Source organism: Cydia splendana, chromosome 1, assembly GCF_910591565.1.
Source record: "Cydia splendana chromosome 1, ilCydSple1.2, whole genome shotgun sequence".
In the NCBI taxonomy this organism is placed as follows: Eukaryota; Metazoa; Arthropoda; class Insecta; order Lepidoptera; family Tortricidae; genus Cydia; species Cydia splendana.
Window position 1 is genome coordinate 7,089,814 of NC_085960.1, and position 288,358 is coordinate 7,378,171.

A 288,358-nucleotide genomic window follows, 5' to 3' on the forward strand; every position below is an offset into this window, starting at 1 on the left:
ATAAATGCGAAAAAAATTATGTGGTAATAATGTGTAATGTGTACTTAATGAAACCCGATTGAATTTTGTATAAAAATCGAACCACCTTAAACGCAAAATTTGACAGCTCTGAACAACTGACTAAATTAGACAGGCTGATATCGTCCGGCTAACGGGTAATCTGTGGGCCCCTTAAAAACAAGCTAAGCCGATGCCTGAATCTATATAAAAAAAAAAACAACTTTACAGTACATATGGTCCTATTTTTCCGCACTAGTGCGTAAAAATGTGCTTTTCGTGCGTATGTCAAAAGTTTAAAGGGCCATATGTACTGTAAAGTTGTTTTTTTATACAGATTCAGGCACATGCGAATAGGTAATTCGCAATAATTGATACACGTGCGAATAGGTAATTCGCAACTCGTGTCGATTAAAGTCACTCCCTTCGGTCGTGTTTTAATTTATCGTCACTCGTTTCGAATTTCCTCTTTTCCGCACTTGTATCGTAAATAACTATTAATTCAATGAGAAATTTAATAAAAACGTTTCTTTGATAGATCTAAAATATCTGTACTTATTCACAAATTACACTTACTTTATCGTCATTCATACAACTATAATTTTATTAATTAGTTTTCTTTTTAGTAATAGACACTATTGCGCTTCCCTTCCTAAATAACAATTTCAATACTACTTTTATGACATACAAAGCAACTACAACTAATGCTAATAAGTCGAAGTACATCTTCTGGTACCAGGGCAGCAGCAGCGCGGGGGAGCGCAGATGCGGCGCGCCGCGCGTGTGTACCACGTGCTCCACCCAGTGCACCAGCTCTTTGCCTGGGGGTACTGGACGGTCGTGGAACAACTTTGAAAGTTCTTTGACCTTCTCAGAATACCTAAAACAAATAGTGAGGTCAACATATGATTGATAACATATTTATTTTATTTTGTAAACCGAAATAGCCGCCTGTTTTACTTACTTTGTACTAGTTAGCATTTCTTCTATAGCAGCTTTCATTTCACCAGCCATTTCGTAAGACAGGTCGACCATCTTCGCGTATCCCTTGTTCACAGCTCTCAGCGCATTGACGTGCTGGTCGGCTCCGTACGGAATGACGATCGTGGGGACTCCGAAGTAGACTGTCTCGGTGGTGGACAGGAGACCGCCATGGGTGATGAAAAGACGCATGTTGGGATGAGCTGAAACGTAATTCCAAATTTTAATACATATTACTTAGTTTAAAATTTGGATATTTGAAACCAGGCGCAAGGTAACCTTGTGTAAGCACGCCACCGGGACAGATGCTGTTAAAAGGTTTGCTGGAAGCGATTGAATGAGTAACGTAAGGCTTAGGATAGGATGTGTTCAGAAATTATCATATAAAGTTAGATTTTTCTCCTCATCATTCATGGATAGGTTCATAACCGTTATTGTAACGGACTATATTTTCAGATTCAGACCTGTGCAGACTTTAGACAGAAAAGTTATTGGAGCTGGATGAGAACGTTAGTGACCTGAGAGCGCTGCTATCGACCGCCAATTAAGATAATTTAAAGCGTGATAGTAAATCTCAGGAACCCTTTTACAGAATCGGAACCTCAGTGATCTTAAATGTCCAATGTCTCACCAAGAATACTTTGTTGTGGCGCCCACTCCAAAATATGAACGTTTTTAGGTAAATTTGGTAATTGTTCTTCAAACTTCCATAGCACAGTTTGCTTCAATCCACCAAATACTTCCATGAATTCTTTTTTTAAAGACTCTGGCCAGTCTTTGCTCTTGGCATTACTTCCCATACTGAAGTATATGACTCCATGCTTTGCCTCATCCATAATCTTTTGGAGATTCTGTAAGTGTAACATTGAGATACAGCGCATTTGTGACATAGTTATAATTTTAACATAATACTCAGATAGTTCTTGTTAAAATCACATTCATATTTAAAACTTATTTGAAGTGGATCTTCTTTGTTTGAGTTCTTAAATGAGTGTACCTAGGTACAGTTTAAAATTTAGTACCATCCGAACATTCCCAACGAAGAAAGATAGGAAGTGAGATTTCTTATCGAAAGCTAATTTTATTTCTAATACACTTAGAGCCACTTGCACCATCCTAATAACCTGAGTTAACCGGTTACCAGTACAATTTGACACTGGGTTAACGGTTTAGCCGCTTTACCCTGGGCAAAGACATATGTAACTCCGTATAAGATGAATAAAGTCTAAGGAAAAAACGTGCCTCGGAAATCAAGAAAAAGTGATTCTCGGATAGATGGTGCACACACCTTTGGCCTATGCTCGGCTAGATGGCGTGTACGACACCGTTTCATATTTAACAATTTTAACTCATAGGTAGAGTCTGGCTAGCCAAAAATTGTTGACAGATATTTCGTTGTTGTATTACCAATTGTCTATGATTTAAAAAAAAGCTAAGTCAGTTGTCAATTTATGTCATTCATTCAAATTGTTTGCGGATTATAATGGGTTTATTTTAAATAATATTAATAATGTCTATACTGAGTGAGGTTCGCAAACTATTATTTAAGCTCGTAAATAATTACGACAATGTGCGAAGTCGACGTGTAGCGTTGTATAACGAAAAACTGCAATGTTTACAACTCCTAAACAAATGTAAACAAATTAGGAGGTTGGTGCTCTATAAATATCTTGATACTTAGCATTTAGCATATTTGGCATAGTACTTAAGTATTTTTTTGGTGATGGATTAATATTACGGTATTATCGAGCTAGGTCTTATTTACACTACATTTCATTTTTCGCCATGTAACAATGGTATATGGTGAGAACGTGTTTACATATGTGTTTATTGTTGACTGTACTTTACATAGTGGTAGAAATTATGTGAGCTGACTTTGAGTGCACGTCAACGTATATTTAACTTATATCCTTAGGTACCTTACGTGTCCACAGAAAATCAAAAATATTTTCTAGTATCAAAACTATAATTCCTACTATACAAAGTGTGACCAGCCCAAGATTTTTTGAATTTCGGCCAAACATTTGTGTAATATTTCAGTAGCCAGACTCTATCAGTGAAAGAACATGGGTCGAAATGATATAAAAATAATAAAGTCATTTATCCATAAATATACATTTTTTTGATAATTGTGTACATTTTCATTTTGAGTTTTAATCGTGTGTCGATACATGGCAGTAAATTTACTGTGACTACAAAATTTACTATAACAGGACTAGGGCTTGCAATTCGAATATTCGAATATTCGAATATGTCGAATATTCGACCTGTTTTGATATTCGAATATTCGGCCGCTCAGGTTTCGAATATTCGAATATTTTTTATTACTAGGTAAAATCTATTTTCATCCGTTATAGTTACAGTTTCTGTGTATTTTGCCGGGTATTAACAGTGAATGAGGAACCGTAGGTACCCAAATGCGAAGGAAATAATGTTTTTACTGTATTCCTCTCAATAGGCTTCGTGAATACAGTTAAACCTAACTCAATTTCAAAGGAAACGAAATCAAAAAGTATGTTTTATTACGGTGCGGCTAATGCTTTTTCTAGGTACAAGTAACTTTACGTAAGATAAAGGGTCATTTTGTTTATTGAGTAAAATCGTACCTTAAGCGAATATTCGAAGTCTAAACCTTGCCCTTTATCGCAATTCACAAATTTGATCATACCAAACCTACCGAACTAGTTCTAACCATGCACCTTTAGCTAACGAGTAATCCACCCCGTAGTCAGCCAACTTTTTCCCTTAAATATTCCAATACCAATTATATAACTTATTATATAACAGCCGACCATTAGGAATCAAAACTAAACTTGCCAAGACTAATAAAGTCAATAAAGATTCAAAATACAATGGAATTAAAGGCCATTTTACAGGCTTCTTAACGACAAGAAGTTAATTTAAATCAGAAAATGATTAGTGATTAGTTGATTACCTACTAAAATGTTTTCTCTCTTACATACGTGTTTGGATGGTTAAAGTTATATTAATTCACGCAACGACGCATTTATAATAAAAAGTTTTATCAAGAAATATTGAAAATGACTAATTTTTGCATTTTAGGTACTTACTTGCTTTTATAAACGTGGGTATTTCAGAGTAGGATGATAAAACCTAGTCAATAAGTGGATTTCTGCAAAATATCATTAATTTTAGCAATATGTGGAAAAAGCTTTTGAATAAAACGATAATAAACCGATTTTTCGTTCCTTTTCTTATTTTTTTAAAATATTCGAATAATTATTCGAATATCTCGTCAGAAAAAGTCGAATATTCGAATACCTGAAAGTTTCGAATATTTGCAAGCCCTAAACAGGACCCCTCTATACTATATATTCTCTTTGCCCTTGGTTAGTGGGATGGTTCAAATGGCGCTTATAGTTTAATTTAATTTTTAATCGTTCTTTATCTATACATATAATAAAGCTGAAGACGGTCGAAAGTCTGTACATGGAAAATATTTGAAAAAAAGTTGGCTGGGGATACTTAGAATCGATAACAGAACACGTTCCAAAAGTTATTAGAATTTTTGTCTGTTTGTCTGTTTATCTGTTTATCTGTTTGTCTGTTTATTTGAACGCGCATCACGTGAAAACGGCTGAACGGATTTTGATGAAAACTTTACTTATCTGTCGAGAAAATCCCCGGCCAGGTTATAGGCTATAAAAATTCAACCCCTAAAAGGGGGGGTAGCCATAACACTCGATTGACTTAAGTTTGCCCCTGAATCTTATGGCGCGATTTAGGAAGGAGGGGCAAACTTTTTTCAAATATGTGCTACCACTATTGAGTACCCTGGTAAACTAACAGATGGAGCTGAATTTAATACGTTGTGACATGAATAAGCCACCGACGAAAGATTTTGCCAAATTAACTCTAAGTTTAGAAGACACGGATATCAACAAAAATTATTGAATAATTATGTTGATTTAATAAATTAATAATATATCGAAAAATGTTCGCGCTCGCTTCGCTCGCGTTTTCAATAACTTTCTAAGATATGGCGACTGCAGCAGCATTACTCTGTGGCAACGTTACTGCTGTAGCACTGTCAATTTTTGTGATAAAATGATGTGACTGATTTCCATACTAAAAGTAAAAATGTACAACTGTCTATCAAATTGCGTTTTTATATCGAAAAATTTTCGCGCTCGCTTCGCTCGCATTTTCAAGAACTTTCTAAGATATGGCGACTGCAGCAGCATTACTCTGTTGCAACGTTATTGCTGTAGCACTGTCAATTTTCGTGATAAAATGATGTGACTGATTTCCATATTAAAAGTAAAAATGTACAACTGTCAACTGTTGCATATTGAGAAGATTAAATCAAAATTATCTTCACTGACAGGAGCCCTTCGAAGTTTTGCCCGTAGCCTTCCAATCAATGTACGTTATCTAATATATAATTCACTCGTCAAACCGCATATAGATTATCTCATAGAAATATGGGGTACAGCTGCAAAGACGATCCTGGAAATCCTGCAGATAGCTCAGAGTAAGCTTATAAAAGTACTTTTCAATTATGACTACTTAACTGAAACCAAGATCATATATAAAGAGACAAAAATTTTATCTATTAAACAAACATATTTTTATTACACGTGTATCCTTATCCGGAAAATACTTAAAAAAAATATCACAACACAAATAAGTTTTAAAAAGAAACAAGAGGTACAAAAAATTAAACTACGCAACGCGAATGATTTGTTACTACGTCCATCGAGAACAAATTATGGCAAAAAATCTATCTTAAATGAAGGTGCCCGAATCTATAACAAATTACCAAAGGCAATAAAAGAAACTAAATCTTTCATTATTTTCAAACATAAACTAAGACAGCATGTTTTGAATAATATAGAAATAAAATAACTCACTACAGTAACACATTAAATAAATAATAATAATAAAAATAATTATATACATACACACACAACATGTATGCATTTATAAAATATCAATTAATTATAATAAAAGAAAATACATATTATTTTATGCCAATGTAAAATAATATTTGTGCTTTCTACGTTCTAATACAATTTAATTATATGAATATGATCACAAGTTACATAAAAGTTAACAATTATTAACGTTATTAATATGTTGCCTGCGCATGTCTTATAACATCGAAATTTTTATAATAAAATAAATCACTATAAAATAAATAACAAACAGTGTATACGATAAAACATTTAAAAAAATAAATAAATTAAAATAAAATTTAAAAAATTATATTTAAAAGAAAAAAAAATAAAATTAAAATAAAATATACTTATACAAAAAAAAAACTTAAATTACTTAACTAATAATATCAGCTACGCATACCACCTTAAACAAAACTAATATTTATACCTAAAAATTGTTATGTATTATTGTGTATAGTGAGCGTACTTGGATGTAGGACATCACGGTTTACTTTATATCCGTGTATTGTTGCTGTTTCCAAGTGCGCTCGCGCACCGCGCTTACGCCAAGTAGCATGTTTGGATCTACCCGCGTTGTGTATAATTGTTTAGCGGCACGAAATGTAAATGTAAATGTAATGTTTTGTTTTAGCGCTCACTTTGTAAATATTGTAAATATTTAGTTTTAAGTTATGTAAGTTTCTCATATGAGTGAATTGTAAAAATTCTTTTGAGAAATAAAGATCTTTGAACCGAACTGTCTGTCAAATTGCGTTTTTATATCGAAAAATTTTCGCGCTCGCTTCGCTCGCATTTTCAAGAACTTTCTAAGATATGGCGACTGCAGCAGCATTACTCTGTTGCAACGTTATTGCTGTAGCACTGTCAATTGTTGTGATAAAATGATGTAACTGATTTCCATACTAAAAGTAAAAATGTACAACTGTCTATCAAATTGCGTTTTTATATCGAAAAATTTTCGCGCTCGCTTCGCTCGCATTTTCAAGAACTTTCTAAGATATGGCGACTGCAGCAGCATTACTCTGTTGCAACGTTATTGCTGTAGCACTGTCAATTTTCGTGATAAAATGATGTGACTGATTTCCATACTAAAAGTAAAAATGTACAACTGTCTGTCAAATTGCGTTTTTATATCGAAAAATTTTCGCGCTCGCTTCGCTCGCGTTTTTAATCACTTTCTAAGATATGGTAACTGCAGCAGCATTACTCTGTTGCAACGTTGCTGCTGCAGCACTGTCAATTTTCGTGATAAAATTATATGACTGATTTCCATACTAAAAGTAAAAATTTACAACTGTCTATCAAATTGCCTATTTATATCGAAAAAATTTCGCTCTCGCTTCGCTCGCGTTTTCGATCACTTTCTAATATATGGCGACTGCAGCAGCATTACTCTGTTGCAACGTTACTGCTGTAGCACTGTCAATTTTCGTGATATGATGTGACTGATTTCCATACTAAAAGTAAAAATGTACAACCGTCTGTCAAATTGCGTTTTTATATCGAAAAATTTTCGCGCTCGCTTCGCTCGCGTTTTTAATCACTTTCTAATATATGGCGACTGCAGCAGCATTACTCTGTTGCAACGTTACTGCTGCAGCACTGTCAATTTCCGGATAAAATGATGTGACTGATTTCCATACTAAAAGTAAAAATGTACAACTGTCTATCAAATTGCGTTTTTATATCGAAAAATTTTCGCGCTCGCTTCGCTCGCGTTTTTAATCACTTTCTAAGATATGGCGACTGCAGCAGCATTACTCTGTTGCAACGTTGCTGCTGCAGCACTGTCAATTTTCGTGATAAAATTATGTGACTGATTTCCATACTAAAAGTAAAAATGTACAACTGTCTATCAAATTGCCTATTTATATCGAAAAAATTTCGCTCTCGCTTCGCTCGCGTTTTCGATCACTTTCTAATATATGGCGACTGCAGCAGCATTACTCTGTTGCAACGTTACTGCTGTAGCACTGTCAATTTTCGTGATATGATGTGACTGATTTCCATACTAAAAGTAAAAATGTACAACTCTGTCTATCAAATTGCGTTTTTATATCGAAAAATTTTCACGCTCGCTTCGCTCGCGTTTTCAATCACTTTCTAAGCTATAGCGACTGCAGCAGTATTACTCTGTTGCAACGTTATTGCTGCAACACTGTCAATTTTCGTGATAAAATGATGTGACTGATATCCATACTAAAAGTAAAAATATACAACTGTCTATAAAATTGCGTTTTTATATCGAAAAATTTTCGCGCTTGCTTCGCTCGCGTTTTCAATGACATTCTAAGATGTAATAAAGGTGACATTCGGGTGGCGACTGCAGCAGCATTAGGTACTCTGTTGCAACGTTACTGCTGCGGCACTGTCAATTGTCGTGATAAAATGATGTGATTAATTTCCATTCTCAGCTGTAATGCGGCAATGAACGTCACTCAATTTACCAAAAAAAATCAATGTAATCTTGATGACCCTAGGGAGAGGGGGCACCATGGTCTAGAAATGCTTAGGGCATCAAAATATCTTAATCCGGCACTGGTCGTTTGCGGAGTCAAATGATTTGGGACTCGCATTTTATACGCATTACCATGCATTCCCGAAAACAATCGAATCATTCCCGAAAGTCTCGCAACGCATTGAGGTTACAAGGGGCACGTGTCTTCCTTAGGAGCCTCAGGAGTCTGAAGAAGACCACGGTGAGTGGCGGTCTAGCCACAGGCAGGCCGCTTCACTTTCCCTCGCGCGCGTATACCTTACGGCTTACTGTATCGTCCGATATATACCTACTACCTACTCTGTCGTTATAACACGTGTAAAATTTGAATACGGGCGAAAAAACTATTGACTTTGGAGTGTAGTTTTATTTAGTGGTACCTAATTGTAAAATATTTTATCTGGACTACAGTCCTCTAGCATATCCATCTGTCAACTTTACCTACTTCAAGTTCCGCCTCCAGGGGATAGGGAGAGAAATTAGGATTAGAAATTAGCCGCTTACTGACATAGACCGAATTCCACGCGGGCGGAGCCGCGGGCACAGCTAGTTTGGTATAAGTTTGATATGATCATTTAATTACAAAACAACAGAACGAAAATGTTGAAATGGCTATGTGCCGTCATTGATTTTGTTAACAAACTCAGGGGCCATCGACTAAGAAGAACTTACGATTGAATCTCTAACATTTAAGGCCTGTGCACACCGGCTGCGTGTGCGTGACGTGCACGTGCACGTGCGGCGTTGTAGTAGGTTGTAGATCCTTATGAGATACGGCACACCGCTTGCGTGACGTGTGCGTGTCCAACACTTTAGAGCACGTCACGGACACCAAGCCGGTGTGCACAGGCCTAACGGCAGAATATAATTAAATAAAACAATTTGAACTCTGGTTGTGGTTCCTTACCTTTGGAAGAGGCTTGGTGTTAGGATCGATATGATATCCTCCAATTTCCTTAACGTTCGGAGGCACACTGATGGGCTGGCTCAACGAAGTGTGGGAGTTTGTCAGCAAGAACGTGCCGTTGTACAATACTTCCTCGTATGGGGGCAACTGCCTACCCCGTTTTGCGAACAGGGGCTTATAAAATTTTTCGTACATTGCGGTCTCTTTCGGTTGTAAGTAGCTGAAAAGTACACGGTCTATTTAACACTGTCTGGGTACAGTGACACTTAGATAGTTATTCTATATTTTCAAGATCTACATTTACTATAAGGGCCCGCGAGACAGGCTACGAGCGCTAATATTATTTCAGTTAAGATAAGTACAAAGTTACGTTTATTAATAAAGTTCGGGCACCCCTGAATGAATTTTTAAAACTCACTATACCTATATATAAAACATTGCTCATCATCATTGCATCGCATTGGGCTAGCGTGGGGACTATAGCCCGAGCCCTCTCACGCATGAGAGGAGGCCTGTGCCCAGCAATGGGACGTATATAGGCTGATATGATGATGATGATGATACCTACATATGAGTATGTTTACACTTACAAATATATTACAGCCTTGAACGCAGCCATGGAGAATAAGTTGGTAACTCGCTCGAAGAACGTATACGGTGGGAGTTTGCTGCTGGTGGTAGAAAAGACGTTTGGGTTAAACGAGGGGTTCGATGGCTCGTGTACCAGCTGGAGCACTAACCAGTGCGGCTCCACGGACGACGACCAGATCAGTGGGCAGTTAAACAGGGACGCTATCCTGCAAGTATAACCATTATTAGAAATGTATTTACACGTAATGTATATACCTAGTTCAGTAGTTAACTAAGTAATATAAGTAAACATGGAGCGAGATAGCCAGATCCAGAAGCTGGCGACCAAGTGGGAAAGAACGGGTATTGACGTTGGCGGAAAAAGGTTGACAAACCTAATAGGTACGTTTCGCTGACGACATTGTGTTATTCTCCCACACTGCACCCCATCTACAGAAAATGCTACAAGACCTTAGCACGGCAAGTCTTGAAGTCGGACTCGAAATGAACAACCCAACTCGAAAAACCCAGTTAATGACCAATGGCGCGAAACGTAGGGTCACGGTAGATGGGCAGGATATACAATATGTTGATGAATACATCTATCTGGGCCAGATAGCATCCTTCGATAACAGGCAGTCCAAGGAAATCGATCGACGCATCGAAAACGCCTGGAAGAGCTTCTGGTCCATGAAGGCGTTAATGAAGGGCAACCTTCCACTAGCTCTAAAACGCAAACTCGTCGACATGTGTATTCTGCCTATCCTAACCTACGGTGCCCAAACTTGGTCATTAACAGAAGCCCAAAATAAGTCCCGACTCAAGATTTGCCAGCGAGCAATGGAGCGAAGTATACTCGGAGTCCGTAGAATCGATCGGGTAAGGAACACAGAGCTGCGCTCCAAAACTGGAATCGCAGATGTGGGTGTGAAGGCCGCCAAGCTCAAGTGGGATTGGGCGGGACATATCTGTCGGATGCACCCGGACAGATGGACCAAAATAGCGACCGAATGGGCACCACAGATCACCCGAGGCAGAGGCAGACCAAAAATGAGATGGCGAAACGACCTGGCGGCTTAGCACGGTCGCGTTTTTATCCCTTGTCACCATGCCTGTCACGTTCTACCAAGTATGTAAGTGCGAAAGGGACGCGCATAGTGATAGACGATAAAAATGGAACCGTGCTGCGCCCACTGGACTCATTCTGTGGCGACTGGCGGGAGCATGCACAAAGCCGTGACGAGTGGCGAAAGACAGGGGAGGCCTTTGCCCAGCAGTGGGACACAATATAGGCTATTGAAAATAAAAAAGTTAACTATGTATACTGATATGGTCGAAAAAAACATGAATAATAAGTCACAGCAAATAGTTTTTCTTTGTAGGTACACTTACCCGGCAAAAGCATCGGTGACAAGCCACTCTACAATAACAGCATCAAACTCCTGCGTAGGGTCGCCGAGGAAATTCACGACGTTTTCAATTTCTAACATGGACCACATCATATCAACGAACTGGGTTAACATGCCTAGTACTTGGGGTTTTGTTTCCTTGTTCAAGATAGCCTTTAAATTTATCGTTTTGCCAACTGTAAAATAACAATTACATTTTTATATCAAATATAAAACCCGTTGCCTCGTAGCAATGCCATTTTATGTAAAAAAAAACCGGTCAAGTGCGAGTCGAACTCGCGTCCCAAGGGTTCCGTACTGAACACATTTTCGAACGAGCGAGCAAAGCGAAGTTCTTAAGTACATTTAACTGTTCATTCAATTGTTCCACATACGGCTGGCTTGGGGCACGCCCCGGCTTTTCCGTGTTTTTTAACTGAGCTATCAAAGGATAGTTACGCATTAAATTTTGTTCAAGTATTGTGTAAAGCATAGTGCCTACATTTTTTTGCATTGGTTAAGCGTATCTCTGTTATTTCAAGATAACAGGGCTATAACCACGACAATCGAAGTTCGAAAATTGCTGGCATTTCTCTCTGTCACTCTAATTACGGTTTCATTGGAGTAAAAGAGAAATGTCCGCAATTTGCGAACTTCGGTGTTCGCGGTAGACCCTCTCATATACGGCACTACAGCCTTCTCATTTAGCTACTCGTACTTACACCAATTATTTGTTATTATTATTTGTTCTGTTTGAGCACTAACTTCCTACACTACAGCCTACAGCTAATCCTTCGACCTTACGTGGAGGCGCACCTCTCTCGGATGCTCCAGGCTTTCGGCCCAACGCAGAGCTTGGCCTTCGACCTTCGCACTAGCTGTCCACACCACGTTTCACGTAAACAATTGCGGTTGTGGCCCTGATAGAGCTTATCCGCAATTCTTATTCTAAGTCTGGCTCACGCTCAATTGCAGACTTCTTATACGTTTTTGCAGTAATCTATAGGTATCGGGCCCAATCGCTTAGCAAAAGATAGAACAAAATCGACGATCTCCTTTGCAGGAAGCATGCACATGTCAGAGGCTCCGGGCCTTCAGGGCCTTCGACGTTCGCATTCAGACACTTGTACTATAATTTTTCTGTGTTTGAGCACTAACTTCGCGTAACTCGGCCGTACGTTTCAAAAAGTCTCTGGGGGACTTCTGATTTCTTAAGAGTGGCCAATTATGTACAGTCACCACACGGGATTGTTATGCCATTTAGGATTCTTGCTAAATTGGAAACTCTATAGCGTAAGTATTGAACAACTAATTTAACTAGGACCCTAAATGGCGCAACAATCGCGGAGCGTGATCGTACTATGAAGGGGCCAATAATTATAGCAGTCACCCTAATCCTCCTAAGTCCCGATGTCCTTCTAAAAGAACAAATTAAAATCGAATGTTGAAGTTTAATGGAATAAAAGAAGGTTCCAATTTCAAACCTGTAAAAATGACTCTGGGACTTACGAGGAATATCAACGATCATGGAAACTCACCTGTTTTGTCGAAGAACTCTATATGTTTGCTAAGATCAACTTCACGATACTTATCCGTTGTTTTGTTAGTCGGGAACGGGGTTGCAAAAGTTACCTGGAAGTTTAACAATTCCATGAAACATACATATGTGACGTCCTACGGGTAAAGGTACCTACCTTATGGCGGTTGGCGCTTACGCTATCATTAACGCCGCTCCAATTTTATGCGACGTAAGCGCCAGCCGCCATAAGGTACCTACCTTTTGCCGTTGAACGTCACATATACTTAACTTTTGTGGCTACCACCAGTTTGGCACTGACATAAACGCTATCGAGAACGTAACTTACTTTCTATGCATCTTGCGCGTAGGTGCTCGCATATCAGAGCGAGCGAGGTATATGTATACAAAGCAAATTACGTAGACGTTAGCGTATAGCGTATATGTCAGTTTTGACACTGTCAGTGGCTCATGGTAAGGGTTTAAAAAAATAAAAACAACGGGTTGCACTCCGGGAGTGCCGGCAGAAGTGAAAACTCAACGACATTGTAACTCAAAATATTAATAACCGCGTCATCTAGTGCAAAATGTCTGCAGTACTATGCATAATTGAGGTTAACGCCATCTAGCGTTATTTCGTCGCATTACTTGAAACCCCTAAGCACATCACTGTGAGTACTAGAATTATATTAATACCAGTTTGAGGGAAACTCACTAGATGGCATTTAAATCAAAAAAGAAAAACACAATGACATTGTAACAGTCTCCGTCACACGTGACGTCACGCAAGCGCCCTGCGCCGCCTAAACGAAACAGCAGGCTCAAGCATACATTTTCGCCACGCGGTAGAAAGAGGGTTACGTCTTACGTCTTACGGTCACGTGACACCTGTTACGAGTTTAACATTTTTTCCCCATCACAAAAAGTGCTCAGCGCCGCTAAAGAAGTTTTCACTTCAATAAATAATAATAATTTAGCCTATATACGTCCCACTGCTGGGCACAGGCCTCCTCTCAAGCACGAGAGGGTTTGGGCTATAGTCCCCACGCTAGCCCAATGTGGATTGGAGACTTCACATACACCTTTGAATTTCTTCGCAGATGTATGGAGGTTTCCTCACGATGTTTTCCTTCACCGAAAAGCTAGTGGTATATATCAAATGATATTTCGTACATAAGTTCCGAAAAACTCATTGGTACGAGCCAGGATTTGAACCCGCGACCTCCGGATTAAAAGGATACTTAGGATGGTAAGGGTACTTAGGGTTAAAATTGTATGTACGGAAGTTACTTCAGAGATCATGCTACCATCCCAAATTAACTTAAAGGGGCCCACTGATTACCAGTTCGCCGGACGATATCAGCCATATCAAACAACTGACAGGCTGATATCGTCCGGCGAACGGGTAATCTGTGGGCCCCTTTAAGAGATCTTTAAATACATAACATTGGGCATCTTTAAAAATCTTAACTACACTTGTCAAAATCAACGTGCCGGTAGGGTAATAAAAAAAAAGTGAAAAAGCTAGCTGCAACGCGCATCGAGGAAATGAATTGCACTTACCTCATGTCCAGCATCCAACAGATGTTTGACATAGCCAGCCCCAAGTATATTGTGACTCTTACTAGATACCGGGAATACTACTAAAATCTTGTAGCCGCCACATAGGTGTAATAAAGCTATCAGAACTAGAGACGATAGCACTATGTTGGCCATGGTGTTAACTGAAATCAAAATAGTTATTTGTTTTTTAAGTTGTTGTTAAACCACTCGTGCTAATATTCATACCCGAACAAGCGAAAGATTCCAAAATTGAACCACGAGCGTAGCGAGTGGTTCGAAAAATGGAATCTTGAGCGTTGCGAGGGTTTCAGAGCACAAGGGTTAAACAAAATTTGCCCCCGAGTGAAACACAAAATTTCCCACCACACCAACCCGAAGCAAATATTACATGTAAAATATCAAACAAAATCAAACCAAATCAATCAAATGAATGTTATTAAATATTTATCATCCAAAATCATCATTTAAAAGTCAATTCTACCAGCAAACATAAGAAAACAACTCAAAATTTGCATTTGATTACTTTGCCTGTCATGTGAATAAAATGCAAATTTGCTATCAGTTTTTGAAGTGCAAAGTAAGCCTTTCCGAGCTGATGGTGTGGTGAAAAAGTTGTTTCCATATTGATGCATTTAATTATGATTCTAATGTAGACAAAATACCACTCAAGTTTTTTCTTTAAGTAGTGTTACATCGTATATTTCTTTTATTTTAATGTGACTTTGTTATGATTTTTTTAGGAGGCTATCGAGCAGACGAATCGCATTTATAAAAACTTACCTGGTTTTATTCTCTACATAAAGAGAGTCGGTAGATCGTAAACTATCAAGCTACCTATTTAAAAAAACTGTAAACAATCAAATAATAAAATAAATTATCTAAGGCTACAACATTTGTACAATTAAACCTATATTTATCAGCACTTTTATTTATATCAAATTAGCTTAGTCGCTTTTCGTGAAAATTGCCGTACCTGATTTTTTTATTTCAGTCGTCAATCGTATGACTATTTTGTGACGTTCATATAGTGTGATTTCTTTTTCATCCTATCTTTTGCCATTAATATTTAAACGTAAAAGTTATATATTGATAAATATTCGTTATTATTGCACGTAATCCGCTGAACTAACACGAATAGAAGTATGTCTAGGTAGTTTAAAGCGAAGGTTAACAAACAAACAAGTCCGCGGTAGCCGAACATTTGCTAGTCAGGAGTGTCAGGACTCAGGACAGGACAGCTTCAGAATCCTGTCTGAGTCATCTTTAACGGCAAGTCTTTACAACAGCAGAAAATTGTGAAGAAATTTAAATCAGGAAGCATCGAAAGGCCATGCCATGATAAACTAAATGATTAACCCCAGCGAGTTTGAGTACGAGTAGGTACCTGTATCTATTTTTTTTGGATGGTGTACCGAAAGGTCGCAAGTTCGAGTCTTGCCCGAAGCGGTGGCCATTTTGAAGACCGAACATTTATTGAGAAATATGTTTGTACCGTACTTTTATTCCATATTCCGAAAAATGTCCATTCTATTATGGATCGATCGATTCTCGTCTTTGGATCATTATTCTACGCGAGGGGCAATAGTGGTAAGTTAGATACTCGTTACCTACTCTCAGTTAATTTTTATTACACTGGGTATTTGTAGGACTGAAAATTTAGACACGAGATTCTTCAATACGACCGTAACATGATACCTACTCATAGTGATATCATGATAATTATGTAATTCGATTCGATAGGTAGTATAGTCTGTTCGAGAAACGGAAAACGGTGAAAAATAGAGATAATACTCCTAAAAATACGTGTGACACTTCATTAGATTCGTAATGATATCTAGAAAAATGTATTCGAAGCGTGTATTAGCACACAAAAAATTACAAAAGTTATTAACAAAACACGTATTTTTAGGAGTATTATCTCTATTTTTCACCGTTTTCCGTTTCTCGAACAGACTAGTAGGCTCATTCATTGTTACTGCGCATTTTCTTTTATTCTGTGTTATCAATGTAGGTCACAGTGTTATCGATCAAGAGTACTATAGTGTCCTCGTGTAAGCATAAGGGCTTGTGCACAAATCACGCGAGGTTCGATAGGGAGGGATGGGGTCACGAAAAAATCACGACAGATCACGTTGGGGGAGGGGGGTATAAGGAGACCTCGCGTGTATTTTTCTACAGTGAACGAAACGGCTACAAATATAATGACCACCAAAAAATACTTTGGTACCCTAAATAAAAAAATCATGCTTACCAAAAAAAATTACTGAACACCAAATAAATAAGGCCTAAAAATACAAAAGTACCACCACTTTAATTACGACTGCACTTCAAATTGTATTCAAATACCAAATATATTGAATGATCACCAAAAATCATTAATGATCACCAAATCTTGAAGACCAAATTAATGCGATATTTTCACCTAAATAAACCACTATGATTACCAAAAAATTTATACATATTACCAAATAAAGTAAACTGATGCCAAAATTACTAGCCCCTCCCGCTCAACCCCCCGTAGCCCGCACCGCATACCTAGCTAACCTAATCTACTTTTCTAGTAGCATTTCGTTATGCTGCTGTCAGTTAAGTGGGTTAGGTTAGGTTAGCACTGCGACCCTTACAGAAACGAAATGGTACTAGAAAAGTAGGTTAGGTTAAGTTTCAACTGCTACCCATACAGATACGAAACGCTACTAGAAAAGTGGGTTAGGTTAGGTTTGAACTGCGACCCTTACAGAAAAGAAATGCTACTAGAAAAGTGGGTTAGGTTAGGTTTGAACTGCGACCCATACAGAAACGAAATGCTACTAGAAAAGTGGGTTAGGTTAGGTTTGAACTGCGACCCTTGCAGAAAAGAAATGCTACTAGAAAAGTGGGTTAGGTTAGGTTTGAACTGCGACCCTTACAGAAACAAAATGCTACTAGAAAAGTGGGTTAGGTTAGGTTAGAACTGCGACTGTTACAAAAATAAAATGCTATTAGAAAAAGGCGACGAAGTGGATTAATTAATTTAATAGGATAACGATATATTAAATGTTTGCACATTTTTAATTAAAATGTGGTTACAATTTTTGTGATCATTTACTATTTTTGCGTTTACAATGATTATTTTGGAGCCATTTGCTTTAATAGGATAGCAAGATTTAAAAATTTGGTTATCATTTTACATTAAAATGGAGTTCTAATTTTGGTGGTCATTTACTATTTTTGGGTTTACAATGATTATTTTGGTGTCATTTTCTTTAATAGGATAGCAAGATGTAAAAATTTGGTTATCATTTCACATTAAAATGGGGTTTGAAATTTGGTAATCATTGACTGTTTTTGGGTTAATAATGATTAGTTTGGTGTCATTTTCTTTAAAAGGATAGTAAAATGTAATAAAATTGGTAATCATTTCACATTAAAATGGTGTTATAATTTTGGTGATCATTCATGATTTTAGGGTGGTAAAATAGATTTTTTTGGTATTAAATTTTACTAAATCTGGTGATCAGTTAAATAGCAGCCGAACGAAACTAAGAAAAATACCCACCACATGAATAGATACTTTTTCTCGGTTTCGTTAAACATAAATCTTCACTCCGCACTTCAAAATAGCGAGTCTATTTTACGAAATTTTGGAGCGCGTGGCCTTGACCGGTCAGATAGAAAACTTTCAAAAAAATACACGTAATAGGTTAATGTGGGGGAGGGGGGTAATCAAAAACCTCACCAAATATCACCAAGGGGGAGGGGAGGTCAAAAAGTAGCTGAAAACACCTCGCATGATTTGTGCACACTGCACAATCCCTAAGTGGTAGTAGTACCTAGCTAAGATTAATGAATTACAACCATAAATAAATATCCTTGGTGAATCTATTTAAAATTATATGTAGGTATTTAATTAAAACCGAACCTCGTACTTAATGGCGCCTTGTATACAAAAATCGCCAACGCCAAAAAACGGCATACGAGTAGATAGATTAGCTACTCAGAGGGCCTACCGCAAACCACGTTCGACGTGTTGCCTCCCTGTCACACTTACGTACGAATTTACAAGTGCGACAGAGAAGCATCACGTCGGACGTGGTTCGCGCTCGCGGTAGGCCCTCAGATGCATATGCCTATACTGCATATAGGTACCAAAAAGAATAGATAGTATAGAGGGGTCCTGTCATTGTAAATTGTGTAGTCACTGTAAATTTACTGCCATCTACCGACACACGACTAAAACTCAAAATGAAAACGTATAAAGTTATCAAAAAATGTATATATATGGATAAATTATTTTATTATTTTTATATCATTTTGATCCATGTTCATTCACTGATACTTATCTATGTGTTAAAATATGAAACGGTGTCGTCACGCCATCTAGCCGAGGATAGGCTAAAGGTGTGTGCGGCATCTATTCGAAAATGACTTTTACTTGAATTCCGAGGCACATTTTTTCCTTAGACTTTATTCGTCTTATACGAAGTTACATATGTCTTTGTAGGTACTAAAGTATACCCTGCACTCAGGCACAAGTAGTGAGTATTATATTCGGCTGCTATTTAACTGATCACCAGATTTAGTAAAATTTAATACCAAAAAAATCTATTTTACCACCCTAAAATCATGAATGATCACCAAAATTATAACATCATTTTAATGTGAAATGATTACCAATTTTATTACATTTTACTATCCTTTTAAAGGAAATGACACCAAACTAATCATTATTAACCCAAAAATAGTCAATGATTACCAAATTTCAAACCCCATTTTAATGTGAAATGATAACCAAATTTTTACATCTAGCTATCCTATTAAAGAAAATGACACCAAAATAAACACTGTAAACCCAAAAATAGTAAATGACCACCAAAATTAGAACTCCATTTTAATGTAAAATGATAACCAAATTTTTAATCCTGCTATCCTATTAAAGCAAATGGCTCCAAAATAATTATTGTAAACGCAAAAATAGTAAATGATCACAAAAATTGTAACCACATTTTAATTAAAAATGTGCAAACATTTAATATATCGTTATCCTATTAAATTAATTAATCCACTTCGTCACCTTTTTCTAGTAGCAGCAACAGTTGCAGTTCTAACCTAACCTAACCCACTTTTCTAGTAGCATTTTGTTTCTGTAAGGGTCGCAGTTCAAACCTAACGTAACCCACTTTTCTAGTAGCATTTCTTTTCTGCAAGGGTCGCAGTTCAAACCTAACCTAACCCACTTTTCTAGTAGCATTTCGTTTCTGTATGGGTCGCAGTTCAAACCTAACCTAACCCACTTTTCTAGTAGCATTTCTTTTCTGTAAGGGTCGCAGTTCAAACCTAACCTAACTCACTTTTCTAGTAGCGTTTCGTATCTGTATGGGTAGCACTTGAAACTTAACCTAACCTACTTTTCTAGTACCATTTCGTTTCTGTAAGGGTCGCAGTGCTAACCTAACCTAACCCACGTAACTGATAGCAGTTTAACTTACTTTTCTAGTAGCATAACGAAATATTACTAGAAAAGTAGATTAGGTTAGGTAGGTATGCGGTGCGGGCTACGGGGGGTTGAGCGGGAGGGGCTAGTTATTTTGGCATCAGTTTACTTTATTTGGTAATATGTATACATTTTTTGGTAATCATAGTGGTTTATTTAGGTGAAAATATCGCATTAATTTGGTCTTCAAGATTTGGTGATCATTAATGATTTTTGGTGATCATTCAATATATTTGGTATTTGAATACAATTTGAAGTGCAGTCGTAATTAAAGTGGTGGTACTTTTGTATTTTTAGGCCTTATTTTTTTGGTGTTCAGTAATTTTTTTTGGTAAGCATGATTTTTTTATTTAGGGTACCAAAGTATTTTTCGGTGGTCATTATATTTGTAGCCATTATATTCTTTGGGCACAAGCCAGTTGTCACTGTCATTAGGAAAAGGCGGCAAATATAATATGAATAAAAACTTTTTACAAAAAAAATGTTGAAGCATACCATAACTTTGGTGCGATTCGATAAGGATTTACCTACGTTGGATTGCCTTACACGACGACAATGAACGTACTTTTTGTAGGTACAGTCGACGTTAAAAATATGTTTACACTTTTCGCCTTCACTTTTACAAAGGAGTAAGGTGCAAAAGTGTAAACATATCATTGACGTCGACTGGACCTAAGAACACACCTCAGAACACACGATCAAACCTTCTTGGCGCAGTCCGTACCATGTTTGTCGGCACATTAGTGTAAATATAAATGCATTTTTTTGCCGTCGAATTTTTTAAAGAGCATTTCTTACTAATGCTCGAACAGTCTATAGCACGCAAGTGTGGGATTGGGACTGAGTTATTTCCCGTCCCTTATCCAGAGGACTACATTTCAAAATATAAAACAATTCAAGGAATTTACCTTCTTGCCAAATTTCACCTAAAGCGGTTCAATTGTTTAACCATGAAAAGGCGACAAAGAGGCAGACATAATTCTTTACACATATATAATAGTTATTAGTACAGTTCTAATGGGATTTAATAGCCATAAAGCTGATTATTTTTGACTGGTATTGTTACTACTTGGCTTGGCACCGACTTCAAACATATCAGTTGGTAACGCATAGACATAAAAAAGGATAATATTTTATTTCATCCTTTTTGAAGTCGGTTTCATTTTTTTTGTAAAAAGTTTTTATTTTACCATTTTTTGTTTTAACGCATTGTTAAGAGCGCGACGCATGAATGAAAAACAAGATCATGTTTAACAATAAATTCGTGTACCTATTACTTTAGTACATATGTAATCAGGAATTTTCTCGAGTCCGTCTGGGAAATTATAATTCCTGTCAACTAAATCCATCCGCCCGCCCGCCACTGACCCAATCCATCAGCCCCCCGATCACTCAACCTCACAGCACACCAACCCCTGATCCAGGAACCCCTCGATCCTGAACCAGCAACCCTTCAACCGCCATTCCCCGACCCCTTAATCCCTGACCCCTTAACTCCTAACCCTAACCCCCGATCAGTAGCCTTACCAGCTTACCACGAGTTTGACATTGATATATTCGCTAGCATGTGTGTAACTTACTTCCTATGCATCTCGCTCGTACTAACCTTAGTGTGAGCGAGATGCATAAAAAGTTACATTTAGATGCATAAGACGTTAGCGAATATGTCAATGTCAAACTCGTGGTAAGGCTCCAGTTGCAGTACATCAAATTGGTGGTTTTCGGAAGCAAATGCTCGAGTTACTTTAGAAAACCCCGAAATCACTTAACACGTGCCTTTAAAAATTGAGGAGTTCCCTCAATTCCTCATGGATTCCATCATCAGACCAGAACCAAAAATAATACGGAAACATCTTGGAGGTAACTTCTTCCCAACAAAAAAATAATTACTCAAATCGGATCACAGGTGCCGGAGTAATCGCTGAACATACTTACATTTAAAGAAATCATCATCATTATCATCAAAATAATTATCATCATCAGGTCTACTTCATCAAATTGGTGGTTTTCGGGAGAAAATGCTCGAGTTGCTTAAGAAAACGCCCAAAACACCATGCCTTTAAAAATTGAGGAGTTTCCTCAATTCCTCATGGATCCCATCATCAGAACAGAACTAAATTAAAATGGGACCAACTCGTAGGTAGCTCCTTTCAAACAAAAAAAGAATTACTCAAATCGGACTACGGATGTCGGAGTAATCGGTGAACGTACATAGAAAAAAAAATAGCCACAACCGAATACAGAACCTCCTCCTTCTATGGAATTGAAGTCGGTTAAAAAGGCGGCAAATATACCTAATATGAAAAATGTAGACGCGAAGGATCAATATCCCATACAAATTTTGAATTTAGCGCCCTTTTCTACTGACAAAGTTGGCTTGCCAGAGTATAACTAACATACACATACCTGTTGCACTTCGCACACAATACGGTTTTATAACAACATCTAAATTCGCACTAAAATCGTTGTTTTTGCGGACATGTACTTTTACTAAGTTTTATTTACACACACGGATTTTTGCTAGCGCCGTGTCTGGCTGCTACGCAGTTAATAGACTTTGAAGGGCATCCTTTATTTGGTAATAATTATAGTTAGGTACATAAGAATTACATTCTCGTGCATGAGAGCAGTGGGACGATGGTGGGACGATTTCAATATGGCGGTTTGTTTACATAGTTAGCAAGTTAGCATAGAATATTGTAAGTATGCGCTGAAGACTAAAGGTCCATTTTTAAAATTCTTGACAACCGGTTTTTCCAGTTAAAAAACGTGATGAATATCAGGCCAAGCTCAAGGTGGCAACGATTTAGATAATCACAATTTAATTTACATCTGTAGCAAACAGGTACAAAGATCGCTATAAAAAGGAGGTATTTTTATAGCGATTTTGTACAGTCAGCAGCAGAAGTTGCTAAGCGGGCGAGGTGTTCGAAATTACCTTGACACGCTCTTATTCTCTTAACAATATAGTCGCGTCTAGGGTTACCAGATCCAAATTTGGAATTTACTGACAAAATTCCTGATATGCGAAAATATTTTTCCTGACGCTCATATCGGCGACGGATGGGGGGGCTTGGGCCAGCCGTAAGCGATATCTAGTATGCTCGATACATGGTTTAAGTTTGATTTGTTTTAGATTTATGTAAGGAAATTTGAATAATGTACCTTTATGTACATAATAGAAACGTCTGTTACTTCACTAAAATTCCTGACATTTTCGTATTCCGGCCGCATTCCTGTCAAACGGCCAAAGTTCCTGACATCTGGTAACCCTAGTCGCGTCAAGATCACTTTGAACACCTCGCCCGCTTAGCAACTTCTGCTGCTGACTGTACCCTGTACCTGTTTGCTACTAACACTAGTTATTAAGGCCAGTCTAGACTGGATGATCAAATCGACTGATTTGATCAGAAAAGAAATTGGCGTCAATTTAATCACCAATTTTAGATTTATTGTGATATTTGAGCGTTCTCAATTAAAAAAATGTACCCAAATGCGAACACGTGTCACAAACTGATATTCATGCCATTTTATCAGTAATATCACTAATATCGGACATAATCGGCGGTTTAAATCAGCGAACCAAATTGGCGTTTCCGTCATTGATCAGACAATTTCATTACATTGCGTGATTTGATCAGACAATGGGGTTGGTAACTGTCAAAGGTTTGCATAGATGGCGCCATCATAACTTGCCCCTTTTTTATAAGATTTGGCTGAAAGAGCTGTCCAGGGTATTAAAAAAACAAAAAAATTGACACAATTCTAGGGATTGACAGGGCAAGCTATGATGGCGCCATCTGCTAAAAACTTCGACCGGCCAACCCCATTTTATCAGATTGGCGAAAAATTGTTCCTGTCTGGACTGGCCTTTTGACACTTAGCTAAGATAAACTAACGAAATCGATCGATTTAATTTAATTTAATACTTTTTTGTATATTAGTTGATAATTCCAGGTGCCAGGCTCTGAAATTAAATGTCTGTTCGGAGTAGACGTAGCCGTAGTATGAAAGGTTAAGGGCCAATGTGTACTGTGACCCATAACCCTTCAGCTGGCCCAAATAATTTTGAGTTATAGGAATTTTAACTTTCTGTCAATAGGGGATATTACTGCAATGTTCTGCCGCCACAGTGCAGCACTACCGACTCTAGTAAATTCATAGACTAACTTATACATACTGTGCCTTAACCCCTCAACTGTGGGAGCGCCTTTCAGGCGGTCATAAAATTGGCGGTTTATCTGTGGCTCAACCTGCCAGGTTCGCATAATTCGCGCCTAAACTTAAGGTAAAATATCAGTGAAACATATGTTTAACTCGCTCTGACATATTTAATCGTGGAGTGAATGAAGCAAGACAGCTAGCAAGCGAACATTTGAATGTTCAACGGTTGAAAAAGTCGTTAACTTTCGTCAGTCAAAAACAGCCACTGTGACGAGTAGGATGTTACGTGTTTTTATAGTAAAATTGTGGATTTTTATGGTGAAATCGTTAAAAAGCTGAGGAAATGTCAGTAAACTTTAGTTAATATTATGTTTGGGTGTGTTTTTAGAATAATATAAGTGCTAAATGTGTGAAGAAACCCAAGTAGCATGGAAGTGTCGGCAACATCAATATAGCAGCCAATTAAGAACTTAGAGTGATTTAAGGGACGTATAAGAGTGTCAGAAAAGATTTAAGCTGTATAAAAGGTACTTTACAGACATTATACAGCTCAAGCTATATAAAATCATTATAAAGGATTCTGCGGAAGCATGGGGTGCTTTATCAGAATATAAAAAATCTACTATAAAACTAAAAGTGTTGTGAGAGACTACAAGCTAATTCTATCGTAAAAGCTGTATACAGGCTGTATTGTAGTAACACTTGGCACTTTTAGCTGTACAAAAGTATCTGTCAACTCCGTTTTAAAACATTAAGTGTTGTGAAACACTACAAGCTAATTTTATCGTAAAAGCTGTATACAGGCTGTATTGTAGTATCACTTGGCACTTGTAGCTGTACAAATGTATCTGTCAACCCCGTTTTAAAGCTATTTCTTATGGCGTAATCTCACTCTCCTATAAGAATAGTAGTTGTATAACTTCTGTCTGTAAGGGTATTATACAACCAAATGAATAAATGGCAGCTATAGTACAGCTTTTTTCTGTATTACTGATAGAGTCGCTTTGCACAATCTTTTGGCGTAATTTTACACTCGTATAAGTATAGTAGTGTAATGATTTCTGAAAATAAGTGTATTATAAAACTAAAGGAATATATGACAGTTACAGTACGGGTTTTTTATTTGTTATACGGATCTCTAAAGAGAATTATAACTTATGTACGAAGAACCGAAATACAGCCAAACGAATACAAATATTCTATTATAAAGCTGTTTTAATTACAAAAGCTGTAAAAGACACTCCATTTATTACACAGCACAGCTACTAAGATTAGAATGCTCTCCAACTATCCTGTAGGCTGTTTAAAAATTGTCGCCATTTTACAATAAAAAAAAAACGTATTTGTAAATATAATTAAAGAAATAATTGCAAATATTTAGCAGACTAACGCCGTGTTATGATTACCAGCTAAAATAAATTGTTTAGCCTTAGAATTAATATTTATAAATATTTTTGATACTCTAACCTTAAAAACAAACAGTAACTTTACCGATTTTTGATATTTTCCTTATGGTTTCTCTTTGTTATTTTGCAGGCGCGTAAATATTTTGCCAGAAAAGATACACAGGTTCACAATAAATAATAATCCGCACTTACCAATAATGTAATATTCCATTCAAGTCCTGTATAATATTTACTTTTACTTTTACCATCCACTATAACACTTTATTGTCGCCATTACTATATTACGAATGGACAAGATTAAGACATTTTAGTTTCTTAAATGATTATTATTCTCTTGTAATTCTTTCTTATAACTCATTTAAAACTTATATTCTTATATCGTACTTATAAGAGATTATCTGTAGTGTTAAGGTTTCCTGTTACACCGAAATATAGCTATAATGCAGCTATTATGCAGCTTATGTATTGCTTATACAGCTACTCTACAGCTCTAATAACGCCAAAGGCTGTATAATTTGGGCCCTTTTTTTACTTATAAGGGCTGTATAAGCGCTTATACAGCCTTTATACAGCCTAACTGTACAGCTTATAGTATACAAATAAACTTTAATACAGCTTATATACAGCTTGCAATGCTACTTGGGAATGACATGCCAAGTCATAGCCGAAATTTTCTTACTCGGTTTCTTATTATTTGTATAAGTTTTACTATGTCTCAAAACAATCATAATATGTCGTAGTTCATATAGATTATATTAAATACAATGAAATTAGCTTAAAATCTGTTTAAAGTGAATAATAGCTATCAAACTAAATAACGGTCGGCACATAACCTCTCGGGCTGTCGCAACAGACTGGACGAGCACCTGCCAGGCTGTCGCCACAGACGGCGCTGTCATGTTACTGACGCACGTTTGCATAGCATGGACATTCCACTTACTAACTAATTCTACGATACTTCTCTTTCCACATAGGCTATAATAACACAGCTCAGCGCAACTGTAATGAGTGAGAGCAAGGGCTGGACATTTAATTTGTAAGATTATAGTTTGGTCCATGAAGTTTTTATACTGAGATTGACGAGCATAAAAAATTTAATATAAATTAATTATGCAAGGCTTTTAATATGGGTACTAGGCGACAGTGATGATGATGATGATGATGATAATAATAATGATGGTGGTAGGGTTTGCTACTAAGATTTTAGGTGTTACTCTTCACACATTCTGAAATATCCCTTTATTGCTCTTACGGTCTAGGTATGTCCATATTAATCAAACCATATAGATGTGATTTGGTCTATATTTGTCTTGTTTTCAGATCAAGTTTTTAGATGTTTTTTGTTTAATAAGAACAAGTGCGATTATTTATTATTAAATATTGTTTCATTAATACCCTGAGAAACGGAATTTCTTTGGATTAAGGCTGCTGGTTGCTGTGATTTTTCAACATTTTGTGGGCTATCAATGGTGCATGAATAAATAAAAGCATTTTTTAAACATTTCTTACCATATAACTACTGCACCTGCATTACTATTACTTTGGCCACAGATAGTTTACAACTTAAATTTCTTATTTATGTATAAAATTATTACATAGGGTGTGGTAGGACTCCACAATGCATGTAATTAGAAACTTATTTACGTGCGCCATTTCTAGGGCAGACATAATTTCAATAAAGTTTTCAAATGGTATATATCATGTATTTAATTGATAAGCCTGACATTTTATGTTTTTTTGATGTGTATGATTACATTATATACATAATTAGAGTAACAGATACGCCTAAAAACTGTTTATTTTTTTATTACAATAGAAAATGAAAGATACATTTCGGTACCTATAATTTGAATTCGACTGTACAGTTATTTTATGTTAGTTTAATGATCGTAATTTTAAGCAGCAGTTAGATAATTAAATAAAGGGCAGAAAAAATACAAACTATAGACTGTATCATTGTAAAAAACTGAATAAATCGCAATTGTCCACTTGCACGTGGACCTAGAAACCCTGTCTGTGGAGCAGACCCCTTAGGCTGCCACAGATGAGGGGGAGCGGCCATATTCATCTCCCACAGCTGAGGGGTTAAACTGTTTTTTGACAAATTTTCACAGACAATAAGATATGACATAGATGCATCAAGGCGGTTTGTTAACAAGGGCCTACCATTAACGCGAAAATCTATCTTCCTCTTTATCGCTCGAATATGCAAAAGTGATAGAGAGGCAGAAACCGAACTTTCGATTGTCGTGTTTCACGGTAGGCCATGTATGTGATTGACATAGTGACGCATGATGTCATTGATGTTTTGTTTACTGTATGTGCTAGTTGTGCCACCTACGCACAGCTTTGCCTAATATTCCCTATGCAATCGTTACGCTGCGGGAGTTGCCTTGCCATACGAAGGGTTAACATACTTTTGACCGAAAGTACCAGTAGGAAAGGAAGAGCATACACGCTTCAGTCTACATTTTATCTCAAGTACCCACATGTATAAATCCAATCAGAATAGGTAAAAAAATTTAGAAGTGAATAAAAATTACCTTATTTGTAAAAATGTATTTAAAAATCGGTGGTATTTTATAACATATTCTTGATTATAATCATGCATCACAGACATTGCTATAGTTAAGTATACAGAGAAACATAACATCAAAAAAATTTACCCATTTTTTTCATTTAACGCCACTATTTCATTCTGTTCTACGGTAAATTGTAATGACAGGCCATAATATTAACAGTGGTCTCTACCACTCCGTCTAAACTAACTTTGCACCGATGTCAACAAAGTGAGAGAATGTCATTACTCATTATAAACGCCACACGCCACACTTTGTTATTGCAAGTGCACATGCATAGTTAGCTTGGTCCGACTTTATCAGAATTAGATACAATAAAGTGACATTACCGCATTATGATTTAAATCTTAAACTAAAATCAAGTTACATAGATAATTATAGTTCTACTCCTTCTCATTTATATTATAAAGAAAAAAGTTCTGAATATCTCGAGTACTTTAAACAAAAATGATCAGATCAACTGAAAAAGATTATACTCCAACAGACTAGGAAATTCTAGACCGTACAATAAACCACCCAATAATCCATCGACTACGAAAATCTTAACGTCTATGCTAACGTAAGTATATAATACGGAGGCAATTTCCGTGTCTAAAATAATACTTCGGTGGCAGTTCCCATGGAAGCTTGAAGAAAAAACAACATACCATCATCATCGCCAAACTGACAAGTAATTATGTACCTTATTACCAAGTCATAAAGTCCATTGATTGTCCAATAGCGTTGCTGTTGGTTTACACAACATTTTCATCAATTGCGAATACTGTATTTTTCTGAGTTTTAATCTTATCATGGCAACAAAACACAATGACAATAAACTACGTTTACAACACTCATTACTACTACTCTACGGGCTCATTAATATCTTGACCGCCACCGTACGCTACCGTAACACTCGACAATGTGTACAGATTAAACTGCACCTTAATTCATTACAATAGGGTTCAACTTGCACTTTAGCGCTCTTCTGAACGCATCCTTAGTAACCTGGGGAGTAAGTCATCCTAAATAGATCATTCAAATTATTGATAACCAGAATTACTTTTCTAGTAAAAGACTCTTTTACTATAAGTCTGTATCTTTAGGTATTTAGAAGAATGTAAACAAACCACAATTAGGTATTTTATTTGGCAAGAAAGTTCTTCAAGTCAATTAATTTTACTACGATATATCGCTTACTTAACGTAAAAAAGAAGCTGCTATAATCGTGCTATTTTGTTGATAGGAATATATCTGGATGATTTGATTAATCAATAGTAATTTAGTTTTATAATATATGCTATTACTTCGCCCTAGTAAAAAACCTAAAACGAGTTTGAATATTTAGCCATTTGAGGGTAGATGAAACATTACACGATTCAATGAAATAGTCTAAAGCCAGGACGATGAGGTACAGATCCAGGCAGTTTTCTATATGGTTGGTTAACTGATAAATGTTTCAAATACCCAAAATTGTAAAAACACATAGTTTACATTTATTTAACTACCTAAAGATACAGACTATAGAAAAGCAATTCTGAAATACAACGCTTTCAATATGATTATGATTGTGTTTATATCTTTACTCACACAAATGAATAAAAAGATATCTTACTTATAATACGGTTAGAGCTAGAAAGCTGCCAGCTCCCTTATCTATTTCTCATCATCTTCAAAATATTCCTGTTCCTAGTTTTGATTAGAAAAGTAACGGCCGAATTCGCTCACGTTTCAATTCAAGTTGCATGTTTTCCCATAGGAATGCCGGCAGTATTTATAGAATCTTATAATCAACTCCTTAAAACTGTCATCAACTCAATAGTTATTCCATTATTTTAAACATTTTAAATACCGCCGATAAGAAAAATAGAAAAACAAATTACCAACCAATTTTACCGTTGACATTTTTAAATGCCGCTAACAGCTCTCTAAGTTGTTTACCGCGAACGCAGTTTTGGAGCTGCTTACCGCAGCATTGAATACTTTAAACTAACGTAATACCAATAGTATTCATCATCATCATAACTTAAGAGCTTTGCTCTTGTCGGTGGAGTAATCGCTCTGTCTTGTGCCAGTCTTTTAATTTCCTCACCCAGCAATAGTATTGGGAAAGGAATATTCGACCGCTTAAAACTAACAATGACTCGATTCTAATTCTTCAATATCGGCAAAAAAAATAGTAAAACAATTTTATCAAAAGTAAATTCTCATTTTTAAATACTCAAAGCCGCTAGCAGCTCCCTAATCTGTTTCCCATCGTCCAACTTCACAACATCCCTAAAAGCGCGCACACACGTCGCCTCCTTCTCGAGCTTCTTCGATATCTGGTGCGCCCTGCGCGTGATCTCCTTGGCGAGGCACACGGCGTTGAAAACTTCCATCAAACTTAATAGCAATAGTTATGACAAAAAAATATTTTCGACTGTCTAAAACTAGCAATAACTCCCGACAAAGTATTGAATATCGCAAAAAAATTAGTAAAACAATTTTATCAAAAGTAAATTCTCATTTTTAAATACTCAAAGCCGCTAGCAGCTCCCTAATCTGTTTCCCATCGTCCAACTTCACAACATCCCTAAAAGCGCGCACACACGTGGCCTCCTTCTCGAGCTTCTTCGATATCTGGTGCGCCCGGCGCGTGATCCCGCGGGGTATGCCGGCGAGGCGCGCGGCGTTGAAGCCGTAGGACTTGGGACACGCGCCGGGGGACAGCTTGTACAGGAACGTGATGGTCTCCTCGGGGATGTGGTCGTCGCTGTCCGCCGTCGACTCGTCGGTTTCCACCATGCACGCCTGGTTAAGGATTGGAAATTGTCTGCTTATTTCGTCACTAATCGTTTTTATTAATAATAAAATCGTATATAAAAATCTACAACCTTTTTTGATAACCAGAAAAGTTTCGCATGGCTGAGTTGCAAATTACCTTTGCCACCCGGAGGCTTATAAATAGGCCTCTATCGTTGTATTTTGAATCGTTATTTTCACAAATTATAATGGCATTTGTCTAAGCAATATTTGATTCGTGAGTTAAAGATGGGAAAGGGTACACAAATTTTCCGAGCTTTTGACAGTACTGATAGACCCATTAGTGGGTATTAAATATTTGTAACCAGCACTTTTAGTGTCTAGCCAATAGCGAGCCTGAAACATGGCTATAATTTACTATGGATAAAACAGTAAGGTTTATTTTCCGACTATATTTCTATAAAGTACTCACCATATGTCCCAACACAACTCCAGGATGCGACGCCAGATGGTGCACGAGCGAGTGGTAGTGCGTAGAGAACACCACGCGACACCCGCGCTCGGCCAGCTCCACGCACACGCCCGACGCTATCGCTGTCCCGTCGTAGGTCGACGTGCCGCGGCCTGGAGAATGAAGCTTATTATTACAGTGTTATGGTTTAGTTTCGCTTACCACGGAATAAAATAGATAAGGCCGAGTTTCCAAAAATTCTGTATTCGTATAATCATAAATTTATATGCTGCGGCGTGTGAAAAATGAGAGCTTTCATGTAGAGTTTACGAGTTCGTTTTAGCTTGACACACATAGTGAAAACTAAGCGATTATTTTTTTAGGATTGTATAATAGGAAGAATACACGGTGGCATGCGTAACTATAGAAGAACGTCGGTCGTGTGAACACGCTGTCCACTAGGCTTAGGCTGCTTTCCGACGCTGGGACGTAAGATTACTGTCACCGTCGCTTTTAGTATTAAAAACTTACCAAGTTCATCCAACAGCACCAATGAATGCACGGTGGCGTGTTTCACTATAGTCGCTGTTTCGTTCATTTCCACGAGGAACGTGGACTGTCCCGACAGGATATCGTCGGCCGCGCCGTGCCGTGTGAACACGCGGTCCACTAGGCTTACGCTGCTTTCCGACGCTGGGCCGTAAGATTACTGTCACCGTCGCTTTTAGTATTAAAAATCTTACCTAGTTCATCCAACAGCACCAAAGAATGCACGGTAGCGTGTTTCACTATAGCCGCCGTTTCGTTCATTTCGACGAGGAACGTGGACTGTCCCGACAAGATATCGTCGGCCGCGCCGAGCCGTGTGAACACGCGGTCCACTAGGCTTAGGCTGCATTCTGACGCTGGGACGTATGAACCCTGGAATAGATGTTGAATAGTTGTGATTATCTTATCTGTGGTTGTGACGCAAAGAAACGTCTTGTTTTACCAACACTAATAAATTGCTCGTTGCAACGCTGAGCCGAACGAAGCCGAGAGCGTCCGAAAGGTCCAGTGTCATCCCACTGTTAGAGTGACGTATAGCAAGTATTTTTTTGGATATAATACTAGAAAAATTTCAAAATATTTATTGTATCTTATTTTGTTTCAAAGTAGGCTGAGTGGACACTCAAGCGGGGCGTGCAGCAGGGCGGAATGTGCGGTGTTCATAACAAACAAATGCAAATATATGCGAGTGGCCTCAGTGCCCGCTGGTTTTTGCCGCATGGTCCGTTTGTCGTCAAGGTGCCCGCTTCATCTAACGTTCCACTAGATGCTCACCACTGAGGCTGTTAGCCCCTTGGAACTTGGAACCTTAAACTTACCAAATGCGCCAACACGGTGAGCAGACCCATCTGCCGCATGGGTGTGGACTTGCCGCCCATGTTCGGCCCCGTCAGCAGGTGTAGCGCGGCATCTCCGCCCAGACTGGTGTCGTTGGGGATGAACTCCGCTACGGGTATGGACGAGTACCGCCCCTTCCAATAAACTCAGTATTGGGTCCAAGTTCTAATAGTCTCAGAATACTTTAATATCTATATAATTACCAAATGCGCCAAAACAGTGAGCAGACCCATCTGCCGCATGAGTGTGGACTTGCCGCCCATGTTCGGCCCCGTCAGCAGGAGTAGCGCGGCATCTCCGCCCAGATTGGTGTCGTTGGGGATGAACTCCGCGACGGGTATGCACGGGTGCCGCCCGTCTACTATGTTTATGAAGGGCTGCAATAACAAAATTTCGTTATAATGATAAAGAATACATTTATATTAAAAAAGGAAAAAGTAGTAAATTCCAGAAGAATAACTAAGTCAAACCCGCGTGCCGCGACGCACTCCGTTAGGGCCTTAACAGTCCCAATAGGTGCGTACGTGGACATTAGACGAGACAAGTCTTTAAGGATGTCATTGTCCCGGTCACGCGTTAACATGTTGTCTCACCTTTGCCCCCGTGTGTTGGTTAGTATACTGTCTTACCTTGCTCCGGATCGAATGTAACACTCGGCAAACATTCCCCTCTGCTGCCCCGCAAACTCTGCTAAAGCCAACAGTGAACGGCAGCCTCCCAAAACTCATGATTGATAGAGAACTTCTCGAACATTCGGCGACTCAGGTCTTTTAGGACGTCGTGTTAGTACATTGCCTCACCTTTTCCTCCGGGTCGAAAGTAACACTCCGCAGACAAACATCCCCGCTCTGCTGCCTTGCAAACTCTGCTAAAGGCAGAATTATGTCCAGAACCGCCACGCACTGCACGGCGGCGTCCCAATACGCGTGGTTGCTGGAGAATTTCTCGAACATTCGGCGACTCCAGGTCTTTTAGGACGTCGCTCGTGTGTTAGTATGGTGTCTCACCTTTTGCTCCGACTCGAATGTAACACTCGGCAGACAAACATCCCCGCTCTGCTGCCTCGCAAACTCTGCTAAAGCCAGAAGTATGTCCAGAACCGCCACGCACTGCACGGCGGCGTCCCAGTACGCGTGGTTGCTGGAGAACTTCTCGAACATTCGGCGACTCCAGGTCTTTTAGGACGTCGCTCGTGTGTTAGTATGGTGTCTCACCTTTTGCTCCGGGTCGAAAGTAACACTCGGCAGACAAACATCCCCGCTCTGCTGCCTCCCAAACTCTGCTAAAGCCAGAAGTATGTCCAGAACCGCGACGCACTGCACGGCGGCGTCCCAGTACGCGTGGTTGCTGGAGAACTTCTCGAACATTCGGCGACTCCAGGACTTTTAGGACGTCGCTCGTGTGTTAGTATGGTGTCTCACCTTTTGCTCCGGGTCGAAAGTAACACTCGGCAGACAAACATCCCCGCTCTGCTGCCTCCCAAACTCTGCTAAAGCCAGAAGTATGTCCAGAACCGCGACGCACTGCACGGCGGCGTCCCAGTACGCGTGGTTGCTGGAGAACTTCTCGAACATTCGGCGACTCCAGGTCTTTTAGGACGTCGCTCGTGTGTTAGTATGGTGTCTCACCTTTTGCTCCGGGTCGAAAGTAACACTCGGCAGACAAACATCCCCGCTCTGCTGCCTCCCAAACTCTGCTAAAGCCAGAAGTATGTCCAGAACCGCGACGCACTGCACGGCGGCGTCCCAGTACGCGTGGTTGCTGGAGAACTTCTCGAACATTCGACGGCTAAGGTCTTTTAGGACATCGCGCTTTTGCTCTTCGGCTGCCGTCATGCGGGCTAGGAGGTCCTGAAATTGTATGACATGTTATAAAGGAAAATAAAAGGGGAGGGCATGCTATTAAAATGTAAAGTGAATTATTAGTTGATCTATTTAGTAAATGTGACGTATAGTCCGACAAGAAATTGTAGAAAATTATTGAGGGCGCCACTTCCTACGTAACTGTCACATTTTTGACGTAAAATGCTTAAACATGGCAACAATTAAGTATGGATTTTTTTTTGTTCCATTTTATTTAATTTCTACTATTTTATGTCGCACTATAGTTAGTTGGGCGAAAACTGATACTTCACTTAAGTGAGTCAAATAAATCTGATTAGTGTTTGAATAGAAACAAGGCAGATTTTTTCATTGGTTAAAGCACTTGTTGCAATCCTAGCTTAGGGTGGTATTCCAATCCAAAGTGGATTGCGTCTCACTCTCTCATTAAGCAAAATGTGAGACGCAAATACACGTTGGACCAAGAAATTGGACAGGTGGAATGCCAACCTTACAGTTGTAATTTCTAACTTCGTTGCGAATATGCTTTGCGCATGTTTTAGCTTTTACCTTAGTTTCACTGGTAGAGAACCTCTTGAACCCTTTTCGGGCGCCTTCCATGTGGTAGTCAGAAGTTGCCCTTTTCGTAGCGCTTTCTGGTACCTCTATCTGATAACGCTTCTTGTCAGTTCCCACGTACTTCAACTGAAAATAACACACATTAAAACTTATTTTCTTATTTTTTTTACTTACAAAAGAAGAATTTACTGCTAAGTATTGGCTGCAGATGGGGTTGGCAACTGTCAAAGGTTTGCATAGATGGCGCCATCATGGCTTGCCCCTTTTTCTATGAGATTTGGCTTAAAGGGCTGGCATCCAGGGCATAAAATTCCATTAAAAAAAATAAAAACCGGGCAAGTGCGAGTCGGACTCGCGCACGAAGGGTTCCGAACCATAATGCAAAAAAAAAAACGAAAAAAAAAAGCAAAAAAAAAACGGTCACCCATCCAAGTACTGACCACTCCCGACGTTGCTTAACTTTGGTCAAAAATCACGTTTGTTGTATGGGAGCCCCATTTAAATCTTTATTTTATTCTGTATTTAGTATTTGTTGTTATAGTGGCAACAGAAATACATCATCTGTGAAAATTTCAACTGTCTAGCTATCACGGTTCGTGAGATACAGCCTGGTGACAGACGGACGGACGGACGGACGGACGGACGGACGGACGGACAGCGAAGTCTTAGTAATAGGGTCCCGTTTTACCCTTTGGGTACGGAACCCTAAAAAAAATTGCCACATTTCTAGGGATTGACAGGGCAAACTATGCTGGCACCATCTGCTATATTCTTCGACCGGCCAACCCCATTAATAACTAACAAAAAAATACAAACAAATTTCGACCATGGGAGCACATTTCAATACACGTGTTATTTTAGCTATAGTTATAGTTCGTTTTTTTTAGCATTAGAAAGAAGGTAAACAATCTTGATGTCTTTTTATTAAAAAAATATTGAAAAACGTTTTAAAAAATTAGTTTATATTACTTATAAAAGCAAAAGAATGTAAAAAATCGTATATGGTTTATAATTCTAACATATTCTAACTTATTTTTATTTAAATGGTGATTTTTAATAAAAAGACATGTCAAGATCGCTTACCTTCTTTCTGATGATAAAAAAAAACGAACTATAAGAATTCTCCTTTTTTTTGTTCTGTATGAATGACCTGCTAGAATTGCTAGATGAACCAGATTTCATATCGAAATAAGTTATTTTTCATAAAGGTAAATCCAGTGACTTTCTCACGTATTCACAAGACCTTTTTTTTAACTTTTATTTACACAGACGGTTAAATCTTACCCGACACTTGAAGTACTTCTCCTGTTCCGCCAGATACTCGTTGAGCTCCTTCTGAATATCGTCAATAAGTTGCAGAGTGCTGTCATACTCGGGGTCGACGCCTTCACCGGGCAGGATGCGGCCTTCTTTCTCGGCTTCTGATTGGTTGAATCCTTCCTGCAAAATAACGCTTTATGTAGAGCCATATTAATAACCCAAGGCCATAAATATTGTTAAAATGTATAACCTTATTACAATGGAATAAGGTCGAAAATGTATACATATTTACGACCTTGACAGTGCTTAGTAGACACTGTCAATAACTAACAATAAACCTAGTGACAGAAGGTACTGACAACAGTCTATCGTTCGACTCCTATGACCGTCGTGAACCATCCTGCCATTGGCTGGTCAATCGATTAGTCGATTTGAAGTTCAGATGACTGTTCCAAATAGCCAGTCAGTCGATGTCCGGTTGGAAGCCCTGTCATTACAGTTTAACCTGTTTTAGGGCTCATTTAGAGTAATTTAGACGATGCAAGAGCTCGCACGCGAGTTTCATTACTTTGCGGTTTTTGATCGGTCGGTTGAATTGGACGTAACCAACAGTCCGCAGTGTAACTAAAATCGCATGCGAGTTCGCGCGCCGTCTAAATCAGCCCTTAGGGTGGTATTTCACCTGTCCAATTTCTTTGTTCAATGTCAATGGCGTCTCACTCTCTCATTAAAGCAAAATGTGAGACGCAATGACATTGGACAGAGAAATTGGACAGGTGAAATACCACCCTTACAAAACAAAATAATTACCAACCTTGAAAAACTTCAACGTATCCCTATAATCCGGAAACTTTCCACGCGGACTAAACTTCGTTAATTTCTTCAACATTCCGCTTTCCGCGTCATCAAATAACTCAACAAGTTTCAGTGCAGACTGGAATCCGTTAAGCACGGCGATAAAGTCGAGGACTTTTCGTTTCGAGTAGGTCTTCTCTTCGTAGAAGATGGCACGTGAGTCGGGGTGCGATGTCGAGCGCTTTAGGTTGCCGAGGGTGTGCACTCTGCGAACATCGCATTTATATATAATGAAATGTGACGTTATCTATGAAAGGGGACCTTATTGTCGATCGCGCTTACGCGATTATTAACGACGCAGTGCGGCGTAAGCGCCGTCGACAATAAGGTCCCTTTTCATAGATAATGCCCCAAATATATATGTAACGTACGATACGTAGAGCAGTACAAGTTACCCCTTAATCGTGATGATGTACTTACCTGTCTGTCTCAACTTTCAACAGAAATTTATATTTAAAATTATGTGGTTACTATTTAAAAAACAAGCAAAAAATTATTCGAACGGGTATATCACGTATTATCAAAGGTATTATTAAATCGAATAAACGCTCGACATGTTTCGATCCAATTTTCTAGGATCATCGGTCAAATCTTACAAAAAATTTCTGATGAATCAATATGTTATGGTTAGGATATTATCGTGATCTTGTATTACCACGACTCATAGTACACTCAAGAACACCAATAAGCGAGCGCGAGCTAGATACTAATAATGACATGATTTCCAGTAATTTCAGTGCGTTTGCCAACACCACGCCAATTACCGTGAACTATCGTCAAGGTCGTATCAAAACAAGTTCAAAACCATAACAAATTGTTAAATCAGAATCGGCATCGTGGAATCTATGGCTACAACCAAAAAGTGGGGCCGAGAAACAAGCCAAACTACAGATTGTATCTTGATTTCATTACTGAATGAATTAAGTGCTTAAGAGGGGAGTGCATTTTAAAAATGGTTGATCTCCGACATTGCTCTGCTGCTATCGGGGAAAACCGGTAAAAGATAATCGTAGATTGCGTTCTCGACGATGGTACTGCCCTTTGAAGGGATTTTGACAATGCCTTAAACAATCCCCATTATAGCTATTTCATTTTTTACGATAACTAGAGAACTGTAAGACTTACTGACTTTTTCTAGCACTTAAATGAAAGGTAATTAAATCTGCTACAACTTTGTTTATTGCAATATACTTCATAGCATGAGCGTTTGTGCCGATATTTGTCTTAAAATATAGGAAAAACGAAAAAGTTCAATCAAAGGAAAAAAATACCCTTTTTTTAAAGCACCATATCTCAAGAACTATTTGACATACGCCTATTTATAGGCTTAAATTGTTCCAAATTTAATATACTTTCAACATTACATAGCAAAACACTGATTTAAACTTTCACGATTATTAAACATTATTAAATTGGACGACGGAGCTTAAATACACGATTAAGTCCCGTCGTCCAAATTAATAATTACATAGCAAGTTTTGACCAAAAACCCATAGTTTTATAATGAAACTGTAAAATCTGAAAAAAGTCCGAAATATTTGCAGTTTTTCGCAAATTACGCAGAGAGCACAACATTTTTTTGCTTCCAAAACATAGTCTCACATTCCTCCAAGGACTCCAAACAATATACAAAAAATACAGAACTACATCACGCATTGTTTTTTTATTGTAATATTTGACCGATCTAACTGGTCGAGGGCGCGAAGTGTACACAGCGTACGCGAGTAACCCGTTTAAAACAATTTTAAATATGTTCAAGTCTCACGGAAGTTTTATAGTTAAAAACAATATTTTTACAGCAGCATACGAAAGTGTGTACTGTACATGTACTAGATTGTCAATCGCTATCGTTTCAGATTTGTGGGTACTAACAGCAACTGTACATTAGTAGACCTTAGCTTGTTGCAATATGGTTCGCGATCGATCAATTCACTGTATCGGCGATGCTACAGTTACAATATCGTAAGCGTCTGTAGTATAACTGAATTATGAACCTAAATTATATGAAAACAACTTAGAGCATTTAATGACTGGAGTCGCCTTTAAGAGCTGACCCCTCTGCCGAAAAACTTGCACAATTGTGCAAACTTTTGTATGGACTGATATGGCTATTTGTACGTTACGTACAAATCATGTGGAAATAGCAATACATTTGACGTCCCCTCCATCGCAAAAATGGGCAGACTGTTTCGTACAGAAAATGACAGCCATGACGTCTCCAGTTACCAAATGCTCTAAGGAAAATAACAACTCAAGAGCAAACACGTACTTCGCTAAAAGCCGTTCCAAATCTGGCAACGTGGTTAGTATATTCTTCGCATCTTGACTCAGCTCTTGGTTCTCGAACAACTCCTTAACAGCCTCCTGGCGTTCCTTTATAACGGCTAAGTTGCAGCTTGGCGCACATACCCACTGGTATAACAATCTGAAAACAAAGGTACCCATTTTAAGCGCATTTCTAGGTAGTCACCATCAGATATTTATATCAGAGCGGCCAAGGTGCTCGCAAATATCTGAACACGCCTCTATCAGAGTATAATAAATAGTACTAATGTACAGTATGGACACTCCCCTGCCTCCCGTTGAAAGTGCCGCCCACCCGCTCTCGGTTACCTCACAGTTACCGGCTGGCAAGGACGCGACGACGCGGTGCGTAGAGCGGAGGCACAGATTAATAAATAGTTACTACGTAACAGATACTTCATTCCCAAAGAAAAGCGAAAATACCTACGCTATAATAGCCTACAAAACCTTAATAATAATACCTGCTGCTCAGGACAAGAAGAAATGTACCATAAGTACGCGCACAAAGAGTCGAGACTGTGTTGCCCGCCGTGCGAGTCACGTGCTAACGCGTCATCGTAAGAATGCGCTAGGGTTGTAGGCATCTACCTATGATGATTATTGTAATAAAACGAATGTTGCGGATCAACCATATTTTTTATTAGTCAATCAAATATGTTTTAGTTTTATATAATGATTTATATTTTTTTCCCTTCTCGGAATTCTCTGTTATTAAATTGTATAGTTGTAAATATCCTAAATCGCGTAAATAATTTTAATAAATACTCAGGAGCAAAGCAACGGAAAATCAACGGTTTTTAAAATTTGTAATACGGTGCTACCGACCGGTTAATTATTACGTCGTCAAAATTATTTAAAAATACTTTTTCTAACCCTTCAATATAATTATTAAACGTTTCAGGTGGGACCTTTATCCCGCCATAAAAAGATGAATCTTTATTATAGGCTTTTTCCTTTGTTTTTTGACTTTTACACCCATTTACTGCACAATAATTACGTGGTTTTGGCATTTCGAAGCGTAAGCGCGGGAAACGTGCGGTGCGAGCGTTCAGGCGGGCGTTCGGCGGCCCTCTGTCGGTTGTATCGTCGACGATACGACGAGCGGTAGGCATATAGCGCGTGGCCTTGAGCGTGTGACGGAGGCCTGGCGGAGGCCACGTAAAATATTCAAATATTAACCAAATATTTACAATTTTTACAAAACCTATCAGAACACACTGAAAACAACACAATATTTATATGAACAAAAAATCATGTTTTCAACTTACGTAATATTTTGGTGGCCTGAATTTCCTTACAAAAATTTTGTTACTTCGTTTATACTGATTCAAAATAGGAAACTATTGTATAAATCGAGCTTAGATACTCACCTTACAACATAATACGATTCTTATTTCTTCCTAATTCGCGCAATGAGTTTTGAGTCATTGAGGTCATCGAACTTGACAACAAAATGGCGGAAACCCTAGCACGTCTTATCTCACTCACACAAGCATGGTACGCGTTCACCTACACGAGCTTAGACTGTGTGCGTAGGAACGCGTTTGTTTCATACATTTGATCGCCAGTGTCCGAGGTGTGCCTCTATTGTCAAGGCGCTAGAGTGCGTGTTCAGATATTTTTGAGCACCGCGACCGATGCGACTGATCCGAGTTATGGCGACTGTACATAAAGCATAAATTCAAGGGGACAAGAGCTCTGTAATTTTAATAATTTTTAGCTCCATCATTTTAGTGATAGGACCTTAAAATGTTTCGGACCCCGGGCATTTTAAAGATGTCAGATGCAAAACTCTAAGATGAAGAGAAAATATTAATAGATATTTATCCCACACTCTTCCTTACATATATTAATGACCTCACAAACCTCAAGGTTGACGGCGGATGCGTGTTCTCGTACGCCGATGACACAGTGGTAGTTTTCAACGGGAGCTCATGGGACGATGTGTATGAAAAAGCTAATAACGGACTGCACAGAATAGCTTCATGGCTGAATTGTAATCTGCTGACACTCAATAGCACTAAGACTAACTATATATGTTTTTCGAAGTACGAGAACACGCAACCACCACATGACCTTACAATAAAAATACATGTATGTGACCTAGTCGACACACGCATCTGCCACTGCCAAACTATTGAAAAGGTTCCATCGGGCAAGTATCTGGGGGTTATTCTAGACCAGCGTCTCTCATGGCACAGACACATAGATTATCTAAATGGTCGAGTCCGAAAGCTCATATGGTTATTCAAAACTCTAAAGCATGCCGCTACTACAGAACTTCTCACTCAGATATACACGGCACTTGCCCAGTCCATCATGACATACTGTATTCCAATTTGGGGCGGAGCCAATAAAACCAAGTTTCTGGAAGTTGAAAGAGCACAAAGGTGTTTGCTAAAAGTTATGTTTTCTAAGCCCTATAGATACCCTACTGATGACTTATATAAAGAATGTAACTTACTATCTATAAGGAAACTATATGTATTGAGATGTATTACAAAACTGCATGTGTCAATTAAGTACATAACTACCTCTAGGATTAGAAGGCGAAAACTTAAAGCTGCACTAGTGCCAGCATTAAACTCAAAATTCGCAAAAAGACAGTTTCACTATCAATCACCTAAATTATATAATTCTATTAACGAACGACTAGATATATATCCTCTACAAATGCATGAATGTAAGATAAAGGTCATAGAATGGTTAAAAACCCTACACTATAACGAATTGGAAGCCATCGTATGATAAATAGAGAATATAAATATATACACACAAACACACATACACACACACACACACACACACACACACACACACACACACACACACACACACACACACACACACACACACACACACACACACACACACACACACACACACACACACACACACACACACACACACACACACACACACACACACTCACTCACTCACGCATACATACACGCGCGCGCTAGCTATAAATTAGGTTAAGTTAGTTAAATATGTAATATTATTAAGTATATTAAGTTCGAAATAATTTTATAGCATGTCTTATAGTAATTATAAGTAACATACTTTGTTGTAACATACTAAATTATATTATGGATTGTACCCTCTCAAACTATGGAAGAGCGGGGCCTTCTGCCACAAGTATATTTTATACTTAAAAGAAGGTTCCAACCTTATTACTATTGTAATGGAAATTGTAACCCTTAATAAACAATTTTTCATTTTTTTTTTCATTTATAATATTTTCTTACCTTTTACCCATAGCAGTGGCACAAAAATTCAACTTGTCATACAAACACCCCTCATCCTGTACTATCCTCAAATTCCTCAACGTGATAGCATCCAACACCATGGTACTGCCGCCCTCCCACTTATTCTCGACCTTGAGCTCTTGCGATAAGGTCTTGTTTAGCACGTCGGGCGGCGCGAAGGACTCGAACTGCGACATGCCGAGTACTTGTATGTCGAGGAGGCATTGGGAGAGGTAGGACACGCAGCCGCCTAAGGCTTTGATGGCTAGGTAGCAGTTTGGGGCAGGGGTTAGGCCTAAGGCATCGCCTGGAAGAAATTTGAAGTAAATATGCAATTAATTAAATCAAACAAGTGTTTACTTTCCCATGATGGGTGAGTGGTGAAATTTCGAGTAAGCAAATCTACGTCTCTTATTTAAAAACCGGCAAAGTGCGAGTCAGACTCGCGGCACGAAGGGTTTCGTACCATTACGCAAAAAACGGCAAAAAAATCAAGTTTATTGTATGGGAGCCCCATTTAAATATTTATTTTATTTTGTTTTTAGTATTTGTTGTTATTTCACCTAGCTATCATAGTTCATGAGATACAGCCTGGTGACAGACAGACGGACAGACAGATAGACGGACAGAGTAGTCTTAGTAATAGGATCCCGTTTTTAACCTTCGGATACGGAACCCTAAAAAGCAGACGTAGGTATTTGTTAAGGAGATATAGACTATTACAGGCAGAAGATCCTTGAATGATGACCATAACCACTATGCCGCTACAGGGTATTTTCTAAAAGTAAACTTGGTGACTGGACAGTACTGGACACTTAGCTAACGGCCTGTTATGAGCTTGCTCTTTTCTTTTCGAGGCTGTTGAGTGGTGTCTGTGCGCCTGACACCTTAGTTATTTAACAGTCGACAGAAATCAAACTATAGGTACAAAAACAAGCAAGCATGTCGAGCGCTTTTAGTTCCCTAATCTTGATCAGTGGCGTGCCTAGGGTTTTGGAGTAGGGCAAGCCGAAAGATACGTACTAGGGGTCATCCATTAATTACGTCACACGAATTTCTAGGTTTTTTTACCCCTCCCCCCCTCCTTGTCACACTTGGTCACATTTGGCAAACCCCTCCCCCCTGGTGTGACGTCACATTTCTTCAACGAAATCGGCAAATATTTATTTAATATTTTATCAAAACTGATTAAGAAATAAAATTAAACGAATAAAAACGATTATCGTTTCAAAACCTTGTTATTTAAATGATAATTAGCGTATAAAATAATTTAAATACATTTTCGGTTACTGATGAAATTAAAGTGACGTCACAAAGTTTATGACTCCCCCCTCCCCCTAATTAATGGATGACCCCCTAGATAGAATATTACAAACATAAAGCGATCCCATAAAGCGATCGTGAATATCGTTTTCACCGAAATATTTCAAAATCAAACATAATTGTTCCCTATGACTGACGTCAGGAGTTTCGTCAATTATAACAGAAACAAATTTAGTTTTTTTCACTTCATTTTCAATGCGAGCTCTTATCACGTCTGCTACGGGATGAATAATGTCATTTTGTATTTTGTTAGACAAATAGCTCGAGCTTGGTTTGTCGCTTTGAACATGTTTTTCTAGAACGCCGTCATAATTTGATAGCAACGATACAAGTTCCAAAAAATTGCCCCTATTTAATGAAGTGTTTGACTCATCGTGTCCTCTAAAAGGAAGTTCTTGCTGTGCTAAATGGCACACAATATCGACTAACCTCTGAAAAACACTACGATTGTTGTCAACACGCAAGTTATGTTTTGATATTTCTTCTGATAATTGGCGCGACAAAGAGGCCTCGATCCTTTGTTTCCCAAAATTGCTAAACGAAATCACTGCACACATATGTTTACCGGAATTCATGTGCCTCTTTATCGCTCCAGATAAATTATTTAAATCGTTATAGCCAGAAGTATTCCAAACGTTAATATCGTTCGAAAAAAATATGCAATACCAGCAATACATCTTATTTGTATGGGAACAACCAACAATCCAATGAGTTTTGTAGACGGCCCTACAGAAATTTCACTTAAGCGACGAACTTCACTGAGAAATACACAAGTCGGGTGTTGGTTTTGCCGCGGAAATTATGTCCCGTTTTTCGACAAAGGTCAAAGACTTTACCTTGTTTTGGTTGACTAAAACTGGACGCATTTCAAACCGTCTCAAGGACCACTTTATGATCCATTGTTAACACTTATAAACTCAACGCCACAACAATGAACAAATCTACATTCACTATTTAATCAAATTCACTTAAACAAACTTTCGACTCGACCACTGACTCGACTTGACTAACTAAATAATAATACACTTGAAGTAAACGCGAACGCGCGCTCGTGCGAACTTATGCAGCTAACTTCACACCAAACAAAAGCCAGGCTTAAATCGTCTTATAAAATTGCTATACATACCAACAAATAGTTACATCGTTCTTTGGCGGTTTGTAGGCTGATAGTGCCCAGAGCGGGACGAAAAAGCAAGCACGGTTGCAAGCCAACCAGTGCGAGCCCGAGCAGGATAGCTAGAACATCCTACGCCTGATTTCTTTCGCGCGGACGAGGCGCCACGCCGCGGCAAAATTTTGCAACACGCTCGTGCCGCGGTTCGAGGCTGTGGCTTGAATTTAATAATACGGGTTCGTTTGGCGCGCGATTTTAAAATAATCTGTATTGATCTTATCACTACGTAATTTCGGTAAGGCAATTAGTTGCCTTAGGGCAAGCCCGGCTTTTGGGCTTGTATGGAAGTCACGCCATTGAGAATCTTGATTTAGATTAACTAATAGAAGAAAGAATAAGAAAATAAATTTATTCAGGACGCTTACAGTATTGCTTAAAACTAATACAACTTTTATAAGTAAAAAACATAAACGTCACTGAATAGGTCTCCCCTCAGCTTGATGACAAGTTACCTTTCAGGTATCTTGACGCTGGTCTTCTGTGGAGACCTGTCCAAGCGATCGCGTCATCACGTAAACATAACTAACATTGGTTAAACTAAATTGAGATCAGAACAAAAATCACAAATAAATAAATATTACTTCAATTTGACCTATTAAGTATATTAAAAGTATATACCTTCATGCAGGAAAGGCTTCAATCCCTCCGGCCAATCCCCGTCGGCGTTGGTCTTGTAGTAGTTTTCCGCAAGCGTTTTAAGCGTCTTCTCCGGCGGCCATAATGTTTGAGGCTCGCGTCGCGCGCGGTGGCAATGTGTACCGAGTAGCTTTGATGTACGCGCTGTGGTGGATCTACGGTCGTATACGATCTGCAAATTATTATTAACAAATTCTACAAATTCAAAAAAAGTTAAAAAAAAACCGGTCCGGTGCGAGTCGGACTCGCACTCCAAGGGTTCCGTACATTACTCAATTTGTTAACAATGTATTTTTTATGTGGAATGTGAATATGAAATGTCTTCAAAAAACCCGTAGGGGTCGGATCAAAAACTAAGTAATTAAGTCCGACTCACACTTGACAGCACATTTCTAATAGGTTTTCCTGTCATTTGTAAATAACAATTTTGTGTATTTTTTTCAAAATTTTAGTCCCAGTAGTTTCGGAGATAAAAGGGGGGGAATGGTCGGACAGACAGACAGACAGACAGACGCACGAGTGATTCTATAAGGGTTCCGTTTTTTCCTTTTGAGGTACGGATCCCAATTATAGGAAATGATGTAGTTCTTAGAGCTGTTTCCCACTGACGTCCAGTTTTTTGCGGGTACGGTTTTTTGCAGGATCCAGTTTTCTGTAGTGTGCATGCAGGATCCCGCAAACAGAATCCTCGTGTGAAAGTTACTTATATTAGCACCTGTACTACTAAAACGGGACCCTGCAAAAAACCGTACCCGCAAAAAACTGGACGTCAGTGGGAAACAGCTCTTATGTATACTTACCAATGCGGGTGGGAAATGAGCAAGAGTAGTGAGAAGCCTTGAGGAATGCTTGTCGTCCTTAAATTGTCCCAGATGGAACAACCCTATTGAAGCGTCGACGAAGCACACACCATATGTGCTGACGCCGTTGCTTTCCTGGAAGAAAATAGAATAGAATAGTTTTTTACTCGTAAACACACAAACAATAGGCACACAGTGAAAAATAAAGTGTCACGAAATGGCCCCACCTCAGCATGTTGCTGGCGACTTCCAGCGCTGATCTTCCGATGAGACCATCAAGTGAGAAATAATCACGGAAGGTAACAGACAAAAAAAAGAAACATAATAAAAGCCGAAATTGCTAATAAAGTGGCCTATCTTTCTTGTCATAGCCATACATTTAAAAAACCGGACAAGTGCCAGTCGGACTCGCCCACCGAGGGTTCCGTACTTTTTTTAGTATTTGTTGCTATAGCGGCAACGGAAATACATCTATGAAAATTTCAAATATCTATCACGGTTCCTGAGATACAGCCTGACAGACAGACGACAGACGATGACAGATGGACAGTGGAGTCTTAGTAATAGGGTCCCGTTTTTACGCTTTGGGTACGGAACCCAAAAAACGATAGACTGAATACCCACCTCCTCGGCAACACACAGCATGTAGTCAGCGCCAGGCTCGGCCGGGCCCGGGTCTTGCAGACCGGCCGCGTGCGCGCCACGCAGCGTCACCTGGCATATTTCACGACGCACTACCTTGTCGAACTTTGAGGTTTGACCCACTGGAATATGTGTTACATTTAAATAGTTTTAAGTCAATGAGAAAAGTAGAACTTATTCTTCTACATGCTCAGGCTCATAGATTTACAGTAATAAATAAAGCTCAGGGGAATCGTTTGGGACTTACAGTACTATATTATATGTATGTTAAATAGAGCATACTGGCTATTCAACTATATTTTAAATATGTCATGATTTATTTTAAGACTTATCTAGTTAGGCTTATCTATCAGCATTTAGTATCTATACAGGACATGAAAACAGATTATTGGTTTCTTTTCAGCTTAAACAAAAATGCTTTTGTGTGTCCAGCATTTCTCCTCCGATTCAGGTGAAATTTTGTGAGCGGTTTGCGGATTCACAGGAGTTAGCAAGGCCTATATTTCACAGAGCCACTAGTATTAGTATTATTTCTCCACTTACGTTTCTTGCATCTATCCTGCATCATATCAGGCGTCTCCGTTTGCTCAACTCGAGCTACTTTGTACCCTTTGGACACTAGCGTATTGGCCATTCTAGCGTACGCGCTCTCCGGGAAACCGGAGTGAGCGAAGTCACCCTACAACAAAAATGAACCATAATACCTTAAGGTACATATTTCAACGGCAACTTGACATTTCAGATTACCGATAACCCCTTAAACAAAAATTAATTTTATAACCAGGTAAATAAGGCACAAATTTAGGTGTATGTTACCTTCATGTAAGAGAATCCGAGTTCGTTGACCCCGACCGCGGCGTCCATGTGGTACAATTCGTAGAATTTGCCGACTTTGAAGAAAAGAACGCAATCGTAATGTGATGACTTCATTTGCCACCATTGACGATGAGCCTGGAGAAATACATGGAGGAATTAAAGCTTGAGTATGATGTATTATTTGACAATATAACCACAGTCTATAAAACAATAGTCATTAGAAGCCGTCTAGACAGGGCAATCGTGCGGGGTGCGAGGGGTGGGTCGCGCGCACCCGAGCTGCATACATCGCCTTTATGTGTCTTACTGTCACATATTATTTTGGGCAGTTGTGTAAAAGTCTGTGACAACCCTTTGCAAACATCACAAAGGCGTCGGTCCACTGTGTACTTTTTACATAAATATAATAACTATGATACTGTCAGGCACACAATATGCTGAATACCTACATTAATATGGACAAAGAGAATAGATAGTATAGAGGGGTCCTGTCATAGTAAATTTACTGCCATCTATCGACACACGACTAAAACTCAAAATGAAAACGTATAAAATTATCAAAAAAATGTATATATATGGATAAATGATTTTATTATTTTTATATCATTTTGACCCATGTTCATTCACTGATATCTATGTGTTAAAATTGTTAAATATGAAATGGTGTCGTCACGCCATCTAGCTGAGCATAGGCTAAAGGTGTGTGTGCCATCTATCCGAGAATGACTTTTTCTTGATTTCAGAGGCACGTTTTTTCCTTAAACTTTATTCATCTTATACGAAGTTACATATGTCTTTGATATGGATAAAGCAAAAAGTTGCTGGCTTCTTTCAATTGGCTCTAAATATAGCACCTTTTATTTTCGATTAATGCATTCACTGCCACCAACGCACACATGCGTTTACCGTCATACAAGTTTGTTCCTAGGCCATGCCCCCTGGCAGTGAATGCGTTAAAACAAATTCCACTATCAAAAAGTTTGATTGCGTAATGAACACATTGAATTCGACCCTCACTATGTGTATTTAATGTTCATTTTTGCTTGAAAAGAACTGACTTGATTATAACATTTAACCCACATGTAGACTTTTGGTATTTTCTGCAAATTACGACGCACCTCGCGTAGTAGTATGTACGACCTCTTAAACGTAATAACCAAATAACTTACAGGAGTCTGATTACTCATGAATTCTGTTGGTACAAAAAGAGTGGAAGGATCATAGTCCGGATGATCGGGCTTCCTCTTGTTGGCGTCGCGAATCTTGTCTGGACGGAGCCAGTCCAGCTTACAGTGCACCCAGTTGCCATCGTCGTTGACCGGCAAGTCGTCTGCTATCTCATTCTTTGCTGGTACGGCTGGTCTGCATGAAAAAATGTGGCAATATGAGTTTAGAGTTTGTGTACTTGAGGCTGCAACAGTGACGGCAGGTCGCAGAGCGGACGGCAATTCAGATTTTCGTATGGCACTAATTAATTGTTGAGCCATTTAGGGTTTACTTGACATTGGACATTTCATACCGTTAGTAATTGTGACGTTATCTATGAAAAGGGACCTTATTGTCGATGGTGCTGGCTCTTACGCCATTATTAACAATGCTCCGATATATCCGAGACTGACGGAAATAGCAAGACACGTTCATACCTTTCCGTGAAAATACGATGGAAAATAATTATTTCATAAATAAATAAAAATTACCCATTTGTTGCAGCTGGTTTCTTTGAGCTCTTGCTGGTGGCCTTTGGTGACTGGATGGGCTCATACTTAAAACTATCATTCAGTTTCTTCCCTAATGCTGTCTTCTCTTTTGGGGTCTCAATTATGTTATCTACTAAACAACAAAATATTGTAAACACATTAGTCAAATTAACCAAGAAAAATTCTTGAAAATAATAAAACTTTTTTAAATAGATAAGTATGTGTGCAGGTTTAAAATCTACCTTTATTTTCCGTGTCAGAATCATCGGAATCCAAAGGATTCAATCTGATCCTCTTCCGTTTCTTAGGAGCTATAGGTTCTTCACCATCGCTGTGAACTTCCTGCTTCACTTCCGGAGAGGGGGTGACTTGCCTCTCACGTTTCTTACCTATAAAAATATAATTGGTCTTTTATTTTATATAAAACTAGCGACTGCCCCAGTTTCGCAGGGGTTAACAAATTATACACCTAATCCTTCCTCAAGAACCACTCTATTGACAGGTGAAAACCGCATGAAAATCCATTCAGTAGTTTTTGAGCTTATCGCGAACATACAAACAGACAGATGCAGCGGGGGACTTTGTTTTATATTAGTGATTTAGTGAATCTGTAGGATGCACCCAGACAGATGGGCCAAAATAGCAACCCAATGGGCACCACCGATCACCCGAGGCCAGAAGGCGAGGCGAGGCGAGGCAGGCCAGAAATGAAATGGCGAGAGAACCTGGACTCATTTTGTGGTGACTGGCGGGAGCATGCACAAAGCCGTGACGAGTGGCAGAAGACAGGGGAGGCCTTTGCCTTTGTAGGTATGGTTTAAACCTATCCAAGGAAAAGTATAGCCTTATAACGGGTGGTATTCCACCTATCGTGGAGTGCATTGCGTCTTTTTTTTTTTTTTTTTTTTTTTTTTATGAAATAGGAGGCAAACGAGCAGACGGATCACCTGATGGTAAGCGATTACCGCCGCCCATGGACACCCGCAACACCAGAAGGGTTGCAAGCGCGTTGCCGGCCTTTAAGATGGGAGTACGCTCTTTTCTTGAAGGTTTGTAGGTCGTATCGGTCCGGAAATACCGCTGGCGACAGTTCATTCCACAGTTTGGCTGTGCGAGGCAGGAAGTTTCTGGAGAAACGCACAGTTGAGGACTGCCAACCATCCAAGTGATGAAGATGGTAATGTTGTCGCGTAGGGCGATGGCGAAAAGAAGCGGCAGGGATTAATCCGAACAATTCCTCGGAGCACTCCCCGTTATACATGCGATAGAAAATGCAGAGCGAGGCTACATCTCTACGCAGCGCCAAGGAGTCAAGCCGTTCCGAAAGACGCTGGCAGTCAACAATTCGAGCCGCTCTTCGTTGGATGCGGTCCAGAGGGAGAAGCTGGTATTGGGGTGCCCCTGCCCACAGATGAGAGCAGTATTCCATGTGTGGGCGTGTCACATTTTGCTTTAATGAGAAAGTGAGACGCACTGACATTGGACAAAGAAATTGAACAGCTGGAATACAATAGAAGCATTGACTCAAATGTATACTTACTCTCAATTTTCACATCTATTTCTTTTTTTAATGAGTCGAGGTCCGGGGTTCTGTCTCCATTTTCTGCGGGTTTAGGCTTCTTGTTGGCGGGCGGTGTTTTAGTAAAATAGTTAAATAGGGTATTTGAAGGTCCAACGCTGTTGCGTTTAGACATTGTTGAGGTCTAATATCTCGTGTTTGTATTTAGTAACTCACGTTTTTATTATAATTCTAAGGAGTCAATAAATCCTAGAATGCGTATGACATTATTTTGGCGCCATTTGGCGCAAAACCGACGACCGAACCGGCCAAATTTGAATGTCATGTGTCAACCTGTCAACTGTCCATGTCAATGTCAAATACTGTGCAGAGATATTCGGCACTTGTTTTAAACCGTTATCAAAAAAACAATTTAAAAAAAATCCTTCATCTAAGCACCTATAGTCCGTCAAGCCATTTCGGTCAGTAGAAACAAGAGGCAAATATAAAAAATTTAGCCGCGAAGGGTAACTGTCCCATATATTTTTTTTATTTCGCGCTTTTTCTTCTGACGAAGTTGTTTGACCGGCTATATATCAGACGGTCTACCGCGAAAATCGAAATTTCGATAAAACAACCTCTCTATCGATCTTGCATTTGCGAGCGATAGAGAAGAAATTTTGATGTTCGTTTTTTTTAATACTGTCCGTAGGCCCTCACGAACAGTATTAAAAAAAACTAAAAATATAAACTACAAACTTTTACTAGATCCAGCTAAATGTAACGTGGGTTCATGCCAAGGCCTATTGACTTCCTTGAAACGATGTGACCCTTCAAAATTGTGCATGTGTTGTCCGTTCCCAGACGAGATTGCCAGTAATTAACATCAAAATATTTTACTACAGTAACATTGCTAGAACTGGCTTTGTCTATAGATGCGATTTCTAGGAACAAATCAAATTATTTTGATTTGTATTTTATGAAGTAGTCATATGTAAATTATTATTTATTTTTTGATATATGTATATTATTATCTATTATATTTCAGTTTTTCTTTGTCTATGTTCATAAAATCTACGAAGGGTAGACGTGCCTCTAAATAAAAAAAAATCTTTGTCAATTGGCCTCTTTGATAGGCCTTGATTTGGGTGAGGGCCTACCGCGAACCACGTTCGACGTGTTGCCTCCTTGTCACACTTACGTATGAATTTACAAGTGCGACAGAGAGGCAACACGTCGAACGTGGTTCGCGGTAGGCCCGCTGGCCGGTAAGAACATAGACAAGATAAAAGTCTGTAATGTCAATGCTGTCATTTAAGTCATTTAATGCAAAAATATCAATTTTCATATAAAACGATTTATTCACTTGAAATATATTTATTTACCTATTAATTTTGAAAATAAAATCTATTCATTTGTACGAGCAACATATCTAAATGCGTCTTCGCACAGACTTAGTTAAATTTAAACCGTTGTCTCTCTTCCTTCCTTGCTGTATGTATCCGGCAATGGCGACTTTATCAACAATTCTTATCCGGATTATGGAAAGCCCTAATGTGTGTGTGGAAACCGTTGTAGTAAATCAGAAACAGCGATAATTTCAAGGTAAGATATATATTAATCTTTAAATAAAAATGAGCGTGCTAATTACCAAATTCAAATATAATAATTTAATCTTACTATCCCCGTAAGTCCCGCGGACGCGTCCGAAATTATAATCAAAATTCAACATAGATGTAAAACCCCACATTGTTTAAGCTGGTAACCCTAGGAATTAGCGACGTTAGTAATTAGGAAGATAGATTATATTGTTTAATTTTTTGACTATTTTGTTTTAGAAAGTGAATCAGCAGATGGCTTGAGCGTGAGATAATAATATAATCCTGGGCCGTCATATGATTTTTTGGAAAAAGCTCAGAAGGGCACGTATCTGCCGCATATCCAAACTAGTTTCCCGGTGACCAAGAACGCTGCGCGGAGCTGTGAAGCAGAAAATGTCCGATAAACGGATAGATGTAATAACAACTTGTAACCATTTGCCATATCAGTGTATGTATTCATATGTATGAAAATATTTATATCTTAATAATACGTAACTTTTTGTTACCTTTTATATTTCACGAATTTCTGAATATAGTACCTAATCATTATCTTTTAACGTATTTTTTTACTTATTTGTGAAATGCTAATTTCAGAGCCCAACAACGTGCACACTAGCGCCACTGCTAAATAATCGTGATTATTTAAATTTAACGACATGTATTTAAAAAAGGGGCCGCTACGAACTGTATTGTGTATTTAGGTACCTTTTGAATACATCAAACTAGATTTTATGTTGCTGGATTCGTCGATCTATGAGCTCAAAACAAAAACGGCCGTTTTAACTTTGGACGGGTAGATTGACGAATCCAATAACATAAAAACTAGTTTAATGTATTCAGCAGTGGCGCTAGTGTGCACGTTGATGGGCTCTTAAAAACCTGACCCCAACAAAAAATAAAAAAATACAAAAAGAAATTCCCTCTCTGGGATTCGAACCCAGGACCATTAGCTTCCTGAACTGGATTACTGCCAATACCCGCTAGGCTAAACGGGTTGTCAATTCTAATTACAATGGTATCCTACCAGAGCGCTAGTAGTATAAACGAACTTTTGAAAGGGACATTTTTTTGTATGGAGTTATCGTTCTTCTCCTAGTGAGTATTATATTCTTTGGTTCATGCCCAACTTATGCGGCTTGTGCCCAACCCAACCTAAACTGAACTAACGAACATTTTCTGATCTCCGCGTTTCCTCTACATAACTCAGCGAGTTTTTCTACGACGGGTAAAGGGTTAACTATTCAATGACTATTTTCAAGAATATTGGAATTTAAAGGTTAAAAACACACACAAGAAAGTTTTTGGTAATTCAATAACAAAACAGAATAGGTAATAATAAGAAAGCAAATGCCAAGACTTTCTGTTCAAATGATATATTTATTTACTTTTCTTATTTTACTTATGAGTAATTACATCTAATTTTGGTGTAAAACGGCAGTTTATTGCCATTATCGTAGGTACAGTCAGCAGCAAAAGTTGCTAAGCGGGCGAGGTGTTCAAAATTACCTTGACACGCTCTTATTCTCTTAACAACAAAGTCGCGTCAAGATAATTTTGAACACCTGGCCCGCTTAGCAACTTTTGCTGCTGACTGTACAATAAAAATTATATTTTCAATTTAGTTTGTACTTTAGAAAAAAGAGTTATTAATTGTAGAAGAGATGTAAATTGTAAAGTACATTAAAAAAATCGTGCTTTGAATTTGACAGCTGATGTAGATGGCTCTGTACGACTCCATTATGCGGTAACGCTCTCGTAACGCTGGTTGTCAAAAGATGGCTGACCAGATACTACAGGTTATAGCACCAGCTGTCAGCTATCAAACTTAAAGGGCCCGATTTTTTCTTAATCTGTACAACATTTCTATAATGGATAAGAATAAAGTACAAAATAACAGCGCAAAAAATATACAACGGAATGTCTCAAGTTCGTTACATTAATATTATATGCAAAATTAACCCCTAGCATTTATCGCTAGTATTATTCATCTGTTTCCATAATATAAATTGGTTAATTATTGCAGAGTAAAATGTATTCAAAATTAGATGAACAATAACAGGGTTATTTAAAAATGGTACTTACTGCCATTGCTCTTAAATAAAAGAGATACCTGTACTTAGAATAACATTTATCAAAGATTAGCTCAATTTACTTGGCAATCTAAAAAGCTAGCTAAAATTAAGTATACATCTATAGCTAAATTGGAACAAGATATAGGTATAGTAAAAACAAAATATAAGTATCATATTTATAAATACAAAATAAATGAATGGTGTATGAAAATATATGACAATGCACCTTATTAAGAAACAAGTTCTCTACAATTCATTAAATTACAATAAAGTTAAAAACAAACAATTATAATTCTCTCTTGCGGTTGACTTCCTTATTAACTTATTGTGCAAGTTATATCTCTAATGAAAAAATAAATATTGTATTGTCTAAATAATTGTAAAAGCATATTAATCATATTATATCATATATCGATTCGTATTTTGAGTCTAAATTAATATCCTCTTATCCACGTATGTAAGAACTGCGAAATCATTATAAATAGATTAACAAAATTAATGAATTATCATATATTCGGACCTCAGATATGCAGCAGCGGTACAGTCAACAGCAGAAGTTGCTAAGCAGGCTAGGTGTTCACAATGATCTTGACGCGACTTTATTGTTAAGATCATAAGAGCGTGTCAAGGTCATTTTGAACCTCGCCCGCTTAGCAACTCCTGCTGCTGACTGTACTGGAGAAATCAAATAAGTGTTTTAGACCATTGTAGGCAAGATTCCCTCAATTTAAATGTTTTTTCCATATCACCATGCAAGCACTTACAAGCACGTATACAAGGGGTTATACCATCTACCCTTTTTCAGAATATTTTCTTCTAAGAAGGATCCGTCTTAGCAGCAAGATAGCAGAATGGCGAATGGATGGATGTAATAAACCCATCCCATCCAATGTAATAAAAAAAAACGCAGTTCTTACACACCCGCCCCTTACATTATAATCTGTGGCTCAGGCACAGACAACGCGATGCTTTTATGTGGCAAAACCTGCCCGCCGTTCACGTAGAGCTCGTCCTTGACTATGACGTCTTCGCCAAGTACGGTACAGTTTTCCATGCGGACCCAGCGGCCGACGACGGAGCGCCAGCCTATTATGCAGCTGTCGAGCCACGCGTGTTGCCGCACGCAGGCGCCGCGGAGGACCGTGCTGCGCTTTATGCATGCACCTGAAAAAAAAAGGAATTTAATCTTGGCAGTCTGCACCGACTGTACCTCAGAAAAAGTTGACAGATCAGCTCAAATCTTGCGCCAGCTCCGTGGGCTTTCCGCGAAACACGAAATTTCGTTATCTGCGTCTCCAGCGCGCTTGTATATCCGAGCGATACCGGCTCCGGCTCCGACGACCGGAGGACGCAGCGAGAGAATCCTCGCAGGTTAAAATTACATGAATCCTTTGAACCAGGGATGTTGCGAATATATTCGCATCCGCAACCGCGGAACTTCCGCATTATTTTCAACATCGGCATCTGCATCCGCATCCACATAAAATCGATGCGGAGCTTATGCGGATGCGGATGTCGAACAAGTCGGTACAGGAACGTCTTAGCGGCGGTGTAAGTAATAAAATAATAAATATTATTAGACATTGACGTTTTTTAAATACGCTTCCGCGGATGTGAGGCTTTAAATATCCGCATCGGCATCCGCGGATGTAAAAAAATCTGCATCCGCAACATCCCTGCTTTGAACAGCTTCGGGAGTCTTATGTACAAAAATGTATGCAGGGGTGCTAAGCTAATGGTTTTGCGGACTATACATTAGTACTATCAGTAGACGTTTGGCTCTTAATAACTATGATAATATTGATAATAATTGAATCTCACCATCCTCGATGACGACCCCAGGCCCGATGGTGACGTTGGGCCCGATCCGGCAGCCCTTACCGATGGTTGCCGTCGGGTCGATCAGCACGTTGCCGACCACGCCGGGACCGTCGTACAACTTGTTCGAGTCCTTTTGACGTAAGCTGTTCAGGTAAAGGCACATTCCTGGAAAAAATATTAGGTAGTTTATGGTAGTGATAAGGGCTGCAAAAGCTGCATAATTATCTCATGAGTCATGACACATAAGTACGTCTTAACAAAAAACCGACCAAGTGCGAGTCGGACTCGCGCACGAAGGGTTCCGTACCATTACGCAAAAAACAGCAACAAAATCACGTTTTTGTATGGGAGCCCCACTTAAATAATTATTACATTCCGTTTTTAGTATTTGTTGTTATAGCGGCAACAGAAGTAGCTATCACGGTTCATGAGATACAGCCTGGTGACAGACAGATAGACAGACGGACGGACAGCGGGGTCTTAGTAATAGGGTCCCGTTTTTACCCTTTGGGTACGGAACCCTAAAAGAAAGGAATGTGTTAAAAATTCCGTTCAAATTACAACTGTAATGTCATAATATTTTTGGACCTGTCCAAAGCTTTCGATCTCGTCTCTTACGACATCTTATGGCAGAAATTACAGAAGTCGAGGCTACCACCAGAGTTCATTCACCTTCTGAGACATTGGTATCTCAATCAAGAAAACCGTGTGAGGTGGGCGGGCGAGCTTACGGAACCGTATAGGCTCGAATGTGGCGTACGACAAGGTGGGTTAAGTTCACCAATATTATTTAACTTATATGTGGACGCGCTGATCGAGCAGCTTAGCAGCACTCATGTCGGCTGCCATGTTGATGGCGTATGCCTAAACAACATCAGTTACGCAGACGACATGGTGCTGCTGGCGCCATCGATTGGCGCGCTCCGCAAACTTGTCTACATATGCGAGTCCTATGCTTCCTCACACGGTTTGATTTACAATGGTAAAAAGAGCGAGGTAATGGTTTTTAAGGCCGGTAGCAAATGTCCCTCACATGTGACCCCAGTTCGACTCAATGGGACCGCTCTCGAGAGAGTCAGTAGGTTTAAATACTTAGGGCATATTGTTACCGACGACTTAAAGGACGATGAGGATATTGAGAGAGAGCGGAGAGCGTTATGTGTAAGGGCGAATATGCTGGCCCGAAGATTTGCTAGATGTTCAAAAGCGGTAAAAATAACTCTGTTTAAGGCATTTTGTTCATCCTTTTACACAGGTAGCCTTTGGGTCAGCTATACCCAGAAAGCCTATAATGCTCTGCGAGTGGTGTACAACAACGCCTTTAGAGTGCTGGTTGGGCTGCCTAGGTTCTGCAGCGCTTCCGCCATGTTTGCGGAGGCTCGAACTGATGCGTTTGCAGCAATCATGCGCAAGAAAGCGGCCTCATTACTGCGTAGAACCAGGGATAGCACAAACAGCATTCTAAGGATGTTTGCTGATCACGTTTGTTGTCCCATAATGATAAATTTAATTAAATTAATTAAGTCTAGTATAACTTTTAAGTATTAATATAGTTTTTAAGCCTTATAATATGTAATACTAACACAATGGGATCTCTGTTATCTTGAATTAAATAAATAATTGATAATTGATTGACAAAAGCAAGTGTAATTATTGTTCGTCTCAAAAACTTGCATCTTATTTGATAACCGTAAGTTTTGATATTTACTATTGGTTCTATTGCTATTGGTAACATCGAAATAACCGTCAGATTTCTTGAAATCGTCAGGTGACAAGCAAAACTCACTAATTACTACCACAAGTTAATAGCCATAGTGAACTATATTAATACCAAAATAAGGTTGATTTTTGTTTAATATTTTTTTTAGTAATTAGTGAGTTTAGCTTGTCACCTGACGAAATGTTGTTTATACAGCCGATCTCTATTTCACAGTACGAATAGGTAAATAAATCGAGTCATTGGCTCGCCTGTAGTTCAAACGAATTTTAATTATGTAGCTTGTTAAGTACCTACCCTCAGTGAAATAGTTGGATCCTTAATAAACTTTATTGCTATGTCATAAGGTCTACTTTTGAAGTTTTAATTTTTTTGCTATTTAAACAGCAGCACTTTAAACGAACAGTAAACAATAACTACCATATTTTAATTACGCTGATAATCATATTCATATTCATATTAGGTTCATAAGAGTAGGTACGTACAGTTAGAGTAATGTACCAAGACTGTATGCAAGATTTTATCGATATTGTTGCCAGCATAAATGATTATATCAATCCTTTCCCTAAATTACATCTATTTATGTTTATGTGTTATGTCCATGCGACCAAATCCATCTGCGGGAAATTCAGGACACAAGCGCGTTTTTCTAACAGTATAGTTTACATCATCGATAAAGCAGCGATTGCTTTTAGTTCCAGGCGGTCTAGCCAAGGTGACGATCGCTTGCGCTTCGCCATCGAATCGCTTTGTGTCTCTCTATCACTCGTCCATATTAGTGTGACCGTTGCGTTTCGTTCGCTATGTTTCGATTGGCATGTTACCTACAGGGCCAGCAGTCAGTTGAAATAAAAAAAAAACGATCGTGTGCGGAATTCCCGCCCGCAGACATAATGACCCAACTTTTGTGCTTACCAGTGAGGAAATCTTTCGGCTGCCCTACGTCCATCCAGAAGCCTTGCAGCTCCATAGCCAACAGCTGCCCATCTTTCGACATGAATGGAAACACTTCCTTCTCTATTGACATGGGGCGCAACTCTATTCTGTTTAGGACTGATGGGCTTAGAATGTACATGCCTGGAAAAAGAAATGCAACATTAAAGAAAATTTTTATTTTAAATTACTTGAAGGTTTTTTATTTTGCATTTCATTCTGTTCTTACATATTTAATATTGTCATTCATTGCGCTTATAAATTCTGTTAAGTGCATGATTTCGGAAACTTAAATAACACACTTACAACTGTACCAAAATTCCTTATTAACAAGCTTTTATTAGGTCAACCTGTATGTAACTAACTATGTAATGGAATCTAAGGTAACTAATTTAACCATATTCCAAGGATCGTAGCGTCATGAAAATTGGCAGCTGTATGTAGTTCTGATGACAATACAATAATATGGTACTGTCGAACTGATCTAATGATGGAGACAGGAGGTGGCCATAGGAACTCTGTGATGAAACAACGCAATCGAATTGTGTTAGGGGTTTTTAGAATTGTCTCGATGAGTATTAGTTGTCTGTTGTAAGAAAAGTACAGTCAGCGATAAAAGCTTGTACCAAAAATGAAATTTTTGCCAAAAACTTATTTTAAAACACATAATTAAAGTTACATGTGCAACAGCAATTTTGTACTTACACATACATATGTATATAATCATTATATGACAACCAAACCTTGCTGCAAAAAAAAAACAACCTTATTTCATTACTGGTATGGTTCATTATGGCTCTGAATTTGTGACAGTAATTAGTGAGGATTGGTTGTCATCTGATGATTTATTTTAACGCCAGCTTTTATAGATCTGTAGCTAAATATCAAGCAATAACTTGTAAAAATATTTACCAGCGTTAATTTTATTGGAAATGAATTCCTGGGGCTTCTCCACAAAACTCTCAATCTGTCCATCCTCTTTATATACAACAACTCCATATTTTGATGGTTCCTCTACCTTTGTAACTACAATTGTTCCCTCCTGAAATAAATATACAAGAGTGTCATCAGATTAGACATTTACAATTACTGTATTCAAGTAACAATTATACACACTTTAGTATAAGTATGAGTACTATAGAATAAAAGTGACCCAGGGGCCATGGACTTCAGTAACTCTGATTTCAAGCCTATTTCTCAAAATTTTATAACTTATAACACAAATATTTGTGAAGTGAAATGGGTCCCTGGTCCACAGATATAAAAAAAACCTACTCATGCAATGAGTGCTTATTGGGAGGGGCACCTTTTTGATCCCTATGAATACATGTTAATAAAAAATATGGATAATAGAACATCAAACATATATGCCATTAAAAAATATTTTACTAATGATGTAAACCGATATCATATTCAACCTGTTTACTCAAGTGTTCATACAAATGTAAATGAATATAATATTAGCACAGCTAAAGAATAAATAATGTCATATATCATTTCACAAAAGTAATAATACCCATGTTCACAAGTCCACATTGCAACATAGAAAGGAGACAATAGTATTATCACTATCATGGACAAAGTAACATATCATTATTCATAAGTCTTATTGCAACATGATAAAGTTTACAATTGGCCAGCTAATTGTGTTCAAGTACATATACACTGTGAGACCTTGCCAGCAAGTATGAAATTGAAGCAGGGTCTAACTCTATATGTATCATAATTGTATGGCGGATTTGCAGTCTTTACTGCCCTAGCCACAGGCCCTATAGCCGCCCCTTTCGCAGCACCCAACATATTGACTACATTTTAAGTTATTTCTTGTTATCATCAGCGAATTTTTTGTCACAATTTGCCACCCTAGGCCCGGGCCTACTGGGTCTTAGGGCAAATCCGCCGCTATTAGTTTTAGGAAATTAAAGCCGGGGAACATGGTGGTAAATCAATCTAAAATCATTTTTTTTTTTTTATTATAAAACAGCTTCAATTTTTACCACCCTGTAAGTTTCCTTCACTCTACATCTAGGTCATAATAGTGTTGTTATCAGTAAAGTGATTAACTGGTATTAACTAGCAATACACAACCATATTGCAAAGCAAATCTTGAAGATAATTATTATTGAGCTTATTAAGATAGTCAACTTTTAACTACTATAATCATTTTACAGTTTTGCAAGGGCATTAATTATTTTTATCTATTCATTGTACTTCCACATCAATCATCATCATCACCTTCAACACCAAAAGATAAACTATGTATAGTTAGATCTTTTTAAGATGTATAAATTGTAGGAAGGGAACTTAAGTAACATTTGGATATCCCAACTATAGATACTATTTATTAGAGTTAAATAAGAGGTGGAAAGAGTTTATTCAATTTGCATTTTGTTAGCTTTGCATGTATAGATAGACCATGATAGAGATAGATTTTATAAATGAAAATTAAAATGTGTAGTAATTACCTTTCCATGTGATTTATGAAACTTGTAAAGTTCTTTGAATGGAAAATCGCAAATGATGTCAGAATTTAGAACAAAGAAAGGCTCGGAACTTTTGCTCAACAGGGGTTTTGCCAGGGCTAAAGGCCCCGCTGTGCCAAGAGGCTCCACTTCATGGGAAAATGTTAGGGACACACCTAGTTTGGCCACTTTCTCTGTTAACTCTTTTTCCATGTCTTCTGCTCTGTATGACACAGCTAAAATTACCTGTAAAAAGTTAAAATCTTTAAAAATAAAAATAATAAATTTTACAAATTGAGAAGTAACCATTTCAGGTCTTTAATACATTCTATTGTTAACTGAACAACATTTGTTTCTTTGTTTAATAGATCAATTTAATTTCAATAATATAATTATTTTTTTTTTTTTTTTTTAGACACATCATTTATGGGTTTTATTTCAGGACTTTTACAACAAAATAAAAACAATTATTATGTTGTTACCTGTGTTACACCAGCCTCCACTAAAGCTTCTATTTGATGCAATAGAATTGGTTTGTTTGCAAACTCGACCAGTGGCTTTGGCCTACTTAAAGTCAAAGGTCTCAAACGAGTCCCGTAACCGCCAACTAGGATTAAAGCCCTCATTTCACCTAGTTTTTTGTCGGTGCCGCACATTTTTCTATAAAATAAGGAAACCTACTTATCCACCGGACTATTGACCACTTTCACAATTTATTAATTACACAAGAAACAAACAAGGTATATATCACAAAAATAGATACGCAATTGCCAATTTCTTATTAATCTTTAATGTTATGAATTCCAATTCCACGAAATTGTTTCCTATTGGATTGGTTTCTTTATTTTTCTAGTTTGCATTTTGCAATACACTGACTAATCTACACGTCATACAAAAAGTCAACCTACAATGAATACTGGCCAAACCGGCGGTTTTTTCAATAACTCGAACAAGAAATGCGTTCAATATTACAAAGATGTTTGATGAATGAGTTGCGCCAAGTAGCGCCCTTATGAGATAAATTTTTGCAGACATTAATTAGAACTACGCACAGTTTTTATATAATGATATCCATATCTTTTTAAATTCAAATATTAGCTTGCTTTTTCCTGTTTTTTCCCAAATCAATAGCAATGAAATAAACTGAATGCGTCTATTACGTAATCGTCATCATCTGTCAGTGTCAAAAAACATCTTGGCCGTGTCTCCTCCGCCTCAGAATTCTCCTTCACGATGGCTGTCTCCGTTCGGATTTTCTCTCGTTTTAGAGGTAATTAACACAACTATGCAACATAATTACATTTATCTTTATCTACGGGTCAAGTACCGGCATAGGGTTCTCGTAGCGATGACGCGTGTGACGTGATAGTTAACGTTCCGTTCACTACAACGGTGAATATGTTAACCTTCCAATGATATTAACACCTATTTCATAACATACTGGGATAGATTTAAGAAGTTTATACCATATATCTCGTATCCTGAAGTGTTGTAAGTGAAATAGGACTAATTACAATATACAATCAACGAGAGTACGCTGATCAATGTCGTTTTCATTACAACCCTAGTTATGATCGCCGAGACCTTCATCTATAAATATCTTGTCTATTCGTAGTTTTTTCATTATGCAAATTGGTACAATGAGACACTTTTTAATCTGGTATTTGCGAATTATATGCCCTAATACACAGATTGGGCATGTCAATCAATAGTTGACCTTTGATCATTCAAACAATACATCAAGACAAGTGTTATCAGATGTTTTGTTAGTAAATTGTATATAAACTGATACATCCGTCCTTTGACTCTGGTCAATGTACTACCTACTGTTTCAATTGTATGAAACAATTGAGAGGTGATAGTGGATTTAGACTAGTTAGTTGCAGTAATGTTTTGTGCAGAAAGGACTGTTTTTTTACAAGCTTTTATTTAGTTTCACCTGACCGTTGTCTGTCTGTCGGTCTGTAATCAAATCTTGCAAGTTAAATTTGATCCACTTCCCGGTTTCCGATTGAGCTGAAATTTTGCATGCATGTATAAATCGGATGACAATGCAATATTATGGTACCATCTAGCTGATCTGATGATTAAGACAGGAGGTGGCCATAGGAACTCTGTGATGAAACAATGTAACCTAATTGTGTTAGGGGTTTTTAGAATTGTCTCGATGAGTATTAGTTAGTGTCTGTCGTAAGAAAAGTACAGTCAGCGATAAAAGCATGTACCAAAAATGACTTTTTTGCCAAAATTTTAACTAAATTTAACTGTGATACTATGGAATTTGAAGACTTTTCTGAACAATTATTTGTCTACCGTTCAACATCAATTCTCATCTACTCAAAGGTTAACTGGAAGAAATCCCTTAAAGAGATAAGTTCGCCTTTGTACTGCCCACAGAACACCCGACTAGAAACCTAATATTGGCCATTTTGTTCGCGACGCAAATCACCAAACTGTGAGGCGCGGGAGGGGTGCTCCCGGCGTTGCGATTGGTCGTGGCGCGCTGACACGTGTAAGCGTAGGGATGGGACATGTCCATTACTTGCAGTGGTACTGGTACCAATGGTACCGTAATCTGTTGTGGTAAAATAATTGTTATCAATAAAGTCCACAGATTAATTACTTCAGAATATTCATACAATATAATCATTCATTAGGTACTTTAAAAATGTATCTAAAAATGTTACTTTGCATATTATTAATGAGCTAAGATTGTAAACATAAGAAAAACTGTAACGATTTCGATGAAATTTGCTATATGGGGGTTTACGGAGGCGAGGCGTTTTAACTGTAGGAAAACGCGCATTTTAGATTTTTTATGTTTGCTGTGCAAAGCTCGGTCTCTCAGATATTCAGTTTTTATTAACGCTGTTTTCTACAGTAGTACCGTTGAGGCACCACGTCACTGACACAAAGGCAAAAGCCGCTATACACCAATGCATGCATGCTAATGAAAAATACTGTATTATTTTCCTAGTCTAATTCATACTAAACAACCATGCATAATCTATTGAAAGCATCTAAGTACCTACGTTTACGAATAAACCGACGCGACAATTTTGTATATGATCCCAGCACATCTGTAAAATTAGTTTGGTTACGGCAATAACATAAACAAATATAAAATAATATAAATGTGTAATAAATTTCACATTTCGTCGGAGTCCATTTCAGTTCATCATCAGGTCCATCTCGTGACCCAAGACCTTACTGCTCACCTAGAGGATTCTAATAAACCCACACAACATGTGTCTATCACAAACCAACACCGATTTCCCTCCCACTTCTTCAAAGTTCATCATCAGGTCCAGCTCGTGGCCCCCCACCTTACTGCTAGGGAATGCAAATCGGTTATTTTCGGTTATTTTTGTATGGAAATTCCGATTTGCATTCCCTACTTACTGCTCACCTAGAGGATTCTAATAAACCCACACAACATGTGTCTATCACAAACCAACACCGAGTTCCCTCGCACTTCTTCAAAGTTCATCATCAGGTCCATCTCGTGCCCCCCCACCGTACTGCTCACCTAGAGGATTCTAACAAACCCACACAACATGTGTCTATCACAAACCATCACCGAGTTCCCTTGCACTTCTTCAAAGTTCATCATCAGGTCCATCTCGTGACCTAACTGCTCACCTGGCTTCTTAAAAAAAAATTACATCATTCATTTATTATTAATAAATCAATCATGAATTTCAAAAATACACTTTGGTGGCAAACGCAGCCTATGGAAACTATACTACTAACTAATGGCGCTTGCAACTAGGAGAATGTCACATGGGCGTTGCTCTGAAAACCTGCTAAAATATGATCATTTTCTTATTTTGATGCTACCTCAATAATGGTACTACTAACTAAAAACTAAACTAAGTACATACTACATATACCCACTAAGATAAACTACCAACTACCTAATTAAAACTATAGATTTTACAGATCAATTTTATTTATTCTCAATTAAAAATGAAAGAGAATCACAATTATCTTTTACATTTCTTAAAATGGTACAATATGGTTCGAGCGAAAGCACGAATTTACCGCAATTGACAAAACCATCACCGTCACATCACTAGTTGTTGACGTGAAAGGGATAGCACATTGCATTTTCAAGTTGACGGAAAAGGACGGGCTACTTCACTGCCGCTTAGTACAACCAAATTGACCAGTATAAAATGAACCCCGCGGACAAGAAATAATTTTCAACAAAATAGTGATTTTGACTTACCTGTGGAATGTTATTCCATCTGTTTTATAACTGGAAGTCTTAGATGACTTGCCACACCATTTCACACTGCAAAATCCCATGATTTGAATAAATTGCGATTTATTTTCGTAAACACGCGCACACTGTTAACAGGTCGTGAATTTGGACGCAACTGATCGGAGCGGCGCGCGTGAAATATTTTATAAGCGCTATTGCTCGCACGAGTGGAGGCCGCGAGTCGTCCTATAAGCTAGCTATGTCTATAGGGGTTGGTCTGTGGTACTGCCTATCCTGTGCCATAAATTTATGTCTTGTACAATAAAGAGTTTATACATACATACATTATGACTACTGATAACACCAGTAAAATGTTAAAACTATGATTATAGGAAACTAAATTTGTTTTAAATATAAAGTGGTTTTAAGATCTAGAGACATAATTATTAATTAATAGAATATTATCAAATCATAACATACTGGGCGATACACACTGGGGATAGACTTGTATAGACTGGATAGGCTTGCAGTAGCTAAAAATGTTAAAATAAAAATCCTTTTCATGTTGTGTTGTGCCAGGCTTTATGTAATTCATGATAATTGGAAAGTTAGGTAAAGTTATAAAACAAAGTCACCTACCGCGTCTGTCTGTATGTCAGTATGTATGTTCGCGATAAACTCAAAAACTACTGTACAGATTTTCATGCGGTTTTTACTTATGATTAGAGTGATTCTTAAGGAAGGTTTAGGTGTTTAATTTGTTAAGGTTTTGTGTAAAGTGGTTGAACTACCAGTGCAAAAGCTCGGGTGGGTCGCTAGTAAACAATAAAGCTGAAATTACAATGGAACAAAAATAAGTGATTCTGATTGATTACACAGACCAACCCCTATAGACCGAGCTTATAGGACGACTCGCGGTCACCGCCCGTATGGTGTATAGGTCAAATATAAGATTATTCGCGCGCCGCTCCGATCAGTTGCGCCCAAGGTTACGACCTGTTAGCAGTGTGCACGAGTCTAAGAAAATAAATAGTAAACTATTGAATTCATTGGGAAATCATGGGATATTGCAGCGTAAAATGGTGTGGCAAGTCATTTAAGACATCTACATACGAAACAGATGGAAAAACATCCCACAGGAAAGTCAAATTCATTATTTCATTGAATAACGTTTCTTGTCCGCGGGGTTCATTTTATACTGGTCAGAAGCAGAGGCGAAGTATGTCCGTCCCTTTTCGTCAACTTGAAAATGCAATGCGCTATCCCTTTCCCTTTCGACTAGTGATGTGACGATGATGGTTTTTCAGTTGCGTAAACTTCGTGCTTCGTCATACCGTATTGTACCATTTTAGACATAATATGTGACGTCCCACGGTCAAAGGTACCTTATGGCGGGTATGGAGTTATGCATACCCCAGTAATCTACAATAAATAAGCTATCGATAACACAAAAGATCAACCTTCTAGGTTGCGTAGTTACAGAGATATGATTTTTTGAAAATAATGTTGTGAAATGAGCAACTTTACGATAGAGAAGTTTTAAGTTTAGCCGCCTAAAAAACTATGTTCCTGAAGTAAGTTACATAGTTGACTACAAATAATAATGCCTTATATATCTGAGATTAAAAAAATATTGCGACTTGTTCTGTAATGCAAATAGAAACTTTTGATATCGACTGATTTATGTGTATACTAACCAATCTCTTGAAAATAAAGTTTTATTTCATTTTCACGATTGATTGCAATGAGCTCTCAAGATTTAAATTTTATCTATTAGAAAACGACACTGACAGACAGTTTAAGCAAAAAACAATACCGATTTAGAGGTGAAAATGTATTTTCTGACTTTTTCATATAAAATCACAAAATTGAATATTTTTACTTTTAATGTGACACACAATCAATTTTTCTGAGCACATATGTAAGAAATTCTGTCATTCAAATGAAATAAATCCTAAAACCCCAACTAAATACTATATTTAACCCCTTATGCCACTTTAAACTTACATAACAATAACAGTATTTGCTCCATACATTTACGAAAAGGTACCTTATGGAAATAAATCTAATAATACATCACTACAAAATATCAATCATATTATAGTTTATCTTTTATGAATAGAAAATATTAATTTACATTAAACTGCCCCCAATTTAATTAGTTCTTCGTCATAATAATCTTAAAAAAGACCAATAATTTGTATGTAATGAAAAGGTACCTTGTGGTCAAGTTACATGATGAGGCATGATGATGATGGAACAGTTAGGATAAACTAATAATATTTTGGGGTTAAGATGGTATAAATCGTCTATCTCTTATCAATAATATATTTCGGTTGCTATTGAAGATAAGCGGCATTGAGGTTCAATGACCTCAGATATTCCATAAGGTAATGCGTCGGGTATTGGCATTTTTCAGCAAACCAATGGCTGATTTACTGCATGCGACCAAACCAAATGAAGATTATTCTAGTTAAGAAAGACTTGACGAGAGTAACTTTGGTATAATAGCAGTCTACTTGGATTTGTGATGTCGGTCTATGTACGGTTATAATATTTGCGAGGCGCCCCAACCAGAACTGAAATTATCAAATTAGTTTTGCAGAATGCTAATACAGTTCTCTACCAAACTTCTTTTCCCGTATTGACTAGTTTTTTTGGGAATTTTCAATCTTTTTTCCATAAGGTACCTTTTCTACTAAACTCTGAGACGACATTACTAGGCTTATAACTAACTTATAACAAAAATAAAAACAGGTAAACAAACGTTACGCATTAAGGTTTCAGATCACACAATAAAAAAAAATTGAGCATTTTTTCACCTCTTTACAAAACATTTAATATCTCCGAAACTAGAAACCCTCATAAGGTACCTTTTCCCGTGGAACGTCACATATATGTTGTATGGTTTTTTTAGAATCCTCTAGGTGAGCAGTTAGGTCTCATGTCACGAGATGGACCTGATGATGAACTTCAAAGAAGCGCGAGAGAACTCGGAGTTGATTTGTAATAGGCATATATTATTGGTCCATTTGAATATGTTTTCAATACAACCTTCAATGACCTTAATAAAACGGACAAAAGAAAATAATTGTATGAGATTTTGGCGACACTTTTTTCTCGTATCGAAAGAGATTGCGATTCTGAGTGGAAATAATATAAAAAATCTAAACTTTAAAATTCATGTTCTGGGTACTTTAAACAGAAATGCCCTAACATGTTAAGTAAAAATTTCAGGTACATTGTTAAATTACTTAATGAAATATTAAATTAATCAATATAATTATTAAGTAAGTTTACTCTAAGTATAATACTTGTAACAATTTTACCACAATAAATTTCGATATCACTGGTAGCAGTACCCACTACCTGTAATGAACATGTCCCATCCCTACGCTTGCACGTGTCAGCGCGCCATGTTTGAAACGACCAATCGCAATGCCGTGAGCGCCCCTCCCGCACCTCACAGTTTGGTGATTTGCGCCTCGAACAAAATGGCCAATATTAGGTTTCTAGAGGCGGTGTTCTGTGGATTGATTAGCTACTGTAATTGTTCAAGTAATTATATATATTGATTTATGATTCTTTTGTTTTGTGCATTATCCTTACATCTTGGTTCTGTACATTTTGATTCAAATTGAAGCAACAAACACATAGATATAGTATAAATAATATTTTAAAGAATAAAAATCATTACTTAAATGATGCAATAGTTGCGTAGGGTACAACACTCCTGGACCCTCTGTTCAGGTTGGTTCAGGTGTGAGATTTAGCAGGGTTGTAGGGTTTATGTTACCTATATGTTTTAGTCATAAAAAACTTCTACAGTACATATGGCCGTACTTTCCCGCACTAGTGCAGGAAACAGCACTTTCCGTGCGTATGTCAAAATTTTAAAGGGCCATATGTACTGTAAAACGTTGTACGATACACGTGCGAATAGGTAATTTGTAACTCGTGTTGATTTAAAACACTCCCTTCGGTCGTGTTTCAATTTATCGCCACTCGTTGCGAATTTCCTACTTTTCGCACTTGTATCGTATTACGATACAAGTGCGAAAAGTAGGAAATTCGTTAACATTAAATATTTCATTAAATTCAGTTAACATTAAATGTTAACTGAATTTAATGAAAAATCATGTAGGTTGTTAAAATAGCTATTTATTGAGCATGTATTTACTTTCAGAGAAAATCTAAATCATGCCCTGCTTGCTGTAACAAGGGCTATTTCATTTCTTCAACTTACATTCATTATAACATGTCTGTTTTGTTAAGTTGTGACTTGATTTGTTATGTTTTTATCAAGGCTCGGAACCGGTTTTTTCTTCATACAAAAAATACCGGTATTATTACGTTCTGTTTCGTTCTTTGGTTTATTATTTAATTTTTAATGGGATAATCTTATAATACCAAATTGTTAACTAAATACGTGATTCAGACCTACGTAAAGAGCAATAAATAATTTTAAATATTGGGCCATCTCGGGTTTTACAAAATAACCAGTTCCGAGCCCTGGTTTTTATGTTGGTTAATTATTTAATTTTATATTTACAGATGGTGTAAAACTAGGTAACGTCAGATTCTATTCGACCCCATACCATGAAACACGAAAAAACCTCAAATTGACATCCGAAACAAAATTAATAGTACAAGGTTTCACCGGCAAGCAAGGCACTTTCCACAGCCAGCAAGCACTCGACTATGGCACAAAGGTTGTCGGTGGTGTATCGCCAAAGAAGGCGGGTACGGAGCATCTTGGAAAGCCAGTGTTTAAAACCGTGAGGGAAGCAAAGGAGGCAACGGGGGCGGAGGCGACCGTGTTATTCATTCCCCCGCCGGCGGCAGCGGCGGGTATCCTGGAGGCCATTGAAGCTGAGATGCCGCTCATTGTGTGCATCACAGAGGGTGTTCCACAGCATGTAAGTTTATCTAATGTAGGGTGGTGGTGACAGAGAACATGGGAGAGGATCTGGGATAGACTTATTGAATTATTGTCTTTATTTATTCTTTACACGACTACTTTGACGACTTTGTTCGCATTATAAGTATAGTCATTCAACTGCCCTCACACCTCCCCTTATTACTTACGAGTTACATATTAAATATTGCATTCCCAACTAAATTGCACCCACTTAAAGGATGAAAATTATCATATGCCTTATTCTAAGTTGTTAACTATCTGTATACAGCTAAGTCATCACAGACTAACTTTCACATTTTGAATATAATTAGGATTTTCTTTGAATCATTCTACCCAGTCTCTGTTATAAATAATCATGTATCTTTCAATTGCTCATAAACATGACAAAAAGGAAAATGAGGTATTAATAGCTTGTAATGAATATGTAATATGTGTATGATTTCATTATTAACGCTTGTAAAATCTGCGATTTTCGCTAGTAAAAGATATCACTCTTGTTTACTACCTAGGTAGGTAGGTATCTACATCACCAGATAGACATTTTTTTCTTCGCGTATGTCGTAAAAATATCTTACTGAATTTTACTTAAATCGACCAATAGTAGACCTTATGTCCTTGTAATAAGGTTTACAATGGTCAGTCACCTGACTTAAACGTAATTAACCCTTTTCCAGGCCACACCAATCTACAAGGTTTTCTCAAAAAATCCAAATATATTCCGATTAATCCAGCTTTGATGATTCATTCGAAGGCAAGTCATATTTCCCGATTGTGCAATCAAATTTGAACCTTAAATCGGAATGCTAAAGTTGAAATTCTTTTGGCGCGTATGTGAGCGATATCGTACTATGCCTGAAAAAGGGTTAACACAGGCGGAAGGAGATTACATTAAACAGTTGAAAGGTCTCTCTCCCCCATTCTGCTCTCTGGATATTCACATTATAGAAAATATTTTTGCGCAATTTGATGTGTATTAACTACAGCTATGCTCCTTCGTTTGTTAAGTTTTTTTTTATAATAAGTAGTAAACATATCGAAAAAAGTTAATCGACCCCTTAGCTATGGTTAATTAATACAATAAATTGTGTAATAGTACATTGTGTATTAAGGGCGGGAAATAAGAAATTACGAACGAGTGTCAATTTTAAGCCCGACGCGAAGCGAGGGCTTAAAATGTTCACGAGTTCGGAATTTCTTTACCGCCCGTGGCACACACAATGTTTTTCATCACACTTGTAAGGAAAAAAAGGAGAATTAATAAAAACAAACTTCTGTATAAAACACTTTTCCGCCCTAGGGCGAAAATTTCAATTTCCCGCCCGCAAGCCCTACGTGTAAATAAGTGTTTTTCATCACACTTGCTCGGAAAAGATTTTTTCCGCCCTAGGGCGAAAAGTTCAATTTCCCGCCCGCAAGCCCTACGTGTAAATACATCTTTTCCGAGCAAGTGTGATGAAAAAATATTTTTCATCACACTTGCTCGGAAAAGATGTATTTACACGTAGGGCTTGCGGGCGGGAAATTGAAATTTTCGCCCTAGGGCGGAAAAAATCTTTTCCGAGCAAGTGTGATGAAAAACACTTATTTACACGTAGGGCTTGCGGGCGGAAAAGATTTTTTCCGCCCTAGGGCGGAAAAGTGTTTTATACAGAAGTTTGTTTTTATTAATTCTCCTTTTTTTCCTTACAAGTGTGATGAAAAACATTGTGTGTGCCACGGGCGGTAAAGAAATTCCGAACTCGTGAACATTTTAAGCCCTCGCTTCGCGTCGGGCTTAAAATTGACACTCGTTCGTAATTTCTTATTTCCCGCCCTTAATACACAATGTACTATTTCATGTCAATATCCTGGGTGGAAAATGGGGACTACGTTTGTATAAAGAAACGGTCGTCCACTATCCGCTTAAGGTTTCAAATTACTTTTCACATCACCTATTCGGAAAAGGGCTTTTTCTTCCCCGATAGGAGGGATCAAAGTGGCACTTTTCTGTTCTAGGACACTGTTTTTGTTATTTTTTGCATTCTTTTTTATAGCTTGAATAATATTTTGAAACATAATAATTTCCTCATATATTAAGATTTTTTTATTTTCCTCATAGTTGATGTGAAAAGCAGTATGTGTCACACGGTATCAAAATTATTTCATCTTGGGCGTTAACACTTGAATCCCTCATTATACGATCAGGATTCTACTTTAGAATCCATCGCTTCATTCAGGATTCAATGTACGCCCTTGACGGAAACATATTATTTTGATCCCTTGTAACACAAACTACTATACCACAATCATCTATTCCTATACTTAGTAAATAACCCTAGATCCACGCAATTTCCAGGACATGGTACGAGTGAAACACGCGCTGCTCAGGCAAAATAAATCCCGGCTAGTCGGACCCAACTGCCCCGGCATTATCGCGCCAGAAAAATGCAAGATCGGCATCATGCCCGCCGCCGTCCACAAGAAGGGCTGCATCGGCGTCGTGTCGCGTTCCGGCACCCTCACCTATGAGGCCTGCCATCAGACCACTGTAGTAAGCAAAGTTTTTGTAACAAAAATAAATGTAGAGGCTTGTAATGTAGGTATAGTACGCGTCGTGTAGGAATGTAAGTAAGATAATAATGGGTACTGGCGTCCTCAAGAAGGGCTTTATTGGCGTCGTGTCGCGTTCCGGCACCCCTACCTGTGAGGCCTGCCATCAGACGTTTGTTTGTGTGCGCCCTGTAGGATTGTATCCAAGATTGGATAAAATGTGTGCACAAGATGTATCAGAATCGTGTCACGTGGAAGCACTATTTCCTATAAGGCCTACTAAACTACTAACGTAAGTAAATAACATACGAAGTAGGACATAACCTCAGCGAAGCATAAGATCTACGTACATGTGTGGGGGGCAGTCGACGCGCCCACACATACTTATCCCCGGATGCTCAATGATTTACAAGATCTATCTGACATACGCCAGTTTGTGTCACTACTTAGTGACATAAGTGATTAGCAGAATTAAAGTCTGCTCTTGAATTCTTGACCAAAGTCCTAACGATCGATAAACTTGCCTAGTGCGAGTTGGACTTGTTTATTATTATTAGGTACTACGTACTTAAGAACAACTCGTGCTTGACCGGTTTTTAGTATTTTTAGGGTTAGATAACCATTATAGAGATGGAACAAATAACAAAATAAATAAACGTTTCGCGTATCAGGGGGCCCTATAATTTTGTTTTCATTATTTGTTGTCATATGTGCTCATATATAAATGTTGCTATATCTATTTCCAGACCGGCCTAGGCCAGACCCTATGCGTCGGCATCGGCGGCGACCCGTTCAACGGCACCGACTTCATCGACTGCCTGGAGGTGTTCCTCAACGACCCGGAGACCAAGGGCATCATACTCATCGGAGAGATCGGAGGCAACGCCGAGGAGCTCGCTTCTGAGTACCTCATCCAGCACAACACGGTAACTATTACCAAAGTTTATACAAACAAAATGGTCAAACAATATATGATATTGCGAAAAATTTAACTTGTTTAAGGGCAACCATGATCTTATCAACAGTTTAGATAGTTAAATTTTTAATTTAGGTATATATTTTTGTAGTTAAAATATACCTATATTAATTAATAATGTTTCTGTGAAAACAACCTTCGTCAAATGTAAGGTTAATATCCTATGTCAATGTACTCTTGAGAGGCGCTATCTGGAGATTGATAAGGGTGGTATTCCACCTGTCCTATTTTTTTGTCCAATGTCATTGCGTCTCACTCTCTCATTAAGCAAAACGTGAGACGCAATACACATTGGACAAAGAAATTGGATAGGTGGAATACCATCCTAACGCGTGTATACAGCGTGTTGCAAAAGTGCACACTCTATGAATGAATTCCATTCATAAAGTACGTATAGGTACACTTTTGCAGCGCTGTGTGTACTTACGGAAATTAATTGTCTTCATTACCGTTTTTCAGCTACGAGTTTGCTCACAAACCTACTTATTTTCTATTTTGAGTTGTTAATTATTTTTGTCGCTTGACAGTCAAAGGTATGGATCTACAATGGTGCCCAATCCAAAGGTTTACTTTATCTTATCTCACATCTCATTTACATCTCTGAAGTTCTTCGAGCAACACCGGCTTCCGACACGTCGGAAGGGAGGGGCCCAAGCGATATCTTACCGTACAAATCTTTCTGCCATTTTTTGCGGGGGGAAAGGTGCACACAGTCGCACTTCTCACACACTTACATACAAAATCCAATCTGTAATGACGACACAAATATATAGAAAATGACACACGTCAAAGACAAATCTTGCAAACCTCGATCTCTTTTTGTGTACGGATGAGTCACAAGTGTCCCAACACGCACACTAACACATTTTCGTATATGTATTCTGAGAGATGAGAAGTCGGATTTGTCGCTCGACCGATCCGCAATTTGCACTGGGCGAGCAAAATCGATAATTGTGTTTAAATGTAATTAAACGTATGATATGTAAAAAAAAATACATGTGAAATGTAACACCATCTCTTTTTTTAAATTTGATGTCCCCGACCTCTGTTTACAACAAAAAACCGAGCTATTAGGCATTTTTTCTACTGCTGTGTTCACGCGGGCGTCTGGACTCGGTCTAGTGAAAAATCCGAGCGCAACTAGTTTTATTACCCGCGCTAGATCAGTTGATCTTGTACCTAGGCAGAGGGGAAATAGTGCGAATGCCGCCTCCCTTCCGTGTTGCTCGAAGCTGAAGGTATATCATCTGTACAAAATCAACACATTATCTTGTAAAGATCTCGAATTTATCGACCATCATCAGTTCTAACGAATTTTATTTGTCACTTATTGATTTATTGGCTTCCGTGGCTAACTTCGTGTCATCATGGATTCATAAATTGATTTAAATTTTAGTGTGTATCAGAGTTTGAATTGTACATTTAGTGTCCTAAGTATTTCGTCGTATCGAATAAGTACAACATAGTATTTCAATTAGTTATAACACACAACATTGTAGTGTTTTTTGGTTGTAGATAACAATGTTCAGTTTAAACTTCCGTTTGAAACACAGTGTGTTTTTGTTTGAGTATGTACTGATGTAGTTTGTAACTTTGTAATCATAAAGTTGACATCGTTACGTGCCAGTTTCTGTCATGTAATCTGTAATTCCAGGGCCAGAAAGCCAAGCCCGTGGTGTCGTTCATCGCGGGTCTGACGGCGCCGCCCGGCAGGAGGATGGGTCACGCCGGCGCCATCATCTCGGGCGGCAAGGGCGGCGCCATGGACAAGATCAAAGCGCTAGAGAAGGCCAACGTCATCGTCACTCGCTCCCCCGCCAAGATGGGCGCCGAACTCTTCAAAGAGATGAAAAGATTAGAAATCGTCTAAGAAACCCTGGTTATTGTCACATTATAGACTTTTAGAAATTATACATGTATGTTTTCAAATGTTGTTTCTATGACTTATTTATTTAACGCCTACAAGGCATGCTGTCACGAGCCTATTGACAGTATTAATTAATGTTTTACCTCTAAATGTCCATTAAAATTAGACTGTCCTCGAGCAAAACTGTAATTTATGAATTTGTACAAATTTAAAGCTTTGTTTAAGTACAATTTTAACAAAAGTGGTGCGTTCTATAGTAAATATTATTTAACATTATCAACAGCATCAGTGTATTGTTGCGTCTGTGGCAGATTTTATCTCATAAATGTGAAAAATGTATGCACGAGGTTGTCTTATATTAGAAAGCACATAGTATTATAAGAATGTTATTAATGTTACCTATTTACGCTATTCTCAATTTGCTACGCTACTTGGTTAAGAAAACTTATGAATATTGATTGCTGTTTTTGGGCTTCACTTTATATGGCAGGCAGGTTCTAAATGTTCTAATGATATTAAATTAAAACATAACATGTAATGTTAACAATATACATGATAAACCAAACTAAAATGCTTTTTATTTGAATCAACTAACAGGATTTCAGAAATACACCTTTATCATAAATTCAGATGGTCCTTTCTTACTGACAATGTTATATAAACTTATAAACAAGGATTGGTAACTATTCGCAATTTACGGCAAATTAGATATTAGAAAACTTATTTGCTTGTATAATTATTATAAAAATAATGCGGTAGGTATACACGCATACATCAAAAAAGTAGTTTGTATTGATTTCAACTTTCGCGATATTCACACATTTTAACATAACAACCTCAATCGCTTATACTTATAATTGTACAGACGTTTCGAACGTGTCTTTGCGTTCTTAGTCGCATAAAGACTCCTCTAGCTTGTTTTGCTCTTTGTGGCCAAGAACCTAAAGACACATACAGAACGTCAGGAACACATAAATAAATGGATGTAAATGGTGCATAACGACGCTTAAGAATCAATACTGTCTAAGTAACAAAAATACAATTTTACAGGAAGCGTAAAAAACGATTTAAAGATTTGAATTTCAAATTATTGAAAATATTGAAAGACGACTAAAATGATAAAAAAATACGTATTACGTTCATTTTAATCGTCTTTCAATAATTTGAAATTCAAATTTTTAAATCGTTTTTTACGCATCCTGTGAAATTGTATTTTTGTTACTTATAGTTCGTCTTTTTTAGCATTAGAAATAAGGTAAACAATCTTGATGTGTCTTTTAATTGAAAAACACATTTTAAAAATAAGTTACGGCAAATATGTAACAATTATGAATCTAATACGATCATTTATATTCTTCTCCTTTCATAAGTAATAGTTATTGATTTTGAAAAAGCGTTTTTCAATTAAAAGACATGTCAAAATCGCTTACCTTCTTTCAAGTTCTTTCTAATGCTAAAAAAAACGAACTATAGACAGTATAATTGATTCTTAAGCGTCGATAAGTCACCATACCTGTATCTGTATTGAAGAAGCTGAGATGCTTAAATATATCTTCAGATGCACTGTGGCGTGTTCATAATATAGCCAATATTAGCTTTGCCTAAGTATTTTTGGTATTTTCATGCTTGTAGTTCTGTTGACCTTCCAGCCTAGTTTGCCGTGAATTGCATGCAAGATTCCAATGTATACCTTATAAACTATAACGCATATTGTTACAACAGTCTACTGTCAGATCACAGTCATCTTCATTGACTCGCAACAAGAGATAAACAAAAATAAACAATATATAACTAACTGAACATATTTTAAGCCCTTGGCTTATTTTCAGTCTGAAAAAAAAAACACAAATACAACTAGGTATATAAGTAATATTAAAGAGGGGCGGGTAGTAATAGTAGCGGATAGATCGGATGTTTCAAAAAAGTAGCCAAGTTGAGATGGTAAATCTTGAGAGTTCTTAAAACTTTTTTGTAGTCTAGCATTGGAAGACTGAACATTTTGTGACTTAAATCGATTCTTTAGCATAACATGCTGTAAGAATTGATATTATTTTTGAGACCCTCATTAACAGTCAAAAATTGAGAAGGAAACTAATATCTGTCTCTTCTCCCACCATATCCACCGCCACCTCCGTAACCACCATCGCGACCCCCACCGCCGTAACCACCATCGCGACCGCCTCCATCGCGGCCGCCACCGCCGTAGCCTCCATCGCGGCTGCCACCGCCGTAGCCTCCATCGCGGCCGCCACCGCCGTAGCCTCCATCGTGGCCGCCACCGCCGTAGCCTCCATCGCGACCGCCACCGCCATAACCTCCTCCACGACCTCCACGACCACGTCCGCCGCCACGGCCTCCACGCCCGCCTCCTTCAGCGTCGCGACGCAACTTCATGGCTTCAAACCGCTGTGCCATTTGCTCCAATTCGTCAGGAACTTCCTGATTAGCCTCCTCAAGAATTTTTATCAATTCCCTTGCGTGTGCCCAATCATTCCTCGCTATCAATGACAGTGAAATGCCTGTCTTTCCTGCCCGACCAGTCCTGCCTACTCTGTGCACGTACTCTTCAATGTGACGCGGAAAATCCAAGTTAATAACGTGAGTAAGGTCCTTGATATCTATTCCTCTGGAAGCAACATCAGTGGCAATTAAAATGTTCACTGTCCCATCAACCATTTCCTCTAAAGCCGCTTCTCGATCACTCTGGTCTCTGTCTCCATGCAAAGCTTGGCAACTAATGTTTCTTATTGCCAGTTCAGTAGAAATGTGGTTTGCTGTTGCCTTCTTACCACAGAATACAATCACCTTGTCTGTAGGCTCCATGTTGTTTAAGAAATCTAGAAGATATTGCTCTTTGTCATCTTCCTCAACAAATACAACTTTTTGTGTCACTGTGTGAACAGCTGCAAGATCCAGTGATCCAACATTAACCTGGATAGGGTCCTGCATATAGGACTCTGCTAAGCGCCGCACACCTGTGGGCCAGGTGGCTGAGGTCATTACTGTCTGGCGGTCAGGTCTGACATCAAACAAGGATTTTCTGATTTGAGGTTCAAAGCCCATGTCTAACATTCTGTCAGCTTCATCAAGGACAATGTAGGAGAAGTTTATGATGTTCAGGTGCCTAGCCATTATAAGGTCATTCAGTCGTCCAGGAGTAGCAATCACAATGTCTACACCTTTGGACACTACTTTGATTTGTTCTTTACGGTCTCCCCCTCCATATAAGCACACTGACTTAATGCCTCGGTATTGATACTTGGATGCCTCTTTGTCAATCTGTATAGCAAGCTCCCTGGTGGGAGCCAATATAAGGACTGATGGACCTTCTCTCTCTTCTCTTGGGGTAGTCTGACCATCAATATGTATTAGAGCTGGCAGAAGGAAAGCTAATGTCTTGCCAGTACCAGTTTGAGCAATGCCTATTAAATCATCACCTCTTAGTAGAACTGGCCAAGCTTGGCTTTGAATTGGAGAGGGTTGCTTAAAGCCCTGCTTATAAATTTCCTCCAGAATGTCAGGGTAGTGCTGGAATGCTTGTTCAAATGTCAGAACTGGATTAGGAATAGGCCTTAAACCAGGTTTTTCATCAAAAGTTCTCTTTACTTGAATATCATGGTTTGCTTTACGCCAGCGACTAACTTCAGCAGGGGGCATTGCAGCTACTTGAGGATCTTCCTTATAGAAATCTTTGACAATAGGCGGTAGCTTGCTCCATCGCTCCTTCTGACTGTCTTCATAAAACGAATTCAACTTGGACCAGTCAATAACTTCCACACCATTTTCATTTTTTTTCAAAAACTCGCCAGACTGATTACTGCTGTTACTGGTGTTCAAATCTCGTGATCCAGCAGGCTTATAGTCTTTGACGAGATCTTGAATCATGTCCTCAACCTTTGCAATAGCCTCATCAGTACCCGTCAGCGTAATTTCAGTTTCGTCGCCGTTAGTATCTCCGATTTTGACTTTAGCCTCAGATTCAAATTCCAGATCTCTGATTTTAGACCCGCCTTTACCGATTACGCGACCGATCTTTGAGGAAGGGACTGAAATTACTTTTCTGTTACCTTCGTCTTGTCGTGAAAAATTCCGGCGATCTCCGTTGCGCCGGTCGCCGCCATCCCGACGATCTCTGTCTCTATTGTCGCGCCGGTCGTCGTAGCTACTAGTCTGAGGGCCACGTGCTCTCCAATTGGAATCGTTACTGCGTCCTCTGCCTCTGCCACCTCCTCTCGGACGGCTGTCGTATCCTGAAGATATGGGTGCTGAAGGCATCGCCGCGCCCGGTTCATCTTGCCATTCGTCGTCTGCCATTTTGGTTTTATAAATATACCAAACCTTTAGAGTACTCGTATAATTTTCCTTATTAGTTTTATTAGGTACGCGCGACTAGCAAGTCTATATTAAGGTTACTAACATTAACATGTTAATCTAAAAGTAAAAACATGCTTTTATTTTCAGGTCGAAATTTGTTATGAACATAGACAATTGAACAGTGAAATATTTTTTTTAATTTATGTTGTTTGCTTTTAAAGCCGTAACACACTACCGTACCGTACCGCGACCTTGGTGCGCCGCACCTATCGATCTCTTTTCTCGCTCACGCTTGAGTGCGGTGCATCGTGACCTTGGTGCGGTGCGGTAGTGTATTACGGCTTTTACCTTTCACAGACTTTGTCACCCCCAAGGCCCCAACGTTTTCTGTTCACTTTGACGGCGCAGCAACTAGTATCACTACTCTCTCCTCGCTCTTTTAAAAATGTCATTTGTCAAAAAAGGACAACCATACTGTTGACAAGATGAACTTCAAATCCAAGTGTTGCCTTTTTTGGTGCATCCAGGCTGTGTATGTTTGCGTAAAAACGTGTATGTGTGCTCTTTTAGGGATGTGAAAAGTCGATTTTAATCATGTTATATATCGATAAACGCTACACAGAGGAACGAAATAGCTATTAATTGAAGCTTCAATATCTTCGTTAAACATAAACATAATTGAAATGCTAATGAATAATAAATATATTAGAATATAATAAAATAATTCAATTATTGCGGAACACATAAGTTAGTACGTATTTATGTATTTTAATTAAATATCTGAACTTTCCCTTCGTTCCCTGCTGGGGCGTGACGATGAAATTGTGATCTGATAAAGAATAAAAGCATTTTTGTTCATTTTAGGTATCGTTAAATCATTGAAGTAAAATTAACATTGCAAGAAATGTCGATAGTTTATCGATATGACTTTATCGACATGGCTACAGTAAGGTGGTGTTAAATTGTTAATCGTACACAACAAAAGTGGCAACAGTGACAGCTCGCTGAGACGGGATCTCTATATATTAAATCTATGGTCACCCCCCATTCACACTCCTACCTTGTAGTCCGCCTCGTAGTCCGCCGCGTTGGGGTAATGCGGGTGAATGCGGGGCTTTACAAACCGCATACGATTCAAATACGTTTCTAATGAGGAGGTACACTGGCGGGATAAAATGTCAGTTTTCTCATTAGTGAGTATTATATTTTTTGATAGCGATCAAAATAGAGAATTGGTGATGCCGACGCAAGATTTTGCGCGTTTAACTTTTAACTTGTAGTTTTAACGCAAGGGCCCAATGTTTTCTGTTCTCTTTCACGGCGCAGCAACTAGTATCATTTCTCTCTTCTCGCTCTTTTAAAAATGCCGTTTGTCAAAAAAGGACAACCATACTGTTGACAAGATGGACTTCAAATCCAAGTGTCCCCTTTTTTGGTGCATCCAGGCTGTGTATGTTTGCGTAAAAACGTATATGTGTGCTCTTTTAGGGATGTGAAAAGTCGATTTTAATCATGTTATATATCGATAAACGCTACACAGCGGAACGAAATAGCGATTAATTGAAGCTTCAATATCTTCGTTAAACATAAACATAATTGAAATTCTAATATATAATGAATACATTATAGTGTAATAAAATAATTCAATTATTGCGGAACACCGATTTTAGTAGGTATTTATGTATTTTTATTAAATATCTGAACTTTCCCTTGGTTCTCTCCTGGGGCGTGACTATAAAATTGTGATCTGATAACCACAATAAAGAATAAAAGCGTTTTTGTTCATTTTAGGTATCGTTAAACCTTTGAAGTAAAATTAAAATTGCAAGAAATGTCGATAGTTTATCGATATGACTTTATCGACATGGCTACAACAAAGTGGGCCGCTTTGTTAATCGTACACTAAACAAAAAGTGGTCCCACTGACAGCTCGCTTGGAAGGTATCTGTATATTCTTATATCTATGTTTTAACGCAACGCTTTTTAAGCTCTCGTGCTAATATGGCCTTAAAATACCAAAGAGAATATAATCACTACGTTTTAAGAGACGGGACTTCCAAACTAGCGACTTGATTGGTCTGTGTATATGTTTGGTTATCCAATCATTACCAACATGTACGACAAAGAACTGTCAAAGAACAATAGTACCAACATAATATACTTAAATAGTGTAGTATGCTACACGCTTGCGAATTTTATCGATATCGATAAATTGGGGAAGGTTGAAACATGGGCCCCTGTCAACAAATTTCGTACTCGAAATCAGGTTAGAATCGAGTCCACATTTAAGTCGTATGTTATATATAGTGTTCTTTAAGTGGACTAATACATGGTTGGACTTAAATGTGAACACGACTTTTATTTGTAAAAATAAAAATATGTAAAATGATTATTTTTAATAATTTAATATAATTAATTTAAAATACATCCCGACGGTTCGACGGTCCATAGGTAACAGAGAAAAATGTGTGTTCACCTGATTAAATTATTTTTTTATATATACAGGATGATTCAGGAGACGTGAGCAGGACTAATACTGCGCATTTCGTAGACTATAAGCAACACTTTCGTATCAGTATTAGTGAGGTTAACGTTAATTTTCTAGTCGTGTTGAAAAAAAAAGTTATTAATTTATTTACGACATGCGTGGTCACCCTAAAATTAGAATACTAAACTACCGATATTCTGTGTCAAATTGAATGTCACCACTGTCATCGCGGTCTGGTTACTTTTGAAAACTCGTATCTCATTCAAGTTTGACAGTTTATTTTCTTCGTAATCAAAAATTAAAGAGGTTTTATGCTTATTAATTAGGTCTTGTAGGGTGACCATGATTGTAGAGGATTAAATTTGCCCTCACCAAAAAGTTAAAAAATAGGAAAAAATCTGGCTGTTTCACCTAAATACGACGGTGATCGATCAATTATCAGTTACTGAGTGTGCAGGATTAGTCCTGCTCACGTCTCATGAATCACCCTGTATTATATTCTTGAATAATAAAATTAAGTCTTCCATTACAACTTATTTGACCCACTGCCTGCATCTGAAAACATTTAATAATTAAAACAGACACACATACATTTTCCTATATTTTAGGTTAAAATCTTAAATAATAGGGAATATTACGCAAAACTCTGCGTAGGTAGCGCCACTACCACTATCTGTCACAATCTGGGGGTCTACCCCGAAACAAGAAAATCGAAATTTCGTTATCTAACCTCTCTATCACTCTTGCATATTCGAGCGATAAAGAGGCAGATAACTAAACCTCGATTTTTGCGTTTACCGGTAGGCCCTTGTTAACAAACCGCCTTGATGCATCAATGTCATAATTTATAGTCTGTGAAAACTTGTCAAAAAACAGTTTAAAGCCCCCCATTCACACTCCTACCTTGTAGTCCGCCTCGTAGTCCGCCTCGTTGGGTAGGATTGTGTATGGGGGTTACGGACTACGAGCCGTCCTACCGTTTAGCCGTCGTAAGGTAGGAGTGTGAATGGGGGGCTTAAGGCAGAGTATGTATAAGTTAGTCTATTAATTTTCTAGAGTCGGTAGTGCTGCACTCTGGCGGCAGAACATTGCAGTAATTATTACTAGATTCCAAAAATATATAATTAATGTCCATTCCATTAATACACAGATGATAGATAATCTTCCACTAAAAATATTCGGAGAAATAATTATAGTCATGTTGTATGCAAGTTACCAGGAAATTCACTCATTTTTTTTATTTACTATTTTCATTGATAAAAAATTTGGGTGCAGTCGATATCGATACTTCGTATCGATACTTGTAGTACATCCCTAGTTCACAATGAAAGTGGATATGAAATATCTAATTTTCGATGTGTTTATAGCCTGCTACACCAAAATAAGGCTAAAAGTATCTAAAGAAATACTTACCGGTCTTCATCTAATGGAAATTTCGCCATAAACTTCCTTTTTTGCGCTTTTCGCGAGTGTATCAATTTCCACATATTTCGCACTGAAACAACTTAGTTTTCAGTGGCATTTAAACAAAATCTATAGACTCACTGTATGTTCTTATCACGTTTGACTGTTTTGGAAAATAACGAAGGCTTTTAAAAAAGAAATTGCAAGAAATACGTAAGTAAAACCTACGAACCGCCATGACAAGCAACAAAGCAATTCCATTAGATGAAGACCGGTAAGTATTTCTTTAGATACTTTTAGCCTTATTTTGGTGTAGCAGGCTATAAACACATCGAAAATTAGATATATCATATCCACTTTCATTGTGAACTAGGGATGTACTACAAGTATCGATACGAAGTATCGATATCGACTGCACCCAAATTTTTTATCAATGTAAATAGTAAATAAAAAAAATGAGTGAATTTCCTGGTAACTTGCATACAACATGACTATAATTATTTCTCCGAATATTTTTAGTGGAAAATTATCTATCATCTGTGTATTAATGGAATGGACATTAATTATATATTTTTGGAATCTAGTAATAATTACTGCAATGTTCTGCCGCCAGAGTGCAGCACTACCGACTCTAGAAAATTAATAGACTAACTTATACATACTCTGCCTTAAGCCCCCCATTCACACTCCTACCTTACGACGGCTAAACGGTAGGACGGCTCGTAGTCCGCAACCCCCATACACAATCCTACCCAACGAGGCGGACTACGAGGCGGACTACAAGGTAGGAGTGTGAATGGGGGGCTTTAAACTGTTTTTTGACAAGTTTTCACAGACTATAAATTATGACATTGATGCATCAAGGCGGTTTGTTAACAAGGGCCTACCGGTAAACGCGAAAATCGAGGTTTAGTTATCTGCCTCTTTATCGCTCGAATACGCAAGAGTGATAGAGAGGTTAGATAACGAAATTTCGATTTTCTTGTTTCGGGGTAGACCCCCAGATTGTGACAGATAGTGGTAGTGGCGCTACCTACGCAGAGTTTTGCGTAATATTCCCTATTATTTAAGATTTTAACCTAAAATATAGGAAAATGTATGTGTGTCTGTTTTAATTATTAAATGTTTTCAGATGCAGGCAGTGGGTCAAATAAGTTGTAATGGAAGACTTAATTTTATTATTCAAGAATATAATACAGGGTGATTCATGAGACGTGAGCAGGACTAATCCTGCACACTCAGTAACTGATAATTGATCGATCACCGTCGTATTTAGGTGAAACAGCCAGATTTTTTCCTATTTTTTAACTTTTTGGTGAGGGCAAATTTAATCCTCAACAATCATGGTCACCCTACAAGACCTAATTAATAAGCATAAAACCTCTTTAATTTTTGATTACGAAGAAAATAAACTGTCAAACTTGAATGAGATACGAGTTTTCAAAAGTAACCAGACCGCGATGACAGTGGTGACATTCAATTTGACACAGAATATCGGTAGTTTAGTATTCTAATTTTAGGGTGACCACGCATGTCGTAAATAAATTAATAACTTTTTTTTTCAACACGACTAGAAAATTAACGTTAACCTCACTAATACTGATACGAAAGTGTTGCTTATAGTCTACGAAATGCGCAGTATTAGTCCTGCTCACGTCTCTTGAATCATCCTGTATATATAAAAAAAATCATTTAATCAGGTGAACACACATTTTCCTCTGTTACCTGTGGACCGTCGAACCGTCGGGATGTATTTTAAATTAATTATATTAAATTATTAAAAATAATCATTTTACATATTTTTATTTTTACAAATAAAAGTCGTGTTCACATTTAAGTCCAACCATGTATTAGTCCACTTAAAGAACACTATATATAACATACGACTTAAATGTGGACTCGATTCTAACCTGATTTCGAGTACGAAATTTGTTGACAGGGGCCCATGTTTCAACCTTCCCCAATTTATCGATATCGATAAAATTCGCAAGCGTGTAGCATACTACACTATTTAAGTATGTTATGTTGGTACTATTGTTCTTTGACAGTTCTTTGTCGTACATGTTGGTAATGATTGGATAACCAAACATATACACAGACCAATCAAGTCGCTAGTATGGAAGTCCCGTCTCTTAAAACGTAGTGATTATATTCTCTTTGGAAAGAACAGAAGTTAGTTGATTGCTCGTTCGCCTGCTGTCGCGTTTGCTTTGCTAGTAGCAGAAAAAAATATATATTCGCATTATTAGGTGTTTTTGTTTCTTATACTACTTTACGTTAATAATTCTGTTGTATATTGTGAGAAGTGACAAGTTGGAAGAAATGGAGGTGTGGCCGTAAAACTTGCATTGAGGACTCGTTCACAAATTGATCTTCCCTAGGGCTCGTGCCTGCGTGCAGTACAGCTATACACCGAACATTTGCGACACAAATGTTTTTATAATTTATTAACAACCAAGGAGTATTAGGTTATGCATATTTTAAATAAATCGAGCTTAACCTAGGCTGCTAAAATGAGCAACTGGGCTAGGAGGATGCACCGGCGGGCTGCCACTTTGAGCAATGTGGTCACATCCTGTGGGCACCCGAATACCCTGCCCTATCCGCGGCGGCTAGAAAAAGTGAAGTTCGGAGTACCCTTGCACGAAGTTTGTAAAGACGACATACCTGGGCCTCTACTCGTTAGTATAAGTTGTTAAAAAACTTTAAAAATCAAAATTCTGTAGAAGTACAGGCGCTATCAGTGTTTTTATACGGTTTTGTTGTGTAGGTGCTGATTTTAAAGTTGAACAAGGAGGCACCGCTGCGTCGCGATGTATTTCGCGCACCAGGACATCAGGGTGCTATGAAGAAACTAATTCACTTCCTGCAAACGGGCCGACTAGTGAATGTAGACAATTACTCTGTGTATACCATTGCTAGTGTACTCAAGAAGTTTTTGAGGTAAGTTTTCAGTTACTGAACTATTCTTTCGTTCTTAATTTAATTTACCAGATGAGCTACAATCAGTATTTACAATTATTGTAATCCAATATCCTCTGTAAAAATAATTCTGTTACGAAATTGCCCTTAAAATCTATGTTTTATGCATAGGTAAATTGTAAGGCCTACAGGTGTGACCCAAATTTGAACAATTGCATGTTTAAATAATTGCAATTTGTTTACTATGGCACTTCTTTATCTCTTATGTATCATTGCTAGATCTTCTTTTCAATTTTAGAGTATCCAATGTTGACAGAGTAATCATCAGCAATTTTTCCTCTGCTATTTATTTTACTTCCTTAATAAGAGAAGGTTTCATTCTTCCTTTAAAGTTCACATCCTAGATGGATGCCCCATCAATGTTATTTCTTGCTATACTTCATTTTTAGCATCAGAAATAACTCCTATAATTGGACAAATGTCTACCTTTAATGATATGTAAGCTACTGATTATTTTTTCATGATGTATTGTCTGTTGGTGATCCTAAATAAATAAAAATAAAAAAAAAACTCCACAGAACCTAAAAGTACTACCTATGCAGTAAAATGAGACACTGTGTAGTAAACATGAGTCATAAAACACTGAAATAATAATATATTTCACATTGTTTGTTTGTAAACACACATTGATTTTGCGAGCTCTTTCTAATCATAAAATAAACATAGTTCAACTTGGTCCAAGTGGCACATGCTGACTATCTTTATAATGATAATTGAGGTCATTCATATGTCCGTTTATCTGTATCTAAGTAAGGGTGGTATTCCACCTGTGTACAGGAACTAATTAACTAGAACTGTGTGTACAGGAAAATACCGGGAGGTGTGTTTGGACGTGATGGGGAGATGCACCTTTTCACTGCTGTTGAGTTGCCTGAAGAGCAGCAGGTGCATGAAATAAGAAGGTTAGTACTAATTATACGTAGTCTTATACTTCAGATACTAAAAATGCAGTTCAGTCTATCCAACCAATCTGATCTTTAGTATAAAATTAGTACAAAAACAGGATGATTGTTTCGTAACTTGGCCAATGTAGTTGTCATTGTAGTATCTGGAATTTAAAAACATAGACCACTTGTTTATTAGTAGGCCATAGTGTTTACAGTCTCTAGTGATAATCAAAGAAGTTCCAAAATTAATTAGACCGACAATGCCTCATGCTCTGAGCTGTACAGCTTGCGAACCCCCATGGTACTGCCATTTTCATAAATCCACAAACTGAATCGACAAACACAATATTGAATCTACTCACATAGTTTCATGAGAATTGGTTGAAAAAAAGAGCTACCAAAGAGATACGAAAGCATTTTTGCCCATGCTGAAACAAATGCCTACACTTAGTCAATTAAGGAGTTTTAGTTAAATAGGGCTATAAATAATAATTTAATTCCTTGTTGTGAAACTCGTTTCATAATTATAATAAAACTACACATAATTCATAAAAACACTTAATAAATACACCAAAGAGACGGCATATGTAATGAGAAGCCGCTGGAAGTGGAATTACCATGATATTGCTTTCAAACATGCAATCCATTTTACAATTTTTTTCAGTTACCTCAAAACTTATGGCGCCGAATAGCGCCACCTAGTTCCGCTGACATAATAGAAAAAAAAAATTCTTAGACCTTTATACCTCTTCTTCAATCAATAACTCTTTGCACTTAGTAAATACGATAAGTGTGCTTAATTAGCACGTGTGCACACATGTTTATAGTGAGATAATCTATTCTGAGGGTTTATTTGCATATTTGGTCTTCAGCATGTGTCAAAGACATTATGTAAATGAAGACTACCCATGCGTGGTTTACACTCATTAAGTATGATTATGCCGTAGTGAATGAATCACCTAGGTAGGTAAGTATTATTTGTTGGCCTGTAATTTGAATGTCCTATTGTTATGTTAAGTATGTCTTGTTAACCTACTTCATGAAAAAGAAGTTCTACTTACGGTTGTACTTTTTTCATGCATTCGTAGTGAGTGTGACATGTTGCCTTAATTTCAATACCTAGCTACAGTTTGTCTCGTTAAGTCTCGACTTTAGCCCACGCGGTCCACCATGTTACCATGGCGACCATAGAATCATATCACATTAACAACGAGTAAGACGTTTCTTACGGTTTGTTTATAATCTCACTTCGACTTAGTTCCAGATGGTAGGTGGTACAAGGTTTGACCACCCTGTTCAGTCACAAAAAAATTACGCTACGTACAAAACAAGTGATTTTCGTCACTGCCTGATAGATTGCTCATGTGATTCTTAGACCTACCATTGCTAAATTATGATAGTTCGGCGTCCGGCATCCAAGGAACTCGATTCCCAAGGACTTGCCTAATTATGATTTGAGTGGTCTAGGTCTTAAGAGCAAATTATTTTAGGTGTTTTGAGCCTCAAGTGCAGTTCTTTTGCTGACCCCTGGACTAACCGACTTATGAAAGATTTTTTCCTGACAAAAACGTATGCATTTTAATAAACAGTAGGTCGTCTCGTAAACTAAATGCAAGTAGTGGGTCACTGATACCTAGACATAGACTTAAAATCACTTTTATCCGAGCGTCAGGTACTTATATTCACATACAATTCCTTCCGTATTCCGAATACTTTTCTTCGCATCTGTCCCGTAGTAATGTGGAGCAAGCTCAGTGACCCGTTCACGCCCGGCCCGGCAAACCGATGATACACGCTCGCAACTGTCTATTCACAAAACCTATTCCCTAGTAGCACTCGTCGTCCAGAATTATACGGACTACTTACGTCCTACTACTACTACTAGTAGGTATAGGTACCTCAAATACTGTGCAACGTGCAAACGATTGGGGCGCGAAACCGATTTGCACTTTTCCTGTTTTTCGTATTGGTTTTGATATGTTTGATAACGTCAATGTGATCATTAAATAGTGCTTTAATAACAATAAGCGCTAAAATAACAACATCAGTGATACTCGAGCCCTCCGACCGACTTACACTGGCTGGCTGTTTAGTTTGTTGTTCGAATTGTCCCAAAGATTTCGTTGTTCCCGACGCAAACTAGTAACGGTAGTATTTACTAGAGCCTACATAACAGCATACCATATATCAATGCGTTGTGAATGCCGCCCTGATTATTTCTCCTTTTTCGTTTCACAGCGGTTTTCTCACGGGAATCGTGTGTAAATAGGCGTTCGATAATGATGTCTAAGAACCATCAGACAAGGATAAATTACGCTCCTGTAGGTGATTGAATTAATCAAGTAGGAAATGAAACAATTTCCTCAAAAATGAGTGTACCCGTAGGAAAATATAATTAACAAGTCTCCGCCCGTGACTTGGTTCGTGTAGAAGTCTTAAAAAACTTTCAGACGCATATGCCACTTAGGATTTTACAAAATCCTTTCTAAGTGGAGTGGAGCTCTATAACTAACTTATGAAGAATATATATTAGGTAATGCATCAAATTTCAAGATCCTCCATACAAAAGTTATGCAAACTTTTCTATTTATGACAAAAAAATACGTCCTAAATTCAGAATTGTGATTACTTCTCTTTTTCACGGCATGTAAAGTAGTGATCAAATCAATCAAATGCACAACTTGGATATAGGTACTATACATATAAGTACTCAAATCACTAAAGATGCGATTTAAAGAGTTCCGGCGACATGTTAAAAATGGGTCCAACAGGTACCTAATCCAATTTCCCAACTACGAGAAATCTGGGAACATACTTATCGACAAATTTTTGAAGACCCCTGTCCTTCGCAGGAGTTACGTAGATTAGCCACGATTACCGAAAACGACTGGTCAATCGTTTGCTGAAGCGCAACACAACAATGTACGGACATCGGGTATCGCATCAAAATGTATGCAGGGCGAGTTTAAACAACCATTGTTTCGACGCACGGGGGCCACTCTATTACCATTCATTTGCATGTCCGAATACTATGTTACTATTGTTACAGCATACAATGGATAAGTTACACGTCTATTTTATTAATTTGTCTTAAGTTATAGAAATAATAAAGTGTTGGTTGAGTACTTTACCTTACTTACTGCAAGGAGTCTCGAGTCCTTTGAGTCCTCTGCATTAAGACGACCGTGTTATTCACATTTAAGTCGAAACTTGAGTTCTTTTCACTGATAATTTATTGGTCTCGAGTCCTTTGAGACTCGCTCGGCTGTGTTTTTCAGACTTAAATCGACACTCGAGTTCTTTTCAACTTGTTAGAGATTCGAGTCTTTTGTAGAGACTTGAGTCCTTTTCATGCATTGTCTTCATGTAATTCATGGGTTAGGTTTAGGTTAGGTGTAACCCATGAATTGGTGTACCATACGTACAATAACATTTTGACGAAAATGTTGCTCAAGAAACATAACTGTTGAACAAACTTAACGAAGAAGACATATCGCCGAAATTTAGAGGAGTTCCTCATGGATTTCCATCATCAGAGCTAGATTTTGACAAAAATGGGATCAATCTGTAAATATATATTTTCAATAAAAAAAATCCGCTACTAATGCTACTATTGATGCTCACTGTTTGGACGATTACTATTAGCATATATAGAGCATCGTTTCGGGTAATGGTTGCGCAGTAATCAAATAAATACGAAACGGTGGGAGAACTCATAATACGTATTGTTTCGGAAAAGACCCTAATCCTTAGTCGTCAACTTAGTCTCGGTCAATTAAATGGTCGAGTTACACGTTACTTAGAAGCTGTCATTCAATATACCAATCTTTTCCCTCTAAAGGATTAATCGAGCTATATATTTACGCGCGCCGGTCAACGACCCGGCGTTATGTCATATTTCCCTGTTGTATTATGTTATGTCACTTATGTCGGTCATTTATGATAATGGCTACGGTTTAGGTAAGTCTTGTGTTTTACGCTCCGTTTCCTCTATACTCGTAAATGGATTACTGTATATAACTACATATATATTAAGTAAATAAATTAGGTATTTGACGTAGGAATAAGGAACGTAAAGCAACCATGCGTTCTAAAAGTTCTGCTTTAACCCATTTAATTGCTACATTCTGCCTTCCAGTATAGGGTCCGCTATTATTTTTAATATACAAAATGCTCTTCTTGAATTCAAGTTTCAGGGTCAGAAACTTGAATTTAACAATAATATTTGGTCACTATTATCATACAAAAAACCAGCAGACCCTTATTTAATCCAAGGCACTAACCGTCATTTGGAACGAACGAACTTCAGTAGGTATTTCATACGGAAGGATCTGTGGTGATATTACCATAAAACACTTAAGTGTGTCGCTTAACTTCAAACTCAGGTAAATCCATTCGACCCTCTCAGCAAATATCTACCCTTACCTTTTCTTAATACCAAAATCGCATAATCTGACACTGTGGGTTTACCCGAGTTTAATGTTAAGCGACTCAAGTGTAGTTAAGTTTTCCTTTATAACGGTCCGTAACTAATTAGTAATTAGTGACGAAAAAAAAACCTTAAATATTTTAAATATTTATGTGGTTTTTTTTTCACAGACTGCTTCTGTCCCTGCCAGTGTGCACGCAAAGGCTGCTAGTGCTGTTATTCGGCACGTTTCGGGTGATGGCGTCAAATGCTGACAAAGCTGGTAAGTACTAAATATGTGACTCTAAAACGGTATTCCTGTTCCACTGTAGCTTTAGATGTAAATTGGAGTGAACGAACAGACACTCCAAGCACACTTAGAGCAGACACTCCATGTCACAACAAGTGTAATATCTTTTGCGTTAGTGTTAGGTAGTATAATTATAATTAGGGTATGCCCAGCCCAACGCCGATTCTGTGCCGACTGCCGAGTGACATTCTGTAGGTATAAAATGCTAACACTGACATATTTATCATACTAAGGACGCACGAAACGACACTCCCCGAAACATTTTTCAACTCGTTGCACGCACTCGTCGCCGAAAATAATTAATTTAATTTTGCCAATTACACGCGGCCCACGCACGCCTTAATAAGTGTTGCAACCGCCCCGGTTCTCCCGCTATTGTTTAATCTCACTCTTTCTCAGTGACATGGTTTTATTGCGGTAGTGTGCTAAAGAAGCCCATATGTGTACAATATGGAGCGAAAGTTATGGCAAAAATGCACTCATGTAACATTGTTTCGTTCGAGGAAAGATTTTTGTTTTAATAACATTTATTTCTTTATTATATTTTCATTATAAGTAATTGCTGTGGTTTCCTTATGATATTGTGTAGTGGTCCCAATAAATAGGTCTTAGGACTCTTAGGTATCATATGGTGGTCTGGCGCCGCATCCGGTTACAGCGCCAGTGTGATAACCGCTTAAAAATGGTGATTATCCTTTATATCTGTTTTGCCCAATTGCTTTTTCTATTTTCAATGAAAATACTGATTGAAAAATAAATCCTACCTACATTACATTGGCTATACACCCTTGATGTAGTATGGATTACAATATTTTTTGTTACAATCCATACTAAATAAAATAACTGCTTACAAACTCATATGTTGGCGAATAAAAACAGAACAACTATCACACGTCATAAAACACAAACAAAGAAATATTATGAACACCCGTTTAGGGGTGGATGGTTATGAACTCATTATGGTAATGCAGGATCATGAATCATATTCGCCGTATGCGTCGACGTTTTACGTCCTGCGTGTTTTGACATCTGTTGCTAATGGACACTTTTCTTCCACGGCCAGTGAACTATTTTATAATTGTTATATATTGTTACTCTTAATAGCCCCACTTGTACCATTCCACTAACGCGGGGTTAACCGGTTAAACCTGGAGTTACCATGGTTACCAGTACAATTTGTCTCTGGGTTAGCGCCACTTGCACCATCTCACTAACCCGGGGTTAACCGGTTAAACCGTTAACCCATTGTCAAATAGTACTGGTAACCATCATGGTAACTCCAGGTTTAACCGGCTAACCCCTGGTTAGTGAATGGTGCAAGTGGCCCTTTTTAATGGTTTAACCGGTTAACCCCGGGTTAGTGGGATGCTGCAAGTGGCGCTAACTGTTTAATGGGAGGTTAAGGTTTGTCCCCGATGTCATGTCAATGTCAATTTTTTTTTTAACAACTTCGGAAGGTAATAAGCCAGATTGTACAAAAATGCTTTCGTTTATCCTGCTGTGTAAATTTTGTGAGTAGGTTCGATAAATAAATGTTTTTTGTCAAGACAGACTTAGGTTTTTAAAAAAATGTAGCCATGGAGGTTTGCAAGGTCTGTATCTACACAGCTCACAGAGCTCAAAAGTGTATTCAAATACAAACCAAGTTATACAATGACTAGTTGACAGAATTGCAAGAACCTTTAGATCCATTGCTGCTTTACTTTCCACACTCACTGCTAATAGTTTCACTCATACAAAACGGTACAATGCAGAGATTCCTGGATCATGTATAAGGCATGCCAGCTCTGCAATACAAACAAGAAAACAGTACAGAGAAAAATGTAATGACGACAATGCACAACTCATTTCCGCACTCACTGCTGAGAAATCTCCACCTGTTTCCTGGTTATTCATATAATTCATCGGTGAAGAGCATTCCTTGGTTGTTACACGGAATAAATAATAGTTCCGAACTAAGGAAGATTCTCTCGTTACTTCTTCTGAATGCGCTTACCCTAAGAATTCAACTAAATTATAACAGATATATTAGGAGGGATTTACAGGTAACTAAATATTTTGATAACTGAATAATTATTTGATAATTGCCTTTGGTTGGGTCTATCTAAACCAATGGTTCTTAAGCTTTCGGTGATAAGAGACCATCTGACCATAAACGGTTGTTCTATTAATTAATTCGCGGACCACTTCGGATGCTTCCAGGGACCACCATTGGCCCACAAATCACAGGTTAAGAACCACACATCGCCCGCAAATGTGCGATGCTCATTCCCCCGCAAGATGTCGCGTGAAACCTCAACAATAAGCACCGGAAGCAACTAATACTGTCACAATGCAATAATTTATGCGCTGAGATACGATAGCAACCATTATCCGACTTCGAATGACGTATAGGCGAACGAATGGGGCGCGGGCGTAACCGCGTAAGCCATAACCAGAGCGTTATGCGCGCGCTGTACCGCGACGATGCCATAATGGCCATTTGAATATGTATTTGGAACTCATGGGAGTTGGATAGGCTATAAAGTACGAATTTGGAAGGTTGTAAGAGAAAGACCAAGGAGAAAGGGTTGTGCGAGATACGATATAACCAGAAAGGATGTGTGACCAGATGACGGGCGACAGAGAGGTGAACAGGAAGAATAACATGCATCGCCTATTCTACGAACGAAATAAGTGCAATCAAATCATCATGATAGGTCACTGGCTGAGTCAGAAATATATTTAATTACACAAACAGGTCTACCGGGATATAATTTCATTGTGTAATTAAATATGTGTACAAAACGCGAGAGTTTAAAGTGTTGACTGAGAAATGACTAGACTTATTATAAACCTTGTAGCACTAAGCGCTACTTATATATACAAAATACAAATAATGTTCACTCCAACTTATCCTAAAAAATCGCTTTCCATTGCGACATCTCTACGTAGCCGTCTTCTACCCAAGGGATTTTTTCAGCCCCATAAAGAAAAATTTGCAAGAGACCCGCAAACAGACGTCAATTAATAAACGATAAAAACGTTCCGTATAACCATTAAATAAATACTGAACACATCAAACTAACAGATTTTGCAGCAATTAAAATAAATGAAATCGGCTTAAAACCGTTAAGTATGTAATCAGTGTAATCACTAATAATCAATTGAATTTTTAACCACAAATTTGAAATTCTTCCTGAAGTCAATGCCGCGCAAACAATGACTGCACGAAGTTATTTACGTGATCAAGCGCATAATTAGGACGTGCATTCCCACCTCTTGCAGAGTCCACCGCTCGAGGAAACCAGTGTCAACTGTGACCTTGATATTCGTAATGGGCAGGCTAAATCGTAGAGGACACTTATACTAGTTTTATTTAGGCGTTCGATTCACTTGCGATCGGTAAGCGTTTATAATGCAGGAATAAGCCGTAATCGACGCATTCACGCATCGTTTGCTCGCGACGTACGGAGTGACGCCCAAATGTTTCAGGAAGTACCTTTTTAGACTATAATTTAAAACTTTTTATGTCTTTATTATGTTTAATCGCATGAGTTTTACTAGCGCTGTGGCGTTTACATGCTCGCTTGGTTATAACTATTAATTAGTAGAAAAATAATTCATTAAAACAAAAACAAAAAAGCATATATAATTACTAGTAATTAACTATAACAGGTCGTTAAGAGTTTAAGTAACGTATAATATATAACAATTAATTATATGGAAATATATACTTACTTATTAGTGATATATCGGACCGGCCTGGAACATGTCACTTTCGTTAGTTTCAAGACATGTTTGAATCCTTCTTGCGTGAGTTGTTTTAATATTTCCACAGAAGTCGAATCTAGAAGATGTCGAGGGATTTATCAACAAAGTTATCACATTGATTTTAGATAAGAGGGTAATATGATATTGTACTGGATGGTATTGTATGTGTGAGTAATTAACACTAATTAAATTGAAATCAAAATTACTAAATGATTCATAAAACGCGTTCGGCATTATGTTCATTTGTTAGTTCGCGTGAGTGATTGCTAATATCACTCTAATTCATGAGACTATGCACTGTTAACTTTCGGTCTTCATTACTCGTACCGTACCAGACATTTACTGTGCCTTTAATTGATACAACGCGCCGCCTAAACAGTAAAAGAATTTAAATTACTCGTTACATTTACATCGGCCATAGAATTGTAACTATTTATAGTAACTGTATCTGTTACTTTCTTGGCTATTTCGATGGAAAGGCGTAAAGGCAAGGTTATATAAATAAATGAATTAAAAAGACGTTAATGGAACTAGGTATGTTAGATTTATTTTAGTACACACCTACCTAGGATGATAGGCTAATCAAATTTTAATACATAGTTTAAATAACATTGTGTATCTATAGGAATTTATCTGTCTAACACAAGTAATGTTGCCGGCTTGGAACTATATGTTCTTCAGTAGGTACAGGGCCATTTAGATGAGCAGGCGAGAAATTTATTCTATAATGAACTGTCAATGCTTCTTGCGTCAATATCTACGTATATCTGTTATATATACATATTGCAGAACCATTTTGTTGGTCCAAGATTAGCTGGAAGAAAAGAGAACGCTTAAAGGGATAAAATGCCTTCATTCATGTTTACCATATATGACCACTAGCGTATCTTTCCATCTGATACAACCCGCTTGAACGGTCATATCCGTAACCTGAACCTAAATTAGCCATACTAACGGCCGGCGTGTTTACAGATACGCCGAGCCATCCTTATAAACATTCAAGCTTCATTAGCGTTTTCCAAATCATTGTTTACAGGTACGGGCATGACATCCGAAGCGCTCGGTGTGTCCGTAGCCCCGTCATTCTTCCACTCTTGCGTATCGGATGGCAAAACCGCCACCATGGAGGACGTTCAGAGGTTCAAGGTGAGTTGCAGTTTCATTTTTGCACAGCGACTCATTCTCATTAGGTATGCTTAAAGCAATCGCGAACGACTATTTTTTGCGGTAATTCAGCCGTTTGGAAATTGTCGTTCATATTTGGACAAAATTATCAGCTCCATGGAAAACACTCCAAATTAACGGAAATGTTAAACAGTTAATTTAAAGGAAGGTTTTGGTTTGCGTCCGTATCGATACTAAATCACAACTTCAAAAGAAAAAAAACACGTCGCGAGCGATTATTTTAGATGAGCACTTCAATTAATGACATTTCGTATTGTTAATTCTGTCACTGTCTCGGCTAATAACCGCTTGGTAACCCAACTTTAAATAGTATTGCTAAGTCGATTCGAACGTTGCGTTTGCTGTAAACAGTGTACATTTACATAATTTCCATTGTACACTGACAAAGCGGATGATATGATATGACTAATAAAAAACTTGTTTGTGTGGTTACTCACAATTAGCAGGCGTCTGTTTTGGTACTGGAGACATTTTGACAATCACAAACAGAAAGTTAATTTTGCTCGACTAGCAAGTTTTCGAGCATAAACGTCCAATATGCTTGTACCCATATATGGAGACATACATTATTACCTAATCTTTTATATACTTGGGGTCCGTTTAATAAATGCTTGTAACTTTAATGGCAAACGGAAGTATCTTTTAACTTAAAAAAAGGTATTTTATTATATAGACTTCCCTTGTGTCTGTCAGTTGAAGACTTGCTGGTCAAACACATATTTCCGGAAGCAGTTAAATTAATTTACAATCTAGTTGCAGGATATTTTTTTATAAAAAGTTTATGAAAAAAAGCTTAGTTATTTAGAAAAAATGTACAGTATGAGTAATGCACATAATATCTTAATGATAGCGGTTGCACCATATTAAAGTAGTCACCCGATTCGGACATGTGTTTTATGTAAACGGCTTTATAATGTGGTCTAGTTTAGCTGGTTACATCGTCACGTTACAGTTATTCCTATATAATACTACATTAACCACTAACCATACTAAATTGCAATGAAACAAGAATGACGTCTTGTATGTAGGTATATCACTGAATGGAAAACAGGTTATTATCAGTAGCCCCAGTTGCTATGTAACTTATGTAGGTTATTTTCTGTTTGAAAATAAAGGCGGAAAACCATAATACGTATTTAAACATTTCAAACTTTAAGATATAAACTATATATAATGCAACTTTTGTGTATTGTAGTATAAGGTTAAATGTGACCTATTCTAGATAGTCATCGATTTCCGATTCCAAACCGATAGTACATGAATGCCGATGTCGCGATAAGACATGTTATTACCACAACAAAGGCAGCCCTAATCGCTTTATCATAACTCAATAAACAGAAACTTTATCGCTAAACTACTATTTTATGTCCTTATCTGATAGGATGATAATTTTAAATTGCAATGAGCATATCTTTTTTTCTCACCATTTTTTATCGCCATTTTATCTTAAACATGACTAATTCGAATCGGCTGATTATCACTAAATATTAAGCAACAATTGTATATAGCTTTGATATTGTTTTCACTAAATTTATCTAAACATGCGGCTGAAGGCTGAAGTGTGCGTGAGTACATAATACAAGACACAAAATATTTATACATATACGCATATAACGTAGATCCTGCTATATATAGGCATAATAGCGCTTATATTTGTTACTTTGTGACGTTCACCAATTAAGACAATATTTTTAATGGTGAACTTATTTGCTTTTAGAACGCTTCAATTTTAATATGGCAAGTACTCTTAGCTTAGATGTATTGAATAGTGAATCAAGAAATGTATAAGGCACGTAGTTATTGCGGTCAGAATTGTGCCTACATTACACTTGGGCGGGAAAACTAAGAATGCTTCAAGTTCTATACTAGACCGCCTCGGTCGATTGTTCTGATGGTCACCGACCGGCATCAAATCGATCGATGGCGCACTCCCTATTTATTAAATAAATAATTTAGCCTATATACGTCCCACTGCTGGGCACAGGCTTCCTCTCAAGCACGAGAGGGCTTAGGAATGGGGTTGGGGACTTAACATACACCTTTGAATTTCTTCTTGGATGTATGCAGGTTTCCTCACGATACTACTTATATAGTTAAATTCTTAAGAAATTACGATTGATAAGTATAAGTTGAAGCTTTCTTGTTACCAACCGAGGTGTGTAGGTACACAATTTTACGTCTTCCCTTGGCCAAAAAGAAACATCCTGTCATCAAACCGTGTAACAAGTACTTAAGAGCAATCAAAACGAGCGCCTTTTTAAATAATTTTTCATTCAAACTTACCTTGTTTTCATTGCTCTTGGGTGTACGGCCTTGGATGTCGTAAAAAAGTATTGTAATGACAAATTAGTCTTTATACCTATCCTTAAGTATTTAGCGTAGTGTAGATAACACTTCAAAGTACTACCGCCGGTCTCCCCGCTATATTTAGACACGTAGGCACCCTAAATTCCTAACCCACCGCAACACTGATAAGGGCTTGATTCATCAAATTAATTTAGTTACTCACTTCCTCTACTTGCTGACTCATCCCATTCACGGATATTTGTTCGAATCGAGATGCCACTTGAGGCCGCACTCACTATTTAATTATTTGAATTTAATGGGTAATAATGGGTATTGGGTAATTCACTTGTCTTTAAGTACCTAGTCTATTTAGTAATTCTCTAGTTATTCTAGAGTATTCTCTAGTTAGTATAGAGACTTATAGACACGGAAAAATTTGATGTTTAAATTGTTGTCCGCAGGCTTTATTTAAGTATCCTCAGTTTTTTCAAGAGGGTTTAGCATTCATCCTATGCTCTAGTGTTATGGAAGGGATATCTGAGTCTTGAAAGTAATGGATAAAAGCACAATTGGACGTATCGGGAAACTCATAAATTTTCGGACTAGTATTTAAAAAACAGGAGTTGAGCCTTATTCTCCTCTTAAAAAGGAAGGACAACATAAACATATCTACACCATGCCCCAATGAAAACAATGAAGCATTTTTTGGCCGATACGCCAATTTTTTGTCGAGTTTCCACATTGACGACCCCTTGCGTTTTTATCTACAACCCAGCCACAGCTTACCCTTGCCATTTATTTTTATCCTAAATCCATCGCTTGCTTTTTAGACCAAGCGTCCCTTTAAGTCGATCGTATACTGCACATAGACTTCAACTTATAGGCCCCATTTCGTCATTCCCTAAACCAAAAGCGATATAATTTCTAAAACTTTCATGACGCTAGGTGGCGACCCGCATAATGCGTCAGCTGATCGAGCAGTTCTCGGCGGGCGATCTGTTCGGGCGCGACAACTACGAGTACTACGCGCGGGTCACGGGTCGTATCCTGCGAGTTAAGGACGAGTGGATATGCTCGTTCAGGGACCCGCCGCCGCCGAGACACCGCATCGACCAGGAGGCCTACGCTAGTGAGACCAACTATTTGTGTATCTATTAAAGTCCTCGACTCAATCCTTGTAGCCTACGACATCAAATGATGTCGGTGGTGCTACAAAGCAATGAGAAACGTTACCCTAGGATTGAAAAAAGTGAGAGAAAGAAAGATTTTCCTTGAACCAAACTCAACAACGTTACAGTAGGTGCTTGTGACAGTTGTGACTATTTTCAAAGTACTTAGCAGGTATATTATTATACTAGGTCGCTTCGCATTTAATAAGTACTTAAAATAGGTTGCGAAAACATGCTATGACAAATACTTTGCAAGTACATTAGTTACATTACGTTTGCTTGCTTTTGAAACAACTACGGGATAGTGTAAACAAACTCAAGATAACATTATTGCAGATAGTAAATAGTAATCTATGTTATCATCAAATTAGGCTGTTCTCAGGAAAAAGATTGTATTTTAAGTGCCTTAATGGTTTGAGATTTTATCATGATATTTCTTTAGATTGATGTAGATATTGGGACTGCAATTAATTTAAAGCGTTTTTTTTATTTTGTTACAGGACAGTTATCACTGGAAGCCGAGAAGACGTGGCTGCAATGCGAATGCGATCGTTGGGGCAATAAATTCAATTTAGAAGGTAAATTTCAATGTTATTTGAACATGATAATAGTGTATGGAACTAGTTGATACGTTTTATGTAAATATTTATTCATATGTGATGACCATGACTACTTCCGATTCCAATTATTACTGCACCCAGCTTCGAGCGTAGCAGTTATTATGGTGGCTGTGGGTACATTGTTAGAGTAAATGATGGACATAAACTATTAATGTTCATAGATACTCAAAAGCATATTTACAGTTTTAAGTCAAATTTATGTCTGCCTATACGATGTTTGAATATTCTCAAAGTGTTTTTTAGTATATATCGCAATTGTGTTGTAATTATTTGATAGTCAAATATCAACATTAATAGAAGTTCAATAGTTATGTACCTGCAGTATATTATTCTAAAGTACGATTTTCATAAAACGCATCGAATCATAGAATAGAATTTAAAAAACCTGTCGGATTGGAGTGCAACCTTTAGTATGTTTATTCAACTTTATTCATACCAGTTCCTTAAAAGAGCTAATCCTGTATTCAAAAGTTGTAATTTACCCACTTCTTATCTAATAAGCATTTTACGTTAATCGTACTTAACGTGTAAATCTTTCGCAGGTCGTCTGAATGTGTCTGACAAGTATTAAAACTAGTCAAGTACCATTTTTTCTAGTCAATATTGTAAATACGTCTGGTGAGTGCAAATTGTGAATGAGTAAAATTGATAACTTACTGTTGGTATCGGTAACGGGTTGGTGGCACTAGTGATGTATTAATTGTGTAGAAATCACCGAATATTTGGACGAAGTTATACAAAACGAATCAAGCTAATAGTACTAATAAAACTGATTCACAAAAAGCAAATATTTGACACTATTTTATATGAAGTTAGGAAAGTCCAAAGTTGAACCTTCATTACAAAAAGTCGATATTATAACGTTCCCTAACAACTAATAGGGGATATTACTGCAATGTTCTGCCGCCAGAGTGCAGCACTACCGACTCAAGTAAATTCATAGACTAACTTATACATACTGTGCCTTAAACTGTTTTTTGACAAGTTTTCTCAGACAATAAAATATGACATTGATGCATCAAGGCGGTTTGTTAACAAGGGCCTACCGGTAAACGCGAAAATCCAAATTTAGTTATCTGCCTCTTTATCGCTCGAATATGCAAGAGTGATAGAGAGATTAGATAACGAAATTTCGATTTTCTTGTTTCGCGGTAGGCCATGTGATTGACGTGACGTGTGATGTGTCAATGTGGTTTGTTTACTGTATGGGCCACAAAGGTGCCATCTACGCAGAGCTTTGCCTAATATTCCCTATTAAGATATACTTGGCACAATTCAGTAGTTTCGATACTTTTCTTATAACTACGTCCATTGTTATCAGTCACAAATCACGATTACTAATCTTGGGAACATACTTAAATGAAAAATCATAAAAATCATCCCAGTTCACTCACATGTATTTAATTGACATTTACATTTACACACTAATTAAATACAGTTACGATTTAGAAATATGTTATGTAGTGTTACATTTAGATATAACTACAATTTTTAACTTAAATCTAATGATCGTCTAAAAATAAGAGAAGAAAGATCGTTTAATAATTTCTAAGAACAAATTCTACCGTCACAATCGCAGTAGTTATCTAAAGTAATTAACAAATTAGTACATTTCCGGCTTTTTCATGTGTGCCGACGACATTCCATGGGGACACGAACAAGAGGTCAGAGCTAAATGTCACGAGCCGAGCTTTTAAATGAAAAGATAAATGTGACGAAAATGTCATGACACTTCCTTTATTTTCATTACTTGATAATGTAACAAAAACGTCGTATTGTCCTTTTCATCTTTGTTATGTTGACCGATAACGTATCAAGTTGTCATTTCTTTTGACACAATACTCAATTGGCAATCGAAGCTAAGCTTGTGAAAGTGTAGTTATCTATACGGTCTTTACCTGTAGGGAAACAAGTTACTTAGAACATTTTTCGACGGATAAAGTTTAAAGATCAGGTATTCGATATTCGGACCGATTGTATGTCTGGTAATGATTAAATACTCAATATTAAAGACCTATGCCATTCCTTAATGCTTTGGAAACCTTTTTTTATATAATATTTGACGCATCGAGGCCTTTCTTGCATATCGTAACAGGGCGAACGACAGCTTTGCGTCATTTGAAAAACGTAACCAAACTGAACCTTATTGACACTGCATACATTGTCAGGTTTAACAAAGTCCGAAGAGTGCCAGTCGATGCCCGCGCTGATGGGCGTCGTGGGCGGCAGCGCGGCCGGCGGCGTGCTCGGCCTCGGCATCATACCCGAGCACTCGCTGCTCGACTCCTGCACCAGGCTGTCCATCTCGCTCGAGGAGAGCGTGTTCAAGGTACGTGCGACGAGTATAGTACGAGAGGCATGACGAGGACGGCACGATGGGGTCGGTAAGGTCTGTGCGGAAAGAGAAGAGTCGTAGAATGTATGGGCTCCCCTACATTTCACGACTCTTCTCTTTCCGCACAGACTCTAGCTGGCCATCGTTACGTCACTTGACTCTCTTTTATTCCTGTATACAATATACTGACTTAACTAAATCTTTGAAAATTTTCTCTGTCCCGTCGTGACAAAAAACAATCGTGACCGCACTTGTTAATGAATAGGTATGTACTTACATGAGAAATGAGTGGAGTGGACATAATGAGTGGATTAAACGTGCATATCACTGTAGTGCTTAATACTGGAGTGCGGTCGCGTCTGGATTTGCATCGGTGTGATAACCGCGTAAATCTACCCAATTGTTTTAACACATCACATGGCATCACATCAATGTCCGACGTCAAGTCAGACGACGCTACGGAGCCACGCTGTTACGTCGTCGCCCAAACCTAATGTTTAGTTAATTTTTATGTGTATTGTTTTTCTTTGTCTTTCCTTTTATTTTGTATTTTCACAGTGCCTTGGTTTTATACTGTAATGCTGTGTTACTTATTTGATCAATAAATAAAATAAATAAAATGTTTCAGGTGTCGGTGAGTTCGTCGTCGCAGTCGTCGCGCAGCAACTCCAGCCCGCACATGACGCTGGACGAGCTCCGAGCCATCAACAAGTACGCGGAGAGCACCAAGAGCCTCTCCTATCTCCCCCAGGTACGCTTGCTCACATGATTAAAGCTGTTTCAAACGTATTGTAGGCCGTGATGGTCGGTCGCCGTTAGAATAGGGAGTATTACTGCAATGTTCTGCCGCCAGAGTACAGCACTAGCTCCTCTAGAAAACCATAGAGTAACTTATACATACTGTGCCTTAAACTGTTTTTTGACAAGTTTTCACAGACAATAAAATATGACATAGATGCATCGAGGCGGTTTGTTAACAGGGGCCTACCGGGAAACGCGTAAATCGACATTTAGTTATAAGCCTCTTTATCGCTCGAATATGCAAGAGTGATAGAGAGGTTAGATAACGAAATTTCGATCCATAGGTAGATTGTGACGGATAGTGGTAGTGGCGCCTCCTACGCAGAGTTTCGCGTAATATTCCCTATTCCGCACGAATTAATTACACAGCGTGTAATTGTAATTGATGCTCGGCATCGGAGGGGCTAAGGTGCTGTTTTTGGGCACCATGACCATTCTGATATCAAAGAGAATTTAAATAGTGGCGTGTTGTCAAAGTAAATTTTGGAGTCACAGTTTTACTGCCATCTTTCGACACATGATTAAAACTTTTAGAAAGCCATTTGACTTTGATCCTTATTCTTTCACTGATATATGTTAAATTTGTTAAATATAAAAAGGTGTCGCCATCTACTCGAGTATAGGCCAAAGGTATCGCACCATCTTTTCGAGCGATGGCCATACCTTTGGCCTATACTTGGCTGATATATTTAATAGCGACCGTCGAATACGAAATAAATGTTGGCGATTTCACGCCGCACAACCAATTCGAGCTAGGAATGATAGGTCAGTTTATATCAAGTTGCATTAACGTTAATATGACATTGAACACATTCACTGTCAGCGCGAGCTACGTGCTACTAGAGTTGCCGATAACACGTAATTTCCGCTTTGTAGCAAAAAGCGCCTACCAACAGAGAACCCGCCCAGCGGGTCGCTGGCGGTGAATGTGTTAAGCTGTTAAGGCAGTTGCTGTCTCTTCTTAAAGAGACTGCAATGGCTAAAATAGATATTAAATATAATGAATGTTAGTTTCTTGACTACTGAAGTTCAAAAGTTCTACGTTATTTAGAAATTAAATATATTATGTACTCAATAAATAATCAATCAACATGTTTGAAACTTATTATGGTTAAGTACTAAGTACATTTACCTAAAAATATTTCTCCCAATGTATAAAGTGTGTGTTTGGGTTCTAGCGCTCACAAAAGGACTTTTTCTTTAAGTGATGGTGAAGATTTCTCTCAATCCACCCGTAGCGCCACTGTCCACTGCTCCTGACATACTTGTACTGTACTGTCTCTACCATCGGGTACCATGATTCCAGGGGCGAAACGTTCTGTCAAGTACGCGTACCGGAAAATACCCTAGCGATAAAATGAAACTAGGAACAAAATATAAACGTTTCGTGAAAATTCAGCCTTACGGCGCACTATAGACTACGCACATGGGTTCACAATTCGCTCGATTTTATTATGTCAAAATATGGATCAACACTCTATAAACGGCATAGGCTAGTGTGCGTTTGCCGCTGTGTGAGAGCCCATCTTTATTTTGAGACCTACATACGTTGCCCCGTCTGTAACGTAGGGTCCGAACGGTTTCACCGTTAACTTCGCCTCAGAGTGACATGAACTCGGTGCTCTTGAAGTAGTGATCCAAAAGACTCGAGCCTTAGGAGCTTTATTTTTTAGGGCTCGCCTCATCTCTTGACGCCTAAAAGGCTAAAAGCCTATTTATTAGCTCTTTAGCCCCCGAGCCTAGTTCTATTTAAGAGCCTAGACTCTTGGGGCTAATAACCTTATTAAACCCCTAAAAAAAAGCCTATTTAGCTCTTTAGCCCCAAGCCTTAATAAGGTTATTAGCACCAAGAGTCTAGGATCTTAAATAGAACTAGGCTCGGGGGCTAAAGAGCTAAATAGGCTTTTAGCCTTTTAGGCGTCAAGAAATGAGGCGAGCCCTAAAAAAAGAGCTAAAAGGCTCGAGTCCTTTGGATCACTATCTTGAAGTGAAGTTAACGCAAAGCTTGCCAGAACGAAATTGCTACTGGACTTGCGTACTCGATGCTCTCAAATGAACCATTCATAGATGTTTCATTACAAATAAATATCATTCATTTTCTCATTAGTTAGTAAGTAATGTCAGTCCTAAGTACGGAATAGATGTCTGATGCCTGAGCTCTATCTGTGGTTCATTTTCACCTCTCAACTGCATGTTGGTTTTCTGTGGATTTAGGACGATCTGTGGCTGCCCTTTTAGAATTGTTTTAGTTTGATTTGGTCCTTCAGAGAACTTTTAAATTGACACAGCTTGATAGAGATGTGCGCACAATGGTGTGTGCGTGTATATAACGCAGTGCAGTGTGCAAAACACGTGAAAATGTGCGTCAAAACCGATATTCTATCAGCATACACACCGCTTTTATATGTTTCGAATGCCGTCGATAATCTGCGGAAGTACAGAACTTTAGGGTAAATTACGCATTTATTGACAATAATTTCATTCGTATTTATTATTTTGGTGTGCAGGATTTCTAACGTCATTTCCGTTTTTTGTCACTAATATCGTAGATCGTAGACGGTTGAGTAGTACTAACTGAACTAACGTTCTCGTTTCATGTTAACATTTTTAACGATATCACAATGTCATCCCGGGGTAGACTAATTTAGCCATCATCTTTTTCTTATTATAATTGGAGTCCTTCGAGCCGGATTTATGTGTAACACGAGGCGATTTAAAAAAAAATAGAGCCAAACTATAGTTTCCCTATCGATATACAATGATACTGAAACTATAGGAGCACCTCCTCAGTCCCCTCGTGGGGTGGGTGCTGCCGCTGGATTGACGTGGGTGACGCTTGGGTTGTGGTAGGTCCACGAGCGCCAGCGGGCGCGCATGCGCACGCGCTCCGAGTGGTTCCTGCAGCCCGCCGCCTCGCTGGACACGCCGCGCGCGCGCGCCGGTACGCCCCCGCCTCCGCCGCCGCGCGTGCCGAGCCGAGCCCGAGCACGAGCCCGCTGCGGCGACACCCAACAGAGCACGGCCCTATACGTGCTTGTTGCCTGCCTAGAGTTTTTGTTTTGACGCGCACCGGTACTGTGACTCTGTGTTCGTTCGCTTCGGTGCGGTTGGACTAACAGCGCGGTTGGGGTTGCGTTCTTATTCTTAATTTATTAATTATAGACGGTATATAGTCAACAAAATAAAATCTGACAACTCTAATTAATACGAACTTACAAATAAAAGTGCAGATATGTTTCGAAGTAATTACAGGGAAGCAAAGTGCTAGAGGTGTACAATAAAAAGTGAGCGTTATACGGGGATCATCCACATGGGCCGAGTAAGATAGCAAAGCGATAAAACAGCACACACAACAGAGGTAAAACATATGAAGACAATAAAAAAGCCCGCACCAATGGCCCGGTTGTATGTTGGCCGTGTGCTAAGACAGCGAACGCAGTTTGCTTACACTGTAGTACAAAGTAGGTCTCAAAACTCTCAGCGCGTGTTAACAACTCCGCCGTTATTACCACAGATATAGAATAAGAACGTCAATCCTAACCACACCTCGGTATGTCGCGCCCGCTTGTCCCGCTTCCGGCTTTCAACGTCACGTTTGTTTTCCCTTTTCACCGCACGAACACTTCATATGCATGCTTTCTTTGTTCACTTTCGATCGTGTTTTTATGTTTGTTTGTGTTATGGTATGGAAATTCATGCATTGCATTTGTTTGTTGTTATTGTATTTTTGTATTTCATTAATAGAAATTGTAGAACTAATTATTAATAAATATATAGCTTTAAGATTGTTAGTGTGTTATTTATTATTTGTTTAACAGCTTTCTGGTAATGTGCTTTTATTCCACTTGAAACGAACAAAACGGTTTGTTTTAAATTATCGAAAATTCACCTTGCGTACATAATCATGGATAGCCAATAGTCTAAATATTAATCTATATTGAATAGACTAACTGATATTTTTACCCAATCCCAGTTATAGATTAGCGATTGATAGTGTCTATGGGAATCAGAAATTGCCACCTGATTATGTTGTCTATGCCATACAGTGTTCTGGGTTTTTTTTTTAATTTCCTTGGTTGATGCATGTCAAGATTCTTGCAGTGCACAAAATCTTAGCAGGATTTAATTTATGACAGAACAGATTTTTGTGAAAATAGGAGGACATTGATAATTTTGATAGCCTATATCTATACAGTCAAACTGCATCCGCTTAGCTAGTAGTTTGACGTCGGTTTACAGTCACCTGCAAAAATATCTTGCACAACGAAGCCCGCAAAAATATATGATCCGTTTTTAAGACTACAAATAATACATATGGTGTCATATGTTTTGCGTGCTTTGTTGTGTAAGATATTTCTGCAAATGAATAGATGCTGTGATGCTGTAGCTCCCATAAGTCCCATATATGAGAATCGTAGGTACTCCTAGAATCTTATTATCAATGTAATATGAGTTTACGTATTTAAAATCGTTTATGTCACGCTTGGAATGCGAGGTGCTATCCGAAAAAAGTTTAGAACGCCATGTCGCGAATGTGGAGCATTTGTTACATATGTATAATGATCACGGCATGTTATGTATCGATGTTGTCTGCACAAATTCACAAGCCACCGTCGTTCAGAATGGTCATTGCATTACGAGTCCTGCCACGGTTGCCACAAACGTCTGAGTTGCTTGTTTGCTAGGGCCGCTGGCATGTGCGAAGGATATTGTCCTTCCTACAACTTTTCTTATTTTTATATTTAGAAAGAAGTACCTACACAAATCAATCATAGATTTATTTAAGCTCATTTCTTTGTGCATAATAGAAGTACTGAACTAAGTAACATAATTTTGCAAAATTTAAACAGTACCGCGAAAGCTTAATTGCCAGATTTAGATTTAGTGAAACTACATCTCACATTGTACCTTCACATTACGGTGTCAATTGTTTTGTGTAAAAATATTAGCCGTAGAAATACAACAGCTAATATTTGTATAATTTTCTTCTATTTAGATCTTTTTTTAATTGTTACCTGCCAATCGAACTTAGAAGTAGGCAATTAGCTTTTTAACGTTAGTAAAGAAAATGAGCTTTATCACAAAGTACCGTGAATTGATTCAGTATAACTATTACGCTATTTTACAATAAAAATATTTCGCTTCTTTGACAATTCTAATGCTATAAAACTACTCTACGTAAGTATGGTAGAGATTTGTAGTAGAAAACATTATTGTGAAAAAAAAAAGAGTAAATACGTCAGAAATTTAAGTATATAAAGCCCCAATCTGCGCTTATTTTACGCTAAAACCGGCACATTCACATGCGCAACTTCAAAGCAGATTTATCCGGATAAATAATGATGGTTCCACAGTTTCAATATGTTATTCTGTTACAACTCTATACCCATACCCAATTGAACATATCCAAAGACCAATTTACATGTGCATTATCTGGCAGGTGGCGAACGTCGCAGCTCGCGGCGGCGGTCCCGGCGCGCTCGTCTGTGCGCGGGCGGCGCCGCGTGCCGCGCGCTCACGCACTCCGACACTGAGGTCCCGCTCGCTCTCCAGCCTCGTAAAATAACCGCCTGACGCGAAATCAAGGTCGATATCACCTACCTAGGAGTGCCTACACCGAAGCGCGCCACGGAACCTGATCTAAGGCTTCTTGTTAGTTATTTAAGTCTTCGGCCTCGCAGTGATCGACTATCGCTTCCTTAAATACACCACACTAACAGTTAGTCGTCTGATACTAAGATTCCACTCGCTCTCCGGCCTCGTAAAATAACCGCCTGACGCGAGATCACGGTCGACATCGAGTATCTTCGAGTGCCTACACCGAAGCACGGCACTGAACCTGATATAAGGCTTCTTGTTAGTTATCTAAGTCTTCGGCCTCGCAGTGTCACCTGAAGTGTGACCGCGTCACCGAATAGCATCTGAGGCTCCATGTTAGTGAATATTCTCTTCGGCCTCCAGCCTCGCAGAGGCCGCCTATTGCTCCCAGGATACATACTACATACCAACTATTTCTCGGAATTGTCTTATCAAGCACCATTCCCGACTGCGTAAGCAGATATCGATCTTTAAACCATTGTAATCGAAACGACATTAATGGAAACGCAATGGGAACCTTTACATTGCGTATGTCCATAGATCTCAGAGCCCTTTACCACGAGGCGACCTGTGTTCATAATATGTTACAACACTTACGACTACCAAAACGAACTACCTAGACCTGTGAAGGAATGGAAATCGTTGGATTTAATTTACCACAATCTTTCCCTAAATGCGCAGCATTACTCAAACGACTTGTAAACAAGACCCTACCATAGTTCAGTCAATTTGTAATAATAGTTAGTGTTTTATGTTAGTTTTCATAGTATTGCATTTTTATGAAAACTGGCATGCTGTTTTCCTCATTTTATTTGCATGACGAAAAAGCTATATAGGATATTGAACATCATCACAAATGTTACATTGATTATTGTAATGAGTGGTGAGCCGCATTGCAATAAGTTAAGCATTAATTTAAAATAGGTAGGTTTACAATAGCCTTTTAAATCTTGAAGTCTCATATGATCTGTTTCTCAAATAATGTAATGTGCCGCACGTATGCATTTTACAATGTGTTTAACACTTGTTTCGTTTATTTAAAAATATTAACAAGTATACCAGTATAAGATAGTACAGGAAATAACGAGCAATTTTAGATTCTGTTAATATCGTAAATTTTATGACATAAGCCTTTGTTCGATTGTGCTATTGCTGTAACGTTGTATAAATAATATATTATCGAATTTATTATGAGAATTGATCGCTTAGTTGTTATCAGCTATATTACTATAGGTAGAGGTTCAGTTATATTGGGACAAAGAATTGATTTTTAATGAAGTACCCAATTACTTCGATATCACAATGTTTAATACATTCCTGTAAATATATAACGTAGATATAATTAGATAGTGTTTAACGCAAAATAATCTTACCATAGTTTCTTTGGAACATGGTAAATTACGAACAAAATTTATTTTCTATCTTAAATTTTATTTCGTTTTATATTATGTTCTATCTACCTCATTCATCAATTAGTCCTTCGATCGCGAGTTTTGCTCATATTTAGATTATATTCCAATAGTTCCCTAGTCCGTAAAAATGGATTGTTTCACTTTTCCTTATTCTTTAAAACGAAGATAGTAATTTATGGTATCTATTCGCCAAAATTTGAGCCAGACGCAAAAGACTGAATTTTTTAGTAATAACTTTGATACTTTTACAAAAATATCCCTTCATATTAAACCTAACACATGATGTTACTTCAACAAGTACCTCCTGAATACTTTTTTATATATATTATTGGATAGTACAAAATTGAGTTTTTTATTCCGGAACCACAGGAGTATTTTTATAAATTCTTCATTGCAATGTGAGGTGCTAGGATGATTGTGAAAAGTTTTCTATTGTGGCTTGTGTCAGCAAGACATCGTTTATTAAAGCGGCATAAAGTATTCTTCGTATCATACTTAATTGGAAACAAGGGAAAATGTTTTTATGACGGTGATAATATCTAAACTTTGGCCCTACTGTAGATATCTGTTATTCAAATTATGCTCGCGTTACTAATTTACTTTATAAAAACTTAAATTATTGTTATGCACATTGGTTCGCACAGGATGTTTTAGTTATATAATATATAACATATATTTAAGACTGTTTAGGTTAGTTTATTCAATGCAAGTCAAAAGACATGTAATTGTTTAACATATGAGACTAAACTTCAGAACATGATCTGATTGCTTCAATATTATTTAGTAAGATGTTAGAAGACAGCAATTTATGTTTTATACATATGTAAGTAGGTTTTAAGCAGTTGTTAGCCTGCTTTTCGTTGCCTGATGAAACCATCACACTGTTTTTATATCATCAAATATAGCTATATATGTATGCGTAATGTGACATTACGTGTGTTATATAACGAATGTTAAACAAATTGGTGGTTTTTGTGTGATACCTGTTGTTCTGTGGCCATACTGTAGCGGGAAGGGCGTAGAGTTCCGAATACTGCTAGAAGGGTTGTATTGTTAGCCTACTTAGATGTGTATGTTGTAATAAAGTATAAGAACGGGCTTGCATCTCTCGGATTTGCACGCCCAAGTTCCTGTGTTCATTGAGTAGTGATAGGAAAACAATTGTAGTAGGTTAATAGTGTCGTCGTGTATGACAGTGGCGCGACGTACCATCAGCCACATACTTTACTGACGGTTAACCTAGGAACAATAACATGAGATCAACATGTGGGCAGTTAAGTGTGTTGCTGTTGGTACTTACTGCTTTTGCTACCACGAGCGGGCTTTACGAAATGGTATACAAAAGCCGTGGTAGCAACAGCGAACATTTTTTTATAAATTAACCATTAGTGTATTACTTTATGATTCAATGCGTCCTATTTTTTTTAGATAGAATTATATTTCTCATGTTTAACATAGCTATATTCTACTATTTTGTACAATAACGTATAAGTTGCTCTAAAATGTAGATAGATTATTTTTCATTTTATAAGACTGTTTATGTTATTACTTATATAATTTATTAATGACACTCGAATACTTGAATGTCAGATCATTCCACCGACTTAAGTATTTTCAACAACACCAGTTGCATTTGAGTATTATAATTCTTTTTTCATTAACTTTTATAAGAGATCTCAGAGCTTTAACAAAATAATAACAGTGTTACTATAAAAGCATTTCTATATAATATTTTTACTACTAAACGTAACGGAAATTCATTAACTTTCTTTGACATTATAAAATGTATTTCTGAAATTAAATGGAATCCAATTTAATATTGATTCTTGATAGTATTCAATATGGTATTTCGCTTATTAATTTCAGTTGTTATTGTCACATTATTTGCACATTTTCTACACGAATTATAAAGAAATTACACGAGAATAAAAAATAATAAATTAAAGTTATTGCATTTATTAATTTCCAGCGACATACCTAAAGTTCGTTTTTTTTAGCATTAGAAATAAGGTAAACAATCTTTATGTCTTTTAATGGAAAAACACATTTTAAAAATAAGTTACGGCAAATATGTAACAGTTATGAATCTAATACAATCATTTATATTCTTCTGCTTTCATAAGTAATAGTTACTGATTTTTAAAAAGCGTTTTTCAATTAAAAGACATGTCTTGATCGCTTACCTTCTTTCAAGTTCTTTCTAATGCTAAAAAAAACGAACTATATCTAATATTACTAATATAATTTCTCTTCACTGGGTACAGTGCGTCAACCGAACACAAACAGTTCCACTTATTGACTTCTCAATATATTTTTATCTGTAGGCGCACTTGCCAACGTATTTAACCTTACTCAATTGCTTATATCTTTGACTAATTCGCCCTTAACGTAAACTTGCAAGATGTTTCTATCGTCGGCCAGATACACGAACTTCTGCAGGAGGCTTGCGACGCGTTCCTCTTCCGTCTTGTCCAGGGTGTACTCGTGCCGGTCGATGTTGCCGGCGGCGTACACGTCTACCAGAAGAGCGTCGAGTTCTTTGCCCACTTGAAAGTTGCCGATTTTGTGATCCAGGTTTAGAGCTGTGGAGTAAAAATACCGGTTATCGTGCTATGTGGGTATAAGAAAAAGACCCCTATCCCCTTAATGACATTTACTTGTAACATTCTGAAGACCAAACAGTAAATTTCTAATGCTGTTATTAATCAAAAATGTTACAATTCCTTTGTCCTCATCTGTCTTATCATTCTACATTAGTAATTAAAAAAAAATCTGAATAGGGGGTAATAGTACCTTCAGCGCCTCCCATAGTCGCTAAGTAAAACGCTTCCTTCCAGCTAATGGCGTTGTCTCCTCCCGCCTGCAGGTCCAGATGCGTGGACACGTCCATGCTCCTGCGCACAGCATCTAGTATCGACGCGCTGTCTCCGCCTGACACGTCTGTAGGTACCATAAGAACCTTATTAACATGGGTATAAAAATCAGCATCGCATCTCTCGCCTTAGGATTCATCATATCAGCCAGAGGACGTCCACTGCTGGACATAGGCCTCCCCCAAACAGTGCCACAATGACAGGTCTTGCGCCACCCGCATCCAGCGGACTCCCGCGTCCTATACCAGTGGCCTATTTTATAAAGCTACAAGTTACAATTTACAAGCGGAAGTCTCTTTCTAACCCTATGTGTTAGAACGAGACTTCCGCTTGTAAATTGTAACTTGTAGCTTTATAAAATAGGCCACTGGTCATCACAGTCCACCTTGTCTACCACCCTATCTTGGGGGGTCTAACAACGCTGCGCCTGAGAATTATCTATGCGTTTTACTACATTACGACTTCCATAGAAATGGATATTTTTAAAATAAGATAAATAGAAATAGGGAATCTTACGTTCATTAGAAAATATGTATTTTAATTATGCACAGATTTTTTTAGTTTTTTCATTCAACAACATAATTTTTGACATGTCTGAAAGGGCCCTTAGGCGGCGCTGATATAGCTTGGCCACAAATAATTTTTCTTTTGTAATAAAGAGGCGATCACCTCACAGTAGCTATAAATTTAGTGACATGACAACCCCAGAATAATGGCTTGGCAGCGAAGTATTCGACCATATCTACCTGTCCCCAAGCCCACGCGCAGCCCTCGCTGGCGGTATTTGCGCACGGGACACAGCCCGGAGCGCAGCCGCGTGTTGGATGCGGGGCAGTGCGCTAGCGACACTCCTCGCGCCGCCAGCAGCGACATCTCTGCTTCGGTTAGGTGGACCGCGTGGGCCATGATGCACTGGAAATACATACATAGTTGTAACTACTTTTTTATCAATTCCAATAAGGTTGGGGACATAATACATGAAAATTAACAATTCAAACTAATGACAAAACGGGATATAAACAAAAAACAGTTTTGATCTGGCAAAATTTTAATATGGTTGTTTTGTTTGTGCCCATTTTTAAGAAAAATTGTATGCAATAAAATCAAGTTTTTGGAAATATTAAATATATTAAAAACGGGTCACTCACGTATTTTAAGTCGAGAAACGCTCCAACGCAACGCAAGCTCCTGATGACACTCCTCGGTACGGAGTTAAACATGTCGAGCGTTTTTCGACTTAAAATACGTGAGTCACCCGTTTTTAATATATTTAATCTGTCTGTGTCTCACAGAAGTCAAGTTTCTGAAAAAGTCAGTATTTTGTACACACCACACGAAATCTGGACAAAAATCCGAAAATACTGTAACCCTGAAAGGTGAACAGCGACTGCAAGGAATTATTTTAGGTAGGTACTCAATAGTTTTTAGTTGTTTTGCTTTTTAACAAGATGTCGCTAGTGTTCACCCTACACTCAAATGTATGAGACAGCTTATATAATTTGTGTGTATTTTGTAAAAATATTTACCTTGTTATTGAGGATTTGACTTTTGTCATATACTTCTCCATAACTTGTACAAGATGGGTACATTTCTAACACATATTCTATTTCTTTCAGGTTCTCAGATATGTGGCTCTAAAACAATAACAATACACATAAAAATTCTGCATAGTCGAAATTGTATCCTTTTGCTACTCAGGTATATGTTTTATAATTATAATAATTATCTAACCTGTATCCTGCAGTCATACTTCTGGGCTATCTTTGCCAAACCAGTCATCAGAGGCTCATCACAACTTACTGCAAACCTTGGTGTTATTACTGGTTGCACTAAGTCATTCTGAAAATAAAATAAACAAGTCTAACTTTAATTGCAAGCCACTACACTATAGCAAAATAACACCTCAACTCCCAGTTAAATTTGCCAAACAAAAAACGACCTTGAAGTAATAAATGAAGAATGGAATTTTGCTTCTCTTAGCTGACCTGATTTTGCGTCAAGTGGAAAGTAAAGCTATATTAGTGGAGCTGAAAGTAAAGTCATAGATTTTACTGGCAGCTTGGTCACACCACACTATATTCTCATTGGTCAAGTGTGTCTCAACAACATCAATGTGGCCAGTTCACATTTTGCTGTAAAATTGAAATGTATAGTTTTATAATATGAAACCTTTTTTAATTTTGTAAACATGGAGCCCTGATCCTTCAAAAAAGTATTCTTTGTAATACTGACCTTATAAGATAAAATCATTTGCACAAACTTCTCCACTTGGTCCAATTCAGCAGCAGTCTCGTTATAATATCCAGCATCATTCTTGAGGTTCATGCTGACTTTGCCCACCAGTGCCCTTTGCTTATGTTTCAGCACAGTCTTCGCCAGCTCAATTGTACCTTCAAGATGCAGAGAGCCAAAATAGCAGGCTGTTGTGGTGCCATTGATTAGAAGTCTTTGCTAGAAACATGGTAAGAATAATTGAATTGAGTGATTGAAATGAATTTTGAGTAGTACTTTATTTACAAAGTTATGATTAAAATGTTATATGAATTCCTGTTGAACTGGGAGTAGCACAGAATTAAATGTCCACAATAGTTTGTAATAATTTTGGTAGGTTTATGGTCATGGACCGCTCAAAGCTTTCTTGAATAATTATAAATATACTGTTTACTTACCACAACCTTGTCGTAAACCTGGGCAGCAAAGTCCACATCTTTGTACTGACTTTCTAACGGGAAAGTATATTTATCCAACCATTCCAACAAAGGTCTATCAAGCCCAATGCCTAAGTTAGGGAACTGGGGGGCATGAGTGTGGCAATCCACAAACCCAGGAATTAGTATCTGATCTGTTTTCAAAGTTATAGTTTGGTGGTCTGCAAATGCGCCTGATTGTTGTAAAGAATTGTACTCTTCTCTTGAACCCAATTTAGTAATCTAAAAGATAAAAGTTAACAAAATTTTTCGTTTATAAGTTGAAAAGCTGTCTATAACAATTCTGCTAATTAATGACCAACAGTATCACTTGCCTTTCCATTCGCAGTGGCCAGATAGCCGGCAAATGACAAGTCTTTAAATGAAGACGAGGAAACAATAGATCCAAGAAATATTTTTTTTGTGTCAGACATTATGTACAATATATTTATTGGACATAGAAGAACTTGCACTTGACCAACCAATCACACGCACATGGATTAACTAAATAGGTATGTTATGACAACTGTTATCATTTACCAAGATCTTACGAAACTCACACGAAAGTTTACAATTTGTAACCAAGCGATTTGATAATATTTGTTGTTATTGATGATAACATATTTGTTTTTAAGAGAGATTCACATAACATGCCCATCTTTTTCTTTCCCTTTTATGATAAACACTAAAAGAAAGAGATAACACGATCAGAATATAGATGAGACATAAATTCGTAAGATGAGACTTGTGGATGAGACTGATAACATCCGACATTCCAACATTTCCAACTGTCAGTCAATTTCCTGCGCGGGCGATGACCTCTCACATATGTCAGTATTACGTTTCGTTACCAAGATACGACCTATGTTATTATATTATTAACCTATCTTTTGTTTGTAAATGTAAATTGTATCTTACACAAACCTAAGTAAATACGTTTTTTTATTTATTTGTGCACTTTTGAAACCTTTTGTGTAGTCAACTCATTATTAACAAGCGCGGTAGTTATCTTTTTCTAAATAGGTAGATCGTTAAAAACTAAACGCACTAATTAGCTTTAACTGGCGCGAAATGCGAACAGATTTTGTTATCCGTTAGTATTTCTTGAAGATATTTGGTGCCAGCAGTGCCAGTTCTTGTCAACTGTCAACCTATCCTATTTAGTAATATTTTAGGAATTCACATATTCTGTTTACCTAAAGTTGTGTACCCAATATTCTAAACCCAAATTGCAAATTGTCGGAAGCAATGCGCAATGTTATTTTCCCGTAAATAAAGTGTAAGCAGATAACGTTTTGAAAGTAGGTATCTACCAAATTTATTCGTTATCGAATAGCAGTTATCCTATAAAGATAGCGATGCCAGGATTCCCGCGCGAGTTGATTTCCATCCCGCCAGGTCATGAAGCGTCCAGACTTAGCGTTGGAAAGCCAAATCGTCGACTGACCGGTCGCAGCCAGGGTGATGGCTTCTTCCAATCGGTTATGAACCTTGCGAGCTTCCTCTAGGGCCTGAAATATTTGTATAGTGTTTGACATGGTACGCAAGCTTAGCTACAATTAGTCATTGCGTCAGTTCACCGTCCACCGTCCAGTGCCTGTTTCCGACCACTTAGCGTAGTTACTACAGAATTGCGTATAAGTAATTTGAATATATGCCTATACAGGCATAATATACATTCAAACGATACGCAATTCTTTGTTAGCAACTACACCAAGTGGACGGAAACAGGCACTGGACGGTGAACCCACTGACGACCGACACAATGACCCCATATTAAGTGCAAAAAATTTTCATGGTCATGAATGATTCTCGAAAAGCAATATGTTGAGCTAGAGTGTCTACAAGAAGTAGATACGCAGGTTAGGTGAGGCGTTAGAGGCATAGGTAGGTACTAATTTAAATAATCGGAACACAACTTTTATTGTTATAAATAGTAAATACGTGTGTACCTAGATCATTTGGACATCACACTGTCCGGTGTCGCATGTCGGATGACTATTGGAGACAAACAGCTGGTAGGTAGAGTGCCCTAATGGATCAAGTCTTATTAAATTTTTGCATTAAAATTTTCTTTTGAACAACAAACAATTATTATATGAATAAATATAAAAAAAACAGTTTCAACTTTTTATTTCTATGTGGTCGTATTCGTATCCGACATCCGATATCAGATCGGACACTGAAACGCTTACAGGTGCTTCTGTTGATGACCGTGTGTCCAATTAAATAATTGGTAGGTACGCTCGCTTTGCAGTTAGCCCAAACGGCATCAAAGGTTCGTGTTTATATAATCGTTACATTTGTTTAAATTGAGATATTTAACGTACTTACCTAAGTATTGTAATAAGTTTAATACTTACTAAGCCACCTCTGGACTAAGGGACAATTGTCCCACGACACGTGTCGTTGTCGAGTGAAGTGCCGAGACGTTGCTGGATTTAAAAGATAAAGATAAAAGATAAAAATAGTTTATTCAAGTAGGCATATTAAAATGCGCTTATGATCGTCAAATAAAGCTATACCGGCTCCAACCCTACACCTCTGCCTCGAGAAGATTGAAATCCCCCCTCAATTGGAGGAGGGTATCCAAATATGGGACCGGCAACAAACTCGGCGGGACATATCTTTTCAAAACATTATTATATCTTATAATTAACATGCATTACGAGTAAATAAGAAAAATACAATTTAAATTATTATAGAATTCATGCAATTATACACAGTACTAGGTATATTACTTTATAGAAATTTGATAAAAAAAAAAACATACATGACATCATACAACAAATACATAGCTCTTTCAGAAAACATCAAATTCTTACAAAACCAAAATAAAGTCAATAAAAGAAATGAGAATACATATTATATGAATCTGACTGATTGTTATGAGATGCCTTCATAAAATTTGATGTGCTTTCTTACCTGAGCTGTGTCACCTATAACTCTACACTTCTACACATAATACAATGCTTTTAATTGCTACTTGTTCTTATTACAGTTTCTGGTTTGGACCATGCATCTGATGCATGTTTGTCTGTCAAGTAGTCCTCGACTCTGTAATAAGCCTTCAACATCATGACTTTTTTAAGTAATTCTTAAGAGCTGGAAAGGGTAATCTTGAAGCATCCTCAGGTAACTTATTATAAAAATGAATGCATTGCCCAATGAATGACTTTTGTACTTTACGAACACGAAAGTTTCTGATAGCAAGCTTATTTTTATTTCTAGTATTATTGTTATGGATATCAGAATGCTTAGTGAAGGAGTCTAGAGATTCTTAACAACATAAATAATGCAATCATATATGTATTGGGAAGCTACAGTTAAAATATTAATTTCTTTGAAAGTTCTCTTAATGATTCACGCACTCTTAAATTATATATACGCGTAGAACGAATGGCTCTCTTTTGTAAGACAAATATAGTCTGTATGTCAGCTGCTTTGCCCCAAACCAGAATACCATATATCATTACACTATGAAAATAACTATAATAAACAAGGTGAGCTGTTTCAACATTAGTCAATTGCCTAATTCTCCTCACGGCGTAAGTGGCCGAACTTAATTTGTTTGCTAGTGTTCCTATATGAGGACTGCATTGTAGATTTTTGTCCAATGTTAAACCAAGAAACAGTGCTTTATCTACCATCTCTAAGCATTCATTATTCAAAAGTATCTTAGTATCGACTGGTTTAACATTCGGCAAAGAAAATCGAATGCATTTAGTTTTCTTAGCATTAAGAAGCTAATTGTTCATAGTTAACCAGTTAAGTACATCAACGAGTGTGCTGTTAATTACACTGTAATCGATAGATTTCCGATCAACCTTAAAAAGTAATGATGTGTCATCAGCAAAAAGAACAATTTCACAAACATTTCGTACTACACATGGCAAATAATTTATATAAACCAAAAACAGGAATGGACCCAAAATAGAACCTTGTGGCACTCCTAATTGGACTACAGTTCCGCTAGACCGGGTTTTGTTTACAACAACTGTTTGTGTTCTATTGCTAAGGTAAGAAGACATAAAGCTTAGGGCATTTTCTGAAAGTTTCGTGTTCTAATTTCAAAATGACCGTTCCATGATCCACACAATCAAATGCTTTAGAAAAATCACAAAATATGCCAATTGCATCACAAGAATTTTCCCAAATATTATAAATATGTTTAATGAGTACCGAAGCAGCATCGGTCGTGGAACGGCCCTTTGTGAAACCAAACTGATTGCTTGTAAGTAAAGTATGTCTGTTGAAGTGACCCAGTAGATCATTTAACATTAACTTTTCAAAAACTTAATTTATTTAGTACAGGAAGTATTGATATTGGACGGAAATTAGCCATATCACTCGAATCACCCGATTTAAAAAGAGGTATAACGGTATGACTTTGCTATATTTCATAAGATCTGGAAAGACGCCTTGTGAAATTGAAATATTATAAATTACGGCTAAGTAAGGCGCTATACGTTTCTCTCGACATGTCGGGCAACATCATAATTATGTACGGCAAGCAATGTTCGCCCGACACATCCAACGTCGCGGCACTTCTCCCGACGTCGCTGGCGACACGTGTCGTGGGACAATTGTCCCTAGTCTATCCGTGGCTTAACTAATCGAACTTTTTCTTACCATATCTTTTATTTCACCTTAGATATAGGTATAAAACCACCCGAGGGCGGGTATTAAATACCATTGTAAATACCTATTTACCTGGTGAAGATTGGGTAAATACCCAGGACCCATCTCTACTCCCCCTGCCATGAAACTGCTATGCAGGGAAGGGGGGTTTAACTATATCTATAGCTGATGACTATACCTACATTTACCTGATTAAATGCAGTGGTTGCTGCTGAACGACGACCTGACAAGTATAGTGAGTTGGCTCTTAATGTAATCCACCTGGGATAAATTACGCGGCACATCTTTGCATCATGTTCCAGTGAAACCAGCTTCTGGTCCGCTAACGAACGCAGTTCCATGAGATCAACTACCTAAAACCAAATTCGTAATTGAAAAGACATCTGACAAAATTCATGTTATCCTAAACATTCAAAACTCTGATTACTTACCTTTCGCAAATCATCCATTTTCCTTGCTAAACTTTCCAGCATACCTTCAGCTAATCGCATTGAACTTATGAGAGTCGTTAAAGATCCGTCTTCTTCTTCTCGTGACACCCATACCAAAACTTCGGCTTCAAAGCATTTGGCTCTTTTTTCCTGGTCAGCTCGTAGCCAATAAGTCCAAAGCCCCGCCATGAGACGTCGTCGTCCAGCATTCGACTCGGGGGTTTGTATCATATACTCAGCGTATCGACTTATTTCAGTAGGTGTCTCCAGGTGGAACCCAGTATCTAATATCAGATCTATACACAGTGCATAATACCATGTTTCGCAGTCCAATGAACTGCGTTCTTTACTCATGATCGAAGCTTCTTTGAGAACGTTGACCGCTTCTGTAATGCGGCGGCGACAAAGTAAAATGTAAAATAAATCAGGTATAATCTCCATAGATACATTATAGGCACGAAGAAATCGACTGACAGCCATTGCCCGAAAGGCTGTTTTTATAGCCGAGGCGAGCGCGCTGCGCGCCACCCCTGCACGAAACGCAGCCATAAACAATTTCCCAAGAGCATACAAATCTCCTGACTGAAAAGGCTGCGGCAAATTCTGTAATTTCGATATCGCTATACGCAGTGTATCAGCTGTTGGCTCTATAAATCCCAATACGAGGTCTACATGTATAGCGTTGCTAAACACGTCGCACATGTCTACCACATTGCATTCTATTTTCTGTACTAATTTTAGCGCTCTATATGCATATAATCTGGCTGCAGTTCCATCTCCTAAGGCGGAATACAGTAAAGTGCAAATATTTAAACACAGGATAGAATCCGCTGTCATCTTCGCCTTGTTTAATCGATATTTCTTTCTTTTTATTTTAATTTTATCTACCAAAGTACGCAGTTTAAGGAATTCCGCTACATTATCAAGATTAATGCCGTAAATACGCACTGCCCTTCCGATGGCTAGTTTGGCGGCAGAGTGATTTCCAATAGCAAGATACGCAGCAGCTTTTAAAGTACAAATTTTCCCTAAAAATCTTTTTATGTCACAGGAGTTTATAATTTCGTGAACTTCTGGGAGATTGCACAAAGTTTCAACATGTTCCAGTTTTAGGTGTGCATCATCTACATTACTTGCAAGTAGATATAGGTAGCATAATTCAATTGTGAATTCAATTTCCTTAAATTTCATTTCAGCTATACTTGCGTGATAAATCATTTGTTCATAAATTATAATTTTTAGTTCAGCACAAGTACACCTAGTGAAATCTGTTTCTGAAACACCTTTCTCTATTTTGATACTAAATAGTTCTTTGTTTTTATGATCTTCGTCATCGCTGTCAATCACACCGAGTTCGTGCCAATCGCTCATACTTTCTGCTTCTGTCACCTTACGCAACATATCAAACACATTAAACGTGTCTAACTGATAGCTGCTACTATTTTTGAAGACAAAGCTGGAAACAGTCACTCTCTTAGTGGATCGGCGTCTCAGTATCGAATCCTCTTTGTTAGTTTTCAAAATTGGAACAGTTTGTGAATCTGATATGAAACTTGCATGTAACGATTCTGTTGGTACATTTGCAGCACTAGTACTATAACGTGGTTCTGTATTTGAGTCCGAAATCATAGAATATGATTTGCTTATATCCTTTTGTTTTTTAGAATTGTTGTCTTTATCTTCGTCATCTTCACCGTTGGAGCTTTCATTGAATATATGTTTTTCGGCTTCATTCTCTAATTCCGTTAGGGACTGAACAACCATAATAGTTCCACCGCAACTGCGACATCTATGTTTGTTACTCTCTAAATAAGTAACGATGCGTGCATGAAATTCCTTTTTTTGATTCATTGGAAGTAACTCATAAAATGTTTTTCTCATTTTTTTACCTTTAAATTTCAATAGTTTGCAAAAAGCGTATTTGGGTAAATCAAAACTGCATTCAGGATCGAAATCAAAAGTGCATTCGCATGATAGTAACGGAGCTATTGACGTGATGCTGTTGTTCCACGAAGCCCTAGTGGCCCTACGGTGCCATCTATTACTGTTTCTTGTATTTGCACAAGTCAAAATTTGCATTGCAAACAATCTTTTGATTGCCTTCGCTGTTGTTATTTTATTGTTTTCGTACATTATATTTTCCAATAGGTCTCGTGACATTACATCTCCTATTACAGAGCCAATTTTTAACAACAGTTGTTGATAAGGAGTAAGCGCGTCAATTTGCATCATTATCAATGCATCTGTAGTTTCTACATTCATGTTTGTATTCAACTGCTCTTTCTTAGTTACACTACAAATTCCTATTTCCTCTGTTTTATTTTCTTGTATCAAATGGTCTAGAGTAGGCTGGTCGCCTATGTTTATAGCCTGCGGATGTAAAAGTTCAGCTGGTGGGAATTGTAATTCGTCGTCGCGGTACTCGTCAAGTTCTTGCTCTTGAATTTTCTTTATTTCTAGAGCGCCGCTGGAGAATAGATGTATAATGAACAGTTCCATGGTTCCAGGTATTCCTTTACATTTCAATTGTAGTGCTTTGCATAAGTCATTGGAAACTGCAGCCACGTCTAATATTTGACAAGCAAGTGGTGAAATCCATTTTGAGCTTAGTGGGCCTAAAATTATTTTCCTTATATTATTGTTAGTAAAGACATTGTACAGCCATTCTTGTACAGAGCTAACTTTTCCTCGTCGTACTGTTAATATGGTAAATATTTTCTGTGATTTTATCATTATAGTGATATATTCCCATGAAACTTGATCCAAGCTTTGTAAGTCATCTAAAAATATGACGTGTGTATCAGGTATGCTTTGCATTAGTTTTGAGAATATATGTTTGGCTTTTTCTTCACGTTGTTTTGCATCCTGGCTGTATACTCCTTCGTGATACGCGAATCGAGCCTTAATAACGTCATTGAGAAAACAAAGATCTTCGTCGTATACTTTTAATAGCTGTACGATTTTCTCTTCTTTTTTGAAATCTTCAATTGGTTCTGAAAGCCCTAATATCTGATTGATTATTTGAGTTAGAGCTAAGTATGGTGTTGCTGAATGTATCGAGGTCAATGCGAGACAGCACACGTTGTGCCCGCACCCTCGCGTATATCGGGCCATCCACTCTATTAATCGAGTTTTTCCTATACCTGGTTCACCAACCAACAAAAGAGCGTCAAAATCTCTATACGCATGATGGGCATCATCGATCCAATTTTCAAAGTATTCCATCTCATCCGCTCGGTCCAGAAGTCGTGGTATCATCGGAATATCGTACAGCTCTTTAACTCGTATATCTTCACTGTATTCAAAAATTTTACCTGCATGCAGAATACCTTTAAGGTCAACTGTCGGTTGCAGAGTAAATCCGTTACTGGACATTTTGCTATTCACGAAGGTCGATTCGTCGCATGTTATTTTGTCACGGAAGTAACACATTAACCTTGCCGCTTTATTGACGGTGGCTCCTATTACAGTGAATTCCCGCCGCAAAGGATGCCCCACGACCCCGCAGTACACCTGACCGGTGGTCACCCCGATAGACACCTCTCGCACGCCGTCTAGAGCAGCGACAGTTTTTTTTATACCACATGCGCATTTTAATGCAGCTTGAGCCTCAGATTCATGTTTAAAGCCTCGCAAGCCAAAAATAATTAAAATCATCACATCTTTATCGAACAGTATGATTTTGTTCACACATCCCATTGATTTATAAACGATTTCACACATAGTCTCGTAGGAATTGTTGACTATTGTGATGAGCTGCTGATGCGGGCAACTTCTGGGTTTGAGGGTTACAAACAAAACAGATACTTGCCTCATTTCCGTGAGGTACTCCAAAGGCTGCAGCGCGTCGAGCTGAGTGAGCACGGGACGAATCATAAACTTTCGTAAATCTGGCCCTATATTACGATCCTCAGCAAGTAAAATCTTTTGTCTAAAAGTTAGCGCTTCATATTTTATTGCATTCTCAGCACTTAAACCGTTTGGAGATGTCCATACAGAATCTGGAAGATTTTCAATAGCAGCGAAATTTCTTTTGGTTTTGACCATTGCCCCTAGTCCCCCAAAAGGTTTTGAAACGTCCTTCTCGCGAGGATCGTATAAAATGGCTTTAATCGTGACGTGCCCGTTTTCTTCAATAACGTAGTCGTAATTTCGTGAATAGCAATGGCCCCAGGCGTTAGGCGTTAACTTTACTTCACCTGAAGTACAAAGGCTTTCGGCTAATTTAGCCTCGATTACCGGTAGCCCAAAAATAACGTAATTCATAGGTATTTTGCTACCGATTGTGGTAAAAATTAAATTGCCCGCTGAGATAGCTAGCTTTACTTTGAGACTTACTTTGACGTCAGTTTCATAGGATGAAAACGAATGTTGTATTAGGAGTGCGCAAGTTATCGCTGTGTGTATGGTATGGCATAGAAAAGACCGTTTATCAGTTTTCCACAGTGCTAAAAAGGCGTCGCCTGCGAATTTCAGTATGTCTCCGCCGTGGTTGTATATAAGTTCTATGAGGGAGCCGAGGTACGCGTTAAGTGTAGCAGTTAAGCGGTATGTGCCGCCTTTGCCTGTGGCACTGTAGCGCTCGGACAGTGCGGTGTATCCCGATACGTCGGCCATCAAAAGCACGCCAACGAAGCGTTTCGGTTCAGTCGAATCAAAACTGTAACAAATTCATTCTTGAAAATATTTACACACATCTTTCAAATTCAGAGACAAGTCATTAGAAACCAACTTTTCCGTTTGTATGATCTCGTCTGGAAGTAACGTGGCTAACAGTAATGTTTGCTTCTTGGTAAGCTGTACTTCGATATCCTGATCAGAAGAGAGCCGGTTTAATCTTTCTTGGAAGAACTCATGTTCCCAGTCTACCTCACTCGTCTTGGCATCTTCTTCGTCCTCATCTGAGTCTGAGTCTGAATCCACGTCGCGTCGTGATTTCTTTCTATTGATATTTTTCCACTTGTCTGCAGCCGAAATTATGTTAATAGAGTTTTTTCGAGAACGCGCTCGTTGCTTTATGAAATTCATTTTGACCGTAGTAAATTATTTTAAATTACAGGAATTTGGATTTCCATATCTAGACAATTTTGTCTTAACCTCAAAGTAAATTTAGTCTCTTTAATCTTAACCTAATCAACATGTACACAATCTAGTTGGTCAGGATATATGAGTTGACTCATTAATAAAAACATAGGTATCTACCTAATGTACCTATTTGAGTTGCAAAGAGATCAGGGTATACAACTACAATATTATGCTGAGTATGCAAATCTTACGTACATACATTAGACTATACAGACGTTACCGCTAGGTAGTTGTATGCGTTTTGGACACATTGCCGACTACCTACTAAGGCGCAACAATTTCGTTCAATTGACCAAATGCCGCAACCGCAAGGCCGCAATGTACGAGTAGGTACCTACCTATCAAAAACCGCAAGCCATGTCGTTGTGGTTTTGCAGAACCCTTATGCGTTATCGTTAGTGATTGGTAATTTCGTTTTATATTTATGGTAGCGTAGTAGAGCCCCAATTTCAGCAAAGCAAGATAAAGAGAGATAGAGGCATTGAATTCCGATAATTTCGTAGAGGTCCTATACATACCCAACTAGCAAAATAGTCGTATAAGAATTGATTTACTCAGCCTGTAATCGTATAACAGCCGAGTTACGGTTGTTGAAACACCAATATATCGTATAATAGCGGTTAACTCGACTATTTAGCAATTTTCGCTAATTAGTGCTATAATCATGTCGTATAAACGTTTATAGCACTATCTTTTAGCACTTTTATTCCACCTTTTAATAAATGCTGAGTTAGCGCTACTAAATCACTTTTATTCAGCATAATTGTTCTATTAAAATCATATAACAGCTATAGAATAGCTAATTGTCTGAATAAGGCGCTTTAATACAACTGTTACTCAATTCTCTTCTCTGTTGCTATAAAAGCTTATTAAAAGCAATCCAATAACCATTTGGCAACAATGCTGCTGTAACAGCGCGCTTATATCATAATTCGGGTAATGGGGTTCAAACCGCTGTTATAGGAGCTGAAGTGTATTTACAGGTTTTATTCAAAATGTATTCAGCTTAGAGTACTTTTAAAGAGTTTTGAACTACATTAACAGCACAAGTCAGCCATGTTGTCGTTTCAATATAGTCCGGTGGCCAACTGCATGAAACCCTACCTGATAAAAAAATAGAAAAATCCTACTCTGTAGGGGTAGCTGACTTTTAGTAGCATCAACTGCTCTTGGTCGGCCGCGGCTTAATTTGGCAAATTTTGCGCAAATGGCAAAATAGTGGCACAAAAATTCATCAAAAAAAAACCCCATCGTATAACAGAATTGAGGACAGCAAAACAAAAGTGGTCAGCTACATCCTGTGTTGGCAGGTTCCTGTGTCCTACCGAATTTGTGGTACAACGTGACAGCTACAATTTACCTCATCGAAAAATAGAATGAAAAAAACTGATTGTAATACCTACATTAAATTTGTTGACGTATGTCTTGGTCGGTATCACCTTAGCCTGGCAGCTTTTGCAGTCCGTCCGCATTAAAAAAAATGTCAATGGCAGCTATCCTACCATACAAGTGACATTCTATTTTTCGATGAGGTAAATATCTATAGGCTACATTCCTACTAGTCAAATCAGCTTCTTTTTTAGAACTGTCAAAACGATTTGCTAATATGGAATTTATATGATAACGAATATAGTGACGTCACGGTAAACTCACCTACTTTTTATATTTCAATCCGATGTATTAAATACAAATTGTGTTTAAATATAGCTGCTATCTATGTTTTTCTAATAATTATCTGGAGCTGTATTTCGTGCACGGTTTGAAATAATTTATTTTAAGTACAGGAAACATCCCTATTGTCTAAAGTTTAAGAAAATTTTACTGTTAGGTAGGTACTTAACCAGATTTTCAATCTTTGTCACTTGTGGTTCATTGGAGTTCATTATTTACAGCATTCACTGTCGGTATGCTTTTCACAATGCCTTATCAATAATTTATACGTTTGTAATTATATACTAAGGTCTCATTGTTCCAATAACTCAATATCAACAAGTGCACAGGAATATATTAACTATATTTAGATATGTACCAGTAGGGCATACTACCTCGGCAGAAATGACTGCCTTTCATGCCTTGGTTAACAATCTACTATTGTTGTTTAATAGGTATTTGATTTGAGTTACATTCAGAAGCTTGGGTAAGTAAGTATCCATATTTTATTTTTGGATTGTTTAACTATTTGTTTAGTGAGATAAAACCATGAGCTTAATTACTGCCACATTGTGCGCCGTACCACACAAGTTAGATAACACCCTTTTTATTAACTTTCCGTTAACGACATAATCTGTAATCACTGTAATCAGACACTGCCATGGCTGAGGGGTTATTAACTCCATATTTTACACTGAAGGCCGGAATGGATGTGTGGTCCTTAACGTATCCGATATCGGTGTTGTTGATAGACTCATTACCGAGCTCGAGGTCCTGAGTAAATAATGGCAAAATACTACAAACAATAATATATGATTCCGGGTGAACCGTGCCTACGCGCAGTCTGCCGCGGTCCCTTGGTTAGACTACACCTTTTCATTCATAGATGCACTGAGATTTGCATGTTTACAAAATGAATGTAAACGGTCATTCGTTTCTTAGTAAAGTGTTTAATATAGTAAAAGAGGAATTGGGAGCAGATGCGCCTCTTATCAAATTTGAGCACCCAAAGGATTTGGAGGTAAGTGTTGTACTGGGTTGGTTATGTACAATATTATATCGTTTATTCTAAGCCAAAGGCATAAAGTCTAATATTCATTCGCTAGAGGAGTCCGTACCGTACCTACTCAAGCATCTCATACGAGCTTCGAATGTTAGTGGTGGAAGAATTGTAATTAACGGTTACAAGTCGACTTCCGATCAAGACCCTATATAAAATATTTTCAATATTGTCTAATGTTCTGGGTGAACATTATTCTAATTTCTACCTTTTTTTTTCTTACTACAAAAACAAAACCTATTTACTCAAATACTTACCTATGATATTTTTCGAAAAATCCGGTTGAATTTGAAATCGCGGTGGCTCGGCTGTTTGGTGAGTACCAACATCCACACGTGCAGGTATTTCTCGCTATGCAAACAAACACCCGGTTCGCTTGTGGCACAAGAAATGTTCTACATGGAAATAATAATAGTACCTATACTTTCTTTTTTTGGCCAAATTGTATGCTTTAAGGCATCTTTAAAGTACATACCTCTCGTGACGTGGCGACTTGGCTCCTTATGTCATAAGTGGCCAGGTCACGGTCAGACCATCAAATTTTCCAATTCGACATAGTTATCACACCATGATCTCTCGTCTTAAGAAATGGATAGTTCGTATTCGTAACAATTTGACTCTCCCTGACATAGCCACTTAACATAAAAGTAGGCACGGCACCTTTTGTTACTTACTCGAGTCAAAGAGAATTTGAAATAGAGGAATATTGTCAAAGTAAATTATGTAGTCAGTGCATTTACTGCCATCTTTCGACACTAACTATTAACACTTTTAGAATGCATTTGACTTTGATCCTTATTTTTTTTTCACTGATATTTGATAGATTTGTTAAATGTCAAAAAGTATCGTCAGTATTCCTCTAGTCTAAATTCTCTTTGCTCGAGTCAAATTGGTCCCTCAATTGCTCTGATACGAACGAGATAATGAGGACAAATAATAAATGTATCTTCCGCAATAAGTGTACCCTTACATTAACATTAGTAATATCAATGCGAAGCACACAGTACAGTCAGGGCAACAAACATACGTTTTGCCATCTCTCTGAGTAAACGAAAAAGTTTAGCCAGACATCCATAGTAACTACCTTCTTAGGAAGGATATTAAAAGGTGATTAAAGACTTTCTGTAAACAAAATGTTCTAATAAGACTGCCTTTTAGCATCCGACTGCATATAGTCATAGTCAAATGTCGCACACTAGTGTGCGTAGTTTGGGCGTAGTTAGTTAAATAGATTCAATTGCCCATTAAATTTCAATTACTTCAGAGCGATAGAGCGCTTAACAATACTTGGCTCTACAACATCCGATAAAAACTTATATTGGGTCCTTGAAATACTCGGGTCAGAAGAATAGTGACGTACTTATGGTAGGATGTGTTAACTTTTTTAACTGCTACGACGAAAAAAAGGAAGATAGGCGACGAATGTTTTATCCATCCTAAGTAAATTTTAAAAGAGGCATATTCTAAAAGAGGCAGGTATTATGAATGAATAAAAAAACGATGACGCTGGCTGCTGCTGATGGATATGAGATATGCGCGTACCCATTATACTTATGAGTAATGTTCAATTGTTCAGGCTTGGGGCTATCTACATTTTCTTTAGCTAGGTATACAATACAAATTTGATTTTGATTTGATTCCGAAGATTAGATGCAGGATTGGCAATATGGTTTCGATCATAAAACATAAGTTGCAATTTTCCACTGGATAGGAACGCTTAGACAATGTATACACGTTGTAGGTGAGCGAACGTAAAATTATGGAGTTTGTGACTGTGAAGAATGTTGCCCTATAGTCCGATTCAGATTAAAACAATTTCTTATCGGTTTTGATACGACCTTAACGTTCGTCTTGGTGATTGGTGCTCATTTCACGCACGACTTTCACTTCATTTCACTGCACCAATCAGCGTGAGCTGAGCTACCTTGAAAGTCGTATCAAAATAAGATTAAGACCGTAACAAATTGTAAAATCTTAATCGGGCTCTTAGGGCCTGCCGCTACCGCGAACCACGTTCGACGTGTTGTCTCTCTGTCGCACTTGTAAATTTGTACGTAAGTGTGACAGGGAGGCAACACGTCGAACGTGGTTCGCGGTAGGCCCTCTGTCTTATCGAATGGATAGTAGGACTCAATACCAACTAGAATGATGAATTCAATCTCAGTTCAATAACTTGAACTTTTGACGTTCCAGAAAATTCTTCAGCTAGACATATCGGAGGCTACAGACGAGAAGACCTTAGAGCAATGTGTGCGTCAGGTGTTGCAATACAGCGTCAAGACCAACAAGCCCACCTTCCGTAACCAGCTGTTCGGGGCCACTGATCCTTACGGGCTCTCTGCTGCTTGGATCACAGAGGCTTTCAACACCAGTCAGTAAGTAATTAATCAAAATGGGGTACCTTATTTTATTATACCTATACCTATAGTAAAATCTTGTAAATAATGTCGTTTGCACAAGGGTTCCGAAGAGTTATACATATATAGGGAACCTCGCTTATCCCCCATGTTCGCACTCTGCACGGCGCACGCGCCTCCATACCGCTTTCTTACTTTCGAAAATTGACGAAAGTCGAGATCATGTTTGAAAGTTTGACATAACTTTTCCGTGGCAGATTCGGGTAAGTTTTTCTGATAAATTATTTCGCAAACTCTGGTTTTATAGCGCAACAAAGAATGTATGTACCTAACTACGGTAGCTTCAACCCTTATTGTTTATTTTGCTTTTTTTTATATTTAAATAATTACCGACCCATTTATGCAAAAGGTATCAATACTTCTGGGCCAAAGGGCAACGTTTGGTTACGCAATAGGTACGCGACATTTGCTGTTTAATACCCGTATTTGTTGAAACCTTAGTGGATTGCAAGTTAGAAGTCATTCCAGCTTAACAAAGTTTGGAAATAGGTTTAAATGTTTACCTAGGCTGTCTGGTTCACCTTCACCAAATGCTTAGCTACTGGATCTCGTCTACCTTGTGCACTAGACTTTCCTTCTTAGTGCTTTGAATTTTTAGTAAAATGGTGTAGTTTTGAGAAACTGTTTCCATTACAACTATTAGTAATTTACAAGTGTACTCGTACGTTTTAGATACAACAGGTACAAGATAGAAAAAGATGTATCATAAACACGGTAAAGAAGGTCTATAAAATATGGATCGAACTAGTTTATTACTACATAGAACAGATAACAGACACAGTGGGAAAAGTTTCCATTGTTTATTTATCGTATGACGTAGGTACATTCATTAGTTCATTACTTTATTTTTTTCTTAGGTAGCACTTGTTACCTTTATATTTTTATTAATCTTCCACTTGCCCATCGAACTTTTTGACATTCCGACGAATCGGGAATTTCATGTCGAAAGTAGGTGTTGTACCTAATTACACCCCTCAATACGCGCGAATAGGTTCCTATTCCTGCATAGGTCGGAGTGATTGTATAACCAGTTGTATCATACTTGACATTAATTAGTTGATAACCTAGGTTCAGTAGTAAATAATACAAACTAGAGAATGAAGACACGTTCACAGTTAATTGTACGCATACTTAGTGATTTATGAGTCATTATAATTATTGTGATAATTAATGAAGTGGTTTGCATAATCGTAATCGTAATCATTATATAATATCAATCGATGAAAAGGACATATTAAAATTTTAGACTTCCTTTATGTTATGCCGACATATAAATAGACATGGTATAAAAACGAGTATGTAAAGTTGCTTAAAGGGCATCATATCTCAAAGGGCATCACAATCTTAGAAATTAATCGAAAGACCCCGGAGAGAGGAAAGCACCATGGTCTAGAACTAGAGATACTTAGGACATCGACATTTTTTTAATCCGGCTCTGCATTCTTTTGAAAAAACATAAGATGGTACCTACTCTAATATGCTTCAGCAGGCTTAAAAAACAACTTCATTTTCCCAGGTATACATTCGAAGTAGCGCCCGCATTCACCCTCATCGAGAACAAAGTCCTGAGCCACGTCCTGAAGCTCTTCGGCATCCCCGATGGCGACGGCATCTTCAGCCCTGGAGGCAGCCTGTCGATGCTGTACGGCATCGTAGCAGCCCGGTTCAGGGCCTTCCCGCAAGTCAAGACAAAGGGCATGTGGGGTCTGCCTCAGATGGTGTTGTATACTTCTGAAGATGTAAGTTTTCCCTGGTAATAGGTCATGTAAGAGTTAGCTAATGTAGTGAGTTGGCGGGGCTGCCACAAAAGGATAAATATCAGTCGTAATTTAAGTCTATTACTTTTAGAATTGAGTTTATTAGGCAATGCAATGTTTATTAAGGCAATGGTGTACCTAAGAGGTGAGACAAATAATTAAAACGCGAGTGTAGAAAAAAACCGATCGCTATTCGTGTCGCCATTTCTCACCTAGGTCTCGTGAAGTCAAAATATTCTCTATTCCTACTTATGTATTGAAGATTTTAAATGAACCTGGGTACTAAATAATGAATCATAAAACTTTTCAGAGTCACTATTCAATAAAGAAAGCCGCGCACTGGCTTGGCTTCGGTACCGACAGCATACGTACCATAAAGACCAACGCAAACGGCCGAATGGTACCAGAAGAGCTGGAAGCGGCCATTCTCAGAGACAAGAAGGCTGGACTACACCCCTTGATGGTGAATGCCACTGCTGGAACCACTGTCCTGGGAGCTATCGACCCTTTGCCGGTCATTGCTGACATTTGCAAGAAGTACGGAGTTTGGATGCACGTTGATGTAGGTTGCCTCTTATTATGTTTGTTATTGAATGGGGATAAAAAGTATATAACGTATATCGAAATAAAAAAAACGCTTAATAGAGATAAAAAGATACTCCATCTTTTCCAAACTGAACAAGTCAAGGAATCTCTAGGCAAAGTAATCCTAATCAAGAAATCGTCATCGCACGCTTTCCTTGTCAATTGTTATTATATTACCGTACAAAAAGCTACTGAACGATATCAAGTTATCCTATATAAGTATATAATATATAAGTAGTAGGTATATATTGGTCCAGAAAAAACTAAGTACATTCTAGTGCCAAATTGGATCAAGAATATATGGTCAAAGCCTTTCGTGTCATAGCCATACGTCGTTATCGCGAGAGCAACAACGATTTGACAGTAGGTGGTTAAAGAATAAGAACAGAAGTGACATTCCTATCGAATAACGTTTTTATGTGTCTATGGGTTCAAAATGTAGCATAATCGAATTAAGATAAAAATTTTGGTCATCTATTACTAAAATCACATACAATACTTTCAGGAGTAAATACTGATATAAATAATTAAATACATTGGTGACTTATTTTTCAAGTTGACACGTTTACTTATAGGTATACGTTTACAAAGTGAAATACGAGATCAATTGACCTTTTCCAGCGAAAACTTTATGCTAGCTATGAAGAACATCTTAGAGGTTTAAATGTGTAGGCAGTATATTCCACTTTTACAAAACAGACGTTCTGCCACATGTGTTCTTTGACAGGCTTGTTTTTGCCCCCGCGATAACGACGTATGGTCATAGCATAGCGCCCACCTATCATGTAAAATTCTAATTCAGTTTGACTTATGGTTTTCAGGCTTGCTGGGGTGGGAGTTTGATATTGTCTCGAAAACACAAAATAAAGCTGAATGGCATTGAACGGTAAGCATAGTTGTTTATTTAAAATATCGTTTGTACCCGTTAGCAAATGAGTTTTATCGCAAAGAATCAAGAGTGGGAAAGTTATTATTAATTGTTTTTTCACTCGGTAGCACAGTTTGTTTAACCATCGTGCCTTGAAACTGTCGCAACGCTCAAAATTCCACTTTAACCATATCTTTCTTTTGCTCGGGTATCAATCATGAGGTGTAAAACAACAATTTATCCTCCTAAGGCCCAAGGTCCTACCTATAGTACTTATTCAGTTCGATGGAATTTAAATCATATTCAATTGGAACAGAATCGCATTTGTTTTGTTTCGTTAAATTTTCAAACAAAACCGAAATCAACTCTATTCCCTGCACTAAAGGTTCAAATTTCAGTGGCAAATTCTGGATTTTTCTTTTGTATGGCTGGGCCTTAGCTATTAACTATTTTAATTGCAGAGCAAACTCCATATCGTGGAACCCCCACAAGATGGCAGGAGCGCCGCTCCAGTGCTCCCTGTTCCTGGTGCGCGAGAAGGGCCTCCTCCATGAGGCCAACTCAGCCGCAGCGCAGTACCTGTTCCAGCAGGACAAGTTCTATGACGTCAGCTACGATACCGGGGACAAGAGCATACAGTGCGGACGCAAGGTGAGCTTAATCTCTTGCTTAATGTATCTTATTTTACTCTTGTGAGTTGTGGGTTGTGGGGCAAAATCACTTCAGAGTGGGAGCCCGAAAACTCAAATCGGGGATCCGGCAGACCCTGCCGGCGATGGCGGGATGAACTAGACTCCTTATTAAAGAAGTGGCTGGACATAGCACTGGACAGAGATTTGCGGAGAAATTGGGGGGAGGCCTTTGCCCAGCAGTGGACACGACAGGCTCCAAATAATAATAATAAAATAATAATTATACTCTTACCAAGAAACTGAAAGGCTACTTCAAATCTATAGTCTGACATAATATCCCCTATCTCCTGTAGACTCTGATGTTCTATTAATGATACTTACACATTCTAAAATATTAAGGACAATTATTTCAATAACAAATTCAACTTTCATACCCCTATGTTGTCAAAAATTATTCGGGCTAGTCCTGTATGTACTTTTTACACGACTGCCCAAACAAAAAGAGTGTATTGTTTTCAGCGTTCATGTTTGTATGTATGTGAGTTTCTTTATTCCACGTTAACTTCTGAATGCCTTAACCGATTTAGACGTATGATACATCATTAGAATCCTTACGTCATCCCGGGTAACATAGGCTATGTGACGTCATTATAAAAACAATATGGCGGACTTAATACGTCATATTACGCAACCTTTAGAAAAAAATATCGTGCAAACCTATTGAGTAGGGTATCAAAATGAAGGGCTTTGAAAGCCGATTGATAATATATATGCAACATGTGGGTTTAAGTTTCATTTTGAGAAAGTAAGAATTGACAAAATATGTTAAGAGAAGCTAATCTCATAAAACCAAATATTATTATTGAATGGGATAGGTACTTATTAAAATAAAAGGAAAGGGTTTGACCGCTGATCATAAAAAAATATAATTATATTATGTATATTAGCTACATACTACTCACAGTTTTTAAAACATGTTCGTAATTGCGCTTATGGAATCGAAAAGTTTAAAATATAACTTCTATTTATTAATCGATACGATGCAGAGTCCGTCTAAGCTAACTCTGCACCGACTTTGGCAGAACAAATCGTGAAAGTATCATTATAACCGTATGGTTTGATTTAATTTTCAAATGTTGTTCAATTTCAAAATTTCATGAGTACCTATATAAGAGGAAGTTTGAAAGTAGCTCCAGTAACGGAGAAAATGAGGAGTACTAGGTTAGCGTGGTATGGGCATGTAATGAGGAGGGATGAATGCCATATAGGCAAAATAATGTTAGGGATGAATGTTGATGGACGGAGAGCGTATGATAGACCCAAAAAACGATAGATGGATTGTGTGAAAGAGGATATGAGAAAGAAAGGAGTGAGTGCTGAGGAGACGAAAGACAGAGGAGAATGGAAGAGAAAAACATGTTGTGCCGACCCCACATAACGTGGGATAAGGGCAGGGGAAAGAAAGAAGGAGGTTTGATTTAATTTTAACATTTATGATGATGACATTTTTTTAAAGCCGAAGGGTGAGCTCCACGTACGTGGCGCGCTGTGCGCGGTCCAAAGCCAGGCGACTTCTACTTTCTCATACTAAAAGTGTCGGGCGTAGGCCAGGCGCCTTCGACTCTCTCATATTAAAAGTATCGGGCGTAGCGTGACACGCTGTATGATTACCAAAGCCGGCCTCATACTCAAAGCGTCGGGCGTAGCCCGACGTACGTGGCGCGCTGCACGCGGTCCAAAGCCAGTCGCCTTCAACATTCTCATACTAAAAGTGTCGGGCTTGCCCGACTTACGTGACACGGTGTACACTTACCAAAGCCGGGCGCCTTCGGCGCCCTCTTACTCAAAGCGTCGGGCGTGTACGAGGCACGTTGTACGCGTTCTAAAGCCGGGCGCCTTCGGCGCCCTAATAGTAAAAGAGTCGGATGTAGCCCGACGTACGTGACGCGCTGCACTCGGTCCAAAGCCAGGCACCTTCGACTCTCTCATACTAAATGTCGGGCATAGCCCGACGTACGTGACACGCTGTACGCTTACCAAAGCCGGGCGCCTTCAGCGCCCTCTTACTCAAAGCGTCGGGCGTGTACGAGGCGCGTTGTACGCGTTCTAAAGCCGGGCGCCTTCGACGCCCTAATAGTAAAAGAGTCGGATGTAGCCCGACGTACGTGGCGCGCTGCACTCGGTCCAAAGCCAGGCGCCTTCGACTCTCTCATACTAAGTGTCGGGCGTAGGCCCACGTACGTGACACGCTGTACGCTTACCAAGACGCCTTCAGTGCCCTCTTACTGAAAGCGTCGGGCGTAGCCCGACGTTCGTGACGCACTGTACGCGTTCCAAAGGAGTCGGGCGTAGCCCGATATATGCGGCGCTCTGCGTGCCTTTCTGTACTGAGGACGCCCTCCCAAAAGTAATATAAAGTGACTTCAAATGACCCCAAAATTAATTAAATAAATTAAAAATTAAAAAACACGACTGCGAAAAAGCGAACTGAAAAGATAAAAATATTTTTTAGTTGTGTTAGTTACTTACTCAACTTAATGAATGTAAAAATTCTAAAAAGTATAAAATAAAAAAATTCTAAAAAGTATAAAATAAAATTAATTAATTAAAAATTAAAAAACACGACTGCGAAAAAGTGAACTGAAAAGACAAAAATAATTTTTAGTTGTGTTAGTTACTTAACTTAATGAATGTAAAAAATTATTAGAATATGAGTGTTTAGTGAAGGTTATAAACAACAAACGCAAAAGTTTTATGCTCATTTAGGATCGTGACTGTGCCTGTGTATTTTATTTCAATTGCAGTCGGGGACCTTGATGTATTGACATTTTCCCATTTAAAAGGTCCCCGACTGCAATTGAAATAAAATACACAGGCACAGTCACGATCCTAAATGAGCATAAAACTTTTGCGTTTGTTGTTTATAACCTTCACTAAACACTCATATTCTAATAATTTTTTACATTCATTAAGTTAAGTAACTACTTAACACAACTAAAAATTATTTTTGTCTTTTCAGTTCACTTTTTCGCAGTCGTGTTTTTTTTGAGTCACCTTTTTGCATTTTGTTCACTCTACGACTCTTGTTTTGTACGACCGAGGCTTGAACCCACGAGTTTAGAAGACTTAAGAAGAGATATGGCCAGGTTGGGTAGTTGTATAATATTTTGAATTTAATTTCGTACAAGCGCTCTTTCCACACCAGTCAAACTACTAGAAGGTATATAATCGTATATTATATAAAGTTCGCTCAAAAATATTAGTCATCACCTAGCCATAGTTCATAAGTTCATAATAACAATTCTACACTACATAGCTAAAATGCATTTTTTCAATGCATTTTTTCCGATGAGTTGAATAACATTTATGGCAGCGCCTGACCACATAAAATCGTACATTCACAGATCGACGCTTTCAAATTATGGATGATGTGGAAGGCGCGCGGCGACGCCGGCCTCAACCAACTCGCCGACCGCACTATGCAGATCGCTCAGTTCTGCCTCGACACTGTAGCGAGTCGGCCTGGCTTTAAACTGGTGGTAGACCAGTTGCAGTGCCCCAATGTGTGCTTCTGGTACATTCCCAAACGGTACAGAGAAGATAAGGAAGATGAGAAGTGGTGGGAGAGGATGCATAAGGTATTTGATGATGATAAGAAATGGGAGCCTCCTTTTGCATTTAATTAGTAACCGAAATCTAATATTTTTGATGAGGGGTTTCATGTAACTAGGTATATTTTTTTAGTGTAAACATGACATACTATATATCAATCACTTGTAGTTCAGACTTACAAGAGTTCCAGATCTAGTGGGAATACAAGTCATTCTAAGTAGTTAAGTCTATTTAACGCGATTTATTTCTAAAAGCCCACGTTTCACTTTTCAGATTACTCCGAAAATCAAAGAGAGCCTAACGAGAAACTCCCTGCTAATGATATCATACTCTCCCTTGCGTGAGCACAAGAACTTCTTCCGCCTGGCCGTCACCTTCCACCCAGTGCTTGAGGAAGCCCAGGTCCTGAAGATGTTAGCGGATATCGAACAAGCGGGGGAGGAAATTACATTAGATTGTTAGTAGATTTAACGTAAACTTAAAGAACTCCCTGTTGTTATAATACTCTCCCCTGCGTGAGGTCAAGAATTTCTCTCGCCTGGCCGTGACCTTCCACTCGGTGCTCGAAGAAGCCCAGGTTCTTAAGATGTTAGCCGATATACAACAAAGGGAGGAGATATCACTTGATTGTTAGTAGACTTGACATAAACTTAATAAAGATTTTGTTTGTATCATACTCTCCCCTACGTGAGTGCAAGAAGTACAAGAATTTCTTCCACCTGGCCGTGACCTTTTCATCCGATGCCTGAGGAAACCTTTCAGAGTACCTCAAGGTGTTGGCGAATATACAAGCGGGAGAGGAATTACACTAGATTGTTAAGTAGATTTAACCATATTATAGTAAAGTGTAGTTATAAGTAAAGAGAAGTAAAGTTTATAAACTTTTACTTCTGTTTCGATGGACCAATGTGACAGTTGAGTCGCCCACACCTTTTTCACCCGTTGCAATTACTTATTTCAAAATTTGAATTCAAATCTAGGTCTTTGTCATATTTTCTTTAGTACTCATTTATGACATCTATTTCATTTTATACTTTTAAAGCTAGGTAGGCTCTGATTGAAAACGTTCTATCTATAATTTAACATTATGAATCTTTATTATTATGAATTAGTTTAATTAATAAGTTATAATAAAATATTTTTCTAACTAGACTAGAGAGTAGTATTTATTATTTCATTAATTTTTATTTACTCGTAACGTTATAACCAATTTATACACAGGTGACTAGTTTTGCGTGGTTGAACATTGCACACGTTTTAACAAGTTATAAACGAAGGTAAAAAATGAGAGTTACTTTTGTAAAATTTATTTTTTTATCATGAAAATTCATTACAAAAAATGTGTATTGTCATGACCCTGAAATTTCAACATCTCGAAGATACTCCACCTACATTGGCGTTCAAAAGTGCATGGATAGATGTCGACCGTATTGCCTTAATATTACGGTTGAAACATCTATGGAGATGGAGAAAAGTGCATGGGCACTTTTGAACGCCAGTGTACAGTCGACGTCAAAGACATGTTTACACTTTTGCACCTTATACTCCTTTGTAATAAGGCGAAAAGTGTAAACATGTCTTTGACGATTGTACATTGTAGAGCTAAAATCTAGCGTTGTCGACGATCCACCGCAAGTACTTGTCGACGCGCGCGTAGACGCCGGGGTGGTTGGGCTCGCCGCAGCGGACACCCCACGACACCACGCCGATCACCGCCCAACGCCCGCTGGATAGCTGGTACATGAGCGGACCGCCGCTGTCACCCTGCGAACATGTTCAATAATGGTTATATTAGGGTGAAAAGTGTTCCCTATGGAGTAAGAGTCAATGCACCCCAAATGGTCTCTCCACCAGTATTAACAATAGATTAATAGGTACCTAACTGTTGATATTGAATTTGGACAATCTTAATAGGTATCAGAGATTTGACGTTGGTTCTCTACATTTTTAAAGTTTAGTAGTCGGGGACCTCTACCAAATACCCGGAAAAAGTTTTCAATGAAATATGGCGTTTGAAACGTTGTGGTATTAATTAACCTCGGCGCTTCGATAGGTGTGTGTAATTTAAGAAATTTTTGAGATTGGCTCTGGACCCGGATAAGTGGCGTACTCGAAGCGAAGCCTATGCTCAGCATTTGGTGATAAAAGGCTGATTTGAGGATGATGATGTGTAAATTTTGGTATCCGTTACCTGGCAAGCGTCCTTCCCGCCATCGTAGCCGCCCGCGCAGATGTTCTCCTCGAAGATAGAGTCGGTGAAAGACTGCACACAGCGCGTGTGCTCCCAGATCGGTACCGACACCTCCATCAGGACGTTGCTGTGCGGCCCGCCGTACGACTGAGTTCCCCAACCTGGTACATGATGTATATGATGATAATAATTAATCTATCTTTGAGCGTTTCTTTTATTTTTTGCAATTGCTATATATTGTGATCTTTTTTGCCACTTTTGTGTTATTTCTACTCAGAATCACGAGCTCTTTCGATCCTAATGGGATAAAAAATATCCCGGATTTTTTTTCCTATTGTGTTACCATTTCCCCATATATACTTTTTATGGCGGTAACAAAAAGGAAAGTTTGAAAAATGTATGGAATTTTGGGACACTTTTTTTCTCATATAAGGATGAAAATGGCTCGCGATCCTGACTAGAAATAATCACAAAAGTGGCAAAAAAGGTCACGATATACAAAAATGGCAAAAAATAAAAGAAACGCTCATTGACCGAAGCGAAGCGAAGGTCTACGTTTTGACTCGGGCATTTTGCTTTCGTATGTCCGGATGTTCTCCTCTACAGGTCGCAATTCTTAACCGATTCTCGTGAAATTTTGTGACCGAATTTTATGACTAAATAAAATTTTTTTGTCAATCCGGTTTTTGGAAATTTTTAAAAATGTCGTGAGTCGTGATACCTGGCGCCTAAACAAATAGTCGTATCGATATCATAAGACTTTTTTCTTTTTGAAACATGTTTACAGAGTTAATAGCAAAAAATGCAGAAAAAAATTATCGCTGGTTTAGGCGGTATTTAGATATTTAATTTTAACTAATTTTAATTTGAGAAGGAGTAGCTAAATTTCGTCAACCCATCTAAGAACTATTTGGCTCAGTTTGTAAACGTTCGCTTTTTCTGTTTGCACAGAGGGTCTGGGTTCGATCCCCAGTAATTGTATGCTGGGATATTATAACTTTTTGTATTTTTTTACACATAAATTTCGTATTGTTTTTCTTTAATTTACTATACACCGTGTTTTTATTGAATTCCGTTAACTTCGGGGTATAGTTAAGTACGTTTATAAGAACTAAATGGCATAGTTAATTTTCAAAAAAAAAATTTTTTTTGTTTTCTTTTTTGTTTTTTTTTGTTTAAAAAGTAATTAAATGTAGCATATAGCGTTGTTGTAACACGGGCATTACATTTAACTCAACCAAACAATTGAAATCTGTGACATATCAATGTCATTTCGTACATCAATCGACCGAGATTGTACTTAAGTTTAGTAGCAAATGTATGAACTCATTCTAAACACTAATCAATATGTAAGCCGGCCCTAAGGCAAGTGTACACGCTTGTAGAGGCCTTATAGTAAAAAAATAAATTATGGATTATCTCCGAAATGGACTTAATTAGAACATCGGTGTCTTTGAGAAAGTTACTTGATTTAAGCTCAGGAATGCACCCTTGAAATTAACGGAAATCAAAAAAAACACGGTGTATTTAAAGCTCTTAGCACCATGTTATTTCAAGCTCTGCTCGCGAGGTCTACAGCTCACAGAGCCACTAGTCTAAGCTATCAGAGCGTATTCGTTGTGTAGTTAATTCACTGTGGGCAGAGTCCAAGCGAGAGAGAATGCATTGCTTCTATCAATTTAGCAGGCTACAGTAGTGCATGGAGGTATCACAAAATCTTAGTTGTGAATTTCATCTGCGATCAATGATATTGCTAACAAATTGTGCTTAAGCGCTTCAAACACCTTACTGCAGTGATTGACGACAACATGGATGCATACTCAAAGCAATACCTAGAAGTGTGATGTAGATATCTCTACCGTGTCTAACGTACCTATAGCTGCGTCCCTGTCGTCCGTTACTGAATTAAGGAAGATGTGTGAAGCGTTTCAGATGGGATTCGAATCTTACCAATAATAATAGCACTTTGGTTGATCGCCGACAATCCAACCGGTGGCAGACAGATCGGCCACACATAAGTGTTGAACACGGCCGGCCGGTGCAGCTTCAGAATGGCGATGTCGTTGTGGTAGTTCGTGTGGTCGAAGTCCTCGTGCTGCCGGATCTCCACCACGCGGAAGTTGTAGGAACGTGAGTCGTTGTTGCGCTCAAAATCGTATTCGCCTAGGCGGACGAATAGTTCGTCGGCTTTCCATCTGGAATTTTTAGTTTATTGGTAGGTGCTTACAATCAGCTTCGTGCTGTAGATAGTGTCAACCAAATTAGCCAAAAGTTTGGCAATACATCTTTGTTACAATATGTTGGATCACTTCGGAAGTCACTATCTATCTGATGGTGACTAATCTATTTTAGTTTCTAACATTAGCAGTTTACGTCAAAGGATGTAGGTAGGAGCTATCTTTGGGTTTGATACACAGGCTTATTTGGTTGAAAGAAAATATGATTGCGCATGAAGAATTATGAATAAGTTTATCACAACTTGAATTATAATATACCAATAACCTACCTTCTTGTAAAGTGTAGCGGCGGTCGGTAATGAGCACTTTTCCGCAGTATAAATGAAATAATATATGATCGCCCGACATTTACCTTCTTGTACAGTGTGCAGCTGTCAGCACATGACGGTCGGTAATGAGCACACCTCCGCAGTACTGTTCGAAGCCCTCAGGGGTGATGGAGGCCATCCAAGGCCACTCGCGGGGGTTGGCCGGCCGTGCGCCCACCATGCGTCCAGCGGATCGGGTGCTGAGACCACATCCTGTATAAACGAATTCTAATTCAAATCTAATTTGTTTATTAATAGTCGAAATGCTGATATGATAAATTAAGTGAGTCATTTTGAACTTTTTCTGTCTTGTGTTATCCGTTAGGACGTAATTATAGAGTCTGTGCGGAAAGAGAAGAGTCGTGAAATGTAAGGGATCCCATACATTCTATGACTCTTCTCTTTTCGCGCAGACTCTACCTACTATAGGTACCCATATAACCATTCCAGTCGCAGAATCACAAAGTGGTAACTAAATGTCAGATGTGTCGTAACAGAGTCCACACAATGTGTCTAGAATTGTTTCGAAACAAAGTGTCGTCGCCGTGTCTACACTTTTCCGTAACAAGGTGTCGACACATTTGTGTGCACTTTGCGTGCGGTTTGCGACTAAATCTGACAGCAAATTTGTGACAGCAAATGTCAATATAAAATACCTCTTGAAAACCAAGGTTTGTCAAACTACTATTAGTGTCTCGTGTGCTCGTAATTCTAGTAAGTCATCATGGGCAATGCAAATGATAATAATCGACCGAAACCATATAAACACCCAACACCCGTCAACCTTTTACAGAAAAGTTTTTAAAGAAATTCAATAAGCTACTTAGGTCAGGCAACGAATGCTCCAAAAGTTGTAGAAGGAAATGCTCGGAACACAATTTTTGACTCCGTAACTCGGTTTGACAAGTTAGGAGGTGAACATATCAAAAGTCCCCGGCCGTAGCCCTTGAGCGGGGGGGAGAGAGGGGGCTTTGAAGGTCCCATTTTCCCGTTTTTCGATTATATCTCGGAAACTATGCATCTCAGCGACATGGCCACTAATACAAAATGAAAGTTAATTTAATTTGTTACAAGTTTATTCAGTCAATTTTTTCGATATGTTGAATAGTTTTTGAGATATCCGCTCTTGAAAGTTTATTTAGGGCTCTCAATTTTATCTTGATATATCTATATCAGTGAAGGTGCTAGGCCGTGTTTGGTATCGTTTTCGTATAAATCTGGGGTGCTGAATCCATTTAAGATATCACATTGACACCATTCCACAAAATAAAAATAATTCTTTTTAGGGTTCCGTACCTCAAAAGGAAAAAACGGAACCCTTATAGGATCACTCGTGCGTCTGTATGTATGTCCGTCTGAATACACAAAATAGTTCTTTGCCTATAGATGACAGGAAAACCTATTAGAAATGTGCAGTCAAGCGCGAGTCGGACTTAATGTACGGAACCCTTAATACGCGAGTCCGACTCGCACTTGGCCGGTTTTTTTGAAACTCTTCTTGACGCTTAACCGCTGAACCGATTTCGTTGAAATTTGGTATAGAAATAGTTTGCGTCCCGGAACAGGACATAGGATAGATCTTATAACCAAAATCATCTTTTGAAGGTGTGAAAAGTGGCGTGGAAATTTGTACGGGAAATCAATAACCGCTGAACCGATTTATATGAAATTTGGGATGGTCTACATCTTTGATTTAGTTAAAAATGCTGAAAAAACATGACTTCAAACTTAAACTTAAACAGTATTAACTTCAAGAAGTCAATTCTGAATTCCCCCCTACACCTCATTTCACACCTTTAAAGGATGATTTTTGAGATAACTTATTATATCCTGTCTCGGGACTCAAAATATATGTGTACCAAATTTAAATTAAAACTGTTCAGCAGTTTAAGCGTGAAGAGGAGTTTAAAAGAAAGTATTTTAATAAGTTTATATGTTTTTACTTCGGAATGGTGTCAATGTGATACCTTAACTAAATTTGGTACTGCGAATTTATACGAAAACGATACCAAACATGGCCTCGTAGCTTTACTGTTGTAGAAGTCAAAATAAAATTAAGAGCCCTAAATTCTTATTACTTGGCCAAACTTGTGTAGAAGGAAAAGGTAAAATAAAAGTCTTCGGCAGGAATATAAGACACAAATATATTTTTTTTTTGCGTTACTATTTAATTCATCAAATATAAACATACCTTGATTATACTATTCTAGTGAGATCCTCATAGATAAACAAAAACATTTACTTAAAAAATTACAAGGTCGAAATGTCACGGAACTTGTGAGAGTAATATGTGAAAAATATAAACTTTTATGACAAAAAAAATCTGGACACAATTTAAGAATCACCCAATTGCGTCGAGGAATCATCTGTATTTTTGCTTGTTTCATTACCTCCTCGCTTCTTTTTTGTCCTTTGTATTCTGTAGCAATTTGTTAGATCTGAAAATAAAGATAACTTGCGTCGTCACGGATGTCGATTTATAGGTTTTAGGGAGTGCAGAATTCGAAAACGATGATCATTTTATAATCCAAGATGGCGGCTACGTATTTTGTCATAAAAGTGGAATCCAAAATAGTCATCATTTTCGAAATCTGCGCCCCCTAAAACCTATAAAACGACATCCATGACGACTTTTATGACATAGTGCATGGCCGCCATCTTGGAATCCAAAATAGTCATCATTTTCGAAATCTGCGCCCCCTAAAACCTATAAAACGATATCCATGACGACTTTTATGACATAGTGCATTGCCGCCATTTTTAAATTGAAAATGTTATCATTTTCGAAATCTGCGCCCCCCAAAACCTATAAAACGACACCCATGACGACTTTTATGACATAGTGCATGGCCGCCATTTTGGATTCCAAAATGGTCATCATTTTCGAAAGCGGGGCCCCCTAAAACCTATAAAACGACATACATGACGACTTTTATGACATAGTGCATGGCCGCCATCTTGGAATCCAAAATGGTCATCATTTTCGAAATCTGCGCCCCCTAAAACCTACAAAACGACACCCATGACGACTTTTATGACATAGTGCATGGCCGCCATTTTGGAATCCAAAATGGTTATCATTTTCTAAATCTGCGCCCCCCAAAACCTATAAAACGACACCCATGACGACTTTTATGACATAGTGCATGGCCGCCATTTTGGATTTCAAAATGGTCATCATTTTCTAAATCGGGGCCCCCTAAAACCTATAAAACGACATCCATGACGACTTTTATGACATAGTGCATGGCCGCCATCTTGGAATCCAAAATGGTTCTCATTTTCGAAATCTGCGCCCCCTAAAACCTATAAAACGACACCCATGACGACTTTTATGGCATAGTGCATGGCCGCCATTTTGGATTCCAAAATGGTCATCATTTTCAAAATTGGGGCCCCCTAAAACGTATAAAACGACATCCATGACGACTTTTATGACACAGTGCATGGCCGCCATTTCGGATTCCAAAATGGTCATTATTTTCGAAATCGGCACTCCCTAAAACCTATATATCGACACCCATCTCGACTTTTATGACAAAGTGTTTTGATACCATCTGCATGCAAGACATTTCTATTATTTTTACGTACAAAAATGGCCCCCTGTCAACTTTCAATCGAGATTTAATCGATAATTTATTCGATTAATATTCAGATTAATTCAATTTCAATCTATGTTAGGTCGACTAAACTAATCGCGATTAAAATTTAGGAATTAACTTTTTTTATTCCATTAATTAGTCGAATAAACAGTTAATCGATTAATGCCCATCTCTGACCACGGCATTTTTACACTTTGAGAATATCTGAAAACAAATCAACACAATGAGCCATTTTGCAAATCCAATAACATACCAGTAACTTTGTTATTACTTTTGACAGCGCGTGTCATGTGTCAACACAGAGTCGACACAAAGTCGAAACATTGCAACTACTTTGTGACTGCAATATTTCTCAGCCTTAAACCATATTTATACATCATAATTAACAAGTTTCGTAGTATGTAAAGCGTTATTTCTGTTATTTAAGTATAGTATACGCATCGAAGTACTAAAAATGCTTCAAATAATATAGTTATGAACACAGGCACTGAGAAGTAAACAATTTCATTTCCGGCTAAACTAAAACAATGTGGTGGCGCGTTGATTATATTACACTTAGTTTATCAAATCACTCGAGCAGTTTAATTCCCCATAATAATTTAAGTCATATTGTAATATAAATGCAAACAATATATAATTACGTCTTGTAATCCGTTTTAGAGATGGCGTATTAATGTCACTTATTTTTATTTAAGTATTTACCCATCTGACAGTTTCCATTTGACAGGAACAAAATGAACGAATGAACGAATGATTTTGGCATAAAGTAGTCGCAAACCCGAAACAATGTGTGCACACGGCGACCACACTTTATGTCACTTTGTGTCATGTGTCGACCCTTCCCCATTTCTGGTAACTGTGTCGACACGGCGACGACTCTGCGACTGGAATTGTGACCGAAACAGACGGTGTCGACACAAGATGTGTCAACACCGCATCGTAACGGCGACTGGAAATGGTTGTATGGGTACTGGCATAGTGACACGTACTTCATTTTAATCCACAGACTTGGTTACAGTCCTTAAGCGAGTGTTGGTTTCTCTAACTATGGCAGACCCAAACAATACTTTTATAATATACGAGTAGAAACAACGAGCCTAAGGCCCCATTCGCACGACAGCTTAAAAAGCGTTGCGTTAAAACCCGACGTTGGCGCTTTTTTACCGTTTCCAATATTTGTGTTCATACGAACGCTTAAAAATCACTTGTGAGTCGTACTGTCACGTACGCATCTCAGCAAAGCCATACTTTATTTGCTATTACGACGTGTTATTTGAATATAGCTTGAATATTTCAGGAATTTGTAAGCATAAGTTGACATTTTTAAGGTGAAACTAATAATAATCTTGACGATTGACACCAAAAATTGACACTTGACAGCCAACTGACAGCAGCGCCGGCGCTTTTTTAACGCTTGTGAGAACAGATACACGGAGATCCGTATGCTCTATTCAATTTGACGCCAACGCTCAACGCCGAAAATCGAACAGTGCTCGATAAAAAAGCGCCGCGCTTAAAAACCGCCTTCATGTGAATACATACATGGTTATCCATTTGCGTCATTCAAACGCTTTTTTAACGCGCGTTGAAAAAGCTGCCGTGCGAACGGGGCCTAATACGTTATTTTCATTTGATGTAGAAGTGTAGGTAAGTAATAAAAAAAATATGTCACCACATCAAAAATAAAACAGCAGCCTGTTTGTATAAGAATTTATTTACCATCGGCTAACATAGCAGACATTATTATGCAGGTAAGGTTAACTTATATAAAATCTACGGACCTCGATTTTCCGCCTTCGTTATCTTAAGTATAGCGTCATTGCCCTCCTCTAGCGGGGCTGACGCGGGCAGGTCGCCGGCCAAGCCTTCTACCTGGTCCTGGTTCAGGGAGTCCGGGCAGCAGACACCGATGGACCTGAGAAAGTAGCAGATAATGATACCTGTTTTAGAAACGTACAATAAGATGTACAGTCAGCAGCAGAAGTTGCTAAGCGGGCGAGGTGTTCAAAATGACCTTGACGCGCTCTTATTCTCTTAACAATAAAGTCGCGTCAAGATCATTTTCAACACCTGGCACGCTTAGCAACTTCTGCTGCTGCCTGTATCTATGATTTGCTATTTTAAACCATAGATGTAAGTAAATTGAGGTAGATATGGTACCAGGCGCACGATCGTGAGCCATTAAATATAGGTTCCGGAACCTATATTTAGTTAGTCGTATGGGTGACGCCAACCTGTCAAGTTGTCAAAATTGTTGGATCAAATTTTAGTTTTGTCAACTATGAACGTCACACGTCTACATAAATAAAAGGTCATTGTTTTAAACACATATTTTACTTATGTAAAATGTATGTTTTTACGCCAAATAAATATTTATTTCTTCTATACTTTTAAATTAAAACAATATTTTGTATGATATTTTTTAAACAATTAATTTTGAGTCGTGATCCTTTTGTTTTGTGCATGCCCACCAATATGCTGATCTTATAATTGTACTGTTGCCCACTAAGCCAAATTTTTCATTTACCTACGTACTTATATTATTATATCATTTTATGATACTCGGGGATTTTAATGAGGTGAAGTTAAGTTTTATTAATTAAGTTATTTTACACTTCAACTATTAAGAACCAATTACTTTAACTCCCTACGTTGCAACGAAAAACTTAAATACTACGAGATTACCGGTCACTTAGTAATGAATATCTCATTGACAATTTGTGTATGTGTTCCATTCAGTAACGATACTAAGCTTTCCAACGACCTATTTTAAAAGCGCATTATCGCCTAAACACCGGAAAAGGGCAATACTCTCTTCTCACGTTTACGCCTCATTGGGGTCAAATATCTATTAGCACGAGGGGGTCTAACCAAGGTGCCAGTTAAGACGTTCGCCACGATGTTTTGACTTTGATTTACGTGTAAGCGTTACTAAGCGTTACTAAGCTATAAGCTGAAACGAGACTACTGCCCAGATAATATAATAAAGTTTCAAGAATGCTTATCTAAACTCTCCTTTTCAGAAGTATATATGGAAGCAGATTTCAACAGAGCATTCAATAAATTTCATGAAATATTTTTACTCTTTTATAATCTTTGTTTTCCGTTTCAACGCCTAAAAGTCACGTGTGGACTTCTTAAGAAACCAAGATGGATAACAAATGGTATCAAAATAAGTTGTAAAACTAAAAGGTCACTTAGGTACCAATATTATAAAGAGGGAAAAACTGAGCAAAAGAAAAGTGAATATTACACATACACAAAACTACTGAAGAAATGTATAAATAAGGCGCAAAAAAATAGTAACAGTAAGTACATATCTAATAGTAAAAATAAATGTAAAGCCTCGTGGGATATAATAAAAAGAGAAACGGAAAACAAAAACATTCAACAGTATATAGAAAAAATATGTCTAAACGATAAAGAAATTATAGAACCTCAAGAAATAGCATCTTGCTTTAATAACTATTTTATTGGATTATCGGACGTTAAAGATAAAAAACTAGATAGCCAAAGGAATAGAGAGTCTCCTATAAATTCAAATTATAACCATAATAGTATGTTTTTAATTCCATATACAGAAAAAGAAATAATGAGTATCATTACTTCATTAAATAATTCGCATGCGGTAGGATTTGACGGTATTTGTACAAACGTCATTAAGCAATGTAAATCTCAACTTAGTGCAATTATCACACATCTAGTTAATTTTTCATTCGAAAGCGGCACATTTCCAGAATTACTCAAATTGTCAATAGTAAAGCCCCTGTTTAAAAGAAAAGAAAAAAAGGATATGGGAAACTACCGGCCCATTACTCTAATTCCAATATTAGCAAAAATTTTTGAAAAGTGCATGCACAAAAGATTAAGTAGCTTCTTCGAAAAATTTGACATAATAAAACTAGAGCAAAATGGCTTTCAAAAACATAAATCAACGACACTTGCTGGTTTCAACCTAATTCACCACATCGTCAAATGCTTAGACGAAAAACAACATGCTACAGCTATTTTTCTAGATATGTCAAAAGCTTTTGACTTTGTAGACCATTCGTTACTTTTAGACAAACTAGAAAATTATGGTATAAGAGGTATTGCACTCAACTGGTTAAGAACCTACTTAAAAAATCGGAAACAGTGTGTAGAAATTGTAAAACTCAACGATTTTAATGTAGAAACCGGCTTCAGATCGGAGCTAAAATGTAACGATTTTGGTGTACCGCAAGGTAGTGTACTTGGACCTTTATTATTTATCGCCTATATAAACGAATTACCAGATATAATTCCATATAAATCTGTTATGTTTGCTGATGACGTATCCTTTATTGTTACATCAAAAAAGAATGAAAATATTGAAGAACATGAATGTAAAGTTAATGAGACCTTAAGTAATGTTATAAAATGGCTGGAAATACATAATTTGCAAATTAATATTAGTAAAACCAATTATATACAATTTAACTCCAAAGTTGGCGAAGATGTTAAGATTAATATACATTACGGAAATGAGATAATTCATGAAATGGAAAGTGTAAGTTTTTTAGGAATAATTTTAGATAAACATTTGGATTGGCAAGCACAAATAGGAAATATCCGTTGTAAACTAAATAGATTTGTATATGTACTACGTAAGTTAAGACGCTCATCAGGCCTACATACAGCGTTAGCCGCGTATCATGGATATATTAGTACAGTGTTAAGATATGGGCTTATTTTGTGGGGAAATTGCACGAATTTTAATATTCCATTCGTAGCACAGAAAAAATGTGTACGTGCTATTTGTAATATAGCCCCATTCAAGACATGCAAACCATCCTTCAAAAAACTTGGAATCTTACCGCTGCCATGTTTATACATTTTGGAAATCTGCATGTTTGTAAAAAAGCATATGTATTTATTTACAACAGCTGAAAGCGCCTCTACTAGAATTCAACGGGATCCTGGAAGGCTGGTTCATAACTGTGTTCCCAGGACAGCACTATATTCTAATCACTGTTTTGTTATGTGCATGAAACTTTTTAACAAGCTACCAAAAACGTTAAGAGAACTACCTGTACATAAATTTAGAAATAAATTGATGAAGCTATTGACTGATAAAAGCTATTACAGTGTAAAAGATTTCCTCTCTGAAGATATACAGCCAGATTTGTAGTAGTTTTAAGATTTTTGCATGCTAGTACAATCTGTATAGTACAAATAGCAGAATAAGCAACCAATTGTCACTTACCACCTAAGACACTATTGTACCTACTTATTCTTTGCAAATAAATACTTATACTTATACTTATACTATACTTAAGGTTGACCTGAATATTATTAGTTTAACCCGAGACTGTGAAATTGAATATAACCTACACGTTCCATAGATAAGAACAATATTAAAACGAGTTGAGATCGATATGCACCTGACCAATAAACGTTTTTTTAAGTAGGTACTGTAATTTTCCTTAGCGACTTTTCTATTTAGAGCTATCATAAGACTTATTAGGTTTTGCTTAGGAACATATCCTGCATTTTTAGGGTTCCGTACCCAAAGGGTAAAACGGGACCCTATTACTAAGACTTCGCTGTCCGTCCGTCCGTCCGTCCGTCCGTCCGTCCGTCCGTCCGTCCGTCTGTCACCAGGCTGTATCTCACGAACCGTGATAGCTAGACAGTTGAAATTTTCACAGATGATGTATTTCTGTTGCCGCTATAACAACAAATACTAAAAACAGAATAAAATAAAGATTTAAATGGGGCTCCCATACAACAAACGTGATTTTTGACCAAAGTTAAGCAACGTCGGGAGTGGTCAGTACTTGAATGGGTGACCGTTTTTTTTTTGGTTTTTTTTTGGTTTTTTTTTTTAATATGGTACGGAACCCTTCGTGCGCGAGTCCGACTCGCACTTGCCCGATTTTTCATAATTTTGTATTTGTAGGTAGGTTTGGGCCTTGGCATCGTAAGAACTGGTGCGAGATTTGTTAAGATTTTTCATATAATACTCGTATACTTAAATTAAAATCCGCACGGCTCCAATCAGCACGTAGGTATCCACGATCAGCTAAGAATGTCAAATCAAAAAAGAGTTTGATTGTTTAGTGTTTACTCACGTCCTTTTGATAATGCACAGGTAATCCATGAACAGGGTGAAGTCCCGCTTGAACTCCTCCATCACGCAGTGGTGCAGATGCCGGCAGTGGCCGCCTTTGCCGCCCGGCAACGTGCAGGCTTGGTACGGCACATTTTTCTGGTAAATGAAGTTATTAATGTTATTATAGGTAAGGATAGAATTATTATTAGGGGTCAAACAGATCACTGTGTTATGTCTTTCCTGTAGACATACACAAGAGTTAAGGGCTATAAAGGTTAATTTTCTTATTTAACCCTTATCCACGTGAAAAAGCCCACCTTTTATTTAGAGAACTATGATAAAATCATTGCTTACATGCCCACGAGCTGTTAACTATTGCCCACAGGAGAGAAAACTAGCGTGTTATCGCGAACAGCACATTTTTCTCTCCTGTGGGCTATAGTTAACAGCTTGTGGGCGTGTAAGCAATGATTTTATCATAGTTCTCTAAATAAAAGGAGGACCTTTTCACGTGGATAAGGGTTAAATAAGAAAATTAACCTTTATAGCCCTTAACTCTTGTGTATGTCTACAGGAAAGACATAACACAGTGATCTGTTTGACCCTTAGATATTTAGTTTAGATAGGATACGGGTTGGCAACTAATGTAATAGTGCACTTATGGTTTGGAGCAATGATTTTATTGAGAAATTTGACGTTGGCCTCTAAAGATTTTTCTTTAATAAGAGCAGAATTAAATAAAGGTAGGTAGATAATTAGGTAAATTAAAATGCAAGTAGGAGACCGCGGAGCGGTATGAGTGGAGACCGCGCATCGGCAAACATAGCGTAGGACGCCCTCAGACTAGATGGAGCGATGACCTTCGCAAGGCGGCTGGCAAGAGCTGGATCAGAGTTGCCGCAAATGCTCAATGATGGACAACAGGAGGGGCCTATGTCCAGCAGTGGACGAGAGTAGGCTGATGATGATGAGGTACCCACACATGTTTTGAAAGTTAATCGTTTCCTATACATAAAAGTAGTTTAAATATCGAGTTGTAGCAATTAGCATTGCACTAAAATAAGCAGGTACCTGGTTGTCACTAAGCTCCACGAAGCGCTTGTGGCGGCCGTTGCCGATGTGCATCCCGCCGGCGGCGAACACATCTCCCCATGCAGCGCCCTCGAAAAACGCTGCAAAAACTCACACAATCGGTCTGCGGCTTCAATACCTACTAAAATTCTAGGAATAGAAAGCTTTCCATACTTCTCAATTTCATATTCACTGCGTGAGAACAACAATCGGTTGTATAGCGTCAATTGCGAGCGTAAATATATCTGTGTATGTATAATATTATAATATTGGTAGGTTAGATTACAGATAGGTACTTAGATCTAGCTAGGGTCTTGTTCCGTTTGAGTCAGTGTTGTTAAAAAATAAAAGTTAGAAGTTCGATTTTTTTTACAGTTTGAAGGGGCTGTAGATTTGAGTATATGGTTTTAATTTCAACTCGATATTCCTACCTCCACGCGTTTCCGAGATAAAGAATCTTGACAGACTGACGGAGGGACGGACGAACAACCAAGTGATCCTATAAGGGTTCAGTTTTTTCCTTTTGAGGTACGGAACTCTAAAAATAACTTGGACTGTAGGATTTTTTGAACAATATATAGGTCCTCTGTTGGAAAAACCTTCGGACGCATAAGTGTCGCTAAACAAAACTTAAAAATAGAGCACAAAATCAAACTAAATCTGGTCCTCTAACGTTAGTGTTCGTGTTTAAAAAACGAAACTACAAAATGACGTTGTTCAATATTCCCGACTAACATACAAAACACATTAGTAAGTGCGTGTTTTGGTTATTAAGTTGACTTCCTTTGAACGCCTAGAATAAGCAATTTGTAAAACTGACTTATCGATTAACCACTTAGGTATTACCTATTGTTTTTGAGTAAGCACGCATTTATAGAATTTAAATTAGGCAGTGTGTTAAAATGCCTTGAAATAAACGTAGAATAAGTATTAGGTTTTTGTAAAGAGTGGCGGGACTGTGCATAGGATAGGACCAATGGCGGGAAAGAGGGGAGGCCTTTGCCCAGCAGTGGGACACTCCTATAGGCTAAAAAAAAAGTATTAGGTATGAATTCTAAGTTAATAATAGTTAGAGTCGGACAACTCTATATGGCATTTATAATGGCAAAGTGTGACAATGTCATCATTAATGTTAAATTTCATGAAAATTATGACCCTTATATAATAATGATAGGTAATGATGATTGATACCTACTGCCTCACTTTGTCTGTTTAAGTCGGTGCAAACTTAGCTTAGATGGACTCTACCTATCCTAAATAGATAGGATTAGGATATTAGGTAGGTATATTTTTGATGGGTGGGTATCGTGTATTAATTTTAGGAATCGTCTAAAGTTAATTGAAGTCGAATTACCTATGTACTTTTGATAAGTAATAAATTAGAAATTAACTGATATGGTATCGGGTATAAAATTATTTAAATATTCTTTACATTATACGTTGAAATTATACCTACTAAAACCTTATAATACTAATCCATTATGTCTGTGAAATTGGTAGGTAGTTCCAACATCTGAGCTAAACCCCAAATTCTCAAATAAGGGCCTCTTGCACCGTCCCACTAACCAGGGGTAATAACTGGAGTTACCATGGTTACCAATATAATTTGACACTGGGTTAACGGTTTAACAGCCTAAACCCGGATTAGTGGGATAGTGCAAGTGGCCCTAAGTACGCAAAAGGAAAAAATAATGAAAAAACTCACACTTGTAATCGTTTCCCTGGGCACGAAGCGCACTCAAAGCTAACAAGATGAACAGCAACATGGTTGCGATTCGGCCGACCTCGGCACGAGCACTAATTGTTCGCCAGACATTTAGGACGAGGCGGATGCTGCCCCGATATGACACCCAGTAATCCACAGGATGCCACTGATAACAGCAAAAAATCATACTGAATTGTGTACCGAAAGTCGAAGGTCGAAATAAAAGTTAAATAAAAGCTCGTATGAATGTTCTATACAATATTTTTAGCTACCTACATTTACCTACATGAAATGTTTTTGGTGGGTACTTTACTATGCAGGGAATCTAGCCCTTAGATTAGAAAACTTACTTACTTACTACTTACTCGGTTGGTGCGGTGACCCAAAATGAGTCTTGGCCTTCAACACAAGAGCACGCCACTTTGATCGGTCCAGAGCGGCATCCCGCCAGCTTTCGCCGACGCCGAGCTCACGGAGATCTGCCTCCACTCTATCTGCCCAACGGTATTAGAAAACGCCAACAGAAACGAGAAAAAGTATAGAAGTATGGAAATAGACTTTTCGTAGGATCTGTCATCCTGATACATGTATGAAGTGTACGATTGTCATCTTGTCTAGGCCCCCAGGGGTGCACCCCTGGTAGGTACCTACTCTTTTGCTTTGTCTGTACCTGTCTAGATTTCAGCCCCTATTAATAAAATTTTGCAGCGACTGCACTGACTACAGGAAGCTAATTTTAATGATCAATAGATAGGTATTATATGCGACATACGCATTTACTTGGTAATTACGTCATATAGGATAAAACCTGCAATTAATGGTGATTTATGTTGGTAAGGATTACGATTGCGGTACTTAAGTAATTTATGGGCATAGCCAAGAGGAGAAACTTGTAAAATTATGCAGATTTCTTATGGGCGACCGTAGCTAGCGATCCTCGAAGTTGCATACAAAAATGTCGTTCGAGCTCGCGCTAAAACTTTAAATTATGGTAGACGCAGTTAAATATTAAGTAGTAAGTACATAAGACTTTAAAATAATAAAATGGACTTTTTATGCAGCTTAATAAAATACTAACTATACTATGTAGGTACTAGCAATCTGAATAAAATAAAAAGAAAAACCCTAACGTAACGTGCTGGCGAAATAATTAATCTGATTGTTTAAAATGTATGTTTGAAAGAATAGTATTAGTTAATACTCAATGTATGGGCACAAGGCCATTGATGGCTGCATCTGCATACGCCTGAAGCACGCGAGGACACTCTCAGCATTCCGAGAATGTTTGGGCTGCCTACTCTATGCTAATGATCATTGATTCATACGGTAACTCGCGATAATTATATTACTACACGCCCCTTTGAATTAACATCATTCACATGTGTCGGAAGTCGGAAAGAATGTTCAGACGCCTTTGCACTAACCTTTGCTTTACGGTGGATTGGAAACATTTTTTTTTGCTATTTAAAATTTGGGTCCATGATTTAGCTTTCCGCTGAAGGAAAACAGCGTTAGAAAACCTACATACAATCCGTGACGAAATTCAAAGGTGTGTGTGTGTGTGTGAAGTCCTCAACCCGCATTGGGCCCGCGTGGGACTATCGCAAGCCCTCTCGCGCATGAGAGGGTGCTAGTGCTCAGCAGAGGGCAATTGGAATAGTATCGGTGACCAGTGGCGAGACTTCTATATTCTGCGTTCTTGCTTGGCTAGGTGCGCGGCAACGTCTGCCTGGCAGCTATGGGATGGGTCACATTTTTGTCATCATTTCACAGCTGCCAGATGTAACCACACACTTCACCAAATTAGTTAAGTTTACGTGCTGACGCGATCGCTTGGACAGGTCTCCACGGAAGACCAGCGTCAAGATACCTGAAAGGTAACTTGTCATCAAACTGAGGGGAGACCTATTCAGTGACGTTTATGTTTTTACTTATAAAAGTGTTGTATTAATTTTAAGCAATACTGTAAGCGTCCTGAATAAATCTATTTTCTTTCTTCTTTCTTTCTTTAAACAAATGTAATGGCGCATTCGCAATCTGGAAGCACCTTATGTTCAAGATATTAAATTGAACTTTCTTGAAGTTCAACTGGAATGTGTAAATATGTATATTCTAGGTTTATAATATACCTATTAAACACAACTTGCTGAATCGTTTTGTGTCTCATAATAGATGCCCTAATATAGGTATCCACTTTCATCTACATATAAAGCTACAATGGCGACGTGAGTACTTATAGTCTGTATCTTTAGATATTAAACAAAATCTACCCTCAAATGACTTCTTACGCCAGTTGAGGGTAGATGAAAACATTACATGATCAAATAATGTAGGTTACAGTCAGGTCGTTCAGTGACAGATCCAGGTGGTTTTGTATTTGGTTGGTTAATCAATAAATGTTGTAACTACCCGAAAATGTACAAATTATTCGTTTACTTTTATTTAAGTACCTAAAGATACAGAGTATAAGTTGGGGCACTTACTGTACCGTGATTACTTATTCACCTATCTATCCATGTTTCTCTTCTTCCTGTCTTTGTATTAGTAGGTAATAAGAACTGGAGCATAAGCAGTTAGAAAGATAATACTCAGAACTTCACACACCTCCATTGCTTATTATGGATAACACATGTGCAATGTAAACTCGGTTAAAAGTGCAGATAAAAACCAGCAAAGTGCTACACACTATACACGTGAACTAATGGGTTGCATATGATTTTATAAATAAGATTTTAAAAGCATCGAAGTAACTGATAAAGTTCAACGAAGTATAACTTAATGTATTGCAACACACTAAACAATACCTACATTATGTACCTATCGAACGTAGCGGCACCAGTGACCACCAAGGAACCAGTACCTAATCCGAAACTTCATTTTTTATCCAAAAAATAGGAACTCCCGATAGAAACTGAGACCAAGCAATAAAATATGTAACAATGCAATAAAGTATATTAAATATTATCATGTAGGTAATTTAACTGCAAGAGTAATTTAATAGAAGCTTTTTAATATTAACACTTGCTCGTCATACTTACGCCTATTGCTTTACGAAGAGCACAAACGCGCGCTCATATTTTTGTGGTAGTGTCAATAATGGAAATGCCTCAATTCCGTAACTACCATGTATGTGTATGATTAGTAGCTCAAATACTTAATTTGATTCCTTTATAATTATAAGGCATAGATTGCCTTTTAGGGGCGCACGATCAAACACATTTCTTCCAGGTAGAGTCGATTTTTAAGGTTACTGCGAATCGTCTGCGGAATAAATAAAAAAAACTGGCCAAGTGCGAGTCATACTCGCACACACACGAAGGGTTCCATACCATTATCTATAAAAACGGTCACCCATCCAAGTACTGACCCCCCCCCAACGTTGCTTAACTTCGGTCAAAAATCACGTTTGTTGTATGGGAGCCCCACTTAAATCTTTATTTTATTCTGTTTTTAGTATTTGTTGTTATAGCGGCAACAGAAATACATCATCTGTGAAAATTTCAGCTGTCTAGCTATCACAGATCACAAGATACAGCCTGGTGACAGACGGACGGACGGACGGACGGACCGACGGACAGCGGAGTCTTAGTAATAGGGTCCCGTTTTACCCTTTGGGTACGGAACCCTAAAAATGTCGTAGGTAATTTACCTTGGAACTATAGGGAACCACCGAGATTATTGTAAGCTGTGTCGTAGATAAGTACTTTATAATCTCAATAGTGACTGCAATGAGTGATGAGTGCAACCGCTAAATGCGATGCTAACTCGACGTTTAATTTTATTCTACTTGTTATAATACTTAACTCGTGATATGGCGACCATATGTTCGCTTTTATGAAAACTTTATGTCACCGGCAAACTTCAATAAATTGCTGCGTAGAGACATATACGTCCATTGGTATAATACAGGTTATTGACTCACATACATTAAAAAAACATAAATTATACGGCATGGCTAAGAAACCTAGTCCCCTAGACTAGACCGGAATAGCCGGCAAACAGAAATCAGCTGAGTATTATGCATTCATTAATAGCAACCCATACATATCGCTTCAAGGATCGTATTTTACCTATTAATTCAATGGTTATAAACGACACGGTATTGGGTCGGTCGCAATTAAAATACTCAATACATTATGTAGACAAGTTACTAGATCGGCGCCGACGGGGGCGGGACGACCATTTCGCTTATTCATTTTAAATCGCCTCAACTAAATATACTTTTCCATTACCTTTACGTCATTTTTAATGCAAACGACGGCCTAGAATCGCCCGAGGCCAAAAAGTATTATTTAAATTCGAACAGCAAAGCTTCTTAAGACTTTTTTCGAGTAAAGTGGCGGTAGTAGCCTATTTGCTGTTGCATTCTTATTCAGGCCAATCAGTAGCAATGTAACGAGGGCTTTGATCGAGCGATATGCGCAAGATAGTCAGTTGCGCGAGCGATGACAAGTCGTCTTCTTGGGAATCCAGTGGCATGTGACCCCGGGAGTCGTAACAGCTGTTCATTATCCGAGAGCGAAATTGTAGTGGCTTGCCTGTGCCTTTCGACTCGCTCTTTTCTAGAAAGACATACCTGGTCGGATGTCAAAGGAGTAAGGCAGCTATTTAACATGGTTTTCTAACAAATTTGTTTGATTTCCTTGAATATCAGTTTCTCAATGGATCAATATCTATATAGATACCTATAGAAAGTTCGAATTTCAATAAACTCTCTATCATCAATATCATCATGAGCGAATAATCAGGTAGTTTTCTAAGCCATAAAGTTAAATACATTTCTCTAGGAATACTTGTTCAGTTACATTGTAGGTAGGTAACTTTGTTTATTAGATCGCGGAAAGCATCATTTAGTAAAGTGAAACTGCGAATGGAAATGATATCATTTTAAACTGTTTTTTGAAGTCGGTTATTTTTTGATAAATATTGTTGGTTTATATTTAAAAAAAAACCACAACAACACATGCAAACCTTACATACTTAACCTACATAAATAAAATAACATAAATTGAATTGCAGTAGGTAAGGGTATTCCACCCTTTTTTTGTCCAATGTGTATTTGCATCTCACATTTTGCTTAGTGAGAGAGTGAGACGCAATGCACATTGGACCAATATTGGACAGGTGGAATACCAACCTTAGGTAGGTAGTTTTTAGTTTTTTTGCAACTGACTGATAGACATTAGATATGGAAACCATTAGGTTCTGACAGGTTCTGATTTTATCACGTGGAATTAAGGATGACTCACGTTAGACCGGGCCGTGTCCGGGCCGGAGCTCCCGGTGCTTACTTGCGTACGTGATGCTCCCATAGAACACAATGCGCCGCAAGCTCCGGCCCGGACACGGCCCGGTCTAACGTGTCATCCTTTATTGTGGGAAATAACTGATATTAAAACACCGACAGACAATAGATGTATGACTAGGTAGTCACAGAATATGGAATTGTGGACGTAATGTTTTGCTGTAAGACAATTAATAATAACACCTGTACGGTTACCATCAGTTTGTCACTGACATAAACGCCGTCGAGAACGTAATTTACTTACGTAACTATACATCTCGCTCGCACTCGCATATTAGTGCAAACGGGATGTATCGAAAGTAAATTACGTTCTCGACGGCGTTTATGTCAGTGACAAACTGATGGTAACCGTACTGTAAAGCACACGCGGACGTCATAGTTTACCAATTCATAATAGTTATTTTACTTGTAGATATGTATTATTATATCTATGACCTACGCTTATTTTCATCTTCGCAATAATCGCAAGATGTGCCGTTTATTTTTTGTGATCCTGACTTATAGGTACTCTGTTTTGCTACTTTAACATTATAATAGGTAATTTATTTGATACGCGGGCATTTTCATTTAACTAGTACTTTAAAGCGCGACTTAAGTCGTGTTTCAGTAACGTCTCACCGTTACATTCCTGACAAAATGTATGGGATTTATAACACTTTAAACTCTCGCGTTTTGTACACATATTTAATTACACAAACGGGTCTACCGCGATATAATTTCATTGTTTTTACCTTTAATTCCGACGTTTCAGCTGAGTTGCACCAGCTGTGGCCACGGAAAGACTGACGTCCAACAATGAAATTATATCGCGGTAGACCCGTTTGTGTAATTAAATATGTGTATGGGATTTGACATTGACCGTCAGTTTTGTAACGATTGCTAACAGGCCGTTAAAGGTGTTCAATTAAGTGAAAATGCCCACGCGCGAGATGCACTGAGTATAATCTGCATCAAATGTAGCGGTTCAAATGTATGTATCATTCTCTAATAGGTAAGGTCACTGTGGCGAAGTCCGGCATACTTTATTTTTTTTTGACTTTGGAGTGATCTAGTTCCGTTAAATATTCACCTATGTTACTGCTTGTAATCGCATACGATGAAGAATTTAATAATTAATAGTTTAGCCTTAGTGACAGATCATTTCAAGCACAAATTAAGCAAAAACACTGGCATTTTTTAAAATTCGGCGAGTAGACGGACTTCCCGTGCCGTTTAAGGGAAGTCCGTCTAGTTATGATATCAGCCAATCTATAGGTGCGTATATGTTCGTAGTCAAATTCCTAAAAAGAACGGATCAAGACAATGAAAAGTGTATTTTAAACTTGTTAATATACGGTTCAGATTCGAAATAAACACCATTTTTCTAAAACAAAACAAACTACCAAAATGGGGTGGTAAACATTTTTTGGCAAATAATTAAACATAATTATTTTTTTGATTTCCGAAATAAAAGATCAATAGTAATTTTAAAATGAATTTTAATCGTTTCTTTTAATTTACTGAGATCAAAATTTAATAAAGTAACGTCATGCGTAAAGTCAGGAGGATTTTTTAATACCTTATCAAATCGTTATAATATTAAAGTCGCAAAAACAGTTGGTAATCTCTGATTTAACGAAAGTCCGGCATATGACGGACTTGCCTTGTACATAATAGACGGACTTCCCAACTTAGTCAAATTTTAATATGATAAATTGTAGAACGTATAATTACAAAACTAAGCTAATTTCTGATATTTTAAAAATAGAATAAAGACAACTGGTTCTTATGCTACCTACGTAGTTACTTTCTGATGCACAATCTTTTCAAAAACTATTTTTAACAATTTTTTTTCGAACGGCTGTCGCACTATGACTTCGAGTTCAAAACACGAAATGACTTGTTGAGGCGGATTGCTCTGAAGTTGGTTGGCACAGCGCCATCTGTTTTACAGTGACGGAACTAGCGCGAAAAACTGGTTAATCGACTGGACTCCAAAGTCGCATACGCCTTCAAATTCAAAAGTTATAACGTGTTGACGGACTTGCCTTGTAGACGGACTTGCCCACAGTGACCTTACCTTAACAAAAATAGGTATAGTGTAATCGGGTAATTCCGAAAAGAATAAAACATGTAAAAATTGGCGTAAAATACCAAAAGGGACTGTTATTACAACGGATTATGTTATGAGTGATTTAAATGGGTTTCGGGATTACCCAATTTCTTAAATTACCCGAATACACCTTATAGAGATTGTAGAGTCCTAAGCTAACTTTGTACAAGACTTGCACTATATTTATTTAATTAATTAATTATTAATTAATAAAGTTGTATATAGTTTTAAAAAAAGTCACTGATAATGATCACTGTAAAACAACCTGTCACGCAATAAACAAAACTTTGTACAAGACTTGAATAGAACAAAGTGAAATATGTTCATTAATGAAGACATTGCCACACGTTGTCATTGGAAATGGCAATAATGCAGAGTTAGCTTGGTCCAACCAACTATACTTTTGAACTCTATTTGGAAAAGTTTTCCATGGTGTCGGATGGAAGGCCACCTGTTAGTTTGGGCTTCTTCGATTATAGTGCCATCTGCGTAGAGCTGTGTACATTTAACCTCATGTGTGTGCTTACCCCCTCATTCATAAAACTTTACGGGTCTGCGGGCGCAGCACGGTTCCATTTATCGCCTATCACTATGCGCGTCCCTTTCGCACTTACATACTTGTTAGAACGTGACGGGCATGGTGGCAAGGGATAAAAACGCGACCGTGCTACGCCGCCTGATGTAGTTAAATGGTGTTTTATCTTTCTTACAAATACATAAGTCAAAATAACAAATACAAACAAACGATTCAGAGTTAATTCAAGCCAGTAACGCGTTTATGAATAACGCCATTAGTATATAGAATGCTGAGTATGGAAAATTTAAAGTCCTTGGCGATTTATAATTTTAAATATTAATTTAGGTCCTTATAACCTAGGGCGGTGGGCGTATTCTCGACGGCATAACTTCAAGAACACTTCAATTACCAATTCCGTCAAAGTCAGTATTTTATGGCGCCAGTTGCATCACTATTTACATGTTTATTAATAGTTGTTTGTCCTTCGTCGCAGCAGCAGGTAATGCGATAAGCAAGACAAGTGAAGGGAGCGTAGGCAGCGGTTTCCATTACATTTCAACAATATCATCCAAGTCATTACACCACCTTTATTTTTTTGGAAAAGTAAGCTTTATAACGATTCTTTAAGATTGCTTTTGGAATCTCATAATTGATAAGATACGAGCTTGCGAAGTTTAGAATTTAATTTGGACCAGTGACTGATGTGGTTGCGAAGATACGTCTATAGGACCTGTAGGAGGGAAACTTGAACTATTTGTATTCACTGGACAATATTTGGCACCGGCTGATAGATTTGATTAATAGTTATGAGACTGCAGAACGAGATTCGATATGTTTTAGCAACTGGGTTCTATTATTTCTGAGGAAACAGATTTATCGTCAGTGACACAGGGTTAATAGTTTGTATTGACGTTAAATGCCGATTTAACATTAGATATTTACATCACGATTTACCTGAGCTTACATTAAGTATGCACTAAAACTTTAATGTGCGCTTTTGCGACCACACGGACCATACATTCTAAACAAAGATCCAAAGGTCAAGCAAAAGCAAGATTAAAATAAAGTACGATTAACAACTTCGAATAAGGTTGATAGTTTATGAAAGAATGTACATATGCCTATAGTGTTGGCAAAAGTATACCAAGGTCTGAAAGAGATCCTTATCAGGGATACGTTTTGGGATAGGCTTTTGTACTTTCAAATGTACTCTCAACAACTCTGAAAATAAATTTGTTCAAAATTTTGTTCGTCAGATCCCTCGGCTATATCACTAGCAGTATTATACTGCTAATTGTTTGCAGGGTAACGATATACAACTTAAACAAATTGAAATTAAATATTTCATTATCTTTTTCTATCTTTTAAAGAATTGGTTGGAGCCTGTCCTTGCAAATAAAGTCTTGTTTACATGTCTGTAATTTTTTTTCATAGCATTATTCCTTGATAAAAACGTGTATAAAATCAATATAAAAAAACCGATTTTGCGTTAGCCCCCTTTTGAAATAAATAAGTTTCATATTCCTGTCAGCGTAGCTATAAACTCCGTGGAAGCAAATCAAACCCAGCTAGCTTTCCTAGAAAGATTCGTTGCGGTTTTTTTCTGCTAAGTACTTAATAAATAGGTACTTGAAGTTATTTCAAAACCTTTCCTGTAAGACGACGTTTTTGTCTTAAAGAGAACCCCTTACATAGAAGCATATAGTTGTGGGATAGAATTCTTTACTTGTATTCCCAAGGTATAAAAACGAAGATATAGGTATATGAAAATATTATGCATAAAATATTGAATGATGGCATTCTATTTAATTATTCTAATTTATAGACATGGCGCCATAATTATTATAATTGCATGATATTGTAATGAGTTCTTAATAACATGTCCTAACAGAGAGAGACACACATACAATAAAAACTGGTAGTTCCTATTAAAAAGGCATAAGTTGTGACCGCTCATAAACAGTTTAAAAAAAGATAATGTAACGCAATCCAAATACACATCTACAACAATAGCAAGTAAAACGCTTTTCTATGTAAACTACTACTCTATATTATTAACTGGTCTCTGGCCTTATTAATTAATTAATCGAACTTAAAGACAAATATTTGCGTCAAAAAAGGTCTTCATTAAGTTGAGACAATACAGTGTTTCCAAGATCTAATGCAAATTCAGCTTTAGCAACGTTGCATAATTATTGTACACTGACAATTATGCAAGTTGGCACGCTGGGTAAAACGACGCTTTATGTTAAAGAAAGTGTGGCGCTTACGTCGCTTTTCGTGAGCTGCGCATTGGCGCCTGCGCGCGAATTAATCGACGATTAGCGACGCCGCATGGACGTTGACACTTCGGGTTACTGACAAACTCATGTGAGTAATCGAAGATAGACATTTATTAGTGTGGAAGCTACTACATATATAGTTTTAAGTCCACACAAAAGAACATTATTACCGACTCAAAGACTTCACCGTGTATACCGTAAATACCCTTTCTACCTTACGTTTAAATTTTCTTATCGTCTAAATTTTTTAAGTTAGATATGTTTAAAGTTTACGATCAAGTATACTCGTAGGTTGGCTCATAAAAGCTGACTCTAGATTTGTAGGTGCTGAACTGACAAAATTCACATATTTCATATGTCACTTCACCTATAAAATCCACGCCAGCTTTCGTGATTCTATGAATTTGACATATCTGATACTTGCGTCTGGTAACTTTTTTTTACGTTGGGGAAATGCGTTTACGCATGCCACCTGGTCCGGGGGAACCAGGAGGGATGATGGACTAACCAGTGGAGGACTACCTACCGTTTAAAACCACCAACGAGTGCCGACTCCACCTTATTTGGGGTCGCTATCAGCATTCGACCACGTGCGCCCCGGCGGGCGGCCTGCAGGCCGTGGGCATTTTGGGTGCCAGTTGGTCAGCACCCCAGTTCTGTGAGCTTTTAACCGCGGGGACTCCCCCGGGCCCTGCGCAGCCCACTACGGCCCCCCTGCCCGTTGTCGACGGAGTGGATGCGAGTCAGAATCGTTCTCGCGCGCACGCTCTGCTGCCTCCTTCTGCGACATAATTTCGTCACTGAAGGAGTCCATCGCTTTCCATGCCTCTTCGCTGTCGAGCATGGCATTAACAATGCTCGCCAACGAAAGGTCTGCACCTAGTGTTGCTTGAAGGGTGGCCCGCTGGGGCCCCCATGCAGGGCACTCCTCGAGAGTATGACGCGCCGTGTCTACAGGTATTTACCAAAGCATCCATGGTCAGTAGGTGATTCACTTTTGTATGGAGAAAAAAAAGTTGTAATATTTTTCCTGACTTTGCTCACCAATGGAGTCTCCCCACACTAAAAACTATCTATTTCAATTTTCAAAAAAATCGAATAACGTTTAGAGGTTGCACAAGTTGAAAAGGTAGAGTAAGAACCCCATACATTTTGCGTGAAAATGAACTATGTACTAAAATGACAAAATATAATGAACTGATACTAAAATCGAATGACAAAACTGAATTTTGCGTCTAAAACACGATAAAACCACTTTTCCTTTGGAAACAGGTGGAAAAACTGAAAAATATTAATTAGAACATTTATCGAGTAACCAAAATCCAAGTTTACTACTAATTTTAAAATTTATTTATATGTAGAAGGTTCAGTATCACACTACTCTCCGCTTTGATGGTAGCCGCTTAAACCATTTTCTGCCCTCCGATGTAGAGTCGTTGGTTATTTTAAAAATCTTTGTTGATGTTGTGCAACCTCTAAATGTCGACCGATTTTTTTTTAACGTATAATATTTTTTTATCAGTTAGTACAAGAATTCGAGCAAAGTCAGATGAAAATCGAAAATCCGGAAAAATGAAACACCCTAATGGTCAGTAAGTATCTGCACCATGTGGAAAGTTAGCGTAGGTACCTTGCCTCCTTTCAACCCAGCGTCCTAGATGCGGCAGTACTGCATCTACCGTCATCGTCATCAGTCCATATTTTGCATCGTCCAGCTCTGCCCTCCATCGGCGAAGTGTTTCCACTTGTGCAGATGCCCGGATATTTCGAACTGCGTCTGGTAACCCTAGAATCATGAACAAAAATATTTATGTTTAGCTATGAATGTTTTCTCACAAGATATGTATTTGTTTAAACATTCATAAATATTAAACAAAGCAGTTATTGTAATAGTCTACGGCAACCCTAAGAATCAGGTTCTAAACTTTTGTCATCATTTAGCACAGGCCCGCGATAGATCTGCCATCTTTATTCCTCCCGCGTAGACAGCTCTAATTACACTCACATCTTTACTATCGGCTGCTGACTATTTATAAAAACATCCACTGGAATCTGAGGGATAAATCGTAACTAATGAGTAAGAACGGTTTAGAATTCCATTCGGTTTCTTAGAACTGTCTGTAGAGTTTATAACCTCGGCAAGGTGCTGTCAGGAGTGTGTTGTATTTGCCATTTAGGGACTGAATATAATCTAAGCTCTTATTAAAATTCTATTATAACGTAGTTCGGTATACCAAGTCAGAATTTTTTACTCAAAACGTCAGCTATTATTTCCTCTTAAGCCTACCCACTTCCTAGACGTAAAGTGATTGCACACACAAAAGTCCCGGTACCTTATCACTGTGCTCATTAGCGCCATATAGGTAATTATCACTAATCGCCTACCTCGTATTCCTTATGGTAATAAGCTCGAATGTTGCGGCCATTTCTTCACACCTATTTTGGAAGAGCGAGAAGAAAAGATACAAGCAGATAAAGAATACCTGATCAGAATACCCACGATTTGTCATCGTCCTGCTTTCACTCATATCGTCCGAAACGAGGGAATTACATTATGTTTAACAGGTTTTATAATGTGGTCTTGGTCATTATCTGCGGGCATACACAATTAAAAACCGAGGCGCCTCAGGAAGTCTTTAGTTTTGACTGACAACCGGATTTCGAGAAAGATAAAGCGTATCGAAGTTACGTAATCTATTTTATATGCATAATTATAAATGAAAGTCTCACGCTCATCATGTCTGTGAAAGCTCAAAAATGAGTAAAAAAAGGACTTCCTTTCCTATTAAGAGGATGGTGGACAACGTTTCTATGGAGAAACGGTCCCCATAAAACGTACACGTAGTCCCCATTTTCCTCGAACACCACGGAGCAACCGTTGATGAAATTATTCCGTAAATAAGTTCCGAGAAATTAATTTGGAATTAGAACCATGACGACGACGGGAAAAATTGTGAACATATTAGTCAAAGTTAAATACGAATCCATTGCGAATCGCTAGTAGTTTTCATTTTTGCACACTTTCATCGCGTGTCAACGGGCGATTAGTCCCAGTTTTACATCCTAGATTGTGGAAGTAACGAGTGGTTGTTCGCGGGAGGCGATTAGCGTGTGTTCTAACACATTACCGTGCGTGTCACGTCCACGCAGTCGTAAAACTGTTGCGTAATCTCATATGCCTATAAGTGTAAATAACATTATTTGCGGTATTTGACGTCTGTCACTCACAACAGCAATACTACGTAAAATGTTTTGCACATCGAAATCACAAAGGAAAACAACTGCACTGCGAACGTTTACGTTCTACGTCTTTTTTTTTTAATTTTAGGGTTGGCCGGACACCACCGTTATGAATCGGTAGTCGTCTAAGTAAATCGATATGAATTTTTCATTTTTCTTTTAATAAAAATAAGGAAAAGGTGGATAATTAACTGTAAATATGGATATATTTATCGTCACTTAACAGACAATTAATTTGACACAGAAATAACATAAATAAACTTTAAAATAGATCCCCAGTTAGTTTCAATTTTGACAATGGGTGCGACCTACTCGGTCGGTGTATTAAATACACCGACCGGTAGCTTGCGGGAAAACCATATAATTCTAGCTTTATTTAAATCTCAAATAAAAATTCATTATACGTCACAATTCGATACCTCAGTCTACGTGCCATCCAATCGTAATCGCTTGCTGTGACAATCGATTTGCGTTAGTTACATCTCTATGTACGTCAGTCATAATGTGTCAAATACCGCAAATAATGTTATTTACACTATAGAGGGCAGAGACCATGCTAAATTAGTTCCGCCGTACACAAATTATTTAGAGACTTCAAAATTAAGTAGGCACTTAGTGGCGTGTTGGTCTTGTTCGTTTTTTTGCCAAAATAGTAGAGTAGGTACTTGCTTATAAAGCCTTATGAGGCCCAATGTCATAAATTATATGATACATATTTGTCCGATAAAGGTACGACACTGGGCTCCAAAAGGTTATTATAGTTAATAATATAAAGAGAAATTTAGGTTTTCTATATCATGCATAATTTAAAAAAGTTCATTAAAAGTCATATCTATCATACCTAAAGGCAAAATGCCTGGCAATAAATAAAGGATGGCATTGCACGAGACACAGTAAAGTTAAATTAACAGGGGCAATATTTGACTTGTTATAATTATAATGATATTGATAAGTCAAGATGGTACAAAGCCAATTGCACTTATGGTAACCATGTCACAACCTGTCATTTTGACGTGTCGATCAGGCCACCTAAATAACCTTTGGAATTGTTATGAACTTGTTCAGAAAAGTTGTATGTTAGTAAACAAAATGTGTGTAGGCACAGTGCCACAGATATAATCTATGATACGAGTAGATATAATGATGGAAGTCGCGATAAACGTTTTGATAGGAAATAGATTAGCGGCATGTCATTAAAAAGCTTGCGAGAGTGACCACTTCATCACGGTTCGTTACCCTTGTCTATTTCGGACACAAACGACATCAATGACAACTTTTTCAACCACAACTAATAAGATTAGTTTTTTCTAATTGACATCTTCCTGCGTCCACTTCCGCGTCACATCAGGACGGGTCGAGTTGCTGGACAATCCTGCGCAAGTGCGCAATTAGAGGGGTTTTTGCCGAGCAGGTTTACTGTTAGCGAGTCCAGGGCGAGCCTTACAAGGAGACCAGACCCGGCCTACAAGAATGCGTCAATAATGTACCGCGCCGCCCGATGCTCGGTCAACTTAGCGGCTACTTTCTAGTTCTACTAGTAAGCCCGTTCCGTCTCCGTTGATGGCCGTACTTGTTTTATTAGGCAAATTCTACTTTATGTAATTCGACCGAGAAAGTCTGGCTATTATTGACGGACAAATACACTGAGTGACAAAGATTATGTAAATGGTGTTTTATTTGATCTGCTAACACGGCTTGTTAACACGCTAACATGCGATGGCCTATTGGGCGCGGTCTGAGATTCCTCAGATGGTTAAATCTTTCGTGTGGACGTGAGACGTGAGGTATACTGTGTAGAGAACTAATTGACGTTACGGCACCTGTATGTCAGAATACGGTTATACGCTTAGATACTTCATGTGCAAACATTGACGTATATCTCTAAGGACGAGCCTTACGGGCACTGAAAATGGTACTAGATCAGCGGTGCCCCACACGAATTCGAGCCAATCGTGCAGTCTAATGGAACTAGTTGCGACCAATCGCGCGCGTGATGCGATCTCATCAACCAATCGCATTGTAGCGGTGTCACACCGCTGTACTGGTCCCATTCATGGACCATTCTTATAGTCCGTAAGGCCAGTCCTGAGATATTCGTCAATGTGTGCAAAATCAAAAAATATTTATTTTAGAAACTGGGTCCATAAACACATTACTTTGACAATACAAATCCAGTACTTTGCCACAAATGTGGATACAATTCAACTTTCTCATTAGTTTTTAAACAATCAAGAGGGCCTTTACCAGTTGGTGTGGTGAAAATAAATTGACCGCTGCCTGCGCCCGCGTCGGTCACGTATGAATGATGCGCGTGCGCCTGTTGCCGGACGCAGCCCATTAGGGCGCTACTGGACGTTTCTACCAACTTTCTTAAGATTCTTATTGGCAAGCTGATGCAAGGAAAACAAATAAATCATTCATTATTATATTTTTATCGTAGTAGTTGAGACAACTGTCACTATTACAATTACACAATTAACGCATTCACTGCCAGGGGGCGTGGCCTAGGAACTAGCTTGTATGACGGTGGACGCACATGTTCGTCGGGGGCAGTGAATGTGTTAAAATGTATATTTAGTAGACGACAGCTATTATTTATACTCACCAAGCAAAGGTGCAAACATAACTAATTAATACTAATTTATAATTGTAATTTTGACTCGTTTTAACCTCCTTAAATCGTCTCTCAGCCGCGCCATATATTGAATACTCACCTAAAAAATTTCAAAATTCTTTTAAAATTCCTACCTAATCAGTTAAGTTTTTTTCACTACAATATTATAGAGAGCTGAGATATATTTGAACATTATATGACTTCACAGTCATTGTCATAATTTTAATGGCGAAGAAAGTCAGTAGAAGTACCCTGGTGCGGCGAAATGTCGATTGTCCTTATATGAAATGCGGTAAGGGCACCCTCGTATTGGAAAAGCGTTTGCTGCCTAGGATTTTGCTTTTTATTCGGCCCGACGCCACTTTGATTGGATGGCTGTTCTAGAAAATAATGATTTATTCTGCACGTGCCTTTTTAAAGGTATTCGAGAAAGAAATATGGCCGGACAAGCGACGAACTTGATACTGAAAAGCTCGTATTGTAGATGTCTTTTATAGTTTTGAAACTTGGTATTATACAAAGGGGCCCAGATGGTTATGGCTATATTGGTGGTAATGTTGGGTTAGGTGCATTTCTTAAAATAATTTTAAAGCTTGAAATATTTCAAGCAATACAATATATATGGCACGAGCGGGTTTTGAGGCATATAGTCAGCTTCCGCAAAATTTATACTTAAGCGCTTATTTGAGCTATTGTCTGTCTTCCCACAACAGCTCTCTAGGCCATACATATACTTAGGCAGCATTTAATGTAACTACCTATACAATAAGTAACTATATAACAGATGTTCATGATAATGATTACAAAATTCAAGAACTTAAGGTAATAAATGCGAAAGAAACTCTGTTTGGCTGTCTGTCTGTTACGTCTTCACGATTTTAACCGATTTAGATGAAATTTAGTATGCAGAAGACGGGCAGAAGCTAGATGTATTACATTTTAATACCAAGTTATGGCTTCAACTAAACCTAGAGAGTTAAATAATCGGCAAAAACGGAACATTAAAATTACGTGATTAACATTATTCTACTGTCTAAAATTAACTGGAAAACACTGGAATATGAACACGATTTTCCATAGTTCTCACCAGTCCACGAGCACATGCGCGCAGTTGATAGAAAGGTGTAGCTTTCCATATTGCGTGGCGTCAATTAACCAGGCAAACTGGACTTAATATGCGGAATGGGAGCAATTCGAGCAATATGGGAAATTAAGCTGCCGAGGCAGTTCCTGCCGCGGCTGGTTACTGACCTACACAAACGTAAAACTAATATACTTACTCTCGGAGTTTTATGCAGTTTAAATCTTTCACAAATCCTCCTCCGAGACAGGCACAAAGTAATGTAAAGTCAGATAAAAAAAATGGTTCTGCTAATTGGTTCAAATAAACCGCTCTTGCGTTAAAATGTGTTCACATCAGCGCGCGGTTGTTTTATGCGTTTGCCGCACACCCATTTTACATCAGATAATTATTTAACGCTGATGCTGACGGATGCTGCAGTTAATCGGGAAGATTGGAAGTCTAGGAGGAGGCCTTTGCCCAGCAGTGGGACTCTTTATCGGCTCGTTAAAAAAAATCTAATACTTACTACATTGTTTTACGCGGTAAGTGCATTGTCATTTTCCCTGCATTCAATTGACACATGCGCAACATAAACTTAGAAAAGATTTCTCTTAGTTAACCTTTTTAAAATCACCACAGTTCAGACCCCTTCTGAAATGGCTAGGTGTGGATTGCCTCCGTAAGCGGTTTAGACCTCTGACCTTTTAACGACCAGTTTCCATGTCTGGCCAACATTAGACCACATAGCTGTGCCTTGTCTAATTGTATTTTGCAGTCTGATTAGCAAATCGCGTTTGAACTAAGAGTCAACTTATTGTTCTTAGGTGTAAAATTTAATTGGTAAGAAAGTGTAATGCGATAGTGTTTTAAAATTACTAATGGGAGTGACTAAAGAGCCTGGCACTATTGGCTATCATAGACCACCAAAAAATCCTAAAATGTAATGTAATTATTAGGTAGGGTAACTTGTTGATCAATGAAACACTAAAAGTTCAAGCCTTTCTATCTCTGGTGTTTTTAAAGTTATGAGTGTGACATTTCGTATGAAGATAAACAATTTCGTTGGCTATCATATGGCATTCTTGGTTTCTACTTATCTGTAACAGTTCCTGTGTTATGAGCCTTTTTTTGAAAAATGAGTTTTGTTTCATTGTGTACTTGTACATGTTTTCAATGAAACACTCTGATTTTTACAGTGAAACAAATGTAATAATTATAGTCTACCATGAAACATCGTTAATAAACATTGAAATGGTGTAATAAATAAGTGACATTAATACATATATGCTTTCACTCAATTAATGAGAAAGGAAAGGAGAAAATAGTGGTAGGCTGAAATTAGTTAATTAAAAGGTTTCCGACATATGGAATCATTATAAGATTGCTGAAATATCTAAAAGCGAAAGACTTGTTTCATTGTACACACACCTGAGTTTCATTGTGAATCGAAAATCTGGTCGGCAGGTACGGCATGCTGAGAAAAAGGCGCCTTTTATGTCCACGGAGCATGATTGCCAACTAGGTAGACGCGGGAGGGTTTTGAGCATCTCCATGCTTGATTTCATACACTTTCTTGCAGCATAGTGTTTATACACGACTGTTTCAATGTAAGACATGTGTCCTTAACCTTGCCATCAATGAAACATTCAACATATAAGCCATCCTATCTCAGCCATTCCTAAAGTTAAGTATCTTATATTTTGTCATATGATAGACAAATTATTACCAATTTTCATGGTATTTTAGTTTCACAAATTTAGCACATAGGTTTTAATTATTTAAAAAAATAATGAGTTTGTTTCATTGTGTGCTGGTACTGGTGTTCAGTGAACATCATGTTTCATTGTATACTACATAAAAATGTTTCATTGTGAGACTAGGGGGTGTTTTTTTAATCAATTAATAAAAACTGCACCAAAGGGTGAAAGAAATTTAAAAATATTTAGCTCCAAATAAACTTTAATACACATAGAACATAACAAAAACTTAAAAAACGCCAAACTCGAGTCTATATCTTGGTAAAAAATTGCGAAACTTAAATGAAAAAATTTACTTTTGTTGCTCGAATTCACAATAATGCTCGTAGCAGCGTGCTCCTTCTCCGAGGCGCGCTCGTGTTTTGGGGAGGTGCTGGGGGTCTTTGAGCCTGCCCTTGCTTGACAGACGGCACTAGCTGGTAACACCTAGTTTCCGAGATATCGCCAAGTTACACTGTGTCCGATTGTTTCAATGTAGAACAACTGACCCTACTCTAATTAGTTATAACCGAATACTTAGGTCTTCAAGCTTCAGTGCGTTTTATTTGTAGTTTACACGTACAATGTAATATTTTTAACTACTGTAATTTTGACAATTAAATGTTAGGTTTGTGAAGCAAGTAGACACTACACAGCTAGGGAATGCAAATCGGTTATAACCGAAACCGAAATATTCGGTTATAACCGAATATTTTGACAAAATTTCATAACCGAATATTGGAAACTCGAATAACCGGTTACGGTTATTTTCGGTTATTTATTTATGACTTAAATTGTATGTTTTTATCATCAAATGACTTCAAAATCCTGCCATTTTTGGCTGTGACGCCTGTGACTATAATTTTTGTCATTCGTGGACTTTAATAACAAAAATATACCAAATTTACTTCCATTATTAATGAAATATTTTGATTGAATATTGTATCACGTTCAAGGTCATATTTTACTTTTACTGTATTTGGTGTGTTTTATTAAAAAAATGAAGACTTTTACTCACATTCCCTAATACTGTAGGTACTAAAACAAAGATTTTTGTATTTTTTTAATTACTTCATTGTAAATTTATAATTTTTCGTCTAAAATAACCGTAACCGATTATAACCGATATTCGGTTATTTTTCGGGCATAACCGTAACCGAAACCGGTTATGAAGTTTGGCCGGTTATTGCATTCCCTATACACAGCTAATTCTAAAGATTTCACTTTCACGAATATTGTAAACAGAAACCGAACATTTGAAAAGTCGTTAAAATTAAAACGTAGCCCCCAGTCATGCGCGGTTGCACATTACTTAAGTGAAGATCTTTCCTAATCTTAATGAGCAGCTATTTATTACTTTCTAGTCGTGGGAAGCCTAGAAGCTTTAGCTGATTAGTCTTTGACCAAATTTGCCCTCATTCGTGAGAAAAGCTCATTTATAAAGCAGCCCAAAAGATTTTTCCGCTTAGGTCTCGCCTAACACCTTGCTTTACTCGGGTAAAAATTGTAATGTACCTTATTAAGAATTTTTTAAAGGAAGTAATGTGGAGCTAGGAAAACAAGGAATATTCATTTAATGTTAAATAAAAAGTACGTAGAGCAAATTATACGCTCACAACAAAGTCTTCTATGGAGTCTACTAGAGCAAAGTTAATCATTGCTCTATACTCTATGTAATACGAGTGTGGGGTACTTTTGTATCGAGACTTGAGACTTATATATTGTGCCGCCAACTTTATGAACTCTACCGAGCACTTTCTTAATTACTTTAAGGAATCTTGTATAAATGAACTGTTTCATCTAAAAATGCCCTAGGCATACTCGTATAATCCACTTAGATACGAGAAACTTTGATTAATAAAATTAATGCATTACTAGCTGTGGTGCAGACATTATAATTTTTCAGTGTAAGTTGTCTACTTACTCAGTTCGGTCAACGAAACCCAAAAAATAATTTGTCCCTTTTACTCTCTAGCTTCACGACACAAGAGTGCAAGAGACTATTAACGTTTCGATAATGGAATTGCTCAGACGCAGACGCCGCGATTGATTTACGATCGCCAAATAGATACCCATTTTGTCGCCGCCATAAATTAAATACGCTGTTTTACATATTTTATTTATGATGATTAATGAACGGATTAAGATGAATCTTTCAAAGAAAGTTGTAAATCTTTGGCACTATTCATTTCTTTAATAATATGCTTCTTGGTAAAGTAATATCTTATAAATATTTAAGAATGATTTCTGGGAATAATTCAGTATTAAATCATACCTACTATGTCGATAATTATTATGTTATCTAATGTTTTTTTTTTAATTCACGTACAGATTCAAAACACATACCTACTTATAGATTAACTTTTACTGCAAAAGACAAAACATTAAGCACGTATCTTTACTAGCTAGATTTTAATAGTTACACGTAGATCAGCACTAGGTAATACCTACTTTGTGTTAACCTATGTACTTATCTAAGCGGATATTACCCTATCAGATGCAATATTAATAATTTCACACATAATTCTATAATAAGTCGGCACGCACGTATGTATATTAAGTATCATACTTCAAATTATCACAATATGACACCAATTAATCATAACAATCGGATGTAATAAAGAAACATTGTCACGGTCGGTCAAAGGAAACGAAAGCATAAATTTATTATTCAATACAAAAGTCCATTTAATAGGAAACAATTACAAATTCTTGTATCTCGTATACAATTAGTTGATATAAAATACTCATAGTACATACTTAAAAAGCTACCGGTTTGATCCTAGTTTAAGGTAGACTGCAAGACTGCAACACATTCCGTTACGGTGGCCGCGACTCAAAACGTCTGTAAGGGAATTTCATACTATTCCGGGCCAGCCTGTCATATTGTTTTGTATCCGGCGATTGCTATGTAGGTACTTACTTACAGTCAAAGAATTAAATTTCCGTACCATTTCGTACCTTGTCACAGTGACAATCAAAGGTACCTACGAATGGTACCAAAATGAATGAGGTACTGATTGTAGTCCCCCCGATTTTTTTCCTGATATTTGTAATTAAAAAAAACATCCGAGAAAGGAGACAATATAGATATTTAATATTTATGTTACAAAAACAGATGTAACAGTCAGTCGTATTTAATAGCCTGTTAAGGCCAACTTATCGCTTAAAAACTATGTTGTTCGGCCCTTTGTTCTTGATTCTCGCATTTCCAGGTTCAAGATACAAACTGGAGGCATAAAATATATAAAGTTACGGCAAATTGTCTCAATTACCTATTGATTATCACGCGGATGCAATATTATTGTACGTTTGCTCTGTACGGAAACGATGTGGTACAGTCAGTGATAAAAACTCATACCTAACACTTTTCTATATGTTTATTTATATCACGAACTTACGCTTTGGGGATTCGGATGTGGGATGAAAACCTATTTAGGTAAATTATTTTATATTAAACAGAGGCTTATTTACATACTTAGTTAATGATAGATAACGCACACTTAAAAGTGAGTGAAGCAGCTAATTAGAAACGTAGGTACATTTAAAATGTTGTAGTGTTCCACAAAGATGATTAACTCTGGTCTTAGAGCATTTAATAACTGGGGTCGCCTTTAAGAGCTTACCCCTCTGCCGAAAACCTTGCACAATAGGGAATATTAGGCAAAGCTCTGTGTAGGTGGCACCTTTGTGGCACATACAGTAAACAAACCACATTGACACATTACACGTCACGTCAATCACATGGCCTACCGCGAAACAAGTAAATCGAAATTTCGTTATCTAATCTCTCTATCGCTCTTGCATATTCGAGCGATAAAGAGGTAGATAACTAAATTTCGATTTTCGCGTTTACCGGTAGGCCCTTGTTAACAAACCGCCTTGATGCATCAATCTCATATTTTATTGTCTGTTTTCAAGTTTTCACTTGTCAACAATACACTCTTTTTGTTTGGGCAGTCGTGTAAAAAACTGTTTAAGGCCTAGTATGTATAAGTTACTCTATGCTTTTACTCTATGTTCAGTGCTGCACTCTGGCGGCAGAACATTGCAGTAATATCTCCTATTGTTCAAACTTTTGTATGGACTGACATAGCTATTTGTACGTAATACGTAGAAATCATGTAGAAATAGCAATACATTTGACGTCCCCAACATTTAAATAATATACAATTTGAATATCCTCCAACGGAAATTTTAATAGGTTTAACCTCTTTTTTTTTATTTAATACTTACCTACTCGATTTTCACTGGTGGCAACGTCTGTATTGTTAACGTAGTCGTGCGCTCGTGCGTGCATTTCTCAAATTGACCAATTCGCGCGATCGTTCGTTTTGTTATTGCTCTGTTATTTCTTATTACTACCACAATACCCGCCAATTTAACTTTTTAATGATCCAGTGGCCAGTATGCTTGTTTTATTTTATCCGTTTGTATTGTAGATAGTCGTGATTGGAAACATGACATGCATTATTAGTGTCATTTATAATCGTCCGAGTTGTCGAACACTTTCTACGACTGTTGGGCGTAATTGCCATCGTGTTATCACGACACAATAACATTGATTATGATATGATAATATTAGTTTCATCACACGCACGAGCTTTCATATTTCACTCACTTCACTCTATTTGCCCTGGGGTGTTTTAATTTGTAAGTAATTATTTGTATTGGGTACCTATAAATTAAAGTGTGTGTGAAAAATATACATTGTATTGTTATAATTAGAGTGATGTTGATGGTAGGTATATGTACCTATATACGTCTGCTTTAATTCGATTATGAGACGATTGTTAAAAACTCCAATAGGAGACAAACGCATGTTTTTCATTGACGCATGGGGTTACAGTACGTCTACCATCAGTTTTTACATTGACATATACGCTCACGTCTACGTAATTTACTTTCTATGCATCTCGCTCGTACTCGCATATTAGTGCAAGCGAGATGTACAGAAAGTAAATTACGTAGACGTGAGCGTTATGTCAATGTCAAAACTGATGGTAGAGGCTCAGATTTGTTTGCATTTGATTGATTTACTTAGAGTACGAACCAAAGTAAAAAATAAATGTTTTTTAAAGTAACTATTACTTCCAAACTATGGCATTTTCTACTAGAAAAACCACCGCGCAACCAACGTAGGTTGTTAGAAATTATTACGGACAGTTAGTGCCCTATGACTTTAGTGCTTATGCTAATACAAGCCTATTGAATACCTACCTACTTAAGTGCATCGATCTACTGAGTGAAGTTGGTACATACTTACGTAGGTACCTATATAAGTTGGTTAATCTGATAAAGTAATTAAAAATAATTATTTTCATTCATAATATTAACTATAGGCATCTATCCGTTTCCTAAACTAACAGGAAAATATAAATAAAATAATAACTTCTTCGGATGATTCAATCGGATTATAAAACACGCCTACAGACTAGAGGCTGTACTACTAAGAAGGAAAGCCGTAATTCATAGTTAATCTGCTAACGTTTGTTATTTAACATCGATAAATTATTTTAGCACCACCGTGTAGTACCTAACCAAGTTTTCAGTTAGGTTTTGAGTAAGTAGTTTTAATTATATTCAAAGGGGTTATTTACTTTCATCTTTCAAAAATTAGATGCTGCTCTTTCAGAACTCCGCAAGAACTTAATCAATTATTTTATTTTATCGCTTGAACCATTCAAGTATTTCGAATTAAGATTAACTATTCTCAGATCTATTAATACCATTTATCTCAACATTTTTCACGCAATAATGCCCATAAAAATGTTAGTACTCGCTCAAATTACAAAGGTACCGAATGTTAATCAACAAAAACACCTACGACCATTACCCGTGCCTGAGGCAAACAGAAGCGAAGTGAAACTTCCAACGCCAATTTAGCTTGACCCATCGTGGGGCGCTAGCAGCATCACATTATTCTGTAATCGATTCCAAGTCTGTAATGTCATTTTCCCGACCGGAGTTCAAGCTAAATTGGTCGCAGTGATAGAAAGTGGCAACTTCGCCATATCAAGCGAGCAGTCTCCGAAACATTAAATATGATATTTTATAATCGCTTCATGGGATAACTCGGCAGTTAGCTTGCGAATATTGTTAAATTAATTACAAAAACATGAGCGATTAAATGAAAGAAACATGTGTCGATATTATCTTTAGACTACCTTTAATAATTGGAAAGAAGGTGGATAGTATTTTATAATTAGGTAATCCCAAAAAATCCTACCTAGGTATTATGTCTCAAGAGAAAGAGATTAATTAATATAAGCTGTTTGGGCATCGTGCAATCAATGTATTGCAATGCAAAACGTATTTTTTTTATCTATTGAAGTTTGTGATGTCATGTTTTGTACTATGTAATTGTAAATGTGTCATTGTTTGATCATTTTTTGCAGAAAAGAGAAAGCTGGACTTGAAAAACAGCAGCAAGTAGTTTCATAGATTTACGACTTTAAAGAGTTAGGTTTTAACATTAGGTTCCAAAGATTTCAGTCCAACAGTCTAAAAATCAGGTTTAACAAACTTATGACTCGACCTAGCAAATGGCATAAGTAGGTGAACGCGAAAAAAAAGAAAAAATGGAATAAAGTAAGATATTAATAAAATGTCTACAAATGAAATTATCGAATGATAATTTTAAAACGGGGTTTTTGGGGAATGTTTTACACTAGCCAGAAAATAAGTAAAAAAAATAAAAACATAAACTATTTATAATTTCTAAGCATTAGAGCCTAAGTTTTCAATTGATATTTTAGAAAGTAATTTACAATAAAGGACGTAATAATATAAATACACAAGATCATTCCCGCACCCTAAACCCCATGGGTAGGTATGATGATTAATTGATAACCGTACACAGGCTTGACATACTCGAATTCAAATCAGCGTTAAACTTGAAACAGGTGCACACAAGAGAAAAGATTCATAACTAGTAATAATCATTCACTGGTTAACATTGTTAGATAACCTATTATACATACATTACAGATGTAAATATGTAGGAACATACTAATTGTATTATATCTCTATCAAAACATTCTGCCACTGACCAGTCATACCTCGATTGTTTCTTGGATATTTTAATAGCAAGTATTTCTCACGGTATCGTCTGCCTATATTGTACTAATGCATACAAAAATGTATTGTTTCACTGTATTGAACAGTCATAATCTCATAATGTACCTACTTACAATTATTTTCTGTAAATAAGGTTGACAAGGTTCCCATGCGTGAACTGTGTTGATGGTCATAAAACTTTATTAGTTCCCGTCAATCTAATAAACACAATTATTCCTTATGTATAGTGTCGATAATGCGCTCGCACCGTTGCAAACTACAGCACCACGTGGTTATAGGCTGTGGTGACCGATTACCATCATGCGTGCGGTACGCTTGTTTGACACTGTGATAAAAAAACCTTTTCATATCTCACGCTCTGAAAGTGGGTCGTTGTTGTTCTAAAAGGTGCGCAGAAAGTGATACGTTTATGCTCTAGCGCAGAAAAGTGGTGTGCTCCTCTGCGTCCCCGTCTCACGAACAACTGGGTGGAAACAAAATGGAAAAATAGTGTCTTTATTTCCTCGCCTGGAACAATTGGTAATTGTTTAATTTTACTAATCCCACGTTGATCCTTTTTTTTATAAAAAATGATGTAAGTAAATTGTTAAAAACAAATTATTCTTGATTTCTTTCGTTGAATTCTATTTACTCGATTTCATAAGGCGGGAACCAAAAGGAATACACCAAAAATATTTTTTTAAACCTTACCCTTGCGTAAATGAGCAAAGGCAGAATCGTATACAGCCACAGTTAAACGTTTGTACGTTATTAAATGGGTTTTTAAAGTTATTTACCACTATATTCATGAAAATAAAATAAAGTACAAGATAAAAATGTCTTATATTATTATTTATTATTTAAAATACTTTTATTATGTTATTACGTGGTGCGGCGCACCAAGGTCGCGGTGCGGTCCGGTAGTCTGTTGCGGCTTTTAGAACGAAAAAGTATAAAATTAAAAAGTAAGAGGCAATCCCGCTGATTTTCATACTATAATGAACAAATAATTTTAAAATTACTGCAGTTTGTTAAAAAATGTGTTTTCGTAAATATTGCAATCTAAATGATTTTCGCTAGGGGTTATTAATCTTCACACATGTAAAGTCTCCGATTGCAAGTAAGTCCTAAGGAAAAAATCATGGCCGTAGGTCTATTAGGTACTTCAATTACTGATTTTACGAAATTGCATTGTCTTGTTTGGTTTCCTCGCATTCGATATGAAAAGTAGAGTGTTTAACTCGGGTGAAAGGCACCATTTCCGTCTCGGACTATTGGCGCTCTCACTGCGTTCGAGCGCCAAACTACCTCGACAGAAATGGGTGCCTTTCAACCCTTGGTTAACAATCTACTATTACACGGTACCTTTTTCTGTCAACTATTTACGCGTCTAATATCTATAATTAATACACTATACATATGTACGAAGTATACCAATCTTATGTGTCGAACAATTCGACGGCGACTAGGTACTTAGGTAGATAGTTTTGAACGCGAACTGTAGTGATATTTCCTATTTGAAAAGTATTCCAGGGAGGCAGATACTTTTGGGGTGTTGTTTTATCTGCTTGCTTTTGATGCTGACAATAACTGTTACGGAACCTACCATCTACTTACAGACATTATAAAACGAATCACGAATGGAGGTTCACAGTCACCAGTACCATTACGCAAGAACCGGAACGATTCAAATTATAATACCCATGTAATTTAACGTTTCTCCAAATGCAACGAAACGTTTGATGATAATGATTACTGCACCGTCGCACTGAGTTAGTCTCTGGCCAATATATTTCATCGCTCGATTATGAACCTTCGCTTAACGGCTTAAGGTTGTAAGTTGGCTTACATGTAAGCTTTTGTGAGATGTTTCAGAGACATGTAACATTCTACTGATGATGGACAATAAAGTTTATTCAGAAATGTAGAGTAAATTACCATAGTAATTGTATTGTTACTTCACAACTTTGTTCCCGAGTACTGTTAAAGTTTATTCTGATCTCTCCTCTTAAATTGCAGTTTAATATATAGTTTTCAAAAGTTAACTATAGTCTTGTTGTTGTTGCATTTTAAGAAAAGCTGATAGATGTGTTAACAGACCTATAATATTTTATAATGACTCAATGCAACTTTCACGTATTTATACTAGATAGAAATCATTATATTAGTAATTAAATTACACATATCAAAAGAGTGATTGCGACGCGGTAAACTAACGTATATTAGGTACGAGTAGCTGCGGTAAATTGTGCGGTCGTCCAGCGGCACATATTCGCACATATTGCAGTCAAATCTAACATACGAATTTTGTATTTTAGGTACGATCTAAGGCACGAATGACTAATATGTCATACAAGGGTTTAACTTTTGAGAGAATAAATTGTGCTAAAAGTTAGGTGCACATTTTAAAATCTTACTACAACAATCACAAATGTTAAAATTTCCTGAATGCAGGCATGACCGAGCCGGAACGAGTACACACCGTGTAGGTACCGTGGCCTTAATAAAGCATTTCTTAAATTAGCGTCAACTACAAACATGGCGTTTAATGTGTTCCTGTAACTAAAACCAAGAGAAAGTCTGTCTACTGCAAGAGCGTAACTGCAGAATTGCCTTGTTTGACTTATCTTAGAGTCACTGCTTTGCCGACGTTTCTACCGTGTACCTATGGGTACATAACTTGTTTACACAAGAACAAATAATACGTGTAGGTCAGATGTATTTACATATTATGCAAGTTTTCCCCGAGAACTAAGGTAAAAAACCGTAAAAATAAAGACAGCAAATTCTACAGTTTTGAACTATTAATTAAAAGTATATGCTTCAATACATAGTTTTAAAAAAAGTGCTTGGCTACATAAAACTTGATTTAATACAATAAGTACTTACCTAAAACTTGTTTTTATTCTTGTTTGTTCCAGATCTCTCTCTCTCTTCTTCCTCGCGTTATCCCGGCATTTTGCCACGGCTCATGGGAGCCTGGGGTCCGCTTGACAACTAATTCCATGATTTGACGTAAGCACTAGTTTTTACGAAAGCGACTGCCATCTGACCTTCCAACCCAGAGGGGAAACTAGGCATTATTGGGATTAGTCCGGTTTCCTCACGATGTTTTCCTTCACCGAAAAGCGACTGGCAAATATCAAATGATATTTCGTACATAAGTTCCGAAAAACTCATTGGTACGAGCCGGGGTTTGAACCCGCGACCTCCGGATTGAAAGTCGCACGTTCTTACCGCTAGGCCACCAGCGCATATAATTAATATAATTATATATATAATTATTTATTATTATATATATAATTGTTTGTCCCAGATATTGAAATGATAGTTTGAGTGCCCCATTTGTCCAACTGATCTATCACTACTAAAGTTTAGTACAAAAGTAGGATGATTAGATTGGGCAATTGGCCAATTCATTGTTCATTTTCTGTACCTGGGATTTAAAAACATAGCTAAGTAGGTAATATTTTTTGGATCTTGGTTAACGCAGCATGCTGGCCACGTGCTTAAGAAATATTTGTGGCTCTAAGATTTCTGAAACTTTACAACCACTTTTTAATTTAAAATACGATGTTATTGTACTCAGTCCCTTATCATAGTTTATCAAAATGATAAAATGACGATAAAATGACGATAAGGAAACAACCATGCAGTCATATTTCTAACCACCTACGCGTGCGATAAAACTATAAATATAATTAGGTTAGTCGAGCCGTCAATGTTTGATAACTTTGATAACATATTGCGTGGCAAAGACTTCTCTAGTTCTTTACTTTATTCGGCATTTTGCCAAAAACCCAGATGGGCACCATTTTATAAAATTTAGTTTGCAATTTAGCCTACTTTGTGTTTGTTTATTGTACCTACTTGAAATTTCTATGAGTTTACACTATTTTTTTTTAAAGAAGGTGTTCTTTTAAGTAAAAGAAAAATTGTCTGGTCAATAATCGTTCGGTTTTTATAGTTACATGAGATAATTTCAGTTTGACTGGAACTTTCGGTTTGAGAGTAAAACGAACTCGCACTTGACCTTGACCGGTTTTTTATTTTAAATGTAATGGTGTTCGAAGAAATAAAAGTACAAATAAAACTCGGTGTGAAAATTACACGTCGCCCGCTACCATGCAGCAATTATTTATTCCTGTTAGTGTAAATAACAGGATTGAGTATTAAACACCGCAGATGGTGGCTACACGACACGAGGCAATGACACTGTAATGATGAATCTCTTCCGGGTCTTCTCTGCCTATGACCAATAAAACACCTGGATAAACATATCGATAATTATGCAAGAATGACTTCCTATTTAGCGTTGTAGGTACATAGGTACATACATATATTAATTAGCAAGAATTATGTTCTCGTTGTGTCCCTATTAAAACTACTGAACGGATTTTCATGCGGTTTTCACCTATCGATAGAGTGATTCTTGGGGAAGGTTTGTTTATAATTTGTTAACCCGTGCGAAGCCGGGGCGGGTCGCTAGTTGTTGTATAAAGTCTACTGCAGATGGAGTATCGAGACAAACTTTACGGGTTTAACGATACTTTTGTAATTAAGTTTAGATATTGTGTTGTAGGTAATTACCTTCCAAATAAATAAATAAAATAAAAATAACATTTGTTTTCTTCATATTTAAATCTCTAAGCGATAAATATCTCTATGAATGAAGAACTAGCAAAAGTATTAAAAATAACACTTAGCCTGAGAAACTTGATTGGAATGTGGAATAAAGTTAAACATTACCAATGAAATAATTGGTATTATACAAATTAAACACGATATATGACCGGATATTAAGACCTACTACTGCGGGACTGCAAAATGATGCCGTGGTGCCAACGAACATTGTACTTGTACGTATACAGGCAAAGCTAAATAACTGTAGGTACATACAGCTTATCTGGCAGTTCAGGAGACTAATCTATACCTATTTATACCTTTTATATGTGGTGTTTACGAGGAACCGCAGCCTTAGCTGCTAAATGCTGAAATGTAGATGAGATCACGCTCACAATAAGCCTAGGCACATCATGTCTTTAGTTTATGCACTCGATAAGATAAGTGGACGGGTAACCATACGAGTACAGCTGTGTACTTCGAACGTAAACAATGCCTCATGAGGACGAGATAGCCCGCTGAATCACTGTTGTTGAGTTCATTTGATTGGGGTTAATTTATTCGCAAAGGTTACGTTAATCGAAACATCACGATCAATTTCGTTTAGTAAGGGTAAAGCGCCGTGAAATTTCATCTAACTCGAATTCAGATTGGGACAAACGGGGAAATACCTCCACTCAACAATCTAACTATTCGCTAACAAACTGTCTACGGTTTGGCGAAACTTTTGTATGCCTAGACTAGACATAAGTATTTTTTTGAAATAGATAAATTAAAAAAAAAAACAGATTGTCCTATTAGAGAGACCAGAGAGACCTACAGTACCCAAGTACCTATATACCTAGTGTATTTGTTGGCATAAGATCGCTTGATTATCTACACTGTAGATTCTACAGTGTTGACACTGTTAATAGCAATTAAATCTTGATTAAGATCTTAAGACCAACGTTGTCCGAATCCCTAAAACCTCTATCTAAAGCTAAAGTCTGTACGACATTTTCAATCGTTAATCTCAGCCTAGGTCTAATTCCTCTGAGGCCCGCATATTCGCAATTCGCATGTGCTATACCTATAGCCAATTTTAAAAAGAGCTTCCTTATAAAATACACATGTTTACTTATCTGATTATGCATATCTCTGTACCTCCTTGAGGTCATCTAACAGATGCTTGTAACCTGTACTATAAGCCAAAGCTTCCTTTTCAACTCTGTTTTCTAGAAATATCCTATATTAGCTTTTTTTTTATTTGCTTATTAGGTAAAAGTTATAGGCGTTAAAAAAAACGCCCCCTGAGGTATCAGTATCAGGTAGGTCGTAACGTTCTTAATAACGAATACAAAGTAGAATTCTAGTACCAAGAGTTTGTATATCTTAGTGAAAATTAGTTCTATACAAAGTAGGTACTATTATCTACTTTGTGGTAGTACTTTATTAATACTTGCAGTTTTCATCGAATGTTTTTTACTATCCGCCTTCTTCTCAGGTCGTTTCGATTTCTAAATGTGCATTTAATACAATTATAGATATACAGCTTAAGAAGATAAGATATATGAAGCGTTATTACTTTCGTATCGTATTTGTATGCATGAGATTGAGCAACAGTCACCAATCATATCAATCCGGCGGTTATCATAAAGCTTTCAATGCGATAGGTAATTCCAAAACCAATAAACATTGTCCATGACCAAGCACGTACGCAGTATTTACGGCACAAGCAATTATATGTATCATGTATTAAGCATTCATTATTTTGAAACAGCGGCAGCATCTCTTCCAAATTTGGAGTAAACCAACAAAAGGATGTACGTACCGCTTTTTTACAGAACCATAATAGCCAAATAATAAATATATTTAAACTCTGAGGCCAATTCAAACTTACATTATGACATACTTAATACTTTATGATTTGTAAATAATGGATTTCAACATGATTAAGTATACCAAAAAAAGGAAATCGAAGTGGCGGTCATTTTTACAAACTTGGACTACGAATTCATATAAAGGTACCTTTTGGATCCTCAGATATCACAATTTTATCATAATTAGAGCAAGTTTTCCGTCGGACTGGTGTTTTCAAGATACAAGCAAAAAACTGAAAAAGAGCGAAAATGTATGCAAACCTCCTGGGATTGTGCAAACTCGGATTACACGCATTTAGGACTAAATGAAGGTAAAAACGATTTCCAGCTTGCTATAGGAATTAATTCATCGAAAAAATGGACAGGTACTTACGAGCAAAATGCACGCGCGAATAATACCTAAATAATTGACATCAATTAGTCGTTTTAATGTCAGAATGCAAGTTTGAATTGCCCTCTCTGATGTGTTTTCCCGTTATTTATCACTTTTATCAGCGCAGCGAGACCGCGTAAGATTAAATGGAAAAGGTTCCATCTTTCTTAAAAGTTGCATTGACCGCTTACCCCCTCGGAGGATTATACGTAATATACGTATATGCAACCATTGGGATACTAAAAACTCAGCCGTAAAACGTGCTATGTTAGCCATCATTTAGCCATCCTTGAACTTCTAGCTTCTTCTACCTTTGACCGATCATGATTGAGCAAGATACATTGCAACATCCTTGTCAGCTCACACAATACCGTTTTGGTAATTATTGTTAATCGCTTGTAGCTTAAACGTTTTATTATGTATTCGGTTTGAAGATCATTCTCCCGTGCTGGGTGATTGTATTATTGTATAAATGACAAGGCCCCGTGCGCAGAAAATTTACAATAAACAGACGTCTGTCTATCTATAAAGATTAGATTTGTGCAATTGAGGTTATACCCAGTTGAACTACTGTATTATGTTTTTTGTGTTCCAAGTAAGTATTGAATACCTTTTCAGGTAGGTTCGCTGCACAATGGAGCCATCACAACAAAGTAACAATCACTCAAATGTGACCACATCCTCTGTTAGCTGCGTATTTAGCTGTTTACGATGCTTTTAACCGAATTCCAAATCATTGTAGCTCCACTAAAAGTGTCCCAGATATTTTCTTTAGTTAAGTATACTTTGCTTTTTATTAGATGTTATTATCCTTGCATTTCAACTTTTATACCAAAAAGCACTTAAACGCCAAAATCACTATGGAATGTGAAATGGTCGATAAGTAAAATAACTAAGAGTCGATTCACCAAAGCTAGCCGGATCAAGCTGATTTAGCTGATCAACTAATAGAAATTGTCTACCTTTGTAATTTGTATGCCTATTATAGGTATAATACTTATGTAACGGAGTTATATATATCTTTGCTATGTATTACTTTTTGCGAGACTAGACGACGAATGTGTCAACCATCATATCAAGTACGTTGACTTCACTCACACAGTGATATAACGAATTCATTAATTTAGTTTTTTTACTTCATAAGTACATGAAAGGTTTGGTGTATCACATAATCCTTGAGAGACCTTAGTCACAGTTAAATACCTAAGTCCTGAATTCAGCAAGAATTTATTAAATATCAATTTTAATTTTTAAATTATGTATTTAACAGTGAGTTATCCGCGCTTATTGCAAGTCTAAAAGAGGCAAATAGGTCCTTGTAAAAGGATTAACTAAATGTTGTACACGAACCATATTGGTTATTGTTGAATGGAGGATCGCAGTTTATATAGACATGTACCTACCTAATCATTAATTTCTGTGAGTCTATCTCTTACAATCATTTTGTCAAACAGATAGAAAATACAGTTAACAAAATTTGTAAAAAGCGATTCAGCTGTTACGTAGCCCTCAGTCTCCCTTCAGCATACGATAACAAGCGATAAAAAGGTCCATATTAGCCAAACAGTTTTATAACCGGTCGAAAGGACGATTTCCAAATTCTCACGACACCCAAGTTTTATGCTGCGATATAATTTTAAACGTCTACGTGTAATAAAATCGAGAATTATGTGAAATATATTGGCGAGTGGCAACGTTGCGGTTTGTTACTACCACACGTAGGTAGTTTTATCGCGGGGACCACACGGGCGTGTTTTGATAATGCACAAAAGGCTTTTGTGTTAGCACGAGGATATAAATAAATAGAAGCGTAACTAGATTCTATGAGGTATCATATTTCATGTCTTGTTTACTGTTTATTTGCTAAAATATGAATATATTTTACTAAATAAACTCTATTGCACAATTACGGAATTATCTCGTAGGTCGCCAGACACCCAGACTAGTTTGGTAGAAATTTCTTTTACTAGTTTTTTGGTGTCTGACGACCAAGGACCGAAAGTTTCAATCGCAAGTGCCGCAAATCCATAATTAGTTTTCAAAAATGCATATTTGCGATACTTGGCAATTTGTGAAAAAGTAAATGCTGCTCTTCTAATATCAAGATGTGTCATAGACGGTTAATAATGTTATTATCTCCTTGCCATAACAATACATTGACATTTGTATTTTACCAGTATATGCAGCTGGTCCATATCACCATAGATCACAAAAATGCGGCCCAGGGCTAAACATACATTACTTACTTTACATGGATTAGAATTCCAAAGGTAGAGCAGCAGGCGAACCATCCGCAATTTCGATTTTGGGTAAAATTTCACTGGTAAATAAAAATAATGTGTTACTCGTGTCGCCTCTATACTTATATTATACTTACGTTGCAAAGACAAAATCGGCCCGAATCGGAGACAGAGCTGACAGGGCAACCCACGTGAGGTGAGGTGTGCCGTTAGCTTCACTTTCTTTCTGGAACCCATTGTGCATTGGTGGAATGTAGAGTAGCTTCGTTCAACCCATCAACAACCCAATTTTGAAATCAGATTGATCTCTAATTAAAATAAGTTCATTACTTGAGCAATGTGCAATGGTAATTCGAGCCATAAATGGTGTGGTTTTTAAACCAGAGGTCGTGGGTTCGAATCCTGACTCGTACCATAATTAATATCCTGGAACTTATGTATGAAGGAAAAAGTTGTTAGGAAACCGGGGTTATGAATACATGTGTCTGTCCCGATTCTTGGAAATAGTTGCCAAGCAGATCTATTCCAGTGCCCTTTAGGATGCAACCGGATTAGCGCTTAGATTGTTTTGTTTTCTCATTTAATTTTTTGCCGCTAATATATATATATATATATACTCCAGAGAGTCCAGAGCAATATGGCGTCGCTTTGACTCGGTCTTTATCTAAAATTGACCTGTTGTACTGTGACACAATCACAATCGACGAGCATTCAGTATCGAGAATTCGATCCATTTTGAAGAAACAAGTTTTGCTTTTAAATTAAAATATGAGCGACTTGTCATAATCGCTTTTATTGTTGCAGATAATGCAAGATTTTATCTACCACTCATTAACATTCCCAATTATACTGTTTTAGTCTAAGTGCCAACCATTGGTTAGCCACTAACTCACCAGGTAACTCCGGGTTTACCCGGTTAACCCCGTAATATAAGTAGAGCTGAAATATCTGTTAACCTGCTCATAGTTATTTAATCCAGTTTTTATTAGTTCAAACCAAAAACAAAGGGTGTAGGAGGTAATTGAAAAATGACACCATTATGCAGTATGGACTGTAAAAACAGCCACAAAAAGTGAGGGTTTCAACAAGTCTCTAACCTAGGGTTGCCATACGTCCCGGTACGCCGGGACATGTCCCGGTTTGAAGCACGGTGTCCCGGCGTCCCGGCCGATAAGAAAATTGTCCCGGTTTAAAAATCATAGTTATTTAGTAGGGGGCTGGACTTGGTAAATAATAATATACCTACATTTCTACGTTTCATATGGCCAAAATTAAAAAAAATGTTTTATGGTACCTACTTTTACCTAATGTCCAATATCAGTTTCTCAGACACAATAATTAGATGATTATGTAAATTATGTTATTTTATAGCTTTTAAAGTCTGTAATGTAGAGCTCGTATTTCAGGCTCCCAAGGGCCTAAAACCTCATCAATGGAACTTCGGCCCTCCGAGTAACTCTTGTACATATGACACATATTATTGTTGAGTAACACTATCGCTGCTTTCTTACAGATCGACCTTCGGCGTCGCTTAATTTTTAACAAATATAAAAATTTGATTTGAGAAGCTTGGCCTTTTGCCTCGCATCACAGAACACCGCCTCTAGAAACCTAATATTGGCCATTTTGTTCCCGACGCAAATCACCAAACTGTGAGGTGCGGGAGGGGTGCTCACGGCGTTGCGATTGGTCGTTTCAAATATGGCGCGCTGACACGTGTAAGCGTAGGGATGGGACATGTTCATTACAGGTAGTGGGTACTGCTACCAGTGATACCGAAATTTATTGTGGTAAAATTGTTACCAATTTAGAATACTTAGAGTAAACTTACTTAATAATTATATTGATTAATTTAATATTTCATTAAGTAATTTAACAATGTACCTGAAATGTTTACTTACAATATTAGGGCATTTCTGTTTAAAGTACCCAGAACATGAATTTTAAAGTTTAGAATTTTTATATTATTTCCACTCAGAATCGCAATCCCTTTCGATACGAGAAAAAAGTGTCGCCAAAATCTCATACAATTATTTTCTTTTGTCCGTTTTATTAAGGTCATAGAAGGTTGTATTGAAAACATATTCAAATGGACCAATAACATATGCCTATTACAAATCAACTCCGAGTTGTCTCGCACTTTTTGAAGTTCATCATCAGGTCCATTTCGTGACATGAGACCTAACTGCTCACCTAGAGGATTCTAAAAAACCCATACAACATATGTCTAAGACATACCAACACCGAGTTCCCTCGCACTTCTTTGAAGTTCATCATCAGGTCCATCTCGTGACATGAGACCTAACTGCTCACCTAGAGGATTGTAAAAAACCCATACCACATATGTCTATCACAAACCAACACCGAGATCCCTCGCACTTCTTTGGAGTTCATCATCAGGTCCATCTCGTGACATGAGACCTAACTGCTCACCTAGAGGATTCTAAAAAATCCATACAACATATGTCTATCACAAACCAACACCGAGTTCCCTCGCACTTCTTTGAAGTTCATCATCAGGTCCATCTCGTGACATGCGGCCTAACTGCTCCGCCAGGCCAGCCTAGAGGATTCTAAAAAACTTACACAACATATTACCTATATATTATGTCTAAAATGGTACAATACGGTATGACGAAGCACGAAGTTTCCGCAACTGAAAAACCATCATCGTCACATCACTAGTCGAAAGGGAAAGGGATAGCGCATTGCATTTTCAAGTTGACGAAAAGGGACGAACATACTTCGCCTCTGCTTACGACCAGTATAAAATGAACCCCGCGGACAAGAAACATTATTCAATGAAATAATGAATTTGACTTTCCTGTGGGATGTTATTCCATCTGTTTCGTAAGTAGATGTCTTAGATGACTTGCCACACCATTTTACGCTGTAATATCCCATGATTTCCCAATGAATTCAATAGTTTACGATTTATTTTCTTAGCCTCGTGCACACTGCTAACAGGTTGTAACCTTGGGCGCAACTGATCGGAGCGGCGCGCGAACAATCTTATATTTGACCTATACACCATACGGGCGGTGGCCGCGAGTCGTCCTATAAGCTCGGTCTATAGGGGTTGGTCTGTGGCCTCGCATGAAAGCTCACCGCGCTGGTTATAAGTATGCTTCGGGCTTATTAAGTAATGTGGAGATTTCTGAGCTCGACCTTCAGCCTCACATTTTACCTAAATTTTTGGTTTGTCTTCCAAACTCTCCTCTTCTTCAGCTTAGCCTTTGACCTCGCTGCGCCAAGCTCGGCCTGCGGTTTCGCTTTTTAATACAATGGACATTGGTTGGCGTCTATGCTCTAGCTGAGCTTATCCTGAAGCACGGCTTCGACCTCGCATGAAAGCTAGCCTCACTGGGGAACTTCGGATTTTTAGGCCCGGCCCGGCCTTTTTAACACGCTTTCACAATTTTGTCAAAAAATTTTCGCGCTCGCTGCGCTCGCGTTTTTTGCTGGTTGACCCTGAATCCCCTGAATCTACATGGTAGCTTGACTGGTCAATGAATAATCATTTAAACACATGGAAAATTTATCTCCGAAACTACTGTGCTAAAATTTTGAAAAAAAAAACACGAAATAGTTCTTTACCTATCTATAGAAAAACCTATTAGAAATGTGCAGTCAAGCGTGAGTCGGACTTAATTATAGACATTTCACTCACGTTTCACATGAAAAAATACATTGTTACAAATTGTGTAACCCTTTAAACGCAACGCAAGTCCGACTCGCACTTGGCCGGTTTTCTTTAAATGTCCCGGTCTGAGTCCCCACACTTATGGCAACCCTACTCTAACCGCAATCTTGACCAATCCGACCAGCCCAACCCTCAGCACATCAAAAATAATACACAAGAAGTCCTATTATTATGGCACCTTTCGTATCGGATCACTCTAATTTCTATCAAAATAAAGTAGGTACAAAAATGATGTTTCGACAGAGAAACTCATTCTTGAGTTTTGTGGAGCTACTAATTAAAATAACATTTGGACTGCGTATGCTATCGAAATCGTTGAAGAATTTTCTTGGTCTTAGTCTACCTAGAGTATTTTGTATGTTTACACATAAGACTTATGTGTAGCTAAACATTCAATTTTGTAAGTTTTGTTAGACCAAGAAAAGTCTGCAACGATTTTGATAGCACAAGCAGTGCAATTGTTATTTGAAACGTCAAATTTCTATGAAATTATGACGTATTACTTAAATAACACTTGCACTGCGTATATGCTATCAAAATCGTTGCAGACTCTACGTATTTATTATGTAACAAATTAATTAAAAAAACTATACTTTTTTTAACATTTACAGACCTAACGTATCGATACTACTTACCTAAAGTACCTACGGAAATAAGTGGTGTCAAAACAATATGGACAAAACAGGTCAGTAATTTTATCTCAATTATTTTATGTAATGAAACTGAAAGAACTGCATGCAATTAGTCCCAAACATGAGCCGTATAACGAACCATGTATGTTTACCTACACGCCCTAACTTTGAAAGGACGTATCTATATTAAATTTTTATATCGCTAATGTCTTTCTTGATAAAAGTAATAGAACTGGCAATAAATTAAACGCAATTAAGTCGCCATTTCAGTTTAATGCGGATTTCCGCCAGGTAACACCTTTACGATTAAGAAGGACATTGGCAGAAAGTTGGCGAAAAGACATAAAAGATGTAGATTACTTATTGGCTGGTAATTGATTAAACTGATAATTGAATTAACGTGGGAATTACCTAAAACTGACGATTTTATTAAGAGCATAGCCATTAAGAGCATAACTTAATTATACAAGTAAAACATCCTGGATGCAATATTGGGTGTGTGATTGGTTCTTGCTCTCTACAGTTTGTAGGCGTCACTTTGTTTTCGGAAATCAAGAAATGTTTTTGAGGTTATAGTTATCGTACTTATAATTTGCATGCAATAGGTAGTAATCAAGCGGACGTATGAATGTAGCAAGATAAGGATTGTTAGCATGTAACTGACCTATAACAATAAAATTGTTGTTATAAACTATCACAATATGCATCCAGGAATCTATTCTGGGAATCTGGAACGTTGAGCTAGCCAAGAATAGATCATTTTATGAGGATTGAATTGCTCCAACACATATCAGGGAACGCCCAGGAATACAACTCTCGGCTAAGCCTTTATATGCTTAGCACTAGCATTTAATAAAATTAGGTTAATTCCATTTCTCTGTTCTCCTAAATACTCTTAGCCTACAATAGGTAAAGTAAATGTGCGCTCTACCCAATAATTATAAGTATGTAATTGTATCTATTTACCTAGGTCATACATTAAAAGTATTTTATTGTTACTTACCTAGGAAAGAAAAGTCTCAGTACTCTCAGAACCTACAGACCTATAGATGACACCGAAAGAGTGATCGGAAGGGCAACGCAGGACTTTATAAAAAGGGTGGTCAAAAAACTTTTGCAGTTTTCCAAATCCGTTGTTTTACCTACCGTAGGTACTAACCAAACAACACTTTAACTCGCACATCTTGCGTATAAGTTCATCTGAAAACATATCTTAAATGTATAGCAATAGGACCTAGATGTCTGGCCGAAGAGAACAATACAAGGTTTAATTTAAACCTGTCTCTAAATGAATCTTATTTATAACTCCGATTTAATCTTCCAATACTGTTATTGCTAAATCTCAGACGAGGCCACTAAAGAATGGAAATCCTCACCGTGATATCGGATTACGTATCTAATCTGGAGATGACCTTGCTCAGTGCGTCATTAGATAACAGATGACATAGATATCACGAGCAATCAAATCTTTTTGATGTAAACAGAGGTGACACGTCGTGTATATGTACCTACTAAAGAGCAAAATTTAACTGAAAAACTGTATAGACCGTATCATTATCACGACGTTAAACACACTCAGGAAATTAGAAGAAACATTTTTTCCATCAAGTAAACTTTAATCTTTTAAGAGCCAACGGGAGTGGTCATTTCTCCATACAAACGTACTCCTCGTTTTCCTCCGTGGTTTTTGAAGCTAGAGCAATGATTTTTGGCCAAAAATGGCCAAAATGGCCTAATTGACTATGCCGCAATGAGAGGCGTGGCATTCAAAACTGATATAAATTAGCCAAAAAAGCAAAACGGTCCGACACAGATAATTTCATAATCATTTAGATTTCCAAATTTGGTTACGATTGGTTAAGTTTTGGAGGAGGAAACAGAGGAGTACGAAACCTCGATTTTTGAGATTTTTACGCAGGATTTTTCGCCTTGTCCTTATCGCACTACTTTTAGGTGCCGCTTCCGTTAACTCAGCTCAGTTTAGAGTCTGTCCTTGTAAAATAGTCTAGTTTCCGTGTGAATATTTTCATGGCATTTGTATTTGATTTCAACCTGTAAACATTAAATATAGAGGTAAGTACTAACTACAATTTAGCGTTAGCCCTCTTAACATATCTAACGTAACGAATAAGTCAAAGGAGGTATTAGGTAATTAAATTATGCAGCAGTTATGCTAAAGGAGAGTGACTTTCTTCATCCCACTCTACTTTCAACCTTATATACTTCATTATTTCCTGAATATATCCTCCGTTGGCACTTCACTTGGCTAGTTCAATAATTTACTCGTCCAGATTATTGTAATGAGCTCGATGGTTTCTGCTCCGGATGTGGCTTGTAAAGCAAGCTGGCTCCGTATTGCCATCGCTTTAGCATTTTGAATGCGGACCCAATGTAGCTGTGACCACGAGATCCACTGGGATAGGTAATTATTAGGAAGATACTTTATGTAATCTGATAAATTGATAATCTCAGATCACTTTCATATGGGCTGTTTAGGAAAACCTTAAATCGTAAATATTTTTATTTTATTTTCTTAAACTCGGTGTGTTTTTTCAACCTTGTACAGTCGCCATCAGATATAGCTGAGCGGCCAAGGTGCTCAAAAATATCAGACCGTATGCACTTTAACGTCTTGACAATAGATATGCTCAGATATTTGCGAACACCTTGGCCGCTCCGATATATCTGATGGCGATTGGCGACTATACAGGGTGTAATCGTTAAGTGTAGCCAGGCGATAATTCCATAAATATAACAGATATCAGCAAACTTCAAATTGATATCGAAAGTGTGTTACCCAATGAGTAAAATTACATTAATAACTTTTTAAAAATAAAAGCAGATATATTCGAAACATTAACTTCAAACCCTCCCATACATTTAGTACGACGACTCACCCCTCAAAGAACGTTGGTGTCGTAAGAGATAAAACTGCTTGAGATTCATTATTTGCGATAATAAACTGTAATAAAATTATAAAACTACCGTTTATGAAATAATAAATCTAACATTTATTTTTTAAGGAAGTACATTTTTTATTTACAGTAGTTGCTGAAGTGACGCCCTTCTTGTGCGATACATTGACGGGCCCTCTTAAATGGACTTGGGGGTACTTAAATGAACTTTTCTTAAAATTTGCGGTGTAGTACAATTTATTATCGCAAATAATGAATTTCAAGCAGTTTTATCTGTTATGAAACCGACGTTATTTGAGGGGTGAGTCGTCGTACTAAATATATGGGAGGGATTAAGTTAATGTTTGGGATATTTCTGCTGTTATTTAAAAAAAGTTATTAATGTAATTTTACTCATCGGGTAACGCACATTCGATATCAATTTGAAGTTATCTGATATCTGTTGTATTTACGGAATTATCGCCTGGCTACACTTAACGATTACACCCTGTATACGTATTCGCCTAAGGCAATTGCTCGGCTGCGTCCAAAAGCTATGAGAATTACACACCTAGTTATAATAATGCATTGGAACTATAAACGTTAATAATAAGCAGACACTAAAGTTATTGTAGAAAACTGCAACGTCTTCTAAATTGCACATTCCATTCGACCTAGGCACCTAACTTGTACTAGGTACCTAAACTAATTACAACTTTCGAAATAATCTTTTTAAATTGACTGAGGAAACAAAACTTACTCTTTCACAATCGGTAGAAAATATAGCATCAGCCTTGTGTGATCCGCGAAATTGGGTATTAATTAATCACCTGTGTATTTATGTAGTTACGTAAATTATCTAATAAAATAATAATATCTCGAGTTTGGTGGAGGTTATACTTATGTGAAAGTATGCTGTTTTCATGAATAAATGTTTTTTAGTTCACGCACTCGCGACCCCCGGTTGCATCCTCACAGCTACTATCGATGCCGGGGGTCCGCTTTCCGGTTTTTTTCTCCTCCACTTCACACAACCAATCACCCGAACTAAATATAAATAGATTAAGCAGAAGCACCTAAATGTATTAAGAGTATCAAGTGCTTAAAGTTAAAATTAGCTGCACGAGAGTAGGTATAGGTTCTTAATCGTGTTATGCTACCTACTTACTCAATGATACAATGAGGAGAGCAGATCTGTTCGTGGATTCAAATTTGGTGTACGAATCCCGGATGGGATCTTCACCAATTCGAGGGTTAAAGCTCCTGAAGTGGAGCTGGACTCTGGAACTCGAGCTGGACTCTGGAACTCGAGCTGGATTCTGGAACTCGAACTGGACTCAATAATACAAATTATAATTTGTACGATAACTATTTATACTTACGTGCAGCAGAACAGTGCTGACATAGGGTTCTACCACGAAACCATACATTGGGGTTTTTGGTGCGGGAATGATTTCGTGTATTTATAACTTTGTTCAGTAAAAAGAATACCAAAACCAAAAACCCCGATGTAATGGTTCCGTGGTAGAGCCTTATATCAGCATTGGACGTGTTCGTCTTTCGGTTGATATGATGGTTATGTGTTATAGTTACCTATGTGTGTATATATTAATGAGTAAGCCAATAAAAGTTCATATATTGTACCTAGATACCTACGCGAACTGCCAATGCCTGACTTCATCACTCAAGTTTTCTTAAAATTGGGCCAAACTGATAGTGATCCATGTTCTAATTGGTTTAAGTGCGTAGTCTTAGATTTAATTAGTACAGTCAGAGGCCGATTTGTCAGGACTATATTGTATTCGTTTACAGAGTGTAGGTACGCTTTTAACGAACCAGTATTAAGTTTCCTTAATACTGGTTCGTTAAGATCATAAAATCATAAAATCATAAAATTCCATAGAACGACTAGAACTACGCATAGAGAGACGCGAGTAGCACGAAAGTGACGAGTGTGACAATCACTTAGCGACAAATATCAAATAGGTAGAGTTCAGACCAAGCTAACTCTACGTGGCAAAGCAATGACAAAGTGTGGCAATGTCAAATTCCTATGAAAATGTGACTATTATAATGACACTCCTTCATGCTTGTGTTCTGTTCAAATCGGTGCAAAGTTTAGCTTAGACGGACTCTAGTGTGAACATTTGGGCCCAATAGGTCTCAACTTTACCAGGTCGAGCGCGAGAATTGCTTTTAGTGTCCCCACAGCGCTCTATGTATGTATCCAAGCGATTGGAATATGAACCCAGTGCGAAGATCGGCGGTAACTCTTGTTGTTTTACTCCAGATAACCTCAGGACCTTCACACTTTCTGCTAATTACTTATCAACATAGTACAAGTAACCCCCTTGCCTTGTCATTAGGGATCTAGTATTCAAAACTTTAAAAACATTGTAACAAAGTCGTATTTTGCATGTCCTGTTCTCAGATCTGTGTTTAGATCACATAAATGCCCACCCAATTTGTTTTGATAATACTTTTGCACAGACAAATTGGGTGGGCTAGTATAAAGTCATATAATCTTAATAAAAATAAGTATGTCATGATCTTTAGTTAAACTTGGTTTGCTAAGATTATTCCTTGGTATTCGTCGACGTATATCTCAGGACGGGCCTTACGGGCACTAAAAATGGTACTAAGTAATTCAGCGGTGTCACTCACGAATTCGAGCTAATCGTGCAGTCTAATGCAACTAGTGCGACCATCCGCGCGCGTTATGCGAACTCATCAACCAATCGCGTTGTATAGCAGTGCCACACCGCTGTACTGGCCCCATTCTTATTGCCCGCGAGGCCAGTCCTGAGATATACGTCAATGTTGGTAAGTATTAGATTTCAATATATCATTCCGTTCAGAATGTGCTGATTCTTAAGAGCGCTATTACATTTCGGCGTTGAGCGAGTTTAGGTATTTTACGCGCTGCGGCAGGCCGTGCGAGCTCAGTATGCCGATCCCTTCTACCACACTCGCACTACAATGATGGATTAAGCATTCTTGATCCTTCGCGAAGCATATTGAAATCAACCATAACAACACTAACTGTACTTAACTTTTAAAGTTCTAAAACTGTTATTTGGTAAGTACGAAAATACTAAATGCAGTGCAAATGTACATAGGGGCTGTTCATAAATTACGTCATCTATTTTTGACGATTTTTGACCCCCCCCCCACCCCTCAAATCATCCAAAAATCAAGCTTCGGATGAATCTGTTTCCTCCTACGTCATGTTACCATCATCCGATGTCCAGTCCCCCCCCCCCCACTCCTCCCATTTGAAACGACGTAATTTATGAATAGCCCCATACTCGTACTTATGAAGGTATATTACTCGAAAGAAATTATAGGTACCTACTCGCTTATTTACATGTTTCGTCATTGCATTTGGTACCTATAGGTTGTAAAGTTTGTATCAACGAGGGTTTAAAAACGAACTGGTACTGAGGATCTGATGATGATTAAGGTGGTCACGGATACCAATCAACCATGTAGTAACATGATTAGGCTCGTTTGATTCGTCTCAACAAGATCTTTGACACTGAAGATACACAGGGTCTGATGATGGAGCTGGAAGGTGGCCACGGGTACCAGTCTATCATGTAACTAAACAACTTCGTGTTTGGGCTCGTTTGATTCGTCTCAACAAGATCTTTGACACAAGACAGTACTCAGGGTCTGATGATGGAGCTGGAAGGTACCATTACCAATCAACCATGCAACTAAACCACATCGTGTTTAGGATCGTTTGATTCGTCTCAACAAGATCTTTGACACTAGGTGATACTCAGAGTCTGATGATGGAGCTGGAAGGTGGTCACCGGTACCAATCAACCATGCAACTAAACCACTTCGTGTTTAGGCTCGTTTTATTCGTTTCAACAAGATCTTTGACACAAGATAGTACTCAGGGTCTGATGTTGGAGCCGGAAGGTGGTCACCGGTACCAATCAACCATTCAACTAAACCACTTCGTGTTTAGGCACGTTTTATTCATCTCAACAAGATCTTTGACACAAGGTAGTACTCAGGGTCTGACGATGGAGCGCGAAGGTGGCGACGGGTACCTGTCTATCATCATCAGCTCCATCATCAGACCCTGAGTAGTATCTTATGTCAAACATCTTATTGCGACGAATCAAACGAGCCCAAACACGAAGTGGTTCAGTTACATGGTAGACTGGTACCCGTGGCCACAGTCCAGCTCCATCATCAGACCCTGAGTACTAACTTGTGTCAAAGATCTTGTTGCGACGAATCGAACGAAGCCAAACACGAAGTGGTTTAGTTGCATGGTTGATTGGTACCGGTGACCACCTTCCGGATCCATCATCAGACCCTCAGTACTACCTTGTGTCAAAGATCTTGTTGCGACAAATCAAACGAGCCCAAACACGAAGTGGTTCAGTTACATGGTAGACTGGTACCCGTGGCCACAGTCCAGCTCCATCATCAGACCCTGAGTACTAACTTGTGTCAAAGATCTTGTTGCGACGAATCGAACGAAGCCAAACACGAAGTGGTTTAGTTGCATGGTTGATTGGTACCGGTCACCACCTTCCGGATCCATCATCAGACCCTCAGTACTACCTTGTGTCAAAGATCTTGTTGCGACAAATCAAACGAGCCCAAACACGAAGTGGTTCAGTTACATGGTAGACTGGTACCCGTGGCCACCTTCCAGCTCCATCATCAGATCCTGAGTACTATCTTGTGTCCAAGGTCTTGTTGAGACGAATCCAACGAGCCTAAACACGAAGTGGTTTAGTTGCATGGTTGATTGGTACCGGTCACCACCTTCCGGCTCCAACATCAGACCCTGAGTACTATCTTGTGTCAAAGATCTTATAGAAACGAATAAAACGAGCCTAAACACGAAGTGGTTTAGTGGCATGGTTGATTGGTACCGGTGACCACCTGCCGGCTCCATCATCAGACCCTGAGTACTATCTTGTGTCAAAGATCTTGTTGAGACGAATCAAACGAGCCTAAACACGAAGTGGTTTAGTTGCATGGTTGATTGGTACCGGTGACCACCTTCCGGCTCCATCATCAGACCCTGAGTATTATCTTGTGCCAAAGATCTTGTTGAGACGAATCAAACGAGCCCAAACACGAAGTGGTTTAGTTGCATGGTTGATTGGTACCGGTGACCACCTTCCGGCTCCATCATCAGACCCTGAGTACTATCTTAAGTCAAAGATCTTGTTGAGACGAATAAAACGAGCCTAAACACGAAGTGGTTTAGTTGCATTGTTGATTGGTACTGGTGACCACCTTCCGGCTCCATCATCAGACCCTGAGTACTATCTTAAGTCAAAGATCTTGTTGAGCCGAATCAAACAAGCCCAAACACGAAGTGGTTTAGTTGCATGGTTGATTGGTACCGGTGACCACCTTCCGGCTCCATCATCAGACCCTGAGTACTATCTTGTGTCAAAGATCTTGTTGAGATGAATCAAACGAGCCTAAACACGAAGTGGTTTAGTTGCATGGTTGATTGGTACCGGTGACCACCTTCCGGCTCCATCATCAGACCCTGAGTATTATCCTGTGCCAAAGATCTTGTTGAGACGAATCAAACGAGCCCAAACACGAAGTGGTTTAGTTGCATGGTTGATTGGTACCGGTGACCACCTTCCGGCTCCATCATCAGACCCTGAGTACTATCTTAAGTCAAAGATCTTGTTGAGACGAATAAAACGAGCCTAAACACGAAGTGGTTTAGTTGCATTGTTGATTGGTACTGGTGACCACCTTCCGGCTCCATCATCAGACCCTGAGTACTATCTTAAGTCAAAGATCTTGTTGAGCCGAATCAAACGAGCCCAAACACGAAGTGGTTTAGTTGCATGGTTAATTGGTACCGGTGACCACCTTCCGGCTCCATCATCAGACCCTGAGTACTATCTTGTGTCAAAGATCTTGTTGAGATGAATAAAACGAGTCTAAACACGAAGTGGTTTAGTTGCATGGTTGATTGGTACCGGTGACCACCTTCCGGCTCCATCATCAGTGTTCATAACCGAACACAAGTTATATTTATATTAAAACTCTTTAGGTTTTTTTACTGTACTCTTGTCTATGATAGGAAACAAGGGAATAGAAACAGGAGAAGAGATTGAGTTGTCATGATATAAAAATGTAAGTTTTGGTGGAGCTGAAATAAATTTATTTTAATACAAGTTGCAGTGAGTTGTTTTAATGTGGAGACACGGTCAGGACCAGGGCCCTTTTAAATTGTCTCGCACATAAAATTGGTCCTTCAAGCTATTTTAAGAAGATTGCATTTTGCAAATAAAGATGAAAAGTTTGAAATCAAGAGCTACATCAACGATGATGAATTTTTAGTAGCTGTTCTTCTTCTCAAGAGAACGACTTCATTCTTAAACAAGACAAGAACGAGCATTTCGTCTGTTCGGAACGTCGTGATTTTCAACAGAGCCAGTTCGTACGACATCAGGCGGTTTCTGTGTTGGTGTATAGTTTCTAATAGTTTCCGTCGCGGTGAGGCGACCTGCGGCGAACAGTCTTCGGACGAGCTGCTAGCACCTGCTAGTATCCGAACGCGACGGGTCAACAACCGCAGAACTGTCACCGGTCACCGGCGCCTTGTGTTGTTTGTTGTGTTGTGGTGGACGTAAATCTTGTTTATTTAATATAGTTTAATTAATATAACAATCAGACCCTGAGTACTATCTTGAGTCAAATAAATACATATAGAATGTCAGGTCGTTTCAAATATTTTTAATCCTGTCCGGTAGTTTATTAAACTGTACCATTATAAATTATAATACTATAAAAACAGTGCTAGGATCAAAGTCTCTCGTTGCGGTTTACACGCACACAGTATAGCGTTTTACACGGCGCCCGCCGCACACAATGATAAAAAACCTCGTCGTCGCCGTTGAAAATGTGCGGAGCCGACCGACACACGTCCTGCCTCTACAAGCTCTGTCGCGGCACTGAGCTGGCGCAGCGCGCGTCATCGGTAATATAGAGTAGTTTTCAAAAAATTGCCAAAAAATTATAGTAGAATTTCATAAACACTAATGTATACCAACAGTATAAGCAAACGTTGCAGATTGCTTGAGTATGAAAATGACTTCGATATTAAGTAGACTTTCGTAGGAATTGACACTTGTTTCGGAGAGAAAATCGAGTTCGTTTTACTTTGATTTTCTCTTTCTCAAAGGTATGTAGGAAAAATATAGTTTGATATGCCTAAAGTACAGGGTATTAGTAATACAAAATAGCCAGGTTTAGCAGAGTAAAATTCTCAACATTTCCAAATAAGAGCTCGCCATTCAGTGCTTCACGGGGTTTTTCGGAAACGACCATCAGAAAAAAAATCATTACTAATTTAATAAGTCCTTTTTCTAATATTTACAACGATATTTATAAAGATAAGAAGACGCTTTTACTGGAACAAGCACTCATTGTTTCTAATAATGAGCGCAAAGTCCTGAATTTCGTCGACTAGTATCATCAATTTTGCATTATTTCGACTTTTCTTGTAAGAGCGCTCTTAAGGCTAGTTCGGACTATACTGCACATGGAGCAGATTAAGGACCCTAGGCACAAATCACAAATAGGTACCTTACCTACTCGCCACTTGACTAATTTACTAACGTACGGCCCGATTCGAACTTAGGATAAGTCATAATAGATCTAGAACCGATATGGATTAGATATGTCAGTGTCAAATGTGACGTTTCTTCTAACAAAAACGTCACTTTTGACACTGACATATCTATCTAATCCATATCGTTTCTAGATCTATTAATTGACGTATCTTAAAGTTCGAATCGGGCACGTAGTCCGAATTAGCCTTTATGTATTTATTTATTTATTTAAACTTTACTGCACAGTAAAATTTGTACAAAAGGCGAAATTAATGCCAGAATTCATTTTCTACCAGTCTTTATTATCAGTGTAGGGACATTTTTATACCACAAGGGTGGCAAGCAAGCGAGCGGTGTAATACAAATAAAAAATGCGCAAAATAAGTCTGGTCTTGAGTACCTTAATACCTTTACTTATAAGTACTTAGGTAACTGCAGAATTTCACAACGAAGCAAAAATAATTTCAGCCTTCTGTACATTAATCAAAATATCATAACATGTAGGTACCTATATATACCTATTCTACCTAATAAGTAGGTATATATAAGTCTTATAAAACCACTAAAACATACTTATCTCCATAATTTCCTCAGCACAGTTTAAATCGTTATGCATGTGTCAGTTTTCGCACTTTAAATAACTTATTTAGCATACTGATTGAAGTCGTATATTATATTATTATACCTACCTATGCCAGCATGGTAGAAATAATATTGTAATCAAATAAGGAACGAACTGCGCGGTCATGGTTGTAATTTACATAGCGTGTAGGCATAGGCATTCGTTTTCGCACCCACGTAACAAAGTTATGCAATAAGACGGTCACAAAATATAATTTAAATGACCTAAAGGGGCGTAAAATGGGTAGGACGCAAATTAAACTTGATTATTGACAACAATAACAACCACTTATATAGGGACATGTTATTTCGTTGCGTCCGTCTTTAGGGTTCCGTACTTACCCAAAGGGTAAAAACGCGGGCCCCTATTACGTGCTATTCCTAAGACTCCGCTGTCTGTCTGTCACCAGGCTGTATCTCATGAACAGTGATAGCTAGGCAGTTGAAATTTTCACAGATGGTGTATTTCTGTTGCCGCTCTTGAAACAAATACTAAAAACAGAATAAAATGAATATTTCAGTGGGGCTCCCATATAACAAACGTGATTTATTGCCGTTTTTTTGCGTAATGGTACGGAGCCCTTCGTGAGCGAGTCCGACTCGCACTTGGCCGGTTTTTTATATGCACTTACTCGATATTTTGTGGATTTGTGCCCTTCAATCACATTAGAAACAAGACAGCTTCCAATTTATAAGAAGATTAGCGCCTGCCGCTGCCGCCTTTTGATCAGGGATGACGCAAAATAAATAATGCGTTCGAAAAAAAAACTTGGCCGGTTGTGTCAACCTTGTCCCATTAATAAACCTTTAAGTGTCTTAAAAGGTTATTTACCTACTTATAATTTATTTCAAAATAGATTAGAGCCTCGGCTTACCTCGGGTAATATTTAGAATCGTCACAACTATTGCCACGAAAACCGTTATGGCTCCTCTACACGAATGGCCAACGCCGGCCAATCCAAGGGACGCAGCCATGCGGTAGACTGAGAATACTGAAATAGCAATATCACTTGCTCCCTCTAATGCATGAATGCGTCCCTTGGATTGGCCGGCGTTGGCCATTCGTGTAGAGGAGCCACTAAATGAAAATCGTATTGCTATGAATATGACATTGACGGACTCAGTATTCTTTATTGTGAGAAAAATTTAGGTCTATGGAAAAATTGAATACTTAAAAACACACACAGATACATATATAACTATGTACCTACTATGTTAGTTAACACGGAACAATTTTCACTAGGTACTACCATTGAAGTAATGGGTACTACATTAGAAGCTAATTAGAATCATATCAAAAATCTTGAACGGTTATAAGAAGATTAGTAAGTACGAGTACCTACCTATCTACTAATATACCTCAAATAGAACTTAAGGCTTCGTCGCACAGGCGCGTTTTCCGGGCGGGGCGTGAGCGGGGCGCGCCGCTTTTACATACAAAACGCTCACGCCCCGCCCGGTAAACGCGCCTGTGGGACGGAACCTTTATAGTTGATTAATGTATGGTAGGTACTATGAATATCTACATCATTGTCGGTACCCCATCAATGGTTACAAAAATATGAATTTTTAAGTGTCAATCATTGGATAATATACCCTATCCAAGTAAGTGCCTTTCGTTTAAAATCTGTAAGGTTATATAACCTATTGTACCTAGGGGCTGTCCATAAATTACGTCATCGATTTTTGACGATTTTTGACCCCCCCCCCCCTATAATCATCCAAAAATGTCCGCCCCCCCCCCCCCCCCCTAATTTGAAATGACGTAATTTATGAATATCCCCCTACTCATTAACTAAATGAAATTATTATTTTCAGTTCATAGTTCATACTCCTTCAAATAATTTTCCTATAGGCCTGTGTTTTGCTCAAAACCCAGAAGACGTATAGTGCGACATAAAATAATAGGAATTAAATAAAATGGAACTAAAAAAAATCTATACTAAATTGTTGCCATGTTTTAAGCATGTCAAAAATCAATAATTTTCTACAATTTCTTGTCTAAGATACAACGACGATCGGAAATGTAGCTACCTACTTATATGCATCTACCTACTTTAGGGAAACTTAAGGCTTCAGATAATGTTACCTTAACTTGCTCCTTCCGGCAGTGTTCACTTAAGCAACTGTTTTTTTTGCAACCCCACCATATCCTTCCTACTTCTTATGATGTTACCTAATCTGAAGTTCGTAGGTACTTAGGTACCGTAAAATGGGGCGAGTAGGCGCAAAACTGACATTCAAACCTCGATAACATTTTATTTTTACATATGCAAACTGAATGGTGTATATAATAAGTGTTCCGGACGTTTGTGTTTTAGTTTTTATTTTATTTTGGGTAGTTCCATTTCATAACTTTGACGATAAACAAGAAATCTCACCTCATCCCGTAGGTCCTCGTAATTGGGGTGAGATGGGTTTTCATACAAAGGTGATTTTGGTAGATTGTTGGATCGATTTTTTTTTATTATGAGTATTACAATAGCTCCTTTTTAAATTGGAATACGATTTTTGTAGCAGTAGCCTTAAAATCCCATCTCACCCCCCTTTCATCCCTTCTTTCCCCATTCATAACCCAACTCTCCCCGCGAACCCTACTCACCCCATTCTACGGTATGTATGGGTAAGTAAACCTACCCAATCATCAGTTTTAATTGGAGTATTGTCATCAGTTTACTAAGGTACTTACACTTGACTCTTCAGACGTCGCCACTGAAAAAACCGGGCAAGTGCGAGTCGGACTCGCGCACGAAGGGTTCCGTACCATAATACAAAAAAAAACAAAAAAAAGCAAAAAAAAAAACGGTCACCCATCCAAATACTGACCACTCCCGACGTTGCTTAACTTTGGTCAAAAATCACGTTTGTTGTATGCGAGCCCCATTTAAATCTTTATTTTATTCTGTTTTTAGTATTTGTTGTTATAGCGGCAACAGAAATACATCATCTGTGAAAATTTCAACTGTCTAGCTATCACGGTTCGTGAGATACAGCCTGGTGACAGACGGACGGACGGACGGACGGACGGACGGACGGACGGACGGACGGACGGACGGACGGACAGCGAAGTCTTAGTAATAGGGTCCCGTTTTACCCTTTGGGTACGGAACCCTAAAAATCACAAGGTGTAAGGCCTGGCTGGGCCTAAGTTGAAAATAATCAAGGAAATAACTTCTTCTTCCTCGCGTTATCCCGGCATTTTGCCACAGCTCATGGGAGCCTGGGGTCCGCTTGACAACTAAACCCAAGAATTGACGTAGGCACTAGTTTTTACGAAAGCGACTGCCATTTGACCTTCCAACCCAGAGGGGAAACTAGGCCTTATTGGGATTAGTCCGGTTTTCTCACGATGTTTTCCTTCACCGAAAAGCAACTGGTAAATATCAAATGATATTTCGTACATAAGTTCCGCACGCTCTTACCGCTAGGCCACCAGCGCTTCCTGGAATAATCAAGGAAATAACGTTACAGCAAATTCAGTGGAATACGTGAAGATGACGTGAAAGTTTTACAACAAGATGAGGCACCATGCCATTATGTCGTTTACTGGCAGTCAAAAAAATGTTTTCCAACAAATTGATTTCTCGCAAAGGTAACATCCTTCTACCCTCCATAAAGCCCAGACCTTACAACTTTCGATTTTTTTCCGTGGGGATACCTATCTAAAGAGTCGAGTGTACCGTAGGTACCTTAATAATGAAAATACCCCAATTAAAACAAAACATTCACGGTGAGGTATCCGCTATCCCCCGATGCAAGTGTCAGCGAGTTTTCCAAAGTTCACACAGTCGATGGCAGGAGTGTCAGCGACGAGACGCAGGTCATCTGGATGATGTAAGTATATGTATGTATGTATGTATGTAATTTGTTAAAAAATAAATAACATCAAATTGTTGTTAGGCTGAAAAAATTAAAAAGAGAATAACATTTATAGTATTATTTTTATGATTTTTTAAAAAGTGCAAAAATGGTTGGCTCACTCTGTATAAGGTGGCCGATATTAGGTATAAAGGCCAACAACATGATCATTTACCCAAAACTATGCGACATAACATCATAATTCATTAATATTATTTCACTTTAATATTTAAATTAAGTAATAAATAAATAATAAAATAAATAAAAATGTTATTTATTAAGGTATAAACCCATTACATTTCATTAAGTACTATTATATTACAATATTAAATTAAAATTAAAGCTATATACTACAACTAAAAAAGTAGGTACTAATTATAGAGGTGCAGCGGAAATCTTGCTCATACAGTAGCAGGTTATGTACACTACATTAACAATGCTGTTCGTCGATTCACTCACTCTCCCGACAAACGACCAGTGCCTTTTACGCATTATAGCGTAAAAGTCATCTACTCTGTTCTCGGCGAACATACCAGACGCACTACACCGCCACGGTAGCCGTAACATTGCACGAAACGCGTTGTTGTACTGTACTCGGAGTCTGTTGAACGATCGTTTCGTGAAATGGTACCACAGCTGACTAGTGTAGAACGCCTGACAGTATGCCTTGAACAGAGTAATTTTGGCTTGGTCAGAACAGTGAGCAAACCGACGCGCCAACATGTTGCTTCTCATCGCTATGGCCCGCCGCTGTCTTTCGAGATCGTCATCGTCTTTTAGTCTGTCTGTCAAAACGTGTCCCAGATACTTAAAACTATTAACAATTTTTAATTCTGTCCCGTTTAGCCTAACGGGTGGAACGTTATCTGGGCCCTTATCATATTTAAAAACAATTAATTCTGATTTAAAACAAGTAATTTTAAAAACAAGTAATTCCCAATGTATACATGTATTCTCATATTTGAATCATTAAAACCTGCAATATCATAGTCGTGGATTCTGTAATAGACCCATGCTCATAGTTATGTTATAGCTATGGAGGCACCGCGCCGCGGTCGGTGGCCGCAAGGACGTTCGTACGCGGGCTGAGGTAAACTCACAAAGCTCTTGGCCAATCGTAACGCTGTGTCTTCGGTGTGCGTGTACATCCGTATACGTATGCAATCAAAGCCTGACATTGAATGGCGGTGTTGCCGGTTATTGAAGAACTGTGATATTTTGTGATAAAAATATTTATAGTGGTAAACCTACTCTTGGATTATGCATTTTTTTGAACATTTAAGACAATATTTTTTATCCTTTGTTTATTTTATGCGGTGGTAGCAAATATCCGTACAATTATACGCCTTAAAGTAAGGAATACCGTAATCTATAGACAACTCTAGGAGTTACGCGTTACGGAGCCTTTATAGTAACGGCACCAATCATGAGATATTTAAGGAAAAAAGTAGAATATAGTATTGTTGATATTTCACTAATACCTGTAAAACTTCTATCGTTTTGCGCGATAAAAGTTTAATGTCTTATTCGTCTTTTATGTTTTCGATTTGTATTGATAAAATGAAAGATAATGCAATTAGTTTTAAATTTCAACCATAATAAGAAAAATTAACTAGGATTTTTTCTCTAGTGATAGGCAGTATGACGCCATTTATTTTTGAACAAATAGAAATTTTAATTGATGAAACCATAGATTTAATATATAGAGATCCCGTCTCAGCGAGCTGTCACTGTTGCCACTTTTGTTTAGTGTACGATTAACAATGAGGCCCACCTTGCTGTAGCCATGTCGATAAAGTCATATCGATAAACTATCGACATTTCTTGCAATTTTAATTTTACTTCAAAGGTTTAACGATACCTAAAATGAACAAAAACGCTTTTATTCTTAATGTGGTTATCAGATCCCAATTTTATCGTCACGCCCCAGCAGGGAACCAAGGGAAAGTTCAGATATTTAATTAAAATACATAAATACCTACTAAAATATGCGTTCCGCAATAATTGAATTATTTTATTACATTATAATATATTCATTATCCATTAGCATTTCAATTATGTTCATGTTTAACGAAGATATTGAAGCTTCAATTAATCGCTATTTCGTTCCGCTGTGTAGCGTTTATCGATATATAACATGATTAAAATCGACTTTTACATCCCTAAAAGAGCACACATATACGCTTTTACGCACACATACACAGCCTGGGCGCATCAAAAAAGGCAACACTTGATTTGAAGTCCATCTTGTCAACAGTATGGTTGTCCTTTTTTGACAAACGGCATTTTTAAAAGAGCGAGGAGAGAGAAATGATACTAGTTGCTGCGCCGTGAAAGAGAACAGAAAACGTTGGGCCCTTGGATGAAACGTCATACCCGGCTCTTACTTATGGTTTAAAGTTGCCAGTGTTTAAAACGAATAATAAATTATTATTTTACACTTTATACAGGATTTGTAATAAGACATCCCATTACTTATTAATTGGTGGGTGCCACATCCATCATAGGGTTTAGTTTAATTTATACAAAGATTACGCTCGAGCGAAGCATTACTTAAGAGGAAGCAAATACAATACAATGTATGCTTGAACCTTTCAAAAGCACTGGTAATTATTTCATTTCTTCTTATTCAGATAATACAGACTTGCATTTTATTATACAATGTAAAAATAAATAGATAAGTAGAAACTGTCCGTCTGAAACTCCTGTGCCATACCATAAGGGCGAGGCTTTAGTAATTGGTTGTTTGCGTTTTTTTCTTAGTCTTATCATGTTATTAAAAGGTAAAAACCAATACATTGACTTCGATATGACTTTCCATTCGCTAGAACTGTACATGAATATACCCCGGTTCCGGTACACCCGCTTTGTCAGTAGACCAAGGTGGTAAATTTTAAAAATGTAGGCGTGAAGAGTTACTTCGAATAGAAAATTTGAATTTCGCGTCTTTTATTATCCGGCGAAGTGGGTGTGTTCGATTATTATAGCCGGTCAAACAAGTTTCTCAGTAAAAAAGGCGCGAAATTCAAATTTTCTATGAGACGATAACCCTTCGTGCCTACATTTTTTTAATTTGCCGCTCTTTTCTACTGATGAAAATGGCTTGACAGAATATATTTTGCTATTTTTTAAATTAAGTTTGTCCAGATTTTTTTTATAATCATTATAATGGTCAAAATTAAATATATCATAATAATCTGCAAGTTTCAAGCTATAATTTTGATTCATAAGTAATTTTCTTGCCAAGTAAGGGTAAATGTCATTTTTAGGGTTCCGTAACTCAAAAGTAAAAAACGGAACCCTTATAGGATCACTCGTGCGTCTGTCTGTCCTTCCGTCTGTCCGTCTGTCACAGCCTATTTGCTCCAAAACTACTGGACCAATTAAGTTGAAATTTGGCACACATATGGAAGTCTGTGACCCAAAGACGGACATGTAATAAAAACAAATTAATTTTATGCATAGGGGGCACTTTTAGGGGGAATATGAGAAAATTAAAAAACAAAGTTTTGCAAACCATATCGTGTTACATATTAAATGAAAGGGCTTATTTCAGGATCTCAAATATATTTTATAAAGAAAATAGACAAAAAATTACCACCCCCCCCCCCCCTTAACTCCGATACTGGGTCTAAACTTATGAAAAAAATACGCATAATAGTTCTTTACCTCTAGATGACAGGAAAACCTATTAGAAATCTACAGTCAAGCGTGAGTCGAACTTAAGAAAAAAAATCGCGGTTGGGCTGTTTTAGGGACACAGCCGTAATGGTTTACGTAAAACGTGATGTGGACAGCTCCCCCAGACTTTTTGAAACGCACGGCCGAAGGCCGAGTTGCGGGAGGTTAGTGCTCAAACACAGAACAATTAATAGTACGTGTCTGAATGCGAAGGTCGAAGGCCCTGAAGGCCCGGAGCCTCCGACATGTGCATGCTTCCTGCAAAGGAGATCGTCGATTTTGTTCTATCTTTTGTTAAGCGATTGGGCCCGATACCTACAGATTACTGGAAAAACGTATAAGAAGTCTGCAATTAAGCGTGAGCCGGACTTAAGAATAAGAATTGCGGATATTATAAGCTCTATCAGAGCCACAACCGCAATTGTTTACGTGAAACATGGTGTGGACAGCTAGTGCGAAGGTCGAAGGCCAAGCTCTGCGTTGGGCCAAAGGCCTGAAGCATCCGAGAGAGGTCGAAGGATGAGCTGTAGGAGGTTAGTGCTCAAACAGAACAAATAATTGGTTTAAGTACGAGTAGCTAAATGAAAAGGCTGAACTGCCGTATATCAGAGGGTCTATCGCGAACACCGAAGTTCGCAAATTGCGGGGATTTCTCTTTTACTGCAATGAAACCGTAATTAGAGTGACAGAGAGAAATGCCAGCAATTTGCGAACTTCGATTTTCGCGGTTATAGCCCTGTTATCTTAAAATAACAGAGATACACCTAACCAATGCAAAAAAAATGTAGGCACTATGCGTAACACAATACTTGAACAAAATTAAAAAAAAAATTGCGTAACTAATGCCGGCTACATACGTAACGATAAATCGTTGCGATAAAACTGTGCAGTCCGACTGTGCGATAAATCGAACGTTCCTAGTGCCTCCACACGCCTCCGATATCGGAGCCGATCGTCAGTTCTCCGCAAAGCTCATCAGAAACAACATGTCATCCACAATGGCACTGCTTTGGAGTTAGATTTATGATTTCTCTATTATACAGATGTATAATGTAGGTAAAGCCATACGATTAAATAAAATTATAGTATGAGCGTAGGAAAACATGAAAAATCCCGTATTTATGTACATAAATAAGTTTTTGCCAAAAATTTCATTTTTGGTACAAGCTTTTATTGCTGACTGTACTTTTCTTACAACAGACAACTAATACTCATCAAGACAATTATAAAAACCCCTAACACTATTAGGTTGCGTTGTTTTATCACAGAGTTCCTATGGCCACCTCCTGTCTCCATCCTCAGATCAGCTCAATGGTGCCATAATATTGGATTGTCATCCGATTTATACATGCAAATTACAAATACAATGCAAATACAAAAAAAAATCAGCTCAATCGGAAACCGGGAAGTGGATCAAATTTAACTTGCTAGATTTGATTACAGACCGACAAACAGACAGACAACAGTCAGGTGAAACTAAATAAAAGCTTGTAAAAACAGCGACTACGAACAGAGAACCCTACTATCGGGTCACTGGCACTAAATGCAGTACCGTCTTGACCGGGCACACGGGGCCCGTGCACACAGGGCCCCGTTCCTCAGGGGGCCCCGAAGGATAGACAGTAACAGTATATTTATTTGATTACACATAATAAATGTTAGTTTAATTCACTTTCTTTACTTTCCAAATTCTAAAGTTTATTTTTTTCATTAATGTACTTACTTGAATAATAGGTAACCCACGTGCGCACACAAGCGAGCGACGTGAAGTACTGCCGAAATGAACGGTCGCCATCCACACGCAACGATAAAACTGTGCAGTTCGCTTCGACAACGATTTTTCTGATATAATTTGCAACTGCCACCGATCAACGATTTATCGTAACGATTTGTCATACACACGGTTCGATTTATCTGCACAGTCGGACTGCACAGTTTTATCGCAACGATTTATCGTTACGTATGTAGCCGGCATAACCGTCCTCTGATAGCTCAGATAAAAAAACACGGAAAAGCCGGGGCGTGCCCCTAGCCAGCCGTGTGTGGAACAATTGAATGAACAGTTGAATGTACTTAAGAACTTCGCTTTGTTCGCTCGTTCGAAAATATGTGCAGTACGGAACCCTTGGGACGCGAGTTCGACTCGCACTCGACCGGTTTTTTATCACACGACATGGTGACTAATAAGTTGGTGAAGCAAATCTTGTCAGTAGAAAACGGCGGCAAATTTAAATAAGTTTTTGGCAAAAATTTCATTTTTGGTACAAGCTTTTATCGCCGACTGTAATTTTTTTTCCACAGGCAACTAATACTCATCGAGACAATTCTAAAAACCCCAAACACAATTAGGTTTCGCTGTTTTATCACAGAGTTCCTATGGTCACCTCGGTCTCCATCATCAGATCAGCTCGATGACACCATAATGACGACCGGTCTGGTCTAGTGGATAGTGACCCTGTCTGCTAAGCCGATGGTCCTGGGTTCGAATCCCAGTAAGGGCATTTATTTGTGTGATGAACACTAATATTTGTTCCTGAGTCATGGTTGTTTTCTATGTATATAAGTATGTATTTATCTATACAGGTATGTATATCGTCGCCTAGTACCCATAGTACAAGCTTTGCTTAGTTTGGGGCTAGGTTTGATCTGTGTAAGATGTCCCCTAATATTTATTTATTTATTTATTTATAAAAAAAAAAAAAAAAAAAAAAAAAAAAAATATTGCATTGTTACGTATGTATTCAAAATTTCAGCTCAGTCGAAAACCGGGAAGTGGATCAAATTTGCAAGATTTGATTACACACAGACAACGGTCAGGTGAAACTAAATAAAAGCTTGTAAAAATGTAGGCGCGAAGTGTTATCGTCCCATAGAAAGTTGAATTTCGCACCTTTTTCTACTGACAAGATTTGCTTGACCATCTATCTATAGTATTCGAGCTCACCAGGACTTTTCTCGGATATAATAAATTGAAAGCTGGCAATATTTTCCGCAGGCGGGAGAAGTAGCAAGTAGCGCGCGCGCATTCACGCACACTTCTGTATGGCGGTGGTCGTCGCTTTTGTTATTTTTTCAATTCCCGCCAGCCACTTGCTGCTTTGGCTTGTTCACTGACTATTTACAAGTGTATAACTTTTGTTTTACTATATTTGACTCGAATTACTTCGTAACCGGTGTTTAAATACTGTGAATATATATAAATTTACTAGTTACATCAAGTGAAATCTGTCAAGTAAAGTCCAGATGTTAGAAGAGCAAACGGCAACAACCTCGTTTTGTGTCAACAAAATATAAACAGTGATCGGGACGAGTTATACGAAACAAAAAGCGTATAGTGATGAATTAAACAATGGTCTAAACTGGATATTGTAGAATGGGCTTCATTCACTCGCGCCACTGGATTATTGGAACTTGAATTTTGTTGCGACTTCACCCACATAACGTTTATGGTAAGAATGAAGTGTCTTGTTTCGTAACTTAATTTTTTCACGGACTCTACTTTCGCATGCAATGTTTAAGTTAAACCGTGCTTATGTTCTCTTCATAAGTTTCATAATCATCCCTCATCCCGGAATGATTTTCGAATTTTCAAATTTGGAACTCATCTTTGTCTAGTTCAAAACTCACACATAGCTGGAGTTCAAAACAATCAAAACTCAATGTTTTTTTTTTTAAATACACGCACGGGAATTATGAGAGTTATGAATTATAATTTGTGTGTAGATGTGTAGGTACTGGTTTCAAACAAGAACTGTGTTGGAAGGATGTTTGCGAAACTTTTATGTGCCTACGCAAGTATAATGGTGTAGGGAAGCCCACACACTATAGAATTGCCTTTTCCGAACCTTTACCTGCAATACCTGCAGCTTGTAAACTTGTTTAGTTAAAATATTACTATGTCTTGGCCCACACACTGGTTAGAACTTTAGTAAATCTAGATTTATACCTGTTTAAAATATGTTTAAAATACCGTGATGTTTGAAATCAGTGTGCCTGCTACTTAAACAGGATAGTAAAATTTTCTAAATAATATATTTCTAAGCCATTTCTAAGCCATAAAAGGAATATCTATAAATAGGGCCTACTCTTACATTCTAAGCTCCTTTTCCACTTAAGTTAACAACCAAATGATTGTAATGAGTCTTAAACTCATAAATCAGTTTACTCACATGTAAATTGACATTCCATTTTGTATGGAAATGACACCATCTTTGTTTGTAAATATAAAACAATGGGGCCACAGAGCAAAATGAGCCACATACAATTTACCTGAATAAATGAATACACAAACTGACAAAATGACTTTGTGGATGACTTCATTCAAAAAATGAGGGATACAATTCCACATCCCTTTCAGTCTGTGACAACATAAATCTTGGAACTTGCAAACTTTGTAACCCGACTTGATGCACTTCAAGAAAAATAAGTATCTACTTTGTATGCTTAATGCATTTAATTTGTAATTGTTAGATGTTATTGCTGCTTTTTATAGAAATTTAAGTCAGATAATATTCTCATTTATTTATAGAATAGATAATCTAGATACGACTTTTACTGGTGGTGGTTGTTAGGGCTTAGTAGACTAATTTCGAGTGGTTCCAAAGCAGGTACATAGGATATTTTTGTCTAAACATGATTAGGCATGTTTCTTAAGGAATACACATTTCCATGTAACAACCAATATTTAAATACATAATCGTTTTGGCTGCCAAGCGGCTAAAAAACAAGTTGAATTTGCCTCAAACTTTGATTACATGTTTCAAGCTTCAATTGTCAGCCGCAGTGCCGACGAAAATGCAAATTACTCTCACAATGAACATCAAATCATAACCATGGCCACAATACCATTTAGGTGAGGCCAAACTCATTTATTGTTTAGTAGTCGCTGAGCGATACTAATCAAAATGAGAGTTGGAATGTGTTTTAAATATTGTTGAGACCTAAAATAAATTGTGATTAGAAACAAAGCACGAGTAATAGGTATTTATAAAAAATTTAACACATCATACAAATTTATTTACCTTCCTACCCACATAAGCACTGCTTGAAAAAATAAACTTCAGGTAGGTAAATCCTAAAAAAACATTTTCATGTTTATGAGCCCTGTGGATATGTCAAAACTTCCGGTACAATTGACTATTTAATGTTTAGGAAATATAGCTTCTTTTTTAATGCTGAAGTAGAGTCAGCAGCAGAAGTTGCTAAGCGGGCGTGGTGTGCAAAATTACCTTGACACGCTGTTATTCTCTTAACAATAAAGTCGCGTCAAGATCATTTTTAACACCTTGCCCGCTTAGCAACTTCAGCTGCTGACTGTACCTACTACCTACTAAAAGCTCAATTAAGTTTGTCTGACGAGGCAGAGTTAGACATGTGTTAGGTTGCCAGGAATAATAGCTTGTCAGTTGTAAAGTTAATTTATGTTATGTTTTACGTGTCTGTTTTAACTGGTTAACCCATGGATAAAATATTTTCTCATAAACATAATTTGTAAAAACTGTTGAAACAATCTACATCTTCTTGCATAGAGAATAAGGTTGAAATCCAGTAATATGTTCATCTTGGATTATATCATACTTTGGACTAAAACTAGGATAGGTTTCATGCTTGTTTCATGTTTATGAAAGTAGTATAGTTTTGTAGATGGTTAGTGCAAATTTTAGACCTGTCTGAGGAACATTATAGTACCTGACCTGAAACTAACCTATGTCTATTTGCACAGCCCAAATCACTTTATGATAGTCGCATGAATACTTAAAACAATGAAGTGTGTGTACATGAGACAAATAGGTACCTATATTTTCTTTGACCTCCTGCCATTGACTTCTTCATGGTCAATGCTTCATTAAGAATTTAAATTCATTACTCACTTGATTTTAATGAATGCTTACATAAATTAATATCATATCTACCTACCTACAACTATTTCTACGTATCCACCTACCTAGGTCCTACATTACGTCTTATGAAAATTAATTGATTACCTATCCTATTTACCTATAGTTAGTATTTCATCCTCCTGACCCACAAGCAGTTTGTTTTGTATTTGAATTTCGAACCCTGAGTTATTCCATAAACGGTCAGAAGAGAGTGGAATATGTACAAAAATTTGTATGCAGGGTCTCAGGATGTTATAACATTCAACTATTATACACGAGAACTATATATATACAATGCTCTATTTCTTCAAATGAAACCTTAGTAAAATAAATCCTCAATCCCCCCTAACGAAATTCACATCATGAAAATTAATCAGTTTGATTCAGAGTTCACCGCAAAAAGAAAGATGTGGTCTTTAGCGAATTTTATGACTTGTAGTGACTAATACCTACGCACAAAACCCGAATTTATTAGGTATACGTAGGTATACCTACAGCCAAAAGTTACCGTGCAGCACGCGCGATCCTAACCTAACCAGTTCACTCTGATATATGGGCTCGACACTATTCCGAGAAACAGTGGCCCTTGTTCCGACTCTGGGCCTCCATTGTTCAGTTTGTTTACTACTTATGTGTTCCGACCGAGCACACTAGTGTGAACACGGCTGATGGCACGTACGCCTTCTATCTACCTGCAATTATGTACAGTACAGTGCGAAAGTTGTTGCCAAAATGTACCACACCCTAATTAGTTTTTGGGGCGTTTTGGCTTTCCATGTGAACATGTCGTTTCCGCAGACTTGTTTTTCACTTGACGATGTTTTTTTATATTCAAGAGAAAACGTGGTAATCCTGGAGGACTTGATGGTACTCTTTTATCTAGTAGTAGGTAGGCACCCTGTTATGAGACACGCATGGAAACTTCAATAACTAGATAGATAGGAAGCGGGAAATCCAATGTTCGTGAAGTTCCAAGAATGGTGGTAATTTTTCCCTCCCTAAGTGAACAAACCTGTGTAGCGGAGTCACATGCAAACTCTAGTTTTTTTTTTTATTATACACCAACCGGATCTTGGCAAGACTAAGAAAGACAGACATGACGGAATCTAGTTTTGTTTCATAAGCGTGCAAAATGATACCTTGTTACCGCATGTTAACACCCATCTGCTAGGTTTTGCATTAGTTGCATCTATTCTATTTTTGTTTTGGTTTGCGCATCCGGTGGAATATTACCTTATCGACCATTAGGGGTTATCCATTAATTACGTCACACGAATTTCTAGGTTTTTTGACCCCTCCCCCCCCTTGTCACATTTGGTCACATTTGGCAAACCCCTCCCCCCTAGTGTGACGTCACATTTTTTCTACGAAATCGCCAAATCGAATTAAGTAAGTACCTAAGTATTATTAATATTTTATCAAAATATTTTTGACGATATAAATATTAGTAATTTTATAACCCAAAACTGCTTAGGAAAGAAAATTAAAAGAATAAAAACGATTATCGTTTTAAAAAGTTGTTATTTAATTTAAATGTACAGCGAATAAAATAATTTAATAAAAAAATTCGGTTACTGATGAAGTTAAAGTGACGTCACAAAGTTTGTGTCTCCCCCCTCCCCCATGTCACAATATGTCACATTTTCTTGACCCCTCCCTCCCCCTAAACGTGTGACGTAATTAATGGATGACCCCTTAGTACTAGTAGGTTAGATGTCATTTGCGTGCATATTGCAGCCATTTGGCTTGTATACTCATTTTCTTGCTGATGACAGCAAATAGGCTAATATCCTTATGGCTTTACATATCTATATACTTAATATGCGTTTTGAAACTGTTCACAGACATTTTTCGGTCTTATAAAATACGCTACGTCCACACCAAGTTTGTACGTATTTGGGAGAAGATTCTACTAACAAGTTATGTAGGGCAAGAAAAGACGTAGCCATCCGATTATCAGTTCGGACCACCGTGCGGACTACCGGAATACCTAGGTCAAACTTGTGAAATGAGACAAATTTCGAGTCTAAGCTCGTCTAAATTGGCTACTAACTATTTCTAATGATACCTACGCTGTTAACCCCATACCGTTTTAACACCAAACTCCTATTACTGTATTGCATAATCCGTAACGCACGTTTTCCATTACTATACTTATTGAGCGATAACATATAAGTGCCGGTATATCTTATCTGTTAAGGAGCACTACTATATGTGTACACTTTCCGTATCGAACAGGGTCAATCAGGCGGTAATACTTTAAAATTATTTGTTTGTTTAAGGTCGTGCCTTGTTTGCGTTAACTGTCGTTAACTCCACCACACGATTACGATTTAAATCAGGCCTGCGACGGCAATTAACACACTTGCTCTGCCTGAATTGTAATAACTACTTAATTTAAAATACATTACACGTTATTACTATTGCAACATAATATACGTTGATAAATAACAAACTGTTATCAAGGATTAATTAAAAACGCGAAAAAAAAAGCTAAATACATTATAAAAAAATCAGAGTTATTAAGGGTCATCAAGGAGGGTTATTTAAAGTAGTCACCACTAGTGCCTTACCTACTTGTAATTAGAGGTAATTAAGTACTAACTAGGCACCTATAGTCCTGTAGCGCTGGCTATATTTTGAGCCCTAACTTAAAGTAATATTAAAGTCAATTATTTTTTCGCTTACGAATAGTGTTTTAAGATGTTAATCTTACATTTTGTTTTGTGTCACAGATATTATTTGCTTTTTAAGTAATTTAACAATTTGTGGTAATTATTTTTATTTTGAATTATTTTGAAGAAAAGAATATTCTAGAGAAAACATGTAACTGTATCGCATTTAGGATAGTTTTTTTTAATGTGAAAACATAGTTTGTGTCAATTACGTCCATTGCAATCGGATACTATGCCATACTATTCAAAATTACTCAAAAAATAATTAAAGTAAAAAAAAATTGCTGACATCGCATTTAATCGTGTCAAAATGTACATTACATGTTTTTGTGTCTTATTAAGGCATAGCTTCATAAGATTTTTGATAATTTTGTTCTAACAGGCTATTACCATAACAAAAGAATATTAAAGTTACTAGAGTTCACATCTTATTAATTTAAAAGGCGGGATAAATAAGAAATATGAATTTGTGTCAGTTTCATCCATTGCATAAACAAATAATACAAAAATAATGTTTGCGTTCATACGACGCTAGCGGGTGGCTCTAAACGGGCAACGCGGGCCGTGCAGGGGGGGCGGGCGCAGCGGGCGCGGCGCGACCTTGGCGTGGCGGCGGGTAAGGGCCTCTCTCTAAAAACCACACGTTGTGTACGCAGCGCATGTTTACTTCGCCTGTGCGCCAAATGAATATTACTTCTTGAACTTAATTTTTATTTCTATATCTAATATCTAATCAAGTCTAACTTTAATATGTCTTAATTATATGGACTAATAAATTTTAATATAAACATGTATAATTTTTTTTTTTCCTTATAAATAGCATAAACCAGTCTTTCCATACTTAACGTAAATTATGCACATTATTTTTTTAATGTATTTTTTTTTTGTTCTTAGCATTTTTTTATAATAGGTATTATTAATTTCACGTATTGAGGTTATTTAATGCCTGTTTATTCTGATGTTTTGAATACATTTACCTTAAATAATAATTACCAACACTTTTGATAGTTCAAGCTTCTTGGATAATAATTTACCTTTGGGTTCAATTGGCGTAAAGGACGTTTTGGCGAAAATGAGTTATATCCACTACCGTAGGCTCAAAGGGCTTAACTGACAAAACGCAATTTTTCAGGAGAGCCAACAAACAGTTTTGTTTTGAGAAACGAAATCAGACCTTTTTTGTTTGCTTGAATTAACTGATGCCTGTATGCGGCTTATTCCTAACTTTTTGAGGTCTTTTAAACTGATTTCTTGAACTTATAATACAATGCTTATTTACGAAAATAGCATGTTTGTTTATCTTATTAGAAAAAGGGCGTAATGTACTAAAAATTAAACTGTTTTAGTACCATTTGGCGTAAATCCAACAATTTTGTTGCAATATTGACAACTTGCATTTAGGGAACACTATACTTCTAAGTACATACTATAATTTACATTTTTTTTCCGAAAAATTATAGAGATCTATTCACTGTTAAGTTTTCCCCATTTTTGTTAATTTGGATACTTAAACGTCGAAAAGGTCGTTTTCTTAGCCACAAAAACAATGTTTTTTTTTCATTTTTTTTATATTATTTCATGGGCGAGGGGCCTCTCGCGCATGAGAGGAGGCCTGTGCTCAGCAGTGAGACGTATATAGGCCGAAATGATATTATTTCAACAGAATCACTGCTGTCCCACCATTTATGTATATTGATATACTTACAACAATTTGTAACAAATTAATTTTACTATAGAAAGCGTTAAACGCGTTATTTCTGTTTGTAATGTTAATTGGATTATAAATTTTACTTTTACATACTAAAATATTATTAGGTACAATAGTAGTTTTGAAATTTCGTATGTCTATTCAGTAAAACTTAATGAATATGATCGCATATTTATGACATTACATTAGAGTAGAAAAAGGCATACGGCCAGGCATACGTACTTCTATGGATTTAAAAGCAAACGTTATACCTAGACAGTAACTTTCATAAGGTTAATCCTGTAAATTCGGGTTTAAACAAAAAAGTATTAATATTATAATCAATATTACCAATAACCCAGTCACAAACAAAACTAATAGTATCAGCCATAATTATCATTTGAATATAGTCATGTTTAATCATTTTCCTAAAACTGATGAAAAAGTACCCACTAGTTCAGTTTAAGTTATCAAAATTTAGTAACCCTATAAATAAAGCAATGAGCACATGAGCAGGTAATGCAAGTACCTACTTAATGAAAAAATTGACAAGGTCATCCCACTTAAATACAAAAAAGGAACAATTTTAAACCCGAAATTATACATAGTAAGGAGCCGTATCTCTTACATTGAATTATCTAACACTCGTATAAATATCCATTAGTTGTGGGCGTAACGTACATTTAGCACTCAAAAAGCTACTGCAAAGAGGCGTAACGTACAAAAAATTACCACATATTTAATAAAATTTCCGATGCAAAAGGGCGTATCGCACACAAAGTTGGGAGTTACGCAGTTGCATTCGCAGATCCGGCCAAATGCGTTGGAAAATTGTGTTCAAGCATTGATTTTTCATAGGGCTTAACGGATATTTTTTTCAAGTTATCGAGATTTTAAATATATTATTTGATAGAGAAAAAAATACTGAGTATAACTGCATTTTCGCAATTTTGTCCCTTACGCCCTTTGAGCCTACGGTAGTCGTTATATACAGTTTTGTTCAGAATTCCAAGCGCTTTCGTTCTGTATTTTGAAAATTTCGATATCTCTTAAAAAGTTGCCTTTACGACCCAATTTTTGCACTATGAGCTTGCAACAACAGCTTATCACAAGGGGCGTAAATGACCAGGTATAAATTAGAAATTCATAGATATTATCGTAAAGGTTACCGCTAAATATAAATATTGTTGTAAATGACTTACATGTCTTTTGTCGTCCGACTACGGCAACGCAAAAGGAGGGTTATGATTTTGACTGGTATGTATGTGGGTATGTATGTATGTTCATCTGTTCGCTCATAACTTCTTAAGTACTCATTATAATTTGATAAACGCTATGTCATTCGAATCGTCTTAATCGTCCGCTGGTTATAGGCTATATGACGTCACAAAAAATGAACACTGCGCCCTCTAGAGGTCATAAAGTCACGAACCAAAAAAATAAAAATAAGTAATGATGACGTGTTGTATATCGTTTGAAAGAGCTCAATTAGCACATTTCAAATATATAAATATTGTTAGCTTTTGCTTTCAAAGCATTTACGCTAAAAGTTTTTTCGGCAGTTTTCTTTGTTCATGGGCGTAAAGGTCTAGAATGCCTAATAAATAAATAGTTTTATGGGTCCTTTATTACTAAAATGTAATGTTTGCTCTTCAAATTAAAAACCTCAGCTCGGTGTTTTTCAACAACTATCATCGTTTTACTCGCAGTGGAATGTCTTATAGTATATTATACATATAATTTCTTATATTCTATAATATCGTTGTTTATCGACTAAGTGCCAGTTGCACCAACCACATTTGACAGACTGATCAACATCAGCCGGCGCGCCCCGGCGCTTTATTATGAAACTTTCCATACATAAAAATTTAGCGAACTCTTTAACGATACGAACAGTTTGGTGCAACCGACCCTAAGCCAATCTGTGTAGCGAATGTCCTATAATATCATTCATTCATTCAATTGTTTCATAATCGTTCTAACAGAAAATATTTTTAAACGTTTGAAATTATAAATTATTGCAGCTAAAGGTAACGGGGTCTAAATAACACAGAAATGACTACTTAAATAGGAATTTTCAAACCGTATTTTAAAATAAGACCACTTGAAATAGTGAACCAATTATTACCTATTATAACATACTGTATAGAATTATAGTCTTTTGTTAATTAAGTAAACGTCCAAATGCTTGATAATAATACGCTCATTCTAATCATCGCTAGGCGATCTATTACTTCCCTTGTTATGATTAAAAGCTGTTATGTTATGATTGTTATAAGGCAGTGGGACATTTACTTTACGTTAATTCCCGTATATTAGGTACTTTTTGAGCATGTAATTATTTTGTATTGTTTGTGTTTTCTTCTTTATTTAATTTTGGTCTTAAGTTAGGGTTTTACAATGTGAGTATAAAAGTACAATATAAAAACACTTACAAATCATTACAAAAAATATATAAACACATTATCAAAACCTAACCTAGGGTGCCGCCGGCAGCGGGGCAGGGCCCAAGCTGCCGGTAGTCAGGGCCGCAGAGTGAGGAACTGACGTACTTTACGCGCCGTGTCCAAAATTACTGCCTTCTGCATCTGACCCTTGATCCAACCACCCAGCGAGAGTCTCTCTAGGTGTTGGTCGAGACTCTTCGCTATGAGGCCATTCACCAACACGACTATAGGAACAATCATCGTAGAATCAACATCCCACACGGCGGTTATCTCATGAGCCAAGTTGAGGTACTTACTGGACATGTCCTTCTCGGCCTTCACGAGATTCTCATCATGGGGGATGGTGACGTCGACGAGCACGGCCCGGCGCTGCGATCGAACTATCAGCACGATTTCAGGCTTATTGGCTACAATAGTTCTGTCAGTGATGATAGATCGATCCCAATAGAGCGTGGTACGGCCATTTTCGAGAACTGGCGCAGCTGAGAACTTCGCGGTCCACAAGGCCGTATGGCCAAGGCAAGCTGCTGGTGAATAATTCTGGCTACGAGATTATGTCTGTGCAAGTACTCGCCGTTAGCAAGATGACAACAACCGGAAATAATATGCCTGTGTTTTCTTTATTATTACTATATTATCAAAAAAAATGAATTATAGCTCTAATCGGGATATACCTGGCATAATCAACTACCGTTTGATACATTTTTAAGCTTCGTAACAGTAGATTATGCTGAGAAGAGTTAACATGTGTACCGTGACTGGTAACTAATACACCCCGAATGTGGTATAAAATAGTCTGATAACGTAACTTACGACCCCCTAATAAACAAGATTCACTAAATTATCAATAATTTCATGGGCGTAAAGAGGCGAAAACAGGTTAAAGAGACTAACATTTTGAGTACTTTTCCAATACACATCAAAAACATTGCTCGATAAACAACAAAAATATATTACATATAAACATTTAAAAAAAAATAGTTTTTCGCGTCTCCTGAAAAGTAGCATGTTGTCCTTTACGCCAATTGAACCAAAAGGTATCGTATAATCGTAATAATATATATTACTAAAATTAATAAAATCAGTCTTTGTATTATGTATCAACAAGGTACATATTATAGTTGCACATGTAAGTGCAAATATTTTCATTGCATTCAATTCATGCTATGTTGTGGGGGGCGTGGCTAACGATAATCGTAAGCCAACATTTTTTCTCATGATTATACTAACCCGGTGGAGGCCGTATCACCAAAATAATTAAAACAATTATTCTGCTCCTCAAACGAACATATATTTTTTTCAATAACTTTTTTTAATTTATGAAGTCTTGTACCTATTCAATGTACACCATCATCATTGTAATTGACGTTGCTTGCCACGCTTTATACATCACAAAATTAGCAATACATTGCATCTTAAAATAATCTTAAAAAGTGTACTAAATATCGAATATAAGTTATTTTTAAAAGTCGCTGATGTGACATTCTCATTCAAAATGTAGGGACCACTTTGTCGTTTACCATAAAGACGAAATTTTATTGTATCTTTATACAAATAGCCTGTCAGAGAGTCCTTATGGCAAGGATAACGTGCAAAATTTTGATTGCGAACGTCACGAATGTTGGTCAGTATGAGGAGCCTACATTTTATTTTTTAATATACTTACAACATACTTACTCCCACACTATGAAAAGATTTAATGTAATTATGCCTCCGAATGAAATAAATATACTGTAATGGCTCCTCTACACGATGGGCCAACGCCGGCCACTCCAAGGGACGTATTTATGCGTTAGAGGGAGCAAGTGATATTGCTATCTCATTCTACCGCATGGTTGCGTCCCTTGGAGTGGCCGGCGTTGGCCCATCGTGTAAAGGGGCCATAATGTTCATCTAACAAGCACCTTACCCGCGTAGGTAGCCCTCCCCGCGTACGCCGTTCATGCAAAGTTTTATTTAGCCAAATAGTAAAAAACCGTTGTTGAAAATGACCCAAATTATGAATGTTGTCTTGATGTGGCATTATAATAATGTAGACGTAAACTTAATAACATGAATTTTTTTTTGTGGCAGATACATGATGTTTATAAGAAAAAAAATATTAAAAATAAAAGCGGTGGATGAATTTGACACACATTTGATGGAATAACATATTATAATATCCTGTGAAGTACAACACTTCACTTACCGACTATAATTTTATTTTAGGCATTTTAGGGTCACTATTAGGTATTTATTAAATGCCATTATACCCGTGGATAATAATGACACAAAATGCGTGTGTACGTCGGAAGCCACTTTGCTTTTACAGGGAAACAAAGAATTTCATCTCGAATATTTTTTTTACCAAATGCTGTTTAAAAAAAGAAATACCTAAATTTCTACCTAAGCAAATACCTAGGATGACACAAATTATTATTATTAGGTTTGGTATGTGGTCTGGAAACTATATGTAAAAAATAAGCAACATTAATAATCTTATAACTTCAAAAGTTATTGCTACCGGACTACTAGGTACTAACTTATTTTAGTGGTAACGTTTTCAATACACTCTGTAAGTGGTACCCAGAATAGACTGGCTTTTGCAGGCATAACAAACATAAGTACCATTAAAACCGGTACTTATGCCCTTATTAGTTATTGTACTTATTTTAAAGTTATTTAAAATGTATGTTAGTTTAAAAATTAATGGGTTCTTCATAGCTACATAAATAATTCGTATCAACTAACTAGGCCGCATTATGATTGACTTCGTTTTAACCTACTTTTAACTAAGTGCTAGTTTAAGTCAACTAGATGTTGCTTTATCAAGCTAATGACTATAGTTGTCCAGATGTGGTGATTACCCACTTACTAAGTACATAATCAATGTTTAAGCACTTCTATAAAATTGATACGGTTTTTATCGATCTTATTTACCAAGGGGTTATCCACCTGCCGCGCCTACACTTGATCTAAATATACAGTAGCTTGCGCTAACAAAAATTGAAAAGGTTCGTATAGACTATCAATATTGTGTGTCGTATTTAATACTTAATTGCGAAATGGGTTAGGGCCGAAATTTTTGATTAACCGTTCTGAGAGCTCGTCCTTAGTACCTATATTTTGACCTCGAGATCGTTGTCACCTTATTTGTAAGCGCGATTTAGTCTACATTTTGCAGTTTTCGTAGCAGCTGGAGAGATTCTTAGGGACCTGATAAATAGCTTAGTTGTGCTCTTCAAAACTCTTACACACCCCAACAGTTATAAGATCCAGTCAACAGTGCACTGACGTGATAAGTTTTGCAACAAACAAGTACTTAGGTGAAACATAAGAGGTAGATAGTCTGGATAGGTATTACAATTCGCGATGCGCTATACCGGCTAGTCTGTCTGTCTAGTCTAATCTGTACCTACTCTGCCTAATGTAAATATCATACACACCTATCCTTCAGATATGAAACGGAGCACTCGAAATGTGGGTCGAATCTATTGAACGCACTTGAGGCATATATTTAATACAGATTAAATTGTGAATTTATAAGCAGACGTGTTATCAGCCGGCCCGTCTGTTGCGGGTTACGAAAATTATTAGTTGGTTAAATAATGATGGATCGGCCTACGCTGGCATAATTATTAGTCTTACACAAACATATGCCTCAATAATAACAAGCATAAGGGCTTGATTAGCTATTGAGTCAGCAACGTCATATCATGCTAACGCTTCGATAAAAATGTTGTCGCATTGTTGAGTCTAGTGCCACAACTTTTGTTAGCCATATTTTTTATTAGAGTTCCGCACAAAACTGTTCACGGAGCTCTTATGGGATCATTTCGGTCTTGCAAATCGGTTAAATGCGTTTTTCTCAAAGACCGTTTGATGTATTTATGTTTAAATTAAGTAATTACAGACAACAATTCCTGAAACAACCAAGAAACAACAACATGAAAGTTAAAATAAAACATAAAATTGATCATCAAGAATAACAATCAACAATCTATCAATTTTGTCACTTATATATTGGGGATCATGGACTCATAGATACCGGTTAACAGTGCAGAGTTTTATAATTGACGTGCGTTATTAAGATAATAATATAGGTATCTACTGTACAGTGTACCTACTGGTTATTGATAAAAGCACTGTTGTCGTAAATAGCTATTAGGGTTCATGTATGTGTTTAATTAGTCTCTACGTTTAGGTTACTATTTTTACTTTTGTATATCATGTTTTACTTTGTGCTCGTATATTATGTCAAATGAATTGCGTGGAATGTTTTATATCTAGTTATAAGTCTAGGATTCATGCTCCTTTCATACGTGCTTAATATTGTACCTATTTATAAGTCTAGGATTCGTGCTCCTTTCATACGTGCTTATAATTAACGAGATTGGCAAAAATATACATTACTGACTCTGCATGATACACCCACTAGTTGAAGAAGGTACCAAACGGCCTTGTGTTTTACTATATAAGGCAGAGCCGTTTCGTGGCTTATTCAGAGATATCAGAGACATCAAGAGAGCTTCACTCATACCAGCCTGAACACTCTCCAAGTAAATAAATCAAATATATGTGTTTTCATTTCACACAACACATATACCGGTAAATGGAGGTATAGCGGACTTCGAGACAACAGCGGCCAGCGGCGTTCCAGTTTGCTGAGATTTCTACGCTTCTCCCAACGAACCCCCATCACGAAAAAGCTACAGTCTACACTCCACAACTGTCATATTCGTAGATATCAGTAGTGTGACTTTAGTTCTTGTCAGTAAGACGTATCTGATGGATTCGTGTTATGTTTTCGTAATAAAAAAAACATGCGGATCGGTGCCATTCAGTAAAACTTTTGATTGGATACATTAAATCTTGCAACAAACTAATGATTACAATAACTGAAGTCGTTTTTCTCGAGTGTAGTCTTGTTTTTAGCGTTAAGAGTTTATTGTAAAAATATATCATCCCGATCTCGCAAATATTACTATTACTCTAAAACTAAAGAATCTTAAGAATCCAAGGTTTATCTGTAGTCATCTCTGCTCATCTTGGATCATCCTGAGTTATGAGGTGATGTTAAATCAAACGTTTCCCATGTGAATTGTTAGTATAATAATAAGGTACCAAACGGCCTTGTGTTTTACTATATAAGGCAGAGCCGTTTCGTGGCTTATTCAGAGATATCAGAGACATCAAGAGAGCTTCACTCATACCAGCCTGAACACTCTCCAAGTAAATAAATCAAATATATGTGTTTTCATTTCACACAACACATATACCGGTAAATGGAGGTATAGCGGACTTCGAGACAACAGCGGCCAGCGGCGTTCCAGTTTGCTGAGATTTCTACGCTTCTCCCAACGAACCCCCATCACGAAAAAGCTACAGTCTACACTCCACAGTTTGGTCCTTTTGAAGCCGGATGAAGATAGAAAAACGTACGCGCTGAGTTTCAAGCGACATAGCTTAACTCAGACATCAAGATAGAAAAACGTACGCGCTGAGTTTCAAGCGACATTGCTTAACTCAGACAGCAAGAAAGAAACAAGTACGCGCTGAGTTTTAAGCGAACGTTGCTTGACTCAGACGGCAAGAAAGAATAAAGGACGCGCTGAGCCTAGAAGTTCGCTTCGGTTTAGACCCAAACCCTATACCTTTCCGTAACCCATTTACCGGCTTGCCGGACGGACCGTGCAGCGTCGTAGATTAATCTCCGCTCACGTGTCCTGGCAACTTTCGTTGCATGTGTCACATGGTTGATGCCCACACACTGCTTTCGAACGTTCTAGGCATTGCACTTTGCCATTGCGGGAGATTCAGTGCCACGAGGGATCCACGCTTAGGGCACTGACGTTGCGCACGGCAACGGTCAGTCATAGGCATAGGCAGGTCAAGTTAGGGACCCCCGCGTGTGTTAAGTGAAGTGGTTCCAGCCAGAAAGATGTCCGAAAAGGAAGCAAGGAGCCTACGACCACGCACCAAGGGCCCACCTGCGCCCGCACCGAACATGGATACCCCTACCCCCTCGTCTGGTAAGACTACGTCCAACGAGACTAATACGTGGAGCAATGGCACCAGTGGCAGCCCGAATGCTACCGGTGGAACCGAGTCGGTACACTCGGAGATGTTAGACGCCACCGTAGTAAATCGTAGTAGGTCGAATACGCTAGTGAATAAAGACGCCGATGCGCCGCCGCCGCCGTCGCGGGCGCCGTCTAATCGCGAATTAAAGAATCGCAAATCGGTTAGGGAACGCGACAATGAATTGTCCGTGCTAATGGCCGAGCTCGAGGTTCATAAAGCCCGTCTAGTCGTTGCTAAGACCGAGTCCGACACTGCCAATTTACGGCTGCAGATTGCGCAATTGAAGGCGCAGTCTCGCGGCGGCAGTGACGCGACCGTCGAAGCTTCTAAGAAAGGGTCCGTCACTGCAAATTTGCGGCCGCAGGTTGCGCCACTGAAGGCGCAGTCTGTCGGCAGCAGTGACGCGACCGTCGAAGAACGTACTAGAAGTTGGGTAGAACGACAAGCTAGGTTACAGCACGAGGTCGCGAAAGAAAACGTTAAATTCCCGCCGCCGAAAAAGACCGCGCAGCCGCCGCCGCGTGCCGCCGCCGACCGGGCTAGCAGACCGCCCCCGCGCGTTTTAGAGGTACCGCACGGTACCTACGCGCCAATGTACCATAAACCGCCGGAATTACCTGCATTCGGCGGAGATATCACCGAGTGGATATCATTTAGGGCAGAGTTCGAAGATACGTCGCCCATGTTTAGTGCCGTCAATAACGTCAGTCGGATTAGGCGCGCACTTAAGGGCGAAGCTCGGACGGCCGTAAAATCAATAATGTACACGGTTCAGGATCCGTACGAGATAATGGAAGCGCTGGAACGGCAGTTCGGCGACCCTGAGGAGATTGTTCTTACGGAAATTCATAATATTAAACGCATGCCGCGTTTATCCGAAGACAATTCGAATATAGCCTCATTCGCCGCGCATGTAGCGAATGCCGTCGCCACCATTAGATCCTTGCGTCAAGAGAAATACTTGCACGCGCCTGAGCTCGTGAATAAAATCGTGGATAAATTGAATCTGATAGTGCGCTATGAATGGGCCAAATACAGGCAGTCTAACGTAGAATCACCCGGGTTAGTAGCAATTTCCGAGTTTCTTAACGAAATTAGTACTGCGGCCAAGCGCGTAACCCGACATAAGCCGTCTAACCGATCACGGAATGCAGTGAATGCGGTTTCCTTTGTGCACGAACCGAGAAGATCGAGCCAAGCTCTCTCTGGGTCTCGTCCCCCCGTTTTCTACCGTGATACGTCTAATAGATCGCGAAACGCGGTAAACGCTGTGCGCGAACCCAGTCGATCGAGCAACGCCCCCGCGTACTCTCGCGACGTTAGTTCGGATTCGGAGTCAGATTACCACGAAACGTACACGCGTGATACGTCTAATAGATCGCGAAACGCGGTAAACGCTGTGCGCGAACCCAGTCGATTGAGCAACGCTCTCGCTGGGTCCGGCGCCCCCGCGTACTCTCGCGACGTTAGTTCTGATTCGGAGGCAGATTGCCACGAAACGTACACGCGTGATACGTCTAACGGGTCACGGAATGCAGTGAGCGCGGTTTCCTCTGCGCGCGAACCCAGAAGATCGAGCCAAGCTCTCTCTAGGTCTCGCGACCCCGCGTTCTACCGTGATACGTATGATAGGTCGCGAAATGAACGAAACGCGGTTTCCTCTGTGCGCGAGCCCAGTCGATCGAGCCACGCTCTCGCTAGGTCCCGCGCCCCCGCGTCCCTTCGCGACTATAGTTCGGATTCGGAGTCAGATTCCTGCGAATCATACACACGTGATACGGGAAATAGATCGCGTACTAGTAAATCAACTATAGCTCAAGTAAAGCGCCGCGATGGTAATTTAAAAAAGCCAGCGTCAACCGGAGCTAAGCCCCAGCGGGAGATATCGTCTGTCTCTGTCTCGCGCGATGCGTGCGCCATATGTAAGAACGGCAAAGAACACAAAGTTAGCGAGTGTTCGAAATTTCTAGCCGCGACTATATCTGAGCGATGGGACTTGGTGAAGGGTACTAGATTGTGCTATAGATGTTTAGGCGCGAGACACCGTACGCGTTTTAAATGTAAATATGTCGCGTGTGGCATGAGTCAGTGCGAAGCCGGACATAATAAACTATTACACGGATTAAGCGCGGCCGCATCCGCGAACGGTAATAGTGTCCCGGCGGCACCTGCAGTACTCAATGTTAGGCTGCCGCAGACGTGTCTCAAAGTCATTCCTGAAGAGGTGTCGGAACCGTTAGGTACCGTCCAAGCCCTCGCGCTATTTGACGAAGGCGCGGCAATGGCTTTGACGATACACGAAACTGCGGACAGCATCGTACCTGCGGTACAATTTGTTGGGCACGCAAAGCCTAATACCGCGGAAGACGAGGCCTTACAACTTGCGAAACGACATTCTGAGACAGAATCATTAGGCGTTTCGCAGAAGGTACCTCGGGCCGACCCCGGCCAACGTGCGCTAGATTTGTTAGAAGCCACCTGCGAGAAGATACCGGGGGAGCAAAGGTATCGCTCGGGCTTACTTTGGCGGTCAGATGACGAGAAACTCCCCGATAACCGAGCGCAAGCATTGAAACGGCTGTACAGTCTAGAACGAAAGCTAGACCGCGATGCGAAACTTAAAGCCGAATATGCAAAGCATATGAACAACTTGCTCAACAAAGGTTACGCGGAGAAAATGGACTCGCCGCCGCCCCCCGAGGCACCCCGGACGTGGCCTCTGGCGCACTTCCCAACTTTTCAGCCGCAAAGCGGGAAAACGCGATTAGTTTGGGACACGGCAGCCACAGCTTACAGACGTTCGTTTAACAGCGCGCTGTTGGCTGGCCCCGACCTGTTAGAGTCTTTACAGATCGATATAATTGAGCAAGATCGCGATACGTTACGTTTCGTTTGGTGGACAGGGATCGATTGGGACTCGCCTATACCCGTCTCACTCGCACCCGCGTGGCGATCGTTCATTATTAATAACGTACGATTAGTTCGCGCCACCGCTAGTATTCTGGTTGCCGCCGAGGTTTTCAAAGCCGCATTGTTCGCTAAGAAAACAGACATAGAGATAAATAAGGGGCATTTAGATTTAGCAGAGATATTACTAATCCGACGGAGTCAACATGCTGCATTTCCGGAGGAAATCAAGCTTCTGGAAACTGGGCGGCCACTCCTGAAGAAATCTCCGCTATACAAAATCGCTGTACAACTTGACAAAAACGGAATCATCGTACTAAATGCTAGAATCGATAAAAACACGCACATGCCTGTTTTACATGCAAAAGAAGATTTCGTCAAGTTATTAGTACAGCATTTTCATGCACTCTACAGTCACGGCAACCACGCGATCGTCATCAACGAGTTGAAAGAAAGAGCACCCCACGAAGAAGTTCTACATACTTTACTGCTAGAATCAGAGCACATAGTCAATTCCAGACCGTTGACACCAGTGAATCCAGATTTAGACATCGAAGCCCTGACGCCGAATCACTTTCTAATCGGTCGATCAAGTGCCATGTCGCCACTGGGTGTCTTCACAGACGCAATTATGTCGCTCTCTTCGTGGAAAACAGCGCAAACGCTAGCCGACCAATTTTGGAGGCGCTGGCAGCGGGAATACCGACCCAGCCTCCTCCCCAGGCCCGGTGCTCACCAAAACGTGAGAAAACTGCATGAAGGTGACGTAGTCATCATTGCGGATAGCTCCATGCCACGAGGAACGTGGCCCAGAGGCGTAATCGCCCAGCTATTTCCTGGCCCAGATGGTCATGTGAGAGTGGCCATTGTTCGCACACGCGCAGGTGACGTCCGCCGCCCAGTTTCTAGACTTATCCCCATTTACTCCGCGCATGAAGACGGTGTTGACACACGTGGGGGAGACTGTCGTAAATAGCTATTAGGGTTCATGTATGTGTTTAATTAGTCTCTACGTTTAGGTTACTATTTTTACTTTTGTATATCATGTTTTACTTTGTGCTCGTATATTATGTCAAATGAATTGCGTGGAATGTTTTATATCTAGTTATAAGTCTAGGATTCATGCTCCTTTCATACGTGCTTAATATTGTACCTATTTATAAGTCTAGGATTCGTGCTCCTTTCATACGTGCTTATAATTAACGAGATTGGCAAAAATATACATTACTGACTCTGCATGATACACCCACTAGTTGAAGAAGGTACCAAACGGCCTTGTGTTTTACTATATAAGGCAGAGCCGTTTCGTGGCTTATTCAGGATCAGACATTTCGACATTTCGATAGGAGACATGACGGGGAGTTCGCACCGCGCCGCCGTCGTGACCGCACGTATACTTCGTGCCATGCCACGAAGTCGTGTGTGTCACGCATACCATCTTGGCAACACAGGCTCCTCCAACAACAAAGCACCATCGACGCAGCGGACTCACGTCCCATCCTGATGGCGCCCACAACTTCAGACACCATCGCCGTAGCGGGCCACACCACCCGCACGACTATGGACGCTACCACTCTACAGCTGCAGACACCATCGCCGTTCGGACAAGATGCGCCGCTCGCCCATGACCTCTACACCTCTAGCACCTCAGCCGGAGCGGGCCACACCACCCGCACGGCTACATCTACAGACACCATCGCCGTAGCGGGCCTAACCGCCCGCACGACCTTGGACGACCACCACAGCTCCATCTCCTGCAGCACCAGCGCGTCTGCCAGCAACATGGACGCACAGAAACCCACCTCACAACAGAAACACTGTCATCCACAAAATGATGACGTTTGACCTCCCCACGAGGTGGGGAGCGACCCGAATCAGCCGTCACAGCCGGAAGGCGGGCGCGGCCACGCATACCTCCTTCGAGGTATCGCAAGAATATCCATCCGGCTTATTCAGAGATATCAGAGACATCAAGAGAGCTTCACTCATACCAGCCTGAACACTCTCCAAGTAAATAAATCAAATATATGTGTTTTCATTTCACACAACACATATACCGGTAAATGGAGGTATAGCGGACTTCGAGACAACAGCGGCCAGCGGCGTTCCAGTTTGCTGAGATTTCTACGCTTCTCCCAACGAACCCCCATCACGAAAAAGCTACAGTCTACACTCCACAACTGTCATATTCGTAGATATCAGTAGTGTGACTTTAGTTCTTGTCAGTAAGACGTATCTGATGGATTCGTGTTATGTTTTCGTAATAAAAAAAACATGCGGATCGGTGCCATTCAGTAAAACTTTTGATTGGATACATTAAATCTTGCAACAAACTAATGATTACAATAACTGAAGTCGTTTTTCTCGAGTGTAGTCTTGTTTTTAGCGTTAAGAGTTTATTGTAAAAATATATCATCCCGATCTCGCAAATATTACTATTACTCTAAAACTAAAGAATCTTAAGAATCCAAGGTTTATCTGTAGTCATCTCTGCTCATCTTGGATCATCCTGAGTTATGAGGTGATGTTAAATCAAACGTTTCCCATGTGAATTGTTAGTATAATATAAATAAGTACTGTTTCAATCACGACCTTTAAGTACAACAATGATTTCAAAAGGTTGTACACGATGCGCGGATGACTGCATTACCAACTAATCGATGCAATAACGTAATCATAAATCACGACACGGGAACAGCCTCCAAAGATAAGATAAGAACACCAATCACGCTGATGAGAGAAATCATCGAGACAATTCACTTCTATTGGTAATAAAACATTACGCATATGATATAGTCATACGATACGATTGGCATTGACTTATTTATTAGTCTATTAACAGACAGACCACTTTTTATTGTAACAAAAACTTAACTGAATGGACCGTTTTCAATGAGCCTTGCATGTTAAACTTACTTCAAACTGGCTTGATTAAAACATTGGACCAGCCTGTATCAGAACTAGAGCATCCGACCCATTCGGCTAATATCATAAAGGAGAGATTTAGTAATTAACTTGTATGTAATAAAAATAGACAGCAATTTGCATAAAACTTCTATTAGGCGCATGGAAGCGCTGTGTGGTTTGAGTTCCTGCCCTCTCTTTATGGAGAGAACACGTCAAGTGCCAGCCTTTGTGTTTAATGTGAGCTTATCTTTTGTCCGACAGTTTAACCGCCAGCCATGATGGGGCCCAGACTGTACAAAGTCGCTGCTTTAATACTACTCGGAACTCTGAGCAAGGGGCAACTGCCCGAAGATGACTTCAGGATAGTCAACAGACAAGGTGAGATTCTTTATTTTCGTTTACCGCCCATAAACATACGTTTTTCACTTAAGTTTTGAACGTACAACCGTTCCCAGCATTCTAAAAAGCCGGTGAACACAAAAGAGTTTTTTCATTTGTTTTCGGTGTGTTCATAAAAAAATTGCTACAAAGTTGACTTACGTTCAGTTCGTTGACATTGAGAGCGTATGCTAACGCATTATGCGTTGTTGAGAGATAAAATGCAAATGCGGCGACATCTCGAATTAATCAAGCCCCAAAGCAACTCAGAAATGTTTTTTCATGACCACAATACACGTGAAGAATATGTGAACAGGTTTAATTCTTAGCCGCCGTCCACATTTTGCATTGAGGTCGTCCCAGCACTCGCAAGCTTTAATTAACAATCGTAAATACATTAAATATTTACCGCGAAACAGCTCGTACCGTACGACTTATCTGCTTGATGGACGTGCCGTCGTAAAGTTTACACAGCTAATAGAGTATTTACCATATAGCAGGCACGAGAGTATGCCGCGCTCGTGAGAAATTAAACATGATACGTATTCATTTTTGTGAAGTTTTCGTATGTTAATTGGCCTGTGCTGCTGTTATTTCCATTATAAAGCGCTTTGCCTGAGATCTTCACGGCTTTACACTACCTACGTTCTTGAAGCAAAACGAGATGTATTGCCACCCTGGTATTATACGAATAATTTCGCAATATTAATCTCTAATTGGGTGTTTAGCTAAACACCTATTTTTTATCCAAACCTAGGGACTTCCAAGTTTGAGCTCGATGATGTCCTTTAGATCCGTAATAAAGATATGTAATCGTTGGAGATTATAATTATATTATATGCCTGAGGCCGATACTCTCGGTAAATGAGTAATAACAGCACTTTTCCTACATCTTAATTTGGGTAGGTCTGTCATGTTTACATTGTTGCAAATTAACGAGTTTCCTCCGTTATAGATCTCCTGGCGTCCGACAGCGATATGTTCGAAGATAACAGCACTAAGTCATTTTCGCAACTGCTGTTCGATGTGGCAAGGGACCAGCTGATCGTGGGCGCAAGGTGAGTGCCTTAGCTATTTATGTCCGCGACTGTACCTACACCGAAATGCATTCCGGCCTTGCAAGCCTAATTAACATGTTTACGGTTGACTGTCAATTAGTACGGAAAAAACTGGACACTTTTGAGGTTTCGCAGATTACAATGACTTTTGATTGAGACGGTCGACTGGCTACAGATAGTCTAAAAGGCGTGCGTAATTGCTGTCACAACTAGCAATGTAAAAGATGGAGAACATTCGCATAAACGCAGTATATGTCTCGGACATATCCGGAACCTTTCACGAAAGTTGAAAGAAAGTTCCATTAGGAAGTTAACAACGCAATATTTTCAATTGTTTTGGGGCCTCTATCTGAAGAAAATTAAGTTCAATTTTGCAATTTATAAACTTGGCGCGTTGCTACTCATAACTCAAAAGATAAAAAACATTCCCGTAAACGTTATCTTAATACGATTTTAATGTTGATAAATGGTGCCTAATAAGTTGTACAAACACTGAGTCATTCACCTGTCAGGTACTTGCTTATCATTGCACCGGACAGGTTATAGCGGAATGTCACTGCAACTCAATCTAGGCACCTATACAAATGGCTTGATTTCGCGTTTGAGGCCGCTGCAAATGCATAATAATGTTGTCTGGCGCTTGGTATTTTGTTGAGTAATTTCGTGCTTATTGATCGCAAGATTGTATGCGATTTAGGAGCGTGGAGTTGATCTTATGAAATTTACATAAAGTTTTTTCTAATGTTCGGTACATAAAACTATTAAGGGTGCTGCTACTGCCGCTATATCTTAGACATTTAATATGAGAACTTACCTAACAAGTAGGTAGGTAATAAAAGTCTTGTAAATCTTCTATGCAATCACACTTGACCGGTTTAGTATTCATAAGTTTCAAAATTCTAAAATCTAGCTAATATCAAGCACAGATTATTTTCTTTAATAGTTCGTCAAACCAGTTTATTACAGCCTACAAAGTTACTTGTACGCACCCTTGTAGGTATATAAACTTTTTTGTTTACTGTAGGCTGCAGGTACATGTATGCGCATATATTAAAATTCATTTGTAATTGCTAGTCGCTAATTGACATGATATTTTCCAACCGGCACTTCTGATGACTTATGACAGTGATTAATTACATACAGCAAACAAAAAATATCTAAATCTTATTGTATAAAGCAAGGTAGAATTCCCAGTTGGCAAGAGCGACTTCAAAATACCGTGAAATAGAAACCTTATAAGCACTGATAAGTAAAAAACGTGTAAGACCACTCGTTCATCCGCTGTTGGTAGTTAATATTATGTCGCGGTAAAAGGAAATGAGTAGAGGCAACGTGTCATTGCATTCGCTGGAGTATATCGCGTTCTTGAACCAATATACAAGCGCTCTTCAACTACTGATAATTGTAACGGATTCTCAGGCCACGCTAATCTGGCTCGTCCTAGAATTTAGCGCTCGCGGGCAATGTTACCGGCTGCTCGTGGGCAATGTTACGCAGATTTACTTAATGCCCATTCCCGTAATGGTACTTGAGCGATTTATCTTCTTAGCGGGCCTGTAACTACTCGTCATGTATGTTAATTAATAAAAAAACATGTTTGCCTTTTCTATAAGATTAACTGTACCTGCGAGGAACAAAGTAAATAACAAATAAAGACTCGTACAAATCAAGAAATTCATGAATCTAGAGAACACTACTATAAATGTAGGAACGACTGTTAAAATTGAAATTGGTACGAGATATATTGTGGATAAAGTATGGGTTTGGTTCGTATTGTTATTTTATTTAGTTCCTTATTAAGGCCGTTCCCTGAGCCAGAAATGTAAAAATACCCCAATAATTATCCTATTTTTCTAAGAAACGGTGATATTTGTAGACGTGGGAAAAATAAATATAATTCTTGATTATATTATCTTTAATAACACAGCTTTCGATACACGATTCATAACACTTCGCTCGATACAATTTATTCCCAAAGTAACCTCCAATTCGAATTTTTACTCCAACTTTACTCGTTTCTTTACTATGTGACACTATGAAACAAAAAAAGGAGAAAAATCAATCATAAGTATAACAGTAATTTGACAGCTTTAGAAAAACGATAATTAGAGGCAATATTTTTAAAATAAATAAACATCAACTAATTCTATCGTAACAAAATAACGACTCCGGCCTGCATGCTCTATCTCCGTCCGTCTTTCGAAATGAGACAGTGATGGCTGAGCGCTCGTGCCAGACGGACCTGTACTAGGTGTCCCCAAAACAAATATAAGATTTACTTATAAAAACTGTGCTGTGTTGTGTGTCCTAGTGATATACCGTGTGCACCAAAACCTTTAAGTTATAATGGGTAACAAGCAATTGAATAAAAAGAAGACATCTCGAAAAAGACAACTCGGAAGATTCCAACAAACAATGGAACTAACGTAAGTAAAAATGTATATTTATTACACAGTGAAATACGTAATTATTACTTAATTTAATATATACTTGATCGTACTAATTAGTAATCCATATAACTTAAAACATTCTAGAATTTAATAATCGCTCCATCTACCGGTAAACATTGTCATCAATTCATCATCTAAATAGCTTAAAAGGATATTGCGATTCGCGACGTTTACACCACGCGGCACTAGCGCCTTGCACGGCAAAGACAGAAAACATTGCCGTCTATGTGTGCGTCGTGAGTCGTAGTTACGCGGTTGCGGTGTAGTGGGCCTTCCTATAAATACGAGCACACAGTGATACATGTAACGCACACAATTAGACGCATAAAGCGTTCTTTTAGCAATCCATCCACCTATCGAGGGTTCGAACCTCAGCTCGTGATTTGTCATGCGTCTAAACTTTTTACTTTTTTGTCTTTCTAGGAAAAGAAGAAAATTGGATAATTTCACAGCCGAACATGATACTATATCTTTAGACTACATCGAGTGAGTATAATTATTTGACTTGTGCTTTTTAGCCCTACCTACGTAACACAATACACTACTACAATTTATCTTTATTTACAGACTGCAAAATATGGAAATGGAATCTCCGATTTCATCAACCACTGACATTCAAAGTAACGAGTAAGTTCTAATTCTAATTGTGGCATTATCTATGAAAAGGGACCTTATTGTCTATGGCGCATACGACGCACTGCGTCGCACGGCGTGGTATTTATATCAGAGCATCGTTAATAATGGCGGAAGCGCCATCGACAATAAGGTCCCTTTTCATAGATAACGTCACAAATACCTACCTACTCAAGTACTCACAGCGGCGGCGTACGAATAGACCTTAGTTAGATTTAGATACCTACTGTTTTCCTATCAGTGCAGATGCTTATATCTTTTTATGAATTGAATTGATATTCTCAATTATTTGGACATATTTTGTACTTATTTTCCTAGATGGCTATTAGTAGTATTAGTACTACCTACTTAGCAAATGTTCGCCGAAAACTAAATAAAATGTCGCCAATCAATAATATCGTACGAGATACATTGCCCTCATCAGTTATTTGATATTCTCCAAGAGGTACTTAATTTAAAAAAACCGGCCAAGTGCAAGTTGGTTTTGCACACGCAGGGTTCCGTACCATTATGCAAAAAACGGCAAAAATCACGTTTGTTGCATTTTATTCTGTTTTTAGGGTTCCGTACCCAAAGGGTAAAACGGGACCCTATTACTAAGACTTCGCTGTCCGTCCGTCCGTCCGTCCGTCCGTCCGTCTGTCACCAGGCTGTATCTCACGAACCGTGATAGCTAGACAGTTGAAATTTTCACAGATGATGTATTTCTGTTGCCGCTATAACAACAAATACTAAAAACAGAATAAAATAAAGATTTAAATGGGGCTCCCATACAACAAACGTGATTTTTGACCAAAGTTAAGCAACGTCGGGAGTGGTCAGTACTTGGATGGGTGACCGTTTTTTTTTTGCTTTTTTTTTTTATATGGTACGGAACCCTTCGTGCGCGAGTCCGACTCGCACTTGCCCGATTTTTAGTACATATTTGTTGTTATAGCGGCGATAGAAATTCAATCATCTGTGAAATTTTAAACTGTCTAGCTACCACGGTTCATGAGATACAGCCTGATGACAGACGGACAGACGGACGGACGGACAGCGAAGTCTTAGTAATAGGGTCCCGTTTTTACCCTTTGGGTACGGAACCCTAAAAATGTACACTGATAGAATGTAATAGGGTTGCCTGAGTAAGTCCCGGAAATTAAAATCCCGGGATTTACCGATTGTCCGTACTTTCGTTATTCTTTTACGTATTTTTTAATGAACTGGTAGTTATTTTATATTATACCTACCCTACACAATAGTAAATGATTTCCTTTTCTTGAGCGTGTTGACCGATTTTTTATTTTAATAAAACTAATAATCTTGGGCAATTATTTCCATTTTCAATTTCTCATTTACCTGTGATAGAGCATTTTTAGGGTTCTGTAGCCAAATGGCAAAAAACGGAACCCTTAAGGATTCGTCATGTCTGTCTGTCTGTCCGTCCGTATATACAGCCACTTTTTTCTGAAACTATAAGAACTATAGGTACTGTTGAAACTTGGATTTTTCAACAAAAATAGAAAAAAACAATACATTTTGGGGGTTCCCCATACTTAGAACTGAAACTCAAAATTTTTTTTTGCATCGATCCCATACGTGTGGGGTATTTATGGATAGGTCTTCAAAAAATATATTGAGGTTTTTGATATCATTTTTTTCTAAACTCAATAGTTTGCGGGAGAGACCACCTCCAAAGTGGTAAAATGTGTGTCCTTTAACTTCTAAAATAAGAGAATGATAAAAAATATATATATATATATATGATGTACATTACCATGCAAACTTCCACCGAAAATTGGTTTGAACGAGATCTAGTAAGCAGTTTTTTTAACACTTACGTCATAAACCGCAATTTTATTATGTTACTTGCTAGATGTTACTATTTGGCTACTTTGTTGCTACAAAGTATTTGACGCCGACTGTACCTGTAACCAGCACAATGGTTTATTTACTTTCAAGTAGTTTTCTCCATTGTCATCACTTGTTATAATATAGGTACCTACATAAAAATTTTGAAATTAGTCTGTCTCACTTTTCGAAATAACTGCATTTCTGGAATGCTGCGTTTCGCGGGTCCATGATCAATTTATGAAATAGTAATGGACTAATTTATAAATTGAGTGATGTTGTAAAGAAATGACTGGCTGCTACAATTCTTCGACCGACAGATTTGCCGGATGCTTAATGAGAGGCAAAATGTGGCTGTTATTGTTCATCATCACTTGATGATAAAAAATAGTGCGAAAAATAGTTGACATGAGTTGCGTATTACCTATTCTCACATGTATCGTACAACGTTTTACAGTACATATAGCCCTATAGGTTAACTGGAAGAGATCCCTCAAAGGGATAAGTTCGCCTTTGTACTTCTTGCTAATTGTATGTTATTTTAAATATGTCTTTTTGTACAATAAAGAGTTTACTACTACTACTAGCCCTTTAAATATTTGACATAGTTACGTAATGTGTGTGTGCATTATCGTACTAGTGCGGTAAAGTCCATATGTGCTGTAAAACATCATACATTTATTTAATTTTGGTTTTGACAGTGAGGCGACCGGCTCAAACATTTTGAACCCACGCATTGCACAGGTGGATGACACTTATCGGGTTCCTAGTATATTAGAGGAAGAAGATACCCATGAGGTAGGTGATTCATGCTAATTATGCTTATTGATTGTAGAGCAGAGAACAATTTTACCTTTTGTACTAACTACCTAGCTAGAATAACATTGTTTCAACTTCGTGTGCCAGAATTCCATCGTAAATTGATTTATCACACGATTCGTAGTCATTATACAGGGTCTTACTTTTATTTCTCTCGTTGGTTCTTTACCACCGGTGCTTTATATGTACAGTCGACGTCAAATATATGTATACATTTTTCACCTTATTACAAAGGAGTATGCTGCAATAGGTACATATCTTTGACGTCGACTGTACATAATGTGACAAATTGTAAATGCTAACACATACAATATATTTTATTTTCAGTTACAAATATCGTTCAATGTGGAAGAAGAGCTTCCTGACAAAACCGTCGGTCGAAGAATTGTCGCAGTTAGTTACCATTCGATTCGATTCCTCGCATTTTATCCAATAAAAGATTGTATGGAAACTATATACATAAACGCAATATTTCACCGACAAAATCGCAATTTTCTTGTTTTGTTCATACTTCAAGATGGACTCTTTGTGACCTTGACGTCACGGTCACATATCGTTTTGTTCGGGGCGTTTCGCGAGTGAAGTACGACTGTCGGACTTTGACTATCATTTCTGACTTTTGTATTCCTTTAATGCAATGGATCCCATATAGACTTTTGATCCTAAAGACAAACCTGATCGATTGATACCATAAATGAAAATTAGTCATCTATTATCGATAAGTATATATGTTTTTCTTCATCAAATTATCAATAATTTTCATTTTTTAGATTGTTCCCTCTATAAACTCCTAATAGTCTACCTTGGTGCCAAATAGGGAATGCAAATCGGTTATTTTTTGTATGGAAATAATCGGTTATTAACCGAAACCGCGGTTATTTCCATACAAAAAATAACCGATTTGCATTCCTTAGTGCCAAATTTCAAGTTTCTAGGTCAGCTCGAAGTGGGTTAGGTTTTTGATCTATTAGTCAGTCAGGCACAAAAATGCCGGTTTTAAAACGTTAATTTATGAATAACTGTTAGAGCTACGTTTACGAAATTTTGTATTCTAGACAAGATAAGGGGCTTGAATAAATGTGCAAAATTGCATGTGAGTAGGTAAAAATGGTAATAAAATTATCAATAGGAAGGATCAAGAAGTTGTTGCAGCCAGAATTAAGAATTTACCAAGGAGAGGACATGTCACTATAATATTTTAATTCATTTTAAAATGTCATTCAGATTATCAATAAGAGTTTCTTATACCGTATTCGAATTAAAAGAAATATTTTATTAATAACACAATTCTCTCTAGTTTTTGCTCGTATTTAGTATACAACTAACTAATTATTCGTATAAAATTATTTATCGTAGAAACACTCGTATAGTTTCAAAATAAGCTATTTTATTTTGTTGGCATTGTCAAACCCATTGACTATTTTTGTTTTGCTTTAATATATGGTCAGTCGTAAAAGTATTAGCGTCAGCAATGGATTTATATAATGTATTTCTTTAAAAAACATGATATTTCATGCTAAGTAACAGAAAACAGTCAAATATTGTACCGGAAATATTAGTCCCGAAAATCCCGAAAGTACCGGGAATTTAATTTTGAAATCCCGGTTCTTTGCTTGGCTCTAAATCCCGGGAATTCCCGGTACTTTCGGTACCGGTATTTCCCGGGAGCAAACCCTAGTATGTAGGACTGTAGGTACTGTAAAACGTTGTACGATACATGTGCCAATAGGTAATTCGCAACTCGTGTCGATTCAAAACACTCCCTTCGGTCGTGTTCGAATTTATCGCCACTCGTTTCGATTTTCCTATTTGCCGCACTTGTAAACGTAATGTAGGTAAGTACTATTACAATATGGTGCTACTTTACCGCATTAGTGCGATAATTAGCACATTACGTAACTATGTCGAAAATTTAAAGGGCCATATTATGTACTGTAAAACGTTGTATGATACATGTGCCCTAATTAGGGTTCCGTACCCAAAGAGTAAAACGGGACCCTATTACTAAGACTTCGCTGTCCGTCCGTCCGTCCGTCCGTCCGTCCGTCTGTCACCAGGCTGTATCTCACGAACCGTGATAGCTAGACAGTTGAAATTTTCACAGATGATGTATTTCTGTTGCCGCTATAACAACAAATACTAAAAACAGAATAAAATAAAGATTTAAATGGGGCTCCCATACAACAAACGTGATTTTTGACCAAAGTTAAGCAACGTCGGGAGTGGTCAGTATTTGGATGGGTGACCGTTTTTTTTTTTGCTTTTTTTTTGTGTTTTTTTGCATTATGGTACGGAACCCTTCGTGCGCGAGTCCGACTCGCACTTGCCCGGTTTTTTTTTAATAAATATCGATGATATACCTGCACAGTATACCTAATAAATAATGATATTATAGAAAACTTGCAGTCATTAATTTGTTTAAATATAAACTGTATTTACCCTTATAATTAAATATTATTGAAATAAGAGTTGACTTCATTAAAATGAATATTTAATTTGCACTATGTTTCATTTATTTTTCCAATTTAACTTTAACGCCATCTATGAGATGCAGCATGCTTTTTTTCAGTATTTAGTAACACGTTTTACAAATCAGTGTCCTGTTAGTTTATTTAAGTCGCTACTTCTTGCGTGGCGCTGTTGTATCGTCATTGTATCTAGGGGCGGGATGGGTGGCGTGAGGGGAGGCTCGATTGTAGATTTCATTTGGGTACGGGAACGGCCTTAAGACTAGATAAAGCGCCTGGTTCTTACTGTATCGGGTGGTCAATACGAAAGTGTCGCGACACAAGTTTCATCTCCTTCGCGCGTGAATAGTGGCCATAATCGGCCCGAAGATCACCAGCAGTCGTGTACCTATAATTATGGCGTGGTTTACACAGCAGAAATCTGCTACGTGGCCGGAGTGCCTACGAAATCCTGTACGAAATATAATATACGTAATAATAATATAAAATAACGATGAAAACGCTTGTATTACATGCCGTATAACTTTCATGAAACTGGCACTTGGGCCTATAAAGTATAAGCCCCACTGGGAATTATATATGGATAATAATATTCAAGTCGATTGTCAGGTCAACTAGAAAGAGATTTGCGTAAATGGTCCGATAACTTTACTGATCTAACATACTAAATTTATATTGAACTTCCTGATCGTATTGCTTTCCCCGATTCTAAAATAGGTACAGCGAGCTGCAAAATTGCATGGACACATTATAAAAGGGATTCATTCATAAACCACCGCCACTAATGAAGTGGCCAAGTACTCTTGCAGCTGCATGGGTGTATACCCTACATTTAGTTTATAACACAGAGAAAAAAACCGGACAAGTGCTAGTCGGACTCGCCCACCGAGGGTTCCGTACTTTTTAGTATTTGTTGTTATAGCGGCAACAGAAATACATCATCTGTGAAAACTGCCTATAGTTCGTTTTTTTAGCATTAGAAAGAACTCCACAGAAGCAAGGGTGCAGATTTTATCAGGCTCTTAATTGTTAATAATTAATGAATTATCTAATGTAGCATGGTCAATACATATAATTTACTTCAAATTATTACCGCTAAAAGTGCCGGATTTGGAACCACAAATCAGACGGACGGACGGACGGACGGACAGCGGAGTCTTAGTAATAGGGTCCCGTTTTTACCCTTTGGGTACGGAACCCTAAAAAGAGGCCGTGTTGATTGTTCGTGACTCAACCAGTTTTCTTCTTACCGGAAACGTAATAGTCCTCCAAATATCATACTTAAGATATAAGATATGTTAGTGCTTGAAAATGGTGACCTAGGATCCAAAATATGTCGCGCGAGTGTTCAAATACCTGAGTTAAACCGTAAAATTTCTTTAATCCGTGAAACTCTGAGGTGTATGCCAGGATTTAAACTCACATTTGTATTATCAAAGACCATAAAACGCATATGAATGTATGTATTGTATGATTTTTATGACGACCACACATTAAGCTTGGGAAGCACACACACTATGTACCCGGGCTCCCTTGAAACGTCCTTCTTAGTACCTATCATGTAAGAGTATAAAGTATATTAACCTCTCAATTTCAACCACAACCATGCGGTGAATCGGTAGGCTCGTGATTTAAAGATACTACGCTTCAGATGATACACTTAACTTCAACCAACAGGTGTGACGTGTGTGATCTATGTTCAGTTCAACTCACAACATATTTCAAACCTTTTAGATATTAGTTTATGTTATATTTTTGGTCGAAGTAACTAGTCTGTGGAGAGGGTAATACGGTATGTCTGACTGTATATGTTTTGTACGAGAAGATATGGATCTTTATTGACAAATCGCGACTTAATGTTAAGTCCTAAATAAAACAAGAAACAGTCACGACGTTGCCTGCTAACCGACTGAAGAATCTTCAACATATGTAGGTATTCACTTATATCAGTCTACCTAAAACCAAACCATTGTAATTCCAGCAAGCAAGTGCAGCATTTTATGTTTTCCTTGGCTACAATACAAAGTTTACACACGGTAGTTTAAACACTTTAAACACAAAACTTTACGATGTATATGGATCACGTAACATTAGCCAGTGAGAACTGCTGCGGCGATCAAAAAGAGAAATGTACCGAAATACACTCTGTCTATACCACTAAGTCTATACTCTTATAAAACAGCGTTTTGTGAGTTGGCCAGAGGAACTTATACGAGCTTTTATTAGAGAGCCCCTCAAGTAGTGAGTGTTTAGGCAAGTATTAATACAGTTCTGTTTGAGCAAGTGGTTTTCGAGTCCGCTGTACATGCAGGAAGCTCTATGCAGTGTGGTATATAAAAAATGAGGTCAGTGGAATGGATTAACTCAAGCTATTATCAACTCAGCTCAAATCTAATTCACTTTTGAGTTTCTTCTTATACCGGGTGTGTCCTGTAACACGAGCAAAAAAAATAACTGTAGGCTATACCTACTCCTTAAATTGCAATACATTTTTATTTCTTATTTGTATGTTTCATTAATGTTTGTGAGATAAAGTCAATTTGAAATCAAAATACTTGTGATTTACAATGCCTGTCAGAGAACATGACAATCTTCTTAATCATCTTATAAACGAGTTACAATTTAATTTGACTAATCGTCATTTTTGGCCTCTGAATACAAACAATTATTACGATTCGTCAATCCAATCAAGTCAATTAAAATTGTTCGAAAGCTGTAGTTTAAAGTACACTGACTTAACAACTGTTTAATTTAGTGGTTTTGCCCGTTGGCGATTATTTAGACGTGATTTAAGCCAGGCAGCTAAAAAACAGACATAATATGTCTGTTTTTTGCAACAACAATACACGACAATAACGACATATTATGTCGTTTGGATCATTGTGCAATTTGTCTCTAACTTGAGTTATAAAATTTACTGCAATTTCATCGTTCCTTCACTTCCCGGACGTATTTAGTTTTATGCTACGATTATAATTACGACACAAATATGAAATCATATAGCTCTTGCAAGAGTAGCCCCCGATCGGATAGTGCACAGTTTGCACAACGCTAGAAATATTACACTCAACAGTATATTTAGCAGATACCAGTGCATAATACAGACAGGAGATCTATGTTAGTCATTTATGTTGCATGTACCTGTGGTGTGGACAGCAGAGGTCCAACAAACAGAACAGACAAGCAGAGGCATCGTTATTTACTTATTTTTCACTGATAACTAACAAGCTTTATGCGATTCTGGTACTAAACAGTCATCTGTGCTGAGGTCCCGATGGGTTCTTGTCATCGTTATCCACGCATTTTTGAACTTTAAATTTTAACTTCAAGGCACGCAATAGGCATTTGCAATAGGGCATTTTCATTCAACTTGTACTTTACAGCCCGACTTAAGTCGTGTTTCAGTAACGTCTAACCGTTACATTCCTGACAAAATGTATGGGAATTGACATATTGACCGTCAGTTTTGTAACGATTGCTAACCGGCCTTTAAAGGTGTTCAATTAAATGAAAATGCCCTATAGCGAAATTTCGACAGTCCCTGCACGGAAGCTCGCTCAATAAGTGTTTTCAAAATATTTAGGCTCGCCTTGAAGATCTTACTAAATAACGACACCATCTACAACAGTATGGACTTATGGAGATTGATAGTTGTTATAATTTACCTGTCTCCGATCGAAGTCATTGCGGTGGCCGTGGGGGTCATTCGATATAGGAAACGTACGACTGCGCCGGAGTGTTAGGTTACCTACGCTGCGGTCTAGTGCATAGCCTTATTTTATGGCTTATTTACTCGCTCATTTAATAACTTTGGTTGCGAATCATTGACGGTTATAATACTTAGGTATTTTTTCGGATTTTCACTCTGTTTCAAAGGATTTGAGTATAAAAATGTTTTAGTATACATTACACAATAATATTAACTTATTAGACTGCGTTGGTGCAAATATTTGATTAAGTTCATTAGGTACCAAATGCATTATATCATCATACATATAACTATACTTGTATGTTTTTATTGTGTATGTGGGTACTGAATTTGATTAATTTATCAATCTCCGCTATCTAAAGGTTGTCTGGAATTATTAAGTATTGGTTCGTTTATTCAGGTGTGAGAGAGTATTGATTTAGTGGTTATTGTATAGGATTGTAACTAAGGAGTACGAACAATACACTAAAAAGTGTGCATTTAGCCGAAAAGTTTTACCGATTGGTATTTTTAATACTATCATGTGTAAATAAAAATCTGGTTAATGAATGATTGAATGAATTAATAAATAATATACCGATAAGAACAACATCAACAGGTAGCTGGAGTTTCCTTTGTTCTCAGAAGTCTTAGAACACCCAGTAGCACTCGAACAAATTACGTTACTATCCCTCGATAACCTATATTTCCCCAGAAAATCAATGTTTTAATAAACCTGGTAAGCGAAGGGTTGTGTTATTGTATTGTATGCGATAAGTTCATCAATTGTATTCATCTATGCAGGCGAATCACTATGAAATACATCGTAACAGTCAACGGTCTTCTAACATAAAATGAGGTGTCAACAATGTAAACTTAAAGTCACACATTGACGTTGGTATGTTCAGCACCTAATAACTGTATAGTCAGTATAGTCGTAAAGTTTTAACAGCACTAACATCAACCCTAATTGACCAAGGGTGAACCTTATGTCTTCACAATAAGGTTTACATATTGTCAGTCAACATAAACTAAAATAAAAAACCTTTTCTCAAAAATGGACGGCAAAGTCGACTTTACCGTATAAAAAATAGGTCGCGAAGTGCGGAGTTTATGGTCAGTCAAATATTAAAAAGTTAAAAACATTGCAGTCTCGATTTTGGGACTGCAATGTTGCATACAAATTCCATTATTTGTCGAGTTCCAAACTTTTTAAAAGTTTAAATGGCCATATCAAATGAAGGCACAGGCCCATTAAACAGCCAAACAGATGATTAGTAATAATTATTATAATGTTGGTACCGCGACTATTTAGCTGCCTCAAATAGCTTGGCGTATTTTCGGCAGAAAAATACACTTCTATTTTAAAATAAAAAAAATAAAAAGGCGGCAAAGCAAATTTTTCAATTGTTTCAACTTTTTTCTGTGAAAATATATACGTAAGAACGTTGCTTCTGTAAAATATTCCTATTATATTTATATTACTTGCACCATTTTTGAGAAAAGCACTATATAACTATGACTCGGCTGGAAGGCTACTTGCTGGCTTCGGATTCAATTAAACGGACTCCCAAGGTCGTCCGTTTAAAACGAATCCTCAGCCTGCAAGTAGCTACTTCCGAGCCTCGACAATAATGTACTATTTTACCACAGGGATACGCTGTACCGGCTCTCGTTACGCGGTCTCCGGCCGCTAGAGCGCGCTGATTGGCCCGCGCCCGCCAACAAGTCGCACCTGTGCCAAGACAAGGGCCAGACGGAGGACGACTGCCACAACTACGTCAAAGTACTGCTCAGCTACGGCCATAAGCTGTTCGCGTGTGGAACTAACGCGTTCAGCCCTGAGTGCAGCTGGAGAGAGGTAAGTTAACACTAGTTTGATAGTTAAGTTAGGATTTACGTCAGATACCTGTAAAGAAAAATCTAGATCACTGCGCGAAAACAGGGCACTTTTTCACTTCAGTTTGAGAAACTCGGATGTTTGCTATACCCGTACTTATTATGCACAATTAGTTACAGTGCTATTCATAAAAACTGTTCAAACAGGCGTTTCATTGACTGTTAAAGAAAACTACAATTGGGATTTAAACTATAAAACTCTCGTGAGACTCAAACATATTATTTTAAACGGGTCACACGTATTATTAAGTCGAATAGTTCGACATGTTGTTGGATTGCAACATGTCGAGCTTAATCGACTTAATAATACGTTTAAAATGATTTTAATACAATTGGCATATTGGGAATTTGGTGCTTTTATTTTGCTAAGCCATATTCTTTGTTACAGATCGAGTCAATAAACACGGTGACAGAATGGGTGTCCGGCGTGGCGAACTGTCCATACAACCCGCACTCCAACGTGTCTACCATCCTATCTAGCAGCGGCGAATTCTATGCGGCCACTCCTACCGACTTCGCCAGTTCGCAGACTTCCATTTACAGGTAGAACATTTACTTATATATAAAACCGGCTTACAACTATGATATTGTTACTCCAGAAAAGTTATAGGCCTCCCAAAATTGAAGGGCTTAAATTGTTCAGTTGCTCTTTAGTCGCGCCAAGGCACGCTATAGCTTTGCATGTGCTGACGAGCAACAGATTCAGAGAAAAAAAACAGATTCCTTGTAATGAAATAAATATGGAAGTATTTTTTGTGCCTCTTATGTATGAGTATAACCTATTTATAGTCATTTATAGTTATATTATATCATTGGCTTACAATAAACTAGGCGTCAGGCGTGAGGCGTGGCGATTCGACCATACACCCAGCACTACATGACTTAATGACGATTTCTTTAAGCAGTAACAGCAGTAACGACTTATTAACAATCAGCATTTAACTTTTGTCTTTGCTACAGTCGGTGGCATTTAGATGGTGCCTTATATAGATGGTCAAGCAAATCTCGTCAGTAGAAAAAGGCGTGAAATTCAAATTTTCTATGGGACGATAACCCTTCGCTGACAAGATTTGCTTGACCATCTATATATGTTAGGATTATGAATGTTTCGTAATTGAAATGCACGCCATCTACCGAAACACTTCACAACTACTTGGCCCGCAGGACGCGCGGCGCCTCCGCCCACAACTCGGGCACGCTCCGCACCCGTGAATACGACTTGACGTGGCTCAACCAGCCCGAGTTCGTCGGCAGCTTCGAGGACGACTTCTACGTCTACTTCGTGTTCAGAGAGTACGCTGTGGAGTTCATGAACTGTGGCAAGGTGAGAATACTTTTAAATTAGACACTTCTTTGTAATTTGCTTTTATAATCTCTACCTGTGGAAACTTGTAATTGGCTTACTGTTTCTATGTTATTACCTAACTTGTTACTGTAGCTGTAAGTTTTCCTAACAAATAAAATAAAATTATGCTAGAATTGTATTGTATTTGATATAAATTTTAACGCTTCATCCTTACTAAAATTCTTTAATTATTTCTATTTAGTATGGTGAATATCGAATTGGTAGGTATTAAAGCGAGGTTTGTAATAGCACTTAAATATGATGCTGTTAAAGTACAAATTTGCTAATTTGCTGCATTTAATACTACTTATTATATAGTTGCGAGTTGCGCAGTTTGCTTGAATTATAGTATCATTTTGATAATACCCAAAGTGTGAAGCTTTCTGTGGTGTGAAATTATAAAAGTCGTTATATAATTGAGATAGGGTGGAGAACTTTCAATATAAACCATTAACACATGGAGATTTCAAAACATAAACTCTGTCATTCCTTAGACCGTATATTCCCGCATCGCCCGAGTGTGCAAGAACGACAGCGGCAGTCAGCTCCGGCGCGATAACTGGAGCACTTTCCTCAAGGCGCGCCTCGCCTGCCCCGTGCCCGGCGACGTACCCTTCCACTACGACGAGGTGCAGGGCGTCGAGTACCTCCCGCAGGAGAAGCTGCTCGTGGCCACGTTCACCACGCCCAGGTGTGTTCCCTACTGTAGCACTCCCGCGACAACTGGAGCACGTTCCTCAAGGCGCGCCCCGCCTGCCCCGTGCCGGGCGACGTGCCCTTCCACTACGACGAGGTGCAGGGCGTCGAGTACCTCCCGCAGGAGAAGCTGCTCGTGGCCACGTTCACCACGCCCAGGTGTGTTCCGTACTGTAGCACTCCCGCGACAACTGGAGCACGTTCCTCAAGGCGCGCCCCGCCTGCCCCGTGCCGGGCGACGTGCCCTTCCACTACGACGAGGTGCAGGGCGTCGAGTACCTCCCGCAGGAGAAGCTGCTCGTGGCCACGTTCACCACGCCCAGGTGTGTTCCCTACTGTACCACTCCCGCGACAACTGGAGCACGTTCCTCAAGGCGCGCCCCGCCTGCCCCGTGCCGGGCGACGTGCCCTTCCACTACGACGAGGTGCAGGGCGTCGAGTACCTCCCGCAGGAGAAGCTGCTCGTGGCCACGTTCACCACGCTCAGGTGTGTTCCGTACTGTAGCACTCCCGCGACAACTGGAGCACGTTCCTCAAGGCGCGCCCCGCCTGCCCCGTGCCGGGCGACGTGCCCTTCCACTACGACGAGGTGCAGGGCGTCGAGTACCTCCCGCAGGAGAAGCTGCTCGTGGCCACGTTCACCACGCCCAGGTGTGTCCCCTACTGTAGCTTACGGTGCAGCCACACAAGGGCCACGGATCATGCTCGTCGCTAGGAGTGGCTAACACCGCGATTTCGTGGCGTCGCTACAAGTACATGCGGCTCACACCAGTTTTGGTGTCTAGCAGTAGTAGTTGCCGCGCAACGCTATGGAACGGACGTATGCTTGCGCTTGTATTTCTCGTAATAGACGCGTTTTGTTAGACAGTGGACCTTCTGTACCTAGTACTGTAAATTATTCTGTGTCGGCGCTTACGCCGACCGCTTCCCATTTTTGTTTTACCACGTTTTGGTGGGTTCACTGCCTTACGACATACCCAATCTACTTTTTGAACGCACAATGCGATTTTGATCATTAGAAAATGACAAGCTAAACGTTCATGCGCTGTAAAAAAAGGTAAAGAGTGAGAAAACATCATTCCGCCATCACGCTCCTTTAACGAATAATAATGTAGATTTTATTTGTGTTAAGGCATAAACCAAAAACTTGATGCTACGATGGATATTTATCATATAAAGATTTCTCTCTTTACAAACGGAAATTTAATAGAAATTGAACTTATTTCTCCATTTGTTTACAGAAATGGTATAGCCGGCAGTGCTGTATGCATATACAACATGTCAGACATTGATGCTGCTTTTGAAGGCCCATTCAAGATTCAAAACACCCCGACATCGTCCTGGGAACACAGATCGCCTTCGACTTGGGCAAGGGAACACTACAGATGTGTACAGAACCCAAGGTAAGTTATACTCATAGAGAACCACCCGGAAGAAAATCCCAAAAAAAATTAATAGGGACTCATTATTAATGGTCGAGATGCAAGTAACTACATGTTTCCACAGGATTTTAAAATTTTTCTGATAATAAATAAATGCATTTCTACAAATTCTAAAATAAATGTGCTCGTTGGCACCTTTTATAATTAGAATTAAGATGGAAGGTGGCTACTATCCCGATAGTAGTTTTTAAGGTCCCTATGGTTGAGCGATAAAGTAACGGATTCACCTAAACAATTCTTAAGGGTGGTTCCTATGTCATTGCGTCTCACTCTTTCACTAAGCAAAATGTGAGACGCAATACACATTGGATAGATGGAATACCACCCTAAGACACGCTCGTTAACCAATTAATTCCGAAACCTCTTTTCAGAAATCAACAAAGCCTGGAATACCACAACTACATGCTAATGCACTATCCCATCCAACCCATATCGGACGAGCCCGTCTACCGCGTTACTTCCGACCGTTTCACCCACGTGACCGTCGACGTCGCCCAAGCCAAGAACGTGGGGAAACAGTTGGTGTTGTTCGTGGCGACGCAGGACAGTGATGTGTTGAAGCTGGCCGTGCTGCCGCGGTATGATGGAGCGTGCCTGGTGGAGAGGTGGAGGTTGAGGGATGGGAAGGGGTTCGCGGTGCTGGCTATGCAGTTTGTTAAGGATACTGTAAGTATCTATTGCCTCATTAAATAGGATAAAACATATTATAACTAGCCCGTCAGATAGATTATCAAAAAATATTGGATATATGTATTTTTTCTTTTGTCAATAAAACAAAAAATTACAAAAATGTTTAATTACACAAACGGGTCTACCGCGACATTATCCTGCAGTAGGATGAACCCCTCATCAAAAATACCGGCATAAGGAACAACATGTTCCTCCAGGATATCAGTGATGTACTTGGCAGCGGTCAATACACTGTCACGGCCCTCGCCAGGCACGAAAACCAGCTCTGTCCGCCCGTCGTAGGAAATGCCGCCCCAGAACATTACGGATCCACCGCCATTGGCGACCCTTTCGGAGAAGTAACATTGAGCGAACTGTTCTTCTCGCCTTCTGTAGACTCTTCCTTTTCGGTCACATCCATTCAAGCACATTCTGCACTCTTTCAAGAAGAGAACTGGGGTTCATTGCTCAATGGTCCAGTCCTTGTGATTTTCAGCAAACTCTCTTTAGGCTTTACGGTGTCGCGCCAGCAATCTTGGCCCCGCTGCGGGCCTCCTGGGTATCAGGTTCGCTTTCTTAAGTCTTCTTCTTATTGTCCACTCACTGGCAGCCACTCCTCGTACCTCACGCAGACGCTGCTGGATGGCAATGCTTGTCTGGTGTCGATCTCGGAGAGATGTTGTGACAAAGAAGCGGTCGTCCCTCTCTGATGTACACTTTCTGCGGCCGCTTCTTGGTCTTGAAGTAAAGGATCGAGTCCCCTGGAACTTCTGGTAGACTCTACAAATTGCAGATTGGCTTAAATTCAGCTCGGCAGCTACTGAACGTTGGCTACGCCCCGCTTGCAGGGGCTGGACGATTTGGCGGACTTCAGCTTCAGTGGTTTCCATTTTTCCAGGTCTTTTTCACGGGAAAATACGCGGAGATATGTAACGATCGACTTCTGATAAGTGACTGATAACAACCCCTTTCTGCCCCCCGTTTTATGGGGGTCAAGGTTAGCGCAACTCGTGCGCGTGATAACGGGAAACCGCTCACAAATCGGGAAAATGCCGATAATTTGAAAAATACTGGGCCGGTTTCCATGTTTTTTTACTTTTCGTAAAGCTAAAACTTCAAGGAACATGATTACATTAAAATAATTCAGTGAAATTAACCAGTAATATATTGGGTGCGGACGAAAAAATGCAAAGTGATGCAATACTTTTGCACGCGAGTGTATAATTGAAGATTACTTTAATTGAATATCGAAAAAAATGTGTTAAATATTCTCCTATTCTCATGCAGTTTCAGTAGTTTGGCTATTTTTGTCATTGGAAAGTCTTGCCCTAAACGAATTGTGAATCTTTTTGAGCTTGCGCTAGCAAGATCGATCAACTAATTTAACAGAATCTCCTTTACAATCCATCAGATGTCGCTGTACATCGGCAACGACAACGGCGTCCTCCGCATCGGCAGCGAGCGCTGTTCCCGCCACGCTCGCCGCTCCGGCTGCGTGGGCGCGGCCGACCCGCACTGCGGGTGGGATGACGCCCGTGATACTTGCGTACGGACGACTACACATCTACATGACGCGTACTTCGTGCAGAATACTGCTAGCTGCCCAGAGAAAACAGCACCAGGTACGGACGCTAACTACCGTGCGATGTGGGCAACGAACGGAGAACGTTGTTGAGATCCTTGGGCTGCCCTTCGATAACTTCCAATTATTCAAGTATCGTTATTGTTGCAGTGGACGGCGGCTGGTCGTCGTGGTCGCAATGGGAGCCTTGCATGCAGGACGGAACCTCGCACTCGGTGTACGGGGACGAGAAACCCGACATGTGCATGTGTCGCACGAGAAAATGTGACAACCCCAAACCGGTGAACGGCGGGCGGACGTGTGAAGGTAACTATAGTAATAGTCAGACACACGAAATGTAATTTGTCTTATTCTTATAATTTTATAAGGATACACCCGAATTAGTGTCAACAAATTTATAACTAAAAATTACAGTAGTTACATTGCACTTCATTAGTGAATCATAGATGTTGTGCATCCTATACCTTACTCGGTAATGACTTTTTCCAGCCAGAGGTATCGTGTCAATGTTGTTTCCAGTAAAGTTGTTTTCCAGTATTGGGCAATGAACTGCAAGATGGCGACTGGCGTAATACAAAACCAGTACGAAAACTCTTGTCGCGTTGACCTTTGGAGGCGGCACCAACGGCACGTCGATGTTTCACCAGGGTTTTATTACATTTTCGATCTTTTCAGGTGCCAGCATATCTGTAACAAACTGCACGGTGCACGGCGGCTGGTCGGCGTGGTCGGGCTGGTCGGAGTGCTCGGCGTCGTGCGGCATCGCCGTCAAGTCGCGGCGCCGCGCCTGCACCGCGCCCGAGCCCAAGCATGGCGGCCGCGTGTGCGTCGGACAGGACACCAACGACCTGTACTGCAACAACCTGCCGCCCTGTCCCGGTGAGTGACATAAGTACCTTTTTCCCGGACGGTCACGCATTTTTAACTCGTTTCCTTGTAAAATACTCGCATAGACTCGTGTTTTACAATGTCAACATTTGATTAGAACAGCTTTCCTTCCACGCTTCCACTAATAAAATACCTATTTTTTTTATACTATCTTTTTGACTGACAATGTGATTTCGATTTAAAGTCCCTAATATTTGTAGTTTTGGTCCCTTCTAACATATTTATACAATTTATTAGATTACGAACGTTACAAATTGTAGGGAAACCCGTTTGTCTCTTGTCTGCCCGGTGTTTCGCCCATCCTACCGTTCAAAAATGTATGTTGCTAATATTTTAGTCGATGCGATGAGTCTGTTAAGTGTGTTAATAGAGTAACCTAAAATGTTTAATCTTTCAGACCCAGCACTAGCCCCCGTCGACGGCGGCTGGTCGGCGTGGGGCCCCTGGTCGGCTTGCACAGCCGCCGGCGGGCCGGGCTGCGGGCCCTCGGCGGGCTGGAAGGAGCGCAAGCGGACCTGCACCAACCCCGAGCCCAAGTACGGCGGCGCCGACTGCGAGGGCGGCAAGGTGGACCGCCAGGTCTGCGACATGCGCCCCTGCGAGATCAGGAAGGGCACGGCCTGGACGCCTTGGGTGCAGATACCGGGTAACATATTTGTGTGAAGTGACACTTGGTTTAAGGATTTTGATTGCTTAACAACTCTGGATTCTGATATTTCTGACAGGAAATCAGAGGGAAAAGGGGTTTGTCAGGTCTAGGACATGCGCAGTCACAAAATTGAAGTAGCAGTAAAGTTAGAAGTTATCTTTATCTAGTCAGGTTACCTCGTAAACTAGTATAGTATGTAAGGTATTCCATTTTGATCAAATTAATGAGAGAGTGAGACGCAATGTACGTACATTTGATTAAATATTGGACAGGTGGAATACCACCCTTAAAATTTTAATAGTAATCGAGTATTTATTTGTACAGGTAACGCTTCGGATGGTAGCTACACCGAAAAGAGATTCAAATTTTCGTGTAAGGCGCCGTCTCCGGAACAGGTGAAAGTAAGTAAACAAGTTCATATATAAAACTACTGATGCGGGACTGTTCATTTACGAATAAAAACAAATATTTCCTTTTATTGACACGATCGTTTTGTCTCAGCTGACGCTGGCCCGCGAAGAAGAGCGGTACTGCGACCCGCTGGGAGCGTGCGTCCCGGCGGACGACGCGGGCTGGGAGCCGTGGGCCGCGTGGGGCGCGTGCTCGGCGCCGTGCGGCGGCGGCCGGCAGGCGCGGCGCCGGCGCTGTCGCCGCCCACCCTGCGCCGGCGCGCCCGACATGCTCCGGGCCTGTAACGTTCACGCCTGTTCCGGTACGCACCTATATTTCACCTAGCTCTCGTTTGCTTAGCTTACTCTAATCTTCAAACTCCCCACTGTCAACAGTAGGGACTTTCTCTAAATTACGCGATAAACCTATAGTTCCCATCTGTGCTTCAGGTGAATGGTCGTGCTGGTCGGAGTGGAGCCCGTGCACTAGCGGCGACAACGGCCCGGGCTGCGGCTCGGCCGGGCGGCGCTCGCGCACGCGCACGTGCCGCTCGCGCGAGGGCTGCGCCGACGCGGGCGCCGCGCTGGAGACCCGCGTCTGCGTGCTGCCGTGCGCAGGTACTGAACTATACTCCGGTCCGCCTTACGCACTGTTGACACTTAGCTGACTATGATCAAAATGAATGAGTTGCATCCATGTTGCATCGTACACCATTATACACTATACGGCCCATGTTCATCCCTAGAAATCAATTTAGTACTCGTAAGTAAGTCGTAGACATGGACGCAACGGATACTGATAATCACACTATATTACCGCGGGCTACCACGGGTTGTCTTATACTTATGCTTCATCTTGTAGTCGAGGTGATCTGCAAGTGGCATTAACCGCAAACGAATTACATAATCTTTTTTATATCTAACCCACTAGTAGTACCACTGTATATATCTTGTATGTAAAGAGAATAAACCCATAAGCCAACTGTCTTCTCCTTTAAATAGTTGATGTTATTAATGCTTGGAATTACTGGATTGAACATTTTTAGTACTGAACAATACCTACGTTTTTTATTCAGAATCGGATGGCAATTGGAGTGCTTGGGGCGAATGGAGCGAGTGCGAAAATAACGAACGGACACGACGCCGCAGCTGCGACAGCGGCGCTTGTTCTGGTGCCATGCTGCAGGTGGCCCTCTGCGACAACGACGACATGAGCAATGGTCAGTACTGTACCAGTAACAACGCCCGTTTAAACTAATACTCTTGTAAGAAATTAACATATCGTTTCCTGATCATCACAGTATCGACACATCGAAAATTTGCTGCACAAAGTTACTCGGTTTATAAAAGCAAACAATGAAAGCATTCATCGCCATCTACTTTTCACCCTCTCAAAGACATGTTTGTTCACAGAACTATACGCATTGCCCGCGTACAGCGACAGCGTCGAGATGGCTTCTTTCGTGAGAGCGGGAGACTCACTCAGCGTAGGAGGCATTGTCGGCTGCGTTGTAGCCGCCTTCGTTATGGGTAAGAGATATATATTGCTACTTATTGTCATGACATAAGGTTCACAATTTGAGAAACTTAATTTTACATTGGAAGAGCACAAAAAATATATATTTATTTTTCCTGTCTGTTTCTTATACAGAGACAATAATAATCGTTTAGATCAATGTATCGGTTTATTACTAAAGGTTTATCTGACGTTTTTACGTAAGACGGTCGATTATTACCTAGATTGTTTTTTTAGTTACGTAAGTTACGTTTATACGATCAACATAACAACAAGAAATGAAACATCCATTGTATTGATACAATTAGTGTGACATTAATTGTACTAAGTTAAATATCTAGTTCAATCGCTTTAAATTATATTATTAATTCTGAATGTTGTTTGTGCATGTATTTATTTGCCTGTGCCTGTGCTCTTGACCTTCACTTTATCAGTTGCGCAACACTATCGACAGATGGCGCCAACGAGTCAAGTCTGGTTGAATTTCGTTACGATCTGTATTTTCACCAATATTAACTTTATTTATTTTGTATAAATAACTTTATTTAGTTCTTAAAGCTCTACTCTTGTACGGTAAGCGGGAAAATGTTATAATATTTCTGCTTTTATTAATATTTTTAACAAATTTTGTAAAACGCGCTATTGAAGTTTTAACTGGAGTTAGTATATAAGAATATACGAACTGTGTCTGCTCGTGTCTATTGAAAGGAGAGACGGTTAGCACTCCCCTTGACAAGGATGGAACACACAAAATGGTTAAGGGCACAATCTTGACCACATTTTTTTTATTAACTAGTTCTCATTGTTTGTGTTCGAAATTCATTGTTTTTGTAGCGGTTTTTGTCATCATCATCTTCCTCGCGTTGTCCCGGCATTTCGCCACGGCTCATGGGAGCCTGGGGTCCGCTTGGCAACTAATCCCAAGAATTGACGTAGGCACTAGTTTTTACGAAAGCGACTGCCATCTGACCTTCCAACCCAGAGGGGAAATTAGGCCCTATTGGGATTAGTCCGGTTACCTCACGATGTTTTTTCGTTTTTGATACCTATTTAAATATTTATTAAATTTGTTTAAAACTTGCAAACAATCTTATTTCGCGAGTTTTGATGTTCTTTTAAGTTGGTGTCTAGTTATTTGACCGGCAATCGTCGTGTAAAGGAAAATATCTACAATTATCGTGCCCATATCGATTCCGATTCTGCCCTCATTATTATTTCTCCATTTTTTAAAACCCTAGTGACCTACAAATTATTTTTTGTTTGTTTCAGGCTGCCTAGCTTGCTTGGCGGGCGTGATATACATACAAAGACGCGGTACACGCTTACCGTGGCGACGGTCAACTCGTGTTCCTTCAAGCCCACATTACATTACGGCCAAGCAGAACAGCTATGTCACAGTCCCGCTCAAAGATGTTGTAAGTATTTTTTTCTACTCCCGTACTGTTATTTGTCATTTAAAGGGTTATGATCACACCTTTAAACCCCTATCTTATAGTTGTCAAGACAAGTCTTTAGTCTTTCCCCAAAAAAGTATTGGTGCATACACGCAGTATCTTTTTGGCACTTTTACGATACTACGTGTAATCACCACTTAAAAAATATTGTATCAAATACATTGTTGCCAACCTAATTTTAATTGTCATCTCTGACAGATGAGGGAACCATAGACATGTTTTTTTATTTCGTTCATTCTTTTCCCGCCCGTACCCTCCATTCTTTCCTACTTCTTGAATGAAGAATATTTGTTAAATTTACAATTTTATTTCAAACTAAGTGCTTGGTCATAGAAAAAGTATTGTATGCAACGTTGTTTAACCGAGTCAAAAAATACTCGTGGCGTCTTTATTAACAATTTTCGGCTTCGCCTCAAATTGTTACTCGCGCCACTCGCCTTTTTTGACCTCTCTTAAACAACGGTTGCATAAAATACTATAATTTTAATCTTAATATTTTTCACTTGAGCGTTTTTACATTGGAAGCGGATCCGCGCATGCCGCTTCGGTATGCGATCGAGACATCGCTATACAACATATGTATGTACACGTGCATAGTGCTGTCTCGTTCACACATCGGAGCGGCGTGCGGATATGCATCTGTGTGATAACTGCGTTAAGGATGACCCACGCTAGACCGGGCCGAGGCGTCCGACGCGTTTTCTATGACGGCTGATCGGTGATCAAGTGATGCTTTCCATAGAAAACAAAGCGCCGGAAGCTCGGGCCCGGTCTAGTGTGAGTTGTTGATTAGTCAGCAAAAGTTCGTGTTTTTATTTTATTTAAGCGATATCTATCACTTACCAATGTTACCATGTCAACGTATAGTAACCTACTAAATAATCTGACTCAACTGGTTTGACATTTGCTCCAGCCTCGCAAAGCAAAGCGCCAGCCGTCATTCACGGGCATCGGCAACTCGAGCGGCATCCTGCTCTCCAAAAGCAACAACATCTCCAACGCGAACAACCACAACAACGCCGCGACCACGCCCAAGCTCTACCCCAAAGCCATCGCCAATGAATACGACTCCATGGGGACGCTGCGGAGGCATTCCAACCAGCCCAATAATAGGAACAACCTTGACAGTGAGGAGGACAAGTTTTATTAGCTCACATAGGCTTAGCTCGCGGGTCTACCCGTTTAGGTTCAAATTTATGACAATTTGTCTATGTCGTGAGACAAGCCTTAGCTAGAGTTAGACCAAGAAAAGTCTGCAGGGATTTTGATAGCCCACGCAGTGCAAGTGTTATTTATACGTCATAATTTCATAGAAGTTTGACGTTTAAAATAACACTTGCACTGCGTGGGCTATCAAAATCGCTGCAGACTTTTCTTGGTCTAGCTCTAGCTCATAACTTACGCTCATGACTTGTTGACTCAGGTAGTCAGTACTAAGCATGACTTGGTTACAGAATAAGTAGCGATTTTGAATTTAGATGCGAGTATGATGTTGGTTAAACTTGACTTGGGTAAACTTGACGAATATTATTTCGCGCTACATAGCTGCTACAACAAAAACGAACAGACGAACGCTTTCAGTTTCATATTGCGGTCTAAATATGGCGGAAACGTGACCATGTCAAGGTCGTAGTGCTTTATTAGATCTCTGATGGGAATATTATATGGGGTAATATTAGCCTTGTGTGAATCCGTTTAACGAAGACACATGACACTGGTTGTGTACAATTTTGTATCACAACCGTTGGGATTTGACGTTATGTGCCTAAATATGGGTATTAGTAGATATTAAGAAATAGTGTTATTTGCCACTCCTTGTGCATTGTTGGAAACGGATAATGTTTCTAAAAGTATTTTAGAAACAACTGATGCTGTTACAGAATAAAAAAATGACATTCAATAATCTTTGATATATTGAATTTGCCCTACTATTACGGGTTGTTAAAAAAGTTTTTGTGTAAGTTGTTTCAATGATTCCTTGTATTGTTAATGTGATAAGCGGTTATGAATGAATGAGTGAATTTTATAAAAATCCAGTGCCATGGTGATTAAAATTGTAAAAATAATCTATTTTTATAAAATATTATTAAGTTAAATGATTACAAATGTAAATATTATTTCTACTAAAACTAGGCATTTCCAATATGACAAAGCCAATCATGTGCCATGTAAATAAGATAGATTTAAATGTAAATATTAATTATTTAAGATATTATATCAAATATATATTTACACATAGTCCTTAGTACAAATTCAGGTGCCTTGGGATATTATGTATACATACAATGATTTTATATACGCAAGTTATAGCTGAAAACTATAGTTTTACTTATATTTTGAATGTTGACAACTCAACATTTCGCTTGACTCATGTTGAGTCGAAGTATTTTATATTATTATATTTTGTGTTTTAGTATTTAAGGTGATCTGAGGTAATTGCGTCCGGAAGGGAAACTCGCTTTCTGTGGAGTTACCTACAATTAGGACATTACGATACCTACTAAATCCGAATTACCTATTCGCACGTGTATCGTACAACGTTTTACAGTTCATATGGCCCTGTAAATTTTCGAAATAGGCGCGTAAAGTGCTAAATAGCGCACTAAAGTAGCGCCATGTGTGCTTACTGCAAAAATATGGAAAAGGTTAGGTGCAATTCCAGAGAAGACGAATACTTACACCTACCTTTGCACTTTCCAGATTTTGGTAATTAGAAAGCGCATTTAGTAGGAGATCTGGGATACATGGTCGACCTTCACTGATAGCTCTGACGGATGAAACTTATATTTTATGAAAGAAAATATGTTCCGGAACATAAATAAATAGGGTTGCCTAAAGAAATATGATCAAGGCTATTTTTAATTCATTTTTGAAAAATGTTGTTTTATGTTGTGTACAAGTTGTATACTTTCCATTGGAACTTATTTCGTTCGTCAGACAAGTCGGTGAAATTTGAAGAAACAAAATTATTTCCAAACATTAATTAAAAATTGCCTTGGCAATATTTCTTTAGGCAACCCTGTTTATTTATGTTCTGGAACATATTTTCTTTCATAAAATATAAGTTTCATCCGTCAGACGTATCGGTGAAGGTCGATACCGGATCTTAGATCAATTTGCTCCATGGACGCAATTACCTCAGAAAAATATGAAAAGATTAGGATAATTATATTTAGTAAGGCGACTGATTGTAAGTATGTAAAAGATGTGGTGAAAATTCGCTTTTGCATAGGCGTCTAGTTTTTCTTTTATTTCGATACTTTCGGGAGTACAGTAGGTACACGGAGATAACTGCTCCACGATATATTTTTGTATTTTTATATGAAACAATATTTTTGTTACTTTTTGTTTGTCTATGAATTTAGTTTAAAAATATTTAATTTACGAAAATAACAGTCCCAATCGTCAACGTTGCCCTTGAGGTCTTAGAATGCTGTTCGGATATGTCTGGATGCTTCACGCTAGAACGGTTCAGGTCCGGGCCGAGGCGGTGACGGTGGTCACGCGATGCTTTCCATAGAAAACCCAAGCGTCGGACGCCTCGGCCCCGCCCGGGCCCGTTCTAGTGTGAATCATTCTTCATTGTATACTTAGGTGGATTTGTGGTATTTTTATACCCGATTTTCTATTTATGTGCCTATTTAGTATTGTCGCTAGTTCGAAAATTCAACTAGTAACAATACTTTATTATGTTCGCTACGTACAGTGGCGGATTTGCAGTCTTTGCCGCCCCAGGCCCCGTAGCCGCCCCTTTCTCAACAGTCGCAGCACCCAACATATTGACTAAATTTTGAGTTATTTCTTGTTATCATCAGCGAATTGTTTGTCACAATTTGCCGGCCGGGCCTACTGGGCCGTAGGGCAGATCCGCCACTGGCTACGTACAACATACTCGAGACGATTCTGTCCGACTGGGATTGTAAAGTGTGAAAGGGTAATGCATTATTTTAGGCAGACACCTTTGCTTTATCGTATTATAATATTGAGGCTTCCTCGCATTAACTCACCGATGTATACTAGAGATTAGGGCCTTGTGTAACTCGTCGAGTGCCTTCATTCCTGTTTTATATTATTGTACAATGTTACAGATTGATGATGTTGTTAGCTTCTACTTAATAACAATAAAGACTGTCAGAAATTTACTTGATTTTTTCTTCCACTACCTACCTATAGTGTAGCTAAATTAACATCAGTAGTGTGGGTGGAGTAATGTTGCGATTTTAATAAAGATAATGGAACGAATATCGAATGGATTAAATTGCACTCACACGAAAAAAATGTGTTTAGGTATAACAGATGGCAATAACTTTTATTATGTGGGTCCCACATAATAAAAGTTATTTCAATTCATAGAGATTTAAAAATCAATAGGCATTTATTATAACGGGGTAAGTTCACAATACACGCTCGCAAAGATAAGTTTAATTTTTCTAATTTGGGATATGAGAATTAATTTACAATGGTACACTACATGCAATTATGGCGTTCCCTTTTTTTTAAGACGCGATACCTAAATCAGGATATAACGGTTTCGTAATAGTCAAGTAAATGCTTCAAATTCTTGACTTCGACCGCGGTTGGTTCAAATCTTCCTCAAGGCAAATTTATTCATAATAATCTTTAATTATTTCTTAAGTAGGTATGTACTTATAAATACACAGGCTACTACGGCCTAGTACTAGTAGGTTGTAGTGATCTTAAAATACGAGGTTCTTGGTATATACTTACCTACTTAACACCGGTTCAAACGGCAATATTTACAAAACGTAAAAGTCGAAAAGATTTGTAGTAAGGGTTCCGTACCCAAAGGGTAGAACGGGACCCTATTACTAAGACTCCGCTGTCCGTCCGTCCGTCCGTCCGTCTGTCACCAGGCTATATCTCGTGATCTGTGATAGCTAGACAGCTGAAATTTTCACAGATGATGTATTTCTGTTGCTGCTATAACAACAAATAGGTACTAAAAACAGAATAAAATAAAGATTTAAGTGGGGCTCCCATACAACAAACGTGATTTTTGACCGCAGTTAAGCAACGTCGGGCGGGGTCAGTACTTGGATGGGTGACCGTTTTTATAGATAATGGTACGGAACCCTTCGTGTGCGGGTCCGACTCGCACTTGGCCGGTTTTTTTTAATAAACTCAGTTGAACAACATCAAAAAGCATCACATTGAAAATTTCTTTCAAAATCTAAGTGAAATTTCCCTCGGGCCCTCTATCAATTCGCACATAATAGCTAATATGAAATCTGCGCCCGTAATCATGCTGCGAGATCTACTGAAACTGCTCCTAGTTTGAAAAAAGAAATACGCGGTAAACGTAATTGCGCTAGGTACATAAAAATGTTTTTCTCAAAAATGGACGGCAAAGTCGACTTTGCCGTTTAAAAAATAGGTCGCGAAGCGCGTAGTTTTTTTTTTTTTTTTTTTTTTTTTATGGCATCGCGCTCCTGGCGCATTCAGCCAGACGAGTAAAGCAGGGAAACGGAATTAAAGGATTACATTATAACGGGTAAGACGGAATTTTGGAAAAGGATCAGGAAAAGGTAAATTATAGGCAGTTAGAGTTTAATGTTATGACGTGAAATAAATGAATACAATGATTTAAATATATATGGAGAAGAATCATTAATATACAGGAGTGTTGTAATAGATGTGGGAAACGGAACTTTAAAATCTGACAGCTGTCTTAATAGTATAGAACGATCATAAAGGTTACATGCAAAGAATATATGGTTAAGATCAGCGGGATCAGCTCCACAAGTACATGCAGAACTGGCCACGCGATTTAGTAGTTTGAGGTGTTCCGGTGTACATACGTGACCCAATCTCATTCGAATTAACATACTAGTTGCAGGTTTTGGCAGAGAGATTTTAGCAAACCAAGGTTTGGCAGGAATTGATTTTTGAATGCTTCGATAATGTAACGCAGCAGCACCTGCACCAGATGTCCATAAATTCCTCCATTCCTTTCGTAGGTATAATTTAGGCAGTGCCAACAGGTCTTCAGACACATTCTTAAACGGAAACATGTCCCCACAACTAATGGCATCTCGAGCTAAATCATCCACCCTTTCATTACCTTTAATCCCTCTGTGTCCAGGGATCCAGGCAATGGAAACCGAATACCCTTTAATGTGACATTTTAACAATAGGCTACGGATTTGATAAATAATTGGGTTATTAGATTTAGATTTGAAAGGAAATTTACATATTGCCTGTAGTGAACTTAGGGAATCTGAGAAAATAATTGTTTTTTTGAGATGCATTATAATGATGAACTCTATTGCTTTCAGGATTCCAAAGCACTCACCACTGTACACAGAGGATTCTGGTGGCAACTTTATTTTTTGGTAAATATTAGATTGGGTGTGGAGAACACCAACGCCAACACAACCATTCTCTGACGTCTTAGAAGCATCTGTGTACATATGATGAGCACCCAGGCCATCTGTTCCAATGAATCCCAGGAATTGTTGATTTTGTTCAACATCATTCTTGGAGACTCCAATATTGAGGAGAACTGGAGGAATAAGTGTCAGAGAATCATATTCATATTGGAAAATGGGAAGTGTTGAAGAGCTAACAGTGGGAGCTGATATAGATTTAAGTTTTTGAAAGCTTTTTACTAAACAAGGAGGACTTTTGTGTTTCCAATAGTTGGAAGTAGTTATTTGAAGCACAAGGTTAGACAGGATAATCCAGAGTTGGTGATTAGAGAATTGGGAACAACGGAAAATAAATCTATCACTAAGATATTGGCGTCGTAAATGAAGTGGAGGCTCAACACACTCAACTTGCATGGCATTGATAGGGCTTGAATTCATGGCCCCACAAATCAATCTGAGTGCTTTGGATTGAATACGATCTAGTTTTTGGAAGCCAGCTACATATCCTGGCTCTAACAAAAATGTCCCATAATCTAAAATACTTCTTATCAAGGCATTATACATGAGTTTCATGCAAAAAGGATGTGAACCCCACCAAACTCCTGAAACGCACCTGAGGATATTAATATTTTTTTCACATTTAGAAACTATGTAATCACAATGTGGAAGACCCGTTAATTTATTATCTAAAATAACACCTAGGAATTTGGTTTTATCTTTAATGGAAATGGAGCAGTTATTAAATTGCACATTGATCGGAGGAGGAAACATTTTTCTAGTAAACAAAACTACAACACTTTTATGCACTGAAAGTTCCAGACCATTTGAATCTAACCATAACTTCAATAAGCCCAAAGAAGAAGTGACTGATCTACTGGCTTGTTCAATAGAAAGGTTTGGCGAATATAATAATAAATCATCAGCATATTGCAAGACTCTAACTGTGTCATTTAAGGATGATTCTAAATCAAATGTGTAGATATTATATAGCAAAGGACTTAATACGGATCCTTGGGGAAGACCTCTCCACACTAAACGGGAAATCCTATTGTTGTCATCTATGAGAAGGCTAATGGACCTTTCTGATAAAAGGTTTATTATGAAATTGGTTAACATTACTGGTATAGCTAATTTGTGAAGTTTTGCTTGTAACACTGAGACTAAGACATTATCATAAGCGGCGCTTATGTCAAGAAAAGCAGCTACTATAGACTCATTTCTAGAAAATGACAATCGAATATCTGAAATGAAAATACCCAAGCTATCATAAGTAGACCTACCTTTTCGGAAGCCAAATTGACTATGAGAAAGTAATTGGTTTTTTTCTACAAAATATTCTAGTCTGTTTTTAACTAAATGTTCTGCTACTTTAACAAATACTGAGGAAAGGGCAATTGGACGATAAGAAGAAACATCTGACACTGGTTTGAACGGCTTTAAAATAGGAATAACTATTTGAGATCTCCAAGAATCAGGAATTTTACCAGACTGGATAACAGAATTTATTATATTTAGATAATAAGAAAGAATACCATCACTAGCATTTGCTAAAAAGGAATAAGGAACTCCATCTTCCCCAGGTGAAGTATCTTTTAAACCACTTAATACAGCTTTTAACTCCTCCATTTTAAAAGGCTCATTTAAAGTATTATAATAGCATGAGTCAAATGAAAAGGCAGCAGGGTGAAATACATATTCTTCGGGGACGGAAGCAGGTGCTAATCTATCCATAAACTGTGTAGCAAGGTTAGGAGGAAGGATCTGTCTAGAGGACTCATTGAAAGCATGTCTAAATCTTTTAATATTATTCCATACTATGGATGGTTTTACGCTAGGACTAAAAGACAAACAAAATCGCTTCCAGCCTTCGAACTTTTTCTTTCGCAACAATTTTTTTGTCTCACGAGCAACTTGCATGAATGTCTCAAAATTTTCATTTGTCATAAAATGACAATATTTTCTTTCAGCCTCCTTACGGTTTCTGATAGCTTGTGTGCAATCATCATCCCACCAAGGCGGAGAAGGTATTTTACCTGATGCACTGTTTTTAACCGGAAAAATTTCATCAGCTGCTTCAGTCATTATCTGAGCTAATGCAACTGAACAACTAACTACATTACTATCATCTATGGACGGTAAACACAACAATTTCTCCTCTACACGGGTTTTGAAAAGTTTCCAATCAACATTACTTAAATTATACTTAAGCCTAGGGCTAGGTTTCGGAGATGGCGGAATAGAAGATGGAAATGTAATAATGATAGGGTAGTGATCACTCCCATATGTTGATTCCAGAGTATGCCAAGTGAGAGAAGCCGCAAGATCAACTGAACAAATTGATAAATCAATAGCGCTAATTGACTCTGTTGGAGCTGTTCGGCGGGTTGGAGAACCGTTGTTTAAAACACAAAGATTGTGTTGGTCTATGATATGAATGAGGCGATCTCCATTATAATTAGACGATGAACTACCCCAAACCTGGTGATGTGAGTTAAAATCTCCTAAAATTAAAACGGGCCTAGGAAGAGAAGAAATTATTTGTTCAAGCTCAACAAAAATAGATGATGAGGGATGAGGAATATATACAGAAATAATACAGATGTTATTTACAATGGCAGCAACAATTGAAAAATCATCGCTATGGGATGGAAGATGAAAAGGTGAAAATGATATGGAATTCCTGACAAGTAGAGCTACTCCGCCCCATCCGCCAGGAGTGCCAGGTCGCGAAGGACGGTCCTCTCTGAGACATGAATATCCCGTGACTCTAAGAAGAGCCCCAGGCTTGAGCCATGTCTCAGAGAGGGCAAAAACAAATGGTTGAAATTTGTTTAATAAATGAATTAAATCTTGTTTTTTATTTATTACACTTCTGCAGTTCCACTGTATAATTTTGGCCATTATTTTTAATAGTTGAGACAAGTTCTTCAAGCATGGGGGCAACGTGGGACGGTATTCTTACATTAGGCTGAGATAAATGATCAATTAACGCTTGTATTTCCTCAGCTACTGAAACATTATCTTTAGGAGACTCTTGCTGTAGTGCACAGCCATTTTGAGGAGATGGAATGATATATTCTTTAACTAAAGCATTGTGAGCTGCTGCATCATACCCTGTTGTTATAAGTTTTTTAACTGTACGTGGTTTCAAAAAAGTTGTCTTTTTATAACTGTGTGACTGCATGGTTGTACCCGGGGCTGGATTATTGACACTGCGATGTAAATTTGGCTGAGACTGTGGCTGTTGGGGTGATTGTGTCAGAAGGACATCGGCAAATGATTTTGAAGCAGCTGGATGTAATTTAACAGCCTCACCATAAGAAATACAATTGTTAGCCATAGTTACTTTAATATCCTTCTGTCTCTTGTGTTCCGGGCAAGCCGTGATCTTAAATTGAATTAAATGTACGAGAAACCAAAACACACAACCGCCACGTTTCACGTTTCCCGCGCTTTTCCTCCCCAAGCGCGTAGTTTATGGTCAGTCAAAAATTAAAAAGTTAAAAACATTGCAGAGGGCCTACCGCGAACCCCGTTCGTCGTGTTGCTTCTCTGTTCCACTTGTAAATTCATACGTAAGTGTGACAGGGAGGCAACATGTCGAACGTGCTTGGCGGTAGGCCCTCAGTCTCGATTTTGGGACTGCAATGTTGCATACAAATTCCATTATTTGTCGAGTTCCAAACTTTTTAAAAGTTGAAATGGCCATATCAAATGAAGGCACAGGCCCATTAAACAGCCAAACAGATGATTAGTACCGCGACTATTTAGCTGTCTCAAATAGGTTGACGTATTTTCGGCAGAAAAATACACTTCTATTTTTTTATTAAAAAAATAAAAAGGCGGCAAAGCTAATTTTTTCAATTGTTTCTACTTTTTTCTGTGAAAATATATACGTAAGAACGTTGCTTTTGTAAAATATTTCTATGATATTTATATTTCTTGCACCATTTTTGAGAAAAGCACTATATATGACTCGGCTGGAAGGCTACTTGCTGGCTTCGGATTCAATTAAACGGACTCCCAAGGTCGTCCGTTTAAAACGAATCCTCAGCCTGCAAGTAGCTACTTCCGAGCCTCGACAATAATGTACTATTCATCGTCTATAAGGCAAAAGTGACGACAATCCTGCTGCCGCACTAAGTAGGTATAAGAGCAGTAACTCTTTTTAAAATGTCATTCAATTGTATACCTTGTACCTACTTGTACAGTGTGTTTAGGGTTTCTGGTTTCTCGACCTTCGAGTCACGGGAATTCTGACCACGATTTCTCGAGTTTCTCGAGTATCTCGAGAAATTTTGAAAGTTTTATAAAACGCTGTTTTTGTTTTTTTTTTTTGCTTTATTGCAAATTAGCTCATAGGAGTCGTAGGTTAGATGAAAAATCAAACAAATGGTAATTTTATAGTTAAGAATAAGAATAGAATAATTTTTATTAAGAAAACCTTATTGCTAATGTTACATTATGCGTGAACTTTTACATTTTACGTACATTACTACAATCGATCAAAAATTCGACAACAAACAAGAAAAACTATAGGTGCAGGCGTGCGCGCCGGCGCAGCGATGTGATATGCTATAGTGTATTTCATTCAGGGCCGTCTTAAGAGCGCTCTTACAAGAAAAGTCGAAATAATGCAAAATTGATGATACTAGTCGACGAAATTCAGGACTTTGCGCTCATTATTAGAAACAATGAGTACTTGTTCCAGTAAAAGCGTCTTCTTATCTTTATAAATATCGTTGTAAATATTAGAAAAAGGACTTATTAAATTAGTAATGATTTTTTTTCTGATGGTCGTTTCCGAAAAACCCCGTGAAGCACTGAATGGCGAGCTCTTATTTGGAAATGTTGAGAATTTTACTCTGCTAAACCTGGCTATTTTGTATTACTAATACCCTGTACTTTAGGCATATCAAACTATATTTTTCCTACATACCTTTGAGAAAGAGAAAATCAAAGTAAAACGAACTCGATTTTCTCTCCGAAACAAGTGTCAATTCCTACGAAAATCTACTTAATATCGAAGTCATTTTCATACTCAAGCAATCTGCAACGTTTGCTTATACTGTTGGTATACATTAGTGTTTATGAAATTCTACTATAATTTTTTGGCAATTTTTTGAAAACTACTCTATATTACCGATGACGCGCGCTGCGCCAGCTCAGTGCCGCGGCAGAGCTTGTAGAGGCAGGACGTGTGTCGGTCGACTCCGCACATTTTCAACGGCGACGACGAGGTTTTTTATCATTGTGTGCGGCGGGCGCCGTGTAAAACGCTATACTGTGTGCGTGTAAACCGCAACGAGAGACTTTGATCCTAGCACTGTTTTTATAGTATTATAATTTATAATGGTACAGTTTAATAAACTACCGGACAGGATTCAAAATATTTGAAACGACCTGACATTCTATATGTATTTATTTGACTCAAGATAGTACTCAGGGTCTGATGATGGAGTCGGAAGGTGGTCACCGGTACCAATCAACCATGCAACTAAACCACTTCGTGTTTAGGCTCGTTTTATTCATCTCAACAAGATCTTTGACACAAGATAGTACTCAGGGTCTGATGATGGAGCCGGAAGGTGGTCACCGGTACCAATCAACCATGCAACTAAACCACTTCGTGTTTGGGCTCGTTTGATTCGGCTCAACAAGATCTTTGACTTAAGATAGTACTCAGGGTCTGATGATGGAGCCGGAAGGTGGTCACCAGTACCAATCAACAATGCAACTAAACCACTTCGTGTTTAGGCTCGTTTTATTCGTCTCAACAAGATCTTTGACTTAAGATAGTACTCAGGGTCTGATGATGGAGCCGGAAGGTGGTCACCGGTACCAATCAACCATGCAACTAAACCACTTCGTGTTTGGGCTCGTTTGATTCGTCTCAACAAGATCTTTGGCACAAGATAATACTCAGGGTCTGATGATGGAGCCGGAAGGTGGTCACCGGTACCAATCAACCATGCAACTAAACCACTTCGTGTTTAGGCTCGTTTGATTCGTCTCAACAAGATCTTTGACACAAGATAGTACTCAGGGTCTGATGATGGAGCCGGCAGGTGGTCACCGGTACCAATCAACCATGCCACTAAACCACTTCGTGTTTAGGCTCGTTTTATTCGTTTCTATAAGATCTTTGACACAAGATAGTACTCAGGGTCTGATGTTGGAGCCGGAAGGTGGTCACCGGTACCAATCAACCATGCAACTACACCACTTCGTGTTTAGGCTCGTTTGATTCGTCTCAACAAGACCTTAGACACAAGATAGTACTCAGGATCTGATGATGGAGCTGGAAGGTGGCCACGGGTAACAGTCTACCATGTAACTGAACCACTTCGTGTTTGGGCTCGTTTGATTTGTCGCAACAAGATCTTTGACACAAGGTAGTACTGAGGGTCTGATGATGGATCCGGAAGGTGGTGACCGGTACCAATCAACCATGCAACTAAACCACTTCGTGTTTGGCTTCGTTCGATTCGTCGCAACAAGATCTTTGACACAAGTTAGTACTCAGGGTCTGATGATGGAGCTGGACTGTGGCCACGGGTACCAGTCTACCATGTAACTGAACCACTTCGTGTTTGGGCTCGTTTGATTCCTCGCAATAAGATGTTTGAGACAAGATACTACTCAGGGTCTGATGATGGAGCTGATGATGATTGACAGGTACCCGTCGCCACCTTCGCGCTCCATCATCAGACCCTGAGTACTACCTTGTGTCAAAGATCTTGTTGAGATGAATAAAACGTGCCTAAACACGAAATGGTTTAGTTGCATGGTTGATTGGTACCGGTGACCACCTTCCGGCTCCAACATCAGACCCTGAGTACTATCTTGTGTCAAAGATCTTGTTGAAACGAATAAAACGAGCCTAAACACGAAGTGGTTTAGTTGCATGGTTGATTGGTACCGGTGACCACCTTCCAGCTCCATCATCAGACTCTGAGTATCACCTAGTGTCAAAGATCTTGTTGAGACGAATCAAACGATCCTAAACACGATGTTGTTTAGTTGCATGGTTGATTGGTAATGGTACCTTCCAGCTCCATCATCAGACCCTGAGTACTGTCTTGTGTCAAAGATCTTGTTGAGACGAATCAAACGAGCCCAAACACGAAGTTGTTTAGTTACATGATAGACTGGTACCCGTGGCCACCTTCCAGCTCCATCATCAGACCCTGTGTATCTTCAGTGTCAAAGATCTTGTTGAGACGAATCAAACGAGCCTAATCATGTTACTACATGGTTGATTGGTATCCGTGACCACCTTAATCATCATCAGATCCTCAGTACCAGTTCGTTTTTAAACCCTCGTTGATACAAACTTTACAACCTATAGGTACCAAATGCAATGACGAAACATGTAAATAAGCGAGTAGGTACCTATAATTTCTTTCGAGTAATATACCTTCATAAGTACGAGTATGGGGCTATTCATAAATTACGTCGTTTCAAATGGGAGGAGTGGGGGGGGGGGGGGGTCTGGACATCGGATGATGGTAACATGACGTAGGAGGAAACAGATTCATCCGAAGCTTGATTTTTGGATGATTTGAGGGGTGGGGGGGTCAAAAATCGTCAAAAATAGATGACGTAATTTATGAACAGCCCCTATGTACATTTGCACTGCATTTAGTATTTTCGTACTTACCAAATAACAGTTTTAGAACTTTAAAAGTTAAGTACAGTTAGTTTTGTTATGGTTGATTTCAATATGCTTCGCGAAGGATCAAGAATGTTTAATCCATCATTGTAGTGCGAGTGTGGTAGAAGGGATCGGCGTACTGAGCTCGCACGGCCTGCCGCAGCGCGTAAAATACCTAAACTCGCTCAACGCCGAAATGTAATAGCGCTCTTAAACTATGCTGGGGCCCCTGGGCACATAAAAATTTGGGGCCCTTATGGAAAGTAAAGAAAGCGAATTAAACTAACATTTTTCTACTATGATCCTTTATTTATTATGGGTAATCAAATATACTGTTACTGTCTGTCCTTCGGGGCCCCCTGAGAATAGGGGCCCTGGGCACGGGCCCCGTGTGCCCTTATGGTAAAGACGGTACTGATTTCATTAGTTATTTTTATTTAACAAAATGTATACAAACCACAATATAGTATTTTATTAGGCAATTAATTTAATTCGATGTGACAAACTTACAGAAGTTTTACTACGTAATATTAATACTTACTCAACGTAACAATGAAGCTGGTAAAATTGTGCTATTTTGCTAATAGGATAATACCTATATCGAGATGATTAAATTTATCAAAAGTAATCTAGTTTTGTAATATTTGTTATTAAATGACCCCATAATTTGTTTTTTTTTTTTATCATTATAAAGAAGATAAGCGATCTTGACGTCTCTTTTTATTGAAAAACTTATGAAGAATAAGTCACGGCAAATGGTATGTGACAATTATAAATCATATACGATCATTTACATTAACGATTTTTTTAATAGCATTAATAGTGTTTTTCAATAAAAAGACACTTTAAGATTGTTTACCTTGTTTCTAATCTCAAAAAAAACGAAGTATAGTTATAAACCTAAAACGAGACGAATTATTTACATATAATACTCGTAGTAGTTCAAAAGTTTCAAAACATGAATATCAGCTGAAGTCAGAACGATAGGCGACGGATCGAGGCATTTTTTTATTTAGTTGGTTAACTAATAAATGTTTGAAGTACCATAAAATGTAAAAAAAAAACACTGTTTACATTTATTTAACTACCCAAAGAAATACACTATAGACACATCAAGTGTGTACGCATGTTTTCTTTTTACTTATGACAAGAGATTTATTTCTCGAGTTCTCGAGGCATTGCGTCTTTTTTTCCCGCCTCGCCGAAAGACAAATTTCTCGAGATTTCTCACCTCGAGAATTCTCGAGCAGAAACCCTAAGTGTGTTCTACAATTGAAAGAGATTTCAAAATGAGTTACTGCTCTGTGATGTAGTGCTATGAGTTAGTGCGGCAGCCTGCTAAACCTGCGTGGCAATTTTATTAAGTATCGTTATGTACCTATACATGGTGGTTGTGGTTTATTAATCGAGTAAAGTGAAATTCATATATTCAACTAGGAGCCCATGATGTATGGATTTGGAATTTATAGAAAAGTCCTGAATCGCGCTATTAAGTTTTCGAAATAATGCGATTATATTAAACAGTTAGAAACTAATATTTGATAATATTTGACATACTGCTATGTACCTACCTACAAATAGCTATTGTAAAGCTTAAGGAGAAGAGGATGACGCACTTATGTGGTAGTTGTGTAAGAATATATGTCTGATGTTGAAAGGAAAGTGACTTAGTGGGGTATCGAGGAGGTATATCGAGGGTTCTATTTTAAATCGCGATCGTTCAGAAAGATGCCTTTTAAAATCACTGGTCGTAGGTACCCAGGACTATGACTATAGGACTATCAGTTAGGTAATTAGTTTAATTTGATTACTGAAGTTTTATCCTACTATGGAAATAATTAATCTTCCTTTTATCTGTTATGATTTAATTCGATTAATTCGTTACGAAACACTAATTATTAATTAGCACCGTCGGAGTTTTTCATTAGCATAATTATGCCTTTTAATTAAAAAACATGATACCTGATCTCATTAATTTCCTGTTTCATTAATTTACCTGCAGGAGCACTCTACATAAATGTTTTTAATCGTACCTACTTTATAAAATACATTGGCTTAAATCAAATGGAAAATATTAATTCATATCCAATTCCAGAATTTCACAGATGGCTTAAGAGCGCTATTACATTTCGGCGTTGAGCGAGTTTAGGTATTTTACGCGCTGCGGCAGGCCGTGCGAGCTCAGTATGCCGATCCCTTCTACCACACTCGCACTACAATGATGGATTAAACATTCTTGATCCTTCGCGAAGCATATTGAAATCAACCATAACAACACTAACTGTACTTAACTTTTAAAGTTCTAAAACTGTTATTTGGTAAGTACGAAAATACTAAATGCAGTGCAAATGTACATAGGGGCTGTTCATAAATTACGTCATCTATTTTTGACGATTTTTGACCTTCCCCACCCCTCAAATCATCCAAAAATCAAGCTTCGGATGAATCTGTTTCCTCCTACGTCATGTTACCATCATCCGATGTCCAGACCCCCCCCCCCACTCCTCCCATTTGAAACGACGTAATTTATGAATAGCCCCATACTCGTACTTATGAAGGTATATTACTCGAAAGAAATTATAGGTACCTACTCGCTTATTTACATGTTTCGTCATTGCATTTGGTACCTATAGGTTGTAAAGTTTGTATCAACGAGGGTTTAAAAACGAACTGGTACTGAGGATCTGATGATGATTAAGGTGGTCACGGATACCAATCAACCATGTAGTAACATGATTAGGCTCGTTTGATTCGTCTCAACAAGATCTTTGACACTGAAGATACACAGGGTCTGATGATGGAGCTGGAAGGTGGCCACGGGTACCAGTCTATCATGTAACTAAACAACTTCGTGTTTGGGCTCGTTTGATTCGTCTCAACAAGATCTTTGACACTAGGTGATACTCAGAGTCTGATGATGGAGCTGGAAGGTGGTCACCGGTACCAATCAACCATGCAACTAAACCACTTCGTGTTTAGGCTCGTTTTATTCGTTTCAACAAGATCTTTGACACAAGATAGTACTCAGGGTCTGATGTTGGAGCCGGAAGGTGGTCACCGGTACCAATCAACCATGCAACTAAACCACTTCGTGTTTAGGCACGTTTTATTCATCTCAACAAGATTTTTGACACAAGGTAGTACTCAGGGTCTGATGATGGAGCGCGAAGGTGGCGACGGGTACCTGTCTATCATCATCAGCTCCATCATCAGACCCTGAGTAGTATCTTGTGTCAAACATCTTATTGCGACGAATCAAACGAGCCCAAACACGAAGTAGTTCAGTTACATGGTAGACTGGTACCCGTGGCCACAGTCCAGCTCCATCATCAGACCCTGAGTACTAACTTGTGTCAAAGATCTTGTTGCGACGAATCGAACGAAGCCAAACACGAAGTGGTTTAGTTGCATGGTTGATTGGTACCGGTGACCACCTTCCGGATCCATCATCAGACCCTCAGTACTACCTTGTGTCAAACATCTTGTTGCGACAAATCAAACGAGCCCAAACATGAAGTGGTTCAGTTACATGGTAGACTGGTACCCGTGGCCACAGTCCAGCTCCATCATCAGACCCTGAGTACTAACTTGTGTCAAAGATCTTGTTGCGACGAATCGAACGAAGCCAAACACGAAGTGGTTTAGTTGCATGGTTGATTGGTACCGGTCACCACCTTCCGGATCCATCATCAGACCCTCAGTACTACCTTGTGTCAAAGATCTTGTTGCGACAAATCAAACGAGCCCAAACACGAAGTGGTTCAGTTACATGGTAGACTGGTACCCGTGGCCACCTTCCAGCTCCATCATCAGATCCTGAGTACTATCTTGTGTCCAAGGTCTTGTTGAGACGAATCAAACGAGCCTAAACACGAAGTGGTTTAGTTGCATGGTTGATTGGTACCGGTGACCACCTGCCGGCTCCATCATCAGACCCTGAGTACTATCTTGTGTCAAAGATCTTGTTGAGACGAATCAAACGAGCCTAAACACGAAGTGGTATAGTTGCATGGTTGATTGGTACCGGTGACCACCTTCCGGCTCCATCATCAGACCCTGAGTATTATCTTGTGCCAAAGATCTTGTTGAGACGAATCAAACGAGCCCAAACACGAAGTGGTTTAGTTGCATGGTTGATTGGTACCGGTGACCACCTTCCGGCTCCATCATCAGACCCTGAGTACTATCTTAAGTCAAAGATCTTGTTGAGACGAATAAAACGAGCCTAAACACGAAGTGGTTTAGTTGCATTGTTGATTGGTACTGGTGACCACCTTCCGGCTCCATCATCAGACCCTGAGTACTATCTTAAGTCAAAGATCTTGTTGAGCCGAATCAAACGAGCCCAAACACGAAGTGGTTTAGTTGCATGGTTGATTGGTACCGGTGACCACCTTCCGGCTCCATCATCAGACCCTGAGTACTATCTTGTGTCAAAGATCTTGTTGAGATGAATAAAACGAGCCTAAACACGAAGTGGTTTAGTTGCATGGTTGATTGGTACCGGTGACCACCTTCCGGCTCCATCATCAGACCCTGAGTACTATCTTGAGTCAAATAAATACATATAGAATGTCAGGTCGTTTCAAATATTTTTAATCCTGTCCGGTAGTTTATTAAACTGTACCATTATAAATTATAATACTATAAAAACAGTGCTAGGATCAAAGTCTCTCGTTGCGGTTTACACGCACACAGTATAGCGTTTTACACGGCGCCCGCCGCACACAATGATAAAAAACCTCGTCGTCGCCGTTGAAAATGTGCGGAGCCGACCGACACACGTCCTGCCTCTACAAGCTCTGCCGCGGCACTGAGCTGGCGCAGCGCGCGTCATCGGTAATATAGAGTAGTTTTCAAAAAATTGCCAAAAAATTATAGTAGAATTTCATAAACACTAATGTATACCAACAGTATAAGCAAACGTTGCAGATTGCTTGAGTATGAAAATGACTTCGATATTAAGTAGATTTTCGTAGGAATTGACACTTGTTTCGGAGAGAAAATCGAGTTCGTTTTACTTTGATTTTCTCTTTCTCAAAGGTATGTAGGAAAAATATAGTTTGATATGCCTAAAGTACAGGGTATTAGTAATACAAAATAGCCAGGTTTAGCAGAGTAAAATACTCAACATTTCCAAATAAGAGCTCGCCATTCAGTGCTTCACGGGGTTTTTCGGAAACGACCATCAGAAAAAAAATCATTACTAATTTAATAAGTCCTTTTTCTAATATTTACAACGATATTTATAAAGATAAGAAGACGCTTTTACTGGAGCAAGTACTCATTGTTTCTAATAATGAGCGCAAAGTCCTGAATTTCGTCGACTAGTATCATCAATTTTGCATTATTTCGACTTTTCTTGTAAGAGCGCTCTTAACCCGTAAATTAGTGTGACGTCAAACAATACACAGGTACCTACGTTAATTAATAGTCAGTAAATTATGTAGTACCTATACTGTCCTATCTATATATTCCTCACAAGTCAAAGGCAAGTAGTTTGTCAGGATATTGTCGAGATAACATAAACAATACATATTGATGAGCATGTTAGACAAACGTTGGCCCTAAGGTGAATTCAAGTCTAAAATATTATACTAACATGATAGCATTCTTGTAGTGCATCCCTTTTGCACCAATAAGTAGGTACCTAAGGGGCTGTCCATAAATTACGTCATCGATTTTTGACGATTTTTGACCCCCCCCCCCTAAAATCATCCAAAAATGACCCCGTTTCCTCCTACGTCATGCTACCATCAGCCAATGTCCAGACCCCCCCCCCCCTAATTTGAAATGACGTAATTTATGAATTATCATTTTGGCGTTGTCCCGGCTTTTTGCCACGATTCACGATCACGAGATCCTGGGGTCCGCTTGGCAAATAATCCCAAGAATTAGCGTAGGTACTAGTTTTTACGAAAGCAACTGCCATCTGACCTCCCAGCCCAGAGGGCAAATTATGTCTTATTGGGATTAGTTCGGCTTCCTCACGATGTTTTCCTTCACCGAAAAGCGACTGTTAAATATCAAATGATATCGTACCTACATTATTTCCGAAAAACTGATTTGTACGGGCCAGGGTTTGAATTCGCAACCTCCGGATTGAAAGTCGCACATCCTCAGCGCAACGCAACGCAACGCAAGTAGGTACTACCAAGTACTTAAATAAACTTTTAGTTGAAGGCCACGACCAGACCTTCGGTATTACCGCTTCAGTTTCATGGGTCAGATGGAGACCCCGCTACAAACAACGGTTGCTACGCGGAAGAAGATGAATCAAATCGAATTCAGCAGGATCAAATTTTTAAACTCTAAATTTGCCTCGGTGTTATTGCGGTTGGGGTTTACGCACAGATAGCACAGTCAGCACAGATTCCAGGAACACAAAGACATAGTTTGCCTACAGAGGCCGCAAATACATAACGAAGGCTTGAATTGTGGGTCGATATCCACACATTATTTATGTGCCTATAGGTAGGTACGTATTTAGTAGCAACGTATTATTTAATATTGATTTTTTTGACGTCAAGGACTACCTTTAACCTTTAAGTCTACAACGGTTTCAGTATTTTGATTAGGCCGGGTAGGTACTTTAAATACATATTTATGTCAACTAGTTAGGTACATAGTTAATCTTAAAATCTCGTTCACAAATGATTGATAGATAAACGAACAGTTCAACGATATTCATTCGTGGTTTGAGTACCATTTAGGCACATTAAAAAAACTCCAGGTTAAGTGGGTTGGTTTCACAGTTAGGCCTGTCCGATTTCTAAGATCAAGTTCGCCATAGATTTACTATGGCGCAATTGATCTTAGAAAAGCTGACACACTATACCTATATGAATGATTAGCATATATAGTTCAACTTCGACTGTTGGCTCCATATCCGCAAACAAGCAAGTTCTTCCACTTGATTCAATTAATCGCCCCGAGGGAGGCCTAGAGCAAACATATTTCCCAAGCTGGTCAGCCAGGCAAATAACTATTGCTGTTTAATTTTTGCGTTAGATCGAGTGTTGTTGGGAATTTCTTTTTCCACTGCGAATAATAGCGGTCAGGAACTGGATTAAATAATTGGAAGTAAGAAGTACCTACGCAGAGGAAAGTTGCAGTTGTAAAAATATGTTTATCTATAGATTCAGAAAATTTAAACGTAAAAATATAAATTAGACAATTACAAATTTAACTTGCATTAAACCTTGCAACCACTTAGACCACTTAACGTAATTGTGTATGACACAATTTGATTTTTGCTAATGATGATGTACGCTAAAAGGTAGTCTACTAAGGGCGTCAGAGGTCACGCCTGAGTCGCCCGAGTGGTTTGTTATAACAAGCTTAGTTTAATTTTCGCTTTATCGATAAATATAGATAACAGAAGATATATCAAACGTTTTAGTAAATCTTTGTAACCAATCACTCAGTTCGGAGCATTTTTTTTTGCTTCATTTCCTAGGATCGCTTATAATGGAACAATTCAGCCGATACCAGATAAAAGGATGCATCCTATTCAAAAAGCTTACTTAACCCTAGTCCAGCATACTTGCCAAGCAGACCAGTAATGTATGAACTCTGATGAACATAGTTGAGATACCCACATGTATTATCATAAATAGTTTCAACTAACTGGAGATAAGCTCATAGGCAACACCCAATGTTTTATGACAAGCAGACCAGTAATGTATGACCTCCAACAGGGGTGCGAAACTCCTGACTTCGGCCAAACTCGGCTCCGCTCGGCTCAGCATTGCAATTATTAGGGTTGGCACCACTTGACTTCCTTTTGCATGCACGACCACAGATAACGCTACGTCTTACGTAGGCGAACAACGCGCGAACGCGGCGCGGCGCGGCGCGGCGCGGCTAAATCAATCCTTTGATGCCCATAGAAGTGTCCTACGTAAGCGATCTCGTTGCGAACGCGGCGCGGCGCGATTTGCACGCGAATGTCGGGCGGCGAGGCGCGGCGCGGCGCGGCGCGGCGCGGCGGCGGCGCGGCGAGACGCGGCACGGAAAAAACAAACCGTTGTTGCATATGGAAGTGTCCTAGGTGAGCGATTTTGACGCGATGGCGAAGCGGCGCGGCGGCGGCGCGGCGCGGCGCGGAACGGGCGCGATCAATCCATTTGATTTTTAGACGCGAATATGACGCGGC

General features: G+C 38.3%; 12 protein-coding genes, 1 long non-coding RNA gene and 1 other non-coding gene across 23 annotated transcripts; 7 read left to right on the forward strand and 7 right to left on the reverse strand.

Annotated features, from left to right (window-relative positions):
* Positions 1–586: 586 nt before the first annotated feature.
* Positions 587–15,139, reverse strand: LOC134790228 (UDP-glucosyltransferase 2-like). The gene is made up of 9 exons (XM_063761065.1): positions 15,122–15,139; positions 14,342–14,502; positions 12,801–12,894; positions 11,267–11,459; positions 9,895–10,101; positions 9,305–9,524; positions 1,610–1,829; positions 962–1,181; positions 587–877 (listed from the first exon to the last, which is right to left on the reverse strand). Exons 2-9 carry the CDS (start codon positions 14,492–14,494, stop codon positions 604–606), a joined length of 1,581 nt encoding a protein of 526 aa, XP_063617135.1. The 5' UTR covers positions 14,495–14,502; positions 15,122–15,139; the 3' UTR covers positions 587–603.
* Positions 15,140–30,322: 15,183 nt separating this feature from the next.
* Positions 30,323–51,469, reverse strand: LOC134790241 (probable DNA mismatch repair protein Msh6). The gene is made up of 19 exons (XM_063761070.1): positions 51,219–51,469; positions 49,921–50,067; positions 49,679–49,811; positions 49,151–49,343; positions 47,982–48,116; positions 47,709–47,844; positions 47,148–47,287; positions 46,524–46,658; positions 45,706–45,895; positions 42,591–42,897; positions 39,308–39,463; positions 36,998–37,244; positions 36,208–36,363; positions 34,915–35,049; positions 34,153–34,374; positions 32,728–32,901; positions 31,882–32,059; positions 31,160–31,311; positions 30,323–30,735 (listed from the first exon to the last, which is right to left on the reverse strand). Exons 1-19 carry the CDS (start codon positions 51,370–51,372, stop codon positions 30,454–30,456), a joined length of 3,372 nt encoding a protein of 1,123 aa, XP_063617140.1. The 5' UTR covers positions 51,373–51,469; the 3' UTR covers positions 30,323–30,453.
* A 4,308-nt stretch (positions 51,470–55,777) lies between these two features.
* LOC134790257 (mannose-1-phosphate guanyltransferase beta) lies at positions 55,778–62,699 on the reverse strand. The gene is made up of 6 exons (XM_063761071.1): positions 62,265–62,699; positions 61,786–62,028; positions 60,233–60,362; positions 59,303–59,464; positions 56,671–56,835; positions 55,778–56,013 (listed from the first exon to the last, which is right to left on the reverse strand). The coding sequence occupies exons 1-6, from the start codon at positions 62,436–62,438 to the stop codon at positions 55,778–55,780; spliced, it is 1,110 nt and encodes a 369-aa protein (XP_063617141.1). The 5' UTR covers positions 62,439–62,699.
* Positions 62,700–62,925: 226 nt separating this feature from the next.
* LOC134795731 (succinate--CoA ligase [ADP/GDP-forming] subunit alpha, mitochondrial-like) lies at positions 62,926–76,344 on the forward strand. 2 transcript variants are annotated; one of them, XM_063767684.1, is made up of 5 exons: positions 62,926–63,052; positions 70,544–70,908; positions 73,246–73,440; positions 74,186–74,380; positions 76,076–76,344. In XM_063767684.1, exons 1-5 carry the CDS (start codon positions 63,016–63,018, stop codon positions 76,283–76,285), a joined length of 1,002 nt encoding a protein of 333 aa, XP_063623754.1. In that variant the 5' UTR covers positions 62,926–63,015; the 3' UTR covers positions 76,286–76,344. The 2 variants fall into 2 exon arrangements, with proteins under 2 accessions (XP_063623754.1, XP_063623755.1); XM_063767685.1 differs by having other exon boundaries at positions 74,186–74,365; positions 76,070–76,344.
* Positions 76,345–76,817: 473 nt separating this feature from the next.
* LOC134790273 (probable ATP-dependent RNA helicase DDX43) lies at positions 76,818–80,693 on the reverse strand. The gene has a single exon (XM_063761072.1). It carries the CDS (start codon positions 80,594–80,596, stop codon positions 78,374–78,376), a length of 2,223 nt encoding a protein of 740 aa, XP_063617142.1. The 5' UTR covers positions 80,597–80,693; the 3' UTR covers positions 76,818–78,373.
* Positions 80,694–86,654: 5,961 nt separating this feature from the next.
* LOC134795439 (uncharacterized) lies at positions 86,655–212,004 on the forward strand. Of its 6 annotated transcripts, XR_010144817.1 has the most exons (13): positions 86,655–87,169; positions 87,259–87,431; positions 88,277–88,372; positions 92,957–93,048; positions 97,865–97,974; positions 99,567–99,578; positions 101,245–101,428; positions 101,969–102,046; positions 104,257–104,417; positions 105,052–105,174; positions 108,075–108,165; positions 110,665–112,675; positions 211,993–212,004. XR_010144817.1 is itself a non-coding variant. In XM_063767281.1 (12 exons), exons 1-12 carry the CDS (start codon positions 87,002–87,004, stop codon positions 110,796–110,798), a joined length of 1,422 nt encoding a protein of 473 aa, XP_063623351.1. In that variant the 5' UTR covers positions 86,655–87,001; the 3' UTR covers positions 110,799–114,179. The 6 variants fall into 6 exon arrangements, 5 of the variants coding, with proteins under 5 accessions (XP_063623351.1, XP_063623387.1, XP_063623380.1 ...); XM_063767281.1 differs by lacking the exon at positions 211,993–212,004 and having other exon boundaries at positions 110,665–114,179; XM_063767317.1 differs by lacking the exons at positions 108,075–108,165; positions 211,993–212,004 and adding an exon at positions 106,403–106,434 and having other exon boundaries at positions 110,665–110,795.
* On the reverse strand, positions 113,937–118,228 carry LOC134796671 (guanine deaminase). The gene is made up of 8 exons (XM_063768823.1): positions 118,130–118,228; positions 117,777–118,037; positions 117,340–117,558; positions 116,839–116,946; positions 116,634–116,741; positions 115,854–116,019; positions 115,028–115,174; positions 113,937–114,816 (listed from the first exon to the last, which is right to left on the reverse strand). The coding sequence occupies exons 1-8, from the start codon at positions 118,226–118,228 to the stop codon at positions 114,587–114,589; spliced, it is 1,338 nt and encodes a 445-aa protein (XP_063624893.1). The 3' UTR covers positions 113,937–114,586.
* Positions 119,085–127,987, reverse strand: LOC134794766 (adenylate cyclase type 10-like). Of its 2 annotated transcripts, none has more exons than XM_063766553.1 (4): positions 127,599–127,987; positions 122,867–127,526; positions 122,624–122,788; positions 119,085–119,305 (listed from the first exon to the last, which is right to left on the reverse strand). In XM_063766553.1, exons 1-4 carry the CDS (start codon positions 127,892–127,894, stop codon positions 119,120–119,122), a joined length of 5,307 nt encoding a protein of 1,768 aa, XP_063622623.1. In that variant the 5' UTR covers positions 127,895–127,987; the 3' UTR covers positions 119,085–119,119. The 2 variants fall into 2 exon arrangements, with proteins under 2 accessions (XP_063622623.1, XP_063622627.1); XM_063766557.1 differs by having other exon boundaries at positions 122,867–127,542; positions 127,599–127,736.
* LOC134790289 (glutamate decarboxylase 2-like) lies at positions 130,373–141,282 on the forward strand. Of its 2 annotated transcripts, XM_063761077.1 has the most exons (9): positions 130,373–130,622; positions 132,855–133,036; positions 134,595–134,817; positions 135,146–135,397; positions 136,242–136,306; positions 136,750–136,939; positions 140,325–140,558; positions 140,806–140,858; positions 141,034–141,282. In XM_063761077.1, the coding sequence occupies exons 1-9, from the start codon at positions 130,515–130,517 to the stop codon at positions 141,164–141,166; spliced, it is 1,440 nt and encodes a 479-aa protein (XP_063617147.1). In that variant the 5' UTR covers positions 130,373–130,514; the 3' UTR covers positions 141,167–141,282. The 2 variants fall into 2 exon arrangements, with proteins under 2 accessions (XP_063617147.1, XP_063617144.1); XM_063761074.1 differs by lacking the exon at positions 141,034–141,282 and having other exon boundaries at positions 130,387–130,622; positions 140,806–141,026.
* LOC134790311 (venom protease-like) lies at positions 142,129–157,857 on the reverse strand. Its single transcript, XM_063761087.1, has 8 exons — positions 157,720–157,857; positions 156,015–156,115; positions 154,963–155,099; positions 150,652–150,785; positions 145,313–145,481; positions 144,674–144,918; positions 142,724–142,884; positions 142,129–142,296 (listed from the first exon to the last, which is right to left on the reverse strand). Exons 1-8 carry the CDS (start codon positions 157,778–157,780, stop codon positions 142,135–142,137), a joined length of 1,170 nt encoding a protein of 389 aa, XP_063617157.1. The 5' UTR covers positions 157,781–157,857; the 3' UTR covers positions 142,129–142,134.
* Positions 212,005–218,743: 6,739 nt separating the features above from the next.
* On the forward strand, positions 218,744–267,383 carry LOC134790324 (semaphorin-5B). The gene is made up of 21 exons (XM_063761096.1): positions 218,744–219,182; positions 240,560–240,676; positions 241,632–241,734; positions 255,279–255,486; positions 255,913–256,067; positions 256,689–256,848; positions 257,364–257,477; positions 257,612–257,724; positions 258,807–258,968; positions 259,379–259,673; positions 261,088–261,298; positions 261,409–261,564; positions 261,934–262,137; positions 262,544–262,792; positions 263,120–263,196; positions 263,297–263,507; positions 263,635–263,802; positions 264,261–264,404; positions 264,598–264,714; positions 265,970–266,115; positions 267,068–267,383. The coding sequence occupies exons 2-21, from the start codon at positions 240,574–240,576 to the stop codon at positions 267,302–267,304; spliced, it is 3,333 nt and encodes a 1,110-aa protein (XP_063617166.1). The 5' UTR covers positions 218,744–219,182; positions 240,560–240,573; the 3' UTR covers positions 267,305–267,383.
* LOC134794106 (uncharacterized) lies at positions 243,949–248,274 on the forward strand. Of its 2 annotated transcripts, XM_063765849.1 has the most exons (5): positions 243,949–244,160; positions 244,608–244,670; positions 244,752–244,811; positions 247,352–247,448; positions 247,797–248,274. In XM_063765849.1, exons 1-5 carry the CDS (start codon positions 244,081–244,083, stop codon positions 248,049–248,051), a joined length of 555 nt encoding a protein of 184 aa, XP_063621919.1. In that variant the 5' UTR covers positions 243,949–244,080; the 3' UTR covers positions 248,052–248,274. The 2 variants fall into 2 exon arrangements, with proteins under 2 accessions (XP_063621919.1, XP_063622002.1); XM_063765932.1 differs by lacking the exon at positions 247,797–248,274 and having other exon boundaries at positions 247,352–247,631.
* LOC134798683 (U6atac minor spliceosomal RNA) lies at positions 265,395–265,486 on the forward strand. The gene has a single exon (XR_010145250.1). It is a non-coding gene; the product is annotated as a U6atac minor spliceosomal RNA (small nuclear RNA).
* A 4,445-nt stretch (positions 267,384–271,828) lies between the features above and the next one.
* On the forward strand, positions 271,829–273,165 carry LOC134790335 (uncharacterized). The gene is made up of 2 exons (XR_010144183.1): positions 271,829–272,041; positions 272,451–273,165. It is a non-coding gene; the product is annotated as an uncharacterized LOC134790335 (long non-coding RNA).
* Positions 273,166–288,358: the final 15,193 nt, after the last annotated feature.

Excerpts from the sequence above, each read along its gene's own strand:
- LOC134790324 (XM_063761096.1), top strand. The coding sequence starts at position 240,574 with ATGATGGGGCCCAGACTGTACAAAGTCGCTGCTTTAATACTACTCGGA. Across the intron at positions 240,677-241,631 it reads CAGGATAGTCAACAGACAAG|ATCTCCTGGCGTCCGACAGC; the intron begins GTGAGATTCTTT and ends CCTCCGTTATAG. Across the intron at positions 263,803-264,260 it reads CTGCGTGCTGCCGTGCGCAG|AATCGGATGGCAATTGGAGT; the intron begins GTACTGAACTAT and ends TTTTTTATTCAG.
- LOC134790241 (XM_063761070.1), bottom strand. The coding sequence starts at position 51,372 with ATGTCTAAACGCAACAGCGTTGGACCTTCAAATACCCTATTTAACTAT. Across the intron at positions 48,117-49,150 it reads TCATGAGTAATCAGACTCCT|GCTCATCGTCAATGGTGGCA; the intron begins GTAAGTTATTTG and ends GTATTTCTCCAG. Across the intron at positions 32,060-32,727 it reads TCACTGTTTTGGCGCATTTG|GGTTCATACGTCCCAGCGTC; the intron begins GTAATTATATAG and ends CATCTATTCCAG.
- LOC134790257 (XM_063761071.1), bottom strand. The coding sequence starts at position 62,438 with ATGTGCGGCACCGACAAAAAACTAGGTGAAATGAGGGCTTTAATCCTA. Across the intron at positions 62,029-62,264 it reads TGGAGGCTGGTGTAACACAG|GTAATTTTAGCTGTGTCATA; the intron begins GTAACAACATAA and ends AACTTTTTACAG. Across the intron at positions 56,014-56,670 it reads TGGGGTCGTCATCGAGGATG|GTGCATGCATAAAGCGCAGC; the intron begins GTGAGATTCAAT and ends TTTTTTTTTCAG.
- LOC134794766 (XM_063766553.1), bottom strand. The coding sequence starts at position 127,894 with ATGAATTTCATAAAGCAACGAGCGCGTTCTCGAAAAAACTCTATTAAC. Across the intron at positions 127,527-127,598 it reads GAGATCATACAAACGGAAAA|TTTTGATTCGACTGAACCGA; the intron begins GTTGGTTTCTAA and ends AATTTGTTACAG. Across the intron at positions 122,789-122,866 it reads AAATGGATGATTTGCGAAAG|GTAGTTGATCTCATGGAACT; the intron begins GTAAGTAATCAG and ends ATTTGGTTTTAG.
- LOC134794106 (XM_063765849.1), top strand. The coding sequence starts at position 244,081 with ATGGGTAACAAGCAATTGAATAAAAAGAAGACATCTCGAAAAAGACAA. Across the intron at positions 244,161-244,607 it reads CAACAAACAATGGAACTAAC|GAAAAGAAGAAAATTGGATA; the intron begins GTAAGTAAAAAT and ends TTGTCTTTCTAG. Across the intron at positions 247,449-247,796 it reads AGGAAGAAGATACCCATGAG|TTACAAATATCGTTCAATGT; the intron begins GTAGGTGATTCA and ends TTTTATTTTCAG.
- LOC134790311 (XM_063761087.1), bottom strand. The coding sequence starts at position 157,780 with ATGTTGCTGTTCATCTTGTTAGCTTTGAGTGCGCTTCGTGCCCAGGGA. Across the intron at positions 155,100-156,014 it reads TGGAGCTTAGTGACAACCAG|AAAAATGTGCCGTACCAAGC; the intron begins GTACCTGCTTAT and ends TTCATTTACCAG. Across the intron at positions 142,297-142,723 it reads GCGGGAAGGACGCTTGCCAG|GGTGACAGCGGCGGTCCGCT; the intron begins GTAACGGATACC and ends ACATGTTCGCAG.
- LOC134795439 (XM_063767281.1), top strand. The coding sequence starts at position 87,002 with ATGAGCAACTGGGCTAGGAGGATGCACCGGCGGGCTGCCACTTTGAGC. Across the intron at positions 87,170-87,258 it reads ACATACCTGGGCCTCTACTC|GTGCTGATTTTAAAGTTGAA; the intron begins GTTAGTATAAGT and ends TTTGTTGTGTAG. Across the intron at positions 88,373-92,956 it reads CAGGTGCATGAAATAAGAAG|ACTGCTTCTGTCCCTGCCAG; the intron begins GTTAGTACTAAT and ends TTTTTTTCACAG.
- LOC134790228 (XM_063761065.1), bottom strand. The coding sequence starts at position 14,494 with ATGGCCAACATAGTGCTATCGTCTCTAGTTCTGATAGCTTTATTACAC. Across the intron at positions 1,830-9,304 it reads ACACCAAGCCTCTTCCAAAG|AATCTCCAAAAGATTATGGA; the intron begins GTAAGGAACCAC and ends TTACACTTACAG. Across the intron at positions 878-961 it reads GAAATGCTAACTAGTACAAA|GTATTCTGAGAAGGTCAAAG; the intron begins GTAAGTAAAACA and ends TATTTGTTTTAG.
- LOC134790273 (XM_063761072.1), bottom strand. The coding sequence starts at position 80,596 with ATGGCAGACGACGAATGGCAAGATGAACCGGGCGCGGCGATGCCTTCA.
- LOC134796671 (XM_063768823.1), bottom strand. The coding sequence starts at position 118,228 with ATGTCTGACACAAAAAAAATATTTCTTGGATCTATTGTTTCCTCGTCT. Across the intron at positions 118,038-118,129 it reads TGGCCACTGCGAATGGAAAG|ATTACTAAATTGGGTTCAAG; the intron begins GCAAGTGATACT and ends TTTATCTTTTAG. Across the intron at positions 116,020-116,633 it reads GTCAAATCCTCAATAACAAG|TGCATCATGGCCCACGCGGT; the intron begins GTAAATATTTTT and ends ATGTATTTCCAG.
- LOC134790289 (XM_063761074.1), top strand. The coding sequence starts at position 130,515 with ATGAATGTAAACGGTCATTCGTTTCTTAGTAAAGTGTTTAATATAGTA. Across the intron at positions 130,623-132,854 it reads AGCACCCAAAGGATTTGGAG|AAAATTCTTCAGCTAGACAT; the intron begins GTAAGTGTTGTA and ends TTGACGTTCCAG. Across the intron at positions 136,940-140,324 it reads GCATACAGTGCGGACGCAAG|ATCGACGCTTTCAAATTATG; the intron begins GTGAGCTTAATC and ends GTACATTCACAG.
- LOC134795731 (XM_063767684.1), top strand. The coding sequence starts at position 63,016 with ATGGCTGTCTCCGTTCGGATTTTCTCTCGTTTTAGAG. Across the intron at positions 63,053-70,543 it reads GATTTTCTCTCGTTTTAGAG|ATGGTGTAAAACTAGGTAAC; the intron begins GTAATTAACACA and ends TTATATTTACAG. Across the intron at positions 73,441-74,185 it reads CCTGCCATCAGACCACTGTA|ACCGGCCTAGGCCAGACCCT; the intron begins GTAAGCAAAGTT and ends ATCTATTTCCAG.